General features: G+C 45.5%; 1 protein-coding gene and 1 pseudogene across 1 annotated transcript; one reads left to right on the top strand and one right to left on the bottom strand.

The window, feature by feature from the left end:
• Positions 1-86,300: 86,300 nt before the first annotated feature.
• NTSR1 (neurotensin receptor 1) lies at positions 86,301-244,609 on the bottom strand. Its single transcript, XM_084848414.1, has 4 exons — positions 243,914-244,609; positions 118,811-119,012; positions 91,813-91,903; positions 86,301-87,817 (listed from the first exon to the last, which is right to left on the bottom strand). Exons 1-4 carry the CDS (start codon positions 244,607-244,609, stop codon positions 87,568-87,570), a joined length of 1,239 nt encoding a protein of 412 aa, XP_084704540.1. The 3' UTR covers positions 86,301-87,567.
• Positions 123,053-186,178, top strand: LOC146348943 (uncharacterized; annotated as a pseudogene).
• Positions 244,610-288,358: the final 43,749 nt, after the last annotated feature.

Below are 288,358 nucleotides of genomic sequence, written 5' to 3'. Positions count from 1 at the left end.
AAACATTATGGAGGAGCTCAACAGCTACCCCTCTTTTCTCTTTGTGATATTTAGCTCCATCCTAAATCAATGTGTCAAGCAATGTGGTTTGCATTGTAACCAGGTCGTTATTTCTTTAAAAAAAAAAGTTTTCATTTTTTGGGTTTTTGGGTCATTTTATTATAACATAAGCAAATATAATAACACTACAAACAGTATAACTTTCATACAAAAAACAATCATCTACATTATCTTAACATTCCTGAAAAAATATCATTCTGAATGGGTAGCTTGTATGTAATTAAACATGTAAAAAAGCAAAACAATTAAACACCATTGTCAAAAATGGGTAAACTTCGCCTCTTGATTAGACTATGTCAGATAATTTATCTCTGTCAATATCCAAGTTGTATCTAGCCATCATGAGGACAATAAAAGCATGCCAGATATTGGAAAAACAGGCAGTCTTTTGTCTCCCATCTCTTAAATGAACATAGTTAGCTTAGTCATCTCTGCAGCCTTCCAAACTATACAGCCACTCTTCAACATGGGGATAACATTACTCCTCCAGTTTCTGGCAACCAAAATCCTAGCAGCAATCAATAGTTTCTGCACTATCTCTTTATGTGTGGGATCTATCTCTTCATCTACATAACTGAGCAGGACTGTTAGTGGGTCACAGGATATAGAAACATATGTAGGGAGCAATCCTATGTCCCCTAGATGAAGTCTGGGGGACATAGGATTTTTTGGTTTCCTGGCTTGATGCTTGAAGACAGGGCTCTGAGCTCAGAGCCAGGAAACGGTGCTCCCCATCCCGTCCCCCTTGTAGCTGGCATGGAGAGAACCGCACTGGCTGCCTCTCCACGTTTGGTAAATGGAGCATAGAGACGGGCAAAAGGAGGCATTCCTAGAGGCAGGGTGGCTGGCTTGAGCCTTTTCCTATCCCCGCCCCAGCCTCCTTCCCTCCCCCTCCCTGAAGCTTCTGCTAGGCAGGTGAAATCACTCATCTAGCTGAAGTGGTCTCTGCATAGGATACTTGTAAGCCTCCAAGTTCGGGGCCTTACAAGTACCAAGGGCACAACCCATAGATTGCACCCATAACTATTGATATTGCACATACAACCTTTTTCCAAAAATAATTAGGGGCGGGGGGAACGCTGGGAGCTGCAGGACTTATCTCTGTCTAAACATGCATATGATCGCGCCATAAATAGGTTTCAATTTTAGCTGGATTCAGATCAATTAATCGGCCTGTAAGAACATAAGAAGAACCATGCTGGATCAGACCATGGGTTCTGGACCAGGGGTTGGGCAAATTCTCCAGGAATTTGTCCAACCCCCTTTTAAAGCCATCCAAACTGGTGGCCATTACTACTTCTTGTGGTAGCGAGTTCCATAGTTTAACTCTGCGCTGTGTGAAGAAGACCTTCCTTTTATTTGTCCTGAATCTCCCACCAATCAGCTTCATAGGATGACTCTGGGTTCTAGTGTTTTGAGAGAGGGAGAAAAGTGTCTCCCTATCCACATTCTCCACACCATGCACAATTTTGTACACTTCTGTCGTATCTCCCCTTACCCTCCTTTTTTCCCAAGTTAAACAATCCCAGCTGTTGTAACCTTCTCTCATAGGGGGGATGTTCCAATCCCTTGATCATTTTAGTTGTCCTTTTCTGCACTTTTTCTAATATCTTTTTTTTAGGTGTCATGACCAGAACTGTACACAGTATTCCAAGTGTGGTCGCACCATAAATTTGTATAAGGGTAGTATGATAGTGGCAGTTTTATTCTGAATTCCTTTTCTAATTATGCCTAACATGGAGTTTGCCTTTTTTTACAGAGGCCTCACACTGGGCTGACATTTTCATTGATCTGTCCACCACAGCCCCAAGATCTCTTTCCTGGTTGGTCACTGTTAGCTCAGTTTCCATCAGGCTATACTTGAAGCTGGGATTTTTTTAGGGATGTCGGAGAATTTCTCCACGAATCTCTGGGAGGCCGAATGCCAATGCATCCGGCCCCCCGAAATTGGTGGGGAAATTCTCTGACACCCCCCCCCCGGGATGGGACTTACCTCGTGCAAATGTCCCTCTTGGCGGCGGGTCCCGGTGGCGTTTCGGCGGCATTTCAGCAGTGGCGGGGGCGGCGGCCGGTCTTCCAACCGGCTGCCACCGCCGCCATTTCCCAGTAGAGTAAAAAAAAAAAGTGATAGGCTACGTAATGATTTACGTAGCCTATCACGGCTAGATTTTCAAAGTCAGCCATGATAGGCTACGTAAATCTTTACATAGCCTTTCACGGCTGACTTGGGAAAAAAAAAAAGCGTGTACGCAAAAGCATTTGCGTTCCTTATTTGGGCACAGGTAGTCTACATAAAGATTTACGTAGACTACGGTGAAAATAAGGGCAACGCAAATAGCGTTGCCCTTATTTTTGCCGTAGTCTACACAAATCTTTACATAGTACCCATGCCCACATAAGGAACGCAAATGGCGGTGCCCATGGGCGCCGCCATTTGCATACGCGCTTTTTTTTTTTCAAAGTCAGCCGTGATAGGCTACGTAAAGATTTACGCTTTACAGGGATTGTAAAAGATTGTTTTACAATCTTTACGTAGCCTATCACGGCTGACTTTGAAAATCTAGCCATGATAGGCTACGTAAATCGTTACGTAGCCTATCACTTTTTTTTTTTTTTTACAATTTACTTTTTTATTTCATGGCCGGGGAGACGGGGCGCTCCCCCCCGGCTAGAATTTCAGCGGGGAGGGATGGGGCGCCTCCCCCCACCGCCAAGAATTTCGGGGGGAGAAATGGAGCGCTTCCCCCCCCCGAAAACAGCTGCAGGACGAGATAAGGGACTTTTGTCCATCCTTAGATTTTTTGCCCCAACGTGTATCACTTTACATTTGCTTACATTGAACTGCATTTGCCATTTAGATGCCCATTCTCCCAGTTTGGAGAGATCCTTTTGGAGCTCTTCACAATCCCTGTTTGGTTTAACCACCCTAAACAATTTGGTGTCATCCACAAAGTTGGCCACTTCACTGCTCACTCCTAATTCCAGATCTTTTATAAACAGGTTGAAAAGCACTGGTCCTAATACAGACCCCTGTGGGACCCTACTGTTCACATCCTTCCACTGGGAGAATTAACCATTTATTCCTACTCTCTGCTTTCTGTTCTTTAACCAGTTACTGATCCATAAGAGGACCTGTCCTCTTATTCCATGACTAAGTTTGCTCAGGAGTCTTTGGTGAGAGACTTTGTCAAAAGCCTTTTGGAAGTCCAGGTAAACAATGTCTACCATATCAGCCCTGTCTACATGTTTATTGACATTCTCAAAGAACTCTAAAAGGTTAGTGGGACAGGACTTACCTTTGTGGAAGCCATATTGATTCTGTTTCAGCAGGGCTTGTCTTTCTATATGCTTACTAATTTTATCTTCAATAATGCCTTCAGCCAATTTACCTGGAACAGATGTTAGCTAACTGGCCTGTAATTTCCCGGATGCCAACTGGATCCTTTTTTGAAAACTGGTGTTACATTGGCCATCTTCCAGTCCTCTGGTATAGAGGGTGATCTTAGGGACATGTTGCATATTTTGGTTAGAAGTTCAGCAATTTCATATTTGAGTTCTTTGAGAACTCCAGGATGGATATCATCTGGGCCCGGTGATGTATTTGCTTTCCATTTATTAGTAAGGTTGAGATCTTCATCTTTTGTCACCACTATTTGCCTCAGCTCCTCAGACTCTCTTCCTGAAAATATCAGTTCTAGGGGTGTGCAGAATACTCATCCCATTCCGTCTGGGACTCCGTGGTGGTGGGGGAGGCAATCCGTCCCTCCCCCCCCTGGAATGCTCCCTGGCCGGCTTCGCTCCACAGCAAGGCCACAGGGCCGCCGGCCAGGGCCAGCCGCAGCTGGACTTCCGGCTGCTGCCGGGCCGCGGCCGCAAATGGTGGCTGCTACACCGACCACCATTTGTGTCCCTGCTCTTTTTGTGATTGGCTACATAAGTATTTACGTAGCCTATCATGGCAAAAGGCAGGGACGCAAATGGCGGCCGCTACACCATTTGCGTCCCTGCTGTTTTCGTGATTGGCTACGTATGCACCAAAGAATGTTCAAACTATTGAACAGTGGCACTTATTTCACATGCCAGTAAGGTAATGCTCAAGATCTTGCAAGATAGACTCCAGCAATTCATGGAACGAGAATTGCCAGATGTACAAGCTGGGTTTAGAAAAGGCAGAGGAACTAGAGACCAAATTGCCAATATCCGCTGGATAATGGAGAAAGCCAGGGACTTTCAGAAAAACATCTATTTCTGTTTAATGGACTATTCTAAAGCCTTTGACTGTGTGGATCATAACAAATTGTGGCAAGTTCTTGGTGGTATGGGGATACCAAGTCATCTTGTCTGCCTCTTGGGAGGACAGCAATGACAAATCTTGATAAAATAGTGAAGAGCAGAGACATCACACTGACAACAAAGGTCCGCATAGTTAAAGCAATGGTATTCCCCGTAGTAACCTATGGCTGCGAGAGCTGGACCATACGGAAGACTGAGCGAAGGAAGATAGATGCTTTTGAACTGTGGTGCTGGAGGAAAATTCTGAGAGTGCCTTGGACTGCAAGAAGATCAAACCAGTCCATACTCCAGGAAATAAAGCCAGTCTGCTAACTTGAGGGAATGATCTTAAAGGCAAAACTGAAGTCCTTTGGCCACATAATGAGGATACCCTGGAGAAGACGCTGATGCTAGGGAAAGTGGAAGGCAAAAGGAAGAGGGGCTGACCAAGGGCAAGATGGATGGATGATATTCTGGAGGTGATGGACTCGACCTTGGGGGAGCTGGGGGTGGTGACGGCCGACAGGAAGCTCTGGCGTGGGCTGGTCCATGAAGTCATGAAGAGTCGGAAGCGACTGACTGAATAAACAACAAGCCTATCACAGCAATGGCAGTGGATGCAAGTGGCATCCCCTAAGCCAGACGCTATTTGCGTCCGAAGACGACAGCAGAAGGAAGACGACCCGGAGCTGCTGCCACCATCAGGTAGGTTCGTCCCGGGGGGAGGGGAATTTTGGGCGGTGGCGGAGGGTAGTCCATTCCGCCACGGACTCTGGGGGGCCGGATTCTTAAGAATCCGGCCTCACTGGAGTCTGTGGCGGATTTCTCCAACATCTCTAATCAGTTCAGGCACAGGTATCTGTCCTATATCTTCTGCAGTGACGATGGATGAAAAGAATTCATTCAGCTTCTCTGCAATCTCCTTGTCCTCCTTCAGTACTCCTTTAACTCCATTGTCATACAATGGTCCCACTGCCTCCCTTGTTGGTTTTCTGCTCCTGATATATTTAAAGAACTCTTTATTGTTGGCCTCGATGTTGTTAGTGATACGCTCTTCAAAATGCTTTTTTTTTTTTTTTGCATCTCATAACATCTGCTTGCATCACCTTTGTGCAAGCTTGTGATGCCTTTGTTTTCCTCACCTGGGCAAGGCTTCCATTTTCTGAAGGAAGCTCTCTTTTTTCTAATAGCTCCCTTAACACTGCTTGTTAACCATGCTGGCGACCTCTTGGACTTGGTGCTACCTTTCCTAACCTGTGGTATACATTTTAGCTGGGTTTCTATTATTATGGTTTTGAGTAATCTCCAAGCATTTTGAAGGAATTTAATCCTCTTGACTGCCCCTTTTAGCTTCCTTTTCACCAGTTCCCTCATTTTAGAGAAGTTTCTTCTTTTGAAGTCAAATGTGACTGTGTTGGACTTCCTGGGCTATTTTCCACTTAAATATATATTAAATCTGGTAGCTCTGTGATCACTGTTTCCAACTGGTTCGAAAACATTTACATCTTGTACTAGGTCCTGGGTGACACCACTTAGAATTACATCCAAGGTTACCTCCCCTCTGGTCAGTTCCATGACCAACTGTTCTAGGGCACAATCATTTAGGGCATCAAGAAATGTAACTTTTTTGTTATGACTGGAACATTCATTCATCCAGTCAATGTGGGGGTAATTGAAGTCACCCAGTATTACAACATTTCCTTGTTTGGAGGCCTCCCTGATTTCGTTTTCCATCTCAAGGTCACTCTGAGCATTCTGGTCTGGGGGACAATAGCACGTTCCTAGCACTAAATTAGTTCTGGAGCCTGGTATTTTCACCCACAGTGCTTCTGTGGAAGAGCCTACCCCTTTTAGGTGTCCTAGTCCACTCGACACTGTGCCCTCTTTGACGTACAGGGCAACACCTCCCCCAGTTCGCCCTTCCCTGGTCTTCCTATGGGGTTTATATCCAGAGATGACCATATTGCACTGGTTCTCTCCATTCCACCAGGTTTCTCTAATACCCACTATATCCAGGTTTTCCTTTAAAATCAAGCACTCCAACTCTCCCACTTTGGTTCGGAGGCTTCTAGCATTTGCATAAAAACACCTTTACATGGTGTCCCTCCCCAGATTCCTCTGGTATGTGCATCTTTTGCTTTGGGACATTGGCCCCTTTGATTGGGTATTATGTTCTATCATGTACTCCTGACCTATTTCCTCCCCTTCTACATTTGGGCAATCAAACACATTTTCATTTTCATCTTCATCCCTTTGGGATGATCTAGCCTGAATCGGATGCTTCCCAGATCCTGTCAGCTTTCCCCCATGGTTTAGTTTAAAAGCTGCTCTGCCACCTTTTTTTATGTTTAGCCCCAGCAGTCTGATTCCATTTCAGTCCAAGTGGAGCCCGTCCCTCTTGTACAGGACTGGCTTGCCCCAAAGCATTCCCCAGTGCCTAACAAATCTGAACCCCTCCTCCCCGCACCACCATCTCATTCATGCATTGAGACTCCTCAGCTTCGCCTATCTAGCTGGCACTGCACGTGGAACAGGTAGCATTTCAGAAAAAGCCACCTTGACGGCCCTGGATTTCAACCTCCTACCTAGTAACCTAGAATTGGCTTCCAGGACCTCATGATTACATCTCCCCACACTGTCAGTACCAACAGGGACCATGACCACTGACTCTACCCCAGCGCTGCCTACTGGGCTATCTAGATGGCGTATGATATCCGCAACCTTCACACCAGGCAGGCAATTCACCATGTGGCCTACACACCCATCACAAACCCAGCCGTCTATGTGTCTAATGATCGAATCTCCTACTACCACAAGCCCCCCTCCCCCCAGAGGCACATCCTCTGTGTGAGAGGATATTTGTTCGTCTTCCGAGGAATGGGTGCCTTCTAAGGGATCATTTTCCCTTTCCTTAGAATGATGCCCTCCTTCCCCGAGACCCACATTCCCTGTGACAGCAGAGAGCTGTCACCTGGGGGTGGAACACAATGAATAGGTCCCTGTAGGTCTCATCCACCAACCTCTCTGCCTCTCTTAGCTTCTCCAGGTAAGCAACCTTGGCCTCAAGGGAACGAACTTCTTCCCTGAGAGCCAGGAGCTCATTACACCAAGCACAAACCCATGACCTCTGTCCAGCAGGCAGATACATGTCTTACATGTGGCACTCAGTGCAATACACTGGATAGCCCCCACACCCTGCTGGCTTTCTTCCTTCATAACTGGTTTTTTATTTGGGTGTGTTGTCCCTGGAAAACTTAGTTGTTTTCTACAAGAAAGTGGGGAAATTATTTACAGTTATTTGTATACAGTTACTTACTATGAGTAGGAAGGGAAGTGTTCACTGCCCTGGCTTCCTTGCCCTGTGGCTAAACTTGCACAGTTGCTGAACTCGCTTGCTTGCTGACACTTCGTCCATGGGGCTCCTCACTCTCAGAGACTCCCTGGGACTCCACACCCTCCTCATGCTGGCTCTCTTGCAAGTGTGCCTCCCTGTTATCGATAGGCCCAACTGCTGCAGCAGTGAATCTGATCGGAGGGCCTCTTTTGAAAAGCAAGGGAGGCTGTTAGTGAACTCCTGATCAGCACCGGCTTTCAGTGGCTGGGAATGTAGGTCAGTTGGACCCTCCAGGGAATGGTGATTCCTATTTAGGAAGGAGGACTAGTAACAATAGTGAATGGGAGACCTATTGAGGGGAGGTTCTCTATTCAATGGGTTGTTGGAGGGGACAGCGGACAAAGGGCAGGTGATTTGGGAAGGCTGTGGCTTGCAAGGTCTGGATCCTCTATCTGTGTATTTTCCAAAACTTAATTGCTACGCTGAACTCTTAAACTTGCTTTATTTAATGAACTGCTTGTTAAGGCCTAAAGCCTGAGCCTAAACTGAGCCCCAACTGAAGCTAGCCTGCACTTTTTCCTGCTTTAAGCAGACTCTTATTCTCCCTTTCTAAGCTTGGGGTTAGTTTAAAATATGCAGCTGAGGTTCTTTTCAGCCACTCAGGGATCTTTGTTAATGCAAGGCCTGTAAGTTCTTGCTGGATCCCCCCTCCCCCTCTGATATTTAGCTCTCCCTTGTACATTTGTAAGGGGTTATCCCTCTGGGATTTAGTTGTGCCCTTGTTTTGGCTTCAGCTGCTATTTATCAACTTTAAATGATGACCTGAGGTACTTTAATAGATAATTAAGTGATTTCACTTACCTTTCCTTGCACAGTTGTTTAACTTGCTTGTTTGATGATGCTTTGTCCCTGGGGCTCCTCACGCTCGGAGTACAAAAGCCAGCAAACACAGAAGTCAGGAAACCAGCTCGGAATGGTAAGGTGTGGTTGTCATTTGTTTCTTCATTCTGCTGTTTTCAGTGTCAGAAGAGATGCGCCCATTATGCGTTTACCTCTTTGTTCCATTTTGTACCTGGGATCCAACTCATCTCTTGTGCTGTACAAAGAAGTTGGAATGCCCTGACTTAATTTATGAGATACAAAAGGAATCCTCTTAATCACATTTTGTTCGCGAGCTTAAAAACCATACTTGTTTAAAGACGTTAAATGAGCTTCTTGCCGCTGCAAGACATGAATGGCTCAGTGTTGTAAGTTTCGGGAAAAGAGAACATGCCACAGTAATACCGTCAAAAGCATTTTTGTGTGAAATGATTCATTGTGTATTAGTTGGAGGGGGTTATTTGTTTTGTGGCTGTGAAGGACATCACTGAGCTCCTCTGACAGAAGAAAAGACTTCCGCATTTGTCGAGAAGTGCTAATGGACACTTCTAGCATCTATAACTTTCCCTTTCAAAATTCATTACAAAAACACCCCAAACCACCCTGGACAATGGAACTAAGGTGCATGATGTGTCTGCAGATTATGAGCTCTGTTTTCATGAACGTGCCTGGAAAGGAAAGGACCGTAGTTTGGCTGAACTCAGTTCCTGTTCGCACTGTAGCAAAGGCTCGTTGAGCCTTTCAGCCGGGGGGTTGGATTCCATTTTGGAGAAGTTCTCGGGGCTGCATTCCAGCAGTGGGCGGGGCCGAAGGCAAAAAACGGGGAGGACCAAAGGTGAAAGGGTCAGGGGCAAAATTTTAAAAAACACCGGCGTATTTTAGCTTGAAGCTCTTAGTAAAAAAGGAGCGATGTTTCAGCCTTTTAGAATGGGGAAAAATACACAAAAGCCAGGAAACCACCAGTGACATGGGGCATGGCCCTCTGGGGAACCCCAGAAGACCAGATTTGGCCCTCAGGCAGGCCAGATTTGGCCCAAGGGCCTGAGGTTCAACAGTCCTGCTGCAGCACTATTTAGATGTTGGGAAGCTGTGTAAAGTAAACACGTGAGGAGGGGGAGCTCACAAGGCCTGCACCCTTTGTTTCCAGTTCCATCAAGCTCTATGCATGGAGGGCAGCTTTCTGAAACAGAAAGGCTCCATTTGTGGAGGCTCGCCATAGGATCTGGAACTCTGGAAATTCAGAATGGCTAGAATGGAGAGCCAATGTGGTGTGGTGGATAGAGTGTTGGACTTGGACTCGGGAGATCTGAGTTCTAGTCCCCACTCAGCCATGAAGCTCACTGGGTGACTTTGGGCTAGTCACTGACCCCCAGCCTAACCTACCTCGCAGGGCTGTTGTGAGGATAAAATGAAGGAGTAGGATCATGTAAGCCAACTTGGGATCCTTGGAAGAGGAAAAAAAAGTGGGATAGAAATGCTTTAAATTTTTTTATTATTATTATTATGAGTTTTAAGAAAGCAAACAATCAAAACACATAACAAAACCAAAAAAATTAAAAATATAACAACATATTCTAAAATCCAGTTTCAAATATTACAATATTCTAGGGAGAAAAAAAGAGAAAAAGAATAGATTACACATAAACTTCAGTAAAAGCAGACCAGATATCCAAATATAAGTCCATTTGCAAGTTACTCCTATATACCACTCTTTCAAATGTTGCTGTCGTTGTTACGTCTTCAGTCTTCGTTGTTACGTCTTCAGTCTTTATAGGTGACTTTATATATGCATTATAGGTGGCAAGCTTTTATCCTTCCAGTATTGTAGTATCAGTCTTTCAGCAACCAAAAGGGCATGAAAAAAGATCCATTTACGCTGACCATGTATTACATTCCAAAAAGCAGGTAAGTAATTTAAGAGAACATGTACATCAGTAAATATTAATGGTGGAATTGTAATGTAATGTAATAAATATTATTTATTTATTTATTTATTTCTATACCACCCAATAGCCGAAGCTCTCTGGGCGGTTCACAAAAACTAAAACCAAACAACACACAATAAAACAATTTAAAATATATAGAACATTAAAACCACAATATAACAATACAACCACAATAAAACCTAGCAGCCGTACAGGAGTTTAAAATACAGATTTAAAACAGCAAAGATAAAAATTTAGAAAGCTAAAATGCCTGGGAAAATAAAAAGGTCTTCACCTGGCGCCGAAAGGAGTACAATGTAGGCGCCAGGCAAACCTCACTAGGGTTTATGGTGATAATGGTGATCTTCAGACTGGCTTGTGTGTAGAGTGAACATAGCCTGCTTTCATCTTTGCACCACAAATTATGTGATGGACAGGGTGTTTTCTAAGGGAGGTTTCTCTGTGCTATGAAATGATATTATAGCTATACAAAGCTGTGCTAGGGATGTATGAACTCACCCCCATTCGGGTTCTCCATAAGCTCGCCCAGCCCCTGTCCCCACTCATCGGTCCCTGGACTGCGCTTGAGCCCCTCCCATGCTCGGCAAGCAGCCTACACTTATCCCACCAGCGTCGTCGAGCTCTGCAGTCACTGTTTAAAAATAAAATAAAATGATGACTGCAAAAATGCATATGTTTTTGTATGTGCGAAAATGTGCATTTTTGTGAATGTGCATATTCCCATTGATGAAATGCGCATTTTTGCAAAGACACACATTAGTCTGTGCACCAAAATGTGTGTTTTTTTTAAAGAAAATGCACATTTTTGCACATACACAAATATGTGCATTGACAAAAATGCACATTTTCATGTGTGCGCAAATATGTGCATTTTTGCGATCGCCATTTTATTTCTCAAAAAATAGCAACCGCAAAGCTTGACGAGGCCACTGGGGTGAGTGCGGGCCATTTGCCAAGTGCAGGCAGGAGGCAAGCAGGGGCAGGGGCAGGGGCTTGGCAAGTGGGGCTCGGGGGTGCGGGCAGAAGCGGGTCCACCGGATTCCCGGCCTGAATCGGGTGCCCGCACCATCCCTAAGCTATAGTGCCACCTAGAGAAAGTCTCTGAGCATGCCTGATATGCTATGCTGCCCTGATCTGGGAGGGAATTGTTAAGGCTGATGTCAAGAATCCCTGACCTGTTCACTGAGAACAGAACATTTTTTGTGGCCAGGGTGTATCACAGGGGATTCAGACTTCTTTCAGGTTGAGGACCAAATTAAGTTTTGGAGAAGCTGGGGGTGGGGAGGGGGGCAGCATTCTGGGCATGGCTGAAGGCAAAGGGGGTGAGGCCAAAACTTAAAAAAAACCCCAGTATATTTTAGCTTACAACTCTTACTGCCAGTACGTAAGCCTTAGGAGAGGCATTTCAAGTTTTTAGATGGGGGGGGGGAACTGTGCAAAAGCCAAGAAACCATAAAAAAAAGGTGGTTGGGGAACAGGGATGAGCTGGATTGGGACTCCAGGTGGGCCAGAGGTTCAACACCCCAGTCCATCAAGACACCAAGATGTTCACCAGTCAACGGTCAGCAGGAGGTGTGCAAAACATCCCAGGCTCAATTCTCGGCATCTCCAGGTAGGGCTGGGAAAAGCCTCTGTCTGAAATCCTGGAGAGCCATTGCTAGTCAGTGTAGACTAGACAAAATTGAGCATGATGGTCTATGTTTCTAGTCCACTGGGGAAGGGCAGATGTTCAGTCACAGAGTGCATACTTTGCATGTGGAAGGTCTCAGGTTAATTGCTGGTATCTCCAGGTAGGGTGGAGGACAACTCCTGTCTGAAATCCGGGAGAGCTGCTGTCAGTCAGTGAAGACAATTCTGAGCTACATCAACCAATGATCTGACTTGGTACATGTTCCTATATGATGGAGAGGAAGAACAGCATCTGGCATCTAAATTCTCAAAGAAAGAAAGGTGAGGTTTTGTTGTGGAAGACTTGAGGATTGTGTTTTTTAAGGCCAAATGAGATATTCATGTTTTTTTCCCCTAAACCCACGGAGCATTAATAGGCTATGAGTGTGAGCAGAGGGATGATGATGATGATGATGATTGTGTGTGTGTGTGTGTGCGTGTGTTCATTCCAGTTAGCATTAACCCTTTCTCCTCTGGCCATTTTTTGCTCAAAATTGTTCCCAATCCTGGTTGCTTTTCCACTCACCTGGGAATAGATACAGATAGTGGCATCTTTTCCCCTATAGACAGAAAAACAGTTGGAGATGGGGATTTTAAAAGGGGAATAAGGGCCAGAGGAGAAAGGATTAGGTTGCTTTCATGTTTTGTCTTTTTAAAGAAAAACATAGATGTATCATTGATTTGAACCTTCCCCAACCTGGTGCCCTCCAGATATTTTGGAGTACAACCCTTATCCATACCAACCAGCATGGCCACTGGACGGGGATGATGGGAGTTGAAGTCCCAAGCATCTGGAGGATGCCATGTTAGGGAAGGCTGATATATTTCTATCAGAATGCTGTTCTGCTCATGAACCTGCAGGTAATGGAAGATCATCAGCCTAACTAGTTACAGGTGGAATTAGCAGTGAATAGCTGAATAATTTCCCCCCTCTGGCTTATATTTTTTTGAAATTAACTTTGGAATCATTTGACGGAGAGTTTCTCTGAGAATTTGCATCTGTATGACCCTGTGAAGTAATGGATTAAAAGCTGTAGACTGAAGCCTCTTGTCTGTGTATGTTTGGGCATTGAAGTGAAGTGGGGGCTAAGGGAATCTGACAGGCTATATGGACTGTCCTACCTTTCCTTATTCACTAGTGCCTTCTGCAAGCCCACTGTTTCATTGATGGGGCCCCCTCACAGGCTTACCTGACATTGGCAGCAGGGCCACACCAGTGGCTGGGAACTGGCATTTTGATTTCCCACAATGCCATGGAGCACCCAATGTAGTGCCACTCTAGAGCGCTGGAGAAATTAAAATGCAGGCTTGCAGACCCAGCTGCCTGATGTGGGAAGCCAGGGGCATGTGTTGGTTCTGGTGAGCCCTGCTGGAGACCCGGCAACTGCCCTAGGATGCCAGGTGATGACTCTTGGCCTGCTGTCCACAATTCAACAGGAGCTGGGTCTGACAGGGTTAAAAAATGGTCAAGGGGTTCAGGCCATAAATCATAGAATAGTAGGGTTGGAAGGGGCCTACAAGTCCATCGAGTTCAGCCCCTTGCTTAATGCAGGAATCCAAGTCAGAGCATCCCTGGCAGACACATCTTGAACATGAGCCAAAATCCATCACCAGAGTAAGACAAAAGGAAATATTCTTGGGACACTGGTTGATTTCACCCAACCTCCTTTCTCTAGGGATGTCTTCCCCAGTTGAAATGCTATATGGATGAACAAATGTAATTCCCCTGAGTTCGCACTTATTATAATTATTTTTTTTAAAAAAATAAACCTTTGTCTGCAGCAGCCCATTATTGCATGATGCACGTACACAAAGTGGAAATAGCAAGTTAATACTGTCCCTGCAGTTTAGTTAATCTAATTCAAAGTGATGGAGCAGGCTCCATCACATGATGCAATATTTCAGGCAAGGCCGCACGAACCTTCATTGAAAGGACAAATATTTAGACTCCCATACAAATCCACCCAGTGCTTAAGGGTCACCTTAGGGTAGAAACAGAGGGAGGGAAGCATAGCTCTGTGTTCTTAATTGTACAGATTGGGTACTGCTTGGGGAGCCTTAGGAAAGGGACTGTAGTTCAGTGGTCTGCATGATGAGGGTAAGGATGTCAGAGAAATCCATTCTGGGGTTGGGTTCAATGGGTTTTCCTAGGTTTGCCCTCTTGGACTTTGTTCCAGTTCCTGCTATGGCTCCCAACTTGGTCTGCAGTGAGTTGGGCCAGTTTGCAGATTTTCTGGGCATTTTGCACATTTTTTCTTCAAGTTCTGCAATTTGTGCAAATTCAGCCAAATTTGTGCAAATTGCTCAGAAATTTGTGCAACTTATGGAACCTGTGAGAAAATGTGCAAAACAGGTTTCCAAAGTTCAGGGAAAAGCTGCAGCTCAGCTCGCAATGCAAATTGAGTTGTATATGCCACACAACTCCATCAAGTAAAAACAGACTGGATTCCCCAGTGATGGACATCCCTAGCAAAGGGTCACTGGTTCAGTCCCTAATCTCCAGTTAAAAGGACCAGGTAGCAGATGATAGAGAAGACCTTAGTGCCCTGGAGAGATTTGTGTTTCAGTTTGCTGTACAGCTGTGTGGCTATTACATCAAAGTTAACCTTCCTCAACCTGATGCCCTCTAGATGTATTAGACTACTACAACCTCCATGATCCTCAGCCAATATTCTAAAACCTCAGTAAATATGCCTTTTCGGGACCCTGAACAAAGGGGGCAGCGTTCTAACTCGCAGCTCAATACACAGAAGCTGTTACTCATGTGATTTTTAATAGGGACATCTGTGGAGCCAGCAAGAGTCCAGAATCACACAACAATGGTCAGCCCAGCTGATGAAACAGGGTGGTGGCAGAATTTGAATTGGTAACTAAACTTTGAAGACATGTTTCTTGCTCTCAGTGGCTGTAGCCCTTGAGAATCAAGCTTGCTTCTATTTGCATCTCTTAATTTGCATAGCTTAATCCTTGGTTCTGTTTCTTAGTCCTGTTACGATATGTCTGGAAGCTGGCTTTTATCATTCCCTCTATTTCCAGTGTTCAGGCTGTGAGTGCTGGTGCTTATGTAGCAAGACAGCAGTGTTCACACACAAGAGGGAGGTACCAGCAGGCTTTGGAGGAACCCCAAGAAAGGGGGGGGGAGTGGTCTGGCATAGCATGGCTGGAATCCTGAAGAGCAGCGCTCTACACTGCAACATGCAGAGTGCTCCACTGTACACTGCAGGACTCTACACTGCAACATTATGTTACCTGTATTCAAGGTAACAGGTCACATAATGGAGACGCAATTTTGCCAACTCAGTGTCCATTTTGTCCTCCTTTCCCCAGTTCATTTCCCTACTCTGGACAAAACCGCCTCCTACTTAACAATTGAGGGGGAGGAGGAGGAGGAGGAAGAGTCATCTTAACCTTCCAAAGAACCCAGCATAGGTTCAAAGCACAGGAACGCCCAGCTGACAATGGAACAGAAAAAGCAGAGCAGGAGTTCTGCTTAGGACAGATGGCCGAGAGAAAGCAGCTGTTAGCTCAGGCAGAGTCCAGAAATGAGAAGCACTTTTCCCATCCTGTGTCGTATGATGCATCCCCTCAGTCGTCTGCCTCCCCAAAATGACCTGATTGTGAATTCAGGTTATGGAACGGGAGAATGTCCCTGAAGGACACATATATCTGCTGTGCTAGTTGTTTGTTTGTTTGGTGTGTGTGTGTGTGTGTGTGTGAGAGAGAGAGAGGGGGGGGATTTCTGTGGCTTATTTGCGTGCATTAATTCAGTTCAGCACATGCAGCATTTGGCTTGCACATCTTCTAGTACAGGGTTGGGGAACATGTGGCCTAGATGTTGTTGGTCTGCAACTCCCATCACTCCTCAGCACTGGCTAGGACGATGGGAGATGCGGTCCAACAATACCTGGAAGGCTACACTGTCCCCCATCTAGCATAAAGTTAACATATACAAATGAAATATTTGTATATACTATTTCACTATACACTAATGTCCAGAGTATGGGAAACAGAATCAACTTGAACTCTTAATACAGGAGGGAAATAATGACTTGATAGGTGTAACTGAGACTTGGTGGGATGACTCCCATGACTGGAATACAGCAACTGAAGGATATGACTTGTTCAAAAAGAACAGGAGGAACAGAAAGGGAGGTGGGGTTGCACTATATGTGAAAAAGACATATCTCTGCACAGAAATGCAGGAAGATGAGCTTGGTAGCCCCATCCAGAGCATCTGGGTTAAAATGGAGCACAGAATAAAAGGAACATGGTGGTTAGAGTCTACTACCAGTCACCCAATCAAGGAGAAGAAGAGGATGAAACTTTTGAAAAGCAAATAGCCAAAGTTTCAAGGAAGCATGATGTAGTAGTAATGAGGGACTTCAATTTCCCTGATATTGGTTGGGAGACAAATTCTGCAAAACATGGCCCCTCCAGGAAATTCCTGACTTGTGTGGCAGATAACCTCCTCCTACAGAAAGTAGAGGAAGGAACTAGAGGATGGGCTATCCTTGACTTGATCCTAACCAACAGAGATGACTTAGTGGATCAAGTGGCAGTTATGGGAACTCTGGGGGAAAGTGACCATGTTATACTTGAGTTCTTGGTTCTAAAGGAAGCAAAAGCCGAGCGTAGCCAAACGCGTACCCCGGATTTTAGGAAAGCCAATTTTAATAAACTCAGAACAATGATTAGTAAGGTCGCATGGCAAGTGACTCTAATGAGAAAAGGAGTCCAAGAAGGGTGGGAGTTTTTTAAAAAGGAAATTCTGAAGGCACAATTACAAACCATTCCAACAAGAAGAAAAGGTGGAAGACAACAGAAGAAGCCAATGTGGCTTCACAAAAAGATTAGAGTGACCTGAAAACAAAAAAGGACACATATAGGAAGTGGAATGAAGGCCACATTATAAAGTAAGAGTACAGACAAGTAGCGCAGAATTACAGGGATGGCATCAGGAAGGCTAAAGCTGAGAACGAGCTGAGGTTAGCGAGGGATGCTAAAAACAACAAAAAGGCTTTCTTCAGCTACGTGCATAGTAAAAGACAGAGGAAAGAAACAGTGGTTCAGCTATTACATAAGGATGGCAAAATGATAACGGATGACAAGGAGAAGGCAGAAGTGCTCAATTCCTACTTTGGCTCTGTCTTCTCCCAAAAGAGGGTCTATGACCCCCCTGGCAAAGGCGAAGTACAGGCTGAAGGGGCAGGATTGCAGCTTGAGATTGATAGGCATATGGTCAAGGGACACCTAATTACTTTGAATGAGTTCAAATCTCCAGGGCCAGATGAACGGCATCCTAGAGTAATAAAAGAACTGGCAGAAGAACTCTCAGGACCACTGTCTATTCTCTTTGAGAAATCATGGAGGATGGGTGAAGTGCCAGATGATTGGAGGAGGGCTAATGTTGTCCCTATCTTCAAAAAGGGTAAAAAGGAGGAACCTGGGAACTACAGACCAGTCAGTCTGACATCAATCCCTGGGAAAATTCTGGAGCAGATGATGAAGCAATCAGTCTGTAAACACCTTGACAACAATGCTGTGATTACTCGAAGCCATCATTGATTTGTCAAGGACAAATCCTGCCAGATGAATCTGATCTCATTTTTTGATCAGGTAACCCCCATTGTGGACTGTGGGAATGCTGTGGACATAATATACCTCGACCTCAGCAAAGCTTTCGACAAAGTGCCTCCTGATATCCTGATGAGCAAACTAGCTCCAAGTGGGCTAGATGAAACAACGATCCGGTGGATCCACAGTTGGCTACAGAATCGGACTCAAAGAGTGCTTCTTAATGGGATCTTCTCAAACTGGGGAGAGGTAATGAGTGGGGTACCGCAGGGCTCAGTCCTGGGCCCAGTGCTCTTCAACATTTTTATTAATGACTTGGATGAGGAGGTGCAGGGAATGATCAAATTTGCAGATGACACAGAATTGGGCAGGGTAGCTAATACCCTGGAAGACAGAAACAGAATTCAAAGTGATCCTGATAGGCTGGTGTGCTGGGCAGAAAACAACAGAATGACATTTAATAGGGATAAATGCCAAGTTCTGCACCTAGGAAAAGGAAACTAAATGCACAGTTACAAGATGGGGAAGACTTGGCTCAACAATACTACAAGTGAGAAGGATCTTGGAATTGCAGTAGATCACAAGCTGAATATGAGCCAGCAGTGTGATGTGGCTGCAAAACAGGCAAATACTATTTTGGGCTGCATTAATAGAAGCATAGCTTCCAAATCCCGGGAAGTACGAGTTCTCCTCTACTCAGGGCTGGTTAGGCCTCATCTGGAGTACTGTGTCCAGTTCTGGGCACCACACTTAAAAAGGATGCAGACAAACCAGAGAGGGTTCAGAGGAGGGCAACAAAGATGATCAGGGGACTGGAAACAAAGCCCTATGAGGAGAGACTGAAAGAACTGGGCCTGTTTAGCCTTGAGAAGAGAAGACTTAGGGGAGAGATGATAGCACTCTTCAAGTACTTGAAAGGTTGTCACAGAGAGGAAGGCCAGGATCTCTTCTTGATCATCCCAGAGTGCAGGACATGGAATCATGGGCTCAAGTTACAGGAAGCCAGATTCTGGCTGAACATCAGGAAAAACATCTTGACTGTTGGAGCAATATGACAATGGAACCGATTACCTAGGGAGGTGGTGGGCTCTCCCACACTGGAGTCATGCAAGATGAAGCTGGACAACCACTTGTCAGGGAAGCTTTGACATGGATTCCTGCATTGAGCAGGGGGTTGGACTCAGTGTCTTGTAGGCCCCTTCCAACCCTACTATTCTATGATTCTATGACTCATGTACTCCCTGTAACCATGATGTCTGTATGGAAGTTTTAAGATCATGGGCTTTGAATACTAATTGCTTGGGAATAGCAGTGGGAGGGAGTGACTACCTTCATGTCCTGTTTATGGGCTTCCCAGAAGCACCTGTTAGGCCATTTTAGGAAGCAGAATGCTGGACAAGATGGCCAATTTTGCCCACTTTTCATTGAAAGGGGAGACCTCCTCTCTCAACAACCTCCCTGTCCACTGAGACCCTCAGAGAGAACTTGGTCCATGCTGTTTTTGCTCAAAGTTGGTTTGGTGGGACAAAGAGCAGGGTTTTCTCAGCAGTAGCACCTCCTCTTTGGAAGTCCCTCCCTGGGGCAGACCACCAGATGGTCTCCATTTTTAAAAAAAAAATTGTGAGGTGTGAAGAACAGGTACCTGCACTTCTAACCTTGCAAGGTAGGACAGGCTGCAAGAGACCCTTTGGTGTCTATGTTAGGGGTATTCGCTGCCACCCTGATAAAGTCTAAGCCTTACCTCATGAGAAATTCAAGCTTTTACACCAATGGAGAAGGATAAGGGCCCTTTTCCAGAGCTTCCTTTGATCTCCATGAAATCCAGGTTATCAAGAATGCCAAGATCCTGCAACAAGTGAGACCAACCTGAGGCTCAGCAAAACAACTAAATCGACTCCAGATTCCAACTGGGTATATTTATTCAAGAACCAAGCAGAGAGAGAAGTTCAGAAATGGCCAGTTGCTTTCAGAACAAAAATAAAATTTTGAATTAATTAGCTAAGTCTTTACTAACCAGAACCTAAATCCTAAGAATAACTCACCAAAACAGCTTGTAAGCAGGGGAGGGAAGAGACCTCCTGGAGCAACTCAGCATGGCTTAGTCTCGACTCTTTGCCAGCTGTTCAAATACAAAGGAAGATTCACAAGCAAAAATATTTATACAGTCAGGGCCAGAAATATTGGAACAAGGATAACTGTTTTGGCAGTTGGCCTCTGTACACCACCACATTGAAGTTGAAAGGAAACACACCCAGATGGGAGTGAAGTCAGGACTTTCAGCTGTAATTCAGGGGTTTGACAAAAGTGGGGCACCAGCCATTCAGGAAGGACAGCCAGTGGCATACCCCCCCCCCCAATCGTTGGTGGCTCATAAGTAATGGAACAAACCAACATCATTTCAAATTTAAGGATCAACTTTAATACCTGGATGAAAATCCTTTGCAGTCAATGACTGTCTGAAGTCTGGAACCCATGGACATGACCAAATGCGGAGTTTCCTCCCTCGAGATGCTTTGCCAGGCCTTTACTGCAGCTGCCTTCAGCTGCTGCTTGTTTGTGGGTCTTTCTGCCTTCAGTCTTGTCTTCAGTAAGTCAAAAGCATGCTCTATTGGGTTGAGATCAGGTGACTGACTTGGCCATTGAAGAACATCCCACTTCTTTGCCTTGACAAACTCTTGGGTAGCTTTTGCTGTATGTTTTGGGTCATTATCCATCTGCAATATGAAGCGGTGTCCTATCAGTTTGGCAGCATTCGGCTGAATCTGAGCAGAAAGTATAGCCGTCTACACTTCAGAATTCATCCTGCTGCTTTGATCAGCAGTCAGGTCATCAATACACACCAGTGACCCAGTTCCACTGGCAGCTATACATGCCCATGCCATAACACTGCCTCCACCATATTTGACAGATGATGTGGTATGCTTTGGATCATGAGCTGTTCCTTTCCTTCTCCATACTTTTCTCTTCCCATCATTCTGGTACAAGTTATTCTTGGTTTCATCAGTCCAAAGAATCTAATTCCAGAACTGGGCAGGCTTTTTTAGGTGTTTTCTGGCAAAGGCTAATCTGGCCTTTCGGTTCTTGAGCCTTACCAGTGGTTTGCACCTTGTTGTGAAGCCTCTGTATTTTCATTCATAAAGCCGTCTCTTGACTGTAGATGTTGAGAATGACATGCCTACCTCCTCAAGAGCATTCTTGACCTGGCTAGATGTTGTGAAAGGGTTCCTCTTCACCATGAGCAGAATTCTGTGGTCATCCACTTTAGTTGTCTTCCGTGGTCTGCCAGGCCTTTTGCTGTTGCTGAGCTTGCCAGTTAATTCCTTCTTTTTCAGGATGTTCCAAACTGTTGTACTGGCCTCTCCCACTGTTTTTGCTATCTCTCTGATGGGTTTATGTTGTTTCCTCAGCCTGATGATGGCCTCCTTCACTCGCATGGACACCTCTTTGAACCTCATGTTGGGGGTTCCAGTGAACAGCTACCAAATGCAAATGTAACACTCAGAGCCACCTCCTGGCCTTTTATCTGCTTGATTGGTCATGGGGTACCCAGCAAACAGGCCGCACCTGGCCATGCAACTGCTTGTCAGCCATTCGTTCCATTACTTATGAGCCACCAACAGTGTGTGTGTGTGTGCCACTGGCTGTCCTTTCTGAATGGTTAGTGCCTCACTTTTGTCCAACCCCTTGAATTACAGCTGAAAGTCCTGACTTCGCTCCCATCTGGGTGTGTTTCCTTTCAACTTCAATGTGGTGGTGTACAGAGGCCAACTGCCCAAACAGTTATCCTTGTTCCAATATTTCTGGCCCAGACTGTACATGGGGCAGGCATCTCTGTACCATTTCAGGCCATATTTATCAACAACCCAAAGTACGGCTTCAGTTTGGGTTGTTGTTGAATCATGGGCTGTTATGTGCAAATCCTGCACTATGGTTTAACTATGGGTTGTTAACCCCAAACAACCCAGAGTTCACAACCCAACAACAAACTATGGGTTCTCTTCCTCAGAACTTCATAGTTAACAACAACATAGTTAAACATAGTTCAGGGTTCACACATAATAACCCATGATTCAACAACAGTCGATACTCTGGGCTGCCATTATATGCAAATCAGGCCCATGAGTTCTGATGATGCTCTGAGATATAGCTTGGGTTGCAAAGTTCTTTCAGGGATCAGATCTTGAGCAGGGATCAGATTGGGTCAGGTTTCTCAGGAATCAAGACAGAAAGAAATCAGCACCATAGACCGCTCTAATTAGTTCTGAGGCTGACAGCCAGTCAGGATTGTCTGTATGTTGCTCCAAGGAAGATCAGAGCAAGACTGAGGCTTAAATAGGAAGTTACAAGCCTTTAGGCTGGTTAGCTCCACCTCTACATTGACAGAGGCTTTGATCCTTAAAGGAGCCCAGTCTATTTTAGCAGCCTCAGGCTGCAACCATGTAGGAGTGGCTGTGGCATGCTGGTGTTTTCATGGCCAGAGTCCTCAAAGTCTGAAGATGGTAACAGATCCACCGCTGTATGCAGGGAAGCTGCCCCCTGGGGTTCCTCTGGAGAATTGGGTCCTGGGGAGATAGAAGTCTCATGATGCCTTTTTGTGGCTGACTCTTCTCCTACTGATTCCGGAGCCTTTTCTGAGGATGAGGGGCTGGAATCCTCTGAGGATGATGGTTGGTCCATCACAACCTCCTAGAGAGGGACTGGAAATGCAAACTGACCAACCAGTGCCTGAGATTATCTGATTAGGTGTCTTCCAGGTGATTCCTGCATGGACCCATTTAACATAAGGTATGTGTGTGTCTGTGCACGTGTGTGTGTGCACGCAAGCGTGTCACAAGCCTTAGATGTGGATTAATGCAGTGTTTGTACCTACAGATGTCTGGGCATGCCCTTTGTTCAGAGGGAAAGGGGAAATTTTGGTTTGTCACAAGAGATGAGGTGAATACTGTTTTAATTGGCTGTGAGCAAAACCACAATCCTACAGGGCAGTGGGAAAGGTCCACGACAGAGGAACCAAGCCCTGATGGGTTTCCTTTTTCTGTCCTTTTTTTGCTGCTGCTTTAAAAAAATCCCTACTATTAGTTCCTTGGGCATGTCTGGGGAATGAAGTGGATCCAAAGTCTTCCCTGATATTTCCCTGGAACACTCCCATTTTGTCCTTTTTGCAATGACAGAGAACCCCAGAATGTCAGGGAGTGGGGACTTAACCTTTCCCCTGGCACCAGTTCCCATTCTCCAGCATGGAACCTGTGGAAACCAGTGTGCCTGCAGACATCTCACTTGGTGCCCACCAAGCTCCCAGCCCCTCCTGATTTCTATTTTATTTCTTAAGATTTATTGTTATTCATTAATTCATGAATTATTATTATTTTTAACTGGGAGGCTGGCATGCTGCAAGAGCCAATGTGGTGTAGTGGATAGAGGGTTGGACTGGGACTTGGGAGATATGGATTCTAGTCCCCGCTTGGCCATGAAGCTCACTGGGTGACTTTGGGCTAGTCACTGACTTTTGAGCTAACCTACCTCACAGGGTTGTTGTGAGAATAAATGGAGAGGAGGAGGAGATACATGTAAGCCACCTTGGGTTCCTTGAAAGAGGAAAAAAGGTGGGATATAAATGTAATAATAATAAATGAAGCAAAGGGGTACCCTTCAGCATCATTTTTATTTGGGTTCAAAAGAGAGGTTCAGGAGCTCAGGCCCTGCCTTTTACTTAGGTTCTTGGGCAGATTATTTCTCTTTTCATCTCATGAGTTTGCCTTCTGGGAAATGGGTGGATTGTGACCAGCCATATCCACCATGGTAGCCATTTTATGAATGGCCAAGCCTCTGCATGGCAGCCATTTTGTGAGAGTGCCTACAACACCTGCTCAAAATTCCAAATGTGCCCACTGAACCATTGGGGACCCCTGTACACTGACTCTTTGGCTGGTGGGCCTGGTAGGCTGAGGATATGGGGCAGGTTGGTGATGAGTAATCCTGATGCTGACTAGCTAACAAGCAAGGGGATTGGGGCATTGGTTTTGGCGATTATAACCTGGGGTGTGTGTGGCATTCTTGGCAGCAACATTTAGGCAGGGACAGCTGATATATAGGAACTGGGTGAAGATAATCAAGTGTTCAGTGCAGAATTGGACTTGTTATTGTTATTATTAAGATTTCCTATCTGCCTTTCTGGGGAGGAGCCTTCCCAAGGCAGGGTACAATAATAAATCACAAAATAAAAACTGATGCAATCTTAAAAAGCAATAAAAACAGCAACAAAAGCAGTAGCAACCACAGTGAACATATCAGAGGAAGGCCAAAGTAGAATGGCATGTTTTCAGGGCTGGTATTACAAGAACAGAACCTGAGGCAGCTGTAGGGCCCAATATGTATGCACCAGTCACACACCCTTAAGGCCTTTTTATTGGGTGTGCATGGACATGCTCTCTTCTCTCTTTTTGCTCTGCTGAGCACTTCCTTGATGAATGGCACCATGTATTAAATGAATTCTCACTCCCATCAACACAGTGTTAGTTCCGGCTACTTCTATTAAGATTGCAAGACGGGCTGTTCTTGGTGGGTTTTTTTTTCTCCCACCAAGACATTAACGCTTCCCAACCCTGCAGGGCTTGCTTAATGCTTCCAGTTTGTGTTGAACAAAGTAAAGTGGATGACAGAGAGCCCTAGGGTTCAATATATCTAGCTGAGTGTCACTGGAAATTGGTGCAAGGCAGGAACAGAGAATGACAGGCCCTGATAGACGACAAGAATTTTAAAGGGCACTGTTAACTTGCTAACACAATCCGGACATTTTGGACCAGCCCGGGTCATGGTAATCCGATGGTGAGACCTTTCATAGCAACAGCTGCATCCATTATGCGTAGAATATACATTCCATATGCTTAGATATACATATGTTGAGATATACATTCCATTCCCAGCCCAATTTTCTTTTCCAACTGACTCAGTGTTCCACGACTACTGAGCATGCACAATCCTCACTGGGCTGTTTTGGGTCCCTCCCCCCACCCCCAACTAAATTTGTTTTCCCTCTCTCATAAAGATTTCCAAAGTTTGGGAGTGAGTGCCAATCTTTATGTAGCCAAAACAGCACCATCCCCAGACAAGAAGGAGGTATCAGCAAGCTTAGTTTGCAGAAGTACCCCCCCAAAAAAATCTCTAGGAGAAACTCCCCCCCCCATGGAACGTTGAGTCAGTTGAAAAAGAAAATTGGGCTGGGAATGGAATGTATATCTATATGATCAGAAGAATCTCACAGCACAGCCTTTCTAGGGCTGTGCCCCTTCACCATGTAGATGGGGAAAATAGCATGACTGAATGCTCTTGCATCAGGAACCCTTGGCTTGCTGGGGAGAATGGTGCTAGCCTAGCCCCAGCTCTGATGCAGTGGAATCTGGTGTCTCCAATTTCGGTGGGGCGGTGAATCCATTCTGGGTGTCAGTCAGAACGAGCCAGAATTCTGAAGGAGCTATCCAAGGTGTTGCACCCTATATCCAAAATAGATCCAGCACCTTGGATATCTCCTTTAGAGTTGTGTTTGGTTCTGACTGAAACCCAGAACAACCCCACCGAAATCAGAGCCACCAGCTTCCACTGCTCTGATGTGACTGCTTTCTACGTGCAGGGAATTTAAGTAGGGGAGCAACTGATCCCCCACTCTGCATTCTGATGTGGTACAGTCTGAAGAGGACATTCTGCAGGTGTTAATTCAGGGTTGACTGAACTTGCGTGGGGGTGTGGGGACAGGAAGGCACCTCCAGGCAACCACCCCTTCTCTATGCACATTCAGGATAGCTTCTGAAAGAGCCTATGAGTCTGTACTGCAATCAGGGATTCTAAAAACATGGTGGTTCTTAATTGTGCATTCAGACATTATGCTGAACAAGTGTAGGGAGGGGATGATGCCAATGGGTTCAGCCCTGACCTCCCCGCCCCCATGCCCAGTCAACAGTTAACATTGTGTCTGAACAGTCTAACACTGGAAATGTAGCTGGTTAGAACCATAACACACAAGGTAAGTAGATAAGTTCCAAAATGGTTAGAGCAGCCAGCCCTTTTCAGAAGAGCCCTCCACATGTTCAGTGAAAGCATGCAGGGGAAAGTGGGGTGACGCCCCCCCCCCCAGTGTCAACCAAGGAGGTCTAGATTTTGTTAAATCCATTCCGTCTGTGTTTCTCAAATTGTCAGTCGTCTTTCATTCCGTCATCCGCTCATTGACGGAATCAGATTGTTTTCTAGGGATGTGCGAGAGTTTGTCCCTGTTTGCAAATGAGCACTTGTGCAGATGCTCATTAGCACCACTGTGCACTTGCACACGTGTGCATTTGTGCAAATCCCCCCCAAGGGGTGTGTGTGTGTGTGTGTGTGTGTGAAGCAGTCCTCAAGTTCCTGGAATCTGCCTGATTCAGAAAAAGCCGGATTAATAGAAGTCAACACTCATTTGAATCCACTGCAGATTTCTCCAACTACCCTAATGTCAACAGCCCCCCTCCCTGTTCCACCCCCGACCTTTGGTGGAAAGTCTGAATGGGAGCCTCTGAGCATACAGCTGTAAGCATGTAGACTCCACCATGTTATTGGGGGCCAAGCATGACGGGGGCTCTCGGTTGTACATACAGCTGTATTTGTAGCCTCGCTTCTTACATCTTCTGCCACATGCTGAAGATCAGGGAGCAGAGCTGAGATGCACAGAGATGTGGGGCCCATGACCAGCAGGGGCAGCCCCCTTCCCTGTGTGGAGTGGACACATGGAGGCCTCATCCAAAGAGGGCTGTAAGGCCACCCTTAAAATGCCAGAACTCGATATGCTTCATTTTACTCAATGTTTATGAGAGCTCTGCCAGTGTATTCAGCTCCGTTACATTTTCACCCAGAGGGCTTCATCTGAAAATGAAATTAAACAGGCCCAGGAAAGAAATGGTGATTAGGTTTCCAATAAGGATGAAAGTGGTTTCTTAAATGACAGCCCCAGTTTCCAACAGCTTGATAAAGCTAATCTGGAGTTCTTAACCATCATCACTTCAGCACAAGTTTAGGGATGGGCGGATCACTTACCCCATTCTGGCTGGGGGGTCCACAGGTGGGGGGATGCGATCTGTCCCTCCCCCTGGAATCTGTCCAAGCTGGCTCCGCTCTGCGTTGATCCTGCGGAGCTGGCTGCCAGCTCCGCATCGCTGGCGAATGGTGATACGGCCAGCAGCCATTGCTGTGCCGTATTGTCTCCAGGTGCAAATGGTGTATTGGGCACCATTTACGGCCGTAAAGCTGGTAGATTAACCTAAATGCAGCTGTAACTGGCTGCATTTAGGCTAATCTACCAGTTTTACAGCCGCAAATGGCGCCCACTATGCCGTTTGCATCTGGAGACTTAGCACAGCAATACGGCACGGCAATGGCTGCTGGCTGTATCGCCAGAGATGCGGAGCAGGTGGCCAGCTCCGCAGGATTGATGCAGAGTTGGATCCGACCTGGACCGATTCTGGGTGAAGGCAGAGGTGAGTGCTCCGTTCTGCCATGGGCCCCAGTGGGGCTGGATTCTTGGAATCTGGCCTCATTGGGGTCCGTGGTGGAATTCTCTCCCATCCCTACACAAGTTGCCCTGGAAAAATAATGAACGGAGAAGTTGCAAATGCCTAAAGGATAGCAGCAGAATATAAATTCATCAGAGAACACACCATGCTGTTGTCTTTATTGAAAGAAAAGCAAAAGGTTTGATAAATTCAATATATTTAGGTCTTTTCTCTGCTTTTACAACTTGCTTCCAGCTACTGCACAAGGACCAACTGCTTCTGCTCACCTAGGAAAAAGTAACTGGATTTCATATACAAACACAGACTGACATTTTTCAGCCAAATCCTTTGCAGAATTAGGTATTTCTGTGTTGCATCTCAGATAACTTTGCTGAGAAAATCCTCAAGAATGCTGTAATTTTCTCTTGAAAAGGAGCCTCTGAAATACGCAACAAGTTTTCTGAGTATTCTTGCATGTTTGTGTTATCTGAACATGTACATCGCTCCACTTCCAGCACTGCACAACCCTCCTCAAAAGCCATTTTCCCACAGGGTCTTTGGCATAACTTCTTTGTCCTCTTCTCCAGTTGTTAACTAAGATTAAGAATGTATTGTAACTGTATTTGCTCACATTCACTCCTAGGTCCCAGGACATAGTCTGAAGGCATATGAGGCAGCCACCTTGCTGAAGCTAAGCAGGTCTGGGTCTGGTCAGCGCTTGGAGGGTCGACCACCTGGGAATCACATGTAGCCACCTTGAGTTCCGTGATGGAAGAAAGGTGGGATATAAAGGTAATAAATAAATAAATAAATAAATAGCTTCCCTTGTATCTCTCTCACATCTCTGTCAATTTTTGACTGTAAGCTCCTTGGGAACAGGGGTCTGTCTTTTTTTGTTGGTTTGGTTAAACTCTGTAAATCATCATGTACATATACGATGCTGTACAAACACATAATAAAAACAAACATGGCAACAATCTGATTTCATAGAATCATAGGGTTGGAAGGGGCCTACAAGACCATCAAGTCCAACCCCCAGCTCAATGCAGGAAGCCTGATTCCCAGGTAGTCCCCCATCCAAGTACTAACCAGGGCTGACTGTGCTTAGCTTCCGAGATCAGACGAGATCAGGCACATTCAGCCCTTGTTTCCTTTCTCCATTTTTGTTTTGCTTAATGGACATTGACATTTCAATTCTATGTGATTAGAAAAATTTTAGTCCCCACCTCAACTTGCCCGCTTCATTGAGTTCAGTGGGGTTTACTCTCAGGTAGACAGATATAGGATTGCACCCTTAAAATGCAGTAACCACCATAGCTTCCTTTGGCATGTGGAATGGGTCCTACAGTTCTTTGGATTCTTGCCAGTCTTAAGGTATAACCTCCATATAGTAGCCGTTTAATTTCTTCATACTTACTGTGAAAAACTTAAGCTTCCATCTTCTAAATCAATTATCCAGATGAAAAAAAATCTGCCAATATGATCTTTCTTGGCATCAAATAGGTATTTTAGCCTTCTTCCCACCCCAAAACTTGCTGGATAATTACTTCGTCTCATTCACTAATCAGTTTAACAGTGACATCCCCTGGGGTTTTTCCAATGTAGCACAACTTTTGAATTGACTCAAAATGCTGTATCATTTCCCACCACACAGGGAATTAAGAGATTAATTCTTCACATAGTTCATCTATATTCCTTGTTTATGCTTTTCTTTCTAAATGATGTATGTACAAGTCATCACAGCATAGGCACAGGCCCTGCACATGGAAGGATTACCATAGGGTTAAATAGAGATGTGCCTCCCCTCCCTGAGCATGGGGCTTATGTATGCAGCACGCCAGGGTTGCTCCCTGTCATGCCACCTGTATGCACTGGAAACGTTGTTGTCTGAATAAAATACAATTTTTTCAAAGTTCCAGTTCTTTCTTTATGGCATTGCTATTCCTCTGCTTATCACTATTGAACTCTTCCAGCATGTTTGCATAGATCTTATGCACATGCAGCTGTACATGCGGTTGTAGGCTATGTGATCATGATCCATGTGATCAGTGGCATCTCTGCAAATGTTCGGCTGAATGGGTTGTGAGCACAAGGAGTGGAATTCAGCGGAATGTGTGAAAATGCTGTTGTATTGGACAGGTGGGTTGCACGGTTTTATATGCGTTGCTTTGGCTGATTCTAACAGAAAAGGGATTAATTTGTTGTTGTTCAGTAGTGTCCGACTCTTCGTGACCCCAGAGAGTTCTGACAAAATGTGGTCCACTGGAGAAGGAAATGGCAACCCACTCCAGTATTCTTGCCAAGAAAACCCCATGGAACGTATCACAAAGGGGTTAATAAGTTTTAATAATTAAGTGTGAAATCCTATGCATGTTTAGGCAGAAAAAGACCTTACAACTTCTTCTGCCTAAACATGCATACGATTGCATCCTAAATAAATGAATGCTGTTGCTTTTGTTGCAGAATTCATATTTTAACCCAGAGGTGGGCAAGTTGTAGCCCTCCAGTTGTTTTGGCCTACAACTCCCATCAGTCCTAGCCAGCATAGCCAATGGGGAAGAATGATGGGAGTTGTAGGCCAAAACATCTGAAGGGCCACAACTTACCATCCCCTGTTTTAATCTGTTGTGAGGTATGAAGAAAGAGGTGGAAGGCAGAATCCAAGCAAGCAAATCAGTGAATTGGTCTTATAGTTATTATTTACTACTATTGTTTTATTTATTTGTTGTTATGTTATTATTATTTAAATTTGCATACTGCTTACCATATTTAAAAAAATATCAGTGTGTGTGTGTTGCTTTACAAGGCTACAGGTCCCTGCCCAGAGGAGCCTACAAGGGGAAAAACAGAGGAAGGGGAGGGATAGGACAGTAGGGGGAAACAGGGAAGCAAGGTATGGTTGTTTCAGTTACAAGTGCTTAGGCTTAGTGCTTTTCTACATGAGTAGGCTGACCATATGTAGCATTTTAAATGGGACAGTACCGTTTTTTTCATATTTCCCGACCGTCCCGTTGTTTTAATATAATGTCAATTTTGTCCCATTTTTAATTTTGAGTAAAAAACTGAATGCATTTATCATAAGGCTCTATGCTAAAGAATGCGTGCAGTAAAACTACTTGTGTGACGAAAGAGGAAGTTCCATTTACATTATCCAGCCAGGGCCAGGCTTCTTGAGCTAGCGAGATCAGACGCTGCCCCCTTGCTTGTCTGCAGTGGCGGGGAATTCAAGAGGCGGTTGCTAAGCCCCATTTAGCATGTGGGAGCCAGGAGGGCGAGTCTTACTGTTATTTCTACCATCATTCTGCCCATAGAGATTCTTTCTGCCCTACATTCAGTTGGATTTGGACTTTTCAGACTCATATTTCAGTTCAACAGGCTGTTAGCTATTTTTTTATTACAGAGGAACTCTCCGGTGGGACATTAGCATATACCGGCTTGTGATAGCAGTCGGGGTGTTCATTCCTCTTTTTTTTTTCTTTTTGGTGTATGTTTCTGATTTTTTGCAATCTGGCCACTGCAGTCCTGCATTAGAGTGCTCAGTGTGGTATGCCATATGGATTTGCTTACTGCTCATGTGATATTTTATAAGTATTTTATATATGTATATTTATGAGTGTTTTTTGTGTGTATATGCAATAAATTACTGTTATTCATTTGCCCCCCCTTTCCATGTTCTTTTGCAGTGAATTTAGGTTGTTTTTTATAGCCTGAGAGACCACAAAAGGAGCTGCAGTTGTTTTCTTATATTGTGGTTTTTCATGAATATGGAATATTACATAACTCCGTCCCATTTTTGTCATTCCAATATCTCGTTTTTGTCTCAAGGATATATGGTCAGCCTATACATGAGGCATTTGTTGTGTGCTCATCGTTCCTTAATCATGGTTGTTTATGAGTTCTTTAGATGACTTCATGACCCTCCAGTGTCACTTCTGTTTTTTAAGAGCACTTTTTCGGGGTATTTTTTTGGGTGGGGAAAGTGGAGTATTATTTACGAAAGCAAAAGAAAACTAATTTTCTGACTTGTGTAATTGTGATATTCTGCTATAACAGAGTGCCACCTGGAGGTTATGTAGTGGAAAAGCAGAAAAGGAAAAGCTCTTTGTGTAGAGCTCATATCTCAATTCTGCGATGAGACTGAAAGTAGATGCAGCAGATGAACAACATAATTGTAGAAAAGCTCTTAGTTACAGGCTGACCTGCCTTCTTCATTCCTGCTCCTAATTATTCCTGCCTTGCTTCATTCCTGCTTGCTGATAAACCTGCAGTCCATCCTTTTCATATAATGCCTTGTGTATGCTAATAGGACAATTAACCACCAGTTTTATAAATGCATGACACAACATATGTTGTTCTGTTTCTCAACAAGGATTACATTAGTGATAATTAACCAGATGTGGAGAAAGAGAACCGATTATTAAGAGGTCATTATCTAAAGTAGTACTCAACATAATTAGGCTGGCTGGCTGTCATCTGTAAGAAGACTGGGGTGAGAGAAAAATTAATAAATTTGGAGTTGGACATTGGTGGATAAAATAGGGCAATCTTTGTGGCTTCCCTTGGTGGAGGTGGGCATGGGATAGATAAATGAAAGGTGTGCATGTTTGTAGAAGGGTTTATTTTTCTCCTCAGCTATCAACACAAACCATATAGACAATGGGGTGGGAGGGAGGAAGTGTACTGAAACCAGGGCATATGTCCATTTTAAAATTTCTAATAGCAACCTTGGGTGCTCAGTTCTGAGGGCTATGTAGCCAAAATGAGCTAATGAGAAATAACAGGAAGGTATCTGCATGCTTGGGGGAAGCCCAAGGTTTGAAGAAGTCCTTATTTATTTAACAATATTTATGAATCTCTTATATCAAAAGAAATGTCTAGGTGATATACAAAACAATACAGTATAAGATCATAATAAGACTATATATAATTACTGTACACTGAGACAGAATTATTTTTCCTGGAATGCTTGTTGGAACAAGTACATTTTCAGCAGATGCCAGAAACCCAGCAGGGTCAGGGCCTGTTGTAGAGAGTGGGCACTATGATGCTAAAGGCCCTATTCTGATGGACCAGAGCTCTGAAATCTTAGGCATCATCAGGAGAAACCCTCCTGTGCAGCAACCAAACAGGCAGGTAGGGGGTTAGGCAATCTCTTAAGAAGGAAGTAGAAAAATAAGGGGACTAATGGTGGAACGGAGTATACAGGTTGACTGACCAGAATCCTGAACTGGAGCACTTTACGTTGCAACATTTTGTTGCAGCAAGGTTGTGTGTGTGTGTGTGTGTGTGTGTGTGTGTGTGTGGTATTTTATTCCCATTACAGTAATATATCAGAAAATAGCCTCTCAAAATAAACAAGTTATTATGCTCCATCATGTATTCTGTCATTTGTTCTGGGCGATGGCTCAGGCAAAGAGGCAGAGGCAAAGGTGGGACAGGGAACAGGAAGAACAGTTTAGTTCAGGACCATGGAGAGCAATCCTGCAGCTCCTGTTCTTAAAAAAAAAAAGTTATTTGCCAGTATCATAAAACCAAAGGGGGGAAAAATGAAAAACAGTAACACCGATAGCAAGAGCATAAGAAAAAACGAGAATAAAACCATATCCAATCACAATAACTTTTTGCAACACCATTGATTTAAAAAACAAAACAAAAAACTAGCAAAAACATTTTGATGCTTCTGTTTCCAGTATATGCATTTGTATAAGCAGATCATATGTCTAGATTAGCATTCAGACTAAACTGACAAACCGCAAGATATGCATTCAAGTGGAACTAGAGTTCTGATGAGTTACTCCAGCAGTGGCGGAGAGCAAATGGCAGAGTTTTATAGCCAGGCCAGGAGAATCCTTCTGCGGGCTCCACCTCCTGAAGGGCTGCCTTGGCTTTTTTTTTTTTTTAAAGGGTCAGTGCCCTTTCTTGCAAGCAAGAGAATTCCAGAAAAAAACATCTATTTCTGCTTCATTGACTACGCTAAAGCCTTTGATTGTGTGGATCACAACAAACTGTGGCAAATTCTTAAAGTGATGGGAGTACCAGACCACCTTACCTGTCTCCTGAGAAACCTGTACGAGGGTCAAGAAGCAACAGTAAGAACCAGACATGGAACAACCAATTCAAAAAACAACAATGGTTCAAAATTGGGAAAGGAGTATGACAAGGCTGCATATTGTCACCCTGCTTATTTAACTTATATGCAGAGTACATCATGAGAAATGCCGGGTTGGATGAATCAGAGGTCGGAATTAAGATTGCTGGGAGAATTATCAATAACCTCCGATATGCAGATGATACCACCCTAATGGCAGAAAGCGAAGAGGATCTAAAGAGCCTCTTGTTGAGGGTGAAAGAGGAGAGTTTAAAAGCTGGTTTGAAACTCAACATTAAAAAAACTAAGATCATGGCATCTGGCCCCATCACTTCCTGGCATATAGAAGGGGAAGAAATGGAAGCAGTGACAGATTTTACTTTCTTGGGCTCCAAGATCACCGCAGACGGTGACTGTAGCCATGAAATTAAAAGACGCTTGCTCCTTGGGAGGAAAGCTATGGCCAACCTAGACAGCATAGTAAGAAGCAGAGACATCACCTTGCCGACAAAGGTCCGTCTAATCAAAGCTATGGTTTTCCCAGTAGTAATGTATGGCTGTGAGAGCTGGACTATAAGGAAGGCTGAGCGCCGAAGAATTGATGCTTTCGAACTGTGGTGCTGGAGAAGACTCTTACGAGTCCCCTGGACTGCAAGGAGGTCAAATCAGTCCATCCTAAAGGAAATCAACCCTGACTGCTCATTGGAAGGACAGATACTGAAGCTGAAGCTCCAATATTTTGGCCACCTAATGCGAAGAGAAAACTCCCTGGAAAAGACCCTGATGCTGGGAAAGACTGAAGGCAAAAGGAGAAGGGGACGGCAGAGGATGAGATGGCTAGATAGCATCACGGATGCAATGAATATGAACTTGAGCACACTCCGGGAGAGTGCGCAGGACAGGAAGGCCTGGCATGCTATGGTCCATGGGGTCACGAAGAGTCGGACACGACTGAACGACTGAACAACAACAACAAGCCCTTTCTTGCAGTTGCTGGCTTCTTCTAGGTGGTGAGGGTGTTTTGGGTGAGGAACAGGTTGGGGAATGTTCCCCTGTTCATTGGAGGAGTCCAGGATCCGCTCCTCAGAGTCAGAGGGCAACAGCGTCTCATGGGGATTGAGAGGGCAGGGAATGTGATCCAAGGTGGAGAGCCCCGCTTGTGAAGGTCCAGGAACATATTCTGATTCCTCTTCAGAGTCACTTCCATTAGAAGTGTTTCTATTTACCGTGGATGCTCACTTTCCTTCTCCATTCCCCTCCAGATCCACTTTTTATCTTGGTAAAGTGATGCACTAACAAAGAATATTTAGATCAGAATCCTATGACAGCAGGAATGGAGGAGGGTGTAATATCTTCCCTGTTTTCAGTTTCTTGGCATGTATTTTGCATCTGTTAGGGCCTTAATGAACCATTTTGTTCCCATGTTTTAAAAATATATTGAATTACCAAGAAGTAGCGTTCTCTCCTCTCCCACGATATGGTTACCATGGTATAGGATAATCTAACTTAGGCTTCCCCAACCTGGTACCCTCCAGATGTCATAGAGTCATAGAATCATAGGGTTGGAAAGGGTCTAAAAGACCATCAAGTCCAACTCCCTGCTCAGTGCAGGAAGCCTGATTCCCAGGCAGTCTCCCATCCAAAGACTAACCCTGCTTAGCTTCCGAGATCAGATGGGATCAGGCGCATGTGTTGAACTGCAACTCCCATCACTCCCAGCCAGCATGGTTAATGGCCATGCTGGCTGGGAATTATGGGAGTCGCAGTCCAACACATCTGGGAGGCACCAGGTTGGGGATGGCTGGTCTAACTTAACCGCTGCACATGTATCCCTAACCCTTATTACAGCACAAGACTACAATTACAGCATGACACTATTTATTTATTTATTTATTTATTTATTTGAAACGTTTGTATCCTACCCTATATCATTAGAGGCTCTCAGGGCAGCGTAAAGATAAAATTAATTTAAACAGTGTAAAACAATAAATAATTTAAATGGCTAAAACATATGCAATCATCAAGCTAGCTAATACCAATTTAAAATCTAAAACAATACTACAGTTTCCCCGACCTGAACATACCAGGACACTACGATCAACATCCGGGGCCTCCCTCCAAGTGGCACCTCCAAGGGAGGCTCAGAAGGTGGCAACAAGGGAGAGGGCCTTCTCAGTGGTGGACGCTCAACTTTGGAATGCGCTCCCCACTGCGGCCCTCCTGGCAGCGCCACAGTCATCTTTTTGGCACCTGGTAAATACCTCCTTCTACTCCATGTCATTTAATAGTATATGTATGCTAAGGCATCTATGTCTGCTGTTTTTGAACAGGCTTATTAGGGAATATATCGTTTACTTAAACTGCTTTTAGCTGTTTACATTGTTTTAATTTTTCTGTCTTAAAAATTTAGACTGCTTTTATTATGTTGTATTTTGTAATGCTGGTGTATTTTTATGCATTGTTGTAAACCACCCAGAGAGCTTTGACAATGGGGCAGTATAGAAATAAACAAACAAACAAACAAATAACTGTCTCCCTTGGAAACCCCACTACCAATCTTCTGGCAGCTTCACCAGCTCTCTGCCTTGCTCCATGCAATCAGGGGTGGGCAGGCAGTAACTTGTCATTTGTTTAAATGCCATGCATACCATTACTTACATTCATTGTTTTTCTTCTCCCTACCCCCGCCCCCCATTGAACATTTGCTTTGATGTTGTTGTTGCATGTGGCAGCAGAGCTGTTTTCAGCAGCCAGCTCCTGGCAGACACAGATTTCCCCCCTCCCCCAGATGCCTCGGATGAATGCAACATTCAGGGCATTCTGGGAAAATGAAATAGTTCCTCACTTTTAAAGAAGGCAGTCTGTACTCACTTTTCATACAAAATCATACAGAGTTTATTGAATAATGAGCGAACAGAGATGAATAGGAAAATGAAAGCTAAACTCCAGAACAGTATGAGGGTGGAGTCTTTGGTGCAACCCCAAACAGCAAAGACTTAACATTTAACCCTATAATTTTGAATTACTACAGTGACCACCAGGACCGTGTCAATGGAAGAAGGGAAGAGTGGCTTACCCGCATTATTCAAGGAGCCGGTTTCGGTCTGGGCAGGGCTCCACGAGTGAATGCATTGCTCCTTTCTAAGTTGCTTCACATAACATACATCTGGGTGGGGGGAGGGGTTGGAGTAAACATCATCTGACTGGCAGGGGCTGCTCAACCAATAAGAGAGGCTTCCCCCCATCCAGGCTCTCCCCCACCCTTTCTCCTTCAATAGAATCTTCCTCCTGTGTCAAAAATCACTCTCCTTCTCCCCCACCCCCGCAGCACTTACTTTCTTAAAACAACAATTGGTGCAGCAACTCAGTGTTCTCTCTGCTTTGAAGCTGCCAAAGCTGGGAACAATCTGTCTTTTCCTGCCCTGGCATTAGTTACTTTCTTAAAACAACAATCAGAAGGACACGGTGTGCTCCCTGCTCTGCTGTGATCAATTGAAGCTTCGTAGCTTCACAGCTTTGACATTAAGGCTTCTAAGGGAGCAATCCTATCAAGATTGACAGTCGCCTTCGACCCCAGGGGTGACCGTCTATCCAGTGCAGGGTGGGAGGAGTGGCGAGGAGTGGATCTTCTCCTTGCTCCCCCAGCCCTGCTTTCGCAGCTAGACAGCTGATTTCGGCTGTCTAGCCATGGGACCTCGGAGAGTGGGAAGCAGTGACTGGACAACACACAGGATGTGTCATACCGGATTTCCGACTTCCTCGCCCTGGCCCGCCCCCCGGGAATGCCCCGTTTTTGCTGCTCTGCACTACTCTTATGAGCGCGGAGCGCAGGGCTGATCCGCGCTGCCTATGAGGCGGCACGGGAGGGGGTGGGGGACGGTTCTCCGGGAACCAACCTATCCTATGGCTATCTAGCCGCTGACTGGCAGCCATAGGATTGTACCCTAAATGTGTTATTTCAATTCATGGGAATCTCAGTAACACTGGGAGTGCATTTTGGGAACAAGCCTCATTGAGCACAATGGGAGTTACTTCTGAGTAGACACTAATTGGTTTGTGCTGGGAAGGGAAAGGAAACACAGGGGGATGGGGAAACCTGCTCCTATTTGGTGTGTAGGATCGCTGTAATGAAGGTGTGAATTAGTTACTTCTGAAAGCAATAAACCAATCACCGGAGAATCGCAGCTTTGGTAACGCTCTTTACAGCCTTTAGGGAATTCGTGCTTTAAAATCTGCTATTTCCATTGAGGGGGATCTCTGTAAATTCTGATGTGTGCTTTCAGGGGACAAACCTCATTGAGCATGATGGGAGTTACTTCTGAGTAATCACTAATTGATTTGTGCTGGGAAACACAGGGAACAGAAAACACCCCTTGATTGGGGTCACAGCAAAAGGCACACCCCAGGGTAGGGCTAGCATACCCGAGGTAAATACAGGGGTTGAGGCACACAGCAACTATACCATGGAGAACCCGATTTAAGGAAAAGAACTGGACTTTAAGCAGTCTCAGGAAATCCAGTTTTTCCCTGTTAAGCTCCAGGGTGGCTGCTGGATGGCCACGACATCATGTATCCCTAATGACCTCAACACATAGCCAGGCTGGAGTAAATCACTGGTGGAGACACCCTCCAGGAGTGGCCACTGAAACTAGGCCCATCAACACTGGAGAAAGATAAGCTGTCCTTCCAAATGAGTGATGCATGGGATAGCACAAACAGTGGGTTGGATCCAGAGTTAGTCATACTTAGAGTAGAACCATTGAAATGAATGGGACTTAAGTTAGTCATGACTCATGTAAGTCCCACTGATGTTAATGGGTCTACTCTATGTATGACTAAATCTGGATCCAGCTCAGTATCCATTCCTTACTCAATGCATTCATCTCAGAACAAATGAAAATTGAACTCAATGGGCCCAGTTCAGCTCAATATTGTATTTGTTCTGAAATGAATGCACAGCCCTATTTCTCAACAGTGTGATAACTGGGGTGGAGGTGAGGGAATACTCTGCAATATTCATGAAGATCTGCCCCATCTGCTTTTCAGGACTGGGACCTCTGACTCTGTATGTGCTCTTTCAATATCTCATCGTTTAAACTTGGCCTATGAAATAAGTCTGATTTTGCTGACGGGCTTTGTGGTTTGCTACACAGCTCTGACTGAAGATGTTGCAGCACTCTGCTAATTAAAACATTACACATGGAAAAGGAGTCATGCTCCAAAGTGAAAAGGAGAGAAAGGTTTCAGCTTGGAAGAGGAAGTGGGTTAAATAACGATGAAGCCCTTCTGGTCTAGTTAAAAAGACATGATCACATGTCTAGATTTCACTGGAGAGTCCACGTCTCTTGAAAAATTGCCCAAATTAGCGAGAGACAGAATGTATCAGCCTTTCTTGGTGCCAATGAACAACAAAGATGACAATGTTAGTAGTGTTCTGAGGTCAGGGCTGTCAACTCCAATAAGCCGATCATAATGCAGAAGACGTCTCTGCCATCTGCAAATTAGAACTGAGATATCACCTTAGCCCTTAATTGCTTTGAACTAGCAAAAGGACCAAAGGAAGGACATGCATCTGTTTAATGATGTTGTTTTATATGGTAACTCAGTTGTGCACAGAAACTGAATTAGTTTTATGTTATCCATCACCACAGAGTTTACAAGCTTTGCCTCCTACAAATGAGAAAAGCCAGCTTGGTAAGAGGAATCGTGGCGTCCATGGGATGATGCACACATGCATTTGCCACACTTGATGATGCTGTGCTTCATGACTGGGTAGCAGGATGTGTGAACTGACTCAATTGAAAGCAGTTTTGTGTGCATATTTTCCAAATATATGCATTTTCTTTGCATGTTTTGCTAATGTACTCATTTTTGCAAGCGTTTCCCCCCCAAAATAATGTATTTCCGTGCATTGTTTTCACTATTGTGTGCCGTTTTGCACTCACTGTTCCATAGGGTATGGGGTTTTGTGCGCACTTTTCCTTGACGTGTGCATTTTTTATTTTTATTTTTTTTGCATGGGGAACCGTAGTGCTAAATTTGGGAAAGTGCAAATTTTGGTGTGCAACTTTTGTTCTGGTTCGTTCATTGTTTCTATGGTGTGAATTTGATAATTTTGCATAAAAATTAGGACAGAACAAATTTCTCACCTATCTCTACCTAGGACGTAGCTGCCAAAATCAGTTCTGCTGCCAGAGATAGGTAAGATCAATCTCTCCCACATGAGTCTGCATGGCCAGACTGCCCATTATATCTATGTTAAAAAGCAGCAATCCTACCTTAAAGTAAGTTTTCATAATTTGGTTTGTAGATGGTTTCTCAACCTGAGATTGAATAAAATCTGTACTGGAGCAAGCAACACACGTTGGAGTTGTGGGGTGGTGAAAGCTGACATCTACCATGGGCTGGATCCAGATTTAATCATGACTAACTTAAGTTCCAATGAGTTCAATGGGTCCACTCTAAGTATGACTAAATCTGGATGCAACCCAAAGTATTTTTGTCTTGCTCAACGATCAGAAGTGATTGGACTTTAATTCTAAATGCAATGAAATAATTACTAGGGTATGACATTCCTTTAGACCCTTTGATAGTTTTATTTTTGTTATACTAGTTCATAATGAAGATGTTGAAATGGTTATACCTTTGTTAACAGCAGCTTGTATAACTGTCTCTCGTAATTGGAAGAAAGATGAATCACCACTACTTAGGGAATGTCTAAATAGGTGATGGGATATGGCATATGAAGTTGACATGTTTGGTAAAAGTCAGAGAAGGGAGACAACAGGAAAATGATTTTATAGAAAAATGGTGTTTGTTTATATCTTATTGGAATAATAAGGTTCAACATAGATCCATACATACTGTTGGGGATGATTTAATGGAATATATATTGAGATGTTTTGCTTACTTAGAAGTATGTTTATAATTACGCAAATTAGTTATATTGTTAGAGAAATGTTTTATTTTGCTGATATTTGTAGTTATTAAATGCATATGATATCTATCTATCATCTGTCTATATTAAAAACAGCAATCCTATCCAGTCGCAATTCTGTTTTTTGAGAGAGATTTTAAATCTAAAAAACAAACAAATAGATCATCAAGTGCATAGAAACAACTCTTTCAACTTAGGCTGAATCTACACACAGTATTTATACTGTTATCATACCGTTATCATAACTATTGGGACACATGACACCAATGGGCACCAATAATTATGAAAACGGTATGATAACAGTATAACTGCTCTGTGTAGATTCAGCCTAATTCAGCTGAAATCTATTTCAGTGTAAGCAAAGTTTTGATTTGACAGGTTTTCTTGGCTGCGAAGAAATACATTTTCAGAGAATCAGTATTTTACACATTATCAGTTGGAAGAGGGGCAATGCTGTTGGGAATGAAAGAGTTGATTTTAATAACGTGGCAGCCCTCTGATTGATTCTGTTGTCTTGAGGTGCTTTGAGCGACTTTCCGTTTCTATGTGGATATAAAACTGAATAGTGAGTTTTCAGCAATTTGAAGCATGCTTTGAATATGCTCTGTCTTTTGATACAGCTACACTCAACAAGAGCAAGATTGCATTTTGGAGGACTGCCATGTTCCATTCCAGGAGGAAGTTGCCAAATTGGCAAAAAAGATCTATAAGGAACTATGATGATGTCACAAAGGTTTAGAAGACAAATGGATCATGATAAAAAGCTGAACAGAAAGTATGTTTAGCTAGGTAAAAAAAGAAAGAAATTAAGGCTCAAACATGTTGGAATGCCCCATGGGCCTTTCTGCTACTGGTGGTGATTGACCTCTGGCAGTGATTGACGGAGCTGATCCTGTTGTCACACAGGGTAGAAAAAGCAGAAAGACTTCTGACTGCCAGTAGATGGACTGCTGTGATCCTAGATTGGTGCAGGCTGGAGAGAAGGGCCTAGGATAACAGGGGAAGAAGTACTAGGTACTTGCAGCAACATAGGCATCTGGTCTTGAGCAGTTCATTGTGGAGTATGTGTAAGGTACCACAAGGGGTCTCAAACCAGGGCCTCTAGCAGACAGTTTAGGGGGTTCTAGTTCCCCAGGATTAGGGATGGCAGAGAATTTCTCCCCGAATCTTTGGGGGGCCGAGTGCCAATGCATTCAGCCCCCTGAAATCGGTGGTGAAATTCTCTGCCACCCCCCCCCCCGGGATGGGACTTACTGTAGCCGAATGTCCCTCCCGGCGGCGGGTCCCGGCGGTGGTTTGGCGGGCTTTCGGCGGGGGCAGGGGCGACAGCCGGTCTTTCGACTGGCTGCCACCGCTGCCATTACAGCTGAAGTAAAAAAAAAAACCCCCGCGATAGGCTACGTAACGATTAACGTAGCCTATCACGGCTAGATCTCCAAAGTCAGCCGTGATAGGCTACGTTAATCGTTACATAGCCTATCACGGGTGACTTTGAAAAAAAAAAAAAAGTGTGTACGGAAATGGCGGCCCCCATGGGGCGCCGCCATTTGAGTATGTGCTTTTTTTTTTTTTTTCAAAGTCACCCGTGATAGGCTACGTGACGATTTACATAGCCTATCACAGCTGACTTTGGAAATCTAGCCGTGATAGGCTACATAAATCGTCATGTAGCCTATCACGGGGTCTTTCTTTTTTTCGCGGCCAGGGAGACGGGGCGCTTCTCCCTGGCCTGAATTTCGGCCGGGCGAGGCGGGGCGCCTCCCCCCCCCGGCCTGAATTTCGGCCGGGCGAGGAGGGACGCCTCCCCCCCTCGCCTGAACTTCGGGGGGAGAAGCGAAGCGCCTCCCCCCCACCGTGAAGCCAAGCTGCGAAAAGGTAAGTGACTTTCGTACATCCCTAGGATGCCAGGCAGATGAGGCTTTAGGGTGCCCTCTAGGCTGCAGTTCCTGCCTGAAGAGAAAAAAGAAGTTCTATTTGTTCAAATAGTCCAACGCATTTCAGCCCTGTATGATATGTATGGGCCTTCTTCAGGGGCTAAACCAAAAGCATAAAGGGACAAAAACACTTAAGTATATGTTTCAAAAATATAATATTCAGATTAAAAGTGATTATATTAACTACACTGCAAAAATGTCTGTGTATACTCACTCAATATTTCTAAAAATGCCTGCAGAGATCGCTGGAAAAAGTATGTCTCCAAGATGAATCTTGTGACTGGTGACACTCTCGATATGCAGGACTTTACATAAATATATTCTGAAAAGTTTTAGCTGTATCCATGTTATCTCTGATTAGTCTCAAGGTCTCCCACTTTTGGACATGCACCATATTCTTAGGGAGTGTCTCAGAAGTCCTGAACCTTACAAAAGAAGGAGCAGCTCTAGTTCAAGTGTAGCCTTGTTATCCCGTTGCAGCAAAACTTTGTTGCACCCGTCTAGTTGCGCTTAAGGACTAACACGGGGCTGGGGAATGTGTGGCTCTCCAAATGTTGATGGACTGCAATTCCCATCAGTCTTAGCCAGCATAGCTAATGGTGAAGGATGATGGGAGTTGCAGTACAACGTCTGGAAAAGGGCTGTGCACTGCTTCGGCTCGAAGCCTGATTACCAAGGGTACTTCGCGCCACTTTGTGCCGCTTCTGAGTCATGGCAGAGGGGGAACAAAGCATCATGGAGTGGGTTGGGTCACTCTGGAGCGCTTTGGCATGCTTCAGAACAATCTGGAAGCCCAGCCGCACTGCCACCACTGCTCAGCCCCCAGCTCCTTACCTGGGCCCTCGGGATGTGCACCGGCAGCCGTCTTCTTCTTCCAGGGAGTCACCATTTTTAAAATGGCAACTTCCTGTATTTCCAGAAATAGATCCTGCGCAAATGGCGGCTGTCAAGTACACATTAATGTAGCATACCTGACGGCTTGATGGATGCCATTTGCGCAGGATCTATTTCTGGAAACAGGGAGTCGCCATGGCGATTCCCTAGAAGAACATGATGGCTGCTAGTGAGTGTCCCGAGGGCCCAAGTAAGGAGCTGGGGGCTTGCATGGTGCAATGGAGGCATCCTGGTGGGCGAAGTGGGTCTTGGACATCCAAGGCCCTCTTCGGCTCCAGAGGCCAATGAGGGTCGGTGGCCCCTCGAATTGGCCCAAAGTGGGTTGGGCCCACGTTGGAAGCCCTGAATCAGCCTCCAGTGTGGGTTGGGGGTCCACCTCTGGAAAGCCACACATTTCCCATCCCTGGACTAACACATTTATTATGGCATAGGCTTTCATGGGCCAGAGTCCATTTCACCGGATACATGAATTCTTATCCCTAGCACTTCTATGCTGTTAGCCACTTGGAGTCCCCTAGTGGGCAGCTTGTGGTCCTCCAGATGTTTTGGACTACAACTCCCATCATCCCTCACCATTGGCTGTGTTGGTTAGGATTGCTGGGTCCTAACATTTGGAGGGCCACAACATTTGGAGGGCCACAACATTTGGAGGGCCACAAGTTGCCCAGCCCTGCCCTAGTAGGAGAAAAATGGTTCAGAAACAGCTAAGAACAAATAAATCTAGCTCCAGTTATTTTATAGTTAATGTTCATTTTTTACAAGCTGGCATCAGAAGTGGACTATCCAAACAGACATGAACACATTTCTCAGTAGTTCTGAAACACTCTGTGAAACTTTTAGCAATAAATATGGATGTGCTAAGTTTACTTAGATCAGACAGCCTTTTTAGTTTGCTAACCATGTTCTGAACTGAGATAAGGGGAGAGAACGACAACGTGGAAAGCTTTCTCTTTCATGTCTGGTCTCAGAGGAGTGGATTTATGTGCAATCAAATATATATCAGATCTCATTATTTTTTTAAAAAGAAGGATGCTATTGAAGTAACTGTGTTATTAGAATCAACAACCTCAGGACAAATCAGTTTGGGGTGTTGAGAAGTCATATTGTTTCTGTAGACTGAGAATAAAATATTATTTTCCAGTCTGCTTTCATGAGAGATACCAGTTTGGGAGGTGAAGTACCAATATAATTAGAGTGCATTCCTGTGGGGATAGTTGGCCGCCTCCTCCCCTAGGAATGCCCCCCTTTTGCCTGCTCTGCACTTACGAGTGTGGAGACGGGGACAAACTGCACTGCCTACGAGGTGGTGGGGGAAGGGGTGGGGACCAAAAAATCCTATGGCAGTCTGGACACTGTTTAGTGGCCATAGGATTGCACCCTTAGAGAGGATCAATGGCAGCCACTGAAAATGCACAGACTCTGCTTAGTCAAGTTGAAATAACAAAGTTGTCCCCAGCAGTTTTTACCAAGAAGGATTCAATATTCCCTTGATAAAGGGCATCTCTACACCAGCCTAAAATCCCGCATTTAAAATGGGGCTTTCTGCTTCCGTTTTAAATGCAGGGTCACAATGACTCCCTTTTTCACGTGCTTCCTTCCCCCCCACCCCTTCCCCCCTCCTTCTCCCCCATAGCTGAATCTTCCATTATCTTTCATTGATCTCGCTCCTCTTCTTGCGGCTTTCCCTCTTTTTATGGAGGAAACTGAAGCGGAACACAACAGGGAAATGTGATAGCTCATGATCTGCGATCTGTTTAAAAATGGAACAAAGGGCATTTAGTGCAGGAGTCGCCTGGAACGATCACGGCGTCATGTAAAGAGCCCTCAAACTTCCATGAAGGAGCACTCTCAATCGCAGGATAAAAGCTCTGTGTGAAGGAGCCCAAAGAGTTTCTTTGACTACTGTGCAGCTCTCTTCTTGCCAGTTGTTTTTGGTTCTAGGTGAAATGGTGACTGCTTTGGATGGGAAAATCCAATATTCTGCTCTCAAAGTGGATAGAATACTATTAGTATGTTGAAGGGCCATGTTAAAACTTTGATGTCCTGTTGATTTCATCAGGAGAGATTTAAGAAGAGGCTTAACTTTACTACTGAAATCAATGGAAGTGAAGCCCACTCCATTTCTGCTTTTAAATTCTGATTTACTTGCTAAGTTAGATGATCCCTGATGTCTCCTGTAGTTCCGTTGTCGAATGTGGCCATACCAGAGCAACTATCCACTCAGCAAGTGGTCCTTGAACAGTACTGACTGAGGCGCCCCATTGCCTCCACTGACAACTCCTGTATAGGCAGCAATCCCCCATCCCTACGATTGCCCTGTGGGGTTGCCCAACAGTTCCAGCCAGCAAACTACCTCACTGGCAGTTTGGTAGAATTAGCACATCTCATCCCAGAAGAAACCTCCACCTTCTCAGACGTGCCTTCAACTAGCATCTTTTTTTGGCAGTTCGCTTCAGTACAGATTTTAGGTGCTTTCTTTTAGGGTCAAATGAGATGTGATGTAAAGCATGTCCTTGAGTCCCATGCTTAGGATTTTCCTCTTTTTCTGACTGAGAGAAGCTGCAGGGTAGAGCCCAGTTTGGATCGGAAGCAGGTAGGGTGGCCACGTACACATCGCCAAACAAGAGAAAATGCACCCCCCCCAAGAAGATGAAAGAGGGCAGAGATTTGCATAGCCATTGCATATGCTAATTTATACATCCCGTAGCCAGTTTAGAAGCAATTGTCATTATTTAAATATTTGTTTATTTATTTAAAGTATTTTTTATTCCATTCCTCAGCCCAAAAAGGCTCCACGAGTGGCTAACGATCAGCAAAAAAGACAGCCCCTGCCTGCAGGTTTACAATCTAAAAAGGTGCGACAAATGAGGAAAAAGGGATGGCGAGGGAAGAGGAAAAATGTGAGTAGACTTTCAGCAGTGCTGGTGGAATGGTGCTGCTTCCCCTCTTATTCTGGGTGGGGTGGGGGATGACAGTCTAACTGGAGCAGGCCCTGATGTTCCCTTTGTTCACTCCTGTTCCCCTCACTCCTTCTTTCCCACAGGGCAGTTCAGGGCAGTTTAGTCTGGGGCGGGAAGAGGGGGGCAGTCCAACTGAAGCAGGCCCTGAAGTTCCTTATGCCTGCCCACATACCATAGTCCTGATTCAGATTGGGTTTCCCACAGCTGTTGATTAAAAAAGAAAGGAGGAAGAGGAGAATCCCAAGCATGTTTAACATCTTGTCTGCTTTTACCTTTCCAGCTCCAGGCATCACTGAGTGTAACTTTCCTTCATCACGTTCCTTTGTGATCAGAACTGGGTATCCTCTCTCTTATCCATCAGCTCAGCTCTCGGTAACATGCTTCCGTAAAAGATTTGACTTCTCTGCTGTACAATGTAGTATGGCACTGACTATGATCTATGAAATAAACATAAGGAGATAAACAGTACTTAAGATAAGCAGGTGACCGATTTGGGCCCAGCAAAAAACATCCTTTCTTGTCCGCCCCATAATTGATCAAATTTCACGTCCACATCTCCCTGTTGGTTACTGTTCTAGAGCCCAGCAAGTGGATTGAAATCCAAACAAAGCTGTGGGGATTCACATGCCTCTGGCTTTCATAACATAAGGTGGCCACTTACACATTGCCAAATAAGAAAAGAAAGAAAGAAAATGCATCACCAAAAAAGAAGACAAAAGATGACACTGATCTGCATAACATTTGCATATGCTAATTTATCTGTATAGGTGACAATTAGAAAAACTAACTTATAATTTAAATTGAAATCATTTTCATCTGTTTTCACAGTATTGCTCTTGAATTAATATACTCTTGTATCTGTTTTTGTTTTTTGTTTTGGCTGTTGTTAGTACTAACAATAGGGGCCCCACTCTGGAGTAAGGGGACCAGCTGTGGGAGCCATGCCTGAAGTGGACTCCTAAACCCTGTGGAGAGAGTGACAAGAGGATGGCTTCACCTGTGTTTTATGACTTTGAATACCAGTCACTGGGGTACAACAGTGGGAGAGGGCTATTGCCGTCCTGTCTGACTTGTGGGTTTCCTGTCAGCATCTCATTGGCCACTGTGTGAAATATTGGGCCATGACTCAGTGGTAGAGCACCTGCTTTGCATGCGCAGGGTCCCAGGTTCAATCCCTGGTATCTCCAGGTAGGGCTGGAAACATTCCTGCCTGAAAACCTGGAGAGCTGCTGCCAGTCAGTGTTGACAATACTGGGCTAGATGGTCCAATGGTCTGTCTCAGTATAGACCAACTTCCTACGTTTCTATGCTGGAGGCTAAATAGGTTTTTGGTCTGACACAGAGGGGTCTTCTTATGTTCTTATGCTGCAAGGTTCCAGTGAAAATATATTTCTTTAGGTTGTGATTACATCCAGGCTATTTATGTATTTATCAACATTTTAAAAAGCCGAACTCGGACCTATGCTTAGTACATAAATGGGGGAAAATGCACACCTAAAGATCACCCAGAAGCTTTTACTTTAATAATCCAACCCAAGCCCCTGTAAAATATTGCTGCTTTTCACATAGCTTTGAATGTAATAATAGTCCTTGAGAAACAGCCTATACAAAGAAAAGAAGGTAACAGCTTAAAAGGATGCATAGCAATTTTGGGAAATATCAAATCCCTGTGCAAAAACAAAAATAAGTGTCATAGTTTGGACCCATCACACTCCAGGTCATGGATAGAAATGTTGCTGGCACTAGTGACTACCTTATTTTGCTGTGTTTAAACATTTTACTTTGTGCCATGGAGACCAAAGTTGTTGCACAGTAGTAGGTGGGTGGCAGAGGGAAGAGAATAAACACTCCAACCTGAACATCTGCATATTCCAGGAAGTGTTGCATTGTTAAGCAAGTGACACATATCTACTCTGATCCAGAATGAAATTCTTTGTGAGCCAGTGTTGAGTGTTCATCATTATTATGTGACAGGTTTTATTTGAATAGGTATCGGCACTGCTCCTGAAGGCTGAGAAAGTATCTAAATTATGAACGCAGGTTTTAACAGCTCCTGTCTGAATATAAGTCCTTGGTAGTTTTAGAGAATGGCAGCCTTTCATGGCTCAAAGGATTTTTGTTTCCATAGAATGTGGGAAAGGAAAGCCAGGCACCTCCATTTGCAAGGTGCATCCCCCTAAGTTCTGTTTGTGTTTTAGTGGCTTTTAACTAAGTTCTACAGGAGAAAAATGAGTTTGTGAGGAAATGCAGCCAGGACTGGGTAAGGAGACATAAGATTCTTAAAAGAAATAATCAGTTGCTTGGATCCCGAGTTCCCTTTCTGTCAATGGAATGGACACTGGTCCAGAGGATGGTTTGGAAGGCAGAAGGGGGAGGGGGAAGACAACTTTTATTGATTCTTCCTTCTCTCTGCATCCCAAGCTGTTATGGAGGGTCCCACAACCCTTTGGAACAGGTTTGAAGGAGCATAGGGGGCAAGGGAGAACTAATTTCCTTGTCCCCCATTCACCAGCAGGAGCATACTGTGAGCTGAGTTCTGCTTATGGGAACTTAGGATTGACGCTAATATTTCTTTGTTTATCGAGAGATATTTTTAACGTTCTCAAGACAACAAAAATATATACAGCCACAAGTCACAGCATATAAACTAAAGGGCATTTTATGGTTGTCACAACAAGTTAAAAACATAATCCAAATATATAGACAGATGCATCCTATTTTGCCAGCTAACAATAAAGATATTTCCAGTTTTGAATCCCCCCCCAAATTATCTCTCTTCTTTCACCCTACTAGAAGCTGTCAGTTTTAACAAGATGGCTTATTTTCCTAGTCCATAACAAGAGGGACAAATACTGCTCTCCAGCACTCCGTGCGGCTGTCTTTGAAGATCTTCAGCTGCTCAGATCATGTTACAGTGTTGTCTTCATTGGCTTCCAGTCTCTTTCCTAACCTAGTTCAAATTGCTGGTTATTATCTTTAAAGCCCTAAATGGTTTGGGGACAGGATATCTAAAGGAACATCTCCTCCTCTCTGATCCTATCAGATTGCTCAAGTCTCCAATGTTTTGTGCCTTCTACCAGCACAAGCACAGCTGTTGTGCAGTGGTGTAGTGGATCCAAGACTTCCAGGGACACAGCACTAGCACTTCTTATATTAGTGGGGATGCTGGCAAAATCTGCCCCCCTGAATTCCCTTTCCCAACCATTCCCTTAGCTGCATTCCACACAGTAGCTGGGCGGAAAATAATCCCCCCCCCCCGGTAACAATATATGGTTCTCTGTTGTGAATGAAATTATTTTGGGGTCACTTGCTCTTGAATGGGCAGTTAAGCTTTATAAAAGACCTGCTCCTGGTGGAGATGAGAACTGATAGAAATGGTTTGTTGATATGGATCAACTCAGCTGCCTCCATTTTTGGACTCTCCTTGGGGGTGTGGCTATGGGGACACTCATGATGGGCACCTGCACGTCAAAATGTACCACTATGCCACTGCTGGCGTGCAGACGGAACAAGGCTTTCTCAGCTGTGGCACCAAGACTGGGAGGTCCGACTTTGCTCCTGCTGACTGTTGGTGTTCAGATGCCAGCTGAAAACCGTGTTATTCTGGCATACCTTTGGTATGAGTATAACTGAGTCCTTGTTCACCTTCTTGCTATGTTTGAGGTTGGTTTCTACTATGCTATTTTATTGCAGTTTTTTTAATTGTTATTTTATTGTCCTTGCTTGGGAGTTAACTTTGTTTAACAAAGTTTAACTGTGGTATTTACTAGCTTTGGAGGCACCATTTGTACCTCCAAAGGGTAGAAATATTTTAATGCAATAATGTTTTTGCATCGCATATCCTGGCTGCCACTATCCAAAGTGGCAGTTCACAAATAAATGTGGAATGGGGATGGATGAATCTGTCAATTTTGCTTTCTTTTATATTCTCATATTTTCATCTCAAGTTCTTTCCATCCTGTTTATGAAGAAAGTTTGTGAATTTTGTTACGTTCTTTTCCAAAAAATGAACTGAACAAAATTATCATCCATGCACCAGGCAAATTCAATAGTACAGTTATTCACAGCATGGAGAAGATCCTGTTGTACTTGGCTGCCATCTAGGTCTTAAGGATGAGGAGCCTGTAAGAAAGAAGAGGTGGCAACCCTAATTCAGCACCACACACATGGCAGAATACCCAGGGACTCAAAGCCAGACTTTTAAGAGCTAAGCACTCCAAGTCCTCTGCCCAGATGGAGAAATCTGTCTATTTTGCTCTCTCCCACATTCAGATCTCAAGCTGTTTTTGTCCCACTTATGAAGAAATTTGCACATTTTGTTAAGTTCTTATAAAAAAAGTGATCAAAACAATTTTTCATCCATTCCTAGTTTGGAATAGTGCTTTGCTGAACATTTCTCCCACATCTTTTTAGACTATTCTCATTCAATTTGATAGAAAATAAATTGCTTTCGAAAAGAAATTCAAAGGAGAAGAAATTTGGGAGAAATTATCATGGGCTGGGTTTGGGGTTCTTGTCCTTACTTTACTTATGAGGTGGCTGAGGAGTGTGCATGATTGTCCTGTCTGACATTGTACAGTCATCTCTGGCAGCCTGTAGTCTCTCAGCTTCCCACACTTCAGTTAAAGCCATCATGAAGAAGTCATCATGAGGCAATTCCTCCTGTGAGGATTTTTCAGTTCAGAAAGTGCAAGTGGCCTGGGAGGCTGCAGAGCAATGGAAAGATGTGTAATAGAGAGAGAAAACACACACAGCACCCTTGGCCACCATGCAGTGATTAGGTAAGCTCAAAGATATCACCAAAAGAAAATCAAAATTCTGGCTCAGAAAAGTAGAAGCCTCAACATAGTTGCTGCTGTTGCTGCTTGCAGGAGCAGTTCAACAAACCAAAACCCCTTAGGAAAAAAGAAAGAAGCTGTGCTACAACCCCTGCCAATAGAGAGCCCTCTCTGTGAGAAACTGTTGGGAGTATTTCTCCTCCCCTAGGAGAAATTTGGTGAAATTGTTCCCCCAATTTCTCTGCCCACACACAGACTGGAGAATTTTGAGAGGCCATTTGTGCCCAGCTCTAGTTTGGAATGAGTTAACAAGTTTTATGAGAGTCAGGGCCGGCTCCATATTTGAAGAGGCCCTATGGTCCCCCCCCTCCAATGTCACATAATCTCTCCCCGTCTTTTCCATGCCAGTAGGCCTGGTTCCCCCCCCCCCATGGACCTACTCATCCAGGACGTTTAACCTTTGTCCTCAGAGGATTCTGACCCCTTGTCCTCAGAGAAAGAGGCTCCAGAGTTAATGGTTCAGGGAGGAGACTCAACTATGGAAAAGCATCACAAGGCTTCCAACTTCCCAGGATCCAGTTCTCCAGAAAGACCCAGGGGCCAGCTTCTTTGCATGGAGAGCAGGTTGTATTACAGACTCTGAGGATTTAGGCCATGAGGAAACTAGAAAGTTATAGCCACTACCACATTGCCACAGCCTGAGATTGCTAAAATAGGCCAGGCTCCTTTCAGCAACAAAGTCTCAGTCAGCAAGGAAGCAGGGCCAACCAGCCTAAATTCAGCAACACTCCCATTTAAATTTCAGTCTTGCTCTAATCCTTGTTGGAGCAATATACAACACAACCCTGTCTGGCTCCCAGCACAACTCAGAGCTTTCCATGATGCTGATCTCTTTTCCTCTTGCTTCCTGAGAACCTGACATAACCTGCTCCAGAACTGATCCATAGCAGAATCCTACAACCCAAGCCACATCACAGGGTGTGATCAGAACCCACAGCCTGAAACAGGACACCTACTTGAAGAGGAGGAGGAGGAGATGGAAAAGGAAAAGGCTGACAGCATAAATAATAGTGGCACTCTACTCAGGAGCACCAGGCAGCTGCCATTACAATTACCTGTCACCTTGGGGAATTGTCTCCCAATGCTCATTGAAATGTCACAGAAGCGGGCTGGGACAGTAGCCTGTACCAGCTGCAAAAGGATGGTGCATACTGACACTGGCCCTGATGCTAGTAACAATTTTGATAGCCATATTTATTCTTCTCACCTCTGAAAAGTCCACCACAATATGGAAAAACTGCTTTTCTCCTTTTGACATTCCCATCATCATCAACAAATCTATATATGCCTGTTATCCTATGGGTTTTCTGTATTTTTGCAGGGGAGGGAGGTATTTTCAAATATCATCCCATTCACCCAGCTGAATATCTCTACTACATGCTCAGTATATTTCTTCACCCATTTCAGTCTGGCTTTTGTGCTCTATTCAAGAAATATAGCCTTGCCATCAAAAGCAATCGTCTTCAGCCAGCTCTAGAAATGTCAAGCGACCATCATTGATCCTTAGCAAAGTATCAAATATACAAAAGGTGTTTCAGCTGATGGCACACAATAGCACTCCAGTTACAGAATTCTACATTTTAAATATTATTTCTTCTTGATGGTATTGAAATATCACCATCGCTGAGCCTTTCAGGACAGGATGAGTCAACAATTCTGAGTGGGATAAATAGACGGGCAGATTTTGCTATTGGAGGCTTTGTTTTGACAACATGGAGAAAGCTGATGTCTCATTAATTCCACAAACATTGGGAAGCTGGAATTGTGGAGGTGGAAATCAAGGTGTGTGTGTGTGTGTATGAGTGTGGAAAGCATGGAGTGTGGGATAGTGGCAAATTCTGAAGTGCAGATGTTCATCATGATGGTCACCATAGCCATGCCCCTAAGGATAATCCAGAAATGCAGGCAGCTGTATCTCTCTCTCTCTCTCCCTCCCCCCCTGTATAGGTCTATAATACCCCCCACCCTGAGTAGCAGTACATAGCACAAGGGTACAGAACCTCAGGGTCATGGGCCAAGTCTGGCCCTCCAGGATTCCCTAGAAGGCCACACCGCCTTCTCCTGGCCCCACCCCTTTCCCTAACCACTGATTAGCTGGTGGTTTCCTGGCTTTAGTGCAGCTTTTCCTGATTCCAAAAAGTCAAAATGCCTCTTGTAAGGATTAGTATTTAAGCTCAAATATGTTGGTCTTTTGGGGGGCTTTTTTGGCTCGCCCATTTGGCCTTTGACCTCACCCACCAATGGAATGTGGCCCCCAAAGCTTCTCCGAAATGGAAGCTGGCTGTCATGGGGAAAGAGGTTTTGCACCCCTGACACAGTCTAACACCTAATTTATTAGGACCAGCCGATGGCCATAGAATAGCAAACTGGCAAAGGACAGTGTACTGGTTAGCATGTTGGCTTTGGCTGGAGAGACCTAAGACTGCATAAGAAAGGGAAAGAGAAGGACACAACATGTCCTCAAAGAGCATAATGCTACCAGCTCAAGATTTTCCTGGAGTTTCTTTTCCCAGCACCAGGGAGAAACATTTTATCTCAATGTGAACAAAGCAGTTCTAGCAATTTTCATCTCCATCAGGAGCAGGTCTCAATTGCCCAGTAAGGATCAAGCCACCCAGTGGTACAGCTGAGTAATTATAGACTCTGGACGTAATGGTCTAATGCCCCCCCCCTTTGACAGCCATATGTATTACTTCAGTTGTGAAGCACGCATTTAACGCTCCTCTCCTCTCCTCTCCTCCCCACCACACCACCTCTCCATTCCCTGCTTTACAACTGCTTGCACATTCCTGTTATGTTAGAACAGTAGCAACGAGACTGTTTGCTAACCCTGACTGAAAAACAACAACAACTCTGAGCATGTGCATTTTGCTTTTTAAACTCACGTGAATTAGCACCATCATGACTACAGGAACACAATGGAGCTTTCTTCTGCTGCTCTAATCACCTGCTGCTCTCTGGGTGGTGATTGGGGGCGGGGTTGGGCTGGCCTGACCTGTGGAGCACTGGACTTCCGCCCCAAGGTAAAGTTGTAGCTGCATCACTGAAGCTGCCCTAAAATACTTTGCAAGACAACAGCCTTGCACCCTGGTGAGCTCCTTTAGAGTTCTGACTGGTTCTGACTGAAACCTGGAGCGGATTCACCACCTCACTGACATCGGAGCCACCAGCCTCAGCTGCAGCAATGCCTATGAGAAATCCACAATTGGCAGATTTAGACCTCCCTTGCTATTCCTCCCTAGCAAATGGTGTTGTGTTGCAATGGCCCTGTGCTTTATGCTCTAGACGGCTATTGAAAAGCACTGGAGCATGGTCTGATAAATGATCTCTCCCTCTCCCTCTCCCTCTCCCTCTCTCTCATGATAATGGGTGCAATAAACTAGAGATATCACCCTGCAGTCCATCAAGGCTGTGACTTGATTCTTCACTCCTTTGAGACATGGGCTCTGAAATGTGATTTCTTCTCCAATCTACTGATTGCCTCCAGCATCAAAGCTCAGGTAAACAGATGCTAACACATCTCTTTACCTGAGACTACAATGTTTTCTTTTGTTAATCCCGTTAAGAAAGGAAGAAGAAAACGAGGGAGAGAATCTCTGGTCCCGAAACACTCTGAACCATTTAGAACCACACAGCAGAAGAACCTGTGGCTCTTTCAAACTGGAGAACCTATTGAGATATGTGCTTTAAGTTACCTTTTCAAGATAAATTCACTAAAGCTGTAGGAGCGTACGAACCCCACTCACCCGTCTGGTTTGGGGCATCCATGGGGTGTGGGGAGGCAATCCCTCCCTCCCCCCGGAATCCTCCCCGGCCGGCTCCACTCCGCAGCAAATCTGTGGAGCTGCCGTCCGGGCCTGTCCGCAGCTGAACTTCTGTCCACTGCCAGTCTGCGGACGCAAATGGCATCCAGCGTAGTGGACGCCATTTGCATCCCTGCTTTAGCTGTGATATTTATGTAGCCTATCACTGCTAAAGCAGGGATGCAAATGGCAACCGCAGACCGGGGCAGTGGATGGCAGTGGACGGACCTGGACCGGCTGGTGGCAGGTAGGGTCTGTCAGGGGAGAATTTCGTAGGGTGGCGGGGGAGTAGTCTGTTCCACCATGGACTCCGGGGGGCTAGATTCTAAAGAATCCGGCCTCATTGGAGTCCGTGGCTGATTTCTCTGCCATCCCTATAAAGCTGTGCACAGATGGCCTCTCAAAATTCTCCAGCCTGTGTGCGGCAGAGAAACGGGAGGGGGGGATTTCACCAAATTTCTCCTAGTGGGGGAAAAATTCTCCAACATTTTCTCACAGAGAGGGCTCACTTGGCAGGGGTTGTAGCACAGCTTCTTTTTTTCCTAAGGGGTTTTGGTTTATTGCACTGTTTCTGTAGCTGGCAACAGCATCAACTGTTGAGGCTTCCACTTTTCTGAGGCAGAATGTTGAATTTCTTTTGGTGGTAACTTTGCACTTACCTAATCCCTGTGAGGTGGCCAAGGGTGCTGTGTGCGTTTTCTCTTTCTATTACACATCTTTCCATTGCTCTGCAGCCTCCCAGGCCAAAAAAGCCCCACAGGAGGAATTGCCTCATGATGTCTTCCTCATGATGGCTTTAACTGAAGTGCGGGAAGCCAAGGAGGCTACAGGCTGCCACAGAGATTATTGTACGATGACAGACAAGATGATCACGCACACTCCATGGCCACCTCATAAGTAAAGTAAAGACAAGAACCCCAAACCCAACCCATGAGAATATCCCCGAAATTTCTTCTCCTTTGAATTTCTTTTTGAAAGCAAGTTCTTTTCTATCAAATTGAATGAGAATGGCTTGAAAACATGGGGGAGAAATTTTTGGCACAGCACTAAAATTCACAGGAATGCTGAAAACCTAGAGATGAAATTATGGTTGTCTTTCCCCTCCCCCCAAATACATCTAACCAAACCATTGGGTGGGAAGAACTGAGTTTGTGTTTGAGCTCTTGGGAAAAGAGCTCTGTCTTTTCCCCTCCCCCACATCCTGCTGTGTTTATTTATGTATTTATTTATTACATTTATATCCCACTTTTTTTCCTCCTAAGGAACCCAAGGCGGCATACACAATCTTCCTCCTCTCCATGTTATTCTCACAACAGCAACCCTGTGAGGTAGGTTGGGTTGAGAGCCTGCAACTGGCCCAAAGTCACCCAGTGAGCTTCTATGGCTGAGTGGGGACTTGAACCCGGATCTCTCAACTCCTAGTCCAACACTCTCGCCACTACACTACACTGGCTCTCAATCTATATATCTATATCTATATCTATATCTATATCTATATCTATATCTTATAGATATAGAGCTTCGGCTATTGGGCGGTATAGAAATGAAATAAATAAATCTATATCCTACCTGCTTCTCCTTTTGAAAGCTCAGAGCTGCGGACATAGCACTCCCAATATCTCCATCTAAGCCAGGGGTGTTGAACATCTTTCGGCCCAAAGGCTGATTTCAAAGGCTGATTTCAAAGGCGGGGCCAAAAGTGAAAGGGGAGGGGCCAAAATGGCAAGAATACCAGCATTTCTTAGCTTAAAGCTCTTGCAGCCAGTAACTAAAAGCTTTCAGCCTGCACTTGAGGGAGTGCCTCCCTGTTTACCAGCTGACCGAGGTCTTCCAATTGGCAGGGGATGCCTTGCTTGTTGCTTCGCCAATAGTAGACATGAGGGAGATGGTAACGTGAGACAGGGCATTTCCTGTGGTGGCTCCATTTATGGAATTCCCTCCCAGGTGATCTCAGGTCTGCCCCCACAGTCCCATTGTTCAAACAAAGGGTGAAGACATTTCTATTTGTTCAGGCTTTTGGACTTTGTGTTTAGGGTGGTCCTAGAGAGTTTTATTACTGCTGTTTTACTGTATTTTCTGTATTGTTATTTTAAGGATGCTTATATTTCTATTTTATGGTTTATCTGGAATTTTGCATTGTTAGCTGTCCTGTATTCTAGAACTGGAAGGAGCGTGAAATACAAAAAAGAACACACCAAATCAATGAATGAATCATATTGGACTGCCTGGAATGTGGACTTGGAATTGGGGAAGGAAGCTGCCATCTTGTCTTTGCCTGAGGCAGCAAGATGTGTTGGGCCAAGCCTGGGCAGGGTTCACTTGGCATGGGGAGTCTGTTTTCAGCAGCATTCTGGTGGTGACTATAACATGCACCTTGTGAGAGACACTACTGGTGGAGGCTTGATATCTTCCAGATTGGTGGTTGGGGCAGGGACACCATTTGTCAGTGCAGGAATGGGAAACTTTGGTATTCTCAGGGCTACTCTGTTCTCCAGATGAGGATCCAGGCCTGCGAGTGGGACTGTTAGTCAGACCTTGTCCCATTCTGGGGGAAGCTATAGCCTGTGACACTGATTCTGAGACAGAGGGGGATGCTGTAGAGCCAGGCCAGATGTGGTGTATTGGATTTGGTTTCAGAAGAATGGCGAGGAGTCAGGTGTGAACTTGCACAGCCATATGCAGTGTCTAGTAGCATATGTACACTTATTTGGTAGAGCAGTTGGCAATTATTATGAGGCTAGAATTGTATTTTATTTTGAAATAAGGCTAACAAAATAAAGGCAGCAATAATAAGGAGGAGAACATACATAATAATACATCAAAATCATTACAGGAACAAAGGAATTCACTAATAGAAATCTTAGTCTATAACAGATATGCTTAAGGAACATCTACATTAAAATGTCCTAAGTAGGAGCTCAATATCTAATGAAAGTAAAAATATAAGTTCTACACATATAAAAGGAGTGTGCGTGATCGTCATTTTGTGTGTTTGTGCATACTGATCAGAAAAAATACAGGCAGCTGTACTTTGTTGTAACTTTATCAAAAGATTGAAGTGCCTCAACATAGGAAATGAATGGAAACCACGGTGCTATAATATCATCCTTCAAGTTAGGATTCCTTGCTTGCTGCACTTGCTGAGTAAGTTTATACCTAGGGCCAATCTACATGTACGTTTTTTTCCGCTTCTAATGAGGTTTCACCACGCGCCTTTCACACTACGCAGTACCTACCTCGAATTGGAACTGGAATTTCCTGCTTCCGTGCTACCACTTTCAATACTCTGATATCCTGTTATTTCCCCTTAATGTGCTCTGATTTTCTGCGTTCATTACCATATCTGGTTGTAGTCCCCTCCCATGCCTGTCCATATATGGCAGTGTTTGTATTTCCCTCTTGTCCAATCACAGCTCTCGATGGCCCCATGTCATCTTCTGGCTACTGTTTGCATAGGTTCCTCAGCACTCCCCATTTCCTCAGCAATAAGTAAAGGGCTGGATGTGCGCGTGCTTGTCTGTAGGGATGGCAGAGAATTCTGCCATGGATCTCGGCGAGGCCGAATGCCAGTGCATTCGGCCCCCTGAACTCTGTGGCGGAATGGCCTGCCACCCCCCCCCGCCCCCCCGCGGATCCCCCCCGGGACGAGACTTACCTGGGGTGGATCTTCCGGGCGGTGGTGGCTCCGGCAGTGGCTTTGGTGGCGGCAGCTGTGGCTGTGGCAGCTGGTCTTCCTACTGGCTGCCGCCGCTGCCATTTCCAGTCTTGTTAAAAAAAAAAAAAAAGACGTGATAGGCTATGTAAAGATTTACGTAGTCTATCATGGCTAGGTTAAAAAAACACACACGACATGATAGGCTATGTAAATCTTTACATAGCCTATCATGGCTGGGTGGGTTAAAAAAAAAAAACGCGTACGCAAATGGCGGCAGCTACGGCCGCCGCCATTTGCGTTCCTTATTTTTGGCCGTCTTAGTCTACATAAATATTTACATAGACTATGACGGCAAAAATAAAGGGGAATGCAAATAGCGTAGCGGGCGCTATTTGCATTCCCCTTTATTTTCGCCGTCGTAGTCTATGTAAATATTTATGTAGATTCAGATGGCCAAAAATAAGGAACGCAAATGGCGGTGGCCGTAGCTGCCGCCATTTGCGTATGCGTCCCCCCCCGAGCCCTCCGTGGCTGGAAATCTGTCTGTGGTCAGCTCTGGGCTGGGCCTGGCCGGCTGCTCCACAGAGCTGCCGTGGAGCACAGCCGGCCATCGAGGATTCTGGGGGGGAGGAATGGATCATCTCCCCCTCCCATCGAGGATTCTGGGGGGAGGGACAGAATGCCTCCCCCCCCACCATCAATATAATCCGCAAAAGGTAAGTCACTTTCGTACATCCCTACTTGTCTGATCTTAGAAGCTCAGCAGGGTCGGTCCGGTCAGTGCTTGGATGGGAGCCCACCTGGGATAAGGCTTCTTGCATTGAGCAGGGGGTTGTGCTATCCCTTCAAATGAGACTATGTTTTATTCCCCTCTATCCCTTGATTTGGCTTTTTTTTTTTAAAATTAAGGCATTATCTTCAAAGCTTCAGATCTTCAAATCTTCAAAGAAGTGAATCTTTGAAGAAGTGAATCTTCGAAGAATCATAGCTTCTCCAGCCTGATTGCTCCGCAAACTTGCCCGGGCAAGCCCAGGCAAGCGTAAATGATTTCACAGTCCCATCCATGCTCGCTGCATGGAAATATCCAGACAGACAGTCCTCAGTGTCCATGGACTAACATCGATAAAAATGTCAGTGGACAATTTTAACATCATCTCAGGAGCGGGGGACAAACACAGGAGCAGTCCTCGAAGATGTGAAGCTTTGAAGCTTTGAAGAAGCTAGCAGCCCGCCCCCCCCCCCAACATGAGTGCTGGGTGCCGTCGCTGCTGCCCCTCTTCCTTGCGCTGGCTGCAAAGGGCTGGTGCAGGGAAAAGAGTATCGGAAGACACCCCCAGCCTCTCGCCCTGGCCTCCAGCAGGTGGGGGGGGAGGAGAAGAGGATAGGTGCCTCCTTCTTCCCTCCACCCCCACCTGCTACAGTGGCAGTGGCAAGGGACAAGCTTTCACTGGGCTTCGAGCTCCAACAAGATGCTTGCACCATCCCTACACACACACACACACACACACACGCATGCACACACGGATAGAGGAAGAGCGGGACGGTGGGCAGGGAATCAGCAGAAACAGGAAGAGTTTCTGCTCCTCCAATGAGAGCCTCTGTCTTTAAGAGCAGGGAAACAGCACAGCTCTTGAGTGTGAACTGAGCTTGTGCATTCGATCAATAACCACAATGGGGAAAATGGGTGAGTATGGATAATCACATTTTAATGCGAGTGCATTTAACCCGACAGGACCCCAACTTCGGTGCAATGGCAGGTGCAATGTAGATTGGCCCCTACTCACAGTCTCCCAAATTTTATCAACCCACTGCTCTTTAGTTGGTTGCTTTGGGGACTTCCAGTTATATGCAATACATAACTTTGCAGCTGTATACAATTGCTTAAGAATGTCGTTATGGAGGAATCCAGGATCAATAGGTTCAAAAAGATGAAGCAGCATTGTTTTAGGAGTTACCAGTGCTCTAACATGAAGAAATTCCTGACAATCAGCAAGCATGTTCCAAAACTCCTGCACTGTAGAACATTCCCACCAAAGATGAAAGTATGAACCAATGTGACCACACCCCTTCCAACAATATTGGCTATAATTTTGATGTATTAGGTGAAGCCTTGCAAGAATAACGTACTCATAACTTTGTACTGTGCTTCCTTTATATTAGTATTGATTGACACAGATGCAAAAGAAGTCCAATGCAGAGTTGGTTTTTATTGCTGTTCAGTGAAGGTCAGTGCATTCCACTACTAACAAAGTCAGATAATGTACCATAGTTGATTTGCACGGTGTGTACTTTTCTCGTGGATAAGAATGTTCCTTTCTTTGCTGTGAGAAACTGTCTTTTCCGCCAAGGAAGAAAGTCCCGCCCTTTCCTCCTTTGGTGAGGGGAGAGGGGTGTGTGTGTGTGTGTGTGTTGTAACAGTCTTTCACTCAGTGAGACAAGACCTACAGAATCCTGGGCAGATTGATGTGCCACCTGTTCTCACTTTGGGAGGAGGAAGGATGCCTGCCTGCCCAGAGACCCAAGGCCCTTGGGACGGCACCCCATTGCATCCAGGGAACCAATGCAACACCAATTGAGGGGATTGTGATCTACCAGTTGAGGGGTGTGTGTAAGCTTTTCTTTGCTTTTGTTATCTGCATCCATTTTCTATAAATAAACTATATCATTCTTTCACACAAGTGGGCTTGAATCATATCGGTCCCTTCAAATATGTTTAGTGTGGGTCCTGTCTGGATCCGCTCCCAGTGTTTATGACACATGGGAAGCCAGACACCTGAGAATTCCGTTCTACCAGGTCTCCCACCAGCTTGTGAGCCTGGAAGGGGTGAGACTCAGGATGCTGACTCAGCCTCTCTTCCTCAGCTGGGAGATCTGACCTTGACGGAGGCCCCTGCATCTCAACCAGGGACATCTTCCATGGGAACAGGGCATCAGGGAGAGCAATCTGCAGGAGAGGGGACTTCTGGGATGTGTCCTAAGTTGTGTCATCAATTCAAGAGGGCGATGAGGCAGAGCACGCGTTTACAAGCTAGGTTTCCCTGCCAGGATTGAATGTCCAATAGTGATCTTTAGCGGCCACTCCCATATATTTAAATGAAAACATCAGTACGGTTTGCTGGAAGCAATGTCTTTCTAGTCTGGAAAGCTTCTTTGTCTTGCTTTTTGGATGGAACTATAAACTCACTTGGATTTGTTGTGTTTGCTGAACCCAAGGCTGTTTGGGTCTTTTGTTGAGATGCTCATAAACTGAATCTTTATTGGGACTGTAAAGACTTCTAGCTAATTACTAGGATTACTACAATAAAAGTTTTAGTGGGACTTAAGCCTCTGTATGAGGAAGTCAGGTACTGACACTAACCTCTAATGGCAGGCCTGCCACCTCTGAGGGTTATGGTCCTTTGCTGAATGATGAGCTGAGATGCCCTTTCTGTCCAACTTAGTCCCAGAAGAAATGGACCCATTAGTACAGGGGTGGGCAATTTTGGAGAGTCCTGGGGTCAATTTCTCATGCCCAGAATCCACCATGGGCTGCACCACTCCCAAAATCACTGCTGTCAAACTGCTGTTGGTAGCAATTCAGCAGCAGTAAAAAAGCTGCTTTCCCCCTTTAAAACAAGGTGTGTGAGGTGTGCAAGCCTCAGTTTAATGCTTCATTGTGCTTCTGCCAGGCCCAGGGAGTATGAATCTGTATTAAGACAAGGCGTGCATTCCTGTGCAGCTTATTTTAAAGTGAAAAGGTGGCAGCTGAAATTTGGCAGTAGTTCGGCAGTGGTGGTGAATTGCAAGGAGATGGGGGCCACAAAAAGGGCTGGGGGGCTGCAGAAAAGGTGGTGGGGGCACACGCATGTGGCCCACATGAATTGTTTGCCCATCCCTGCAATGATAGGATGGGTGTACCAGGACACAGTGAGAAGTGGAGCAGGTCCAGAGGAGGGCAACAAAGATGATCAGGGGACTGGAAACAAAGCCCTGTGACTGAAAGAACTGGGCATGTTTAGCCTTGAGAAGGGAAGACTGAGGGGAGATAGGATAGCACTCTTCAAGTACTTGAAAGGTTGTCACAGAGAGGAAGGCCAGGATCTCTTCTCGATCATCCCAGAGTGCAGGACACAGAATCATGGGCTCAAGTTACAGGAAGCCAGATTCTAGCTGAACATCAGGAGAAACTTCCTGACTGTTAGAGCAGTACTACAATGGAACCAATTCCCTATGGAGGTGGTGGGCTCTCCCACTGGAGGCATTCAAGTTGAGGCTGGACAGCCATCTGTCAGGGATGCTCTGACTCAGATTCCTGCATTGAGCAGGGGGTTAGACTCAATGGTCATGTAGGCCCCTTCCAACCCTACTCTTCTATGATTCTATGAACTGATGGATGTGATATTTCTCTTTCCAGTGTTGCTGAAATGACCTCCCAAGCTTTTAAACAGCTTGATGTTCTTCTCTTGCCTTCTCAACAAAGGCTTCACATTTTCCTGTGATCTATCATTACATGTGGGAAAATGTTTGCCACTGCCAAGAGCCTTGCTAGAGCAAGGATGTGAAGAGCTGCTGCATGTTCCTCCAGGATTATTTGTCCCATGCACACAACTGACAAGTGGTTTCCAAAATGGTTGTAACGGATATGCGTGAAGTGCCTTTTGCTGTCGGTGCTTGCCTGGGCCAAAACAGTCGGCCTGGAGCAGAACCTATTGTTAGTTATTGTAGGAAATGGTTCCAAAAGGAGACTTCAGGCTGGTTTACGCATGACGCCAGCCACAGGAGGAACCTGCCAGGAGCCACTTCGAAGTGGTGGTGGCTCCATGCGAGGGGGAATAGAGTTGCCACCCAGCCAGAATGTTACTGGCCTGAACTGAATTTTATTAGCATCCTCTGGTGGCCTGGCATTAAGGCACTAAGCATTAGCATTAGGCACTAAGTTGCCACTCCATAGGAAAGGAAGGCCTTTGTTAGCTGGAAGATGGTTGATTTTGTTTTTTTAAAAGGCTGTTGATGTTCCATAAATGACGGACACACCATTTTACTCCACCTCAAGGTATGTTTCTGTCTAAGAGAGCATCAGACTTCTTCCATGGAAACCTTCCTTGAATGAGTGTGGATTGCTGAAGCATGAAGTTTAAATGGCTATTAAACCTGATGGCTATATATTATCTCCAGTATCAGAAGCAGTATGCCTCTGAATGCCAGTTCCTGAGGAACATGAGTGGGGGGGGAGGGTGCTATTGCACTCATGTCCTGCTTGTAGGCTTCCCAAAGGCATCTGGTTGGCCACTGTGGGAGCAGAACACTGGACTAGGTAGTTCTTTGGTCTGATCCAGCAGGGTCATTCTTATGAATTGAAATAGCTTCCAACTAGGGGAGGGAACATATATCCTGCTCAAATCGGGATTGTTGTGGAAGATCTGGAAGGTAGATGAGACCAAATTAACATTAAGTTACCTTTTATGGACCAGGGATGGCATCGCAATTAGAATGGGTAGAAGGTACTTGATATTGGAGTCAATGTGTAGACAGACACTAGAGATCATCGCATGCAGCTCTGAACCAATGGATGGATGCACAGGGGACAGCTGTAGCACAATGTGCCTGGTTAGATCACTATAATGCACTCTACATGGGGCTGCCTTTGAAGACTATTTAGAAACTGGAGCTGGTTCAGAACTGGAACATCTAGAATGGATCATATTGAGGACTGGCCATCTTTGGTTTCATTTTGGGAGTTTGCCTGAACTTTGAGGGACATTTTGAGGCAAAGCCCTCAAGTGAGAGGAAAGGAGAAGGGGTAAAAAGATGGGGGGGGATGGTTCAGTTTTGTTCTTTTTTTACTTAGCTATATTGGGGGAAAGGCAACTTTGTAACCCCATGGTTTGGACAGTGACTGGTAGTACTTGCTTATCTTAGGAACATAAGAAGCTGCCTTCTACTGATTCAGACCCTTGGTACATTTAGCTCAGTATTGTCTACAGCAAGGGTGGGCAACATGAGATGCTGGGGTGCTATAGCTCATCTCCATCTCCATTGCTTGGTTATTTACTCCCTTTTGCAATGTGAGAAAACAAATGGAAAATAAAGAGTGGACTAAAGGGTGCTGGGTGCAGAAGTGGGATATCCTCCACCTCAATAGGTAAGTGTGGGACCCAAGCATTTGACCAATGCTTCCCACACCCACAACATGGCTTTGAAACTGGACTCAGTGTCTTTAAGTGATGTCCTTTTATTGCGCGCCAGTTCATGCTCATAATTTTGGCAAGCACACAGGGAACATTTGGTTTAATTGAATTTAATTCTGAGCAGCACATCCCTTGAGGAGCTTTGCTCACTTTCATGCTTTGTTTTGTGTTTTGCAACTCGACCAAAGCCTGCCATACTCATAATATCCCCAAGATGCATCACATACTGAATGATGGCCTTTACCACTGAAATCATCTCCATAAATCTATTGCAGCCTGAATTGCAATTCAAGCATAAACTGAACAGGAAAGGTGGGCTGGGGAGTTTTGTATGTGAACAGTGGGTATACTTTTTGTAGCTGAAATGAGAATGCTGGCATAGTTCGACTTGTTCCTTGCTGGTTAGCAGAATTGCTTGCTGCCTCTTGTTCATATGAAAAGACATGGCAAGCAGAGTTACTGGGGCTTCTCTTTCCTTTCCACGTTGATTGTTTAGCCCAGTTTTGATTGTCCCATTTTTGGTCAGGGAGGAGGGGGAGCATGGTCTTACCTAGGGATTGCTTGTAAAAGTTGTTAGTATTTGTCTGTGTATTGCATTTGTATCCCAGCCTTTTCCCATGGAAGAATGCGATGTATGTAAGACTTCTCATGCAGTCTCCTAGGCACTCACCAGACCAAAATGAACTTAGCTTCAGCAAGGCTGCTATATCACACACTTTCAAGCTGCAGCCAATGGCCTGAGGAAGAAGCAAGGGAGTGGGAATCCTCCAGAAGAATCTCTTAAGAGTTTTTCCCTTGATAAAGACCAGTGTCAAAACACTTTGGGAATTCAACAGGTGCAGCTGTTCTTTTTTTGATTATGATCAACACAGCATCTATCTTCTAATCTATCTATCTATCTATCTATCTATCTATCTATCTATCTATCTATCTCTATCATTTAGAAATGGAAGTGTTTGTCTGTACGTCCTCGATGGACTCATACATCCAATTGTTATGACATTATGATGACATCATAACATACATCCAATTGTTATGACATTTTCAGGATTTGTTGTACCTCTATCTGGGATGGTTTTAGGCATAGTGAAAATTTTGACCGCTATCAGATACTCAACTTATATTATCACATAGATACAGCAGGGGCTGGGGGAAGGGAGGAAGATGCCAAGGTAACAAAAGAAGAATGTTTGCAGTTGATGTGGTAGGAGGGGGAGAGAATGAAGAGCAGAGAAGAAGGGAGTCATGGCTGACAGAGAGGGAAGCTCAAAGTCTTCAGGAGACCAGGAACAAAGCAGACCCCTCCCTCAAAGGGCTTAGGGGGTCACCATGGCAGATGCTGTGCCTAGGGGCCAGGGGAGGCATCATTGTCCAGCTCTGACAGCTGCGTAACTTTGCTCAAAGGCTTCACTGTATCCAACTCGCAGGTGTGTAAGGCTTTGTTGTATCAAACTAAGGGCTCTTCCCAATCTGTGCAAAGCTGGGTCTGTTTGCTAGTTTTGCATAAACGAAAAACATGCCAAATGAAATTTCGTTGCACAGATCTTGTCAATACATTTTGACAGAAGGTTTGCAAAAGAATAAGAATAAGATTGAGGAGGAGGAAGAGGAAGAGGAAGAGGAGGAGAAAACATCTTTAAATCCAAAGGCAACATGTCCATAAGATTCCAGACAGATCTTGTTGGCATCTCAGCCAGCCTTAAAATTAAATTTGCAAGGAAGAACGGCACGTGTAAGCAGCCTTCTGCAACCCATCGGCTTTGCCATGCCCAACTGAGCTCCATTGGCCGTGCTGCTTGACATGAATGGGAATGTGTATTGCATTTGGCACCACCATGTGTTCTGTGTGGCCAGTTACCTCTGCTTACAACTGGATAGGGCAAGGACTGATTTGCAGATCGATTTTTGATCTGCTCTGTTGTGTTCTCCACTACACAAGCTTTCTCTGGAACCCACAAGAAACTGGAGATAAAAGAAGTGATGGGGTGGAGCACTCATCCACCCAGTGCCTTGGCCAGGGTGGCTTTACTTGCTTCTCTCCAAGTTAGGGTGGTGAGCAGTAGTCTAAAGAAATCCCCACTGTTATCTCCAATCAGAGCAGGGATCCCCCTGTACCCCAGTCTCCCTCCAAATTGGAAAGGGGAGCAGCATGCAGGGGCATCCCACTGTTCCTCTAGCCCTGAAGGAGTGGGGTTTGGGGGAGGTTTGGGGCTTGGAGGTGGTTGGGGCTTGGGGGAAGGGTCTCAGCCAAGGCCCCCAAGACTGGATGGGGCAGCATATTCTGAAGCTAAAAAAAGGGCAGGTGTTATTTGCAACAATTTATGCAGATCTTTTGTTTTGTTTTCATACTTACACTGAGAATGCAATGAAAATTCAGAGTCACAAACAGTTCCTTTTGTGTATTTCTGTACCTCAAGTTGCAGTCCTATGCAGGCTGACCAAGGTGTAAATACTATGAAAACTCAGGGAGGCATTCTTCAAACTAACCCTGCACAGAACTGGGCTGAACATATCATGTGCCTTCCTGCATCTAATCTCACATTCAGTTTCAGTCAGCCAGGATAAACCCAAGCTGGGACGATGATCCAGCACCTGGTATACAGTCTTCTACTTCCTCTGTTGTGGAGCATAAGAAGATAGCATTTTGCTATCACAAGAACTCAGCTTGGCTGGACCAAACATCCAACTAGTCCAGCATCCAGTTTCCAATGAAGTTTCTTCCAGAAAGCTCACAATCAAGGCAAGAAGCCAACAGCCCTCCCTGGCTCTTTGGTCCCTGCAACTGGAATACTTCCTCTAAACCTAGAGGCTTCATTTGGCTGCCATAGCTAGGGATGCTCAAAGATGTCATTTGGTCCACATATTTAAGCAAACTGAGATGATTTGGACTTTCTGAATGAATACACAGATTGGAACACAGTTATCCTTCAGTTCTCATACTTCTCTGAATTTTGTGATTGGGTTCTCAGATCAAAATATGTACCAAAATGCTTATTCTAGATTAAAATGCATACACAAATGCATATTTTAGGATGAAATGTGCACAATACTTATTTTAAGTTAAAATGCATACAAAAATGCATATCATGCAACCCCCCATTAAAATAATACACATTTTCATGCAGTTCTAAAAAATGTTCTCAAATGGATGCAGAAATGGGAAAGTATGGACTTATGAATGAACACACGTGAAACAGACACGGACTGAAAATAGACTGATCTCTCCTTCCCTGCTTCATAATTTTTAATTGCTATTGATAGTTATTGATGGACTATCTTCTATTTATTTATCTAATCCCCCTTAAAGTAATCTGATAGTTGTCACCATATCTTGTTTCAGCAAACTTCATAATTTGATGGCATGTTTCATGATGACAGAGCCTCATGCGGCGCAGAGTGGTAGGCGGCAGTATTGCAACCGGAACTCTCCCCACAACCTGAGTTTGATCCCAGCAGAAGCCGGGTCTTGAGTAGCCGGCTCAGGTTGACTCAGCCCTCCATCCTTCCGAGGTCGGTAAAATGAGAACCCAGCTTGCTGGGGGAAAAGTAGTCACGACTGGGGAAGGCAATGGCAAACCACCCCGCTATAGTCTGCCACGAAAACGCCAATGAAAGCAATGAAACGCCAATGAAAGCATGACCCCTTTAGGGGTCAGTAATGACCCGGTGCTTGCACAAGAGGAACCTTTCCTTTCCTTCATGATGATGGTCTTCCTTCTTTCTGTCTGTTTGAATCCATTGGCAATCAGTTTATTGTCTAACAACTAGTTTATGGCTAATAGCCATCGATAGATCCGTCTCCCTTCATAAATTTATCCAACTTTTTTTTTTTTAAGTCCTCTAAGCTAGTCACCACCACCACCCTTTGTGGCAGTGAACTCCTTACTTACCACAAAGAAGCTCAAAGACCGACTCAGAATGTGGAGTCTTTAAAGTGCCTGTTAGCATTTTGTGTGTGTGCTGTAACAGGCCAAGGAGTCTACTTGCCAGGATAAGATTTGTATAAGTTCAGTGCTTTACATTTGCTTTGACGGTGGATTACATCCAATTTCAATTTGCAATTTATTTACTGGTAATTTGGCTGTCTGACTTTTTGTGTACCAGATGGGGGAAATGTAAAATGGTTTATTAAAAACCATAGTAAGACCACTAGGAAACCAAAGAAACAAAGAAACAAAAACAGTTGCAGAATGTCTGTAGCTGGGATGATCCTCATTATATATAACCTGTTGCTAAGATACACGAGACAGAAAGAGATAATACACACTAAAACAGATAACATAACTGCAATTAGATTCCAAAATGATTGTAAAATCAAATTTCTGAATGTAAAATACTATACAGCCCAAGACATAAAGTGCTAGCAAATATTTAGGTGCACATATTTCACACGTCCTATGAGAACTAGATAAAATTCAAACATCTCATCTGCATTTACATTTATTTCAGGCAGATGCTTTTCTACTGGAAATTGGTGCCACGCTCAAGTTCCTCTCTGGAAGTGTGTGCCATCACTTGGATGTGTCATCAGTTGGGTCCAATTCATCCATTAATGATGTAGCCTGGTTGGCATTACATAGCCACTTTCTTCCCTCCCTGTGGCTTGAGGACCCATAGCTTAGTGGCAGAGCACATGCATGGTGTTCAGAAGGTGTCAGATTCAATCCTTGGCATCTCCAGAGAAAAGATGGTAGCAGGAGAGTTGCCAAGAAGGGTAGGTAATGTGGTGTCTGGGGGCACCAATGTAGCCCCAGACACCTTCCTTGGTTCTGCCAAGGTGCCCTACCCCTCCCATTTTTAAAAATTCGTATTAATGTTTCACTGTGAAATAGCTTTTTGTTCGTGTTGAAAACTGTGAATTCAAAGGAGTTTTTAGTGTGCTGAGGACCCCACCTCTGCCTCATACACAAACTTTGGGGCATGTTACTTGTCCTTTGCCACACCTCCCATGGCAACCATTTTGTGGTGGTGCCCAGGACGGTTTCTCAAACTGCCCTCAGCCCCCAAAGGTTGCTTAACCCTGATGCAGACAATACTGAGTTCAATGGAGCAATGGTGTGACTCAGTACAAGGCAGCATCATATGAGTCTTTAGACACTTCCAGTTGGAACCAATGTCACCCTCACAGCAGCCCACGGAGTCTCTGCGGGACGCTATCTCAGACAGCTTTTTAAAAGGTTGAAAAACCTTTTCATCTCCCCCCTGGGATTAAAGGGGGGGGGCAAGGCAGCATTCTGGATAACATCTTGGAGAAAAGTACTCCCCATGAGGCAGTAGGGGGGCTGGGTTCCAGGATTATCTTTCCAGAGCTTAACCACCTCAAAAAGCTGTGCTGAAACTCCTATTTAATAGGAGAAAACAGGGCTGACGTATTCCATTGTAATATATGGATCAGCAACACCTGAGGGATGGTTTAAGAATATCAACAATATTTAAGAATATATGAGGACCTGCGAGATTTGTTTGAAGAGAAACATGGCTACACCGAGGAGAAGAAAGGGGGTTGCATCACCGCCCACTCCTCCCATACCACCTTTGCCAAAAGCTCCAAGAACAGAAGATATAGGGGAATTATTTACTTTGATAAAAACTTTATCTTTGCAATTTGCGGAGCAAGCCAAGAGGTTGGATTTAATCCAAAATTCCATCACCACCCTGCAAGGAGCTGTGGATTTAATTAACACTTCCTGGCAAAAAATGGAGACAAAAGTTAATGAGCTACAAGACAGGCTCACAACGAATGAAATTACGACACAAACACTTTTCAAAAATATCTCTGCCAGAATTTCTCAACTGGAGGCCTTCACACGCAGATCCAATGTACGTATTATTGGATTGAAAATCTGCCTACTGGTGTAAATTTGCCTATGTTTGTGGACAAGCTTTTGCATGAGATACTCCCTGTGCCATCTGATTATTTACTTGATATTGAGCAGGCATTTCATGTGCCAAATGCTAAAGGGACTGACCATACAATTATAGTTCAATTTGCAAGAGTCTCCACAAAGAATTATATCCTGCATTTGGCAAGAGAGGGTGGAAGTCTTTTTTGGAAACAAGATAAAGTTATGTTGTTTCCAGATTACATCAAAGAGGTGGCGAATAAAAGAAAGCAATTCATCAAGGCAAAGAATATGGCAAAACAAATGAACATACAATATTATTTAAAATATCCTGCTACATTTTGCATTGTTTCTGAAGGTCAGATGAAGAAGTTCCTAAACCATGAAATGGCGGAGGCATGGCTGAACATAAAAATGCATGAGATTTCTGTTCCAGCCCCATTAACTGGAATTTTAAAATAAGCTTTGTTAACTGTTTATGTTTAGTCTACATGATTCAGGCTAGGCCAGAAGATATCTGATTATACATATATTCATTTACTTTCTTTCATTTTTCCCCTCTTTTTTATTTTTCTTTAAATTCTCTTTTTCCAAAATAGATATGATATGCTGTATTTAAATATATTGTTTGAGGGTGTATTGAACGCACTCATTTATATATCCAGTATAAAATATATAACTGGTTGTTGTAAGGTTGCTTTCAAACTTTATTATTATATAATATTATAATTTAATCTATTATTTTCTTTAAATCACTATTACTATTATTAGTAGTATCATTATCATCATCATCATCATCATTACTATAAGATTACTCAGTAAGATTTTTGGTTGGTTGAATTGTTAAACTTTATTATTACTATTATATTTTAACTTAAGGGCAATATATGGTTACTGGGAATGAATTGTAGGCCTGCTTTTTGATATAAGATTGATGATATGATATTGAAATGTAAGGTTGATTATTAAATTGTAATATTACTAGTGATATAGGTATAGTTTTTAAAATAGAATGGCATATGAAGCCCATGGGTATTGGAGTTTAAATTTAACCCTTGAAAGAGGAGAGGAAATTGGGGAGAGGAAAGAGGAAGATTACTTTTTTCTTTTCCTTCCCCCCCCTTTTCCCCCTTTCCTTTCCTTTCCTTTCCTTTCCTTTCCTTTCCTTTCCTTTCCTTTCCTTTTCCTTCCTTTTCCTTTTTGTTACTGTTGTGTCCTCATAAGAATATTGCATTGTTGGGAAACTGTAATTATTGATCAGGTTGTTGGTATTGTTTATTTCATTTATAAAGACAAAATAAATAAAAAGTATTTAAAAATAAAAAATAAAAATGAGCCTTTAGACCGTACAAGTAATCCAGACCACTGGAATCCTTCACACACCAGCATCCTTAATTCTATGATTCTATAACTGAAGTATGGAACGGTCCAGTGGTGGCTGGTGACTCCAGGTCCAAAGGGGCTGTGATTCCATTTGGGGTTTTAGCTGCCACCAGCCAAAACTCTAATGGTGGTATCCAATGTGCTGAAAGGTAAAATCCAAGGATCTGGGCCCTATCCCCAAAATGGGTTCAGCTCCTTGGATAGCACCTTTCAGCACCTTGGATAGCACAGTTAGAGTTGTGGCTGGTGGTGACTAAACTCCTGAATGCAATCATAGCCCCTCCAGAACTGGAGTCACCAACAGCCACTGCAAAGGTCCAAATGCCCAGGGTCCCTTCCTGTTTTCTCAACTCTTTTTCATGGTTTGTAGTGATTAATGAGATCAGAAGCCATCTGAACATCAGCAAAGGTCATACATAACGGGCTGCTTCAAAAACCTGAACACTGAACGGTCTCTGTTTGCTGGAAGTCCAGATGGTTTGTTGTCCTTAAAAAAACCCTGTTTATTGAATTCTGGCTCCACCCAGCTCTTTGTAACTGAACAGTTTTATTTGATAAGGTTCTCTGTAGAGCTCTCTGGCTAGGCCCCTAAATGCTGGTCTGAAGCACAGTTGTCCCTAGGCAGGGGGTGGGCAACTTACATCCCTAGGGCTGCATATGGCTCTCAGCCTAAGTTCATGTTACCCTTGGCTTGCAATGTGAAAAATGTTGCCTTGTGTTCTTTATTTGGCATTACAGCCACTCTATTCCATCTCATCACCCCGCCCCTCCGCCACCCCCTCCTCCATCAGCACACCAAGGTCTCAGGGCAAGCCAGAAGCTGGGAGTCAAGATCAAGCAAGATCAGAGGGCAAGTCACCAGTCACGGCCAAAGAACCAGATGCACTAGACCTTGTTTCTCAAGCAAAACCCTATCAAGACAGGAAGCTGTCTTATACTCCTTCCTGCCCAGAAGGAGCCAATGGCCAGCCTGGGCAGAGTCATTCTGGAAGCTTCTTAACTGAGAAGCTGTAGTGACATGGTTCACCACATGGGGCAGTAGCCAGCAATTTACAACGCTTCACTGAGAAGCTGTACCCATGTGCCACAATGGCCAGTGATCGCCAGTTCTTGACATGCGGCTGCGGAGCATGCTTGGTCTTCATTGGGCAGTTTTGGGGTCCCTCCCACCTATTAGGGGTTCCCCCACCCCTAGGTTCCTTTCTTTTTTTTTTTTTTTGTATCAGGTTCTGCAAATCTGATACCTCTCACATGTGCATGGGTGGAGTTTATTTTGGTTGTATTAGGATTGGCACTTCTGCTTGCACTTAGGGCAAATTCTTGCCATCAGCCTTTCAAATGAGAGTCTTTCTTATGTTTAATCAGCTTGGTATTTTTTTCCCAGGCTCCATCAGTTCAGGTATTACTTAGCAGAGTGAGCACCTATTATATTGCTTTATAATATACCTGGGATTGTCTATAATTGTGACACTGATGCACATTATAATGTAGGAGCAAGCCTTTTCTATGTATTATTCAGAGCCAAAAAGATATAATTAAATGTAGTATTGATTGTCAAGTGCTAGACATATTCAATTTCCCCTGAATTTTCATTTTCAAATAACCACAAAACAACCTTCTTTTCTCTGATCAGACAAGTTGCCAGTCTAGATAGCTAAGATACAGTATTTTTTTCTGATGGAGAAAAATAAATTGTGTCCTCAGTTTTCTATTTTAAAAAAAATTGCATAGTTCATTGTGCATTTCTTTTGCCCCATTCTGAACATTTACTGTATAATAGGTCTGATAGAATAATAGGAAAAATGGATTAACCTAATAAATTATTCGATTCTTTAAGAGCTTCATGCCATTACAGATACAATTCTACTTTTTTTTTTTTTTTGCAGGTTGTAAATCAGCTGCAACCATTTCCTCCCCCCCCTCTCCACTGTTCAGCAGCTGTAAATCTTTAACTGGGATTTTGAAAGTTAATTCATCCAGCACTGAAAGCTTCAGAAGGGCAAAGGATTTATTTTATCCAAGCTGCATGCATATATGTTGTTGTTGTTCAGTCATTAAGTCATGTCCAACTCTTTGTGACGCCATGGACCATAGCACGCCAGGCCTTCCTGTCCTCTGCTCTCTCCTGGAGGGTGCTCAAGTTCATATTCAGTGCATCGGTGATGCTATCTAGTCATCTCATCCTCTGCCGTCCCCTTCTCCCTTTTCCTTCAATCTTTCCCAGCATCAGGATCTTTTCCAGGGAGTTTTCTCTTCGCATTAGGTGGCCAAAATGCATGCATGTATGTATGTGCGTGTGTGTGTGTGTATGTGCATATGCATATATATATATATATATATATATGTATGTATGTATATCAGAAATCAAATCTTCCTGGCTTATTGGCTTAAAAACTAAAGCATTTATCTGTACATCTGACAAATAATTGAGGTTAAAAACACTTCAGCCTGAACCAGAGGTTATCCTCTGTACATGGTAGAGGCACGGCATACATGAAACAGCTGTTCCTTATGTACAGGGACATCCCATGGCAGCCCTCTTCAGGAGTTTGTTGCGAATGCACAAAGAAGGTGGCGGGCCTGTGCATGCGAGCCTTGCCCCAACATGCCTGCCCTGCCCCTGCCCCTCCATGCCTTTTCATGGATGGTTTGAAGGGTATTCTGAATGTGTTCGACTGAATGCACTTAGATCAGGGGTGTTGAATCTCTTTCAGCCCAAGGGCTGCATTCCCTCTTGGAGAAGCTCTTGGGGGCTGCATTCCAGTGGTGGGCAGGGCTGAAGGCAAAAAGGGGTGGGGCCAAAAATACCAGCATATTTAAGAGCTTCATGCTCTTACTGGGAGTATCTATTAGAGCTGTGCGCAGGGGGCCTCTCCAAATTCTCCGGCCTATTTGTGGGTAGAGAAATTGGGACAATTTCACCGAATTTCTCCTGGGGAGGAGAAATTCTCCAAAAGTTTCTCACAGGTAGGGCTCATTAATGGCAGGGGTTGTAGCACAGGTCCTGTATTTTTTCCTAAGGGTTTTTGGTTTACTGTACTGCTTCTGTAGGTGGCAACGTCATCAACTCTGGTGGGCCTTCCACTCTTCTGAGGCAGAATTTTGAATTTCTTTTGGTGGTATTTTTGCACTCACCGAATCCCTGTGAGGTGGCCGAGGGTGCTGTGTGTGTTTTCTTTCTCTATCACACATCTTTCCATTGCTCTGCAGCCTCCCAGGCCACCTGCACTTTCTGAATTGGGAAAGCCCCACGGGAGGAATTGCCTCATGACGTCTTCCTCATGACGTCTTTAACTGAAGTGCGGGAAGCCGAGAAGGCTACAGGCTGCCACAGAGATGACTGTGCAATGACAGACAGGACACTCACGCACACTTCTCAGCTACCTCATAGGCAAGGTAAGCACAAGAACCCCAAACCCAACCCATGAGAATTTCTCCGAAATTTTTCCTTCTTTGGATTTCTTTTCAAAAGCAATTTCTTTTCTATCAAATTGGATGAGAAGGGCCAAAAAAAATATGGGAAAAATTTTCAGCTCAGCACTAGTATCTGAGCCTTAGGAGAGACATTTCAAGCTTTTAGAATGGGCTGAAACCTCACAAAAGACGGGAAACTGTCGAACAATTAGTGATTGGGGGAAAGGGGTTGGGGCAGTCTAGGGAGGCCCGAGGGGCTGGGTTTGGCCCCTGGGCCTGCACCCCTGACCTAGACTGTCTATTCAGACATTTGTGGTCAGCGCGTGAAGGTTAGGAGAGGGGAGGGTGAGGATGGGATATCGGAGGTGATGCAGGTGCATGTGGCCTCCATGTGTTCTTTGAACATGAGTAGACCTAATGTCTAGGGAGGAAGGCCAGGATCTCTTCTTGATCATCCTAGAGTGCAGGGCAAGGAATAATGGGCTCACAGAATCATAGAGTCATGGAATAGTAGGGTTAGAAGGGGCCTACAGGTAGGGGTGTACAAACCACACTCACCCAAGTCCATTGAGGGGTCCATGGGGGGGAGGCGATCCGTTTCCCCCCCCTGGAATACTCCCTGGCTTGCTCTGCTCCACGGCGAGTCCACGGAGCTGCCGCACAGGTCTGTCTGCTGCCAGTCTGCAGACACAAATGGCATCCAGCGTAGCAGACACCATTTGCATCCCTTCTGTTTGCCATGATAGGCTATGTAAATCTTTACGTAGCCTATCACGCGAAGGGACAGGGACGCAAATGGGTGCGATGGGACAGGGACGCTTCCCCACAGACCGGAAGGTAGGGAATCCGCCCATCCCTGCTCCCCATCTCTTGTGCTGGGCCCCCTTCTACATGATACCAGCTGGTGTTGTGAGTACTTGGTGGTGACAGAGAGCAGCGCTCCAGTGAAGCCACCATTTAAATTTCCCACAATGCCTGATGTGATGATCCATCACAGATCCCCTAGACCTACCCATCCAGTACTCAGATTGGACAGGCATTGGAGTGGGCTTGCTAGGGTTCTGGTGCCCAGCTTAAAGGGTCCCCCTAGGGCAGGCATCAGAGGAGGGCCCTGCCAGGGTTGTGGTGCCCCAGCAGCTGCATGTTGATGCTTGGCTGGTTTGCTCATATGGTGATGGCCACAAGGGCACTGCGTTGCAGATAGCTCTATGATCAGGGCCCTGAATTTCTTTGGAAGCATCTCCTCCTATATTTCCCCATTCCCTCAGACAGGGGAATTGTTAAGAGGACCCCCACCTGGACACTGGCTCTGGATCTTTTTGAGCTGTGCTTCCGATCTTTTGAGCTGTCCTAATTGCCTTTTTTTTTTTTTTTTACATTTTCACATTGATTTGCATTGGAAAACAAAAATGGCCCTAACTTTTTTAGTTTGTATGATAAATACATGAAAGTTGGAGGCTTGGTAGCCTCCATGGAAGTAATTGAAAATGCCAAATTTCAGACAGTTATATTCAGTGGCTTTTGTACTAGTCACAGGTATAATTTGCTTTTTTCAAGAAAATCTGTCAAAGCAAAGAGCTATAATTTTTCGTGCTTCTACATAGTTGCATGAAATTTGGGGACCTGACAGCCTCCATACAGCTGACTGAGCCTGCCAAATTTCAGACAGTTAGACTTGGTGGTTTTTGTGCTAGCCACAGGTATAATTTGCTTCTTTCAAGAAAATCTGTCAAAGCAAAGAGCTATAATTTCTTTGTGCTTCCACATACATGCATGGAATTTGGGGACCTGGCAGCCCCTATAGAGATCACTGAACCTGCCAAAGTTCAGACAGTTGGTCTAGTGGCTTTTGTGCTAGCCACAGGTGAAATTTGCTTTTTCCAAGAAAATCTGTCAAAGTCCGACTACAAATTGGCCAGAGCAGAAGCAGGATGTTTTCCAAAATGCTGAATTGAGGTCTGAGTTGAAGTGGGGGTAGGGGGTCAGTGCACATTTCTTATGTATGTATGTAATCTATACACACACACAAGCACACTGCATGCTCACACCACACACACACATATATTAGATATGCACTTAGACTCGTGTGTGTGTGTGTGTGTATATATATACATATATATATATATATATATATATATATATGCAAATTTGTGTTAGGGGCCTGTGCCTCAGATCTTTTAAGAACCTAGCAACACCCCTGCCCTCAGAACAGTGGATGAGGGCCTGCTCTGTGTCTCCTCATTTACAAGGCAAGCACTGTGAGGGTGAGGAGTGGGGCTTTCTTGGTGGTGGCTCCTGGCTGAGATGGGAGGATGCACTGATGCCAACTCCTCCCCACCCCCAGTCTCCACCTTTCTCTCTGTGTGTGTTTCTGCTTGCTGCTGCCTCAGTGCAGGTGATCTTGCCCAGGACCACTCCCTCTCACAAGGAGTCGTGAATCACTTCCCTGTCCCAGCATGCGAGTTTTTATAAGCCAAGAGTGGTAAGGGTCCAATATGGAAGTGGTTGCACAAACCTGTCCAAGCACCTTGTCAACATTCTTGAGCTGTACCAACTGAAACTCACCCAAGAAACCAAGAAGAGGTAGAATCATAGAATAGCAGGGTTGGAAGGGGCCTACAAGGCCATCGAGTCCAACCCCCTGCTCAATGCAGGAATCCAAGTCAGAGCATCCCGTAGTGCTCCAGGTAGTGCTCTGGATGTCTCACCTGATTCACCTGCTGTAACACTGGAGTCTAAGTCCTGGTGGAGGCAAGAGATTTTATCCTGGAAGTGCCTAGCAAACGTATTACAACAGGCCTCAGATGGATCCACAGTGTTCATAGGGCCAGCATGAATAGGCCCTGGGTGACCCTGGAAAGCTTTGCTGGGTGGCACATAGAGGATTCAATAGAAGCAGTGAGATGTTGTTTCCTTGCTGCTCTTCCTGCCCCTAAATATATGTGATCATAGGCACACACCACTGTTCAACTACATCCACTAGGAGTTTTTCTCTACCTGCACTCAAGCCATCGCCTATTTTGCTTCATCGCTTTCAGCTCTGGAGTATATCATGGAGCAGTATGACCTCTACTCCAGAGAGAGCACTCAGGAGCAATCATATCAACCGCCTGGGTCATTTCTGCTTTCCTCAGGCCAGGGTTTCAACAGGACAGCCAGCCATATCAGCTGGAAACCTTACCAGAGCCCTCTGGAAACCATCCAGATCCATTAGCTTCTGGAGGTGAACCTTCTTAATAGGTCCCAACCCTTGAAGAGCGGAAAAGCTTCCATAAGTCTAAACCTCAGCAAGTGATGATCTGACCATGACAACGGGACTGATCCAAAGTCCCCCACCTTCAGATCCCCATCTCTATATCCAGTTGAGAAAACCAAGTCTAGAGTATGGCCTGCTACATATGCTGGGCCAATGACATGTTGGGACAGTCCCATGGGTGTCATGGAGACCAGGAAATCCTGAGCTACCCTGAAGAAGGTGCCCTCAGCATGAATGTTGACATCCACCAGAACCAACAGTCTGGGAGATATCAGTAGCACATTTGAGACCATCTCCATCAGCTCAGATAGGGGAATCACTCCATATTGCTCACTCTGAGTGGTCCTTCATCCGAGGGAGGCATTGGGCCCCCTGGCAGTGGTGTTCTCCGGTGGGCAGGCAGAAACAACCTGTGCCCATTGGCAATGGCAGTTAGTGGTGCTTCCAGTGGTGGATGGGGTGCACACTATCTGCTGCCTCTCCTGACCCATCTCCTGAGGGGAGGGTCTCACCCTTCCTGGTGGGAGGGCCAGCCCTGCACCTGCTCTGATGAGATTCAAGAGGGCAATTTGGTTTATTCAGTTCAATGCCATCAAGATCTTTTTATGAAGGATGGTTGTTAAAAATATGCTCCACATCTTTTAACGCAGTGGTTTCTGGAGTTGCCTCACCATGATGGAATGCAGTGTGGAGATGGGAGGTATCAAATTCCCAGCCCTAAATAGCAGGGTATCTTCAGGATTGTGTGTGCTCTCCCTGGACTTCTGACAAAGCCTTGCTCTCAGTTCTCCTACCACGTGACGTGAAGTGGTTGAATATGTGGAGCAGGGCCTTAGGATGGCCATGTGTCCCCTTTTACAGTTCTGTATTTCAATGGCTGCCAGAAAAGTGTCCTTTATTTGGAAGGCATCCTCTATTTGAAGGGTGGTCCAGCTGAAGTCTCCTATAAGAGAAAGAACCATTAGAAGGAAAAGCTGGGCCTTGAAGCTGCCCATCAACAGCTCCTGGACGGCAGACCGAGCAAGACACACAGGTCGCCTCATCTCAATTTTCTACACTATGCTGAGATATATTTTTATATTTATTTTATTTATTAAATTTCTTAATCGCCCATCTGGCCAGTCACCTGGCCACTTTGGGCAATGTAGAATAATACAAACAGTTTAAAAACAATAAAATTACACATTAAAACATCATTTCCTAAAATTTCCCTAACTCACCCAAATGCCTGCCTGAACAACCAAGTTTTCAATGCATGGTGGAAGCTTATTAAAGAGGGGGCTTGGTGGAGTTCCCTAGGGAGGCAGTACTTTGCTGAATTTACTGCCACATGGTGTAGTGATGGCCACTAGCTTTAAATACCTTAAAAGAGTATTAGACAATTTTTATGGAGGTGGAATATCTCTCCATAGCTATTGGCCATGATGCCTTATGGAATCTCCATGTTCAGTGGTTGTGGCCTTTATGTCCTACTTATGGGGTCCCAAGGAGTATGTAGTAGGCTACTCTGGGAAGCAGGTTGCTAGACTAGATGGAACTTTGGTCTGATCTGGCAGAACTCTAAGAACAAAAGAAGAGCCCTGCTGGATCAGACCAAAGGTCCATCTAGTCCAGCTGTTCACAGACAGTGGCCAATCTGGTGCCCACAGGAAACCCACAAGCAGGACATGAGTGCAACAGCACCTTTACGTTCTCAGTTAGAACTCAACAAGGGGATGTTTTCAAAGGAAGCTGCCTAATTATATCAGGTCAGACTATTTGTCCATCTAGTCTAATATGGTGTACTCAGAGTGGCAGTAGTTTCCCAGGGTTTCTGGCCAAAGTCTTTCTCATCATGTATCAGATCCTGCTGCATGAAGCTTTTAAGTGGAAATGCACGGAATTGAACCAGGGAGCTTCTTCACACAAAGCATGCAGCCTCCCACTGAGCTACGGTACCTCTCCTTTCACTGGCAGCCCTGAGTTTCCCATAAAGTGTAGCTCTGTCCTAAAATCTTTTCATTGAGACACTCTGGCCAGGAGTAAATAGAAGGTTCCAGTGGTTGACATTTTAAAACAGCCAATATTTTTACTACTTAAGTTTAATACTTTTCCTGATTCAGAGACTTCAGTGATAGCATGGGCTAAAAGTCCAGAAGATGAAGAAGAAGAGGAGGAGGTGGCCCATTATTTTTATATTTTATTTAGGCAACACTACCTTAAAATAGAATCCAGAAGTACTATGGTAGAAATTTTTTATATCTACCATAAAACAAGGTCAGAAGTATGGAAGATTCCTTAGCAATATCAACCCGCCCCCTTTTGAGTTTGTAAGAGTGTTACTGTATAACACACCATACTCAAGAAAATATTGGAGCATGGCTCAAAATTATTGTGCATGAAAAGCTTTTGGCATGTCATGCAGCTTGCATGAAGGTCTGCTTATGAAAAATCTGTTGCCTTAGATAAAGAGGAAATTTTGATGGAAGCCAGCAATGGCATTCAGTGCTAGCAGTGCATTTGACTTAGGTTCGGAAAAGCAATTTAACATAAGCAATGCAAGCATCTGTTTACATTCCTGTTTACACCATGCATCCCCATTAGGCCTCCCAGCTGCCCTTCTGTTGTGTTTGCTTCTTTAAGATTAGAGTCTGATGCACAGCCATGCTCTTTCCACAAAAGACAAGATCAGCAGAGCATTACATGCACTGATGGATGCCGGACGTTTGGAGAGAAAGCTTGTGCTTCTGATAAATTTCCTCCAGACCAAGACATGTTGGAGTCTGAATAGATAATGCTCTCCAAAGAAAGGGAAGCTTGAAAACGTCTTTTCAAGAAGTCACATGACGGACCCTTCAAATAGATGCAATTCATCTCTTCTTTCTTCACGTTCCTGAATTCTGATCCCTCCCCCTCCCCCCACTGAAGTGGAAAAGAATCTTAGAATTGTTTAACTAGAGAGTATCCCAAGGCTTAACTAGACCAGGGATGAAGAACCTCTTTTAGCCCATAGGTCAAATTCAGGTTTGGAGAAGATTTCAGTGCTGCATTTAGTGCTGTGCTGAAAATTCCTCCCACATTTTTTGTTGACCATTCTCATTCAATTCGAGAATTTGCTTCTGAAAATAAATTCAACAGTGAAGAAATTTCAGAGAAATTCTCAAGGGTTGGGTTTGGGTTTCTTGGGCTTACCTTACTTAGGAGGTGGCCAAGGGATGAGCACAAGTGCCCTGTTCCATTGTACAGTCTTCTCTCTGGTAGCCTGTAGCCTCCTCAGCTCCCTAGACTTCAGCTGAAGCCTAGTGGAAGGTATCATGATCTAATTCCTCCCATGGGGCTTTTTCAGATCAGGAAGTGCTGGCAGCCAGGCTGCGATTAGGTAAGCTCAAAAACATCACTAAAATAAATTCAAAGTAAATTATAGACTGTCCTGAGAATGAGGCAGAACAATGGAAGCCCCTTTCATGGGGGAAGAAAACTTGCTAGAAATTGGACAACAGATTTTGGCGAAGCACTAACTCCATCTCATCCCTGGAGCTGGACACAGCACTGTCCCCCCACTTCACACCTGCACTGTGGTGGAAGCAGACCTGGGGCAGCCTGCCAAGACAGTTGATGCTGTTGCAGCACAACCCCCCCAAAAAAACCTTTACCAAAAAAGAAAGAAGCTGTGCTACAAGCCCTGCCAGTGGGGAGACATACCTGGGAGAAACTGTTGAGAATTTCTCCTTCCCCTGGAGAAATTTGGTGAAATTAGGTCCCAAATTTCTCTGCCCACAAACAAGGTAGAGAATTTGGAGAGGCCATCTGTGCACAGCTCTAGCTGTATTTCTGTGGTGGGTGGGGCCAAAGGCAAAGGGGTGGGGTCAGAAATACAAAAAAATACCAGCATATTGTAGCTTAAAGCTCTTACTGCCAGAAATTAAACCTCAGGAGAAGCATGTCAACCTTTTAGAATGGGGACAAAAGACAGGAAAGCACCACATGATTGGTGGTTGGGGGGGGGAAGGGTGTGGCTGTCTGGGAAGATTTCTTAATATTAAACCACCTGACTGAAGCTCCTGCAGTCTTCCCATAAAACCTGAAGAAAATTTCGGGCTTCTTCATATCAGGTTTTTTATCCTGCAAGTTTACTGGGACTTCTGCTTCTGGATTCTTTGCAGGATTAAGTCTCCTTCACACTCACATGTGTCCCAACCCCCAGGGTTGGCTTTATCTGCATGTTCTATATGTTTCATTATACTCCCACTAGATGGTGCTGTTGTTATAGCGCCACTTCCTCTTTACATGGACAAATTCAAACAGCTTCAAGCTGCTTGTTTTTATTAGCTCCTTATTTCTGTTTCAAATAAAGCCACGGAAATGATCATAAAGCCTGGGAGAGGCGCTGGAGGTTGGCGACAACATGTAAAGGACCCACAAACTGCTGTGAGTAACTAATCTCAGTCATGGGATAAAAGCCCCATGTGGAGAAGCCCTTCATCATTCCCCTTCGGCTATTCATTTCACTGGGCTGCGTGCATTTGCTGATAAGCAACCCAAATCTGCTACCATACCCACCAGTAAACAACGTTCCTCTATACAAGTCAGTTTCAAATTTCCTCACTTCAGGGAAGTCTTTTGTCAGAACAGCCACAAACCTGGCATGGAACCCCAGTTTGTTGCTAAGGATTCTGGGACATGTTTTATCCAACACCGTTCATGCTAGAAAACTGCCAGGCCTGTTGGGCCACACTTTCACCATGGCTAAACTAGGAGTCCATCGTCATCCCTGCAGCTGTGCATTACAGAAGAAGATAGAAGTCCTTTCAGTGAGCTTGTCCTCTCTGAATGATATTAATGAGAAACCCTTGATAAGCTTTGGAGGAACCCTAGGATTACCTAGACCATTTTTTTGAAAGCCATTAGTGCAGGCTTCTCCAACCTGAAACCCTCCAGGTGTGTTAGACTACATCTCCTAGAATCCTCCAGCCAGCTAATCCTTCATTTACCCCCAGCCAGGTTGGGGAAGGTTGCCTAGCTAAGGATCCTCACTTCTCTCAGAACTATTGTCACATGTCACATGTTACCATCATTTGATAATTCCTGAAGACGTTATGCATATCAGATGAGACCTGTCCTGGTCCAAATCCAGTATGGCTGTAGTCCTATACCCACCTACCTGGACATAAACCTCATTGAAATCAGTGGGATTTACTTTTCTGAGTAGGTGTGTGTATAGGAGTGCACTAGGTATCCCTACTGTGTAAGGAAAATTAAATTCTGTACAACGTTGCTAACTCTTTTTGAGCTGTAGTATTCTACATTCACCTCAGGACCTTTCAAAGCAGATAATGCAGATTATTCAAGTTGCTTGAAAAAATGTTTGTTACATTTTAAAGACAAAAACCCATTCACCTTTTAAGTATTAGTAACAAGATTTCCCATTGATATTATTTCAGAATATCTGCAATGGAACATTAGACTGGCATACTGTCAGGATCATGATCAGACTGGGGTTTCTGGTCACAGCTTTTATTTATGTTTTAATTTGCTGGGGATGTGCTCTCTTTGCATTCTTAACTACAACAAACCAGATATTTCTCTATAAATGTATATGTTGCTTCTTGGCCCTAAAAAAGCAGCTTACATAAAAAAACACAGGGGGGAAAGAACAGGGTGACGGCTTTGGTTTCTTTCCTGAAGTACATTATTTTCCCCCCTCCTTGTTCATCATGCCTAGAGCTTTTGCACAGCACTTTATTGTTTATGCAACTTTAGAGAAACGGTTTACATCATGACAACATTGACGTATATTGCATCTGCTTTATATATTATCTTAAATTTTGCAATATGTTACAAAATCTTTTTGGTATACCTCTACAAGTTGTTTGGCAACAGGGTCACATTCCATACGACGTACCTTTAAAAGTGGTATCATCATACGGTCACTCACATATAGATCGAGATTCATTGTAACTTCCAGCTCTTTCCAAATGGTTCTAAAACTTATCTAGTTTGCTTCCATCTTTGAGTGTGTGTGTACATACATATACCCATCTGTGTAAATGTGTATGTGGATATAAGTGCAGTTCCTTCATTCTTCTGGCTTTATTTAATTGCGTTTTGTTTCATAAGTCCAGTATTCCAGTTTATCCAAAGCCCCAATTCTATCAGCAACTGTGTCACTGTTCTAGTGAATCTAAAAGCCCCAATTTATTACCCTTTATTAGGTATTTTGAGTTCTCCAGCTTACTCACAACTTTGTGACACGTTGCTTTTTTTCTAATGGACCAACATGGCTACCTATGTCCTTTGTTTGATGTGAACCAAAACTAAATAAGGGAGAAAACTGGGTTCAAATCCTTATGAAACATACAAGGCTACCTTATGCTATTTTGCACTTCAAAAAAACCTACACCAGAGATTAGGGATAGTGACTTCCTCCTAATCAACTCTTAAACACCCAACCTCTCTGATTACCCCTTTAGTTTATTACCTTTGGTTTGAGTTTCTGACAACAGCACATTTTACCTGTGCCTAGCACAAAAGCTACTGGGCCAAACTGGCTGACATTTTGTAAATAGAATCAGCTCCATGGGGGCTGCCTGGTCCCCTGATTTCATGTACTTATAATAAAAAATGAAAAAGTTATGTCCGTTTCTGTTTTCCAATGCAAGTCAATGGGAAAACGTAAAATGTGAATAATTCAGATATCAGAATCTCACTTTGGGTCCCAATCTGAAGTCAATTGGATTGGGGCCAAATTGGTCTGAAGTGAAGTGGGGCTGATTCAGAAGGTCCGAATTGGCATCCTAAGCAAATCGGCAATGGGTGGTGGTGGTCTGTGCACAACCCTAAGTTAGACCATGGATCCAGCTGGCTAGGTGCGATCTGCTTTGGCAGCAGCTTTCCAGAGTCTGAAGGTCCAAAAACACAATATATTAAATACATAGTGTGCCACTGACCCTCTGTTTCTTACTTACTCTAAAGTAAGTGCACAGGAGCTGATCTGGATCAGGACTGCAACATATAGGTAGGAGAGGTTTAAACCTCCCCGCATCCACTTGTTTTCTGAAATTTGCACCCTCACAAGGGCTAAAAAAAGAAAAGACTCAATTGATGTCAACAGAGGATTTCTCTAGGGATTTTCGAGCTTGCCTAAATTCTAAAAAAATCACTTCGAAGCTTGTTTAGGCTTGGTCCTATTTTCATTTACAACATGTGGTTTGCACAGTTTCCCCCCACTGAGTACATGTGAAAATCCTATTTTTTTTTAAAAATGTGCATTTTGAAGTGTGCATTTTTTGAAATGCACTTTTCAAATGCGATTTGGGAATTTGCCGACATTTCTCAGGAAAAATGCTCCTCACGTTCATGTTCGGGTTTATGAACAGGACATGTTTGCATGATTTGCAAACAGAGCAGAATTCTTGTACATCCCTACTTTTCTCCTCCTCCTTCTCCTCCTCCTCCTCCTCCTCCTCCTCTTCTCTGTCTTCTTTTTAGCGCTGGGGTGTGTGTGTAAATTTCAGAAAATTCCTGAGTAGGGAATAGGGAAAGTAGGTTCAATTTTCCACTCAGGTTCAAGTCTCTACTCAGCCATGAAGCTTCCTGGGAGACTTTAGGCCAATCTTGTCCAACCTGGTGCCCCCCAAACGTTTTGGACTTCAACTCCCATCAGCCCCAGCCACCACAGCAATGGTCAGGAATTCTGGGAGTTGTAGTCTGGAGGGCACCAGGCTGGTGAGGGGTGCCTTAGGCTAATCGCCATCTCTAATCCTAATTTACCTCATCGGCTTATTTGTCAGGATAAAAATGGGGAGTAGGTAAGAACTATGCGTATGTCCTTAGCTCCTTGGAGAAAGGGTGGAATTGAAATGTAATAAACAAAAAAGATTAGGCTCTTTAGGCCAGAAGATGCTACTGTCTCTTTATTCATCATTCTACCTTGATCTGTTACACACAGTTAGTTAAACAAGCCCTTCCCATTTCTCCACTGCCGACTACCACCCCCGGATTTACTGTTCACTTACAATTTCCTAAGCTCTTGTTCCACCACTTCTAGTTCTCCCCCTGTAGATTTGAAAGCTCTCTGAGCAGGGCCTTTATCATTCTTCTGCTCTGTACAGCACCCAGCATATTATTGGCACAAAATGAGGGTTACACAGTTGTAGATGTAGCAGAAGAACTTGATCACTAATCAAAATGGACTCCCTCTTCCTCTCCATCCCAAGCAAATTTCAATAGTAAACAGAAGTTACAAACTCCCTGCCTTTCTCTCTCTTTTTAAAGCAGGCATCTTGTTGCTTAGTAAACCCTTTGCTAACATCATAGCTACTCTGTGTAAATATGCTTATTTAGTGTAGCTGTGACTGGTGGCTTTGATCAAAGAAGTTGGCCCTGCCATGTCAGGCACATTCAAAATGGACAACAACAAAGAAAATGGTTCCCTGGGTGAAAAAGTCTGAAATATTGTTCTCTGAAACTAAACCCAATATGGCACCATGGAACCACGAAGGCATTCCCCCGTGTGAAACAAAAGGGGAGTTCTCCCAAATCTTGGGTACAGAACCTGAATTCAGAGCTAATTCCAAAAATACAATAATAACCTCATTCCCTGAGTATTGCATGCCCTTCTTTATTGAATAGTTTACATTCCTCATTCTGTAAAGTCCTGTTGAAGAAGTTTCCCTTCCCCCACCCTAAAAAACAACCCCCTTTCACTAAAAAACAACAACCCAGCCGCAATGCCTATCCAGCCTCCATATCATTTTATAATCTCAAGATCACCAGGAGTGGGGATCTCAATCTTGTTCAATGTTCCCATAGCACTTTTAAGCTGAGAAATGGGTGGACTGCAGTATAAGAGGCATTCAAGCTTAGCCAACATTGACTCCATAAATGCTACAGTTTCCTGGATGACATCACAGACAACTTCTATGCTGGATCAAAATGACAAAACATGGAGACATTACTCACAAGAGGCAGAGGCCAATGCATTAATATAACCCCAAAGTTAACCTGTAGAACAGACACCGACTCGTTCCAATGTATGACAACCAGCTAAACACATTCATGCTATGGTGAATTTGGAGGCCATGTATAAAAGCAGTACAGCCCTCTTCACAAGTTCCAATTCTGTCTTGAATTGAGACCCTTATTCTTCCCTTCATTGGCAATGCCCAATTCTCAGTAGGTGGTTTCTCTGGTGACTTGGCTGGAAAAAGTATGGTTGCTGGAGATGCTGTTGGACTTCCTGTTAAACTTGGTTCTCTTCTTCTTCTTCCTCCATGGCAGGCACATGAACATGAGCGTTGAGAGGAAGATTTGGCGGAAGTTAGCAGACACCAGGTTGTAGAGGACCGGGTTGATGGCTGAACTGACGTAGAAGAGGATGTTTGTCAGCATGTAGAAGTAGTGGTAGAAGTCATAAAGGAAGCTGATGGAAGAGAAGAAGAAGACGAGACACCCTAAACTAAGCAAGACAATATGAGGCAAGGAGAATGGCAGGAAACATCATCTAGGTGAGACAAATTCAGCAAGTGTACATCTTTTTCACCAGATTCTCAAGGATGGAACATCTGGTCATTAGGCAAGGATGTGATCCTAACAAAAAAAAAAAACACTGCATCAGAATGTTTGGGTGTTTTTCCTTCCCACTATCAGGGGCATTTTAATTCAGCATCAGCAGTAGGGTAAGAAGCCCAGCATAAGGCTCCCAGGAATGGGAGATTGTAAGGATATAGAGAAAAAAGAACCAGAGGCAAAGAAGTTCCTCTTTTTACCCTGGGAGCAACAAATTGAGGAGAGTATCTTTTACACTGGAAAGAGGCTATATTTCAAGTCACAGTACCAATAGGGATCAGAAAAAACAGCTGTAAGGCTGGAAACCAAAATAAAAAAAGGAACAGCTGCACCAGTTGAATTCCCAATACATTTTGACATGGGTCTTTATCAAAGGAATTACAAACGTTTAGATATTTTTCTGGAGGATTCCCTCTCCTTTACTTCCTTGAGTCATCTTTGGAAGAAGGGGAATCTTCCAAAAAAGTCTCTATGAGTTTTTCCCTTGATAAAGACCTGTGTTGAAATGCACTGGGAATTCAATTGGTGCAGCTGTTCCATTTTTGATTTTGCCATGTTTCAAATCCCAGTAAAAGTAAGAAGGAAGCCATCGGAATGTGGGTTTTGTGTTCCAATTGGTCATTTAGCACAGGGGTGGGTAACATGTAGCACTTGGGTGGGATGCCCCTCCCCTCCAGTGCAGTCCCTGCCACCCTTTGCTGCCCCCAAAATTATAAAACAATTTTAAACAAAAAAAATGGCATCCATAGCAGCTATAAAGCACCAAAGGGATTAAATTTAGCTTGGAAACAAGTTAAATTTAACCGGTTTTGCCCTCTACAGCACTATGGATTCATTTCCCCCTTTTTTCTTTTTTTTGGGGGCAACCCTGTGGACTGCATAGTGCCCTGTGGACTGCATGGCCCCCAGACCACTTTAAGTTGCCCACCCCTGATTTAGCAGCACCTCTTGTCCCAGCTTGGAGCTAAAGCTGAGACAATGTAGCACTGTAGCCTTGCAGTAGCCTGCACCTAAACAATAAAGGTGGGTCCACAGTTGGGGTGTCTGTATGAACATCAGAGGTCCCTAATTCAAGGACAGAACGTATTTGAGATTCACAAGACTTCTCCATGGAGATAGGATCGTATTGACTGGATTCCCAGTCAAAAAGTTTAACTCTACCCCTGTGAATCTTCAGTGGGATGGTTCCATTACTTTGATATTTGCAGTGTTATATTAATTGTGTTGGTTGCTAATTTATTGTCATTTAGGGTTTTGTTTTGTTTTAAAAACAATATTATTGTAACTACCGCAAGGGCATCTGGCATTTGGGTGGTATATAAATTTAACAAACAAACATAAATAACACTGAGCTGTGCATCAACCACAGCTTGATAACCATGGACAAAATCCTGAGCTACCAAGCTGTGCCTTGTAGCCAGTGGCTCACCTCATGGGGCAGCAGAACACCAATCCAAGGTTCTATTCCTAGTTCTAGCCCCCTGGGCTCCTGACATTGGGATCAGGGTCATTGCTCAGTGGTAGAAAGAACATACTTTGCATGCAGGTGGTTTGAGGTGCAATCTCTGATATCTCCAGGTAATGGATCTCTGGTAAGAGAGCTCAGGTAGGAGAGGGACAGCAACCTTGATATTCTGGGGAACAGCTGCCACTTAGAGGAGACAATACTGGGTAAAATGGCTCCAATTGTCTGAGTCCATATTAGGCAGCTTATTGTTCCTTTATTGGGTTCCTCCTGGAATCATTTTGTACAAGTGAACAAAAAAGATAGGCTTCTGCAGCCCTGGAATTTTGACGTCTCTTTTCCTGTTCTGGAAAAACTGGGAAATTTCAGGGAAAATTGGTGGGGGGGGGGAATGAGAAAACTTCTGAAGAAATATTGCCACTTTCAAAACCATCAGTGATGTTTTGTTAACTGCATGGTAGGGATTTAATTTGGATCTTCACCTCTGCCTGGTTTTGACAATGCACCTAGCTCTGGCCACTCTAGAACCTGATCCCCGCCTATTTTAGACCACATTTCTGCTTCTTGGACTGACCACCTTAGTCCTGGAATCCAATTACCTGGAGTGTGTCCACTGCTGAAACCTGACAAAAATACTCCAAAGCCAGTGGAGGCTGGTGGCTCTGATGTCAATGGGGCAGTGGTTCTGCTCTGGGTTTCAGTTAGAACCAGTCAGAACTCTAAATGAGTTATCGGCAGCACCTTGGATAGCTCCGTTAGAGTTCTGACTGGTTCTAACTGAAACCCGGAGCTGATTCACTACCCCGTGACATTGGAGCTACCAGTCTCCACTGTCCAAAGCATAGCTGAGCACTTATATCTCCAAGCAGAGACTAATGACAGAGTCAAGGGAAGTTGCAGAGAATTTAAAAGGAGAGAGATCTGGACTGAAGTCGTGCACTGTGGCCCTACTGAATGGCCTCCAAATGGGCCCTCTGCTTTCTCATGGGGACAGAACCCTAGGAGAACAAACAGCATGGGCGCATTCAGTTGCCTTGCCCAAGCCAAGCTTCAGGTTCAGGTTCGGGGCCTGGCACCTTGGTCTTACTTTTGGGACGTTCCAATTTGACCTGATGGATTCAGGGGCTATGATACCCCCTGGTCAAACTGCATAGTCAAACTATGGCATCCGCCAGAAGCGGGAGGGTGCAAATGCACTGATGTTTTGCTTGTGGGCTTCCCATTGGGGCATCTGGTTGGCCACTGTGAGAACAAAATGCTGGACTAGGTAGAACTTTGGTCTGTGTGGCTCTTCTTATGTTCTTGTGAACCTGGCTCAAGGCTCAACCAAATCTTCTACCCTTGAAGGAGGAAGGAAAGGGAGGGGTGCTGAGCCATTACCCAGCTAGAATATCCAGCCTTTTTCCTCATCCAATTGCTGTCATCTGCCAAGAGGTCAGGAGTTAGCTGCGGTTAGGAATGGGCAAATCTGTCAGTTTTGCTTTCTCCTGCCTTTGGTTTTATTTTTATTTTTTTAAATCTCAAGTTCTTTCTCTCCTGTACAATAACTTGGAGAGGACCATGACATACCTGATAGCCATATAGCTGTTAAAGATGAGGAGCTGGTCAGAAAAAAGAGATGGCAACCCTGATTCAGCACTAACATAGTTGAATGCACAGGGACTCAAATCCAGACTTTTAAGAGCAAAGCACTCAAAGCCCTGGGTCTGGGTGGATGAATCTGTCAGTTTTGATTTCTCCCACATCCAGTTTTTAAAAATCTTAAGTTCTTTTTATTCTGAATATGGAGAACCTTACAAAGTTTGGTAAATTCTTATTTTCTTTCTTTCTTTCGATACTGCACAATAGCCGAAGTTCTCTGGGCAGTTCACAAAAATTAAAACCACAAAGTACAGCATAAAAACAATATCAAATGTAAAAACTTAAAACTACAGTGTAGAAGTACAACCAGAATAAAATCTAGCCAGCAATGATTTATTGTATTATAATAAAGAGATTTAAAATACAGATTTAAAACAGCAGAGCTAAAAGACTAGAGTGCTAAAATGCAGAGAAAACAAAAAGGTCTTCACCTGGTGCCAAAAGGAGTACAACATAGGTGCCAGGCGAACCTCTCTAGGGAGCTCATTCCACAGCTGGGGTGCCACAGCAGAAAAGGTCCTCTTCCTAGTTGCCACCCACCTCACTTCCTTTGGTAGGGGCTCCCGGAGAAGGACTGCTGAAGATCCTTAATGAACTGAACTGCAATTCTAGCTGTGTGTGTGTGTGTGTGTGTGTGTGTATGTGACTGTGGCGATGGGGGCGGGCAGGGATAAGGCTGGGTGAGTGGCAATACAATTGGCTTAAAGCATTCAGCGATTAATGTTCAGAAATAAGTTACTCACTCTGACCACTGATTTTCTGGCACATAGCAATACATAAGTCGCCGTACATGATACGGAAGCCAGCAGACCACAAAGGCAATCACAACGGCTCCTGCAATGGACAAAATTACCAATTAGTCTCCGTACTCTTGTTGCATTGCAAGGCGAGTTGATGATTTGCATCCTGTGTTTTGTTAACCGGCATCACCATCGTACAACCAGTGTAAGAGCTAGTTCATTTTGCAGTCTGTTGTCATTGGTTGGATTCTTAGAAACGCAAGCTCATTTTAGTCTGTCTTGAATTTCTTCAGCATCCCTACTTGCTACTGTTTAACAATTCAGGCTTGGGAAAAGGGTGGGCGAAGCTGAATCCCTGTTTCCTAACTCTCAAGGGTGTCCTGTAAGGTCTGAAAGCCTCTGGCTCAGGCTGAGGTGGATGTAAATGGTGGCAGTAAACTACCTTGGCAATAGTTTGCCCCTGCCTACACTGCTGGGAATTAGAGTATGCCCTTCCACCCTTCACAGCCATGAATGATGGGCATTGTTGTCCAAAGCATCTGGAAGGCACTAGGTTGTGAAAGGCTAAGCTAAGTTCACCATTGGAAAGAGTGATGATAGGCAGCTGTTCATTTTGCATCCAGTTACTCTACCTACTGCATATATGTTGTTGTCATTCTGTGCATGTGTGTGTGTGTTTTAGCATCATTGGTTTTTCTGCCTCTGTTAGCACTTTATGCCTGAGGGTCATCTGTTCAACAGGAGTTCAGTCTATACCAGAAAAAAAACAACAACTCTCCTTGTCCAAACAGAAGATTGGACCATTCTTTTGGAAACCTATATTGTGTGACACAGGAGAAGACTTGGGTCTATTTCCAGTGAACAGACAAATCCATTTCAGAATCTGATCTTCTAATTTGTCAGTGCATTGGGAGCAAGGTTCTCATTTTGAGGCAGCAAGTTGTTTGAAATTCTGCAACACACTGAACAGGTTGGATGCATGAGAAGACACGGTCCTCAAATTTGAGTTAAGTCCTGGGTGCATTGATCAGAGACAGGCGATAAAGCAGTCTAGCCAAGCAATATTCCTTCATCATCACCATCAACAACAACAACAAACCCAGCTCCAAAAGTAAAACAGGAAAATCCGCAGTCCAAATTGAGTTGGCAACATGGAGAACTGGTTTCGTGTAGCGGCTAAGAGATTGTGCCATGAACTGTGAAATCTCCATTTCAAATAGTTGACAGCTGGCTGGACACTGTGTGAACAGAATGCTGGACTAGGTGGACCCTTGGTCTGATCCAGCAGGGCTCTTCTTATGCTCTTAAATCTCTCTTTTGCCTTGAGCACATGGTTTGGGACCAGGCTACCTAAAATCTCCCCTGTGAGCCTGCCTGGGTTTTATAATCTTTGGGTGACACCTTTCTTTCACTACCACTGCCTTCAGAACAGGGCTGGCCTTAGGGGTGGGTGAGCTGGGCGGTCACTTGCACTGAACTGAGGGGGGCGTCAAGCTGAGCTCAACAGCTGTGTTTTTTGAATGTACTGTCTGCAGTGAGCTACAGTGAGAAAAAGCGAGTGTATGTAACGTTTCTTTCAAGTTTCTACAGGTTCTTTGGGTTCTAACTACAAAAATATTAGCTTCAATTAGCTTTAGAGTATGTATCTTTTTCATTTTCCACTTTGATGCCATTTGTGCTAGGTAAAAATCAGTGGAACACAGCTTTACTTTCAGGCAATGTTACCGAGCGCGTAGCACTTCAAATACTGTAAACGTTACCAGCGCTATAGAAATAATAGTAAAACAAAGCCATAAGCTCTAGGAGGCCAGCTGGATCCTTTTTTTAAATTTATAACTTTTCTTTATTATGTGTAAAGATAAAAATAATGGATATTCTAAAATTAAGAATGCTTACCGAAAGATAGGACCTGCTACATGACGAAAAAGTATTGTAAGTAAAACCTGTGATAGTTCTGCTGTGTTGCATAGCGCACGGCCACTGCTCAGAATGTGGCTTTTTGAACTTGTGCAAACTGTAGCACAGTGGCTGAGAGATCAAGGCAACGAGAGCAATGTCATTCTTGATGGACATCACACGTGAACCAGGCCCCATAAATTGTCCGGATGGCCCTGCAAAACTGACTGGGGTGGGGTGGGGAAGGCACCGAAGGCACTATTTATCTTAGGGCCAGCCCTGCTTCAGAGGTGTATTTCATGGGGATATGAGAGACGGCCATTTCGCTGGCTGCTCCCAGATGGTGGAACTCCCTCCTGACAAAAGCTAGGTAGCCCCCACTCGGCTGTCCTTCCACCAGCAGGCAAAGACCTTTTTATTTAGCCTGGCCTTTGGCATCTAAGCAGGCGTTGCCTTTATTCTATTATTGCTGTGTTTTTCATTGTATTTTTAATGGATTTATTATTTCAATAAATAATGAAGTTTTTATTCATCTATGATTGTAAGCTGCCTTGAGTGCCATTTTCTTGGTAGAAAGGCGGGGTACAAATCAAATAAAAATAAATAAAGAAATAAATGGCTCTAGGCCCAGTCAAGGTTTCTCCAACCCAGTCCTCTCCAGATATTTTGGACTATAGCTTCCATTAGCCCCAGTCAGCATGGACAATGGGCAGGGATGATGGGAGTTGTAGTCTAAAACATCTGGAGGTTGCTGGTTTGGGGAAGGCTAGCTTAGGCCAGGGCCAGGGGTGGGCAGAAAGTAGATATCCAGACTTCAACACCAGAAGCCCCTGCTCACATGGCCAGTGTTCAGGGTTGTTGGGAACTGAAGTCCAAAATAAGTGAAGATCTACTTTCTGCCCATCCCTGGCTTAGACCAAATATGGATAACACTACTTACTCACCTACCTTACAGGCTTGGTGTGAGGACTATGACAAGATAATAGCTGTAAGTGCTTTGAATGAAGCATTAGGGATGTACATTTGTTTTTAAAATGAATGAAACATTATAACCATAGAATCATAGAATAGTAGGGTTGGAAGGGGCCTACAAGGCCATTGAGTCCAACCCCCTGCTCAATGCAGAAATCCAAGTCAGAGCATCCCTGACAGATGACTGTCCAGCCTCATCTTGAACGCCTCCAGTATGGGAGAGCCCACCACCTCCCTAGGTAATTGGTTCCATTGTCGTATCGCTCTAACAGTCAGGAAGTTTTTCCTGATGTTCAGCCAGGGTCTGGCTTCCTGTAACTTGAGCCCATGATTCCGTGTCCTGCACACTGGGATGATTGAGAAGAGATCCTGGCCTTCCTCTCTGTGACAACCTTTCAAGTACTTGAAGAGCGCTATCATATCTCCCCTCAGTCTTCTCTTCTCAAGGCTAAACCTGTCCAGTTCTTTCAGTCTCTCTTCATAGGGCTTTGTTTCCAGCCCCCTGATCATCTTTGTTGCCCTCCTCTGAACCCTCTCCAGTTTGTCTGCATCCTTCTTAAAGTGTGCTGGTGCACCTTCCACCGCCCCTGCTGCCGCCCCTTCCGCCGCGCCGCTGCTGCACTGCTGCCAAAGGTAAGCTTCGTCCCTGGGGGTTCCGCGGGGCAGGTGGGGGGGTAGGAGGCTATTCCGCCACAGATTCCGGGGGGCAGAATGCCAGTGCATTCGGCCTCACTGGAATCTGTGGTGGAATTCTCTGCCATCCCTAGTTCTGAGAGCTCTTCTGCCAGTTCCTTTATTCCTCTAGGATGCAGTTCATCTGGCCCTGGAGATCTGAACTTATTCAAAGTAATTAGGTGTTCCTTGACCATATGCCTATTGATCTCAAGCTGCAATCCTGCCCCTTCAGCCTGTACTTCGCCTTTGCCAGTGGGGTCATAGACCCTCTTTTGGGAGAAGACTAAGCCAAAGTAGGAATTCAACACCTCTGCCTTTTCTTTGTCATCTGTTATCGTTTTGCCATCCTTATTTAATAGCAGAACAACCATTTCTTTCCTCTGCCTTTTACTTAGGGATATCAGAAAATTCCACAACGGATCTCAGTGAGGCCGAATGCCAGTGCATTCGGCCCCCCGAAAACTGTCACAGAACGACGCCCCCGCCCCCCAACCCACGAAAGGCGCGCAGGACAAAGTGCCCGCTGCCCCTGCCTCATGAAAGGCGCGCAAAATGGAGCACTTACCTGCTCCTGTCCACGCTGCTGTGCGAATGGCGGCTGTCCTGTGGCCGCCATTCGCTTTCTCCTCCTTCAGCCGTGATAGGCTACGTAAATACTTACGTAGCGTATCACGGCTAACGTAGGGATGCCATTTGTGTCCCTGCGGAGGCCATGATAGGCTACATAAGTATTTAAGTAGCCTATCACGGTGGTGGGGGGGGAAACCCCAGCATATGCAAATGGCGGTAGCCGTTTTTTTCCTCCCTGCCATGATAGGCTACATAAATATTTACGTAGCCTATCACAGCAAGGGGAAAAAAAACCCAGCCTACACAAATGGCTGTGGCTACCGCCATTTGCGTATGCTGGGATTTCCCCCCTGCCGTGATAGGCTACGTAAATATTTATGTAGCCTATCACGGCTCACTACAGGGACGCAAATGATGGCGGCTACGACAGCTGCCATTTGCGTCCCTGCAGGGCTGCCCAGCGGCCGGATGTGTGGCTGCGGGTGGGCGGCCGGAGCTGGCCGGCGGCTCTGCGGCTTGGCTGCAGAGCGGAGCTGGCCAGCCAGGATTCCAGGGGGAGGCACAGAGTGCCTCCCCCCACCTGCGGAACCTGGCAGAGCCAGGTAAGCGGGGTTTCGTACACCCCTACTTTTACTATGCATGTAGCTGAAGAAAGCCTCTTTGTTGTTTTTAGCATCCCTCGCTAACCTTGGCTCGTTCTCAGCTTTAGCCTTCCTGACACCATCCCTGCAATTCTGTGCTACCTGTCTGTATTCTTCCTTTGTTACTTGGCCTTTGTTCCATTTCCTATATGTGTCCTTTTTTGTTTTCAGGTCATCCCTAAGCTTTTTGTGAAGCCACATTGGCTTCTTCTGTTGTCTTCCACCTTTTCTTCTTGTTGGAATTGTTTGTAATTCTGCCTTGAGAATTTCCTTTTTTAAAAGCTCCCACCCATCTTGGACTCCTTTTCTCGTTAGAGTCACTTGCCATGGGACCTTACTAATCATTGTTCTGAGTTTATTAGAAGCAGCTTTCCTAAAATCCAGGGAATGGGTTTGACTACACTCGGCTTTTGCTTCCTTTAGAACGAAGAACTCGAGTTGCTTTCCCCCAGAGTTCCTGTAACTGCTACTTTATCCACTAAGTCATCTCTGTTTGTTAGGATCACGTCAAGGATAGCCGATCCTCTAGTTCCTTCCTCTACTTTCTGTAGGAGGAAGTTATCTGCCACACAGGTCAGGAATTTTCTGGAGGGGCCATGTTTTGCAGAATTTGTCTCCCAACAAATATTGGGGAAATTGAAGTCCCCCATCACTACTACATCATGCTTCCTTGAAACATTGGCTATTCGCTTTTCAAAAGTTTCATCCTCATCTTCTCCTTGGTTGGGTGGCCGGTAGTAGACTCCGACCACCAGGTCCCTTTTATTCTTTGCTCCATTTATTTTGATCCAGATGCTCTCGATGGGGCTACCAAGCTCATCCTCCTGTATTTCTGTGCAGAGATACGTATTTTTCACATACAGTGCAACCCGTATGTGAAAAATATAAAAGCCGATTTTAGCTTTCTAAATTTTTAGCTTTGCTGTTTTAAATCTGTATTTTAAACTCCTGCACTGCTGCTAGGTTTTATTGTGGTTGCATTGTTATAGTGTGGTTTTAATGTTCTATATATTTTATATTGTTTTATTGTGTGCTGTTTGGTTTTAATTGTTGTGAACTGCCCAGAGAGCTTCGGCTATTGGGCGGTATAGAAATGAAATGAATGAATGAATGAATGAATGAATAAATAAATATTAGTTTCTCATTCATTTCAATCATCTGTCTTCAGATGAAAAAGTCTAAACAATCTGAAAGAGATTGTACAGGTCACCAAACTTCACCAAACTGCACAGTTCCATTTAGTTTAGGTAGCAGTTATTGGTATGTGCCTGTGTGCCTTATTAAATAGAAACAAGGACCCTTTCCCCCATCTGCCTGATATTTGGCAAATAAAATACATTGAAAGAGTACTAGAATATATGAAAAATGTTTGCCAGAGTTACAGGCAGGAGAAACAATAGAAGTCAAAAACCAATGAGAATAATGGAAATGAATTTATTTTATTTTAATTAATTAATCAATTAATTTCATTTCTATACCGCCCAATAGCTGAAGCTCTCTGGGTGGTTCACAAAAATTAAAACCAAACAGCACACAATAAAACAATTTAAAATATATAGAACATTAAAACCACAATATAACAATACAACCACAATAAAACCTAGCAGCAGTGCAGGAGTTTAAAATATAGATTTAAAACAGCAAAGCTAAAAATTTAGAAAGCTAAAATGCTAAAATGCCTGGGAAAATAAAAAGGTCTTCACCTGGCGCCGAAAGGAATACAATGTAGGCGCCAGGCGAACCTCACTAGGGAGCTCATTCCAGAGCCGGGGTGCCACAACAGAAAAAGCCCTCCTCCTAGTAGCCACCCACCTCACTTCCTTTGGCAGGGGCTCACGGAGAAGGGCCGCTGATGATGATCTTAAGGTCCGGGCAGGCACATATGGGAGGAGGCGATCCTTCAGGTAACCTGGCCCCAAGCCGTTAAGGGCTTTGAATGTTAACACCAGCACTTTGAATCGGGCCCGGAAATGGACTGGCAGCCAGTGCAGCTGGAAAAGTACTGGCGTAATATGAGCTCGCAGGCCAGTCCCTGTTAACAATCTTGCTGCCCTATTTTGGACCAGCTGAAGTTTCCGGACCATTTTCAAAGGCAGCCCCACGTATAACGCATTGCAGTAATCCAGACGAGAAGTTATCAGAGCATGGATAACTGTAGCAAGGCTATCTCTGTCCAGATAAGGGCGTAGTTGGTATACCAGCCTAAGCTGATAAAAAGTGCTCCATGCCACTGAGTTCACCTGTGCCTCAAGTGACAGTTCTGGATCCAAGAGCACCCCCAAACTATGAACCTGATCCTTTAGGGGGAGTGCAACCCCCTCCAGAACAGGTTGAATATCACCTAGCCGGGCAGACGAACCACCCACTAACAGTACCTCCATCTTGTCTGGATTGAGTTTCAGTTTATTGGCCCTCATTCAGTCCATTACCATGCCCAGGCACTGATTCAGAACAGCCACTGCCTCATCTGGTTTTGATGAGAAAGAAAGGTAGAGCTGGGTGTCATCCGCATATTGATGACACCTCAGCCCACACCTCCGGATAACCTCCCCTAGCAGTTTCATGTAGATGTTAAACAGCATGGGGGATAAAATAGAGCCCTGTGGAACCCCATGGCATAATTGCCATGGCACAGAGCAATAATCCCCCAGCACCACCTTCTGGAATTAGCCATCCAAGTAGGAGTGGAACCACTGTAGTGCAGTGCCTCCAACTCCCAACCTAGACAACCTATCCAGAAGGATACCATGGTCGATGGTATCGAAAGCCGCTGAGAGGTCCAGGAGAATCAACAGGGTCACACTCCCCCTGTCCCTCTCCCGGCAGAGGTCATCCCACAGGGTGACCAAGGCAGTTTCCATTCCAAAACCAGGCCTGAAGCCCGATTGAAATGGATCTAGATAATCCGTTTCATTCAACAGTGCCTGGAGCTGTCCTACAACCATCCGCTCAAGCACCTTGCCCAGGAAGGGGATGTTGGCCACTGGCCTATAATTGTTAACATCCTCTGGGTCCAGGTTAGGCTTTTTCAGGAGTAAATAATTTTTTATTTAAATTTATTAATTTATTTACCCTTTAGGGATCAGTTTACCCAAGATGATGAACAAAATGCAAGCATAAAAGTTTAAAAAATGCACTAGTATATTAAGCTTTCCAGTATAAAGCTGTGAAAATTTGAGGCCTACAGAGCCAAAGGGCAAAAAAGGGTCAGGTTTACAGGCCTAGGGTTTTTTGTTGGGAGGGGGTATCCCTCAGAGGAGTAGTTCATTTCCCCAGTTAAGTTAAAGTTTTATTTCCCCTGTTAAGTTTCATTTCTCCAGGTTCGAAACAGTACTTTTGGTTTTGAGGAAAGAGGGTATATAGACAGTGAGAGAGACAGTAAGAACAGAGTTAGGGAGACCAGAGCCTGAAGAGGGAGCAGGAAGAAGCAGCCCAGAGAAGTCCAAGTACAGCTAATAAAGGAACTTGCATTTTGCAACTTTTATTTTCTCTTAATGCCTTTTGTCTCACTCTGTTCTATTGTGTAAATACCTTTAGTGTGATTGCTTGCTTTAAATCTACTAGTAAACTGTTGTGGTTAAACCCTGTGTCTAGAGTGTCAATCACTCCACACCTACTGTCTAAACCCCAAGTTACTGGGAAGGGGAAGGTAAAAGAAGGAAGGTGGGACTCTTAAGGAGGCAAGAGGTCCTTAAGGAGTTGCTCAGGGGGTCCAAGTCAATGGCAGAGCCCTGACAAAAGCATATAAAAACCCAACACTACATCAAAATATAACTCAGGTGGTACAAAAACATCCCTAGAGCCACAGAAATAAAATACCAATAAAACAGCAGCATGATCAATAAAACCCCTTCATGGATCACTGCCTTGTTGTGGCAAAGGGGCTTGTGTAACTCAGTGAAGCCATAAGCTATATCATGCAGGGCCACCCAAGACGGACAGGTCATGGTGGAGAGTTCTGACAAAATGTGGTCTACTGGAGAAGGAAATGGCAACCCACTCCAGTATTCTTGCCAAGAAAACCCCATGGAACGTATCACAAGGCTAAAAGAGATGACGCCGGAAGATGAGCCCCTCAGGTCGGAAGGTGTCCAATATACTACTGGGGAAGAGCAGAGGGAATTCCCAAGTAGTGCCAGAAAGAGTGAAGCAGCTGGGCCAAAGCAGAAAGGACACTCAGCTGTGGATGTGTCTGGTGGTGAAAAGAAAGTCCGATGCTGTAAAGAACAATGTTGTTTAGGAACCTGGAATGTCAGATCAATGAATCAAGGTAAGCTGGAGGTGGTCAAACATGAGATGGCAAGATTGAACATCGACATCTTGGGAATCAGCGAACTAAAATGGACAGGCATGGGCGAACTTAATTCAGGTGACCATCATATCTACTACTGTGGGCAAGAATGCCTTAGAAGAAATGGAGTAGCACTCATAGTCAACAAAAGGGTGGGAAAAGCAGTAGTGGGGTACAATCTCAAAAAGGATAGAATGATCTCAGTAGAAATCCAAAGGCAAAACATTCAACATCACAGTAATTCAAGTCTATGCCCCAACCACTGAGGCCAAAGAAGCTGAGGTTGATAGGTTTTATGAAGACCTACAACACCTTCTAGAACTAACACCAAAAAAAGATGTCCTCTTCATCATAGGGGATTGGAATGCTAAAGTAGGAAGTCAAGAAATCACTGGGATAACAGGCAAGCATGGCCTTGGTGTACAAAATGAAGCAGGACAAAGGCTAATAGAGTTTTGCCAAGAGAACACGCTGATCATAGCAAACACTCTTTTCCAACAGCACAAGAGGCGACTCTACACATGGACATCACCAGATGGTCAATATCAAAATCAGATTGATTATGTCCTTTGCAGCTAAAGATGGAGAAGCTCTAGACAGTCAGTAAAAACAAGACCTGGAGCTGACTGTGGCTCAGATCACGAGCTTCTTATAGCAAAATTTTGGCTTAAATTGAAGGACGTAGGGAAAACAACTAAACCATTCAGGTATGACCTAAATCATATCCCTTATGAATATACAGTGGAGGTGAGGAATAGATTTCAGGGATTAGACCTGATAGACAGAGTGCCTGAGGAACTATGGACGGAGGTCCATAACATTGTTCAGGAGGCAGCAACTCAATCCATCCCAAAGAAAAAGGAATGCAAGAAAGCAAAGTGGCTGTCTGATGAGGCTTTACAAGTAGCTGAGGAAAGAAGGGAAGCGAAAAGCAAGGGAGAAAGGGGAAGATATATTCAACTGAATGCAGAGTTCCAGAGAATAGCAAGGAGAGACAAGAAGGCCTTCTTAAATGAACAATGCAAAGAAATCGAGGAAAACAATAGAATGGGAAAGACTAGAGATCTTTTCAAGCAAGAGAATTCCAGAAAAACGTCTATTTCTGCTTCATTGACTACGCTAAAGCCTTTGATTGTGTGGATCACAACAAACTGTGGCAAATTCTGAAAGAGATGGGAGTACCAGACCACCTTACCTGTCTCCTGAGAAACCTGTATGAGGGTCAAGAAGCAACAGTAAGAACCAGACATGGAACAACCGAGTGGTTCAAAATTGGGAAAGGAGTACGACAAGGCTGTATATTGTCGCCCTGCTAATTTAATTTATATGCAGAGTACATCATGAGAAATGCCGGGTTGGATGAATCACAGGTCGGAATTAAGATTGCCAGGAGAATTATCAACAACCTCAGATATGCAGACGATACCACCCTAATGGCAGAAAGCGAAGAGGATCTAAAGAGCCTCTTGTTGAGGGTGAAAGTAGAGAGTGCAAAAGCTGGTTTGAAACTCAACATTAAAAAAACTAAGATTATGGCATCTGGCCCCATCACTTCCTGGCATATAGAAGGGGAAGAAATGGAAGCAGTGACAGATTTTACTTTCTTGGGCTCCAAGATCACCGCAGACGGTGATTGTAGCCATGAAATTAAAAGACGCTTGCTCCTTGGGAGGAATGGCACACCTAGACAGCATAGTAAGAAGCAGAGACATCACCTTGCTGACAAAGGTCCGTCTAATCAAAGCTATGGTTTTCCCAGTAGTAATGTATGGCTGTGAGAGCTGGATTATAAGGAAGGCTGAGCGCCGAAGAATTGATGCTTTCGAACTGTGATGCTGGAGAAGACTTACGAGTGCCCTGGACTGCAAGGAGGTCAGATCAGTCAATCCTAAAGGAAATCAACCCTGAGTGCTCATTGGAAGGACAGATACTGAAACTGAAGCTCAAATATTTTGGCCACCTAATGTGAAGAGAAAACTCCCTGGAAAAGACCCTGATGCTGGGAAAGATTGAAGGCAAAAGGAGAAGGGGACAGCAGAGGATGAGATGGCTAGATAGCATCACCGATGCAATGAATATGAACTTGAGCACACTCCGGGAGAGAGCACAGGACAGGAAGGCCTGGCGTGCTATGGTCCATGGGGTCACGAAGAGTTGGACACAACTTAACGACTGAACAACAATGAGCAATAAAACACATCAGTTGAAAGCCATTTGAAACAGCTGGGTTTTTAAAGCCTTCTTAAATGCTGGAACTGAGGGGTCAACTACCCATCCCTCGGGGGGGGGGATTCCATAGAGTAGGGACCACTACTGAGCGGGCCCTGTCTCCAGAACACACCAATCTAACTGATCTTAAAGGCAGACCACCGAAGAGACCCTTTGACACTGATCTTAAAGCATGCTCAGGCTCATTAAAGGCCCAAACCAGCACTTCAGATAGTTCCAGAAACAAATTGGTAACCAGTGTAACTGGTACACACCCAGTATAATGTGTATAATCCAGTATAATCAGGAAGCCAGATTCTGGCTGAACATCAGGAAAAACTTCCTGACTGTTAGAGCAATACGACAATGGAACCAAGTACCTGGGGAGGTGGTGGGCTCTCCCACTGGAGGCATTCAAGACGAGGCTGGACAGCCATCTGTCAGGGATGCTCTGACTTAGATTCCTGCATTGAGCAGGGGGTCGGACTCGATGGCCTTGTAGGCCCCTTCCAACCCTACTATTCTATGATTCTATGATTCTGACCATTTAGCCCTAATAAGCACCCAACTGGCCACATTCTCCTTGTTAATTATTAATTATGCTTAATAATTTTGTCTTCAACTAGCAAATGGACCCCGCTTCACATGGGTTGGAACTGCCTTTCTTAGGCTGATACAGAGAAGCCTTCAAGCAAACCTACAGAGCTGTCACAGTTGGACACATGGTGTCCACCCTGCCTGAGTGAAGGCACGTAGGCTGGCACCTCTAGGCACAGACCCTGCCATGGTCTTCCCCTATAACCCCCTGAGGGAGGGCTCTGTCCACTCCATCCCCCTTACCTGGAGCTGCCCCACAGCAGATGGGAGGGGGCAGGCCTATTACTCGGCCTACTCATCTTCCCATGCTTCAAACTATGCTTGTTCTTACTGTGTCTTCTTTTCTCAATATTTGGGGCTTGGTTTCTTTTCAATGTCTAAAAAACATGAAAACCATGAATGTTGTATGGTTAAAATCTGCTCACTGCAGTGCTAAATTGTGATGGGAAGTTTGGGTGAAATGGAACAAATAGTATTAAACCAGTATATCTTAAAAAAAAAAATGATTTGCCACCTTTATGGTTCAAGATGTTGGTCAAAATTTTCACTATGCCTAAAACCATCCCCAATAGAAGTAGAACAAATCCAAAAAGTTGCATAACAATCAGATGTAATGTTTTGAGTCCACTGGGGACATACAAACAAATACTTCCATTTATGTATAAAGAAGAAGAAGAAGCAGCAGTAGCAGCAGCAGCAGCAGCAGCTTTATACTAATTTACCAGAACAGACGTTAAACTAACTGGCCTGTAATTTCCCAGATCCCTCCTGGATCACATTTTAAAAATTGGCATTACATCGGCCACACTCCATTCCTCTGGTTCAGAGGCTGATCTTAGGGACATGTTACAGATTTTTGTTAGAAGATCAGCAATTTCACATTTCAGTTCTTTAAGAACTCTTGGATGGATACCATCTGCTTTGGCCTAATCATTTGAACCTGTGGGGAGAGGGAGAGAGATGAAAAAGAATAGAATAGAAGAATGTACAGCCAGAAGAAGCTGACTGAGGAGAGGAAAGAGAAGAAATCAGAGGGAACAAAGCTATGTCTCCCTGCATTGGTACTCTTCTGCTGAGAGACCCACTGAATAGGTTCCCTGATTACCTGGCCCAGCTTGGGACTCCACCTTCATTTAATTCATGGCAAACATGACAGAAGGGGGAAGGGCAAACCCCACGATTGATAGCTGGTTGGGACGTACGAGATTTTTATTTCTGTTCACTAATCATCTGAACTTGCCCTGTTCACAACCCCAAATGTGAATGGGAGTGCATTTCTCAAAGAATGTTTGCACATTCCCGAATTTGCGATTGTGTTCAGAAAATGTGATGGTGTTTTGTTTTGTTTTAAAAGCACACTTTGAAATGTGCATTTTTTTTTTAAAAAATTCACATTCACATGCTCTAGTCAATGGGGGAGAAGTCCACAGTTTTGAAACATGTGCACAGAAATGTGTATGTGCACTTTTCCCATTTGAACAAATAGGAAAATATGCTGCAAACGAAAACAGGATAGAGCCAAAGCAAGCTTTGAAGTGAAATTCAAAGAATATCAGTGAGCTTGAACATCCCTGGTTCTCCCATCCCTAATAGCTGGTGACATAGCGTAATATTGCATTTGGTTATCTTTATCTGTTCATATCAAATATTATATATATAAGCCATACACAAAGAGATACACATTGTATATACGTGGGTTACTGAACTGTGTTTTTTTTCTGATTTAAGTTTTTAATAAATTACCTGCCCTGGTATTGGGGGTTTGGTTGTGTCCTCCATCGGTGAACCATGCCATTTTGTTTCCCTTCTCTTTTCTTTTGGAAGGGGGTATACTACATTTGCTGTTGAACTGAGGGGGGGGGAGTGACACACCTAATCCAGGTGCCAGAGAAGAAAGCGGTAACAAATGAATAAGCCATAACTCTGAATGCAATAAGTAAAAAGAGCTCAAACTTGAAGGGCCAAATACTCTGTGGTGTATCAATTAAGGGGTCCTTACTCATTTTCTGTTTTCTTTTCTTCATTCCCCAGGCTAATTAGGCAGATTGGATTCCAAAGAATGCACTGGCTTGTGCCAGTTTGTGAATTGAGCCCATCTGGCAATTCATTAAACATGTTAGCTTGTCTGTGATCAACATCCTTCAGCTCGGTTGCCAATACCAACTGAGTGGGGAAGTTGAAAGAGTGCTCCACAGGGTGGCATTGACTTTCTAAAAGCTTCTGAGCATGTCTAAGCCCTTTCTGCCTTGAAGGAGATGGCTGTTCCAATCTGTCTGAGCCCTGGAGAATAAGACTATTAACTATACCTTGACTAATTAGCCATCATGAACCTCCATGTTGACTAATCACTAATGAACAACAGAATTCTGCAAACTAAGGCCAGCAAGCCTATGCCCGCGAGGAGCTTACAATCTAGTTTCAGCAGGGAGAAGGACAATAGCTATGGGGGAGGAGGGGCAGGGGAGAGATAAAGGTAGTACAGGGAGCATGTGACTCACTTGCTACAACAATTCACTAGCTACAAGTTTGTTTCCAGGCACAATTGAATGTGCTGGTTATGTTCTATGAAGCCCTGAATGGCTGGGGACCAGGCTACCTGAAAAACTGTCTTAGAATCATAGAATCATGGAATAGTAGGGTCGGAAGGGGCCTATAAGACCATCGAGTCCAACCCCCTGCTCAATGCAGGAATCCAAGCCAAACCATCCCTGACAGGTGGCTGTCCAGCCTCATCTTGAACGCCTCCAGTGTGGGAGAGCCCACCATCTCCCTAGGTCATTGATTCCATTGTCATAATGCTCTAAGAGTCAGGAAGTGTTTCCTGATGTTCAGCTGGAATCTGGCTTCCTGTAGCTTGAGCCCATTATTCCGTGTCCTGCACACTGGGATGACTGAGAAGAGATCCTGGCCTTCCTCTCTGTGACAACCTTTCAAGTACCTGAAGACTAGAGCACGATCATATCTCAGTCTTCTCTTCTCGATGCTAAACATGCCCTGAGTCTTCTTCCTTATGAACCTGCCCAGGTTTTAAGATCTTTGGGGGAGGCCCTTTCCTTGGTGGTGCTGCCATCACAGGCACATCCAGTGGGTACGTGAGAGAGGGCTTTCTTGGTGGCCGTTCCCAGCCTTTAGAACATCCTGCCGAGGGAGGCTAGGTTGTCGCCTTCCCTGTTGTCCTTCCGCTGGCAGGAAAATATATTTTTATTCAGGCAGACCTTTGACATATAAACTGGACTGTTGCAGAAGGGGGGGGGGCTGTTGCAGCTCTCCAAGGTGCTCCTTTCTGAGACTGTTGCAGCTCTCCAAGGTGCTCCTTTCGAGTTCTAACTGGTACTGACTGAAACCTGGAGCAGATTCACCACTCCACTGGCATTGAAGCCACCAGCCTCCACTGAGTTCAAATATTCTAGATAAACAGCCCAGGGAGTCTGGTGGCAAAGAGTCGTTGATTTAGGACTCCCATGCAAGAGTTTGCTCAAGCTGTGGATCAAGATAAAGGTCCAGACTTCAAGGAACTAGTCATATAACTTGGATTATTATTTTTTTTAACCAGTAAACACCACTTGGCAGAGTTGTGTTCCACTTGCTTTTGCATTGTATTGCAAAGATGCTGAAACAGCAGGAGCTCCTGCAAAAAGTGTTAGCAGCTGTCCAATATGATAGAAAGCCATGTTTATTTTTTTTATTTTTTTTTAAATAACTCTATTTACAAGTACCAGAGCCATGGTGAGAACTCATTAGACAAGCAACTTTTCAAGTTGCTGTTGATAGATGCAAAAGGATAAAGTAGATTAAGATGACTACAACAGCAAGCCAGGGCACAAAAAAAAAAAAAAAAACAGAAACAAAAAATGGGGAAGAAATAGAGCAAGCAGGCATTTTAATATATATTCTGTATGCAAGAAAAAATAATTTAGGGCGCAGTCCTCTGCATGTTTAGACAGAGAAAAGGCCTACAATTCCCAGCATGCCCCAGCATTATAACCCTTAGTTATGCCATTCTATTTCATTATTAAAAGACTTGTTCAAGTCAGTGGTAACCCTGCTAACACTGCTGCCACACAAGGCTTGTGAGGAGAGTCATCCCCGTGCACCCCGTTTCCCAGTTGAACTGGGCACCTGTTTCACAAGCATCCTGCAGATCTTTCTGAGAATGTTTCTTGTGAAATGTTGCACATGAAAAATGTTTTCAAGTCTTCTTTTGGAAAGAATATGAGCTAACCCGCTCCCCCCCCCCCCCGTTTACCATCCTAAATGAGATTTGGGCATGGGGAGAACCCTGCAACTAATGTTCCGCGAACTGTGCATAACTGCATGGATTTTTTGCACAGTGCCGGTGACCGCAGCAGGAGTTCAAAGGCGTTCCAGAGAGCTTGCACTCATCCAACACTGCAGGCGTTCTGCTATGGGGCAAGAATGGTTAAGCCACCTAGCGATTGTGTCTAAGGAGTGTGAACTTGCCAGAGAAATTGAGCTTGGGAGATCATTCATGATTTTGCAATGAAAAGGGCCAGAACAATAGAGCATCACAGCGGTTGGTCTGTAGATAAAATTACTGCACCTGGACCAACGAAATAGGCAGCAAGCTCTGTAGACCTCAGGAGTGGGGCCATACCATGAAGCCCTGCCTCCTGACATCATCCACACCCCCATTTTGCCTTCATATTTATTGATTTATTACATTTTTATCCTACTTCTTTTATCTTGCAAAGAACCCAAAATGGCTTGCAAAGTCCTCCTCCTCCTCTCCATTTTTTCCTCACAACAACCCTGTGAGGTAGGTTATGCTGACAGTCAGTGACTGGCCCAAAGTCACCCAGTGAGCTTCATGGCCAACTGGGAACCAGAGCCAGTCCAGCACTGTAACCACTCTACCACACTTTCCTTCCTCCGTGCAGACTGGGTCATAGAGTCCTGTGCCTTTCTCTGCTTGGAGGAAGGGACTTGGCTCGTCCAGGTACCACCTGGGTCAGGCATCTCCTTTGTGCACTACACACTGTTCCTGTCAGGGTGGTGAATGGCACTGCAAACTCTTCGAGACTTTTCTAGAGGACTCCCTCTCCAGAGTCTCTTTTAGAGTCCTCTTTGGAAGAAGTAAGGGAGAGGGAATCTTACAGAAAAGTCTCAAAGAGATTGTAATTCCCTTGATAAAGACCCATGTCGAAACGCGTTGGGAATGCAACTGGTGTAGCTGTTCCTTTTTTAATTTTGATTTCCAGCCTTATAGCTGTTTTTTTCTGATCCCTGCTGCATTGGTGAATGGCATCCAAAGCCTTGGTTTGCTGATGCCTGGAGGAGGTCATTGCCCAGGTGCCAGCTGAGTAGGGCACCTCCTTCACTGGGCTTGTGCTGGACTTGGCTTGTAGGGATGGCGCCGGTGCCCGTTTCGGTCCCCTAAGCTGCTCTGCTGAGTCCTTATCCCTGCTCGAGTCCATCCCACTCTCAGCAAGCATCCCTGGGCTCGCCCACCTCTGCCACGACTGCCATAGACTTATACGCGAAAAGCACTGTGAATCTTGTGTATATGGGAGATTCACAGTGATTTTGCACATAAATCTATGGACACAGACTTCTGATCGCCATATTTTTTAAAAATATGGCAATCGCGGTGGAGGAAGATGGGCCCGAGTAAGTTGCAGGCTGCTCACCGAGCACAGGAGGGGCTTGAGCGTGGTCTGGGGACTGGCGAGTGTGGGCAGGGGCTGGGTGGGCACCCAAAGAACCCGGTTGGGGGAGCGCCTGTCCATCCCTATTGGCTTGTGATGGGAGGAGCAACTCCTCCAAGCTTCAGCTGTGTTGCTGGCTTCCTGTGCATAGCCAGATTCTGCTGTTATCTCTGACCTGTGACTAGTTGCGAGGGGGAGGGGCCACAGGGGAATTCCTGCCATCAGCTCCAATCCAAGGGGGCTCTCCGATCCAAGGAATGTTATTTCCAATCCAAGGAATCAAAGGGGGCTCTGTGAGCCAGATGGGAACCTCTGTGGGCCAGATTATGCCCAGGGACCAGAGGTTCCTCCATCCCTGTTCTACTGGCATGTTACAGTATAAATCAGTGGAGGCTGGTGGCTTTGATTTAGGTGGGGCTGTAAATCCATTCTGGGTTTCAGTCAGAACCAGCGAGAACTCTAAAGGAGCTACCCAACATACTGAACCTATTTTGGGGATAGGGCTCAGCACCTTTGATACCTCCTTTAGAGTTCTGGCTGGTTCTGACTGAAACCCGGAATGGATATAAAGCCCCACTGAAATTGGAGCCACCAGCCTCCACCAGTATAAATACAAACCAGGCATCCAGAAATGCAAGGAGCTGAAACAAGATTAAAAAAAATGCTAAAGGATATCAAATGATCTCCCACTTTTTCAAAATACACAATGTCTTTTGTAGTGGTGAGGGAGCGGGGGTGCTGTGTTTCAAGTTTGTACCTCTCAGATAAATAATTATTGGATGCTGAATAATTCCTAGAACCACTGCTTTTATTGAAATAGTCAGCAAGTTTCTAGCTCTCATTGTCATGCAGAGACAGATTTTAAAAAATGAAAGCCAAGGCAGAAGCTGATAAAATATTATACCCCTGTGATAATTTGTGTGTGCTGCAGCCAGTGACCTTTCTTCTACACACTTTAAAAATATTTCATTTGGAATTTGATTTCAGGGTATAACATTAACTTTGCTTGTTTTTTTTTTTTTTAGTTCAAGAATGGCTTGCTGATTTACTTAATTGCATACATGGTGCTAATCTTAGAAGATAAGAGGTGAATGCAAAGTAATTTGTATTCATCATCTAACCTGTAATTAACATTTTGGGTCACCTGAACCAGGCTTCCAAGGTAAGAAAAAATGGCTTGTATAAAATATTTTTGCTTAGCAGAAAAAGCCCCCCCCCCTTGCCCCCATGTTCCAAAATGTTCATTTCATGGATTATCCTTGTAGTTCCAGTATTGCTTTCAATGCATATGGGGCCAAGTCACATTTCTCAGTTTTGTGTGCTTGTAATAAACTATGCAGCAAAATCAGCAAAACCCATTTCAGGTATGTGGATGATGCTTGTGCATAGCAAACAGCTCAATGCGGGAGGCTCACAATCTCTCTGCTGGGGTCCAATCCATTTTGATCTCAAATTCAATTTGGACAGACAAAGCTGCTATTGTTGCAGGTGTGTGTGTGGCGGGGAAGGAGGGAAGAGGCTTTCTTTCCCTCAAAGGGAGCGTGGGCCAAGGTGTCTCTGAGTTGATAGCAAAATGAAGATTGCAGGTCAAGAGGGAGTCTGAGTTCAGATCCAGAATCCAATAAAGGCAAGCAAGCGGAGTGGGTGGGTATGAACAGAAAGAGGCAGCGGGGCTGGAAATACCAGGAAAGTTGAGGAAAAGGCTTTCTGGGTCAAGGGTGGCCAGATGTCCTACTTTATAGAGGATGGTCCTCTGTTTGAAGGCCTGTTCAGTCCAAATCTGGCTTAAAGATAAAGAATTGTGAGATGGGAGAGCCCAGGGGCCTTGAAATTGCCCAACAACATTTGTCAGCACCTCAACAGCAGAATGAGAAGGCACACAGGTCACCTGACCTCTCTCTTCCACATTGGTGAGATGTAATGTATTTCATTGACTACGCTAAAGCCTTTGATTGTGTGGATCACAACAAACTGTGGCAAATTCTTAAAGTGATGGGAGTACCAGACCACCTGACCTGTCTCCTGAGAAACCTGTACGAGGGTCAAGAAGCAACAGTAAGAACCAGACATGGAACAACCGAGTGGTTCAAAATTGGGAAAGGAGTACGACAAGGCTGCATATTGTCACCCTGCTTATTTAACTTATATGCAGAGTACATCATGAGAAATGCCGGGTTGGATGAATCAGAGGTCGGAATTAAGATTGCTGGGAGAATTATCAACAATCTCCGATATGCAGACGATACCACCCTAATGGCAGAAAGCGAAGAGGATCTCAAGAGCCTCTTGTTGAGGGTGAAAGAGGAGAGTGCAAAAGCTGGTTTGAAACTCAACATTAAAAAAACTAAGATCATGTCATCTGGCCCTATCACTTCCTGGCATATAGAAGGGGAAGAAATGGAAGCAGTGACAGATTTTCCTTTCTTGGGCTCCAAAATCACCGCAGACGGTGACTGTAGCCATGAAATTAAAAGACGCTTGCTCCTTGGGAGGAAAGCTATGGCAAACCTAGACAGCATAGTAAGAAGCAGAGACATCACCTTGCCGACAAAGGTCCGTCTAATCAAAGCTATGGTTTTCCCAGTAGTAATGTATGGCTGTGAGAGCTGGACTATAAGGAAGGCTGAGCGCCGAAGAATTGATGCTTTCGAACTGTGGTGCTGGAGAAGACTCTTACGAGTGCCCTGCACTGCAAGGAGGTCAAATCAGTCCATCCTAAAGGAAATCAACCCTGAGTGCTCATTGGAAGGACAGATAATGAAGCTGAAGCTCCAATATTTTGGCCACCTAATGCGAAGAGAAAACTCCCTGGAAAAGACCCTGATGCTGGGAAAGACTGAAGGCCAAAGGAGAAGGGGACGGCAGAGGATGAGATGGCTAGATAGCATCACCGATGCAATGAATATGAACTTGAGCACGCTCCGGGAGAGAGCGCAGGACAGGAAGGCCTGGCGTGCTATGGTCCATGGGGTCATGAAGAGTCGGACACGACTGAACGACTGAACAACAACAACAACAATGTATTTCTATTGAAATTACAGGGATTATTTCTCAGTTGACATCTATACATATATAACAGCATATGCAAATGTTATGCAAATCAATGTCCTCTTACGGCCTCTTTTTCGGTGATGCATTTCCTCTCTTTTTGGCAATGTGTAAGTGGCCTCCCTATCTGGGCCAAGAAGAGAAGCAGGAACAAGGGAGAGAGAAGGAAGAATGAGCGAGGCCTGCAAGTGGCTCTCCAGTGAGTAGATCATCACACAGACAAGCGATTCACAGAAAGGGGAAGTTGCTCGAGGGACAGGAAGTGGCAGGAACAGGGGCGACTGGTGGCTCCAGTTTCAGTGGTGTGGGGATTCCATTTTGGGTTTTAGTTACAACCAGCCAGAAACCTATAGGAGCTATCCAAGGTGCTTACCATATCCCCAAAATGGGCCCAGCAAAATGGGCCCATCCCCAAAATGGGCCCAGATAGGCCTTTTTTAGCCTATCACAGCTAAAAAAGGGAACGCAAATGGCGGCCACCATAGCCGCTGCCATTTGCATTCCCCCCCCTTTTTTTTTGCCATGATATGGTACATAAATATTTACATAGGCTATCACGGGTAAAGCGGGAACGCAAATGGCATAGGGGATGCCATTTGCATCCCTGCTTTAGCCGTGATCGGCTACATAAATATTTACATAGCCAATCACGGGCCGGCATAGGGATGCAAATGGCGTCCCCTACACAGGACGCCATTTGCGTCCGCACAAGCCCGGCAGCGGCTGGAGGCCCCACTGCGGGTTGGCCCAGCCGGCGGCTCTGTGGCCTGGCTGTGGAGCAGAGCCAGCCAGGCAGGATTCCGGGGGGGGAGGAACAGATTGCCTCCCCCCTCCGTCGAGGATTCTGGGAGGAGGAACGGATCACCTCCCTCACCTTCGGAACCTGGCGGAGCTGCTCTCTGCTCTCCCAAAGGGTTCTGTATAGCATTATGCGTGCACATTGATTTTGCGGGAGAAGGAATGTTGTAATTTGCTCCTGTAATAGCATGCCATACATAACAGAGCTTAGATTGATTGACCCTCTTTTGTGCATGACAGAAGAAAAAGAGAATTTTGTTATCCTCAAGACGTCAGTGTTCTGCTAAGGCTTTCACATTTGCAGTTACTTGAAAATATATAGGCAGCTATGGCAAAAAGAAAAGAGGAGGGAGGGAATAACCCCTAAGTCCTATGAGGTGATGGAAATAAGAGAATGAAATTTTAAAATTGCATTTGCTTCAGGGTGCTATAGCCATTGTAGGGCTCTGATCCAGCTAAAGTTAATTCTGCAGCTTGAGTCTATGCATGTTTACTTGGAAGTGAGTCCCATTATATTCACTTGGCCTTACTCACAGTAAGCAAAGGCCTGCAGCCTATGTTCCACTGAAAGCAGTGGAAGCAATGGAACAAGAAAGTAGCAATCTACGGTAGAGCACAATAGTCCCATGCACAATGGGACTTCTTTAAGCAGTGCAAACTATGGAATTCGCTTCCGCAAGAGGTAGTGATGGCCAGCACTTTGGATGGCTTTAAAAGGGGTTTGGAATTGGATGGATTCCTGGAGGAGAAGGCTATCAATGGCTACTAGTCCTGACTGCTATACCCTACCTCCAGTGTCAGAGGTAGTCTGCCTCTGTACACCAGTTGCTGGGGAACATGGGCGGGAGGGTGCTGTTGCACTCCTGCTTGTGGGTTTCCCATGGGCAACTGGGCGGCCACTGTGTGAACAGAATGCTGGACTAGATGGACCCTTAGTCTGATCCAGTATGGCTCTTATGTTCTTACAACAGGGCTTAGCCACAACTAAATTATCACCAGGACATTCCCCTCCCCATCATGTTCCACTTTTCTTTTCCAAATGTCATTCTCTGTTCCATGATTACTGAATATGCTCAGTCCTCATTAGGGGTGCGTGTGTGCGTGTGCGTGTGCGTGCGTGCACTTAAGTTAAAAAAAAAAGTATTTCTGCAAACTTCTGGGTTCTCCCAAGTATACAGATACCTCCCTCTTGTTCCTCAGTGGCCCAATTTTGTCACCAGTCCTGGTGGCACTCATCACCTGAGTTTGCTATTACAAGGCAAAATGGAGGAAATCCTACCCTTATTAAAGCTGACAAACCTTCTCAGTTTTAAGAATAGAAAAGTGAAGGTGGTGGTATCTGTGGTTTATGGGGGTGGGGAGACTCAGGGGAAAAATAGCTTTCACAGTTGTAATCACGCTGAAATATTAAATATAACATTAATAATATTGGCTGGTGAAACATGCTGGAATTCTATAAATTACAGCTTAAATGCAGCCTTATAAATAGAGGTGAACTGTATTTAAGTAGTGAATAGTGACCATGTTGAACAAGAGACCAACAGCTATATTATAATAATTTTGTAAAATGTAATAAAATATCAATTCAGTGTTTTACTTCAGAATACGTTTTGGACTGTTGCTCTGTTCAAACATTTGTTCCATTCATTTAGTGATCAACTATTTTAAAAGAAAGACCAGACGTGATAGTATTTCAATACTGGTAGGTCTGGAAGGATAATTAATGAATAATTCACATAATAGATTTGCAGGGTGCTTCCAGGTGAGACTCTTATGCTGCAGTTGCCCTGTCTCAAACAGGATTTTACAAGGGTGTGTGTGTCAAACATCTCCCACTTGTAAACCTTCTATACTTTCCTACCACTTCTTCCATTTTTCTGTCTTTTCCCCAAAAAGCTGTTAAGGAGAAAAGAAGGCCTTCACCAATGATGTAATGAACCCACTCTGGGTTCAGCACCTTGGATAGCTCAGCTCCTTTAGTGTTCTGACTGGTTCTGACTGAAATTGGGAGTGGATTCACTGCCACTAACATAGGAGGCACCAGCCTCCAATGGCCTTCACAAGGTCTCCCCCACCCCAATCTATATTTATTTTATTTTTTATAAGTGAAATAAACAATACCAACAACATAGTCAAAATCTTCAGTTTCCAGCATTACATTATTCTGGGGGCGGAGGGGGGGAGAAAAAAGGAGGAAAGCAAAAGAAGAAGAGAAAAAAAAGCAAGCAAGCAAGAAAGGGGGAAAAAAAAGATTATATCTAAGCTTCAATGAAAGCAAACAAATATCCAAATATAAGTCCAATTGCAAATAATACCTCTACAGCACTCTTCCAAACACTGCAGGTATTATTAAATCTTCACTCCGCTGCTCCATAAACTGCAAGCCTTGTCTTTCAATGTTATAACCTCAGTCTTATAGAAAATAAATGGGAGCAAACCATCCATTTCCATTAACCATATATTACTATTCCATTGACACATATTAGTAAACATTAAAAGTTTAACCAACAAGAAATAATAATAATACTAATCCCTTAATACTAATACTAATACTAATACTAATACTAATGATAATTAAGGGGGGAAGGAGAAAAAGAAGAAATTTAAGAAAAGGATAAAAAATAAAAACAAACCATTTATTTATTTTAAGTAATATATCTAAAAATGTATTTCTATGTGTACACCCACATACACACATACAATATAACATAGAAAGGAGAAAGAAAACAAAAATAGTAAACATTTACTCTGGCAAACTTCCCAGACATCCTATCAGCTAAACCCAAAACAAGACTTCAGAGGAACAGTAAAAATGGCTAAATTCCAACTCAGGAGGCTGAGAAAGTTGGCTCCCTTGTTTTAATGTTAACACCAATGAGAAGTGATTTGGCCATGTCAGGATTCAAAAACTTTTTCATCTGGCCTTCAAAAAGAATGCAAAATGTAGCAGGATATTTAATATGATATTGCAGATTATTTTGCTTTGCCACACTTCTCGCTTTGGTGAATTGCCTTCGTCTGTCAGCAATTTCTTTGGTATAATCAGGAAAGATCATAATCTTGTCATTTGCTGGTCCCCACTGCAGCTCACCTCTTTCTCTTGCCAGACGCAGAAGATAATTTTTTGTAGAAACTTGTGAAAACTGAACGACAGTCCCAGAAGTCCCTTTAGTGCCACGTATTGAGCCAGGTATGAGATATGCCTGCTCAATATCCAGTAGAAAATCAGATGGCAAAACCAATAACTCATGCAAAAATTTATTCATAAATTCAGCCAAACATACATCAGCAGCCAAGTCTTTAATACCAAGAATACGAAGGTTCGCTCTGCATGTGAAAGCCTCCAATTGAGAGATTCGAGCAGACAAAGTATTGTGAGAAGCTTGCATAGCAGTTTCCTGAGTAATAACTTGATCTTCGAGCATATTAACCTTCGTTTCAATCTTTTGAAGAGATATATTAATTAAATCTACAGCCCCTTGAAGGGCAGTGATTACATCCTGGATTGTTTCATGCTTCTTTGACTGCACTGATAGCTGAGAAGACATATTTTTTATCAAAGCAAGCAGCTACTCTTCACCTCCAGCATTTCCAGAAACCTTTGCCAGGGGAGCAGTTGGGAGGGTAGGTGGCATTCTCAGACCTTTTGTTTTTCCCTTTGACACTGCCATCCTCCACTTCCAGAAGCACAACAAGCAAGTATAATTGCAGAAACAGAAAAAAACAAACATTTAATTAGATTTAAGTACCAATCCCTAGATATTGCTGGTAGTCTAAGTTCACAAATATTTTTTGGAACTCGTCAGTCTTGTAGTCTCTAATTGCTAGGAGTTTCAAACAGTGTTCAGTAGATGATACTCTGGCCACCAACCTTAGATTGCAGCCCTTCTGCTGCACCGCAAAAGCAGCTGTTCTTCCAGGATTTCAACTGGATGGTACTGTAAGATTCCCCTTATAATTCCAGGTTTCTCAACCTTTTCATAGCTGTTTGAGGTAAGCAACCTGTGGTGTTCCGCAGGTTGCTGCCAAGATGACATGGCTCCAGCCGGAAGTCGCCTTCACAAGGCCTTTTGAGTGGTAGCACCAAGAACCTTGTTTTTGTTGCACGCTGACTGTTCATTTTAGAGACCTCAGCAGAAGCTCAAATAGTGACATGAGTTAGGATGGACATCCTGGGTCACAGAGGCTACAGGCATTTGGCCTTACCTAAAACCCAGTATAATGTGTTCTGGGAGAGTATAGGAGATTTCAGCCATCACTCCTCTTACCAGGCATGTATAGGGAATACCAATGGGAAGGAGATGTACTGTGGACAACACTAGCAGAAGATCAGTACTGCTGGCCGGTCTTTCCATGAGATGGGGTGAATCCTTACCTCAGGCAGGGGATAGGGAGGAGTGGTGAATCACACCACACAGTGCCAGGTGATCATGGAATAGTATCATAGAATAGGAGGGTTGGAAATGGCCCACAAGACCATCGAGTCCAACCCCCAGTGAGGTCCCTCCCTCACTGCCTTCTGTCATCTCTCTGGAACGAAGCACCATGGCGGATGCTAAGGAGAACCCCACCAGCCCCACTTTCCTGTGGCAGCAAATGCTCAAAATGCCTCACTCTGAGGAATGACCCCTCAGAGTGAGACATTTAGGCTTCGCCAGCTCTCCAGAGAGTCAGGCTGGCTGCTTTCTGCAGCTGTTGTGGCTCTCCAGAGAGCCTGTCTGATGTCTTGCTCTGACGAGTCCTCATCAGGTGGCCCATGCTGGCATCAATGGGGGGCAATGGTGCATTTCCTCTTCCCTCAGGTGGCAGGACATCCTGCGCCGCTGCTGCAGTAATGTTATAGCCACAAAGGAAAACTGGCATTATAAAACCTTTGCTAAGCTGCCTCACTTGGAAGTGTTCACGTGAACAAGAGTTCAAATCAGAGACGTCCCTTATAATGACAGGAGGCAGTTGAGAGGCATTATACATCCCTCTAATACTGAACTCAAGTGGTGAGTACTGAAAGGACTGGATCCAAAATGGAGCCACTGAGGAACAGAAAGGGAGGTATTGGCATGTTTGGGGGAACCCTGAGGTTTGCTGGAGCACAAAAATGTATTTAAAAAAACACATAAAGGAGCAAGTACAATGAGAACCAAGCATATTCAGTAGTCAGAGAATATTGAGTATCGGTTAGAGAAAAAAAAAGAGGAAAACCAGTGGTAGTGGGCCCACTTGTGAAAGTATATTAGTGGACTGAAATGAAAGGGAAAGGAATAATTTCCCCATATAATTGCTTCATTATTCTCCTTGTCTTGCTTGGTAAGGATGAAGCACCTACCTTAGCAGTGCCCAGAAGCTATGGATGATAAGGGAGGGGCTCGACCAAGAGTTCTGAACTACTAATATTTTGGACAAATATTGGTCCACAAACATATCCCTGCACACATATTGCCTGTTATGATGACAGGCATTTTGCTAGCATAATGTAAACAGGAGTTGACATGCATAGTCATTGAGACTTGGCTGTTCTAGAAGTTCTTTTTCAGAAAATAATAATAAGACACTTCCAAGTCTGAAGCATGAGACCTCAGCAGGAAAAGCTGAACAAGATACAGAACACACGAACGGTGCTTAAAAATCAGAGGGGTACATACGTAGGACTCGAACGCCATGCTTCAGGGCTTGCACACGACCCGGTTCCATGGACATGCTGAGCATGGTTTGCGGCCCTCCGATAGTGCACACCTGGTTGTCTTGTGCGGCTTGCTTGAACATGACGATGAGGTGGTTGGCAATGATGGTGTTGAGGACTGAGATGACAGCCATTGGGAAAACAAAGGAGATGAAGGCGTTGACCTGGACGAGAAAGTGAGAGAGGGGATAAAGCTATCTTGTGAGCAGCCACACAAGAGGTAGGCAGTGCAATTCTGCTTCCTTTTGAATGAGCTGTGAGCTTTGGCATGGGAGGGACATAACCTGCTATGCATCAGTGATGCTTAATGTGCATTGATTTCAACAGGCCATGCAACAGGGCATGGAAGAAAGATCCTGCTTTCTTTTCTTGATCGATCCATTACTCAGTTTCTGAAGATTTGTATGCGGAATCACAATCTACATCTTCACAGTTAATAAAACACAAAGTCAAAGCAATAAAAACACTCAAATAAGCACAAGAGGTAGCACAAAGTTGGATAAAACTCTGCGATGAAATGGCGAATTGAAAGTCTGGGAAAATAAGAAGGGCTTTGTCTGGTGCCCCATCAGGGTCAGGAACAAGGCATCATTGGGCAGCTGCTGGTGCCCCAGGACCCTGGCCATTCCCACCACCCCATAGGCCCCCCTGTCTGGGCTGCTTGAAGCTGCCATTCCAATGCTGCAGAATGATGCTACATCGGGGTTGTTGTGGGAAATTAAAATGGTGGCTCCAAGCTGCCTGCCCCTGATTGCAATGCTGCTGCCTGCCACTGGGGAGTGAACCCACCGGGGGGGGGGGAATCAGCATAGGAAGGGGGCCACCAGAGGGCATTTTGCTGATGGTCTCCTGAAACCTTGAACCACATCTGATCGCTGTAGTCACAAGGCAAGCCTCCTCGGGGAGAGCATCGCACAGGCAGTGCATTATCAGTGAAAAAGAGCTCTCCTCTGTTGCCATCTACCTCACCTGGAGGAGGCCAGTCATTTCACTGTACGAGCAGGTTCATGTTTTCCACATGAACAGCAGCACCCAAATACAAAAAGCTGACCCCCTCGGTGACATTTGGTGGGTGACTTGAGAAAAGCCGCCTTCAGTGGGCATCGTCAACAAGAGGTGGTCCATGCAACCTGATAGTTCTCTAGCTGCTTCTCTCTCTCCGTCCCCCCCTCTCTCCCTCCATTTCATTTCTATACCACAAAATAGCCAAAGCTCTCTGGGCGGTTCACAAAAATTAAAACCTCAGAGTGCAGCATAAAACTACATAAAATATGAAAGCTGAAAACCACACTATAACAGTACAACCAGAATAAAACCTAGCAGCAATGCAGAGATTTAAAATGCAGATGTAAAACACCAGAGCTAAAAGATTAGGAAGCTAACATGCTAAAATACTGGGAGAATTACTTCTACCAAGTAAGGGTAACCAATTTAGGGCACAATCCTATGCATGTTTAGATGGAGAAAAGGCCTAGAACTCCCAGCATTCCCCAGCCAGCAAAGCTCTGTCTAAACATGCATAGGATCGTGCCCTATTGTGCCAAAACATCCTTCCCCAAGTGGATGTCCTCCAGTTGTGTTGGTCTTTATCGCCCATCAACCCCAGGCAGCATGGACAATAGGGGATGTACTCCAACAGATCTGGAGGACACTAGCTTGGGGAAGGCAGCTCAAAATGCTTTCACAGGCAGGAGTTTTTCATGCAAGACCAATGAAGTACGCCCTTCCCTGATGAAAAAGATGCCTCTTCATCAAGACCAGCATGAATTACTCTCTGGAATTTCAGAGCAGTGGCAAGAACGTTGATTGCAGAAAAACATGGTGTGATCCTCCCTCTCTTTCTTTAAAGGAATGGCAGATCAAAGTATGGAAAACAGCAGAAATGTCAAACTTCACAGTATTTACTCATCTAAGAGATAGCAGACGGTGCTTTGAGATGTCTTGGATTAACGGCTTCAGTTTTATTGTCTTCATAAAGAGGAAATATCACTTGAAGTTTGACTTGTATAAGAGCTTTTCTGTATTGTAAATACTCTTTTATATGTTTCTGTATTTCTGTCTATTTTCCTTATATGAAAACAAAGAAAGGAAAAAGAAAAGAAAAAGTCACCTCTGCTGAAGTAGATTTGTGTCTATGAAAACACAAAACTGTGTAGTTTTTAATTTTCCACATTGGTTTTGCTGCAAAAGACAGAGGGAGCAATCCTATGTCCCCTAGACAGTGTCTGGGGGACTCGTTTCCTGGCTCCACACTCGAAGACAGGGAGCTCGCGTGGTGTAGTGGTGAAAGTGTTGGACTGGGAGCTGGGAGATCCGGGTTCTAGTCCCCATTCGGCCATGGAAGCTCACTGGGTGACTTTGGGCCGGTCACAGACTCTCAGCCCAACTCACCTCACAGGGTTGTTGTTGTGAGGATAAAATGGAGAGGAGGATGATAATGTAAGCTGCCTTGGGTTCCTTGCAAGAGGGAAAAAGGCAGGATATAAATGCAATAAATAAATACATAAATAAATAAGACAGGGCTCTGAGCTCGGAGCCAGGAAACTGCGCTCCCCTCCCCCTCCTCCTCATAGCCGGTGTGGAGAGGACCACGCTGGCTGCTTCTCCATGTGCTGGAGGTATTCCTGGGGTCAAGGAGGTGTTCCTGGGTTTGGGGAGGGGGCCAGGGTGGCTGGCTTACACCTTTTCCTATCACTGCCCCAGCCTCCTTCCCTCCCTCTCCTCAAAGCCTCCGCTAGAGAGGTGAAATCACCCATCGAAGCTAAAATGCAGCATGGGAGGCACAAGGTGCCTCCCTCTATGCCTCGGATCCTTGTAAGCCTCCGAGCTCAAGGGCGTACAAGTACCCAGGGTGCAACCCATAGGATTGCGCCCCAACAGCGTGCTTCTATATTTGTCTACTCAGAAGTAAGCCTCATTGAATGCACACACCTAGCTGGGATTAAGCCCCACAACTCAGTGGGACTCACTTCTGAGTAGACATAGGATTGCATTGTTAGAAAAACACTCAGTAAGGGTCCCTACACAAAAATAACGAGCACAAACACGAACACAAGACCCAACTGATAAGGCCATATTTCACTCACAACCACCTAAACTTTACACATGTGCAAGCATTTACAATGGAACAGCAGTAGAACTGTATTTCATCTCTAGGTCTTTTTTTTTTTTGGAGTTCATTTGAAAGTAGTTTCTACTTCCTTGGGCTTCTCCAATTAGAGCTTCTCCACGATGTTTTTTTTTTTTTTCTAATTCAGGCATGATCTTCAAAGATTCGAAGTCACAACTTAGAATCTTCGAAGATCCTGCCTGAATTAGAAAAAAAAAACATCGCGGAGAAGCTCCGATTCTGCGAGGATAATGCCTTAATTTAAAAAAAAAAAACATCCGGAGTGGGGGATAGGAGGGGGTAAAACTTAGTCTCATTTGAAGGGATAGAACAACCCCCTGCTCAGTGCAAGAACCCTGATTCCCAGGTGGTCGCCCATCCAACTACTGACCGGGGCCGACCCCGCTTAGCTTCTGAGATCAGGCAAGCGTGCGCATATCCAGCCATTTGCTTGTTGCTGAGGACACAGGGGCTGTGCGATCAGTAGCTGGAAGAAGACATGGGGCCGTCAAGAGCTGTGATTGGACAGGAGGGAAATACAAACACCACCGTATATGGACAGGCGGGGGAGGGGACTATGACCGGATATGGTAGCGAAGGCAGAAAATCAGAGCACATTAAAGGGAAATACTGGGATATTAGGGTATTGAAAGCAGGAGCACGGAAGTGGGACATTCTGGTTCCAATTCAAGGCGGGTACTGCGTATTGTGAAAGGCAGGCAGTGAAACCTCATTGGAAGTGAAAAAAGGTGGTAAGTGTAGATCCAGCCCTAGTCACTGACTAATTTTAACTGGATTTAGTGTTCAATTGGACTTAGTCATGGTTAATTTTAGCTGAGTTCAGATTGCAAGTTACCAGAAGAAATGGGACTTACTGTCCCCCCCGCCCCTGTGCTTTCTGACCAAGTGCATAAAAGGTAAAAGCAAACCCCATTCCCAGTCCCCGCTCCTCAGCTATTTTTGGCTCATGTACATACAGGAAGCTGCCTTCTCCCAGGTCAGGCTATGTGTCCCACCTACCCCCAGTATGTCAGGGGTGTTTCTGAGCACAGGGAGTGCGATAGCAGTTCAGATTCTGAAGGAGAACCGTCAGACATGGGGGAAGTGTTTTCTCAGGCTGTTGCAGATATGCGTAGGCCTGCTTCTCAGGTTACAAAGGTACAGATGGCTGAGCTTGAGGGTCCCTCCTCACCCCCCCCCCCAGAGGCAGCGAACAGGAGGTTGACCTAATAGATGCCAGGTGCAGATGCACAGCAAAGAGAGAGAAGGCAGGGGAGGAACTTAGATGGTCTACTTCATTGGCCTTGTGTGAGAAGCTGAGCTTAGAGGCCTCAGGAGAAGAGAGGGACCTCCCCCCTTAAATTAGGCTAGTGAGACTGCCTCCCTCTTCAAACTGCGGACAACTCTAATAAATTCCATTTGGATCCCCTGAAGGCATTCCTTGTAGACAAGAGTTTCTATGAGAATTTGCACCTGTGAAGTAATGGATTAAAAGCTGTAGACTGAAGCCTCTCGTCTGTGTATGTTTGGGCATTGAAGTGAAGTGGGGGCTAAAGGAATCGTGACACAGTATTTCCTACTCTGGTTGGCAGTTGCTCTCATGATCTCAGGTTGTTAAGAATCTTTCTTGGCACCTCCTCCCTGATCTTTTTACCTGGAGATGCTTGGTTTTGAACTTGGGACCATTGATATACCAAGCACATGCTCTACCACTGAGCTACAATCCCTCTCTTGGGTGAAGAACCATCTTTTGTGCAGAGCTTGCCAAAAACCACTGGGCTGTGCTCTAGCTGCACCCACAGACCCACTCCTTACTTTACCCCAGACCCTTCCTAGGCAGTAATACAGATCTGTGATACACATGTTGGCAATGAATTGGGTATTCATTTGGGTATTCTATAACTGGGTATTCTATATGGGTGTAGCTGAATTGCAGCTATAGAATACCCATAGTAGGCAGTGCTGCCCTTCTCTGCCAGGCAGCAAGGCCAGGTCCAGAGTGTAGTAAGCTGGGCATTTCCTGGGGCCCCAAGTCAGGCAAGGAGACCACTGCCTGAACAGCATCACTGTTCTCAGTACATCATCCCTTTCTTCTCCAACAAGAGATAAACCTATGATGAAAATGGCAGAGTAGCAGGGAAGATGATATCTCCACCCATTCAAGCGGCAAAAACATGGATGCAGGATGGGACTTGATTGATCTTTCTCAAAAGTTTATGATCCCCTTCCCCCATCTCATGTCACTGTGGTTCCCACGTTAACTGAAACAACCCATTGATCTTGTTATCTAAATAGCCAGCAGGATGCTTTTTGATTTCCGTGGTGTAAGGGAACACTTTCCAACATCAATAATTTCTGATTCACAGTTCATGGTTCAATTATTATCATTATCATTATTGCCTGGGCTCTCCTTGAGCTCAGTTTTATTCCACCTCCCCTGGAAAGCTGTCTCTTTTGTGAAGATTTTAATGATAGTTCTCTGTAGCCCATGACCCAATTAGCCAATAACCTCTGCCCCAGAGAATCAGAATTGATTGCACTAGTCAATTCAAGGAGCAGTTGTAAAATCCAATATATATGTTTTCGACAAACCAAAAGGGGATGAAATTAACCTGTGCTTGAATTTAATAGAAGGCACTACAAACATCAAATGCAATCAAGATGATCTGTTGCATTTTGGCTGGTGTTTATCTATATCTGTCTGCATCAGAACTTTCGACTGCTTTGAGATCAGTTTAAATATCATTAGCATCCATCCTGGAAAGGGTAGGTTTGAGGGGTTGCTGAGATCCTTGATCTCAACCCACCCACCACCCCTCCAGAGAATTACAGCTCCAAAGTTCCCTATGTTGGGTGCTGCGACAGGTAAAATGGTTTGAAGCTGATTTAGATTTGTGGGGTGGACATGCTCCTAATGAAAGAGGCAGAATATGAGCAACAAATTCACACAAAATCAAACAACAAATATAAAATCGATTGACTTCATCGAAATGTTCATACAAATTATATTGATGCCTCCTGGTGATCTTTGCTCTTCTTCTATCGCCCCATGGCACCCTATAGTGTCCTGCAACCTTAACCCCCCCCCCCACACGGATGGTTTGTATGATGGCCATTGAATAACACCACAAAAATATTATTCCAACTGTGGGTTGGTGATGCCTCCAAAATGTCAGTGAGAGCTGCTTGCTGGCCCTTGCCTTGTCTGCCAAGTCTCTACTGCTTTTTAATTGCTGGTGACAGGGATAACACAAGTCCACATTGTAGCATAGTTGCAGCACAATTTTTGGTCCCCGGTTCAGACAAGGTGTGTACAAAGCACCCAAACACAGGCTACCAGACATGTATGGTGGCTGTCAGGGTGGAAACTGAGCCCATAGAACCCCAGAGCAGTTCTGATTCTGAGGAGGAGCAGCAATCCGTGGGAGAGCAGCCTGCTCATCCCTCACAGGCACAGCAGCTGGCAGAGATTCCTCCTGCCAGCATTCCTGAGATAGATAGTGACCCTGGCAGTGAGAAAGTGCAGGATGGGGGCTTGCTAGATGCTCGACGCAGATGCAGGGAGCGACGAGCGATGGAGGGCGCGGAAAGGAGGCGTAGCGCCCGTTTGGCACGCAAGCAACGGACGCTTCCCGTGGACCCAAGGGAAAGAGGGAGGAACTCTCCCTAGCCCATAAGTTCAGGGTCTGCAAGTGATTCTCCTTTAAATGGGGACCAACTGCCTAACCCGGAGCATAGGCTACTCTGCTGTTCATTGCTTAGTCGCTGGTGATTAGCATCTGAAAGAGTCATTAAGTTGTAAAAGGATTAAAGCCTTGAAAAGAATCCTTTTGTCTGTGTCTTGAGTTGGCTATTGGAGTAGACTGAAAGAGGCCGCTAGGGCACTCCTGACAGTGGCTAGGGATGGGTGAGAATTTTGTTTCAGTTTGGTTTTGATAAGAATTTACCAAAATTCCCAAGTGTCTTCATATTCAGGATAGAAAGAGCTTCAGATGTTTTTTTTTTTTTTTTAAGGAATGTGGCAGAAATCCAAACTTACAAATACATCCATCTAGGCCTAGGCTTTGAATAGTTGTGTAATCAAACATGTTAACTGATGGATTAGGGTTGTTACATCTTTTTTTCTGACATGCTTCTCATCTAAGAGGTATCCTGCCATCCAGGACTTGATCGCGGATGAGCATGCCGACCTGGCATGTATTACAGAGACCTGGTTGGATGAAGCTGGGGGTGTTAGTCTATCTCAGCTTTGTCCCCCAGGGTTTTCTGTAGTACAGCAGGCTAGACCTGGGGGGCGGGGGGGGCAGAGTTGCAGTGGTCTATCGTGATACTATCCCCCTCACCAGATGCTCTGGTCCACAGTCTACTGGGTTTGAGTGTGTTTACTTAAAAGTGGGTGCTCAGGATAGAATAGGGATTCTGTTGGTGTATCACCCACCCCGCTGCCCAACAGTCTCCCTTCCTGAGCTGGGCAGGGTGATCTCGGTGGTGATGATGGAGTCCCCTCGGCTTGTTCTGCTGGAAGACTTCAACATCCATGCTGAGGCTGCCCTGTCAGGAGTGGCTCAGGACTTCATGTCCTCCACGAAGACCTTGGGTCTGTCCCAAGTGATTTCTGCCCCCGCTCATACAGTAGGTCACACTCTAGACCTAGTTTTCTATGCTGAACAGGATGACGGTGGTCTGGGTGTGGAGGAACTTTCTGTTGTTCCATTGTCAAGGACAGATCACTACCTGGTGGGGTTTAGACTCACTGGAACTCAGTGCCTCTGCAGGGGTGGGGGACTGATTAAGTTGGTCCGCCCCAGGAGGCTGATGGATTCGGATGGTTTCCTGACAGCTCTCCGGGATTTTCCTGCTGCCTCGGCAGGTGATTCTGTCGAAGCCCTGGCTGATCTCTGGAATAGGAAATGGCTAGGGCAGTGGACACAATCGCTCCTGAGCATCCCCTCTCACGGAGTGGAGCCAAAACCAGCACCCTGGTTCTCTAGGGAACTACCGGTGATGAAGCGAATGAGACGGAGACTAGAGCAACGTTGGCGGAAAACTCGGAATGAGTCCAATCGAACATGGGCTAGAGCTTATTTGAAAGCCTACTCCGTGGCAGTGAGGGCAGAAAATAAGTCTTTCTTTTTTGCCACCATTGCATCTGCAGGGAGCTGGCCAGAGGAGCTGTTTCGTGTGGCCAGGGGCCTTTTACATCCTGGCCCATGTAATAAAAATTCTAACCACTCGACAGCCCTCTGTGAACAATTTGCTCAGCACTTTGCTGTTAAAATCGCTCAGATCTGTTCTGACTTGGATGCTGTAGTTGATGCCGATCCTGTGGATGTCACTTTGGCTCCTGCTTGTTCAGTGTTGATGGATTCTTTCCAATTTGTGCAGCCCGAGGATGTGGACAGGATCCTTGGAGCGGTGAGAGCCACCACATGTATGCTGGATCCTTTCCCTTCCTGGCTTATTAAAGAGGCCAGAGGAGGACTGGCTGAGTGGATAATGGGAGTGGTTAATGCCTCTTTGGAAGAAGGTATTGTTCCATTATGCTTAAAAGAGGTGGTTCTGAGACCTCTGTTGAAGAAGCCTTCCCTGAATTCCACCATACTAGATAACCATCGTCCAGTCTCTAACATACCATTTTGGGGCAAGGTATTAGAGCATGTGGTGACTTCCCAGCTCCAGGGGTTCCTGGATGAAATGGATTATATTGATCCATTTCAATCTGATTTCAGGCCTGGGTATGGGACGGAGACAGCTTTGGTCGCCTTGGTGGATGATGACCTACACTGGGAACTGGACAGGGGGAGTGTGTCCCTGTTAGTTCTGCTGGACCGCTCAGCGGCATTCGAAACCATCAACCATGATATTCTTCTGGGATGCCTCGCTGGGATGGGACTTGGGGGTACTGTTTTACAGTGGCTCCATTCCTTCCTAGCGGGGTGAACTCAGAAGGTGGTGTTGGGGGATGCCTGCTCGATTCCGCGGTCGTTAGCTTGTGGAGTCCATCAGGGTTCTGTTCTGTCCCCCATGCTATTTATTATCTACATGAAACTGCTGGGAGAGGTTGTCTGGAGTTTTGGAGTTCGGAGCCACCAATATGCTGATGACACCCAGCTCTACTACTCCTTTCCACCAGATTCCAAGGAAGCTGTTTCTGTGTTTGGCATCAGTAATGGACTGGATGAGGGAGAACAAACTGAAACTTAATCCAGACAAGACAGAGGTGCTCCTGGTCAGTCAAAAGGCAGATCAGGGAATAGGGACTCAGCCTGTGTTGGATAGGGTTATACTCCCCCTGAAGACTCAGGTTCGCAGTTTGGGGGTGCTCCTGGATTCAGCCCTAAGCCTAGATGTTCAGGTTTCAGTGGTGGCCAGGAGTGCTTTGCACAGTTAAAACTAGTGCGCCAACTGCGCCCATTCCTGGAGATGTCTGATCTGGCCACGGTGACACATGCCTTAGTTACATCCCATTTGGATTACTGCAACACACTCTACGTGGGGCTGCCTATGAAGAATGTTCGGAAACTGCAGCTGGTTCAAAAAGCTGCTGCCAGACTGTTGACTGGGGTTGGTTATGGGGAGCATACAACTCCCTTGTTAAAACAGCTTCACTGGCTTCCAGTCTGTTTCCAGGCATAATTCAAAGTGCAGGCTGTGACCTATAAAACCGGTCCAGGTTATCTGAAAGACCGTATCCTCCCTCATGAACCTGCCCGTGTCCTGAGATCTTCTGGGGAGGCCCTTCTCTCAGTCCCACCACTGTCACTGGCACATTTGGTGGGAACCCGGGAGAAGGTCTTCTCGGTGGCTGCCCCACAGCTGTGGAACACCCTTCCCAGGGAGGTTAGGATGGCTCCCTCCTTGATGTGTTTCCGGAGGCAGACTAAAACAGTCTTGTTCCAGTAGGCCTTTGAGACATAGTTGGAACCTGGGGGTAAGCTGCTAAAATGCTGTTTTAAAATGCTGTTTTAATGTTTTAATATAATTTTAATTATATTGTTGTTTAATTTATATTTTAACCTTTGTATATTTTCATATGTTTTAATTGCATATGTTTTAATTTTTGTAAGCTGCCTTATGTCCCAGTACTGGGAAAAGGGCGGGGTATAAATATAATAATAATAATAACAACAACAACAACAATAGGTACATGACGGACAGATATAACATGGTCCTCTCCATGCTTCGGCTATTGGGCGGCACAGAAATGACATAAATAACGAAAGAAATAACGCTAGGAAGAATGTGGCTGGTGCAAGTGGGTGAGAATTTTGCTTCAGTTCGGTTTTGATCAGAATTTACCCCCCCCCCCATCACAGATTGCTTCATATCTGGTATGGAAAGAACCATGTGATTTTAAAAAGATCATATGTGGGAGAAAGTGAAACTGACAGACTCATCCGTCTCTAAATTGGTGCCCTACCACAGGCTCCCCCCCGCCCGCCGGTTTCAGTTGCCTCCTTGAGATTGCAAAAGCGGAGGGAAGGGCTTGGTAAACAACTGCCAGACCATACTACATGGCTTGGTGGGTCTTCACCCACTTCTCTCACTTTCTCTCACCAATCCAAACTGGGATTGGCTGCCACAGAGGGAGAGGTGAGGATGCAACCCCCCACTCCACTGTCTTAGCTTGGAACGTCTGCCAGTTGTCTCCTCCTCTCCCAGGCTGGCCATGTGTCCTCTTTTACAAAGGACAGTCCTCTGTTTGAAAGGCTGCCAGAAGAGACTCATCTATTTTGAAGGTGTCCTCTGTTTGTACTGCCCACCAGCGAAAGTCCTTGGTGAAGAGAAAGAACCAACAGAGCTGGTCCTTGAAGCTGGCCATCAACAGCACCTGGACAACAGACTGAGCAAGGTACACACAACACTTGGTCAGTGTCTTCCACACTATGGTGAGATGTATTTCTATTTTAATGATGATGATGATGATGTTTCAATTTGCATCTATATACATACATCACCATATGCAAATGTTACGCAAATCAGTGTCCTTTTTGTCCTCTTCTTCGGGAGATGCATTTCCTTTTTTATGGCCATTCAGCAGGGGATCCCCTACCTTCATTTCTGTCTCTATTAGCAGAAAGACGGGGTACAAAGGCAGCAAATAAATCAGTAAACAAGTGGGACCAGGTGGATTTAGATCTCAGCTTTCCACTGATCTCATCTTATCAACATGTTTTCCATTCCTTCGCCTTGCATGCCTGCTAGTTTGAGAAGAAAATAGTGTTGGTTCCTGCTTACAGAACATGGCAGTAGGTGAACCACATTCTCTCTCAATGGAAATCATTCAGTGAAGGGCATTGGAGTGGTCATAAACAACAAGTGTGGGCCTGGAATTGTTTAGGGTCACCACAGAAATATGAGATGAATCGAAGCTTCACGGGAGAGGCACCCCCAAAGATTCATGGCCTTCTGAAGCACAAGCCTACCTGACACTGACGTTCCATGGTCTAAAAACCTCCCTGCCTCCCAAACTTATCCCTTTTTCTCTGTGGTAAGGAAAAGGCATTCTATCTGTACCCAGAGGTGTCCTTGTTATTATTTGTTCCAGATGTCACATTCAAAACATGTTCCAAAATTCAGGCCTGGGAAATATTAAACTCTGGGCAAAGTAGAAGACTGGACTCCTAGGCTGCTTTTACACTAAAGAAAACCCCTGCAGTCCTCCTGTTCTGGAGCCTTTCCACATTTATTGCAGGCTCCCAGACAGTGACCGCATGATTGCTGAGAGGGGAAGCTTTACATTTTGAACGTTCCATAGACCTCAATGAAACAGCGCCATCTAGTGGCTGTTTTTATCGTGTTATAGTCCGAGTTTAAAAAGTAGTTCATTAGTTCCGGATCTATTTGAGAAGGAAAAACCAGGAGATACCTCTGGATGTGCCCTGGAGGTTAACGACATCATGAAAAGGACTCACAAACTTCCGTGACTGAGCAATCTCAGTAGCAGGATAAAGGCTCCATGTGAAAGAGCCCCTAGACAACTGCATACCAGGATGGGAGAAAGCTAGCTCAGTGTGGTAGAACTCTGACAGCATTTCCACACAGCACCATTTTCTTGGAGTGGTGGCAAGGTAGTTTGTGCCTGGTGCTGTCACAGGAGGGATTGCATGATGGAGCTGCCATTGGCATGGAGAAAATATTGGCACTGTTCAAAAAGATACACATGCAGCAGATAAACCTTCCCAAGTACAAGTTCCATCACTGCATTGCAAGGTGTGGCTTAAAGCACTGGATCAATAAGGGCTAGAAGCTTGTTGAGGACTGGTGCATGCCTTGCTCAGATGGAGCCAATCCTGTGGATATATGAAGCTGTCCCAATTACTACAATATGGAGAGAGACTCTTGTACACCTTTTATGCAAGATCCCATGCAGGAGCCTGGATCAGGGACACTTTTACGAGTGACACCCTTAATTCTCTGCCTGAGGTTGACCTCACAGCTTCATCCCTAAATTTGCCTGCTCCCCATGCAGAGACTAAAGAAAGAAATTGGCAATTGTGCCAATGGAGGTTTTATCTTTCTTTAGCCCCATACAGGGGGAGATTTAGGGCAGGGGGAATGGCTGGGTGGGAAAGTTTAACCCTCTGCCCATGTGCAATGGTCCTGATCCAAATTGGGGCCCTGCATGTTTACATTAAAACTAAACAAAATAATATTAGGAACGTAGCATTTAATATAGTGTCTTTAGCCCTGAGTCTCTAGGTCTTTGCTTCAGATGACCTGGCAACCTTGTTTGTTTGTTTGTTCATTTATTTATTTATTTATTGCATTTATATTCTGCCTTTTTTCCTCCAAGTAACCCAAAGCAGTGTACATAATCCTCCTCTCCATTTTAGCCTCACAACAGCAACCCTGTGAGGTAGGTTGGACTAAGAGTCTGTGACTGGCCCAAAGCCACCCAGTGAGCTTCCATGGCCGAGTGGGGACTAGAACCCGGATCTCCCGGCTTCCAGCCCAGCACTCCAACCACTATACGACAGTGGCTCTCCTGGTTACCTTGTGAAGGACTATAGAAAATAGCCTTCTGCTCTTTTGCCATTAAGGGGGTAGAGGAGGTATTGATGGGTTCCTGCTCATTCCTCCTAAACCTGGAGCCAGCACTGCCGAAGGGCGTACTGGGTCAGCTGAGAAGCAGCCCTAGATGAGCACAGCAGTGAATCTACACAGACTAATGGAGTAATTTCGGCATTGTGAGATTTCAATCAGTCTCGGGCCCCTCTGTGCTAGAGGAAAGATTATACCTTTGCAGCAACAGCACTGGCTGAAACGTTTAGCAGAAGTGCACAGCAATAGATGGGGCTAATCCCTGCTTGGCTACTCTCTGATGTCAGCAGTACAGAGTGCTAAATTCCCCACTGGAAACAAGCCAACAGTGCCTTCTATTTGCTGCCAGCAAGACACAGCAAGCAAGGCGCTCTCTCACTTGCACCCTCCTATCATGCTGGTGATCGCCGGAGCTAAAAAGCAATCTGGTTGCCTCACCGTGAACGATTGTGAGATGCAATTATTTCCTCAGCACCGAAGTAATTCTCAGCCCTTATGAAATAGCTAACCAGTGAAATTTCATTCTGCTCCCCATCTGAACAAAGTTACCCTCCAGCTCCCATGTAGGATAAGTGGTCAGCATTTAACTTTTGGGGTAGGAAAGCCGCTGCCACCTTTTCTTCCATCCTAAGATACACAGAGAACTGATTTCCTCCATCTAAGTGACAATTACATGGCATAATGTAGTGGATTCCCCACCCCCCTTTTAGTTAAAGTTATGCTCAGGATTGTTCTTTTCTTTTAATGTTCATTATTTGATTTTGTTTGATTTATTTCAATAAATGACCCACTTTACCTTTCAGGTTAAAGGTGAATTTTATATCTATGTCTATATGTATATCTCCTAATCCTATCAACTTTGGGTGGAATGTGGAAAAAATGGTTTACATGATGAAGGGTGCAATCCTATGGGGATATTCGGCCGCCTCTGAACTTGGAGGCGACAGACTATCCAATGCAGAGTGGGTGAAATGCAGAGGGGATCTTCTCCTCTGCGGTCTGGCCGCCCTAGATGGCCCACTTCAGCAGTCTTGCCAGGGCGCCTTGGAACAGGGGTGTGTGTGGCCGGATGGTAAATAGGAAGTGTTGGAATGGCACTTCTGCGGTCCCCCCCCTGTCCCCAGGAACTCCCCATTTCTCCCCGCTCCACGCTGCTCTTCCGAGTGAGGAGTCAGGGACAAACCGCGTTGCCTAAGAGGTGGCAGGGGAAGGGGGCGGGGAGGCGGTTTTCTGGGAACCAACCTTGGAACGCTGGCTCTGAGCTCGGTTCCCAGAAAATGAAAAATCCTATGGCTGTCTAGCTGCTGTCTAGCGGCCATAGGATTGCGCCCTAAATTCCACTGAGGTAGGGCCAAAACAGACATTTCTTTCCATCTGTATCTAGCAGCTATGTCTTTCTTTCTGTTTTTATTCTAGTGTTGGTGCGGAGGCCTGAGCCAGGTCTTAAAAGCCCCCTACATCCCATGCTAGGGTCCTGATCCAGATCATAGCTTCTGCACCTATTCTAGAGTAAAAGTATTCTAGAGTTAAAAGGACATAGCTTTTTAGATAGGAAGTTTTAGATAGCAATTTTATGTAATGTCTGTTTTGGCCCTTAAATACACAGCTGAGTACCTCAAACACTGTGATTTCAATTAGGGATGGGAGGATTCTGCTGCATCTGTTGAGAAAATAATCAAGAAAAACTGGATTAATTTCCTGGACGTCTGCTGGACACCCAGAAAATTAATCTGGGTTCTGGATTAGTTGTGGATTTGGCCTCCAGTCCTTGGTTCATGGCAGTGTGATGTCAGTGCTATGCACCAGGACTGAAGCACCATTCTGTTCTTCTAGATAGGACTGTAGAGGAAATGTTACATGCGAGTAGGACCTTTCTTCCAAGGAAGTCTGCTCAGGCTCACCATTTTCAAACTCCACATTTCAGGGAGCATGAACATGCCAGGACAATCCACTCATTGTATTTATTCATTTAGGCTGCTTCTATACCACTTGACATTCCGGGGTTTCTAAGCGCTTCTAAGCAGTTTGCATAAAAACACATACAATAAAATATAAAAACCAATACAAAAACAGTATATGACCTTAAAAACATTACGAGAACTTCAGTAAAACAGGGCAGTGTCAGGAGTGATTATAAGTCAGGGAAAGTCTGAGTGAACAAATGCATTTTCAAGAGGTATTTGAAACTCACCACAGTTTCCTCCTCTCTGACCACACGTGAGAAAGTGTTCCAGAGGCTTGGTGCCACTACCGAGAAGGCCTGACCCTGTTGGTCATGGAATGACCATTAAGCCCTCCTTGGAAGATTTCAGGGGTCAATTTGGTGTATATAGGGGAAGGCGGTCAGCTAAGTATCCTGGCTTGTGTTGCACAGGGCTTTGAATGTCAACAACAAAATGTGTACAGGTGTTTGTGAGCAATTTTTTTTAAATGTGGAAACAGGACAGATCAAACTTGTACTTGAAAATGCAGAAGTTATAGAAAGTGAAGTTCATCCCTACACACTAGGCCTTATACAGAGGGGAAAGGGAAGATAATGAGTAAAAACATGGAAATGCAACAATTTGGAAGGATGTTTTATGGATTCTCTGGAATAAACAAGTAAATGAATAGGACCAAGACCCTTTAAAAAGGCTAATGTGGAATTACCAAGAGACTAGGTATCCATATAGTATATTTCTGGACCCAAAGCGATAAGAACAATCAAAAGAGCAAAGCTAGTAGAGAATAAGAGAAACATCTATTATATATGGATATGCCTGGAAAAGTGGAAAAATCCACTAAGAAATCTGTGCATTTGAAAGAAAAGAATGGAGTGGGGACATTTTACTGCAAATTTGTGTCATTGTTTAAGGTAATTGTAGAACTGTGGAAGACAGGGGTTCAGAGTCAGGAAGTGGGTGGGATACCAAGCGGGTGGGAAGTATTAAAATACTAGAAGCTACCCTTTGGGAAGCTTATCTCTCTCTTCCTCCTTTCTTCCCCATACACATGATGGATGGGTCTACAACTAATGTCAGCTTGAGGCCTCAGTTTTAATGCTGCTTACATCTTATATAAATCCAGTCCTAGACTAGCTGAATTATTTGGCTGTGCATCCTGCATGAAGAATGGATTTAAGCTGAGGAGGTCTGTGCAGTGTTTTTCCCTTTCTGTCCTCCAAACAGCTACTGCTGTAGATGCCCCAAGCACGGCAGCTGGCCTGATCCGGCTGCAGCATTGGTGATCAGAGTTACCTTCTTCTAGATGAGTTGCCTAACAAAGCTGGAGAGCCTAGCTTTGGTAGCCCATCATGGCAGCTCTAGGAAAAGACTGGGAAGATTAGTCATACCTAACCAGCATGTGATCATGTGGAGATCATACCTGAGGCATGTGATCCTGAGACTTTACCCACACAGGTCTGTGTCTAGTTTACCCACTGTCCATAGTGGACTTAGAAGAATAGAATTGGAGGGGTCCTCATAGGTTATCTAGTCCAATCTCTTCCTCCATGCAGGGAACCCAGAGCTAGAACATCTCCAACAGGTAGCTGTCCAGCATCTCCTTGAAGACCTCTACAGAAAGAGAGTCCACCACCTCTCTAGGTGAATGGTTCCCTTGTCAAATGGCTTTTATCATCAATAATTTTCTCCTAATGTTCAAGCTAAACCCACCCTGTAATTTATGGTCATTAGATCTAGTTCTGCCCTCTGGGGCAGTAGATAACAAGTCTTCTCCCTCTTTTATGTTGCAGCCTTATAGGTATTTGAAGAGTGTTATCACATCCCTCCTCATTTTTCTCTTCTCCAGGCTAAACATACCCAGTTCCATCCACCTTTCCTCATAGGACTTGCTTTCCATACCACTGACCATCTTTGTTGATCGCCACGGAACCTGTTCTAATGTGTCTACATCACGGATGGGCAACATATGGCTCATGGGCCACATGTGGCCTGCCATTTCCATTTGTGTGGCCCCCTCCTAGTCCCTGCTGGTGCTGCCATTGCTACTGCCATCCCTGAGATTCCAGTCATTCTGCCGGGAAATGAGGCCCACAGAGAGTTCATACCTTCTGGATCAAATACAGAGTGGGACACAGTCTGTGGTTGAACTCTTTATATTTCTGAGCTTGCAATGTGATTCGTGGAACCCCTCCCCGCTCCGATGTGTTTGACAGGGTGCGTACCTTTGGGAAATGCACATGAAAAAATGCGAAAAATGCGCACAAATACATTTTAATCAACGAGGGAAGGATGTGTACATTTCAAAGATGCACACAATTGATGTGTACATTTGGAAAGACATGAAAATACGCAAGGGTTTTCATGTGCAAAGGAAAAACAAAGCTCGCAACCTGATATGGACTCGAGTTGGAATGAGCTTCGAGATGGAATTGGGAGAACATTGGTGAGCTCCAGTTTTGCTGATTCACACATCCCTATTTCCCAGCAGGATGGGGCTCCTGACAGCCTGCCAAACAGCTGTCTATATACAAAAATGCAACTTTCCCTAAACTTCACATTCTATATATGCAATTTTTGAGCCGAGACCTTATCACAAAAACTGTGCAATCCAAAGGATAATGGTGTTCTGCCTGTTAATCAAGAATGTGCAAGTTAGGTCAGTTCACATGGAAATTCAGGCCAAATGAAATTGCTCTTATCCCAATTGGAAGAAAGGTGAGGAGGGGTCCAGGATGTGCTTAATAATTTCCTTTTTTCTGGACAAAATCACTACCATGCTGCTTCCATCCCCTGGCATGGAGTTCAGTACAAATGTTTACATAGACATCTAGAGTCCCACTGAAGTGAGGAGGGGAATTATAGCCCCTTGGGGGTGATTTGGGGCCAAACCAAATGTTTGTCACATGGTTAGCCCTAGCACACCAGATTTTTTTTTTAAAGTCAGCAGATTAGGACTGTGGCATGGAGGAAAAGGGCTCCAACCCTTTCCATCTGCCATAGTTCTAATTGCCCCCCTGCCTGCTATTTTGCAATGTACACATATGTGTGTATGGAAGGTAGTTGGTATTGGGTGGAGTCCAATCAGGGCCAGTGCAGGGGAAAAGGTTTAGAACAGGGGCACTGACCCTCAGGACCACAGGCCAAATCCAGCCTGCCTGCTCTCCCAATCCAGCCCTCCAGGGTTCCTCAGATAACCATACCCCCTTTCCTCTGACCACCCATCATCTGGTGGTTTTCCATCTTTTGTGCAGTTGTTTCCCCCATGCTAAAATGCCTCTCCTAAGACTTCGTTGCTGGCAGGAAGATATTTAAGCTACCATGTGCTGGTATGTTTGGTATTTCTGGGAAGTTTGGTCCCACTTCCTTTTGACTTCCGCCCTCCCCACCACTGGAATGTGGCCCCCAAGGGATTCTCCAAAATTGAATTCAGCTCTTGGGCTGAAAAAGGTTCAACATTCTGGGATTACAACCTCTCCACCCACTTGCTGCAGTTTAGTTTGGCCCGTTGTTGTTGTTCAGTCATTAAGTCGTGTCTGACTCTTCGTGACCCCATGGACCATAGCGTGCCAGGCCTTCCTGTCCTCTGCTCTCTCCTGGAGTTTGGCCCATAGATTGGGAAAATTGCCAGTGGGGAAAGGATTAAACATCTGTCTCCCTCATGCCTGCAAAATCCATCTCCCAAGGCTGCTTTTTGTTAAAAACCAAACTAAACCTTTTGTTATTTGTTTATTCATATTTGGGCATAATGTGTAATTTGCTCCTAGTTTGACAACAGAAGTTCTGTGCTGTAACTTAACATCCATGTTGACCCTGTGGAGCTCTTTTCCACCTATTGCTTTTTTTTTTTTTTTTAACCATGAACTGAACTTCACAGCACTTCACAAGTTTGCTAAATTATTATTACACTTCTTCATAAGAGTGAGTTGTCTGGAAGAGAAAGATTAATATTTGACTTTGATGAAGGTCATTTGGAGTTGAACAACCAAGCAGCACTAAAATAAACTCCACCACCCCATTCCCAGTTTTTAAAAACTTACTGTCCTCAAATTTGCTTCCAACATATTTTTATTGATGTCATTTATTTAGAACATTTATATACCACTCCACATAGATCATAGAATCATAGGGTTGGAAGGGGCCTACAAGACCATCGAGTCCAACCCCTTGCTCAGTGCAGGAAGCCTGATTCCCAGGCGGTCTCCCATCCAAGTTCTAATCAGGGCTGACCCTGCTTAGCTTCCAAGATCAGTACCCCCACACTCCGAACCTGATCTTTCAATGGGAGTGCAGCCCCATCCAGAACAGGTGATAAGCCCATCTTCTGGACTTGGGAACCACTCACCTACAGGGCTTCTGTCTTGCCAGGATTCAGCTTCAGTTTATTGGCCCTCATGCAGCCCATCGCTGAGTCTAGGCACTGATCCAAGACTTGCAAAGCCTCACCTGATTCAAATGTCACAGGGAGATAGAGCTGTGTGTCATCAGCATGTAGATGGCACTTGGCTCCAAATCTCCTAATGACCACTCCCAGCAGTTTCATATAGATGTCGGACAACACTGGGGACAAGATGGTACCCTGCGGAAACCCAAAGCTCAATTGCCAAGTGGCTAAGGAAGTCACCCAACGTTATTCTCTGAAATCAACCCTGCAGGTAAGACTGGAATCATAAGCATAGCTTTAACGTGCTGTTCCAGACCATTTTGGCAGCTGCAGAGCATCCTGGACCAGATGTGTAAAATAGCTGAATACAGTACAACCTTGGCATTCCTTTTTGTTGCATGCGTTTGTGCTGCCCTGCATTCTGCTCCTCTTAAGTTTAAATAGGATAATTTCTAAAATTAACTCCAGATTTAGCATATGTGCAGTTTGGAATGGGAAAATCAGTGGGTCTTGCACTCACAGAGGTCCTCCGCATCCCACCTGGAACCTTGGTCTGCCTCCTCCCCATTCTCGATTGCAAGATGTTGTTTTTGTTGTTATTAAAATGGGGCAAGTATGAATTTAGGTGTGCATTTTTTAAGAAGCATGCATGCAAATATGTATGTTTACCCCATTAACTAAAGCATAAAAATGATCCCCCCCAATGCACATTTTCTAAAATACACATTTTTCAAATGTGATTGCAAGCTCCGGAATAGGCAAGCTTTGCCTGGAAAATGCACTGCCGTTCACATTCAGGGGTGTGAATGGGGCAAGTTCTGCTCTTAAACAAAACCCTTCTACATCTCTATGTGCAGGTTGCTGCAACCCTAAGTGCCATCAGTAGGGATGTGTGAACACACTCCAGCTCGGGTTCTCCAGGCGTCCACTGAAGTGCTGCTCCCCTGTAGACCCGCGCTTGAGCCCCCCCGAGCACGGCAAGTTGCCTGCACTCACCATGACCCTGTCTGGCGAGTGCCTGCCATTTTGCCACCTTTTTTCTGCATTAAAAAAGGGAGTTTAAAAATGTGCATATCTAAATATGCACAGTTTGGGGGCTGGGAAAGCTTAATATGCACAATATTAGAGGCATTACGCAGAAAAAGGCAGCAAAATGGCATGCACTCACTGGACGGGGTTGTGGTGAGTCCCAGAGGGTGTGAGCAGGCATGAGTGAGGACAGGGGCTTGGCGGGTGCGGTTTGGGGGTTGTGGGCAGGGTGGGGCCCCCGAGGGAATCCCAGACCCAGTCAGGTGCCTGTGACATCCCTAGCCATCAGTTCACTTGCCTCTCCCCCACCACTACATTACTGATGTTCATGAGAGCAAAACTGCAAAAATACAAAAACAAAAAAACAACCAACAATAGAATATAATCTTAATGTGGTCGTCAGTGTACTTGCCTCAAGCTTCTCTTGGTGCAGTGTTTTACTGAGATGTACACGTGCTCCTGCACATTAGTCCAACATTGATAAAAAAGAAGCTCGATACAACTGTTGATACAATCACTTAAAGACGTCTTCTTTCTGTGCATTATTAAATATCAATGCACACATGAACAATGTTGATGCAGAGGAAGCAAAAATTAAGAGATTAATGGAAGAATCTGAAAGCTGTGGCAAACTGTACACATATGGAGGGATTGAACTAATCCAGCTCAAGACAATTTTTTTCCATCCTATTGTGTCAGTTTTGGAAAGAAGACTAGACAATTCAGAACTCCAGAATCAAGGGAGCAATTTGGATAATTGCAACCTATTCTTAATTTAATGGCCATGTGTTTATTCAACACTCCAAATGAACCAGAGATTTGAACAAAACCTACAGAACTCATTGAGATGCAGACAAGGTATCACCATGTGAAATATGGATGACAGACAAAGACCAGTGGTCAGAGATGCAAGTTGACTTGGAGAGAAACATGGCTGAGAGATAACTGAAAGCAAACAACTGGGAGATGGATGAGTACCGTGGAAACATAGAGCTCAGTGTGAACTCTATATTGGCAACAAAAAGTGGGGGTGAAGCCACATGATAGCAGCAAAGATCAAGAGTGAACATCTTCTTGAAACAAGATGTTTCATTATACCAAGGGACACTAGAGAGCACCCAGCCATATTTCATTTCTTCCCCCAGAAATGTCAAGAATGGTCTTGCGAGACCGCTGTCATGGCCCACCAAGACTCATGACAGAACATCAGATCAGGGCCAGAAATATAAATGGATGGATCTTATTGGTCTTGTTAGCATATGAAGCTATGGGAAGCTATGGGAAGGGGCTCATGGGCAGACAAGATAACCACATCTATGTCTAAGTTGGGCTTTTCACAATCATATTTGCTTGCGAGGGGCTATGATAGAGCTAGGGATGAGATTTCAAAGAGGTTACAAGATGTTGATATTCAAACAACAATGGCTGTTGCTGCTGAAAGTTGCTCTAACAAGATCTATAAAAGCATCATGACCACTCCGGGGAAGGTTCCCCCGTATTTGATTTCTATCACCTCACATAAATTGAGATGGCTCATGACTAGGTGCAGACTGAACTCACTCCAACTGATGGAGGTGAAGGCATATTATAATAGGACCCATCATGGCATGAGTGCAGATTGCCCAGCTGGTTGCCCCAAGGTTGAGTACATGGTACACTTTCTAGCAGAATGCCCATTGTACATCGATTTGAGGAAGCAATACCTTGAGCCCCTATTAGCTGTGCTTGAGGATACTTCCGGTGCAAGCATAACTCGATTATTATTAGCTGGAACAGATCATTATACATCATATAGGACTGCTAAGTTTGTCAGTTGAGCCCTGGAGAGGTGAAAGTCATTGACTGTTATAAAAAAAAACTAAATCTGTAAACATGGTGATAACATTCTGGCAAATATTGTTTTAGGATTTTAAAATGTTTTTAACTTGTTCATTATTTTATTAATAATTCGTACTTCGGTTTCCCTTTTGGTTGATGTGAGAATTCTATTTGTTTTGTGTGCAGGTGGCCTGATTGGCTAAAAAGCGATAAACTGTATGTATGTAATGGATGAAAGGCATCATAATCATCACTATTTAGAAGCAGTGGCTTTTCTCTCTTCTCTCTCCAGATGTCCAGACAATGTTTGAAAAAAGAACTTCAGAGAGTTTCGCAGAAGAAAAACCCAAAATGAAACTTCTAAAGAACGTATTTTTGATTGAGCTTGGGTGCATTTTCACTAGCAACAGTAATTCTGAGTTATTGTGTGTGCCTCCCTGAGATACTTGTGGTGAAAGCAGAATACAAAGATGGTAAGTAAGAAAGTGAGTAAATGCACAGCAAGAATGCGGAAGCTCTTGTCATAATACTGATACAGTGTGGCCACCGCGTCTGTAACTGTGATCAGATTCGTGCATGCGAACTTATGGGATCAGTAGGGTGGCCACGTATGCCCATCACCAGAAAAGGGGAAAGGCATCATAAAAAAAGAGGACTGAGATTTGCGTAAAATCTGCATATGCTAATTGATATACATAAATGCACATTTAGAATTAATTGCTGCATTTTAAATAGAAGTATCACACATTTCGACACACTGGAGAAGGCTATGATCAGGTGACCTGTGTGCCTGCTGTTCAGTCTGCTGTCCAGGTGCTGCTAACTGTGGACGGGCAACTTCAAGGCCGCTGCTGCTCTCCCTTTCGTGGTTGCAAAGAGTACAAGTCATGAAATTGGCTAAATGAAGACTGGTCCAGCCACACAGGAGAGTGGAATGACCTGCTTCAGGAGGCACCATAGAGCTGGGGGTAAATGTGTGTGTGTGGGGAGACAGATGAAGGTAGGAACTGGTGCAGTGGAGGCTGGTGGCTCCTATGTCAGTGGGGCGGTGAATCTGCTCCAGGTTTCTGTCAGAGCCAGTCAGAACTCTAAAGGAGCTCTCCAAGGTGCTTCGATGTCAGTGGAGTGGTGAATCCGCTCTGGGTTTCAGTCAGAACCAGTCAGAACTCTAAAGGAGCTCTCCAAGGTGCTTCGATGTCAGTGGAGTGGTGAATCCGCTCTGGGTTTCAGTCAGAACCAGTCAGAACTCTAAAGGAGCTCTCCAAGGTGCTTTGATGTCAGTGGGGTGGTGAATCCGCTCTGGGTTTCAGTCAGAACCAGTCAGAACTCTAAAGGAGCTCTCCAAGGTGCTTCGATGTCAGTGGAGTGGTGAATCCGCTCTGGGTTTCAGTCAGAACCAGTCAGAACTCTAAAGGAGCTCTCCAAGGTGCTTCGATGTCAGTGGGGTGGTGAATCCGCTCTGGGTTTCAGTCAGAACCAGTCAGAACTCTAAAGGAGCTCTCCAAGGTGCTTCGATGTCAGTGGAGTGGTGAATCCGCTCTGGGTTTCAGTCAGAACCAGTCAGAACTCTAAAGGAGCTCTCCAAGGTGCTTCGATGTCAGTGGAGTGGTGAATCTGCTCTGGGTTTCAGTCAGAACCAGTCAGAACTCTAAAGGAGCTCTCCAAGGTGCTTCGATGTCAGTGGGGTGGTGAATCCGCTCCAGGTTTCTGTCAGAGCCAGTCAGAACTCTAAAGGAGCTCTCCAAGGTGCTTCGATGTCAGTGGGGCGGTGAATCCGCTCCAGGTTTCTGTCAGAGCCAGTCAGAACTCTGAAGGAGCTCTCCAAGGTGCTTCGATGTCAGTGGGGCGGTGAATCCGCTCCGGGTTTCTGTCAGAGCCAGTCAGAACTCTAAAGGAGCTCTCCAAGGTGCTTCGATGTCAGTGGGGCGGTGAATCCGCTCCGGGTTTCTGTCAGAGCCAGTCAGAACTCTAAAGGAGCTCTCCAAGGTGCTTCGATGTCAGTGGGGCGGTGAATCCGCTCTGGGTTTCAGTCAGAACCAGTCAGAACTCTAAAGGAGCTCTCCAAGGTGCTTCGATGTCAGTGGGGCGGTGAATCCACTCCAGGTTTCTGTCAGAACCAGTCAGAACTCTAAAGGAGCTCTCCAAGGTGCTTTGATGTCAGTGGGGCGGTGAATCCGCTCCAGGTTTCAGTCAGAACCAGTGTTTAAACCTGAACAAATGGAGTGGGTGCAGTGGCACCATTAGGACAGGAATTTTGGGCTGGCAGCTGGGGCCCACTCAGCAGCACGAGCAGGAGGTCTCCCAAACACAGCAGGGCTGGCTTACCACATTTTGAAGCATGTGAAGTAATGCACATTGCCATCCAAAGAAAGAGGCCCCCTTAAGATCATTAACTCCAGAGTCTAAAACAGTTCAGCTGCACTACTGGAGGGGGACACCAAAGATGCCCCCCCTCCAGTTGCTCTGAGCCTGGGGTCTCTTTTTGCTTTTGACCAGCCCTTCCTGGTCTGTGACCTGAGAGTGTTTGACTTGCTGAGGTCAGGGAATGGATCTGAGATTGTCTGAATGCAAAGTGTATACTGTTCTACCCCTGAGATCTCCTCTGCCTCTCATTTTTCAACCCTAGGTATGGCTTTAAGACAGCCTTCCCCAACAAGGTGCACTCCTAATGGGCTTGGACTAGAACTCCCAGCATCCCTAGCCAGCATGGCCAATGGAATGGTGGGAGTTATAATCCAAGCCCATCAGGTGGGCACCAGGTTGGGGAAAGCTGGTTTAAAGGATTCACCCACCTTCCTCTTCCATGTAGGCAAGCTATCAGCACTCTGGAAAATTACCTGTAATCTCTTTAATGAGGACAATCTTTTCAGAACAGCTGGGGATATAGGGTTCATAAGTGAAGGCCACCTGACACTGCCAAATATTTTATGCCAGGGCAATAGGTGAATGACAAATTTTAGAAACTCATTACATGGGGATGTCAGGAGAAGGGAGAAAATAACCTTGGGCAATATCAGTCAAGATATCTCAGTGTTCAACTAATGAAAGACCCACAAGAGTGGTTTCTGGCCATCTCCGTGTAGCCAATTAAATGGATATTTCTGAGACTCTTTCCAGGTACTCATCTGTTAGCATTTGCAATTGGTCACTGGGCATCATCTTTTTCTGAGAAACGGATTAGAAGTCTTCTACGGTAGCTGGACGGTTTTCTTTAGGGAGGTTGGGTTATGGTTAGAACCATCTCGATAGCTTGAATACAAAGGTCAGAGGCTCAGATTCAGACTGTGACACATTACGCAGAAGCACAGGATTCTTTGCTGTTCCTCCCTCCCTCCCTCTTTAAAACAGAATAGCCTGGGCAAGCTGCTAGTGCCAAGAGGAAGGGAACATGAAGAGAGGTTGCTTCGCCCCTCTGGTCTGTTTCTGGTACAAAATCATCCCCCTCCCCAGCTTTTTTTTCATCCGTGTGGGGAAAAGATACAAGGACCCCATATTGTTAATGTCACAGGAGTTGAGATGGGTCAATGAGCGATGTTCAAGATTGCTAGAATTCTCTGAACATCATCTCACTGCTCGTCTCATGCCTGATTTCTGTTCAGGTTTGTGATCGCTGCTTCCTCTCCATGAGCGGGGAAATCATGCAAATTGAGCAGTGATAGAACATGAACTTTGTGCAGATTTCCCCAAATTTGTGCAACTTTCCTCCATAGACTAAAGCAAGGCTTTCAGTCTGCAGGGGAAATTTGCGCAAATTAGGAAATTTGCACAAAATCAACTCGGGATAGTTGCACAAATCAAATGCAAACACACAATTTGTGAACATGTTTCACTGGACACATGCTCATGATTGTGATTGCATTTGGGGCTTCGAACAGCAAAAATGAAATCCTCATACATCCCTACGCAGGACTACGCAGGAGAAAAACCAGCAGAGGTTGATGGAGGCTCTCAAAAAGAACTGGAGGGGAACACACCTTTCCTCCATCACACACAGTTAACTCCAGGCTTGGGCCCTTCCTTCTTTTAACTTACGCAGCCTCATCCTTCTTTTCTCTTGGTCCTCCTCCTGAAATTGTGCAAAGCCCCTTCTTCTTATGTCTTGTTTCTAGGATCTCCACCCCTTTACCTGTCCTCTCCTTTCATGTCCACTAACCTCTCATCCTCTAATTTTGCTCCCTGAGGTCATGCTCACCAGGGGCCAAGGTCTCTCTTCCTCTTGACTAGCTCCTTTGCTCCCCCCTGCATGGGCCTGCCTGATGGTGGAGGTGCCACAATAAGCATGGGAGTGGAGGTGGTATTCCTACTTGAAACACAGCATGCATACTAGGGGGTGGGTGAGATTTTCATTTCCGTTCGGTTTCAGTAAGAATTTACCAAAATTTGCAACATTTCCCATATTAGAGAGAAAACAAACCTGAGATTTTAAAAAATGTGTATGTGAGAGAAACTTAAATTGACAGATTCAGCCATCCAAGCCCAGGGCTTTCAGCACTTTGTTCTTAAATGTCAGGGTTTGAATCCCCATGTATTCAACCATGTTCGTGTTTAATCAGGGTTGCCACATCTCTATACGGTAGGCAGGAACATCATGATCCTCTATGTGATGGCAATAGCTGTGCATATTTAATTTGACTGGTGCAGATGGGTGGGAACATAAGATGAGCCATGCTGCATCAGACCAAATGTCCATGTCCATCTAGTCCAGCATTCTGTTCACACAGTGGCAAACCAACTGCCCACGGGAAACCCATAAGCAGGACAGGAGTGCAACAGTGCCCTTCTGCCCATGTTCCCCAGCAATTGGTGTACATAGGTGTACTGCCTCTGATAATGGACATAGCATATAGCCATCAGGACCAGTAGCCATTGAAAGCCTTATCCTTATCTAACTCCCCTTTAAAGCCATCCAAATTGGTGGCCATCACTATATCTTGTGGTAGTGAATTCCATTGTTTAACTATGTGCTGTATGAAGAAGTACTTCTATCTTTTCTGAATCTCCCACCATTCATCTTCATGGGATGACCCCGGGTTCTAATATTATGGGAGAGGGAGAAAAATGTGTTCCTATCCACTTTCTCCACACCATGCATAATTTTGGATGCCTCTAAAGAATTTCATTTCATTTCATTTTTGATATGGCTTTACCAACATTCACAAAGTTCTCAATATTTGTGAGAGAAAGAGCTTGAGATTTTTTTTTAATGGATGTGGGAGAAAGGAGAAGGTGAAACATACAGATTTCCCCTTCCCTAATATACTCCAACATTCATTCCTAGATTTCAGTCATCAGGGAACATATCATATTGCATCATGTTGTACATCTTTCCTGCTCCCTGGAGCAGACGTTGAGCTGTTGGGTGCAGACGTTGAGCTGTTTTTCAAAACTGAAATGTAGAATTGGGCCCTGAAAGTGCCATGTTTCATTCTGATATCTCAACATTCATTGGAATTATCACAGTACAAAGAAACAGACATATACAAACAGAATGGCAAATGGCTGAATTAAACAAAGGCCTCATTCCGCTTGGCCGATATTCATGTCAAACAGTCTATTATAAATTATAGTTCTGACCTTTAAAATGGTACACAGCAGAATATTGATGGTTGGAAGGAGAACAGCAATATGATAAACCTGTGGGATCTGCAACAAAATGCTCTAGTGTGGAGTGTTCCTGTTCAGTGCTGCCTTCCCAGACACTTCATTCCATTCCCCATTCCTGCCAGGTTTTCCATCCCCCCTCCAACCATCAGTCAACATTCTATGGCTCTTGAGCACAGTTGGTTCACACCGATTTTATTTGCATAAAATTTGCATACGTTAATGTATATGTATTAATGGCAATTTAGAAATAACTATTATAATTTAAATAGAAATATAGTGCATTCACCATAGCATGAAAGACTGTGATTAGGTGACCTGTGTGCCTTGCTCAGTCTGCAGTCCAGGTGTCACTGATGGGCAACTTGAAGGCCCAGCTCTGATGGTTCTTTATCTTTAAACTGGACTTGGACTGGACAGCCCTTCAAATAGAGAATGCCTTCAAAATAGCAGGCAGTCCTCTGGCAGCCCTTGGACCAGAGGACTGTCCTCTATAAAAGATGACACATCACCACCTTACACCAGGTCTCACAAGACAAAGCTAAGTCATGCAATACTTGGCCACAGGCTTGGTGAGGTCTCATAAGACTTGGGGTGATTTCTCTGATGCAAGTATTGGTTGCCAGTGGCATGGGAGTTGTTGACCCCAGCCCTGGCTTTACGTAGTGGCATGGCTTGGGCAGGCCCTAGGCACAAATATCTGGAAGATCAATGGACAATGTTACTAGATTAAAGTGTTCATCATGCCATGCACACAAGTTGTGTCTTTTCACTGTGGTCCAGAGAGACACTTAAGCCTAATTGGTTTGTGTGCCTACACTGAAATGCAAAAAATGAATCCAGGGTTTCATTTTATGGCAAGTCAACCCCCCACCCCCAATCATTTTCTTAGTGTCACCGGCGGTACAAATCATTAAGGAAACAGATTTTGCAATTATGCAGCAAATATTCTCTTATTAAGGGAAGCTCTCTTTTGTTCTGTGCGACTGTGATTCAGAAGCAACTAATCTCATACTGAAATCCTTTGGGCTTTCATTGAAATGTTCATTTAATTAACTTCAAGCAGTTTGATTCTTTGAGCCACTAGTTGATTAAATTACTTTGATTCGTTTTAAACCAGAAGTATTCAGAGAAAAGAACACCATTCAGGAAGCAGGGTTTACATGATCACATACCATATGAAACAAATGGTATGTATGTTGTCAATCCATACAAACGTTGATCCATCTATGGTCAATAGCTTTCCATTGGAAAATCCTAAAATTGCTCAACAGAATTGCAGAAATGTGTCCCTTGAAAGTCCATTCTTTCTCAGCAATGCTGATCCAATTGACCTGATGCTCATTGTTACTCAAACTCAACTTCTAATGTTTCCTTAGAGAAAATGTGGTGCCCAGAACTCCTTAGTTCTGGGCACCACATTTTAAGAAGGATGTAGACAAACTGGAAAAGGTTCAGAGGAAGGCACCAAAGATGATCAGGGGACTGGAAACAAAGCCCTATGAAGAGAGACGGAAAGAACTGGGCCTGTTTAGCCTTGAGAAGAGAAGACTGAGGGGAGATAGGATAGCTCTCTTCAAGGACTTGAAAGGTTGCCACAGAGAGGAAGACCAGGATCTCTTCTCGATCATGCCAGAGTGCACAACACGGAATCATGGGCTCAAGTTACAGGAAGCCAGATTCTGGCTGAACATCAGGAAAAACTTCCTGACTGTTAGAGCAATACGACAATGGAAGCAATTCCCTAGGGAGGTAGTGGGCTCTCCCACACTGGAGGCGTTCAAGACGAGGCAGGACAGCCATCTGTCAGGGATGCTCTGACTTGGATTCCTGTATTGAGCAGGGGGTTGGACTCGATGGCCTTGTAGGCCCCTTCCAACCCTACTATTATATGTTTCTATGATCCTCCTTTCCTTTTAACACTCAGCTGACTAGTCCAATTTTGCCTATAGTGACTACGGAGCAGTTAAGCCAGTGGTACCCAGAAGACCTTTGCCTGTCCAACTCCATTGTGACATCACAGTAGGTCACAGTAGATCAGCCAAGGTGTATTTACAGGCTATGGGTTGTGAACATGCTAGTCTGTTAGTAAGCAGCTCTGTATAGCAGATACATGTGCTGAAGTCTCATAAAGGCACATTTGTCATTTTATTAACACATCCTTGGACCAGTCTTTTGAATGTTATTACTAACATTCTGGTTGCTACCCAACAGGTGCTAGATCCAACCTGAAACTTAGTGTCAAGGAGCCCGCTGTGTGCACTGATGCTGCGAAGTGGGTGTAGGGATGTGTGAAAATTTCCACACATCTTTCAAATCCTGGGAAGTACTAGTTCCCCTCTACTCAGCACTGGTTAGGCCTCATCTGGAGTACTGTGTCCAGTTCTGGGCACCACACTTTAAGAAGGATGCAGACAAACTGGAAAAGGTTCAGAGGAAGGCACCAAAGATGATCAGGGGACTGGAAACAAAGCCCTATGAGGAGAGACTGAAAGAACTGGGCATCTTTAGCCTTGAGAAGAGAAGACTGAGGGGATATATGATAGTGCTCTTCAAGTACTTGAAAGGTTGTCACAGAGAGGAAGGCCAGGATCTCTTCTTGATCATCCCAGAGTGCAGGAAACAGAATCATGGGCTCAAGTGACAGGAAGCCAGATTCCTGCTGAACATCAGGAAAACCATCCTGACAGAGCAATACGACAATGGAACCAATTACCTAGGGAGGTAGTGGGCTCTCCCACACTGGAGGCATTCAAGATGAAGCTGGATAGTCATCTGTTAGGGATGCAGAACAAGCAAAAAGTTCTAGATTTCCATGCTGGAATGGCATGGATCTTCTTGCTGGATCTGATGAAGAAGGCAAAATCTATTATGAATCTCCCTGTCTTTATCTCAGGAGATGGACATTTCTTTCTGCTTTTACCAAAATATTTTAAAGTCCATTTTATTACAGCACATTTGTTGAGAACACTCCGCATATCAGCAGTCACGGGTCTGTTCTTTACTAGGCTGTTTGTAGATATGTAGTATATCTACTCTAACTGATTGTTTAGACTGAGATATTTTAGTCTTGCTGAACTGGTTTTTAGTTTAGCTTGGTTTTTTTTTGTTAATTTAAAAATAAAAAGCTGTCCATTGCTGTTTAAACCATAATGCTATTGCAGGAAATAGCCATGATTCACAATATGATCAGAGCCCTTCAATAGCCACTCTGGGGAAGGGATGGGATGGCAAAGTTTGTACATGGAACTGGATGACAGCTTACACAAGGATGGCTAACCCCCCCCTCTAATGGCCAGTTGTGTGTGTGTGTGTGTGTGTGCGCACGCGTGCATGTACAGTTGTTGACTATCTGAATATTCCCTTTTAAAAACAAAACAGAACTGTACTTAGACTTAACTATGTTGTCAAGAACTCAACTACCCCCCCCCCCCATTTCCCCAGCACTGGGTATCTTCACAAAGAGCTTTTATGCTGCTATTGAGATTGCTCAGTCATGGAAGTTTGTGGGTCCTTTTCATGATGTCAACAACCTCCAGGGCACATCCAGCGGTATTTCCTGGTTATTTCATCTCAAAAAGATCTGTAAATAATGAACTATCTATTTAAGTCTGATTGTTACGCTATTAAGGCAGCCACTAGATGATGCTGTTTCATTGATCTCTATGGAACCTTGAAATTTAAGAACTTCCCCTCTCAGCAATCACATGGTCGCCATCTGGGAGCTTGCTGTAAACATGGAAAGGCTCCACAACGGGAGGACTGCAGGTTTTTTCTCTGGTGTAAAGGCAGCCACTGTGATCCTAATCCAAAATGGAGCCACTGCAGCTGCAAAAAAGTAGAGACATAGGAGATCCAAACATGGATTTGGGTTTTCTCATCTACTTTGGATCTAAGATATTACATCATTTACAGAGCAATCCTACAGGCGTCTAGTCCATAGGACAGAGTGCTCTGATATCAGAGCGCTCTGAGAATTTAATGTCATTTGGGCAAGGGCCAGGTAGGGCAGGAGGAACAACGGAGGTGTTTTTGCCTCCCCTTCCTCCTTAACAAGCACTGAGAACTAGATGGCCCTCTTAGACCATCTAGACTGCTTACCTGGCAGTGGGCAGGGATTAAAACTGAGAAGCTTGTGAATCCAATGGACCCACGGTCTCACCTCTTCCTTCCCCAGCCACTGTCATGCCCCCTTTCTACCCTTCCCATCCTTGATAAATGGGGGAAACCATTCCCACTAGGGTCCCCCCCCAGGTAATTTCCACCATATCTTATGGCCCCTGTGATGCCTGCCTGGGGTCCATAGGATCACTCTGTTGAGGTGATTAAACAATATCCTGGCTATTCTGTGGCAAGAAGCCATTGTTGTTAAGCCAGTACAAAAGGAATACAAGACAGCAGGGCCTTTCCAGTGGTGACACCCTATTTGTGGAATGCTCTCCCCAGAGAGGCTCCCCTGGTGCCTATGTTATGGTCCTTTTGGTGCCAGGTGAAAACATTTTTATTCTCTCAGGCATTTTAAGAACTGTGTGTTTTGAGTGTGTGTGTGTGTGCGTGCATGTTTTAGTACTTTATTTTGCTGCTGGTTTCATCTTGGTTTATTCTCTGCTGCTTTTCTGTTTTGTTTTAAATTTTGTATTTTATGTTTTTTAATGTTGTGAACCACCCAGGGAACTTAGGTTATTGGGAGTTTTAATAGTACAGCAAAGAAAGTAAGAAAGAAAATAATGCTGGTAGATCTATCTGCCATGAATTGGTCTAGTCCTCTTTTAAAGACACAACTTGTGGTTGAGAATCCCATAAGTTAATTATTCATTTTGTAAAGGAGTTTCTTTCTTTTGCCAGTCTGGAACCTACAGTTTCCTGAGTTTTATGAAAGAAATGCTCATTGTCTTTGCATTTACTTGCAATATTTGCATTAAACACACACATGCATGCACCCCGCCCCACTGTGCCAGTTTACCGCAAGGATGGAAAGTGATCAGTTGGTGTTTTGACATTTCTTATGGATTACCAGCATGTCTCATGGTAGATTTTTCTAGACCACAATTGTGATAAAGTACAATGAGAATTCAGACTGCAGCAAAGATCTTTTCTATGAATTACTTGATACGGCTAGTGAATCATTGAATTACCATGAGCTAATCATAGCTGTTGTGGGTAGAATTAAATTGAATACTGACTGGAAGGCCTACCATTTGTCACTGAGGAGGAATAGTTCTCTGCTTCCCAAGCCTGTATTTTGAATAACTGCTTGCTGGAGAGGAACAACAGGTGATCGTAGACATGGCGCTCCAACCAACCTCCTGCTGAGGATGAAATTTACAAACCCATCAAGCGCTAGGAAATCGGCTTGACAGAATGCTGGCTGAGCTCTATAAATATGTATGGCTGCATTGACAGACCATTTAACCTCATTTCCTTGTGTGAATCACAGCTCTCTGACTAAAGTGCTCTCAGACCATTCATAAATAATTCCACCAGGAGGTATAATGTGTAGTCCAAAGTGGGCTTTTTCAAAATGTGTCAAAGGGGGCCACATTTTAAAAATACATCAGAGGATGTTGTGGGCTCATCTGCTTTGTAGCCCTTGTGTGTGATGAGATCATATGCTAAGCAACTAAGGATAGACAGATCTGTCCATTTCAGTTTCTCACCATTTCTCACTTTCCCACATTAAGTTCAGTTCATCAGGAACGTTAAGGTTTTTTTTTTTAGAAATCTTTTCATGAAAATTTGTATGCATGTCTGTGCACATTTCTCCTAAACTTGCATTTTTGCATGCAATTCTGCCTAATATGCTCATTTTTGCTAGTATGCTGCATTTATGAACATTATTTTCACTAATATATCCATTTATATATGCCGTCTCTCCTAATATGCGAACTTTTGTGTGCGGTTTTTGATTGAAGAACTCCATTGCAAATTTCGGGGAAGTGCAAATTTCAAAGGATAGCTGAGTTTCGGTCCATGTATTGGCTCAGAAGTTAAAGGTAAAGGAAGTTTGCATCAGAATATGATCTCAACTATTTTATCTTGCATGCCCAGCTAATCTTGTGTACATTGGAGCTTGTACAGCAGGGATGGGCATCCTGTGGCTCTACTGCTCTACAGTTTTGTAGAGTATAGTAGGCCTACAACTAGTATGATCCCTCGCCATTTGGCAGCCTAGGATAAATTTTGAGTGATCCTGGATTGTCTTATAGTTACGGTTGCTTGCTCAAGATTGCTTGTTTGAAGATGTTTTAGATATATGTTCTCTTGTGTATATTGTCTGTTCATGTGATTCTTATGCAAATGGCTTTTAATCTCTGTATACTATATTTTTAATGTTTTTAATTTTGTAAACTGCCCAGAGAGGTTTGGCTATTGGGTGGTATAGAAATGTAATAAAATAAATAAATAAATGCCTATAACAACTGCAACATATGAACTCTTTCTTCTTTCTGCCCCATCAAAATGGTGAGGCCAGAAAGCCAGCAACAGTGGAAGAGAGCTTAGTTAGTAGAAGTGGGTCTCCTTTTCCCGAGCATGTTTGGACCCTGGTAACCCTGATGCTGGGAAAGACTGAAGGCAAAAGGAGAAGGGGACGGCAGAGGATGAGATGGCTAGATAGCATCACTGATGCAATAATATGGACTTGAGCACACTCCGGGAGAGAGCGCAGGACAGGAAGGCCTGGCGTGCTATGTCACGAAGAGTCAGACACGACTGAACAACTGAACAACAAAACCTTTGTTCTGGTGCAGAATGTCCTTAAAAGCAAGTTGAGAAATTCACCTGAGCCTTTTGTTCCTCACGCACAACAGTGGAGCAGGTGAGGTGAAGGTCCTGGGGATCAAACTACCTACGGAGACATTCACAATGGAGGGTTTTGTGTATTCCCAAATATAGTACAGTGCAAGAGCAGAATTTAATATTGGATGCAGAATTTAATATTGGATACAGAATACAGCAACCTAAGGACCCCAGTTGCTCTATTAAAAGGTAAGTTTCTAGCCCTCAAGACTGCAAAGATAGGTCTTGAAAGTGAGTGTGCAAAGGCAGGTGAAATCACAGGTGCTTGGGGATGTTTAGTAAGATTTTGAGAGGTGGGGTGGCCAAAAACCGTGTGCCCTGCTTGGCTCTTGGCCCTTCCCCATGACTAGCAGACGAGGTACCTATGAAAAATTGGGGTGGGAGTGGGATGGAAATTTGCTTAATTGACAGAATTCAGCTCTTTTTGGCTTGGAATCTGGCACCTTCTGTGAGCCACCACAGGTTCAAACCCTCCTCAGCCATTAAACCCATGGGGTGATGTTGGGCCAGTCACTACCTCTCAGCCTAACCTCCCTCGCAGGGTTGTTGCAACTATAAAATGAGGGCAGGGATTGAATGCTGCCTTGAGCTCTTTGGAGGAAAGGTGAGCTATTAATATACAAATGATGTTTTTCTTTAGTGTAGCATGTATCTGGCAGCCCTGGTCTTTTCAAACCATGATTCAAGGTCTCTCAAGCAAACTTACCTACTCATAAATAAATATGCATTTATTTCTCTTCCATTTACTTTTCAATACCTTACAAGCAAACATGGTAGCAATGTACTGGATACTTTTCTCAAGTTCCCCAAAGACTCAGCTGAAGGCTAAACTAGATGTTACACTAAACTGAGGGATAGGAGAACCAGAGATGTTCACATTTGCCAAAATTCTCCACACTTCATTTCACACATAAAGTTAGATGGATTTAAAAAGGGATTGGAGAAATTCATGGAGGTGTCACTTCAGCCCCACTGTGAGGTCAATATAAGCAGGGGTGGGGATTGGGATGCTGGAGAAAAAATCAAGATGGACTAAAATGAGCTCTAATTTGTAAGAATCCGACCTGTGAAATCCTCTGTGGAGTGACCCCCTCAGGCTGTGTGGATTCCGTGGACTTTCAGATGATTTTTTTACTTTCCCGAAATTTATGCATATAAATTTGTAGGAAAATCTGTAAGCTTCTGCTGAGCAAACTTTGAATGAAATGGGGGACAATACACTAAATGTTACATCCTGAGATAAATTATGTAAATACTTATGCAAATACTTATGTAATTATTTGCGTATTTTTCTGCATGACGAAAAAAACCCTATTAGTATCAGTCTGTGAGTGGATGACAGAACAAAAGGCACCTGACAATCTGCAAAACACAGACAGAGCGGATTTTACGTAGTCCATACATCCCTAGGAGGGGGAACATCTGTATCCTCTGAAGGTAACTTCTACTGCATGTCAAGGAGGGAGGAGCTAAAGGTGCAGTTGCCATTTTTGGTGGCAGCTACGCGTTCAACATAACATCTAGCTGTGAATCTCTGTTTCCTTTTCCTCACTTGAGAGAAATGCAGTCGTCACTCGCCTGTCGATTCCTTCAAACCAGACGACAATGATGGCTGAATTTGTCTTTAAATGATGCATGTGTCTATGGAGTTTCTTCTATTCAAAATCAGTTTGTATTCCAGTCCGGGCTCAGTTTTGCCACAGGGCCGCTGCCCATCACCAATCACAATTAATTTGATTTCCCCACCAAACTGTGCTCGTTATTCTCCCTCTAGGTGTCTTAATGAATGTTGATGCCATACCCAGTGCTTCTGACATTTGGAAACTCCACACCCAGCAATCTGGGGCCCCATTATCCATCTTTCTTTTCTTCTTTCCCCTTTAGAATATGTGTGTGTGTGTGTGTGTGTGTGTGGAGACGGGGGTGTGGGCGAAGAAGCAGGAGTTCAGCAGCTGGTGGTCCCTCTTGTCACAAACAGATCTTGCTTAGTGATGCTCTTGTCAAAACAAAGAAACATTTCTTCTGCTTGTCTGTTAGACATGACTGCTCAATTCAGGGCAATTTACACCCACTTCATATCTATCTAGAAGGGGAACCCCAAAGGAAGGCACAATTTCCTGCCTTAGGAAGGAGACTATATGGTGGCAGCAGGGGCAGAAGGTGGAAAAGTGCCATCTCTTCCATGGTCCATCTATGGGCCTCTTCTTGCATTATTTATTTATTTATTTATTTATTGCATTTATACCCCGCCTTTTTTCCTCTTGCAAGGAACCCAAGGCGGCTTACATAATCCTCCTCCTCTCCCTTTTATCCTCACAACAACAACCCTGTGAGGTAGGTTGGGCTGAGAGTCTGTGACTGGCCCAAAGTCACCCAGTGAGCTTCCATGGCCGAGTGGGGACTAGAACCCGGATCTCTGGGCTCCCAGTCCAACACTCTAGCCACTACGCCACACTGGCTTTCTTATGCTGTTGGCATTGGTAATGTCAGTAGGGTGGCTGCTTACACATCGCCAAAATAGAGGAAATGCATCATCAAAAGAAGAGGACACGATTTGAATGATACGTACATATTTGCACAGGATTTACATATGCTAATTTCTGGGTTGAATCGAGCACCTGCCTTCTGCAAGAGGGAGGGACCTTTTGTGAGAGGCCACTCCTATGTCCAGCAGGTAGGTAGTCATCACCAGTGGAGGCTGGTGGCTCTGTTTTCAGTGGGGCTGTGAATCCTTCCGGGGTTACAGTCAGAACCAGCCAGAACTCTAAAGGATCCATCCAAGGTCCTGAACCTATCCACCCCCAAGGCTCAGCACCTTGGATAGCTCCTTTAGAGTTCTGGCTGGTTCTGACTGAAATTCCAAGTGGATTCACTGAAATCGGAGCTACCAGCCTCCACCGCTCCCACTACCAGCAGGTGAGCAGCCCCTAACGCACTGCCCACTGCTGCAAAAAGTTTGCTTGTCCCTGATATATATGATAGTTTTGCCCATTTGATCTTGCCTCCATTTCCCTTCTTTTCCCCCTTTGTCTCCCTGTAGTGAACTTTAGGCTGCAAAGTCCTTTGGGAAGGGACTGGCTCTTTGTAACGTACTGCACACATTGATGAGTCTAAAGAAGCAATGCAAACAAGTAATCAATAAGAGGCTTCGGGAAGTGATTCAAACTAGAGTAGTTTCCCTGGCTTTCCCCATTTAGGACCGACTATAGCTATATTTCCCCTTCATGGATCACTGCCTTGTTATGGCGAAGGGGCTTGCGTAACTCAGTGAAGCCATAAGCTATGCTGTGCAGGGCCACCAAAGACAGATAGGTCATGGCGGAGAGTTCTGACAAAATGTGGTTCACTGGAGAAGGAAATGGCAACCCACTCCAGTATTCTTGCCAAGAAAACCCCATGGAAGGCTAAAAGCCTTTCACAAGGCTAAAAGAGATGATGCCGGAAGATGAGCCCCTCAGGTCGGAAGGTGTCCAATATACTACTGGGGAAGAGCAGAGGGAATTCCAAGTAGCGCCAGAAAGAGTGAAGCGGATGGGCCAAAGCCGAAAGGACACTCAGCTGTGGATGCGTCTGGTGGTGAAAAGAAAGTCCAATGCTGTAAATAACAATATTGTTTAGGAACCTGGAATGTCAGATCAATGAATCAAGGTAAGCTGGAGGTGGTCAAACATGAGATGGCAAGATTGAACATCAACGTCTTGGGAATCAGCGAACTAAAGTGGACAAGCATGGGCGAATTTAATTCAGGTGACCATCATATCTACTACTGTGGGCAAGAATCCCTTAGAAGAAATGGAGTAGCACTCATAGTCAACAAAAGGGTGGGAAAAGCAGTAGTGGGGTACAATCTCAGAAATGATAGAATGATCTCAGTACGAATCCAAGGCAAACCATTCAACATCACAGTAATTCAACTCTATGCCCCAACCACTGAGGCCGAAGAAGCTGAGGTTGATGGGTTCTATGAAGACCTACAACACCTTCTAGAATTAACAAAAAAAGATGTCCTTTTCATCACAGGGGAATGGAATGCTAAAGTAGGAAGTCAAGAAATCACTGGGATAACAGGCAGGCATGGCCTTGGTGTACAAAATGAAGTAGAAAAAAGGCTAATAGAGTTTGCCAAGAGAACACGCTGATCATAGCAAACACTCTTTTCCAACAGCACAAGAGGCGACTCTACACATGGACATCACCAGATGGTCAATATCAAAATCAGATTGATTATGTCCTTTGCAGCTAAAGATGGAGAAGCTCTATACAGGCAGTAAAAACAAGACCTGGAGCTGACTGTGGTTCAGATCATGAGCTTCTTGTTGCAAAATTTCAGCTGAAATTGAAGAACGTAGGGAAAACCACTAAACCATTCAGGTATGACCTAAATCATATCCCATATGAATATACAGTGGAGGTGACGAATAGATTTAATGGATTAGACCTGATAGACAGAGTGCCTGAGGAACTATGGATGGAGGTCTGTAACATTGTTCAGGAGGCAGCAACTCAATCCATCCCAAAGAAAAAGAAATGCAAGAAAGCCAAGTGGCTGTCTGATGAGGGTTTACAAGCAGCTGAGGAAAGAAGGGAAGCGAAAAGCAAGGGAGAAAGGGGAAGATATATCCAACTGAATGCAGAGTTCCAGAGAATAGCAAGGAGAGACAAGAAGGCCTTCTTAAATGAACAATGCAAAGAAATCGAGGAAAACAAGAGAATGGGAAAGCCTAGAGATCTCTTCAAGAAAATCGGAGATATCAAGGGAACGTTTTGTGCAAAGACGGGCATGATAAAGGACAAAAAAGGCAGGGACCTAACAGAAGCAGATGAGATTAAGAAGAGGTGGAAAGAATACACAGAAGAACTGTACAAGAAAGATCTTAATGTCCCTGATAGCCATGATAGTGCGGTCACTGAACTTGAGCCAGACATCCTAGAGAGTGAAGTCAAGTGTTCGAAAGAGTGTTCAAACTACCGTACAATTGCACTCATTTCATATGCCAGCAAGGTTATGCTCAAAATCCTACAAGCTAGGCTTCAGCAGTATGTGAACTGAAAACTACTGGAAGTACAAGCTGGGTTCCGAAGAGGCAGAGGAACTAGAGAGCAAATCGCCAACATTCACTGGATCATGGAGAAAGCAAGAGAATTCCAGAAAAATGTCTATTTCTGCTACATTGACTATGCTTAAGCCTTTGATTGTGTGGATCACAACAAACTGTGGCAAATTCTTAAAGAGATCGGAATACCAGACCACCTTACCTGTCTCCTGAGAAACCTGTACGAGGGTCAAGAAGCAACAGGAAGAACCGGACATGGAACAACCGATTGGTTCAAAATTGGGAAAGGAGTATGACAAGCCTGTATATTGTCGCCCTGCTTATTGAACGTATATGTAGAGTACATCATGAGAAACGCTGGGTTGGATGAATCTCAGGTCAGAATTAAGATTGCCAGGAGAATTATCAACAATTTCAGATACGCAGACGATACCACCCTAATGGCAGAAAGCAAAGAGGATCTAAAGAGCCTTTTGATGAGGGTGAAAGTGAACAACAAACCCTTAGGTGCAACATTTTGTGGAGGCCTTACAGGCTGAAGTTGGCTCAGGATGGTTGCTTGAGGCAGGCACTACATTCTTTATGACAAAAGGGTCGGTGTGTTGCATGTGTTAATGATGTATTTTTCTGTAAATAAATCAAAGCTGATGTTCTCTGGGGCCATAGAAGGCATTCTGGCTTCCTTAACATCTTTGTGTGATTTCCCAGCTTTCTAATTCCTGCTCATCACATTCACTCTAACAAAGAAGAGTCTGCTCTGAGCTATGTGCAGGGCTCAGCATAGTAGCTTGAATCAAGTTGGTTCTGCTTGACCCTAGTCCTCACCTAAATCCCTTCACTGTCTGCAATCACAATGCAGAACACAAACCAAGCAAATATCTGCATTATTGGTTTAACTGTGCAGAATTCATTCTTCTTTTGGGCAGGAACCTACCCATTTACTACAGCCAAGATCTCTGGCCCTCTTCCAAGTGCCTCTTCTGAGGGAAGCTCAGAGGGTGTCAGCAAGGGAGAGGTCCTTCTTGGTGGTAGCCCAGCAATTGTGAAATGATCTCCCCACTGATGTCCACCTGATGCTGACAATGGCATCTTTTCAGCGCCAGGTTAAGACTGTTCTCTACTACTAGACATTTGATGGATATGATGGGATTTTAATGTCAGTTATTTTATCAGGTCCTGGCATCTCATTGTACCTGTTTTTAGCCATTTAAGGGTGCAATCCTATGCATGTTTAGACAGAGAAAAGGCCTACAACTCCCAGCATGCCCCAGCCAGCCATGCAGGCCTTTTCTCTGTCTAAACATGCATAGGATTGTGCTCTAAATTCTTTAAATTTTTGTATGTTGAAGTTTTTATATTATGTTTTGTAAGTTTTGTGTACTACTCAGAGATAAAATCATCATCATCAATAATAATGCTAGCTTCTTAGTTTTTTATAAAGCGTGACTATAACACTGTTTTGCATTAGTGCTGTCAAATTCCCAGTTCTGAGGGTTTTCTGCCACTCTGTGTAGGCTTGCTAATGCCATGGAATGTGACTCTAAGCAACAAAGCACATGCGCGTGCGCGCACACACACACACACACAAACACAGGGAAAATGGACAGGTTTGTTGCACAAATAAACCTACCTGGGCAAGTGGCAATCACATACAACTGTGGAGTTCTACATTTTCGTTTTAGAAAGGCCTGCTTTCAAGGTTCAGGGTTTCAAAAGATCTGGGGTTCTTTGGCTAGGACTGGGGTGCATGCATGGGTGGAAAAGGATGGAGAGAAATGGCAAGGGAATTTCTGTGCTGTTGGGGGTAGGAAGCAGGGAACAAAAACTATGGCATATGTGTATATGAAGGAAGTATGTCCCTGCATGAAAAATGAGGACATCCTTGCTGAAAAATCATAGAGAAAATCACAGTGCCAGGCAGGCCTGGTGTCAACATCCAGCATCTTTGGGCAGCTGCCAGGGTCCCAGCACCCTGCCGGGGGTCACCCGTGAGGACACCAACTATGGAAGCCCTGCACTGGACAGCTGGGTCTAGAGGGCTGCCATTTTAAGTTTTCCGCAATGCCCCAGAGCAGGGGTGGGCAGAGGGTAGATCTCCAGGTGTTTGGGACTTTCACCCCTAGAAGCTTCTACCAGCATGGCCAATGGTCAGGAATGCTCGAAGCTGAAGTCCAAAATGTCCAGAGATCTACTTTCTGCCTACCTCTACTTCAGAGCATCTGATGCAGTGCTGCTCTGGGACACTGAAGGAAACTGGAATAGCAGTCCACAGTCAACACTGTGGGCAATTTAAAATGATAGCTTTCTTGCTGTCCACCACTGGTGATAAGTAAATCATGGCTGGGCAATGACATAGGAGGGGGGCCATCAGAAGGTAGTTCTTTGAGGGCCACTTCAATTCAAACCTGGAGCTGTCCATGTGGCTGCATATGCCCAGACAGTACACCCAAAGGGTAGTAAACACAGAGGACAGTATCCAACAGTCTCAGTCCGTTAGCCCAAATGACGTTCCACCAGTGGAAACTAGGTTCTGAACCATGTGCAAGAGAAGAATCTAACTAAAGTTACCTTTGCACAAGCGGTTTGCACAAGTCTTGTGCAACCCATTGTGCAATGTGTTATGCAACGGGTTGTGCAATGCATTGTGCAACTGCTTGCACAACTGCTTGCACAACCAGTTGCATGAGTGTAATGGGCAACCTCTTGCACAATGGAAAGATTCAGCAGAGCTCTGCTAGTGCTATTTGAGTTTGCAGAATGCCACCGTTGACAAGGTAGTTTTGCTGACAGGTAGATAGTGATTGTATATGACAAATAAATTGAATATTGCAAAGACGTCATATGCCTCTGGAGCTCTTCTTCACAGAAAACTACTACCCTGAATTTGCCAGTGCTGTCAGAAGAGGGAGAAGGAAATAATACTTTGAACACCATTCAGCATGTTTAAGTCCTGTGGATTCCGTGGAACAGAGGAGAGTTCCACTCATCATTAACTCAGACATCAGTGAAATGTACAAGTGCATTAAGCAGTTTATGCCTTTCATGTACAAGGACAATTCCTCCTCCCCTAGTCATTGGCAAATCTAGGCTCACTGGGATCAGCCAACTGTAACCTGTAAACACTGTCCAAAGAAACCAAAGAAAAAGCCCAGCGGTGTAGAAAAAGGTTGCATTCTTTATTCCAGGCATGTTTTGAGGTCTACTCTGAAATTAACAAACAAGATTGATTTATGACTGTACATTTTTTTAAAGGTCCACTGCTCAAGTGGGGAGGGGGACTTGGATGAAAGGAGCCACAGATGAGTTTGGTCCCCACTCGGCCATGGAAGCTCACTGGGTGACTTTGGGCCAGTCACAGACTCTCAGCCCACCCTACTTCACAGGGTTGTCGTTGTGAGGATAAAATGGAGAGGAGGCGGACTATGTATGCCGCCTTGGGTTCCTCAAGGAGGAAAAAAGGTGGGATAGAAATGTAATAAATAAATAAGTAAATAAATAAATAAGTAAATAAATAAATAAGGAGGAATCAATGGGTTTGTGGAATGAGGGGGGGGGAGTTGTTTTTGTCCTGTCTTTCCTCCCCTCCATAATTTTTCAGGGTTCCCAACCCCAGCTGGTCTCAATGACTGAACTGCGCTCCTATTGAAATAAATTATTCCTAATACTGAATTCATTAAAGCATTAGAGTAATTATTAATTGCAATTAATCATATGCTGCTCCTAGTATTGCTTTGTACTGTTATTGTAATTGTAATGGTTTTTAATAATGTGTTTTATATTATTTATTTCATTTATTTTATTTATTCCAAGTCTGTACTGCCCAACAGCTGAAGCTCTCTGGACAGGTAATATGTGATTTTTAATATGTATAAGTGAACCACTTCAGGATTTTATTATATTAAGCAGTTTATAAGTACCACAAATAGATAGACAAACAAACAAACAAACAAACAAACAAAATCAAACTGGGGCAGGGCTGAGAAAGCTTACAAACATCCAAATCTTAAAGAGGAACTCGGTGTCTTCTAAAATAACTGTGTGCATTTTTTACATCTCTCCTTCAAAACGTTCTGCCAAATTGCCAAAGGCAAACTCTAGTGTATGAATTGGGTGTGTGTGTGTGTGTGTGTGTGTAGGGGGAGAGTTAAGCTAGTGTCAAAGCTAATTTCTTGGACCTGGAAGATGTTTCCTAACTCCAGATTCAGAGGAAGCTGATCAATGTAATCAAGTAGAAAACACACTCTATAATATATAAGGCTTAGAGACACTTGTCATCCGTCTTTCACATTCTGGAGCTAAGCTCTGGCAAGCTCTGTCTCAGAGGGATAGAGGGCTGGATTGGGTCCAGGGAGACCTGGATTCAAATCTCATAAGAAGAGCCCTCCTGGATCAGGCCAAGGGTCCTTCTAGTCCAGCATTCTGCTCACACAGGGGCACTCAGCTGCCCACAGGAAACCCACAAACAGTACATGAGTGCAACAGCACCCTCCCACCCATGTTCCCCAGCAAATGGTGTACATGGGCATGCTCTCTCTGATACTGGAGGAAGTAGTAGCATACAGCCATTGGGACTAGTAACTACTGATAGCCTACTCCTCCAGGAATTTGTCTAACCCCCTTTTAAAGCCATCCAAATTGGTGGCCATCACTACGTCTTGTCTCCACTCATGAATGAATCTCACTGTACGATCTCGGTCTATTTGCTGTTTCACAACTTTGCCTACCTCACAGGGCTGTTATGAAGATAACATGTATTAGCTCCCATGTATACTACTCTGAGATCCTTTGACAAAATATGGGATACAAATGTGATCTTTTTAAAAACAACCACAAACCCTCACAATACAGACTAATCTCCGAAGGGTGTGCATTTGTGAGGATGTTGTTGCCTTTGGGCAGGTAACTGCAAATCATTGATAGCTGAAAATAGATATACTTGTTGAAAAATATTATAGTGTTAGGAAAGTCTAATCACTCTAATGAGAGAAGGGCTTTTCATTGAGTCTGAGGAGAATTTCTGAAAGCTAACTTCAAAAATGCACATTGTCCCACAACTCAGAAAATCAAGTCTTCAGATGTCATTTTGATGCACATCTCTTATTGCCACATCCCTCCCCAAATGCTCAGAATTCTTGAGTTTAAAATTCCGTACATGCCAGCAAAGCTGTCAGATAAATTTCCTAGCAAGATGGGGTGCATGGTGATTGCAAGCCAAATGGGATATAATTGGTAGGTAAGCTGCAGAATTCGGTACAGATTGTCAGAGCGCACCAGCAGTCTCTTTACACACATAGAGAAAATAGGCAATGCTCATTATACACTTGTTAAATTGGTGCAATTGGAGCTTCTGCCATTTGGTCCATTCATGAAGGGCTGGTAATGTACGTATACCTGGTGGCGGCACAGCTGGAGGGGTTTCTGCTGAGCTGGAAGCATGACTCCAGGCTTATATACATGGAGGAAGGAGAATGGGCTAAAAATGAATCCAGGCAGGCTAGAGGTGATGCTGGGAAAGAATAGCCCTGGTCTGAAGGTGTCAGAAACCTCTGGGACTGCACGTTTTATACACTCGTATGTGGTGGTCATGTCTTGTAATTTTTACAATAAGATAACTTTGGATATAGGGATGTACGGATCTTGTTAAATCCATTCCATCTGTGTTTTGTGGGTTGTCAGGTGTCTTTTGTTCCACTGTCTACTCATTGATGGAACTGGATTTTTAAAACCAGAGTTTAGTTCTACTTGCACTAATTCACATTAGTGCTAATGTACATTATTAGTGCAAGTGCACATTTGTGCAAATATGCCAATGTGTAAATTCCCCCTAAAAGTGAAAAAAAATGGTCTGCACCTCCATGGAATCTGTGTGACTCAGAAAAAGCCAGTCCACTGTGGAATCTGCAGGTTGGATTCATGAATCTGAACTCACTGAATCTTTTGCAGGTTCCTCCAACGTCCCTAGTGAGGCCTAACCCACAGATGACAACTGGTAGTTGAACCTGTGCAATGTGGGAGGAGCTGGTGCCCTGTGCCTCTGATGTACTTTATTGGTGCCAAACAGTTTTATGAAAGGGTTGAGGATGGAGATTATATATTTGTACTCCCTTTCCCCTTCTCCTGTAACTGTAATTGGATCTCTCCATGTGAGATATTACAACAATCAGTTTGTTGCTGTTGCTTTTATTATTGCATCTGAAACTTTGGTATCGGTACGATCATTCACTCTTGGTTGCATATGCTCAGTGTCTCCTTCATCTTTTTAAAGGCTGGTTTTAGTATCAAGCAATTATATCTATGTTTCGCTCCGTTGATCTGTGAAGAAAATTAAAATCATGGCAGAGTCGTTTTACTGGAGAAAAACATTTGCCACCTCTCCTATAAAACTGGTACACCTTTCCAGAAGCCAACCTCAAAGCAGCCTCTTTGATGTATATACATCTGAATGAAATTGATGTGTAAATGGGATCACTTGCCCTCATCTGCAAGCAATGTTTGCCACCTGAGAACAAGAACGGCAGGCACTAAAGCTTGGGGATTGGGATGGGAATAGATCTGCTTCAAAAGGAGAGAAAAAAAGAAGTCTTGACTGTCACTCTAATGTGCATTTCACATTCTTTCCCCCCTCATGTTCAGAATGTGAGAGGCAAAAACGCTCCAAAAAGACTTGGGAAGGAAAGAGCAAGGGCAGGGGTGGGGTGGGGTGGGGTGGGGGATAAAATTGCCTCTGACACTGATGGACATCTTTCCTATCTTTGGAAACTTCATGTGCACAGAGGGTGGGAAGTAGCACTTCCATTTGTTAATAGATGATTAAGAAGATTCCTTAATGAGAAGGCTGATGCATTGTTAAAGAGAAGGCTGATCCCAAGAAAGAAGTTTGGCAATCTCTGACTTAGTCATAAGGCAGGGGTGTGCAATGGGAGAGCAGCTGTCCCCTGCTGCACTCCCTGGAATTAAATGATCTTTGTAAAAAAAATCAATTTTGACCCTTTTTGACCCATTTAGTGCTCTGTAGCTACTACAGAGCACCAAAAAAGGTCAAAAGTTAGCTGCTCATTTTTTAAAAAAAATGTATTTGTGCCATGGTGGGGAGAGGTGCAGCCCATAGGGGTGAAGGTAGAGGGTGAAAATTGCCCCTGGGCATACTGAAGTTGTCCATCCCTGTCATAAAGGCCAGTTTTGGAAAGCACAAGTCTGGGACTGCAGGTGTAGAATACGTAGGGATGTTGGAGAAATCTACAATGGATTCAAATGAGTTTGGGTGTTTATGACTCTGACCTGCTAATTCTGCAGTGGACCAGCTTTTTCTGACTTGCATGGACTTGCGGACTGTTTTGTTACCTGGGGGGGGGGGATTTGCGCAAATCCACACTTGCACTAATGAGCACTTGCAGAAGTGGACTGAAATTCTTGTACATCCCTAAAAAAAATCTGATTCTGTCAATGAGTGGATAATGGAATGAAAGCTTTCTGACAATCCAAGAAACACAGACAGAACAGATTTAACAAAATCCTCATGTCCCTAAGAACAGGCAACAGATTCCATAATATATTTGCACAAAGATGGAATGTGCATGTGTTCTGTTCTCTACAAAACCTGAATTGTTACAGCATAATTCAGTGCAGTTAGGTAATTTTAGTGCTCCAGTTACTTAGCTTTAGAATCTGGACTTAATGGTCTTATGGAAGGGGGGGGGGGCCTTTAGATGGAAATGTGTATTGGTTCACTTACTTCAAAATGTGTAAGCCTACCCTGCTACTTGTTCTGCTGAGTGGAGCTCTGAATTCAAGTACTGCCCTGAACGGAACCCAATGGTCTAGACCAACTTTCCCCAACCTGGTACCCTCCATCTTGAAAAAGGCTGGTGTAGATGCAGCTCACCAGCCATATGTAGTGGTTCCATTAGGAACTCCATAAAACCTTCTAGTTTTGGTGTCTGCTGGGGCTGCTAAATAGGAAGATGGACGAAAGCTGGAAGGTCACAACATACAGCCACCCAGTGAGCTTCATTCAGCTTGGTAGCTTATGAATTGTGCAGGTCTGTGCTATAGGAATGTTCCACACTCAAGACATTTAACAGATACACAACCTGTTTTATTCCCCCCTCCCCCAGACTGCAATCCTAAAAAGCTAATGAGCTTGACTGTTCATTTAATTGCCCCACAGTCAAAACTGCTGTAAAGTCAGCTACACACACAAAAAGTCTGACGCCCCCCACCTTTCAAAAAGAAACTTGGTGGGATAACTCCCATGACTGGAATACAGCAACTGAAGGTTATGACTTGTTCAAAAAGAACAGGAGGAACAGAAAAGGAGGTGGGATTGCACTATATGTTGAAAATACATATCTCTGCACAGAAATACAGGAGGATGAGCATGGTAGTCCCATCGAGAGCATCTGGGATAAAATAAATGGAGTACAGAATAAAAGGAATATGGTGGTTGAAGAAGGAGAAGGAGAAGATGAGGATGAAATCTAGGAGAAGATGAGGATGAAACTTTTGAAAAGCAAATAGCCAATGTTTCAAGGAAGCATGATGTAGTAGTAATGGGGGACTTCAATTTCCCCGATATTTGTTGGGAGACAAATCCTGCAAAACATGGCCCCTCCAAGAAATTTCTGATTTGTGTTGCTGATAACTTCCTCCTACAGAAAGTGGAGGAAGGAACTAGAGGATCGGCTATCCTTGACTTGATCCTAACCAACAGAGATGACTTAGTGGATCAAGTAGTAGTTACGGGAACTCTGGGGGAAAGTGACCATGTTATACTTGAGTTCTTGGTTCTAAAGGAAGCAAAAGCTGAATGCAGCCAAACATGTACCCTGGATTTTAGGAAAGCTGATTTTAATAAACTCAGAACAATGATCAGTAAGGTCCCATGGCAAGCAACTCTAATGAGAAAAGGAGTCCAAGATGGGTGGGAGTTTTTAAAAAAAGAAATTCTAAAGGCACAATTACAAACAATTCCAAGAAAAATAAAGGCAAAAGAAGCCAATGTGGCTTCACAAAAAGCTTAGAGGTGACCTGAAAACAAAAAAAAGGACACATATAGGAAGTGGAAGGAAGGCCAAGTAACAAAGGAAGAGTACAGGCCGGTAGCACAGAATTGCAGGGATGGCATCAGGAAGGCTAAAGCTGAGAACGAGCTGAGATTAGCGAAGGATGCTAAAAGCAACAAAAAGGCTTTCTTCAGATACATGCATAGTAAAAGACAGAGGAAAGACATGGTGGTTCAACTATTATGTAAGGATGACAAAATGAAAACAGATGACAAAGAAAAGGCATAAATGCTCAATTCCTACTTCAGCTCAGTCTTTCCCCAAAAGAGGGTCTATGACCCCCCCTTGGAAAGGCAAAGTACTAACTGAAGGGGCAGGATTGCAACTTGAGATTGATAGGCATATGGTCAAGGAACACTTCATTACTTTGAATGAGTTCAAGTCTCCAGGGCCAGATGAACTACATCCTAGAGTAATAAAGGAACTGGCAGGAGAACTCCCAGAACCACTGTCTATTCTCTTTGAGAAATCATGGAGGATGGGTGAAGTGCCAGATGACTGGAGGAGGGCTAATGTTGTCCCTGTCTTCAAAAAGGGAAAAAAGAGGAACCTGGGAATTACAGACCAGTCAGTCTGACATCAATCCCTGGGAAAATTCTGGAGCAGATAATATAGCAATCCATCTGTAAGCACCTTGAAAACAATGCAATGATTACTCGAAGCCAATGTGGTTTTGTCAAGAACAAACCCTGACAGACGAATCTGATCTCATTTTTTGATCAGGTTACCTCTCTTGTGGACTGTGGGAATGCTGTGGACATAATATACCTCGACTTCAGCAACATTTTTGACAAAGTACCCGATGATATCCTGATGAGCAAACTAGCTCAAAGTGGGCTAGATGAAACAGCGATCAGGTGGATCCACAGTTGGCTACAGAATTGGACTCAAATAGTGCTTATTAATGGGATCTTCTCAAACTGGGGAGAGGCAACAAGTGGGGTACCACAGGGCTCAGTCCTGGGCCCAGTGCTCTTCAACATATGACTTGGATAAGGAGGTGCAGGGAATGCTGATCAAATTTGCAGATGATACAAGATTGGGTGGGATAGCTAATACTTTGGAAAACAGAAACAAAATTCAAAGTGATCTCGGTAGGTTGGAGTGCTAAGCTTAAAACAACAGAATGACATTTAATAGGGATAAATGCCAAGTTCTGCACCTAGGAAAAAGAAACCAAATGCACAGTTACATGATGGGCGATACTTGGCTCAACAATTCTACAAGCTAGAAGGATCTTGGAATTGTTGTCGATCACAAGCCCAATATGAGCCAACAATGTGATGTGGCTGCAAAAAAAGCCAATGCCATTTTGGGCTGCATTCATAGAAGCATAGCTTCCAAATCCCGGGAAGTACTAGTTCCCCTCTACTCAGGACTGCTTAGGCCTCATCTGGAGTACTGTGTCCAGTTCTGGGCACCACACTTTAAGAAGGGTGCAGACAAACTGGAGAGGGTTCAGAGGAGGGCAACAAAGATGATCAAGGGACTGGAAACAAAGCCCTAGGAAGAGAGACTGAAAGAACAGGACATGTTTAGCCTTGAGAAGAGAAGGCTGAGGGGAGATATGATAGTGCTCTTCAAGTACTTGAAAGGTTGTCACAGAGAAGAAGGCCAGGATCTTTTCTTGATCATCCCAGAGTGCAAGACACGGAATAATGGGCTCAAGCTACAGGAAGCCAGATTCCGGCTGAACATCAGGAAACACTTCCTGACTGCTAGAGCAATACGACAATGGAACTAATGACCTAGGGAGGTGGTGGGCTCTCCCACACTGGAGGCATTCAAGACGAGGCTGAACAGCCATCTGTCAGGGATGCTCTGACTTGGATTCCTGCATTGCACAGGGGGTTGGACTCGATGGTCTTATAGGCCCCTTCCAACCCTACTATTTTATGATTCTGTGATTTGTCTCCCAACTGGCTGTCCCTAGTTCCAGTTGGGGAACGCATTTGCAGAGAGAGGGGATAGGAGGTAGGGGCCTATAGCATAGCATACATCTGCATTGTCAGGACGGGTCAGAGCCTCAGCTTATATAGGGCAGCTCTTCTCAGGAAATGGCTCTCTTTTGTTCTGGCAGTAGCCACCCTCCTTTCCTCTATCCAGGGTAAAATTCGCTGGTAGTCTGTTTTAGGCAATGTGGGGGGGTGGGGTAGGAATTTGTTGTTCACCAGCAAATTGGCATCTTTGGAGAATCTTGTTGCCTGCATTGTAGTGACTATCTGGGTTTGAGGTTTGAGGTTTACAGTTGTTGTTAAGCAGGTTGATTGGCCTTAATTTGGCAAGTTAATTAGTCATATTTGGCAGGGGTGTGTGGAATCCAGCAGGTAGGCAGAGGCAGTGGAGGATGGTGGCTCCAATTTCGGTGGGGCTGTGAATCCATTCGGCTTTTCAGTCAGAAGCAACCAGAACTCTAAAGGAGCTATCCAAGGTGCTAACCCTATCCAAGTCAGAGCATCCCTGACAGATGGCTGTCCAGCCTCATCTTGAATGCCTCCAGTGTGGGAGAGCCCGCTACCTCCCTAGGGAATTGGTTCCATTGTAGTATTGCTCTAACAGTCAGGACGTTTTTCCTGATGTTCAGCCGGAATCTGGCTTCCTGTAACTTGAGCCCATGATTCCGTGTCCTGTACTCTGGGATGATCGAGAAGAGATCCTGGCCTTCCTCTCTGTGACAGCTTTTCAAGTATGTGAAGAGCGCTATCGTATCTCCCCTCAGTCTTCTCTTCTCAAGGCTAAACATGCCCAGTTCTTTCAGTCTCTCTTCATAGGGCTTTGTTTCCAGTCCCTTGATCATCTTTGTTGCCCTCCTCTGAACCCACTCCAGTTTGTCTGCATCCTTCTGAAAATGTGGTGCCCAGAACTGGACACAGTACTCCAGATGAGTCCCAACCAGTGCTGAGTAGAGGGAAACTAGTACTTCCCGGGATTTGGAAGTTATGCTTCTATTAATGCAGACCAAAAGAGCACTTGCCTTTTTTGCAGCCACATCACATTGTTGGCTCATATTCAGCTTGTGATCGACAACAATTCCAAGATCCTTATCACTTGTAGTGTTGTTGAGCCATGTATCCCCCAAATTATCCCCAAAACTCAGGGGACTTCAGAAGAAGCCTCTGATACAACAAAGGATATGAGGACTGGAACCGCCTTGGATTAAAAGTCACCAGTGGAGGAGGGCCAACATCCATTTTTTTTGCTCAGGATCTTTCAAGAGACTTCCATATTTAATTCCCTCATATTCTGTTGTTGTTCAGTCGTTAAGTTGTGTCCGACTCTTCGTGACCCTGTGGACCACAGCACGCCAGGCCCTCCTGTCCTCCGCTCTCTCCCGGAGTGTGCTCAAATTCAAATTCATTGCATCGGTGAGGCTATCTAGCCATCTCATCCTCGGCCGTCCCCTTCTCCTTTTGCCTTCAATCTTTCCCAGCATCAGGGTCTTTTCCAGGGAGTTTTCTCTTCGCATTAGGTGGCCAAAATAGTTGAGCTTCAATTTCAGTATCTGTCCTTCCAATGAGCAGTCAGGGTTGATTTCCTTTAGGATTGACTGATTTGACCTCCTTGCAGGTAATCAAAATTAATATTTTCAGACTTATACTCCATAGGGAGGGCTTTATTCTGACTTTACCATTTTAATTATCTGAGATTTGCAAATCTATTCCTGTCATAAATATTCAGTCAAGAATTAGCTGGTGAGATTTTCTATTGTTCCAAATTGATTTTCTCCAACTAAAGACGGGCTTTGGGATATATGCACATGATGAATTTTTATTTATTGTGTATATTAGGCCTCTATCTCTCCTTTGACATCTATCCAATAAATTGGTTTTGTTTTCACAGCGCTGAAGATCATCTCTTAAAGCCAAATTAAGGGTGGTAAATATTCCATTAAAGTTATTTGTAAATGAAAAAACCCTCTCCACTATTGTTTGTATGACTATATTGTGTTATGTTGGCTGAATGATATTAGGGAGTGAATAGCTGAAAGCTTTACTTACACTTAGTGCTGTGCCCAAAATTTCTCCCACATTTTTCCAGGCATTCTCATTCAATTTGATAGAGACTGCTTCCGAAAACAAATTCAATGGTGAAGAACATTCCACAGAAATTCTTGAAGGGTGGGTTTTGGGTTTTGCCTTACTTAGGAGATGGCCGAGGAAAGTGCACAAATGTCCTGTCTTTCATCGTACAATCACTTCTCCAGCGGCCTGTAGCCTCCTTAGCTTCCCACACCTCAGCTGAAGTCCAGGAGAAGATATCATGAGGTGATTCCTCCCATGGGGCTTTTTCAGATCAGGAAGTGCAGGCAGCCTGGGAGGCTGCAGAGCAATGGAGAGATATGCAATAGAAAACACACACACACAGAGCACCCTTGGCTGCCTTGCAGTGATTCGGTAAGCTCCAAAACCCCACAACAATAAATGATTGGATTTGTCAAGAGCAAATCCTGCCAGATGAATCTGATCTCATTTTTTGATCAAGTAACCTCCTTGTGGACCGCGGGAATGCTGTAGACATCATATACCTCGACTTCAGCAAAGCTTTCGACAAAGTGCCCCATGATATCCTGGTGAGCAAACTAGCTCAAAGTGGGCTAGATGAAACAACGATCCGGTGGATCCACAGTTGACTACAGAATTGGACTCAAAGAGTGCTTATCAATGGGATCTTCTCAAACTGGGGAGAGGTAACAAGTGGGATACCGCAGGGCTCAGTCCTGGGCCCAGCACTCTTCAATATTTTTATTAATGACGTTGATGAGGAGGTACAGGGAATGCTGACCAAATTTGCAGATGACACAAAATTGGGCGGGATAGCTAATACTTTGGAAGACAGAAACAAAATTCAAAGTGATCTGGATAGACTGGAGCGCTGGGCAGAAAACAACAGAATGACATTTAATAGGGATAAATGCCAAGTTCTGCACCTAGGAAAAAGAAACCAAATGCACAGTTGCAAGATGGGGGATACGTGGCTCAACCACACTACAAGCGAGAAGGATCTTGGAATTGTTGTCGATCACAAGCTGAATATGAGCCAACAATGTGATGTGGCTGCAAAAAAGGCAAATGCTATTTTGGGCTACATTAATAGAAGCATAGCTTCCAAATCCTGGGAAGTACTAGTTCCCCTCTACTCAGCACTGAGGAGTACTGTGTCCAGTTCTGGGCACCACATTTTAAGAAGGATGCAGACAAACTGGAGAGGGTTCAGAGGAGGGCAACAAAGATGATCAGGGGACTGGAAACAAAGCCCTATGAGGAGAGACTGAAAGAACTGGGCATGTTTAGCCTTGAGGGGAGATAGGATAGTGCTCTTCAAGTACCTGAAAGGTTGTCACAGAGAGGAAGGCCAGGATCACTTCTCGATCATCCCAGAGTGCAGGACACAAAATCATGGGCTCAGGTGACAGGAAGCCAGATTCCGGCTGAACGTCAGGAAAAACTTCCTGACTGTGAGAGCAATATGACAATGGAACCAATGACCCAGGGAGGTGGTGGGCTCTCCCACACTGGAGGCGTTCCAGATGAGACTGGAGCATCTGTCAGGGATGCTCTGACCTGGATTCCTGCATTGAGCAGGGGGTTAGACTCGATGGCCTTGTAAGCTCCTTCCAACCCTACTATTCTATGATTCTATGATAAAACACCCTGAGAGTGAGGCAGAACAATGGAAGCCTCTTTCATGGGGGAAGAAAACTTTCAGGAAATTGGAAGGCAGATTTTGGCACAGTGTTAACTCCACCTCTTCCTTGGAGCTAGACAGAATATGGCTCCCCACACACCTGCGTTGTCGTGGATGCCAAATAGGGACCAGTCTGCCAACACAGTTGGTGCTGTTCCCACTTGCAGTGGCAGCCCCCCGCCCCCCAAAAAACCATACAAGAAAAGGAACAAAGTCGTGCTACAGCTTCTGCCAATGGTGAGCCCTCTCTGTGAGGAACTGTTGAGAATTTCTACCACCACTGGAGAAATTCAGTGAAATTGTCTCCCCAATTTCTCTCTGCCCACAAACAGTTTGGAGAAGTTCAAGAGGCCATTTTTACACAGATATAGTACTACACTGGGTGGTTGTTAGTGTTATTCATAGCAATGAACAAACCTTTCCATTTCAGTTTCTCATTTTTTCCAATCTTATGTTCATTTCATCTCAAACGTTAAGAATTTCTCTAGTCTTAAATTGGATTCATCCTGAACTTTAAGATTTTTAAAAGTTTGCATGAAAATCATGAGCATTTCTGTGCACATTTCTCCTAAAACATGCATCTTTGTATGAATTTTAATACAAATATTTTGCAAGCAATTTTCCTAATACAATGCATTTTTTTTTTTAAAAAACAACCACTGCCTTGTTGTGGCGAAGGGGCTTGCGTAACTCAGTGAAGCCATAAGCTATGCCGTGCAGGGCCACCCAAGATGGACAGGTCATGGCGGAGAGTTCTGACAAAATGTGGTCCACTGCAGAAGGAAATGGCAACCCACTCCAGTATTCTTGCCAAGAAAACCCCATGGAACGTATCACAAGGCTAAAAGATATGATGCTGGAAGATGAGCCCCTCAGGTCGGAAGGTGTCCAATATACTACTGGGGAAGAGCAGAGGGTATTTCCAAGTAGCGCCAGAAAGAGTGAAGCGGCTGGGCCAAAGCCGAAAGGACACTCAGCTGTGGATGTGTCTGGTGGTGAAAAGAAAGTCCGATGCAGTAAAGAACATTGTTTAGGAACTTGGAATGTCAGATCAATGAATCAAGGTAAGCTGGAGGTGGTCAAACATGAGATGGCAAGACTGAACATCGACATCTTGGGAATCAGCGAACTAAAATGGACAAGCATGGGCGAATTTAATTCAGGTGACCATCATATCTACTACTGTGGGCAAGAATCCCTTAGAAGGAATGGAGTAGCACTCATAGTCAATAAAAGGGTGGGAAAAGCAGTAGTGGGGTACAATCTCAGAAATGATAGAATGATCTCAGTACGAATCCAAAGCAAACCATTCAACATCACAGTAATTCAAGTCTATGCCCCAACCACTGAGGCCGAAGAAGCTGAGGTTGATCGGTTCTATGAAGACCTACAGCACCTTCTAGAACTAACACCAAAAAAAGATGTCCTCTTCATCATAGGGGATTGGAATGCTAAAGTAGGAAGTCAAGAAATCATTGAGATAACAGGCAAGCATGGCCTTGGTGTACAAAATGAAGCAGAACAAAGGCTAATGGAGTTTTGCCAAGAGAACACGCTGATCATAGCAAACACTCTTTTCCAACAGCACAAGAGGTGACTCTACACATGGACATCACCAGATGGTCAGTATCGAAACCAGATTGATTATGTACTTTGCAGCTAAAGATGGAGAAGCTCTATACAGGCAGTAAAAACAAGACCTGGAGCTGACTGTGGCTCAGATCATGAGCTTCTTGTTGTAAAATTTCGGCTGAAATTGAAGAATGTAGGGAAAACCACTAAACCATTCAGGTATGACCTAAATCATATCCCTTATGAATATACAGTGGAGGTGAGGAATAGATTTAAGAGATTAGACCTGATAGACAGAGTGCCTGAGGAACTATGGACAGAGGTCCGTAACATTGTTCAGGAGGCAGCAACTCAATCCATCCCAAAGAAAAAGAAATGCAAGAAAGCCAAGTGGCTGTCTGATGAGGCTTTACAAGTAGCTGAGGAAGGAAGGGAAGCCAAAAGCAAGGGAGAAAGGGGAAGATATACCCAACTGAATGCAGAGTTCCAGAGAATAGCAAGGAGAGACAAGAAGGCCTTCTTAAATGAACAATGCAAAGAAATCGAGGAAAACAAGAGAATGGGAAAGCCTAGAGATCTCTTCAAGAAAATCGGAGATATCAAGGGAACGTTTTGTGCAAAGACGGGCATGATAAAGGACAAAGAAGGCAGGGACCTAACAGAAGCAGATGAGATGAAGAAGAGGTGGCAAGAATACACAGAAGAACTATACAGGAAAGATCTTAACATCCCCGATAGCCATGATAGTGTGGTCACTGAACTTGAGCCGGACATCCTCGAGAATGAAGTCAAGTGGGCCTTAGGAAGCATGACTAACAACAAAGCTAGCGGAGATGACAGTATTCCAGCTGAGCTATTTAAAATCCTAAAAGATGATGCTGTTAAAGTGCTGCACTCAATATGCCAACAAATTTGGGACACTCAACAGTGGCCACAAGACTGGAAAAGGTCAGTTTACATTCCAATTCCAAAGAAGGGCAACACCAAAGAGTGTTCAAACTACCGTACAATTGCGCTCATTTCACATGCCAGCAAGGTGATGCTCAAAATCCTACAAGCTAGGCTTCAGTAGTATGTGAACCGAGAACTACCGGAAGTACAAGCTGGGTTTCGAAGAGGCAGAGGAACTAGAGATCAAATCGCCAACATTCGCTGGATCATGGAGAAAGCAAGAGAATTCAAAAAACCGTCTATTTCTGCTTCATTGACTATGCTAAAGCCTTTGATTGTGTGGATCACAACAAACTGTGGCAAATTCTGAAAGAGATGGGGGTTCCAGACCACCTTACCTGTCTCCTGAGAAACCTGTACGATAGTCAAGAAGCAACAGTAAGAACCAGACATGGAACAACCAATTGGTTCAACATTGGGAAAGGAGTATGACAAGGCTGCACATTGTTGCCCTGCTTATTGTACTTATATGCAGAGTACATCATGAGAAACGCCAGGTTGGATGAATCACAGGTCGGAATTAAGATTGCAGGGAGAATTATCAACGACCTCAGATACACAGATGATACCACCCTAATGGCAGAAAGCGAAGAGGATCTAAAGAGCCTCTTGTTGAAGGTGAAAGTGGAGAGTGCAAAAGCTGGTTTGAAACTCAACATGAAAAAAACGAAGATCATGGCATCTGGCCCTATCACTTCCTGGCATATAGAAGGGGAAGAAATGGAAACAGTGACAGATTTTATTTTCTTGGGCTCGAAGATCACTGCAGACGCAGATGTAGCCATGAAATTAAAAGACGCTTGCTCCTTGGGAGGAAAGCTATGGCAAACCTAGACAGCATAGTAAGAAGCAGAGACATCACCTTGCCAACAAAGGTCCGTCTAATCAAAGCTATGGTTTTCCCAGTAGTAATGTATGGCTGTGAGAGCTGGACTATAAGGAAGGCTGAGTGCCGAAGAATTGATTCTTTCGAACTGTGGTGCTGGAGAAGAATCTTACGAGTCCCCTGGACTGCAAGGAGGTCAAATCAGTCCATCCTAAAGGAAATCAACCCTGAGTGCTCATTGGAAGGACAGATCCTGAAGCTGAAGCTCAACTATTTTGGCCACCTAATGCGAAGAGAGAACTCCCTGGAAAAGACCCTGATGCTGGGAAAGATTGAAGGCAAAAGGAGAAGGGGACAGCAGAGGATGAGATGGCTTGATAGCATCACCGATGCACTGAATATGAACTTGAGCACACTCTGGGAGAGAGCGGAGGACAGGAGGGCCTGGTGTGCTGTGGTCCGTGGGGTCACGAAGAGTCAGACACGACTTAACGACTGAACAACAACAACACATTTTTTTTTGTTTTCAAGACTCCACTGCAAAATTCAGAGAAGAAGCATGAATTTTGAAGAATAAAATTCTTCTTATAGTGTCTTGATAGTGCAAAATTCCCCCATCCCTAGTTATACAAGGGCGAACAATGATGTAAAGCATTCCTGATCCTATGAATTCCTAGAAGCAATATAGACAGCAATACAATAGCTACAGGAACAAATGCTAATGCAACAACATCAATAATAATCACACCCAGAGCATCCTTGCAAATCACTGCTGCATATTCATTGCAATGTTGCTCACTGACAGTTTCCCAGTATCAGCAATGCATGCAAGGCACCAACCAACATGTGGTTACAGCAGGAACACTCTGTTGACGTCACCATACCCAGCTGAAAACTACCCATCCAACACAGAAGGCATGGTCATGCTCTCTGGAATAGATGACAGGGCCTCTGACCTCATAGTCTAGCAGTGAGGAGGCAGGAGTATAAAAGCCAGAGCCTTCCCATGGGAAGGCTTTGAGATCCGCAAGGGTGCCAAAGGGTTGTGTTGGTGGGGTATCTGGAAAAGATGGATGGAGGCAAGAGTCAGTTATTTTAGGATGTCTAACTGGATGCACATTGTACTTATGCTATGCATAGCACTTGAATAATTAAGGGCACAATCCTATGGGGAAAGGCGGCAGCCTCCGAACTTGGAGGCGACCACCTCTCCAATGCAGGGCAGGAGACGCACGAAGGGGATCATTCCCTCCATGCTCCTCCCGCCCTGATTTTTCAGCTAGACAGCTGATTGTGGCTGTCCAGCCACGGGAGGATGGAGCGGGGGAGGAGGCTGCTGTATGACATGTTGGATGTGTTGTACAGGCATTTCCGCCCTCCCCGCCCCCAGACACGCCCCTTTTTGGCCACTCCACGCTCCTCTTGCGAAAACAGAGGATGGGGCTGTCCTGGCTGCCTCCGAGGCAACGAGGAAGTTGGGGGAGGTTGGTTCTCCAGGAACTGACCTTGGAGCACAGGCTCTGAGATCGGTCCCAGAAAACCACATATCCTATGGCCATCTAGCTGCTGACTAGCGGCCATGAGATTGCTCCCTCCGTATACTTTCCCATTATACTAGATCTTTCTCTGCTTGCGAGCTTGGTCATCCTGCAGTACTCTGGCCCATATATGCCTAGAGTTTCAAGGCTAAAGGAGTTCTCCGTTCTCATGATCCAACACTTCATTAGCATTCAAGATGGCTTTTGAAAGCTGCTGAAGTTCCAGAGATACTTTCTGATGTGCTGAGGAAGGGAGCTGCTTAAAAAAATACAAAGGGCCAGTAGCAGCATGCAGCATCCTTGGGCAAATGCAGGCATGCCACAGTGTGCCACACTGACACCTGAGGAGTGTTGTGATCCATCAGACACAAGCTGAGGCACTGCAAGACCACAACAGCAAAATGACACTGTCTCAGCACCTGTTTGGGCATAGGGGCACAATAGGGAGCTGCTAACTTAGCAAGGGCTTAGAGGAGATGGACTGTCTTATACCCTCACTGCCAGCTTCTCGCCTTCCTGTCATCTGCTGAGATTGATTGAAGCTGGAACTCCTCTGACTTCTCCCTCCCTCCCAAGTAGACTCTTCCATCTGAGAAGATCCTGGTGGTGACAGAGCCCCTGGAAGCCAAATGTGTACTCCTAGACCAGCCTTCTCCAACCACCGGGGGTGAGGAGCAAAGGGCAAGAATTGAGGATTGAGGCAGGGCTTGGGATATGGTTGGAGGGAGTATTGGGGGTCCCTGGCAAGACATCCATGAGATAAGGCACTTGTCATGTTCCCTTGGCCCATCCTTCCTCATGCGCGTGCACACACACACACACACAGAAGAAGAGAGGCTTCAGTCTCACACCTTTAATTCTTTACCAATCAAGTTAATTACAGATGCAAATCCTCAAAGACTCTCAGGCTACAAAGGAATACATCTGCTTCATACATTTATGAATGGCTACAGGGAATCCAAATGAGAGCTACGACATTGCCAGCAGTTTGAAACAAGAACTTGCTGGCTAGAATAACTTAGGGAGGAATGCTCCTCCCTTCCAGCGATGCTCCCCTACGTCAAACCTCACACATAGCCAACCGGGTCGAACGTCTGAGCTCTGCTTCTCATTTTTCCCTCTTCGCTCTGTGCCACACTCTAGCATCCCTCAGGTCACACCCCGCACTCTCCTCCTCCTCCTCCTCCTGGGTCCTCATGGAGGAGGGTAAGGGGGGGGGGCTTCAGGCCCAGCCATCTGGGTGTTAGCATCCTGAAAAGCACACCTATCCATATCTGAACTTGCTCGGGAAGATGCCTCCCCGAGTTCTGGCTGTTCACATTCTGAGTCTGAACTGCTAACTATCTCCACACACTCAGAATCAATCCTGACAGCACTTCAGGCTGTGTTGGGACTATAGCAGGTTTTTCAAGGTCCCCAGCTGTGTACTGGGATTCTCCATGGGCCCCACCCCTCCTTCTCAGAGGAGGGCTCCCTGAGGTCCAGGTCTGATGGGATCCTGACTGGTGACCATTCATGTTTGTGTTGTGGCTGCTATTCCCCCACCAAACACACAAAATGCCCACAAGCAAAATGGTGTTTCCAGGAGGCTGCTACCAAAGGAGCTCTTCGTCACTACTTTGAGAATACTTCAGCAGCCCACTCAGGTAGGAGGGGGGCATCAAGTGGCTTTTTTTTTTTTTTTTTGCAGAGGGTTTCCTGAGACATGGAGCCTGCCTAGCTATAGGTAGGCCAGGTACTGGACAAGCTTCCTGTTTTTTTGCCATCCCAGGAATGTGGCAAAACCAGGAAAGTAATTGGCTACCATACATGGCCGGTGAGCTGCTTGGTGGATCCCAAGCTGGGATGGGATCCTAAACTATTTCCACAAATCTCTCCTTATGCTTCTCTGGCTTGGGGCCTTGCTTTTATTGCCACTGTAGATTTCCATGCCAAAGTCTGCCATTTTTTCTTATGTGCATTATCATCAACTATGCAAATGGGTGCATGTGTAAAGGGAACATTGCCAACTATTTCTGGCAACACCCTTAGCAATACAATGCCACCAAAATGCAACCATATGCGTGTCTAATTTCAGGCAACTGCATTTAAATTTGAAACCGCAAGGGCCTCAGCAAAAATGGAAGAGAAATAAGCTCAAGCTTCAGTGAGGAATTTGTTAAAATGCCATCAAGCATTCGAAATGATCCTGTGACATACATACCTCTGTAACATCTGTCTCAATAAAACACAAATTGACTTTCTAATGAAACACTCTCTACCTCATTTCCCTGACTGATGATTTTCTGAAATTTCACATTATTGGATAATTTCCCAATCTAATTAGTTTTACTGCTGGTGCTGGGGCTTCTTTCCTTCCTACACTGAGGCACTTTGCAAGACTCCAACTGTATTCAATTTTATGGATCTACAATTGATCTCATTTCATTAAACAGATTAGTCAGTTGCAAAAGCAAATATGAACTTCGTTGACTGCTTTGCACCCTTAAGAATGTAAATCAGATTGGATGAAATGAAAGCTCTCCAGTGGCCCATCAATGGTCCAACTAGGCACAAATAGCCATTTTTTGCCCATCTAATGCATGATTATATGTCCAGCCTACAGCATTCTCCAGTGCCAACATGGTATGGGATTTTGAGTCATGATTAACTGGCAAACTCAATGTCCCAGCATCTGTGACAGCCAATGCTGTCAGGCAGGAAAATGCATCACAATGAAGTGATAGGACACAAGTCAGTTGCCTGAGATATTATGCAGGAGGAGGAGAGAATTAAATATCCAGCTTTCATTTTAATATAGTTCTGGCCTGAATGTAATTAGATTTATTTGTGACTTTTTTTTCTGAATTGTTTGCTTCTTTCTTTCATTTTCTCTGCTGGGTGGTTAATTCAGTTCCTTTAATTGAGGGGTGCACAATCTTTTTGGCCCCAAGAGCCACTTGGGATACTGGCTTGGGTGTGTGCACGTGTGTCAAGGGATGCACACATGTGTACGCACACACTGATAAACACTCACACCAGCAGTCCAGATACATACAGATTGCTCTTCCCTCACTGCTAGGAGCAGCGGGGAAAGAGAAATATGTATATGGCTCACTGGAGGAGGGAGTGGAGACTACAGGTTCTGGGGAATTGGGAAGGATTTGGTGGGGGAATCAGGGCACCCATGGGGAGGACAGTAAAGGCCTTGGAGGGCCACAGGTTGTGCATTGTGCATATCATAATACTAGAACCTGGGGTCATCCTATGAAGCTGATTAATAGGAAATTCAGGATAAAAGGAAGGAGTTCTTCACACAGCGCATGGTTAAACTATGGAATTTGCTTCCACATGACGTAGTGATGGCCACCAGTTTGGATAGCTTTAAAAGGGGATTGGACAAATTCATGGAGGATGAGGCTATCAAAGGATGCTCATCCTGCTGACTAAATTATATATATGCTAACTCCAGTGCCAGAGGCAGTTTGCCTATGTACTGGGGAACACGGGTAGGAGGGTGCTGTTGCACTCATGTCCTGCTTGTGGGTTTCCCGTGGGCAACTGGTCAGCCACTGTGTGAACAGAATGCTGGACTACATGGACCCTTGGTCAGATCCAGCAGGGCTCTTATGTTCTTAAGAATGTAGGAAGAACCTTGCTGGATCAAACCTATCTAGTCTAGCATTCTGTCCCCCACAGTGGCCAACCAGATGCCTTGAGGAAGCCTACAAGCTGGCCATTAGGACAATGCAATAGTCCTTTTCTGTTGTTGCTTCCCAGCAACTGGTAATTCAGAGGTAGCATGCTTCTGGAGGTAGCATATAGCCATCATGACTTATAGCCATTGAGTGTAAAATGCATCCACATATCAGCCATATCTGAGATTTTGTTTGGGGTATTGGATAGGCGGTTGGTTTGGGACCAGGGTATCCTGGATTCGAATCCATTCTTACTTAGGAACTATCTTGGGTGAGCTTCAGCCTCTTTATCTGATCTGTAAAATGCAAATAAGCTTGCAGAGTCATTGTAAAGATGAATAAGTTCAGCTTCAGATATGCAATTGTTATGATTAAGTCCATCTATTTCTTTCTTTTTAATGTAATGCTTCCTCATTTGTTACATGTGTCCGAAGATGATTTCAGGCAACACACCACCCATGGTAGAATCTCAATTTGAATGTTGAAGAATAATTTTGATTTTGGAGAATTGGTTTAAGAAAGAACCCCCCTCCCCGCATACAAGTAATGTGTGAAATTCTCGATGCAATTAAGGGTGCAATCCTATGAGGATAGGAGGCCACCTCTGAACTCGAAGGCGACCGCCTATCCAATGCAGGGCAGGAGAAGCATGGAGGGGATCATTCCCCCCATGCTTCTTCTGCCTTGCATTGGCAGCTAGACAGCCAATTTCGGCTGTCTAGCCACAGGAAGGTGGAGCTGGGGAGGAGGCTGCTGGATGACACATAGGTTGTGTCATACCAGCATTTCCGCCTTCCCTGCCCTGGAACACCCTGTTTTGGCTGCTCTGTGCTCTTCTTCTGAGCTTGGAGTGCAGGGCCATTCCGTGCTGCCTGTGAGGCAGCGCAGAAGCAGAGGGGAGGTCGGTTCTCTGGGAACGAACCTTGGAGCGTGGGCTCCGAGGTCAGTTCCCAGAAACCCACATATCCTATGGCCATCTAGCTGCTGACTAGCAACAATAGGATTGGTCCCTAAATCAGCAATCCAATAACCCCCTTGAGCTTTATCCCCCTCTCCCACCTGAGGTTTTAGTAGCCTTCAGATATGGGCTATGACAGCAGAAGCTAATACCAAATAAAACACTATTTATTTATGGGCCCCTTCAATTTTCAACTCTCTAATTCTAAAAAAAAAAAAGAGTCCCATTCAAATGGCATATTGTTATATTACAATAATAAGTCCAATTAATAGCAGACATTTTAGTTAATTTCAGTTCTAAAGGAAAGGAAAGTTCTCATTAGTGCTTGTGCTGAGATATAATAATGCATTTCAAGGCAAAGGAGGAGGGAATACCAGAATAAGCAATGCTGGACTGAAGCCAGCAGTCTTTTCTACCTTCCAGGCACAAGCTACTGAGTGTTTTGCGAACATTTGGGAACTCCATCAATTAATATAAAATACCTCTACCCTACATATGGACAGAAATTAAAAATGAACTTTCCCTGAGTAGCTGGAATGTTTATGAATAACATTTCCACGCCATTATGCCAGCTCAACCAATCAGGGTCAGAGGCTTCACCATCACAAGTGCAATACAATCACTCCCTCTAATACTGAACTCAGGTGATGAGTGCCAACAGGACTGGAGCCAAATTGGGGCCACTGAGAAACAAGAGGGAGTTGTCAGCATGCTTTGTGAATTCCAAGGTTTGTAGAAGTACAAGAAATCTTTTTCTTAAAAAAAAGAGAGAAAAGCTAAAGAGGCAACCCTCCCTCAAACCAGTGCAAGGAAGACTGAGCATGCTCACTAGCCACAGAATGTTGAGTGTTGATTGGAAAAGAAAAACGGAAAACTGGAGAGTGGAGGAGAGCATGAAATGGCGTATCCTGGAGGAGGGCATAGGTGGCTGGCTGGAACATTGAGCAGGTGTGCTCCACAATGCAACATTTTGTTGCAGGTCCTATTTGTAAGTATATAACAAGAGCTTTGCTTTGCTCAGATCAAAGGCCCATCCAGTCCAGCAGACCTGTTTTGCATAGTGGCCAGCTCAGTGCTTCTGGGATGCCCACAAGCTTCCTATCACCTCCTATCTGATCCCTTGAGTTGGAGATGCCAGGGATTGAATCTGGGACCTTCCGCATGCAAAGCATGTGCTCTGCTACTGAGCTACATTCTCCTCTCTGATCACTGTGAAACATGTGGGCTACAAAGCCAGGACCTCTGTAGGCAAATGTGTAACAATTATTTCAAGTTAAGAGCTTACTCTTGATGAAAGTCTTGTTGATCACTGAACTCTCTACCAAGACCTCCTGACCAAGCAGACTTTCATAAGGTATCTTCTCTGTTAGGGTCAATTGGTTCTCTTGATAGGTTCTTCAAACATTCCCATGATGGTTGCTAAGTTCACTTAAAATTAGGGGTGTACGAAACCTACTTACCTGTCCGCTGAAGGGGTCTGTGGGGGGGGGGAGGCAATTCGTCCCTCCCCCCAGAATCCTCCCCTTTGCGTCCCTGCCCTTGGCCATGATAGGTTACGTAAATATTTACATAGTCTATCACGGCGAGGAGCAGGGACGCAAATGGTGTAGCGGACGCCATTTGCATCTGCAGCCCAGCAGTGGATGGCTGCGGAACGAAGATGACAGACCCGGACTGGCTGCTGCCAGGTAGGGTCTGTCCCGACCAGCCTTCGTGGGGTGGCGGGGGGGGAGCATTCCGTTCTGCTGCGGACTCCGTGGGGCCAGATCCTCATTGGAGTCTGTGGCGGATTTCTCCGCCATCCCCAGTTAACATACTGAGACAGTTCCAAACTCCACTGAGCAGAGTTTTCCCATTCCTGCAATGCAACCTTCTCTTTGGCATTGTAGCATTTTTGTTCACTCGCTTTTTCTTTGGATGGCTTTGCTGGACCCAGTCCCCTCCACTGCATGAGAGAGACAGCTGAATGAGCAAGATGAGGTAGCAGCTGCTGTCCATTTCTGGCCCACCTGCAATCCTTCCTGGGGTATTAACAAGCAATCTTAACAAGGAATGAGCTGAAAATAAATTCACAGCAGACTAGCTGAACAGAATGCTGAAGCAGAAAAATCTCTAAACCAGTTGAGAAAGAGAATGAGTGAGTCCTGTTCATCCCCAAACCAGTTGCTGATCATGAGTTTCAGCTCTCAGCCTGGGCAAGGATTGGGATTAGAGATGTCAGAGAAACCTGCAACGGAATCAAATCAGTTTGGATTTCCATCAATCCAAGCTGCAGATGCCGCTTTCCCCAAGTCACGTGGGTTCTGTGGGCTTGCGGACCAGTTTTTTTTTTTTATTTTCCAGAATTACCCAAATTTAGTTGTAGAAAAATACATTTAAAAAAACCACTGGCTGAACATTTGCTGAACATTTGCTGAACATTTGCTGAATAGGCTAAAGCATGAAATTCATGTAGGGAATTTCCATATTTTCACAAGTGTGAATTCATGCAAATGTGAACTTGCAGGGAATTGGAAAAAATGCGATTCCACCAATGAACAGACGATGGAATGAAAGGCACCTAACAATCTGCAAAATGCTAACAGAACAGATTTTACAAAATCGATACATCCCTAGTTGGGATGGCCATTTATATGACATCCCCTCATTGCCTGTGGCTTCCAAAGACTGAGTACCTACCCACGTTTCCATACCCCCAGTAGGTCCTGCTCTCAGGTTAGCACTCGGCAGAGGCAGATTGGATGATAAACAGCCCCTTTAAATTTTTTATTAGGAACAACGCATGGAGACATAATTATCTTGCAGCAAGGCAGAGCAGTACATGCAATCTTTTACCCACTCCATTACACGCAACGAGAACATCTTGTATACAGTTACTTCATCGATGGAAAAAGAAGATATGGACTATTGTGCTATTGAATAAAATTATCAGTTACACATTGCTGTGGATGGGAATATGAATGCAGTACAGACTGATCCCCCCCCCCAGACTCTTACTGATTATTGGAATAGGTACAGACCAGGTAAATTAGGGCACAATCCTATGGCCACTAGTCAGCAGCTAGATGGCAATAGGATTGGTCAGTTCCTGGGAACCGACCTCGAAGCCCATGCTCTGAGGTTGGTTCCCTGAGAACTGACCTCCACCCCCTCCCATGCCACCTCGTAGGCAGCACGGATTGGCCCTGCGCTTCGCACTCGTAAGAGCGGCGCGGAGTGAGGAAAACGGCATTCCTGGGGGTGGGGTGGAGTGGGGAGTCCGGAAGTGCAGGTACAACAGCTGAAATTGGCTGTCTAGCTATGAAAGCAGGGCAGCGGGAATACGGAAGAGACCCGCTCCTCACCACTCCTCCTACCCTGCAGTGATAGGCAGTCACCCTGGGGGTGAGGTGACCATCAATCCACATAGGGTTGCTCTCTCCGCTACTCTGGCTATACTTAACGTACAGTATGTGCAAGTTTATGTAGTGAAATCTTCATAAGGCCAACTGTATATGGATTAGAGTTTATGGAAATTAATACCATTAAAAAAAAAAAGATTCAGAGATCGCTACCACATCATTATTAGCCTGAGATAACAAAGAATCACAAATATTTAGGAAGTCCTTTGCCAACTAGCTTGGTTCATTTACAGGACACTGTGGGTTTTTTTAGGGCTGTGCAGGGACCCCCCGATCCGACTCGGAAGCTGCTTCATGTCTTCAGAGATGGGCCCAATTCAGCTTGGGCAGATTCAGGGGGGCTCCGACCCAACTCGGCCCCAAACCCGAAGTGGGATTCTGATGTCGAACCCCGCTTCGGGTCCCCTCAACACCCCCGTGCAAGCCCTTACCTTGCTGCTTCCTCCACCTTCTCCGCCACCACCGCCCTCGCCGCTGCCTCTGCTATCTCCTCCGCTGCCATCACCTTCCTTGCCATTGCTGCTGCCGATGCCCCCACCGCCACCGATGCCCTCGCCGCCGCATTCTCTGCCGCCACCCTTGCCTCCACCCACTCCTGAGGCCTAGACATGCGCGTGGCGACTCTTACTGCAGAGAGTTGCCATTTTTAAAACGGCAGCCTCCTGGAACTTCCTGGAAGTCGCCATCTTAAAAATGGTGACTCCCTGCAGTAAGAGTCGCCGCATGCATCCAGGCCTCAGAAGTTGGTGGTGGCGAGGACGGCATCGAGGACGGTGGCAGGGGCGAGGATGGCGGTGGCAGCAATGGTGATGGTGACGGCAGTGATGGCGATGGTGGTGGCAGCGGCTAGGACAGCGAGGATGGCGGTGGCAGAGGTGGCGGTAAGGATGATGGCGGCAGCAGCAGCGATGGAGGCGGCAACAGCAGCGGCGGTGAGGACGGTGATGCTAGCGGAGAAGGTGGCAGAAGAGGTGGTGGAGGCTCAGGTAAGGACCTGTCATGGCTGGGCTGGGGGTGCCGAGCCTCCAAAGCACTCCGAGTGCTTCGGAGAGCCCCCGACCCACTCCAGGTCACTTTGTGCCCCTCCGCTTCACCTTGCAAGGGGCATAAAGTGACCTGAAGCAGCTCGCTTTGACTCGGGGTTTGGGCCTCAGGCCGAAGTGGTGCACAGCCCCATTATTTTTATGGAATTGTAAAATAATCCGCTTACTTCTAATGACAAGAAGCCCAGATCTTGCCTGTAATTATTTACCATCTTTCAACTTAAACTCTGATTTACCACTTAAACACATAAAACAACCCTGAGGTTACGGAGTGGAAGGGAGACAGGAAGGCTGGTATTTTTTTTCCTTTTTAAAAAAAGAATTATATTGCTTTAACTCAGTTTTATTTTGCTAGCTTTGGAAGTACATCTGGTGCCTATTTTCAGCATAATTGGTGCATTTTTGATAAAAATAGATCACTGAAAATAAAAGAAACGGAGTCTTCATTTCATCCTGAAATTCCTGATGGGAATGAGACATGGTTTTCTCTACTGAGGAATGTGAAATACACGTTGTGCATCTTTAAATGCCCAGTCAGCTCACACAGAAAACCTAAGAGCAGAAACCTGCAACTAGAGCAGCAATAAACAGAGTTGCCAGCTGTCCAGAAAAAAAGTGGTATGTCCTGCTTCTCTCCCTTTAATAGAAGTCAGAGACGCCGACATCAACAGAGGAAGCTTTTTTTTTTTTTTTTAGGGCTGTGCATGCCCCCGCAATCTGAGATGGAGGCCACTCTGGGGCTTCCGAGGCAGGCCTGATTTGTTTTGGGCTGATTCAAGGGCCCTGGCTCACCTTGGCCCCCACACTGAAGTGGGATTCAGATGGCTGAATCCCACTTTGCCCCCCCCCCCGACACCCCTGCCATGCTGCACAAGCCCCTAGCTCCTTACTTGGGTCCTCAGGACTCATGCCAGCAGCCATCACATTCTGGGGAGGGGGAGTCACCATCGTCATTGTCACTGCCACCACTGCTGCTGCCACCATCATAGCCATTGTCACCCCTGCCACTGCTATCGCCATTGTTGCTGCCGCTGCCACCGCCATCTTTGCTGCCATCATCGCCACCATCCATCGCCAGCTCCTGAGCCCACAGGACACACGCCGCCTCTGGCTGCAGGGAGTTGCCATTTTAAAAATGGCAACTCCCTGCAGCAAGATGGGTTTTAGATGGGCAGTAAAACAAAAAAAACCCTTAGGCCAAATGTACAAGGTTAGCTTTTTCCAGTGTTCGTTCGTTCTTTCTTTCTTTCTTTCTTTCTTTCTTTCTTTCAAGCACATTTGTGCAACATTAATGTGTGTTAGTGTCATGACCGCCAGCCCTTGGGCCTTCCAGCCTGCATCCTGGTGAGGATGAACCACAGGCTACTTCCTGAGGGTTAGGTCAGCCAGTGAGGTCAGCCAGTGCCTTATTCAGGGCGTTCCTGATGAGAGGACTCAGCCCTGCCATTATCCTCTGGCTGAAGTCTCACTGAAGTCCCAGGCCACACAATCAGGAAAGGACTCTTTAACAATTCAGTCAGCTCCTCCAAGAGGTGTGGAACTGGCTTGACAGCCTACATGAGGCTTTAGTTAGCTTTAGCTCCCTGCTGAGGGAACATCTTCCTAATGTCCTAGTAGGGGACAGTTCCAGCCTGCAGGACCCACTTGGAGCTACCCAAAGTCCTGCTTTCTTCTTGCTTTGATCTGCTTTCCTGCCTTGATCTTGCCACCAGCTTCCCTGTGAATCTCAAGGGGCCACAGAATGGGACAGTTAAGGGAGATTCAAATGAATGGAAGTGATTGTTGCAAACTTCGCATACTCCATTTCCATAATTCATGTTAGTAATTTTTTTGTCAGTGCACAGGACCATATTTATGCATTAGTAAAACAATGCACAGGAAGAACCTTGATGTGATGATATGTGTTCCATCACATGAAGATGGTTTTCTGCAGTGTTTTGTCAATGCACACATGGAGGAGAAAAATTGTAGATGAGCCAAAGAAGCTAAAGCTGCAGAAAATAATGGTGGCTACAATTCCAGAATTAATTTTAGAAATTCTCTTAGGGAGTCAGGAGGAGTGGAATCTATGGCAGGGCAAACCAGAAGAACAATAAAAGAGTGGAATGGGGGGCATCCTCTCATCCATTTCCCCCTTTTGATTCTGCCTGATGCATTCACTGGTCCTGACTTGCTCCCTTTTGCCCAAATGTTGAGACTTCCATTACCCGTTCTTTGATATGCGATAAGGAAAATCGAAACAAGCACATAATTTCACTGGTACAGGAAGGCACTAAGAAATAGCTGGATAATATATTTCCAATGGGCACTTCACACAGTTGTGAACCAAGTGGACAGGTGCCTGCCACTTGGAATACAGTGGTCTGGATGTTTCTTCAGATGACTCTTGATGGGCTTGACATTGTCTAAAACTGATTCACAGTGGTGGAAAGAGTGGTAACAGATTGCCTTCCAGTTTGTGCTCAGAGAGGAACAGTTGCCACTTGTGATGTATATTCTCCACAGGGCTCAGGAAAGATCTTCATCTTCTAGGTATCGCCCTTGTCAGGGTGATTAGTCATCCCTGAGACCAGCCGCTTTCAAGTGAATGGATTAACTTTCCCTTGCTGGGCACAAAATGTTTGGATGATGTTGCCTAGCAAGACTGATGGAACAGGCCTGGTGTTTGCTGTGCATCTCCCCTCTCCAGCACCTTGGAGTGGCATCTCCTTGGATAGCTTAGATTATGTTGAAAAGATGTGAACTGTGAAGTGTTTCTTCCTATGCACCACAGAGATTTTATGAGCCTTAACTCTGTGAGAGTTAGAAGGTGTATATTTGCATCCTCTTAACTCCTAGATCAGAGGGGAACACTGAACTTTACAGACATTTGAAATCTATGTCTAAAGAGCTCACGTCTGAGAGACTGAAAGATTAGATCCATTCCCAAATCCCTTCTCCATTTCATCACTCATTTAAATGTATACCTGCTCCCATCTCAAAAGTTGGCTGGTACCTTTGGGTGACATGACAGCTAGGGATGTTGGAGAAATCCACAATGGATTCAAATGAGTACAATTTTCTATGAATCTGACCTGTGGATTCCACAGTGGACCAGCATTTTCTGAGTCACACGGATGTTGTAGAAATCTGCCACGGACTCCAGTGAGGCTGGATTCTTTGGAATCCAACCCCCTGGAGTCTGTGGTGGAACAGCCTCTCCCCCCACCGCCACCCCCCAAAATCCACCCAGGATGGACCTACCTGGTGGCGGATGCAGCGGTGGCAGAGGATGCAGTGGTGGCGAATGTGGCGGCGGTGGCGGCAGCTCCGTCTCGTCTTCCAGCCACTGCTGGGCTGCTTCAGCCAGAAATGGGGGCCGTCCTGGTGGCCACCATTTGCGTGGCTGCATTAGGCCGTGATAGGCTACGTAAATACTTACATAGCCTATCATGGCAAAGAGCAGGGGCGCAAATGGTGGCTGCTACACCATTTGCGCCCCTGCTCTTTGCTGTGATAGGCTACGTAAGTATTTATGTAGCCTATCACGGCAAAAGGCAGGGACGCAAATGGCGTTGCAGCCGCCATTTGCGTCCCTGCCTTTTGCCGTGATAGGCTACGTAAATACTTACATAGCCTATCACTGCCTAATGCAAGGCCATTTGCAGCCGCAGCAGCCCGGCAATGTCCGGTTGGGAAGGATTCCAGGGGGAGGGACGGATCGCCTCCCCCCCCATGAATCCCCGGAATGGAACAAGGTAAGGGATTCGTACATCCCTAAGGGATACTGTGGACTTGCGGACCAGTTTTTCACTGAGGGGGGGGGATTATCACTAATTTGCATTAACTAATGTGCATTGGTGCATTTGTGCATGAATTAGCACAATTGGAACAAAAATTCTGGTTTGTCTTCCTACTCCATACCAGAGCATGAGGAAGGCAAGCATCCACTGGAATGTAGTGGTGATGCTGTCAACAGCTTGGACACCCACCCACAAATTAAGGATAAACAAAAATTGGAACAGGAAGAGAACATTGGCTTTGCTGGATCAGACCAAAGGTCTGTCTAGTACTATGTATCCAGCACTGGCCAGCCAGACAACCCCGGGCGCTCACAAGCAGGACATGGCGGTGACAGCTGTCCTTGATAATGCTAAGTGGCCCAATTTAAGTAGGGACTTTCCTTCTGCCCTTTAATTGCTGCTGTTGATTGTTTTCCTTTTTTCATTGCATTGGTTTCAGTCTTTCCCAGAGTAACCCTCATTACACACACACACACACACACACACACACGCAGCAGCAGCAGCACATTTTTGCAACTGCGAAGAACTGTGAAACGGCATTCTTCGCAATGGAGGATTTTGCAAAGGATCAGCAAACACAACACAAAAAGCTGGCTTCTCTCATAAATAAGTCAGTGTGTTACTCCAGCTAGACTGGCAGTGGGATGACAGCTGTTCCAGATGCTGAGGCTCGACTTGTCTTTGACCTCAGGTAAGCCTCGGCTTGCTAAAAATAAACACTATGAAAGCACATTTGCTTCGGGGCTACAGGAACACCAGGAAGGCCAATGGGAAGACTGAGGAAGGGCTTGTGCTTAACCGCCCAACCACCCTCAAGCGGATGTACGTTGCTACCCAGCCACACTTGGGTTTTTGCCACGGATGATGGGGAGCTCGTCCCACACTCAGATACTGTGTGCTGATGTTTGTAATCTCTTGCCACCTCAGGCCAATGTGAGCAAATGGTTCAGGGAACTGGAGCCACAGAGCCTCAGAGATGCAAATGTCTCCTTTCATGGCTTTTTCAAGGCTGGTCAATTTTAAACCGTAGACCAAGTCAGACCATCACTGGATCATCTGACTGAGTTTTGTTCATGGCGACTGGCAGTGGCTTTCCAGGGTTTCAGATAGGAGCCTTTTCCAGCCCTACTAGGAGATGCCGAGGACTGAACCTCAGGGCTTCTGTATGCAAAGAACGTGCTCTACCAGTGGGCCATCCACTGCTTCACTTGGCCTAATGCCTCCAGGCCTGATTTCTGAGGGCCCTTCCTTTTCTTCCCCATCCTTTCCTAGGCCCTTCTGCATGTAATGGAGCAGATCAGTTCAACCAACGAGAGAGGATGTTTTCCCCTGCCCCATTGTTCTGTAACCTTGAGGCAGCTTAGCCAATCACTGCAAAAGGTGTCATCACCACTACCAAATCTGTTAGCACATTACCATACAACATAGGTAGGCAACCTGGTGCCCTCAACATGTTTTGAACTACAACTCCCATAACCATTGAGCATCATGTCACCTACCCCGCCATACACCCATCAGCTACCCAGGGCATAGGCTGTGATCCAGAAGTAGTCAAACATGCTGCACATCACAATTGTTTTACAGACATTCCTTATCACTAGGTCTTCCTGGGTGTTTTAGATTTGTCCCATTTTTTTGCACAGTTTTGATCAACCGATTGCTGTGTTGTTGTTGCCTTAGTAATTTAAGAAAACAGAAGGACGTGAGCATCCAAAGTAAATCACAGAGAAGAGAAACAGGTTCTCAGGATGCAAAAAAATAAAATAAAATCCTGAGAACCTGTTATATACACGCATAAGCCCTTGCGGAAATTTGTATTTTGGTAATGTTTTAATTATGTGTGTTGTCCTATTTGTAATTTTTATTACCATTAATGTTACAGCCCCCTGAAGAAGGCCGAAAAATAAGAAAAAGGCCAAAATGCTTGGGGCTTCTTACAATTTTTTTTTTGGCATCCTGAGAACCTGTTTCCCTTCTTTGTGTTTTACTTTGTATGCTCACCTCTTTCTGCTTTAGTAATTTAGGCCGCAATCCTATTCAGATAGGCAGCTGCCTCTTATCCAAAGCAGGACAGGAGAAGCACAGAGGGGATCGTTCCCTCTGTGCTCCTCCTGCCCTGCATTTTCGGCTAGACAGCTGCTTTCAGCTGTCTAGCTGCGGGAGAGCTGAGCGGGGGAGGAGGCTGCTGTACGACTCACTGGATGTGTCATACAGGCATTTCCGCCCTCCCCGCCCTGGAATGCCCCAGACACGCCCCTTTCTGGCCGCTCCTCTTGTGAGCAGAGAGCATGGGGCTGTTCCGCGCTGCCTCCAAGGCTGTGCAGAAAGTGGGGGGAGGTCGCTTCTCCGGGAACTGACCTTGCAGCACAGTCAAGGTCAGTTCCTGGAAAACCAGATATCCTATGGTCATCTAGCCACTGTCTAGCCACCATAGGATTGCTCCCTTAATCACCAATCTTTTTTTAAAAAAAACATTCTTATGCAATAAACTAACAACATTCTGTTAATGTTTAATGGAAAGCCGTTTGCCACCTTCATTTATTGTATGAAAAGGGCAGATACATTTAAAAATAAAGAAAAAAATAATGAGGGAGAAACTTTCCCCTATCCCCAGTGAAATACTGACGGAGCGTTTTGAAGTGTTTTATATTTTAATGTTAGCTGGTGGTTTTTTTGTTTTTTTTTAAGTTAGTTGTTTTATTGGGTTTGGATTAATTATTTTTAGCTGTTTCTAACTGTCCCACATTTTAGTATGTTAAAGTATGTATAGTGGCCAGTATCCAACAGCGTCATTCCAGAAACTCAGATAGCGTGAGCGGAATTCTGCCAAATCTTTCCATTGTGCAAGCCCTTTCACATTACACCCGCACAACCATAATTTTGGTTGGACTCTTCTCTTGCGCATAGTTCAGAACCTAGTTTCCACTAGCATGACATTTGTACCAGCACAATGATGCAGTTGGATGATGTTTCATCATATTGTATTTTAGGGATTTAATTCTTGTGAACCACTCAGAGAGCTTTGGCTATAGGGCAATATAGAAAGCGAATGAATGAGTCAATGAATGAATGAGTCACATACAAAGACAAACAGTTGCTCCCCACCCCCTTCAGAGGTTTTTGTTCAAGTTCAGAGGCTACATTCTAGAATAAAGGATGAACATGTCTGAGAAAATAAAATAGAGAACCTATATTATTACATTTGAATTGTGACCAGGCCTGCCACTATGTCTGAGGGTGCTGTGGGCAAAATGCCCTGTGATGGCATCCCTGATTCCCCCCTCTCCTGTGTGTACCACACTGTTTGGTCTCCAGCAAGAGGTTATGACCCCTCATCACTGTACAAACATATTGTGCAGTGGAGACGAGCAAAGTCGAGCAAAGGGATGGATGCACCCGATCTCGTCTGACCTTGGAAGCTAAGCAGGGTCAGCACTTGTTAGTACTTGGATGGGAGACCGCCTGGGAATCAGGCTTCCTGCATTAAGCAGGGGGTTGGACTCGATGGTCTTGTAGGCCCCTTCCAACCCTATGATTCTAAGGTGGTCATGGAGACTGGTGTCAGTACTTAAAAGAGAGACATCTCTTGCCACTCACTTTGTGCTCCCTTCTGCACTGCTGGTTGCCCAGCACTGAGAAAAAGAGCATTGGGTGGGACAGCTGAAGCTGCCATCTTAATTCACCCACAATTCCCTGGGCCTGATCCTCCATTAGGGGTGGGACCAGTGCTGGTTCCAGGATTTGAGGAGCCCTTGGGCAAGATGTTCTCTCTGTCCCATCAGCCAGGACAGCTAGGCTGGTGAGGACGAGGGAGAGGGCCTTCTCTTTGGTGGCCCCCACTCTGTGGAACTCCCTCCCTAGGGAACTCTGCCATGCCCCCTCTTCAATGAGCTTCTGCCATGCATTAAAAATGTGGTTGTTCAGGCAGGCATTTGGGGTGGGTTAGGGTATTTTTAGAAATATGATATTTTAATGTAAAATTTTATTGTTTTAAAACTGTTTGTATTGATGTACATTGCCCAGAGTGGCTGGGTGACCAGCCAGATGGGCGATTAAGAAAATAAATAAATAAATAAATAAATAAATAAATAAATAAGATGTTATCAGTAGTCCCTTGCCTTTTGCATGCTATCCAGTTATGCACAGACATACAAAACATCAACAATCAAGTAACGTCAATATTATGCTATGAAAACTCAGATCTAGCCCCTGAACTTCAAATTGTGGCTTGCTTGCTTGCTTTCTTTTATTAATAAATTGAACTAATTCTCACTCTTGTTGGCACAAAATGTTTCTCCATCTATTGCAGTTTGATATATAGACAGCTGCTGCTGCTATTTTAGGTTTGCCAGTGCACCATCTTAATTTATAGCGCTTGCTCTTTGGGGGGAAGGTTGCAATCAGATTGCTCATATTTCCTGCAAACGAACAACTGGCAACCTCTGTGCAAATGCAAGAAAAATGATGAATGATAAAAAAGGGAAAAGAAGGATGACTTGTACACCTGAAAACCAAGTGCCTGTAATGTATTTCATTTGTTTTTAACCCTTCCTTGCACAGGTGAGGAATTTCTGGGGGAAATGGGGGAAGGTTTAATCCACCCCTCCCAATTGTGCAGTGGATCCAATCTGAAGCAGGATCATGCACGCTTACACTAAATAAAATCTAAACCTTAGCTATGCGCTATGCAATGAAATTGAAGGGCATTCCCTGGGTGTGCCATTCCCTCCCATGCTCCTGAGATGTCCCCAGAATCATGGTGCCGGTGGTGAGAGAACTGCACCAGCTCTGCTCTGTAAGAATTTGTAATGCAGTGCTTAATTCCCACTTAGCCATGAAGCTCTCTGGGTGACTTTGGGCCAGCCTCCCCCTCTCCCTCTCTCCCCCTACCTTGCAAGGTTATTATGAGGATAAAAAAACAGTGGCAGGCAAGCATGAGCTTCTTTGACAGAGGGTGAGAACTGCTTAAGCACTTGCAAACTTTGCGATCTTATCTTTCGAGGTGTGTCTCTCTGTGTGTATGCTTTAAAATGCCCCCCAGCTTTACCCTTCCATAGACATCTGTGAGTGGATGAAAAAGGAACTTTCATGCATACGAAGGGCATGCCAACACTCCCCCCCCAAAAAAAACCCTGTGAAGAGGGAGTAGAACTCAATGTATCCACTTAACGTGTTACCAAAAAGGGGGATCGGATCACCGAAAAAGAGGACAAAAGAGGACACCAATTTGCATAACATTTGCATACATTAATTTATACGTATGTACATAAAAAACAACAACAACAACAACTGTAATTTAAATAGAAATACAATACCAAACTGGGAAAGACTGACTGGGTGACCTGTGGCACTGCTCAGTCTGCTGTCCAGGTGCTGTTGATGGGCAACTTCAGGGCCGCTGATGATGATTTGTTGGACTGGACAGCCCTTCAAACAGAGGACGCCTTCAAAACAGTGGACTGTCCTCTCTCTGACACCTCTTCAAATGGAGGGCTGTCCTCTGTAAAGCAGGACACCTGCCACCCTATTAGGACCACATCTGCTAGCTATGCACACTAATGTTGACATGTGTGCTGGTCTCCTCCTTGCTGCCCCCCCGCACTGCTGCATGTTCTCCTGCATGTAAAATGGAGCCTAGCTATGTGCACCTGTCTGCTTGGGCCAAATGTGATGTGACATTCAATGCATCTTTGTATTTTTGCTTTTTTTTAATGCAAATAAAATCAGCCAAGGCAGGGTGGTCATATCAGGCCCTCAGTAAACTTGGGTGTATATGTGTGAGAGAGCATATAATTGTTTCCTCCCCTGCCAAGTTCTGCACCTAGGAAAAAGAAACCAAAGGCACAGTTACAAGATGGGGGATACGTGGCTCAACAACACTACAAGTGAGAAGGATCTTGGAATTGTTGTACATCACAAGTTGAATATGAGCCAACAATGTGATGTGGCTGCAAAAAAGGCAAATGCTATTTTGGGCTGCATTAATAGAAGCATAGCTTCCAAATCCTGAGAAGTACTAGTTCCCATCTACTCAGCACTAGTTAGGCCTCCTCTGGACTACTGTGTCCAGTTCTGGGCACCACACTTTAAGAAGGATGCAGACAAACTGGAAAGCATCCTGGAAAGCAAACTGGAAAGCAAACTGGAGGGCAACAAAGATGATCAGGGGACTGGAAACAAAGCCCTGTGAAGAGAGACTGAAAGAACTGGGCATGTTTAGCCTTGAGAAGAGAACTGAGGGGAGATATGTTAGAGCTCTTCAAGGACTTGAAAAGTTGTCACAGAGAGGAAGGCCAGGATCTCTTCTCCATCATCCCAGAGTGCAGGACACGGAATAATGGGCTCAAGCTACAGGAAGCCAGATTCTGGCTGAACATCAGGAAAATTTTCCTGACTGTGACAGCAATACGACAATGGAACCAATGATGTAGGGAGGTGGTGGGCTCTCCCACACTGGAGGCATTCAAGGTGAGGCTGGACAGCAATCTGTCAGGAGAAGCATCTGACTTGGATTCCTGTATTGAGCAGGGGGTTGGACTTGATGGCCTTGTAGGCCCCTTCCAACCCTACTATTCTACTATTCTATGATTCTATGCTGCAATCTTAAGGGAAATCCATCCTCTGAACCTAGTATTTGCCAATAATGTTCTTCCATGCAAGCTGGACCATCTGTAGGCCTATGCATCTGCATAGACATGGGGATCTGCCACACAAGTAGGAAGATCTGAATTCCTTTCAATTCATATGCCTGTAGCCCCCCCCCTTCACATTAACATCTAACACAAGATGGTCTGTGGTGAGGCTGGTGGGTTCTGATCTCCTCCATGCTGTCTCTGCATATGCATGTGTGTGGAGGGATGTGTGTGTGTCTGTGGGGTAATCTGTATAAGGCTATGGAGTTTGCGACTGAGGCTCAAATAAAGATTCTTTGTCCCAGAGAAGTAAACTTCTTGAAAGTATTAAATGCCATCAGGGACAGTCTTTTCTTTTGGGGCGGCAGTGTGGGCAGTGTGTGTGTGCTATCAAACATGCAAGATTCACACAAACACAGTGGAGCAAAAAGGCAGCTTGATTAATGTTTTACACCTCCTGTGCCACTATTCCAAATTACTCATCCATTACTGTTTCTGCTTCTCCTCAAATAAGCTCCTTCTCTCTTCCTTTTTCTCCACTTCTGATTCAGATGGATTAAATGATAACATTTTAATTAAATGAAAATTAAAGGGGCTACAGGAGGTGAGACTGAGTTCCACCGTAGTCTGTTTCAAATTCCCCATGTAATTACTTTCAAAGGCAGTGTGCGAAGGGAATGCTCAGCCCAATTGCTAAGTTGGTGGTGGTGGGGGAGGTGGGCAGCATCCACAGCAAGAGCACACGACTGAAATAACTACCCATTCTGATAGCGAGCAGGTTGGGTTAGTGACAGACAGGGCAAGAGCAGGGATGGCCCAAGGCATTTTGCCACCTGAGGCCAAGGACAATATGGTACTCACCAATTCCACACACAAAATCCAACCAAACTGACAGCTGAATCTTACTTCAACGTTGGTGACAGGACAGTGTCCTCCACCACACCTGAGGGCAACAAAGTAGCTTAGGGGATGCAGGGAAAAGGGGGGGAGCATCTACCATCTCACCCCCAGCATCTCTGCCCAAGGTGGCTGCCTTTTCTGCCCAGTGATAGGGCCGGCACTGGGCAGAAGCCAACTCTCAACTTCTGAATCTGTTTGGGGAGCAGATTTTTTTTGGGGGGAGAGTACAGATGAGAGACCTAAAGTGGTTCAGTATGGCCAGCCTTGTGTGGCCATTTGTGAATTGCCAAAAAAGAGGATAGAAGAGGGCTCGGATTTCCATAAAAATCCCATCTGCTAATGTTTATGTATAGATGCACCCTTAGAAATAATTATTATCACTTAAATAGAAATACAGTCCATCTCATGATAGTGTGGACAACTGTGACCATGTGACCTGTGTGCCTTGCTCAGCCTGCTGTCCACGTGCTGTTCATGGACAACGTCAAGGCCTCTGAGCCCTTCCTTCTGGTGATTTTTAAAATCTTTATACCAGACTTGGACTGGAAGCCCTTCAAACCAGAGGACAGTCCTCTGGGAAACTTTCACATATGGGACTGTCCTCTATAAAAGACCCAGAGAGCTGTGGCCATGTTTTTTTACTGGTTTTTCAGTGGCCAGTTATAACATGGCTCTTGAGGGAGGCATTTTGCCTAAGGAGATTGATCTTTTCTCCCCGATCCCCCGTTTTGTGGGCTGTTGGCTTCAAATCCTTTTTATTTCTATGATTTATCCTGCTTTTTTATTATGCTCACACTACTTTGGTGACAGTGACTGTGGCACATATGTTTTTGTAATAAATAAATATATAAATAGCAGCTCCACCACCCTTCTACTTTGCCTCTCCACAATAAATGTCCATCTTGTATTTGTTCGGTCTAAACCTGAACCAAACGTCTCTCTCTCCCTCACCCCACCCCCCAGTACTGGTCCATGAATTCTTATTTTGTATTATTTACAACATGGGAAGTTCAGGTAATAGTTTTCTCTGACATTCTGACAAATCCCTGCTTTAAACAATGTGAAAGCATTTGACCAAACAGTTTTTGAATGTGTGTGCATTCAATTCATTGAAATCCAGTTCACGGAAAGGAAAAAAGAAACACTTCACAAAATCATGCCAAAATAAAAATATAAAACTACTCATCATTAATTCTTCCTCACCGCCAGGCATTTCGAGTATGTCCAAACACATCCAAATAATAGGCAACAGGAGTTGTGATCTTTGCTTATTTTAGCTGCAGGTTTTCAGTGTTGGATGGATAATGTGATTCCAGATAGATCTTGTTCTGTTCACCTTAACAGTATGTCCAAGAAGGAGTTTTAAATAGCTGGTTGATGGGGGGAAGAACAAAACAAAAAGAAAAAGTTGTCTCTGCTTGTTGGCGCTCTCTCTCTCTCTCTCTCGCTCTTTGCTAGAGGCCATTAGGAAAGGATCAGTTCTGTACTATGCAAGATAAGGGGTCTGCCTTTCTCCTTTTAAAAGTGCACGTAAACCTGCTCACAGTCAGTTGGATTTAAGCAGCCAAAGGGAAGCCCAGCATCAAGGGCAGGCATGGTTGGGCACCGGCTCTGTGCCCCCTGCCAGCAGGGGCCCACTGACCGGAGCCCCCTGAAGTTGCTCCTTCTCATCACCACTGCAAACTGCCTGTTCACCTTCCTCTTGCTCTGGCTCAAACAACTGTGGTTTTCTTCTACTCCATGGGTAGAGAGGGAACGGGGAAGAACCTACATCAAAGGTAGGCATGGTTGGGCACCTGCCAAGGCAGGGGCCCTCTGACAATAGCAGTAGCATCGGCCTGTCGGGCAAGCAAGTAGCAATGATGAGAGAGAGGAGGAGGGGGAAGAGCAGCTGGGGACAATGGTGGTGAGAAGATGGACTCACCAAGGGAAGAGGTCCCATTGAGGGCGCCTTTCCCAAGGGCCCTCCAAAACCTGGATCTGACAATGGCTTTAATCCTACACTCACTTACCTGGGAGTAAGTCTCACTGAACTCACTGGGGCCTACTTTTGAGTAAACAGGTATATGATTGCAGTGTAACTTGACTAAGGATTGGAGCCAGTGGCCCCAATCCCATTCTAGTTGTGAGCAACTAGTGGTTCTGGGTTGGGATCCACACAATCTCAAGTTCTTTTTGTCCCATTTGTAGGGAGAAAAATGGGGTGAGGACTACTGATGCTGCCTTGAGCTCTGAAGAGGAAAGGCAGGGATGTAAATACATAAACACCATCAAAGACCTCACCTCCATCCCAAACCCTGCAAGTGCTCTATGCCAGTGGTCTCATAGAATCATAGAATAGAATCATAGAATAGTAGGGTTGGAAGGGGCCTACAAGGCCATCGAGTCCAACCCCCTGCTCAATGCAGGAATCCAAGTCAGAGCATCCCTGACAGGTGGCTGTCCAGCCTCGTCTTGAAGGCCTCCAGTGTGGGAGAGCCCACCACCTCCCCAGGTAATTGGTTCCATTGTCGTATTGCTCTTACAATCAGGAAGATTTTCCAGATGTTCAGCCGGAATCTGGCTTCCTGTAACTTGAGCCCATTATTCCGTGTCCTGCACTCTGGGATGATGGAGAAGAGATCCTGGCCTTCCTCTCTGTGACAACTTTTCAAGTCCTTGAAGAGCACTATCATATCTCCCCTCAGTTCTCTTCTCAAGGCTAAACATGCCCAGTTCTTTCAGTCTCTCTTCACAGGGCTTTGTTTCCAGTCCCCTGATCATCTTTGTTGCCCTCCTCTGAATGCTTTCCAGTTTGTCTGCATCCTTCTTAAAGTGTGGTGCCCAGAACTGGACACAGTACTCCAGATGAGGCCTAACCAGTGCTGAGTAGAGGGGAACTAGTACTTCCCGGGATTTGGAAGCTATGCTTCTATTACTGCAGCCCAAAATAGCATTGGCCTTGTTTGCAGCCAAATCACATTGTTGGCTCATATTCAGCTTGTGATCGACAACAATTCCAAGATCCTTCTCGCTTGTAGTGTGGTTGAGCCATGTATCCCCCATCTTGCAACTGTGCCTTTGGTTTCTTTTTCCTAGGTGCAGAACTTGGCATTTATCCCTATTAAATGTCATTCTGTTGTTTTCTGCCCAGTGCTCCAGTCTATCCAGATCACTTTGAATTTTGTTTCTGTCTTCCAAAGTATTAGCTATCCCGCCCAATTTGGTGTCATCTGCAAATCTGATCAGCATTCCCTGCACCTCCATCTCCAAGTCATTAATAAAAATGTTGAAGAGTCCAAGGGCCCTGGACTGAGCTCTGCGGTACCCCACTCATTACGTCTCCCCAGTTTGAGCAGATCCCATTCATAAGCACTCTTTGAGTCCGATTCTGTAGCCAACTGTGGATCCACCGGATCGTTGTTTCATCTAGCCCACTTTGAGCTAGTTTGCTCATCAGGATATCATGCGGCACTTTGTCGAAAGCTTTGCTGAAGTCGAGTGGGGTGCGCGAGACGATCCACTGGGGTGCGTGAGCTGCCTCCCGCTGCTCCTGCGAGCTGCCCTTGTGTGCAAGGAGGGTGGCAGCAGGGATGGCAGGAAGCTGAAGGAAAGCGGGAAGGAGATTAGCCCTTTCCTCTCAGCTTCCATCCTGCCAAAGGAAAGTGGGAAGGGTTAACTGCCCAGGAGGAGGTTAACCCTTTCCGGTCTCCTTTGGTAGATTGAAACCGAGAAGAAAGCCCAAGAAGAAAGTGAAGAAAGTGTGTGCTTTAGGAGAGCGGGAAGGAGATTAACCCTTCCCACTCTCCTTTTGAAGCCGAGAAGCGGACACTGTCCTCTCAGCTTCCATCCTGCCAAAGGAGAGCGGGACGGGTTAACAGCCCAGGCCAAGCCACCAGTTGGCCAAGGAGTGGGGACTCTATGCAGGGTGCGGGGCTGGCAACCAGGACTCCTGGCTCTGGCACAGGCAGGAACCCACCCAAGCATGCCTTTCCCCTCCTTGCAAGGAGACAGTGGCGCCCTCGCTCGATCATCAGCGTACAGCAACGACCTGTGCACAGTTAAGTGCATTTACATATTATATTAATAACAATTCTTTTAAGTGAGAGCAAAAAGGTTTTTTTGTACCGATAATAGAGTAAAAAATATTTTAAAGTGTTGTTTATTTCATCTTCATCTCATCCTGTTTAATTTTAAGTTTTTGTGTATGTTTTATAATGTACATAATATATTAGTACAGCAGTACATGTATATAATTTATAAATAAATATACATATATTGGGTGGGTGTGCTCAAAAATTTGACCACTGCGCTATGCTACTGAAACGTGATGGTAGAAGTGGGATCAACAAATTGGCTATCAAAAAAGAGATTCATATCTAAGGAGTTGTTTCACCATGCTGAGCAACTGGATATTAGTGTTTTAGCATTAAAACAAAAACTCGCACAGAAGCAGAGGTTTTCTTAGGAGGTGGACATAGAGTGGGGTGGACAACACAGAGCCGAGGGCTGCATGTGCCCCCTAACTTATTTTCCACCCCCACCCCTGAATTTGCTGCAGAAATTTGCGTCAAAATTTGACCAGTGGTGGTCAGTGAGGACAAATACCCTCCTCTTAAAAACCCCAAAAGGTGGTTTGCTGCCAAGATTTGGTGGCATGCCAGTAGCGAAAGGGGAGGGGTATTTTAAAGCCAAATAGCCCCTTTTTGCCACCTCCACACTGACGAATTTTGGTGGCAAACTGCTGTGTTTGGCTTTTAAAAGGAGGCTATTTTTCCTTGCTACCACCACCATACTGCCAAATGTTGGAGGTGCAGTGGCAGTGGGTGCAGTCCTGGGGAGGTGTTGGCCCCCAGACCCCTGGGAGTTGTCTACTTTAGAGTGACCAGAAGCAAAGGAAAGCAATACTTCTGTAGAAAACAGAATTTGGGACAGGTACACCTTTTCTTACCTCTGCATGATGAATACAACCTGTCTCTCTCCCCCTGCCCCGCCGCCTTTGTTATACAACTATTAGAAGTACAGGAGCCCTGCTTTTCTTTTCAAAATGTCATCCTGCTTAGAAAACAATTTGCAGAGGGGGTGAGGCATTGTATGGAGCTCTGTTTTGGTCCAGTGGCTTTGGCATTGCAGGTTTGTTTTCATCCTTTTGCAGTGGAACTCTTTTGCAAAGTGTTTTGGCTTTCATCTAAAAAGCTCAGTTTTTGGAAAGCCTGCCTTTATCATTTAGGAAGCTTGCACAAAACTGTTCATTGAGGAAAAGTTTTCAGATCAGATTTCCAAACACAAAGGAGGAAGGGCTAGAAGGACCTGACATTTCCCACTCAGATTTAAAAGAGCTTCCTGAGCCACACTATAACTAACTCAGCTTCCAACAGTGGGGGAAAGGGCTGGGATGGTGGGCGTGGGGGGGGGGTATTGTATCACAGGCCTCAAATGTTACCTTTTATGAATACTAGTCATTGTGGAAAACATTGAAAGAACAAGCAATCTTCAAGTCTCAAATTTTCAAGCAAAAAACAATTGGTTAAATAAACCCCACAACATCCCTCCCCGAACCCCATTCTGGAACGACATATTGTGTATTGTTGCAGTGGAACACCAAAGCTGCAGCAAATCTCAAAATGTGAGGAGTGATGCTGGGAATGTAAACAGGTTTCCTGCTGTTACTCAGCCTAGCCAAGAGCAGGCTCCGTGTTGAGCGCCACAGACCAAAAATAATTAGGAATGGAGGTGGCCGCAATGACAGAAGGACCCCCCGATACCACCATTGTCTTGAACAGGGATAGACTTGACCTTGCTCCCCTCGCCCCATGCATGGCCTTGTGCTACTAGCCTGATGGACGCGGGCAACATCATCATCATTGCCCATTTGGCACGGAGAAATAATTTTTTAAAAAATGGGTCGAGTGCTCCACAGGAAAAGGCCTGCATTGTTTGCAGTGTAATAAAGCTTCCCCTTTCCTGGCTGACTGTATAAAATTCATTTCAAACTGTGTCAGAAAGCTAGCTCTCAGCAAGGAAGATTAAAAACAACAACCCTGAAGTGGTAAAAGAAGCAAGTACCCAACGGCCAAACAAGCAGTTCCAATAAACTGCCCCAAGCCTCCTCTTCGTCTTAGGGTGACCATGTTTCCAATTGACCAAGGACAGTCCTCCATTTGAAAAGCTGACAGAGGACATCCCTCAGTTTGAAGGCATCCTCTGTTTGATGGCCAGTCCAAGTCCATTTTATAGGTAAAGTCCCCTAAGAAGGGAGAGCAGCAGGAGCCATCACCTGGATAGCAGCCTGAACAGTCACACAGGTCACCTGCCTTCCTCATAGCCTTCCTCACTGTGTAAATTACAGTAACTCCTTCTAAATGTGTACCTATGCACATAAATTAGCATATGTCGGAAGTTGCAGCTGGTGCAGAATGCAGCGGCCCGCCTGATTAAAGGCAGCCATCGGCAAGACCACATCACTCTAATGCTGGAGGGGTTGCACTGGTTGCCAGTTGTTTTTCAGGCCCAATTCAATGTGTTGGCATTGACCTTTAAAACCCTATATGGTTCCGGCCCAGTCTATCTTCAGGAGCACCTCCAACAACACCAGGGACGCCGCTCAACGAGATCAGCCTCAGTAGGCCATCGGCCAGGGCAGCTAGGCTGGTGCGGACTAGGGAGAGGGCCTTTTCTGTGGTGGCCCCCACTCTGTGGAATTCCCTCCCTAGTGACCTCTGCCATGCCCCCTCTTTGAGGATCTTCCGCTGGGCTTTAAAAACCTGGCTGTTCAGGCAGGCATTTGGGGTGGGTTAGGGTTTTTTAGAGCAGTGTTAGTTTTGGGGTGGTTTTTTTTTGTTCAGTTGATTATGTAAATTTGTTATTAGTATTGTACGCCGCCTAGAGGGCTGGGTAGCTGGCCAGATGGGCGGCTAATAAATCAAATAAATAAAAATAAATTAGCATATGCAAATTATATATCCCCTTTTGTCTTCTTTTTGTAACTGGACATTTTTTGTTACCATAATAATACAATATGGTAACATCACAATACGCTCTCTGCAGATTATCTCTGTGTGTAACTCTCCATTGTTCATCCATCCATGGGAAGATGGATTGGACCCACTGATCCCACCTCTTCACAGTGAGTCTGAGGAAGCCACGTCTGCACAGGGGCTTACTTGTCTACACACTCCAATGTGCAGAGACTCTGGATCCATAACCCGTAAACAGGGAGAGTAAAAATCACACTTGCAGGGCTTGCAAGTGCTGGGGTGTTTAAGCATCCCTATTTTAATTCTCAATATTTCTTGTTGATTTTATTTTGCAGGTGCCTTCCCAGGACATAAGGCTAAAGAAATCAGGTTAAATTAATCCAGGGCTGACTCCTGGCTTGAGCAGGCTCTGGGGAAAGTAGGGATGTATGAGAAATTAGTTTCGGGTCGTTTTTGATCAGGATTTTACCCTGTTTGCATCTTCCGGATTGAACACTGACTCAATCTGTGGTAAAAGTCTGTATGTACCTTTTAAAGCTCGCAATGAGATTCATGGACACCCTCCCACCCCCCACCCCCAAAATGTGTTCGACAGCATGCATACATTCTCAAGTGCATACATTTCAAAATGAGTACATTTCAAAAAACATGTATATTTAAAAAACACTGCACAATTGATGCAGGCATTTGGAAAAATTTGGAAATATGCATGGATGTTCATGTGAAAAGAAACAAAAACAAAGCTCACAAACTGATACAGACTTGAGTTGGAATTAACTTCAAGAGGGAATTCAGAGAACTTTGGTGAGCTGAACTTTTGCTGATTCACACATCCCTGGGGCAAACTGCCCTGTGATGGGGCCCCTCCTTTATCAGGGGGTTCTGGTGAGGCTAGCCAGTGGTGGAAGGATCAGCTCCAGGTGTTGGGTCTAGCCATCACTGCAATTCCCTCAACATTGAGAAATTTATGTGGCGGCTGTTACTAGGGATGGCGCAGACGCCCGATTCGGTCTGCGAGTCCAGTGGACTTCCCCCTGCCCGCATTGCTGAGTCATTCCCACCAAGCCCCTGCTCACCCCCCCCCACACACACACTCACTGAGCCACCTGCACTTACCTGGGGCCTGTCCTCCGGTGTTGCGATCGCCATTTTGTGAAAAACATGGCAATCGCAAATATGCCCACTTGGAGTTATTTGCAAAATGGTGCCATGGATCGCCCACATATGCAAGATTACAGGTGTAAATAGGGACAGATTACAGGTATAAATAGGGACAGGGGGAGTGCGACCCTGTTGATTCTCCTGGACCTCTCAGCGGCTTTCGATAGCATTGACCATGGTATCCTTCTGGATAGGTTGTCTGGGTTAGGAGTTGGAGGCACTGCACTACAGTGGTTCCGCTCCTACTTGGATGGCCGATTCCAGAAGGTGGTGCTGGGGGATTATTGCTCTGTGCCATGGCAATTATGCCATGGGGTTCCACAGGGCTCTATTTTATCCCCCATGCTATTTAACATCTACATGAAACCGCTGGGGGAGGTTATCCGGAGGTGTGGGCTGAGGTGCCATCAATATGCAGATGACACCCAGCTCTACCTCTCTTTCTCATCAAAACCAGGTGAGGCAGTGGCTGTGCTGAATCAGTGCCTGGGCAAGGTAATGGACTGGATGAGGGCTAATAAACTGAAACTCAATCCAGACAAGACGGAGGTACTGTTAGTGGGTGGTTCGTCTGCCCGGCTAGGTGATATTCAACCTGTTCTGGAGGGGGTTGCACTCCCCCAAAAGGATCAGGTTCGTAGTTTGGGGGTGCTCTTGGATCCAGAACTGTCACTTGAGGCACAGGTGAACTCAGTGGCACGGAGCACTTTTTATCAGCTTAGGCTGGTATACCAACTACGCCCTTATCTGGACAGAGATAGCCTAGCTACAGTTATCCATGCTCTGATAACTTCTCGTCTGGATTACTGCAATGCGTTATACGTGGGGCTGCCTTTGAAAATGGTCCGGAAACTTCAGCTGGTCCAAAATAGGGCAGCAAGATTGTTAACAGGGACTGGCCTGCAAGCTCATATTACGCCAGTACTTTTCCAGCTGCACTGGCTGCCAGTCCATTTCCGGGCCCGATTCAAAGTGCTAGTGTTAACATTCAAAGCCCTTAACGGCTTGGGGTCAGGTTACCTGAAGGATCGCCTCCTCCCATATGTGCCTGCCCGGACCTTAAGATCATCATCGGCGGCCCTTCTCTGTGAGCCCCTGCCAAAGGAAATGAGGCGGGTGGCTACTAGGAGGAGGGCTTTTTCTGCTGTGGCACCCCGGCTCTGGAATGAGCTCCCTAGTGAGGTTCGCCTGGCGCCTACATTGTATTCCTTTCGGTGCCAGGTGAAGACCTTTTTATTTTCCCAGGCATTTTAGCATTTTAGCTTTCTAAATTTTTATTTTTGCTGTTTTAAATCTGTATTTTAAACTCTTGCACTGCTGCTAGGTTTTATTCTGTTTGTATTGTTATACTGTGGTTTTAATGTTCTATATATTTTAAATTGTTTTATTGTGTGTTGTTTGGTTTTAATTTTTGTGAACCGCCCAGAGAGCTTCGGCTATTGGGCGGTATAGAAATGAAATAAATAAATAAATAGCCCATTTATGCCTCTAATCTTGTGTATATGGGCGCTTCACAGCGCCATTTTGTGTATAGCTCTGTGTCTGCATATTCGCAATCACTTTGTTTTTTCACAAAATGGTGATCGCGACACTGGAGGACGGGGCCTGGGTGAGTGCGGGTGGTTTGGCGAGCATGGGGGGATGCATATGGGTCTGGGGGTTCTTGAGTGGGGGCAAGGGCAGGTGTTGTGCGGGCACCTGGAGATCCCGGAAGGGGAGGTGCCCATCCATCCTTACCTGTTACCCAACTGCTAGGCACTGCTCAGAGTGCCAGACCAGAAAAAAAATGAAAAGGGACCACAAGGGAGGTATCAGCAGTGGGCTGATGTTGGATCCCCAGGAATTGCTTGAGGATGCCAAGTGCTGATGCCATTTCAGAATAAATTGATAAATAACGTTCAAGAATGGTTGTGGTCGGCTCACCAACTGGCTGAAAACAGGGATTGACAAATCTGTCAGTTTCTCTTTCTCCCACCTTTGAATTTTTTAAATCACAAGTTCTTTCCATTCTGTTTATGAAGTGAATTTTGATAAGTTCTTTTCAAATAATGAACTGAACTGAAATGTTCATCCACCTGCACCAGCCAAATTCAATATGTACAGCTGTTGGTTGCATGGAGAAGAACATATTGTATCTGCCTGCCATGTAATTGTTGAAGATATGGAGCCTGTCAGAAAAAGAGGTGATAACCCTAATACAGCACCACCAACATGGCTGTATGCACAAGAATTTAAAATTAGACTCAAAGTCCTTTGTCTGGATGGATGATTCTGTTTGTTTCATTCTCTCCCAGATTCTCCTTCTCCTTCTCCTTCTCCTCCTCCTCCTCCTCCTCTTTTTTAAAAAATCTCAAATTCTTGCCTTCCCATTTATGGAGAAATTTGTGCATTTTGGTAAGTGCTTACCAAACAGAGAGCCAAACAAAATTCTCGCCGAGCTGTAGCTGAAAAAAATTAATATGCGAGGCAAGATTTTGGTGAGCACTCTGAAGAGTATCTGGAAATAGTTAAGAGAGAGTCTGGTTGAAAAATCAATGTTTGTCTCTAGTAATCTTGTACTGAAGTAAATATTATGTTGCTCAGTGCTCAGAGTGCCAAATTAACTATGGGATGCTGGGGGTTCAGAGGGGAGTTCAGCTGCAAAACTGTTAATGGATTCCAATAAATGTTCCAAGAATTCACAGTGCTTCACCTGAGAGAGTCACCACATGCCCATAACAAGGAATAAAGTAGCTTTGGATTCATTGTAGGGCAACAAAATAGACACTATGTCACCTTGAACTTGGTGAGATTAATTTTCCTGACAGCTTGTTTAAAACACAAATGAGCTCTTTGTTTATTATTGAGAAATGGGAATGCAGAATGGGAGGCCCACGTGTTTTCTCCTCAAGTTAATGGGTGACTGAGGACAAGAGGACCAATCCATCTCCATCCTTGAGCTCACTGGCCACCATTCTACATGTGAAAAGTTAAGTAGGAACCTGCACTGTTCCCATGCTGCTGAAAGAGGTGTGTTAAAAATAACAAACAGCACATCAACAAGGCTTGTCAACTGATATCCAAAGTTGAAGGGTGCTGGTCTCATGAACAATTCCCATTTGCAGTGGTTTGGGGCCACTGGGGGGCCATTTGCCCTTCTTTTTGTTTGTCTTCCCAGTCCTTGGCACTATTAGCACACCATGCCATTTCTTTCTATTGGCTCTTTAGGGCTGGACACATTAGCCAGTTCCCGTACAGCTGAGGTATGTGGGTTTATTCCACAAGCACATGGACGGGACTGGACACAGTGTTCTTTCTCATCCTATCATCACCCTCTCTTTTAGCTGGGGCATGTTTGGGAATGGACAGATCTGTCAATTTTGGTTTCTCTCAGCTTCTCCTTTTTCCAACCTTCAGTTCATCTCAAACTTTGAGAATTTCTCCAGTCTTATGTTTGGTCCATCCCAAACGTTTAGGTTGTTCTTAAATGTTTTGTGCACATTTTTCTAATAGATGCATTTTTGTGTGCACTTTCACCTAGTATACATACACATTGCTAGTGAATCTCCTTTTTTTGGCAGGGGAGTCCATCTGATTGAGTTGAACCGTGCCTGTTTTTTGTTTATTTGTTACTTACATCAGTAGCTGGCAGGTTGGGTTAAAAAAAGCCTTCCCCAACCTGGTGCCCTCTAAACATGGACGGTTATGTGTCCCACCTCCTAATGAGATGAGGTTGATGGGTGGGTACTTAAGACAGGGCCTTTTTGGTAGAAGCACCACAGTTGTGGAACTCTCTTTCCTCCTCCCTATTATTCTTTAGAGGGCTGGTGAAGATGACACTATCTGCTGAGTTTTTAATAGTTAACACCACTCTGATTTTGCTATTAATCCCTGGTTTTATTGTACAAAAGGTTGTTCAGCTTCTGGTGGTCTGTGTATTTTATCCTTTCAAGAGTTATGTGCAGCACAAATATAGACTAACTGTTTTAGTTGTTCAGATAGTTTAAACAATTAGCATGAGCTTTCATGGGTTACAACTGGAACTGGAGGCTTTGAGTCTGAAAAGACAGTTAAACAGTATATTGATGTTCTTATGCTTGATGTGTCTCACACCACTTTTGGTGGGAGACAAGAGGAGGTTGGGGGATGTTGACCTGGTGTTGAATGGGGTACGGTTACCCTTGAAAGACCAGGTCTGCAGCTTGGGGGTCATCTTAGACTCCCAGCTGTCCATGGAGGCTCAGGTGTCAGCTGTGAGCCGGACAGCGCTGTACCAACTCCATCTGATACAGCGGCTGCGCCCCTTCCTTCCCGACCATCTGCTCCCATCAGTAGTACATGCCCTGGTCTCCTCTCATTTAGACTAATGTAATGCGCTTTAAGTGGGGTTACCCTTGAAGATGGTTCGGAAGCTGCAGCTGGTACAGAATGCGGCGGCTTGCCTGATTAAAGGCAGCCGCCAGCGAGATCACATCACTCCAGTGCTGAAGGAGCTGCACTGGCTACCAGTTGTTTTCCGGGCCAAATTCAAGGTGTTGGTTTTGACCTTTAAAACCCTATATGGTTCCGGCCCAGCCTATCTCAAGGAGCGCCTCCAGCAACACCAGATAGGCCGCTCAACAATATCAGCCTCAGATGGCCTTCTCTCTGTCCCATCAGCCAGGACAGCTAGGCTGGTGAGGACAAGGGAGAGGGCCTTCTCTGTGGTGGCCCCCACTCTGTGGAACTCCCTCCCTAGGGAACTCCACCATGCCCCCTCTTTAATGAACTTCTGCCATGCCTTAAAAACATGGTTGTTCAGGCAGGCATTTGGGGTGGGCTAGGGTAATTTTAGAAATGTGATGTTTTTAATGTTGAATTTTATTGTGTAAACTCTTTTTATTGTTGTACATCGCCCAGAGTGGCTGGGTGACCAGCCAGATGGGCGATTAATAAATTTAATAAATAAATAAAGTGTGCCAATTTAATCTTTGTCTTAAAAATAGCCCTGTCTGGCTGATGCAAGTGGCTTTTGATGCAGGAGATCAAATACACAACACTCTATGATATGCAGGTGTATTTTCCCTGGATGCAGTGGATAGCCCCATTGGGTCCACTTACGTTATCATTGGTGTTTTTGTAATGAGCACAGCTGGCATTCAGGTTTATTGCAAGGTCTAGTACCTTATGCTGAGTCCAGTGATGAGGTTTTGTGTTTTATTCTTGTTATTGTTCCATGTATACATCAACTTGAGTGTTCATTAAGAGGACAGGTGATCTAAAAACATTCACTCACTCACTCACTCACGCTCGCTCGCTCGCTCAGTATATGCATAGGCCTCCCAATCTGCGTAATGGCTTGGCACCACTATGATAGGAAGGAAAGGGGTCATAGCTCAAGCTAGAGCATGAGTTCTGCTCTTCTGCATGAAGATGGTCCCAGAGAGGGATGGGTGAACAAGTGATTTTTGCAATTGCTGAGATTCTCCAAATACAGCCTTGAAACTTGGCTCGGCTCATTTCCTGCATGCAATTGCACCCTGATTTCATTTTGTTCCAATGAGAAAAGTGCACTCCCGAATGTAAATCCTGCCCCTCCCATCGAGTGTAGCATGAAAATGTTATTTTTGGGGAAAATGTGCATTTTAAAAAGTGCACAATTTTTTAAAAGAATGTGCATGTTTCGAACATGAATGCAATTTTGGGAAAACAGGAGCTTTCCTCCCAAAAAGGACAAAAGCTCATGTTTGCATTTGGGATTTCAACTGGTATATGTCCGCATGATTTGTGAGCATAAGTGAAGCTGAATAGTGGCAGATTGAGGACAGACAAAAGGGAAGTATTCAGGGAAAGGGGTTACTTTGCACTTCAAAAGCAACAGCAACCCTACACCAGAGATTAGGGACCCTGACCTCCTGTCACCTTAAACACCTTCTGATTAAGATCTCTGATCCCCTGTATGGCTTGACAGGTTTTTTTTTTTTTAACCTTTTTAGTTTTTGAGAAAAGGAAACTTTATGCATGGCTAGCACAAAAGCTACTTGACCTAACTGTCTGAAATTTGGCAGGTTCAGTCACCTCCATAGGGGCTGCCAGGTCCCCAAATTCCATGCACTTATGTGGAAGCACAACAAAATGATAGCTCTTTGCTTTGACAGATTTTCTTGAAAAAAGCAATTTTACCTGTGGCTACCACAAAAACTACAGAACCTATCTGTCTGAAACTTGTCAGGTTCCATCATCTCCACAGGGGCTGCCAGACCCCATATTTCATGTATTTATCATAAAAGCTAACAATGTTATTGTTGTTTCTGTTTTCCAATGCAAGTCAATGGGAAAAAGTAAAATCCAAATCATTTGGATTTCTGAATCTTTATTTGGATCCAAGGCCTGAAATGGGTTGAATCGGGTTCAACTTGGTCCAAGGCAGATTAGGGTCCAATATGAAGCCCCAAATTAGCGTCCAAATTAGGTTGGGGGGGTGTTCGTGCACAGCCCTAATTTTCATCCTCACAACAACCCTGTGAAGTAGATTAGGCAGAGAGTCAGTGACTGGCCTAAAGTCACCCAGTGATCTTCATGTCTGAGAGGGGGGGCTTGAACCCAGGTCTCCTGACTCCCAGTCCAATACTCTAACCACTATGCCACACCATCTCTTTAAATAAATAAATAAATAAATAAATAAAGGCTTTTAAAGAGTGGTCTTTAGCCTTTAGGACTGGGCTCCCTGATTTTCTTTCCTTCCACTGTTACTCATAGCAGATGTATTAAGAGTATGGGGTGTTTAGTCTGAGCTGCATGACAATCCCCTCCCCCCAACAAACACACACACATATATACGTACCAAGTTTCACATGTGAATAAAAGCACAACCTAGACAAATTGATTGTTCTAATTGTAACCTAGCTTCTTGGTGGTGATGGAGGTGGAGCGGGGGTGGGGAAGAGTAGAAGTAAGAGTAGAGGGAGGGAACATTTTCTAAATGAAGATTCTGCCAGGTGTGATAGGACCCCATGTTGGTTTTAACAGCTGCAGCCTCACTGAAATGTGTAATTTTCAGAAGGGGAGTGAGGCTATAACAGCAGGCTACTGGTGTGATTGTGAGAGATGGTGAAAGAGAATGAGCTAACGTGTTGCAGATTTCCTGTTTTCTCCTATTAGTGCCCAGAAAAGCCTGTATCTTTATTAAACACCCATCGTTATGATGGGTTGGTCAGCAAGAGGGCCCATATGTTGCAAAGGCTCATGTTTGTGTGTGTGTTTGTGTATGTGTGTGTGTGTGTGAGTTAGGGTTGGATGAAACATTCCTTTTAGTTGGGCTTTGACATGAATTTAGCAAAATTTGCAATGTTCTGAGTATGGACAAAAAGAAGTTGGGGGTAGGGATGTACGAAAGTCACTTACCTTTCGCAGATTATGTTTATGGTGGTGGGGGGAGGCGTTCCGTTCCTCCCCCCCGGAATCCTCCGTGGCCAGCTGTGCTCCGCGGCAGCTCCACAGAGCAGCCTGCCAGGCCCAGCCAGGCCAGAGTCATCCGCAGCCGGATTTCTAGCTGCAGAGGGCTCTGGGAAAAAAACAAAACAAAACCGCTTACGCAAATGGCGGCAGCTACGGCTGCCGCCATTTGCGTTCCTTAGTTTGGGCCATCTTAGTCTATGTAAATATTTACGTAACTAAGACGGCGAAAATAAGGGTAACGCAAATAGCGTAGCTGATCCTATTTGTGTTCCCCTTATTTTCGCTGTCTTAGTCTACGTAAATATTTACGTAGACTAAGACGGCCCAAACTAAGGAACGCAAATGGCGGCGGCCGTAGCCGCTGCCATTTGCGTACGCCTTTTTTTTTTACCCAGATGTTTTAGGCTACGTAAAACTTACGTAGCCTATCACGTCTCTGTAAAAAAACAAAAACAAAAACAAACTGCAAATGGCGGCGGCAGCAGCCGATTGGAAGACCAGCCGCTGCCACCAAAGCCGCCGCCGGAGCCGCCGCCGCCCGGAAGATCTGCCCCAGGTAAGTCTTGTCCCGGGGGGGATCCATGGGGGGGCAGGGGGGCAGGTCGTTCTGCCACAGATTTCAGGGGGCCGAATGCACTGGCATTCGGCCTCACTGTGATCCGTGGCGGAATTCTCTGCCATCCCTAGTTGGGGGAAAAAAATCAATGTGGGAGAAAACAAAACTGGCAAATTTGTCCATCTGGGCCCATCGCTTTGAGTGCTTAGCTTGGCTGTGAGTCCCTGTGTATTAATCTGTGTTATTGCTGAATTACAGTTGCCACCTCTTTTTTTCTGACATGCTCCTCATCTTTAAGAGCTATATGGTTGGCAGTACATGATGGTCCCCTCCGTGCTTTGAATAGCTCCACCGATGGAATTTTACTGGCGAGGACAGGTGAGCATTTCATTTCAGTTGGTTTTTGATAAGAAGTGACCAAAATTTGCAAAGCCCTTCATGTTCAAGAGACAAAGAACTTGATATTTCAAAAATCTGAATTTGGGAAAAAGCAAAAGAGATGGATTCACCCATCCCTTGTCTGTGTGCACCCAATGCATTTCTGAGTGCTCTGTATACCAAGAAACATTGCATTCCACAGAGAGTTCCTCTCAATGGACTTCCTCATGCAGGGTAGGTGCTGGGTTGAATAGCAAACACACACACTTCTATGCAGCTCAGGATACTTAATGGTGCCACTGAGATAAAGCTGGCGCAGTGCTTCCTGTCTTTTCTATAATGTCTATAGAGGGGCGGGGGGTGGGGGGGGTGGCAGCTACCTTTAGATGGAGACTTAGGAGAACCAGCTCTTACCTTAGGAGCAGCAGCTCCTCGGAGGAGGAACAGAAATGATTCCCCAAGTTTTCATCCTCCAGATGGGGTGGCAACAATAGCGGCCCATCTTGGCCATGCACTACCAGCCCATGCTCCTGCACATTAGTAAAGTACCACAGAAAAAGAATCTGGATACAACCATATCAAGCCTGATTTCCTGTATTCCTGATTTTCTAAAGGCATCTGCCAGTTGGGTGGCATATACATTTAATTAATTAACACATTAAGGAATTGATAATCCTGGTCACGCTCCTCCGTGGTAATGAAAGCTCTGCTAGGAAGGTGGAGTGCCATCTCTCCTATCCCAGGTAAGTTTTGTGGGCCTTTGGTGGGAGTGGGGGCAGCCGGGTAGGAGAAAGTGGAGGCAGCAGGGTGCTCTGGAATCTCTAAGACTTTTTTCTCCCTTCTCATAATACTAGAACCTGGGGTCATCCCATGAAGCTGATTGGTGGGAGATTCCAAAAGGAAGGACTTCTTTGCACCGTGCAGAATTAAATGATGGGATTTGCTACCACCAGATGTACTGATGGCCAACACTTTGGATGGGTTTAAAAGGGGATTCGACAAATTCATGGAAGAGAAGGCTATCAATGGCTTCCTGTCCTGAAAGCTCTATGGTGCCTCCAGTCTCAGAGGCAGTATGCCTATGTACATCGGTTGGTGGGGAACTTGGGCAGGAGGGTGTTATTGAACTCACATCCTATTTGTGGGTTTCCCACAGGCAGCTGGTTGGCTACTGTGTGAATAGAATGCTGGATTAGATGGACGCTTGGTCTGGTCCAGTGTGGCCCTTCTCATCTCCTTATGTTCTTGAGACGTGCTCTCTGCAGGAAGAGAGCAAGTCTTCCTGCAGAGGGCAACTATGAGAGAGTGGAGATAAGAGTGACTGCACTGGGTGCGCTGGGGTGGGGAGGAGGGTGCAGCCTTTCCCAGTGACCCCAAAGCAGGTGTGTGTCTCTCCACCCCAGTATGTGTGTTTGTGTGTGAGTGTCCAGTATGTCTGGGGGTGACTCCCCACCCCCACTGCAGTGTGAGTGTCTGTGTTTGCATGTGTGACCGTGTCTCTGTGTGTGCGTGCACACCTCCCCACACCCCACTTCCCCACACCACAGTGTATGTGAGCATGCATGTGAGCATACATGCGCACATGTGGCCTCAGGTCTCCCTAGGAAAACTAAATTGGACCCTCGGGGCCAAAAAGTCTGTGCACCCCTGAAGTCATTTCAAGATTCCTGCATTGAGCAGGGGGTTGGACCAGTGGAGGCAGAACCAGTGGGAACTCTAAAGGCGATATCCAAGGAGCTTAACACCTTGGTTCTGACTGAAACCTGGAGAGGATTCATTGCCCCGCTGACATCAGGGCCACCAGCCTCCATTGGGTTGGACTAGATGACCTCCAAGCACCCTTCCAACTCAAACATCCTGTGATTCTATAACTCCCTGGTCCATGCTGCTTGTCTCTGGCTTGATTGCTCATTAGCCATCACCTCTGGAAGCTAACCATCTGTGTGCCTTGGACTATGCTGCTCTCCTCCAGGACAAGGGCTCATTATTTCATGCCTCTGAAACCTGATCTTTTGGCCTGCTTTAGTCTACATTTCCCACCTATCTAACTAATCTTCAGAGCCTGTTTTCTCTTGGGGTGCTGATGGTCAGTTAACCCTGACTGTAAGAAGCACTGAGCCTCATCACTCAAAGAGCAGCGAAGTCTGAGGCAAATTTGGGGAGGTTTGCTCAAATGTCTCTAGGAATTTGGGGTGCGTGAAAATAATGTTGATGTGATTTTTGAAAAGGGTGGATGGCTCTGCTGTCTAATAAGTGAAATGTGAAGGGATGAGGAAACGCCATTGCATCACAATATTAAATTTAATCTGCATAATTTTAGACACCTGTTTCAAATACCATTCGGAAGGATTATACCATATAGTGCCCTATGTATTGTCAATTGCAATTGTTCTACCGTTAGACAAGAGTGTGACCTCAGGTACCAGCATAATTTAAGGCTATAATAATTAGGGATGGCCGTCACAGGGAAATCCAGCCCTTTGGGGGCTCGCTGGATTTCCCTGGAGCCCCTGGTTTGGCTTGCATTGGAGAGCCAATCTGGGGGCTTTTTCCTGAAATCCGGGAAATTTTGCGGGTTTTTCCCCTCCTAAAATCAGCATTTACACAAGGTGTGGCCATCATTGGTGTAATTTATGCAAATTTTGACTGTAATTTGTGCAAATTGCAGCTGTAAACATGCTTAACCTCTGCAAATTGCAGCCACAGCTTGCACAAATGCTGATTTTGAGGGCGGAAAGCCACCCGAAAATCAGTCAGCTAGCTCAACTCGACACAGGTTGAGTCAGGCCAGCTCATGGGTAGGCAATCTGGAATCCAGGGGCCTGAGCTGCTGAAAGCCCGGTTGGATTCCTCCAACATCCCTAATAATATAGCTTTAGATTAGATTTAGATTTAGCTTTTAGCTAAATAACATTTTCTTTAAATGGGAAAAGGGGAAGTCATGTATACAGGCCAGTCTTTTAGGTCAGGGCTGTCGAACCTCTTTCAGCTCAAGGGGTGAATTCAATTTTGGAGAGACTGCAGTGTCAGGGGGGCGCATTCCAGTGGTGGATGGGGCCAAAGACAAAGGGAATGGAACCCGAAATACCAAAATAGCAGGATATTTTAGCTTAAAACTTTTACTTTTAAGTAAGTAAGCCTTAGGAGAGGCATGCCAACCTTTTAGGAGGGAAAAACTATGCAAAAGCTGGAAAACCACCAAAAGATCAGCAATTGGGGGAGGTGTGTAGCCAAGACAATGGTGTGTGACCATCCAGGGAACCCCAGAGGACTGGATTTGGCCTCCAGTTGGGCCGCATTTGGCCTACAGGCCTGAGGTTTGATCACCCTGTGCTAGGGGCTGCCTGCAATAGGTATAGCTCATTAGAGTCCCCTATCCTGAAAAGGCCTCAAAACAAGAGCCATAGGGTTGAACATAGGGGTGTTCAACCTCAGGCCCGTAGGATAAATCTGGCCCTCCAAGATTGCCAGATGGCCATGCCCCTTTCCTTTGGTCCTGCCCCCTTCCCTCTGACTGCCGATACTTTGGAGGTTTCCTGGCATTTGCACGTTTTTTCCCCTATTCTAAAAGGTTGAAATGCCCCTCCAAGGCTTATTGGCTGGCAGCAAAGAGGTTTGAGCTAAAATATGCTGCTACATTTGGCATATCTTGTTAGTTTTGACTCTGCTCCTTTTGCCTTCAGCACTGCCCACCACTGGAATGTGGCCCATAAGAGCTTCTCCTGGGCCCCAGGTGACAGATGTTCAACACACCTGCCTTAGATACTATGCACCTTGTCTTGGGGTAGGAATGTATGGATTTTGTAAAATGTGTTCTGTCTCCGTTTCACAGATTGCCAGGTGCCTTTCATTCCATCGTCTGCTCATTGACAGAATTAGATTTTTTCCAGTTTCCCAAATTTATGCAGATTCGCATTTGTACAAATTTGCACTTGCAAAAATTCACAAATCCCCCCAATGCTTATTTCATGCTTGAGCCTATGTGTGAAATGCATGTTTAGTGCAAGTAAATTTGCATAAAATTACAGAGAGTAAAAACAAACAAACAAACAACAACAACAGTCTGCAAGTCCATGGAATCCATGCAACTTAGGAAAAGCTGGTTTGCTGTGGAGTCTGTGGGTCGGATCCATAGAAATCTGAACTCATTTGATTCTGTTGTGGATTTCTCTGACATCTCTATCTTGGGTGGGTGGGGGGCATAATTTTCAGCTCTGCCTAAGGCGGCAAAATGTCATGGGCTGGCCCTGAGCATGGCTTGATAGGAATTATGGCCGAGTTGATTTTTTCTTTGATGATTTTTGGTTGACTTGTTTGTGTTGAAATTTGCATTTTCATTAGGGGATAATTGTTTAATAGAACAGTTATGCGAACATCCACACTATTCCACAGAACCCCCATGCACACATTCCATGTAATTTATGCATGGTTTCAGGCTGAAGCAGGACTGCCCTTCTCGCCCCTCCATATCGCCACACAAGCCCCACCTTTAAGAACATAAGAAGAGCCCTGCTGGATCAGACCAAGGGTCCATCTAGTCCAGCATTCTGTTCACACAGTGGCCACCCAGCTGTCAACCAGGAACCCACAAGCAGGGCATGAAGGCAACAGCACCCTCCTACCCATGTTCCCCAGCAACTGATGTACATAGGCTCACTGCCTATGGTACTGGAGGTAGCACATAGCCATCAAGACTAGTAGCCGTTGATAACCTTCTCCTCCAGGAATCTGTCCAACCCCCTTTTAAAGCCAACCAAATTGGTAGCCATCACTACATCCTGTGGTAGCGAGTTCCATAATTTAAATATGCACTGTGTGAAGCAGTACTTCCTTTTATCTGTCCTGAATCTCCCACCAATCAGCTTCATAGGATGACCCCGGGTTCTAGCATTTTCAGAGAGGGAGAAAATGTCTCCCTATCCACATTCTCCACACAATGCATCATTTTGTAGACTTCTGTCATGTCTCCCCTTACCCTCCCTTTTTCCAAGCTAAACAATCCCAGCTGTTGTAACCGTCTCTCATAGGGGTGATGCTCCAGCCCCTTGATCATTTTAGTTGCCCTTTTCTGACTTTTTCTAGCTCTACGATTTTTTTTTTTTTAGGTGTGGTGACCAGAACTGTACACAGTATTCCAAGTATGGCACCATACATTTGTATAGGGGCAGTATGATATTGGCAGTTTTATTATCCTTTCCTTTTCTAATTATGCCTAACATGGTGTTCACCTTTTTTACAGCAGCCGCACACTGCGCTGACATCTTCATTGAGCTGTCCACCACAACCCCAAAATCTCTTTCCTGGTCACCACTGCTAGCTCAGATCCCATCAGGCTATACTTGAAGCAGGGATTTTTTGTCCAAACGTGCATCACTTTATACTTGCTGACATTGAACCGCATTTGCCATTTAGATGCATATTCTCCAAGTTTGGAGAGATCCTTTTGGAGCTCTTCACAATCCCTGTTTGTTTTAACCACCCTAAATCATTTGGTGTCATCCGCAAACTTGGCCACTTCACTGCTCACCCCTAATTCCAGCTCATTTATGAACAGGTTGAAAAGCATTGGTCCTAATACAGATCCCTGTGGGACCCCACTATTTACTTCCCTCCACTGAGAGAATTTACCATTTATTAGGGATGCTGGAGAATTCTGCCATGGACTCCAGTGAGGCTGGATTCTTTAGAATCCGCCCCCCATGGAGTCCGTGGCGGAACGGACTACCCCCCTGAAATCCCCGGAACGGACCTACCTGGTGGCAGCTCCGGCGGCGGCTCCGGGTTGTCTTCTGGGCTGCTGCGGCCGCAAATGGCGGCCGTCGTAGCGGCTGCCATTTGCGTCCCCGCTTTAGCCATGATAGGCTACGTAAATATTTATGTAGCCTCTCACGGCTGAAGCAGGGATGCAAATGGCATAGGGGATGCCATTTGTGTCCCTGCTTTAGCCGTGATAGGCTACGTAAATATATACATAGCCTATCACGGCCTAGCATAGGGACACAAATGGTGTCCCCTATGCAGGATGCCATTTGCATCCGCAGCAGCCCGGCAGTGGATGAAGGCCTCGCTGCGGAATGGCCCAGCCTGCGGTTCCATGGCTTTGCTGCAGAGCGGAGCTGGCCAGGTAGGAGTCCGGGGGCAGGGGAGGACCAGATTGCCTCCTCCCCCCGTGGAACCCAGTGGAGCCAGGTAAGTGGGGTTTCGTACACCCCCACCATTTATACCTGATCTCTGCTTTCTGTTCTTTAACCAGTTACTGATCCATAAGAGGACCTCTTACTCCATGACTGCTAAGTTAGCTCAGTCTTTGGTGAGGGCCTTTGTCAAAAGCCTTTTGGAAGTCCAAGTAAACAATGTCTACCGGATCACCCGTCTACATGGTTATTGACACTCTCAAAGCACTCTACAAGGTTAGTGACACAGGACTTACCTTTATGGAAGCTGTGTTGATCCTGAACACCTGCGCTTTTTCTGCAAGGAATCCTTTAGGTGCCAGCAACTGCTCATGCACATGGGCTCCATGCAATGGGGACCACCATGCAACTAGGGATCCTAACTAGGGATGGATGGATTCCCTACCTTTTGTTCTGGCCGGGAATCCACCCTTGGGAGGAGGCGATCCATTCCTCCCCCCGGAATCCTGGCCAGCTGGCTCTGTGGCAATTCTGCGAACCTGCCGGCCGGCTCTGGAGCCCCAGCGATACGGCTGCATTTACCTTAATCTAAGGCCTTTACGGCCGCAAATGGTGTACAGGATGCCATTTGCGTCTGGAGATAGTCGCCCTCAGCCAGTGATAAGGCAATGGCGGCCGTATCGCTGGCGCTCTGGAGCTGGCGGGCGGCTCTGCAGGATCGCTGCAAGCAGGATCTAGCTGAAGAGGATTCCAGAGGGAGGCAGAGGTAAGTGCTCCATTTTGCGACGGACTCTGGGGCCCCCATTCTTTAGAATCTGGCCTCATTGGGGTCCATGGCGGAATTCCCCACCATCCCTAGTCCTAACCATGCGAAGACCCTATATGTAAGCAGCTGCTCACATGTAGAGGTTTCTTTGCAGACAACAGGGCTCAAGAGTGGGGCTTGATGGTACCAGGCATGGTGGGAAGGAAGGGCAAGGCGAGAAGCATGGCATGTTCCAGCTTCAGAGCATAAGTGCCCTACATGTGAGTAACACATGAATACGTTTTTTGTTTCTGGCACCCAAACTGAACCTGCATACTTAGGTTTTGCTCAGCCCTAGTACTGAACAATTATGGCTCTTGTTTTGAGGCCTTTTCAGGATAGGGGACTCTAATGAGCTATACCTATTGCAGGCAGCCCCTAGCACAGGGTGGTCAAACCTCAGGCCTGTAGGCCAAATGCGGCCCAACTGGAGGCCAAATCCAGTCCTCTGGGGTTCCCTGGATGGTCACACACCATTGTCTTGGCTACACACCTCCCCCGATTGCTGATCTTTTGGTGGTTTTCCAGCTTGTGCATAGTTTTTCCCTCCTAAAAGGAGTAAGCCTCTCCTAAGGCTTACTTACTTAAAAGTAAAAGTTTTAAGCTAAAATATCCTGCTATTTTGGTATTTCGGGTTCCATTCCCTTTGTCTTTGGCCCCATCCACCACTGGAATGCGCCCCCCTGACACTGCAGTCTCTCCAAAATTGAATTCACCCCTTGAGCTGAAAGAGGTTTGACAGCCCTGACCTAAAAGACTGGCCTGTATACATGACTTCCCCTTTTCCCATTTAAAGAAAATGTTATTTAGCTAAAAGCTATTCAAGCTGACATATGGGTAAAACCTTTCCCCCTTCCAGCAGCTTTTATGCAGCACCCCAAAGCAGCAAGGAATTTAAGAAATGTTCTGTAAGTTGGACTTCCAGTAAATTCAGCTTTAATGTTTCAGCCTCTCTCCAGCAGGGTTTTACTTTTGATGGACTCTCTCACCTTTTTCCTCTAATTGTGCATTATGGAATTATAATGTGCGAAAAGTTCAAGTGATATCACTAATTCACTACTGTCTAGTGACTATACATTCTTGATAGCCATGTCAATAGATAGATAATAGATAGATAGATGATAGATAGATAGATAGATGATAGATAGATAGATAGATGATAGATAGATAGATAGATAGATAGATAGACAGACAGACAGACAGACAGATGATTCCCACCTTATTCTTTTTAAGGGGATTTTTCATGAGTGCATGTGGAGGAGTTTTTTGTTCTGTTCTTTCCTGCCATGATTCAGGGGTTGGAGTGTCAAGTGATTATTATGCAAGATTCCAACTGGAGTACACCCCAAACTGGAAGAGAAAAAAAGCATATGAGACTCTCAGACCCACTGCACAAGAACCATCATGGTTCTTCGTAGCCATTGAAGTCTCCAAACATCCCCAGCAAAGATAAAAATGGAACCCTAAAGATACTTGCACAACATGGCACTGAATAGGAGAATTATGCCCCAGCCATCTTCAAAAATATCACAGAGGATGTGTTGCACATTAAAGGGACCCCACTCCTCCCTGCAGACTCATGGCTACTGGTGGTCAAGTGACAGAACAAATGATATGGACTGGTGGGGATCTCGGAGGAATCTGGTTGTGGGGTAGAGTTCAATGAGTTTTCACCAGCTCGGTCCCCGGGACTCCGGCTCACAGATTCCTGAGTTGGCCCAACTCAGTGCTGCTTTTTTATTTGCGCAAATTGCAATTTGCGCAAAATCGTGCATGTGAATATTTACAGAGATTGTGATTTGCGCAAAACCATGGCCGTAAATCACGACTCACCGATAAAAAAAAGAAAAGGAGAGAAAGTTCCTGAGTTTTGGGAACTGAGCTGCTGCTTGGCTCACAAATGCTGGCCGAGTCAGAGGCACCACGGGGATCTGTTGAGCCAAAAGCAAACAGGATTTCCCCATGACGGCCATCCCTACAGACTGGTTAGTCTTCTGAAGTTGGGGAGACAGGATGCATAATCTAATTAAGGGATGAGATGGATGCATAAACAGGAGAAAGCCAACTAATAACAGTGTACCTGGGGCCAAGGAACAGGGAGTAGTCTAGCAAGGATAAAGAATGAAGTAGGAACTCCCATGGCATCTAGGATGTGTTTTGCTGGAGAGAGAAGCTCAGCTGGCTTGTGGGAAGAGGAATATCCAATCATGTAGGCCAATGGTGAGCAACACATGTACCATGGGCCTTACGCACCCTGCGGGCCTTAACTGTAGGCCCCACTACCCCCCGCTGCCCCTGCCACTAATGAATTTCTTACTGTGGCAACGGTAGCAGCAGCAAAACACTTGATGGATGGCTGCCACATTTTGGTGGCAAACTGCAATGGTGGCTTAACAAGGTCCAATTTACCTTTAAATTCTTGGTTGGCCACTGAATATTTTGATGTTGCCATTGCCAAAATCTGGCAGTGTGTGGCAGTGGCAGGGGTGCAGCCCCAAAAGTCTTCCAGGGGGTTGAAATTGGTCCCTGGAGCCACTGAATCTGCCCACCCCTGATGTCGGGCCTACCTACAAGGTGCCATTGACACCAGTGAAAGCTTTATTTACAGGCTAATTGTGAGGTGAGAATGGGGCCAAGGATGGGAGGCAGCTGAGGAACGACAAAAAGAAAGAAAGACAGAAAGGAAAAAGAGAAGAGGGAGGGAGGAAGGGAGAGAAGGAGAGAATGTGTGTGTGGGAGAGAGACGTGGCTCTGTTCCTTCCACTTTGGCTCTGGCCCAGCCCACTGCTGGCATGTGGGTGCAACAGATATTCCCAGAGGGAATGCAGCCCTTAGGTGCAAAGAGGTTCCCTGCACCTGATGTAGGTAAGGTATTGGGTGAAGCAAAGTGAGGATTGGTGAAGGTGTTTGGGGTACAATTGCTGCTTTCCAAGGGAGAGGTGGTGGCTCAAGGAGCAGGACTATAGCTCAGCTCCTGGAAGGCTCCTTGTTCAAGGCCCAGGGAGAGAACCATGGCCGGCCTTCTCATGAGGCAGAGCGACTCCCCTGCCTCAGGCAGCAGAGTGGGGGGGGTCTCCTGTCCTCCTGCTCCTTGGTCTCAGGGCAACTAAGAGGGCTGTCCTGGTGCCACCTACTTCCGTCCCATCAGCCCTGCCCACTCTTGAACCCCCAAAGCCTTTGCCAAGGGCAACTCAAAAATATTGCCCATCTCTGGCCTATACCCCCCATACAAGCCTGCCTGGCCATTAAGATTAGCTGCCAGGGACCCTGCTCTCTGAGATCCATCAGGCTGGTGGGCACAAGAGGGAGGGCCTTTTCAGTTGTGGCCCCATCACTGTCGAACTTCCTACCACTGGAAATTTGCTTGACTCTGCCTCCTTGTGAGTTTTCAAACCAGTTTGATCCAGCTGTTTACATCCAGTTTTATTGATTCATTTGAAACTAACAGAGGCGTTCAAAATAATGGTTACCTTGCTTCTGCTCATTTTCCTGTTCATTTTACAGTATGTGTTTGTATCTTAGAGTATGTTTATAATATTATTTTATTTTAATTATGTTGCTTGAACCATGGCCCTTAAAGGCAGCATATAATATTTAAAATAAAATAAACGTTGAAGAGACCCCTGAACCTGGCTCTGCATGGAGAGAGGCCCCGGGGCATTCTGGTCTATGGTGATGCCAGTAGCGTGTTGCTTTTTCAGAGGAAGTCCTCAAGCTGCCTCAGCCTCCTTTTAATGCAGCCTTTTTAAAAAGCCAGTGTTTTAAGTAAGTGGGATAGAGTAAATACATCTACTGGGGAGGTGGGGGAGGAGGAGAAGCTGCATGGAATCACAGAGGAGACTGTTGGGAGCAAAACATGCTAAAAGCTAGAAAATTCTCTTGGAAGCTGTGTGCCCTCCGTCCCCCGCCCACCGCCCCAAAGGAAAAGCTCTTCAAACCCAGGCTGCCCTGGACCTCAGCAGCCAGCAAAAATGAACTTGCTTTGGTCCTTTTCTTATTTATTTGGTTTAAATAGCTGATTTTTAAGACAAAAGCCAAGAAAAAAATTTGCTTTTTGCTGCAATGAAGAACCATCTTCTGCCCTTTCTTTCCAATTCTTTCCCCCCTTCTGCTTTTGTGCAAACCTGCATGGAAATCGGGAAAAAGAGAGCATGGGGAAGGAAGTTCTCCCCCCACCCCTAAATCCTTGCTCCTTTGATTTCCGGCCACTGATACCTCTCAAGCAAAAGCACAATAACTGATGGACACATACACAAAATTATGTAAGAACCAGCAAAGCTCAGTAAGTCAAGTGATTATATAAAGCAGAGAAAGCCAAGACTTATTACATTTCGATCCAGCCACAAGACTGGCTTCGATGCAAAGAGGCTAGGATTAGGTATTCTTGGGTAATGCCACACACGTTTGCAAAGATAAGCTGCCTTTCTTTTCTGGTGTGACATCATATGGCCATCCCTTTAGTGAAAGGAGTAGGAAGGATAGAATTCAGAACCACATGTCAGGTTCCTTCTTTTCCCTCTGCCTCTCATGCTGTTCTCCGACATTTTGATCAAATGTAAAATGCAGAGCTGAATGGAATTCTGAGCACATATAAAACCCAGTTCCCATGGCTCTGTCACATACTACTGTGACCCAGAGACAGGCTCCGACCTAGGCAGATAACATACATGAGTTATGTCAACAAAGGTTTGCCTGATTCTCAGTGGCTCCCTTGAATTCTTTGGCTTTCAAACTGAGGCAGTTGAGTATTGCCAGGCCAAAACACTCTTTGACAAGTTTTTGACAATTCTCATTTGATTTGATGGAAATGAAATGGCTTCTGATTTTTTTTCCAAAAGGAAAGAAAATTTCAGTGAAATTCTTGTGGGTGGGGTGCAGCTTTCTTGTGCTTACCTTAGTTACAACATGGCTGTGTGTGTGTGTGTGTGTGTGTGTGTGTGAATTTTTCCATCAGGCTGCAGCCTCCTTGGCTTTCCACATTTCAATTAAAGCCCAGAGGAAGTCATCATGAGGTAACTCCTTCCCCATGGAATTTTTTTTTAGATCAGGAAGATTTGGGAGTGATGGAGAAACAAACACACAGCACTTTCACCCATCTTGAAATAATAAAGTAAGCTCAAAAACATCGCAAAAAGAAATTCTAAAGCACCCTGAGGATGACACAGGAAAAAAAAAGAAGCCCCTTTCATGGGGGGAGGAAAACGTTTGAGAAAATGGAGGACAGATTTGGGTATAGCACTGGTTTAGAAGGGGCAAAATTAGCCTCTCATCTCAGATACTGGGATCTTCCTAAGCAGGTAATGCCCTCCACTCACACACACTCAACACTGTCCCAGATTGCATTCCTTTCTAACATTTAAGCAAATGTTGTCCTTCATTCTCAGATGCTGGGGAGTGGTATAAGGCACTGGATGTGGAGTAGGGCTGTCTCAAAGTAACAATGGTCATTTCAAAGCCATTTCACTCACATCAGCATATTGCACAAAAATGCTTTGCTATTAGGGTGCAACAGCAAAATATATAAGAAAGTTTTGCAAAAATCCCAAAGATGCATGATGTGAAAGCAGACCTCCAAATTTAGAAGGCATCCCTTGCTTGTTTTTGCAGGGGGATGGGGTGGTGGTGGTCAGAGATTAACACTGCAATCCTATGCATGTCTAATCAGAAGTAAGCCCCGCTGAGTTTGATGGGACTTACTCCCAAGAACATACGCTAACGAATCAGTGAAATAAATCAGTGAAACAAAGTTGGAGGGGAGCCATTTTGTGAGACTGTTCTGCCTCGAATTTTTGGATCACTTTTACATTAAAAAAATAAATAAATAGAATCACTGTTCAAAATCTGGGCAGGGGGATGAACCTTATCTTGCCCTCATGCTGCCCCCTGGAGCTCACAGATACAATTTTCCCATGAACCCCCCACAAGGCAAAGTCTTAACCAAAGGGATGCCTTTGCAGTCATTATAAGATCCTTGATTCTCCTTGTCCAACATTTGAGGAATCCGAAAGTGAGATTCACTTGGAATTCCTAACAGGAATGCTGAAAGATAGCCAAACTCTTTAAAGAAACCAGAGAAATCTTGCAGAATGCCTCATCCAACCCTGGATGCAAAGACTGCAGAGATTTGGAAAGGTTGCAATGAACAGCGAAATGAATCTGATCCATTGCTGTCTCTTTCCCTCTCCACCAATGATGGAAAAGCAAACAAATAAAAGGATGGAACCAGTGTATAGTACACATGGCTGGGGCAGATGATGTCTGCTGCAGTTTGATGGGAAACATGAATTAAAGAAGACTTAAAACAAAAACTTAGTAAATTGCATTGCTGTGGATTCATACAATTTAGGGATGTTGGAGAATTCCACCACGGACTCCAATGAGGCCGGATTCTTTAGAATCCGGACCCCCAGAATCAGTGGCGGAATGGCCTCCCCCCAGCCTCCCCCCTGCCACCCTCTGGAATGGACCTACCTGGTGGCGGATGCGGCGGATGCAGCCGCCATGGATGCAGCGGCGGCTCCAGCTCATCTTCTGGCTGCTGCGGCCGCAAATGGCGGCCGTTGTAGTGGCCGCCGTTTGCGTGCCTGCATTAGGCCGTGATAGGCTACGTAAATACTTACATAGCCTATCACGGCTTAAAGCAAGGATGCAAATGATGGCTGCTACGATGGCTGCCATTTGCGGCCGCAGCAGCCTGGCAGCGGCCAGAAGTCTGGCTGCGGCCGGCCCTTGCTGGCGGCACCACGGCCTTGCCGTGGGGTGGAACTGGCTGGGGAGGATTCTGGGGGGAGGGACGGATCGCCTCCCCCCCACCGCGGATGCCCCAGACTGGAATAAGGTAAGGGATTTGTACATCACTAATACAATTAGGACTGAAGGAAGGATTTTGGAATCATGAAAGAAATTCAATTTCCATTAAGAGGGCATGAAATTAGATCATTAGTAACACATTATTCTACCAGAGCTGGATTTCATTGCTTCTCATGAGTTCATATCCTAATGAAGTCCAAATTCATGCTTGATTGGCTTAATTCTTGACTGTTACTTCAGTGTTTGCATATCGATCAACATGACAGCGGAATTGTTGACATTCGTTCAAATAATGCCAAATAATTGGAAATTGCTCTATCACAGACTCAGATAATACAGCATTTTTGGAAAGAAACCCCTGGCTCTAGGCTCTTTGTGCTCCAATTACTGGGTGCTGTAGAACAAAGACCCTTCTGTGGATGGATTGTTACTTTCTAAAGCAGGGGCCGTCCACTTCTCAGGACCTGGGGGCGCATCCTGCTGGAGCCCACTGGGGGCCACACCCCTGCCACTGCGGTACTGCTGAATTTGCCTCTGAAATGTAGTGGTGTGTCAGCAAAAAGGGGCTGCTATCCTCCTTATATGCCAAAGGCCCTGCCTGAATAAAAAATGCTTTTGCCTACCTGTAGAAGGACAACAAAGGGTTAGCCAAGTCTGAGATTTGGGAGTGCACCCATTTGTGGTGCTGTATTCCTCACCCCACCCCCTCACCCCACCTCTCTAGTTGCTTTCCCGCCAGTGTTACTCCATCTGGGGTGGGTGGGATGAGTTGCAAAAAAGGGAAGTTTAAAATTTGTAATCTGATACTTGTTGCCATTTGTGCTTTTTATTTTATTTATTTATTTATTTCTATACCGCCCAATAGCCGAAGCTCTCTGGGCGGTTCACAAAAATTAAAACCAAACAACACACAATAAAACAATTTAAAATATATAGAACATTAAAACCACAATATAACAATATAACCACAATAAAACCTAGCAGCAGTGCAGGAGTTTAAAATACAGATTTAAAACAGCAAAGCAAATTTCCTGGGGCTCGTGCCATTCATATTAGAGTTGGCTAATACACGACTGTTAAAAGCATGTGCTTTAGATCTGGGCTAGCCCAGATTTGATCCTTGATATGTCTAATAAAAAGATCTCAAAGTAGAAACTGCGGGGAGAGGGCACTCTGCCTGAGGCCCCAGAAAGCCGTTGCCAGTCAAAGCAAACCATACAATGCTGGGAGAGACGATTCCTGGTGTGATTTTGTGTAAAGCAATGTCCTATGTTCAAATCCCCTGTTTAGCCGTAGAATAGTTGTCTGGCCCACTACAATTTCACTCGCACCCCCAAAAAGGGTTGTTCCGAGTGCTAAAGAGTAAGAATTACCTATCACCATAGGAGTCTACCCACTAGATTTTTCTCCCCAAGTCACAATCAGATTCTCTCCCCGCCACATGCACACAAATCATTTGGTTCGGGAAGGACCTCAGCTCAGGAGTAGAGCACATGCAGATGGCCCCAGGTCTGAGCAATTCTGCTGAGTCTCAGCATTTGGAATGATTAAGCAATCCAGTCACACCAGATGCAGAGCAGATATGTGGCAGAAGTAGAACAGTAATTCATAAAGAGACACAGCGAGCAACCTCTGTTGGACGGGTGCTTTGGGCTCACAGCAGCCTTGCACTACTTAATTCAAATGGGGACACGTGTGTGCCCCGGCACAAAGACTGGCCATTTTTGGCACACAGAGGTTGTAAATATAATCTGTTTCATTCCTGCATTTCCATGCCTTTATGGCTCCTGAAAATAAAGCTGCCTAGACACTACCGAGATGCTGAGTTCTCTTTTGAAAATGGCACAGAAATGCTTGGGAGACCAATAAACCTTTGTGCCCTTAGTGCAATTCTTTTGCCTTGCAAAATTCAAGATCATTTTAAAGTTTTTAATTTAAAAAAATGGCTCCGCTTTCTACAACCAATAATTTTGTGTGTGCATGACATGACAGTCTGTTGCCATAGAGAGGGAATCTGACAATGTAAACAGAGAAATGGAATTTCGAGATGGGGGGGAAGGAAGGAAGTAGGATGCTTGTTTAACCTGACATCTCTTGACATTTTCCAAAGGAGAGAAAGAAAGGATAACTTAAAGAAATGCCAAGGAGTGGGGTGGAGAAGCAGGTGGGTTTCTTCTAGCAGTTGCTAATTGCTATTTGAAGGAAAAAGCAATATTCCACCAGATGCATAACAGCAGGTAACAGAGTAGCACCAAACAGCTGTTTCTGACACTCTCACTTAAGACCACTTGTTAATGTTAACTCAGTTCAGATGACCAAAGCAAGGGGTAGTCTCGGCATGGAAACAGAGTTGGGATTGGGCTCACTTGCCCTCTCTGGTCCTCCACATGTCAGTCTGGCCCTTCAGTACAGAAGTGCGTCTGGCTCTGGCCCTTCAGTACAGAAGCGAGATTCAGTACAGATGTACTGCATTTAGGCTCTGAACGCTTGGCCTGTTACCCTACCTTCCCCCAGAGAACCTTCCCAGATGCTGTGCTCATCATCCCCGTCCCATGTGTCCTGCTTTACAGAGGGCACTCCTGTATTTGAAGGACTGTCAGAGAGCAGTCCTCTACTGAAGGTGTCCTCTGTTTTACAGGCTGTCCATTGCATGTCCAGTTTCAAAGATAAAGAAGAGGAAAGCAGGAGGCCTTGAAGCTGCCCATCAACAGTTAACACCTGGACAGCTGACTGAGCAGACACGCCGGTCACCTGGTCACATTCTTCCTCACCATGGAGAGATGCATTGTATTTCTCTATATAGTCATGCCTTCTAAATGTACGCCTATACATACACGTTATGCAAATCTGTGTCCTCTGCTGTCCTCATTTTTTGGTGATGCATTTCCTCTCTTGTTTTGGTGATGTGTCAGTGGTTACCTTAGTAGCATCGTTAGACATGATCCCACATTCTCTCATTTTTATCAGTTCAATAGGGCCTACATACAGTAAAAAAACAGAGGTTTGCCTCTAAACATGTGCTCAACAGGGAGCTAAAGCCAACCTTGGTCCTTTGAAGACTATACCTGCATGATGCATGCATTTCCAAACGCCTGTTTGTCATATTCCCCTGTTAAGATTTTTACTTGTACACCAAAATGCAGAGGACATGATTTTCATGGAGAGGACAGCATATGGTGACACATCCCTCTCCACGCCCTAGCCTCTCCATCACAATCATGCTCCCCCAGTCCACCAAACAGTGCAATTTACATGGGGAAGATGGTGCATAGGAAGAGTCATTCCTGCACATCAACCTCCCCAAGAAAAACACCTCCAGCCCATCCATCAGCTAACTGGTGGGAATGTGGTTTGCTTGGTTAAGATGGCATGAGGGAAAGGAGGAGGGGATAACATTTAGCGGTGGCTTGGACATCTACAAGGGCAGCACTGAAGATCTCCCAGGGCTGCATGCTGGTTGCCCTCATTGGAGTGCATTCAATTCTGACATGGAATTGTTCCAAGTGAAACAGGGCCCCGGAAGGAAGGGGAGAGCCCTATCTAAGGAAGGTCCACCCAACAAGGACACGTACCCTGACCAGCTCCAGTGTGTGTGTGTGTGTGTGTGTGTGTGTTTAAAAAGACAACAAACTTTTAAAAATCAATCCTTCACTCCTTCATTTTACCCCTAGAACGGATCCAGCCCAATGCCCACCACGCCCATCACACAATGCTGTTGTGACAGTAACAAAATTAGTAGTGTATCATTTCATGCAACCATATTGTTGTGAGGAGGGCGAAACCCCTGTGAGTGAATAGCCAAGCAAGACCCCGCCCCCAGTTAAATTCCTTCCCGGCCCCATCAGTTGGTGACCAAACAAAATCCACAGCAATAATATCGAGTAGGGAGCATGGGTAGGGAAAGTCCACACCGGCACCGAGTGAGGTCACATGGGCGGCTCGCTTATATGCCCTGGAAGGGGGCCAGAGGGAAGACTTCTCTTCCCAGATCTGCTCCCGGGGTCCTGCCCCCAAGACCCATCCAGCATTGCTGATTGGCTCTCAGGGAGCCTCCCCATCTGCCAGTGGAGGCTGGTGGCTCCAATATCGGTGGGGTAGTGAATCCACTCTGAGTTTCAGTCAGAACTGGTCAGAACTCTAAAGGAGCTATCCCAGATGCAAAGTATCTTGGATAGCTCCTTTAGTGTTCTGGTGGGTTTCTGGCTGAAACCGGGAGCGGATTCACCTCCCCGCTGACATCGGAGCCACCAGCCTCCACTGTGTTCTCCTGCAGAGTCAGAGAGCTGCATGGCAAAGAATCATCCACCAGGACTACTCCCTCCCTCTCCTGGTCCAGCACCTGCATTGCAGTGCAAATGGGGGAAGGGAAGTGGTCAGCAGGGACCTGGATTTCCACAGCCTCCCTATCATATATATTACATATCCATTTGGTATTTCAAGCTTCTAGTTCTTATGTCTAGAGCTCTCCACATCTCTGCCTTTTATACATGTTTTAAATGGACCAACAGAAAAATGCACACACAGTCATTCATTGTAGCACCAGTTTGCAGCTACATTTTTTTTCAGTGAACCCACTTGTCTTTCATCAAAGCGATCTCATTTTCTTAGTGCTTGGCAATATAGTGATGCCGGGAGATACTTTAGCTCCCAAGCTACAGAATCTGTTGTGATAGTGAGTCCCGTCTGTGTGAAATGTAGTTGCACAAGTGTCGCAGGTACCTACTGGATAGTGTCTGTGTCATCACAAATATCTCCCACCCACCTCATTGTGGGCATGTTCCTTGTTTGCTTCCTTTATCATCCTTGTTGTTCCCCCTACTCTGCACAAGCTAAGCCATAACTGACCCTTCTTGGCAATATCCCCACTCCTATCATCATGCTATCTCCCATGGTGCACCTTATGCCTGCAATAGCATAATGCTCTCTGTTCTTCAACTACTGCCCTTGACTCCTGTTACCCAATGGGCATGCTCACAAGTCTCACCTGGTCTATTTCTTGCTAGGCTGTCCCGTTTCAGAACACAGTTGGAAGCCTAAGTAGTCCCCCATGTCCAAGAGGAAAAACGAAAGCAAAATACTTGCCTGCACATACAAAGTTAGGATGTCAGGGATAAGACTTTAGCGTAACTTTCTCCTCCATGAGCTAATTCTTTAATGTGCTGGGTGCAGGGATGGGTGAGAAATTTGCTTTGCCAAGGTTTTAATACAAAGTTAACAAATTTGCCAGTGCATGAGCAGGTAGATGGAGTTGTATCCTGAAATACAAACTTTTCTGAGCATGGCAATGCATCCCTTTGGGGGAAAAAAATGTGTGCAACAAAAATGTGCATGTTAGTGAAAAGTGCACACAAAATGCATATATTTGAGAAAAATGCACACAAAACTGCAGTGCATCAATGAAAAGTAATTGGGGGAAAAGGTGCACATTTGGAAAAATGTGCACAAAATGTGTACATTTGGAAAAATATACACAAAAATATGAATTTCTGCCCGGACCTTTAAAAATAACTCACAAACTTATGCAAAACCAGGATGGAATGAGCTTAATTCTGACCATCTGACCATTTCTGCAAGACCAAGTTTGTCAGATCCATCTATCCTTCGTTGGGAGTTTTTTTAAAAAAAAGAAAAGAAAGAGTTTTCAGACACTTGACTCCCCTGCTTACAGGCTGAAATGGCACAGTCCAGCAGTGCCTAAACTACATAACCACTTCGATTGTGTGCTTTGCTTCTAAGCCCCCTTCTTATAACACCACTTCTGAACCACTCTTCCCTCCCAGTACTGATTCAGCCATTTCCTCCTATTCTTCCTTCTACATCCCTACCTTGTCTGTCTCATTTATGTCTTAGCTTTTATCTTGCAATTATCTTGGCTTCTCTGTAGTTCTTAGTTGCTTTATGATGACCGTATCTTTAATTTGCTGCAGTAGCTACCCTGGGGGGGTGATTCTGTTTTGAATCAGAAGGGTGGTATTTCAATGCTCTTAAGAAGTGGGTAGATAACTAATTTGAAGTGCATTTGCTGTGCCATTTGCCGTAGAATTTACTTGCACAAGAGCCCTTGGTCATACATTTGTTCACAAGACACATCCGGCAGTAAAGAACTCTCTGGAGCACTGAAAGACCATTGCATAGACTTCCTGCTCCACTACTTTAATATGCTTCCAGTGACATTTTACTGCAGGAAACCAGTGAGTGCAGTTCCTGGAATCAATCTGCCACTACTGCTTGCCTTGCTCATGAGGAAATGATATCCTTTGTATTCTTTTTGAGGCTAGGACAGGTGGAGGCTGGTCATTCCTTACAATCATTCCTCTAACCCAAATCCACTTTCTGTATTCCCCTAGATCAGGAATAGGGAACCTTTTTCTGAGGGTCACATTCTGTTTTGGGTAATCTGGCAGGGGCTGAGTGCAAGTGGTGGGCAGGAGCAAAGTCAGTGGTGGTGGTGAGGGGTAAGCCCTTCTTTCTCTGTCTCTCTCTCTCTCTTTCTGCTACCCCCTCTCTTTCTTTCACTCTTTTTTTTTCTCACTCTTTTTCAGCCACTCTCTCCCTTCCCACCCACTGGGCAGCCAGGGGAGGCCCAATTGCTTTTGCCAGAAGCCTGAACTGGTCACCTGCAGAGGGCTTTTGAAATTTGGCTGAGGACCATGTGTGGTCCTAGCCCTGCAAGATGCCCATCCCTTCTCTAGATCCGCCAGTGCCTGCCTAAGCTTCAGAAAACTGCCATGGATTACTTCCAGTAGAAACTTTCCTTGCAAGGGGTGGCTGGCTGCTAGACTTAATCCCCACCTTCTGAAAAAAAAAAAAGAGAGATGTACCACTCTTAGGGAGGGGCTGTAGCTCAGTGGCAGAGAGCACATGTTTTGCATAGAGAATGCCTCAGCATCTCCAGGGAAAAACCTGTGTCTGCAACCCTGCTGGTCACTGTAGACAATACTGAGCTCTTTAGACCAATGATTAGGCCTGGTATAAGTAGCGCTGTGCTGAATTCCCCCCCCCTATTTATTTCCAACCATTCATCAGGTGGAGGGAGCACAAAAAGAAACTGCACTGAAAAATTGTGGGAACTGGTGAGAATTTCGGAGAAATTTCTCTGGGTGCAGGGCTTCAGTGGTTACCTTGCTGGAAGGAGGTGGCGGAGGGGAGGGCATGTGGTCTTTCTTTTATCATTTCCCCCCCTTGTGTCCTCTCATCCTCTCCAGCTGCTTGAGCATCTTGGAAAGCCCCCTGGAGGACTTAGCCAAGACTCCCTCCCTTGGGATTTTCCAGTGCAGCTGCCCGCTGAATGTCTGAAAGGTGAGAGAGGCATTTTGGTTTTGCTTTGTTGTTATTAAAACTCCTTTTAGTAACAATAGCAGCAGCAGCAGCAAGAATAACAACTCCTTTCTCAGCTTTCAGGCACTGAGCAGGCAGCAGCATAGGGAAGCCCTAAGGGAGGGAGTCTTGGCTAAGTCCTCCAGGGGGCTTTCCAAGATGCTCAAGCAGCTGTGGAGGCCATGAGGACAGAATGGGTGGTGGTGGTAAAAGAAAGAGCACATGTGAACCCCTCAGCCATCTCCTTACAGTAAGGTAAGCACTGAAGCACTGTACCCAGAGAAAATTCTCTGAAATTCTCAACACTCAACAAAAGAGGCAGAAAAGCAACCACCAGCTTACAAGGCGGCTTACAACAATAAAATACATAAAAACAGTTAAAATATTAAAAGTGATAAAAACATAAAACCAATAAAACAACAATAAAAGCCAACAATTAAAACCACAATTAAAACCAACAGAAAAACCAACAATGATGTGAAGAGCAGCACCAGTAGCAGTCATATCAATAGAAGGCCAAGGTAAAATAATATGTTTTTAAGGCCTCCTTAAAAGTCTGTAATGACGGAGCATAGCAGACCTCTGTTGGCAGTTTGTTCCAAAGATGTGGGGCCACTGCAGAGAAGGCCCTCCCATGTGTTTTCACTCACCTGACTGCTCTCATGGGTAGGCAAATGAGAAGGGCCTCTCTTTCTGATCTTAAAGTGCGGGCAGGCTGATATGGGTGTAGGCGGTCCTTCAAGTAACTTGGTCCCAAACCATTTAAGGCTTTAAAGGTCAAAACCAGCACTTTGAATTGAGCTTGGAAACGCACCAGTAACCAATGCAGCTGGCGCAGTATAGGCATTATATGATTGAATTGAATTGCCCCCATCAATACTCGGGCAGCTGCATTTTGCAGAAGCTGGAGTTTCTGAACTGTCTTCAAAGGCAGCCCCATGTATAGTGCATTACAGTAGTCCAGCCTGCAGGTGACTAGTGTGTGGATAACTGAGGCAAGGTCTGTCCTCTCCAGATAGGGCCACAGTTGGCCCCTGGAATTCAAAGCCATCACACTGCTTCTACTGCAAGGGTGGCAGATTTATCTTGTGGCAATGGCAGGTGCCTTCGCCCAGCATTACCTCTCTCCCCAGCTTCCACAGGAGAAGGAAGCACTATGAGGTTGATCTCCAGCAAGCTGTCTGACCCTAGCTAGGGATGTGCAAATCAGCAAAACACAAACTCGCGGAGATTCTCCAATTTGCACCTCGAAGCTCGTCGCGTATCAGACTGCAAGCTTTGTGGGTTTTTTCTTTTTGCATGAAGATCCATGCATATTTTTGTGCACATTTTTCCAAACATACAGATCAATTGTGTGCATTTTTGTCTGCATTTTCCACGCACGCTTTCCCCGCATTTTTTGGAATGCATTTTTGGGTGGTGTGACTCGCATTGCAAGTTCAGAAAGGTGTGGTCTTTGCCCACAGACTGCAGTCGGGTCTGCCTTGGGGTCTAGGAAGTGCAAATTGGGTAAATTCTGAACTGGGACAAATTTCTTGTTCATGCCTAATCCGAGCAACAAACAGCAAAATAGGCTTATCCCACTCTTCGGCTAAGAGGTGGATACAGGGAGCATTTGCCACTTCTAGCTGGCAGCTCTGTGTTTGCTCTTTTCTCCATGAGGGCTGGCGCCTTCCTGCCATGAAAGGGTTCAGGCAGCAGAAATGGGATAGGGCGTGTTCCCACAAACTCTCTACCAATGCCATCCCCATCCTTTCAGGGCTGAATGGCTAAGCTCGGCTCCACCAGCACAATACACAGCACCACACTTTTTGCATTCTGCGCCAGTTCCATCAGGATAGTATTCCTGGGCCTCTTTCCATACTAAGAGTCAATCTATATGTTCAGAAACAAACATACGAGGCATACTTTTGCTCGTGTTATAGTATTTCTGCATGCAAGTGAAGGTATTGCATCTGTGAATGCCCTCCCCCTGTCTCATATAATAAAGCAAAGAAACGACCCTGTCTGCTGATGGAAAAGTGAACACATATCAGGAAAAAGAAGCAAGACACTGACATGTTCCTTTTCTCAAGGGAGCATACAAACATTTGCTCTCCATGTGCCTCCTGAAATGAATGCACATGGAGAGTCTCAGATAGGAGGGCTGTACCACATGATATCCCCCCCCCCCAATGTGTAGTTGCTAGACCCAATCGCAGCTGTTTTGGGGAGGCTAGTACAGGCAGTCGTGGATATGACATGGCATCAATTTAGAACCCCTATGGAAGGGATTGGACTGAGTTATCACTAATCTCTCACTGGATAGACAATCTGCGGTCCTTCCTACGGACTGTACCACGTGCTTTTTTTCCTGAAGATGTAGATCAGTCTTCAGAGTTTCACTAACAGAAATTTGAATCCCCACCTTGGCTGTATGCATGCTTTTAAAAGGTGGCAAAATGTTACCATTTTCACACTCTCTAACTGCCCTGATAGTGATTATGTGAAACTGTTAAGTGTGATCGCAAGCATTTGGCTCCAATAGCTGTGCAAAGCAGAGTTCACTCTGCCTTGACTTTGGAGGGGGATATTGCTTGCAAGTTTCTCTGGCATCCTCAACCCACCGCAGTCCCTGAGTATATAGCTGGCATGGGAATGTGTCTTTGTTCTCCCACAGATCTGCAGGTATTTACTACATAGTGGGGTTGTGCTTCAGATCTGGCTGAAACCCAAACCGAATCGGGCTGATTAGGACTGATTCAGGAGATGTCCGAATTGAAGTGCGGATCCTCCAAAATGGACTGAATTAGAATCTGAATGCTCCTGAAGAACAGAATCAAACAGACGGCACATCTCCCCAAATTGATACATTTCTCCCTGTGCTCTCCATGTATGGAAAACCCCATGGTGGGGAGAAGGGGAGGGAAAGGAGGGGGTGTAGTTTTGTGTCTGGCAGCTGTAGCTTTTAGTCAAAGTAAATGGCTTTACATGGGCTCTCCAATCCCACTCCCAGTGCTTTGGGGAAGGGATGGTGAAGTAATATATCACAGGACTGATACAACGCTCAGTTTATTGTTCTAGTACTGCCTCCCAGGAGCAGGAACATTAAAGAGGTTTGGTGGAGGCTGTGCAACCTGGGACTGTGTAGCACTGGGTGCTTGTTTGGAAAATGCTGGATGTTCAAGTCCTTCTTCCTCTGCCACTGCATGCTCCACACCCATCACCCACACCTCTCCTGTAACACTTTCTGTGACTTTGGGGCCAATTGAGCAGAAAACAAACAAACAAAAGTTTTAAACTGCTTTTCATTCATCATAACTGCCCCTGCACCTATCCTTCTGAAATCTGCACGTTTCTTAACTAGGGCCACCTCTATGATGTATGTCATTTTCATAAAAATTGATCACAACAAACATTAGGGGATAATCACATCCTTGGGTGGGGGGCACCCCTGAACTATAAAGGCTGCTGTTGCATAAAGTTCCCCAGACCTATTTATCTGAAACTTGGGAAGCTTGATCCTCTCAGAAGGGACAACTGCCCCTGTACATTTCATCCAATTCTGCTAAGAAATAAAAAGTTACCTGCAGTTCCCTTAAAAATATATATCAAACTATAAAGGCATGTAGCTCTACCCCCCCCCCCCCCCCGCGGCACATATTTGTCTGAGGTTTGGGAAGTATGGTTTGAAATGCTTGAAAATATCCTCCAATTCTGACAAAGAAATAAAATGTTATAGCCATTTGTTGATTTCCAGTGGCAGAAGATTGGGATTTCTAAACTGAGATTCAGATTTGGATCCAAGTCAAAGCAGCAGCTTCCAAATTGGTCTGAGCTGAAGCACGCTGTTTTCCAAATCAAGGTCCATACTGAATCTTGTGGCTGGTGCACACTCTTATGAAATACTATTTAGTTATGCAGTGCTTACTTTTAGAAACAGCAGCTGCTGTTACTGTTTTTTTGTTTTGTTTTGAGGGTTTTTTTTTTTTTTTTTTTTTGCAGTTGGCTAAAAGCTATGCTACCTACCTGACACTGATATTGATTCAAACTTTACTTGCACTTAAATTCATGCCTCGGTAAACCGTAATGACACAAGCAAGCTTCCTCTGGATTCTTCCTCCCATCCAGTGTGACATCCAAATATTTTCCTCCATCTGTAAGCTCCATCCATGAACCCATTCATTTTTGGGGGTGCTCTTGGATCCAGAACTGTCACTTGAGGCACAGGTGAACTCAGTGGCACGGAGCACTTTTTATCAGCTTAGGCTGGTATACCAACTACCCCCTTATCTGGACAGAGATAGCCTAGCTACAGTTATCCATGCTCTGATAACTTCTCGTCTGGATTACTGCAATGCGTTATACGTGGGGCTGCCTTTGAAAACGGTCCGGAAACTTCAGCTGGTCCAAAATAGGGTAGCAAGATTGTTAACAGGGACTGGCCTGCGAGCTCATATTACGCCAGTACTTTTCCAGCTGCACTGGCTGCCAGTCCATTTCCGGGCCCGATTCAAAGTGCTGGTGTTAACATTCAAAGCCCTTAACGGCTTGGGGCCAGGTTACCTGAAGGATCGCCTCCTCCCATATGTGCCTGCCCGGACCTTAAGATCATCATCAGCGGCCCTTCTCCGTGAGCCCCTGCCAAAGGAAGTGAGGCGGGTGGCTACTAGGAGGAGGGCTTTTTCTGTTGTGGCACCCCGACTCTGGAATGAGCTCCCTAGTGAGGTTCGCCTGGCGCCTACATTGTACTCCTTTCGGCGCCAGGTGAAGACCTTTTTATTTTCCCAGGCATTTTAGCTTTCTAAATTTTTATCTTTGCTGTTTTAAATCTATATTTTAAACTCCTGTACTGCTGCTAGGTTTTATTGTGGTTGTATTGTTATATTGTGGTTTTAATGTTCTGTATATTTTAAATTGTTTTATTGTGTGTTGTTTGGTTTTAGTTTTTGTGAACCGCCCAGAGAGCTTCGGCTATTGGGCGGTATAGAAATGAAATAAATAAATAAATAAATAAATAAATTCATCCACAGTTTTTCAGTGGGACTCTATTCTCTTAGATCCAAAAACTCAAGCTCAACTGCTTTGTGAATAGCACTGCATGCTTTCTACCAATCTGCTCCTCTCAGTGCTGCTGAACATTGCATAGACCTGTAGGTGGGGATGTACGAAAATCACTTACCTTTCGGGGATTATGCTGATGGTGTGGGGGGAGGCGTTCCGTCCCTCCCCCCAGAATCCTTGCCGGGGGGGAGGCGCTCTGTTCCTTCCCCCCCGGAATCCTGACCGGCCGGCTGTGCTCTGCAGCGATTCTGCGGAGCCGCTGGCTGGCTCTGCCAGCAGCCGGACATCCGGCCGCTGGCTAGCAGGGACGCAAATGGCGGCGGCCGTAGCTGCCGCCATTTGCGTCCCTGCAGTCAGCCGTGAGAGGCTACATAAATGTTTACGTAGCCTATCACGGCTGATTAAAAAACAAAAACAAAAAACGCGCATACGCAAATTTGCATTCCTTATTTTGGCACGTCTTAGGCTATGTAAACATTTACGTAGACTAAGACGTGCCAAAATAAGGAACGCAAATGGCAGCGCTCATGGGCGCCGCCATTTGCATACGCGCTTTTTTTGTTTTTTGTTTTAATCAGCTGTGATAGGCTACGTAAACATTTACGTAGCCTATCACGGTGTTTTTTTAAAATTTAGCCGTGATAGGCTATGTAAATCTTTATGTAGCCTATCAGGGTTTTTTTCCCCCCTTTTTTTTTAAACCTGGAAATGGCGGCGGTGGCAGCCGCTGCCGCCGAACCGCCGCCAGAGCTGCCGCCGGAGCCGCCGCCGGAGCTGCCGCTGGAGCCGCCGCCGGAGCCGCCGCCGCCACCAGGAAGATCTGCCCCAGGTAAGTCCCGTCCTGGGGGGGGGGTGGCGGGGGGGGTGGGCCATTCTGCCACCGATTTTGGGGGGCCGAATGTGCTGGCATTCGGCCTCCCCGAGATCCGTGGTGGAACTTTCATACATCCCTACCTGTAGGGTGTGTTTGCTGTGAAAACCAGTTGTGCTTCAGAGTATATGCACACCTTTGTATAGACTGATTCACAAACCACAGACCTTCTCGAAGTGAGACTGCATGTCCCAATCAATTGCTAACAGTGCAATCCAAGACACGTTTACTCAAAAGTAAGTCCCATTGTGTTCGAGGCTTACTCCTAGGTAAGAAGGTTTAGGACTGAAGCTGAAGTCATTGATGTTAAGGCACTGACATCCATGAAGCTGAGATGGTATTCTGTGCCTAGTATTCACTTCCAAGTAAGCATGTCTACAATTGGGCTGTAAGACTGTGACCGTATGCACAGTTACCTAGGAATAAATGTTACTGAGCTCACTGGAACTTCTGAGTAAACACACGTAGCATTTGGGGTGAATATTGCAATCCTATGCACAAGTTCAGTGGGGCTTATTCTGAAGTAAAGGTGCTGAAGAATCAGCAAAATGAATAAGTGAAACGGAGGTCGGGGGGGGGGGCATTTCATGAAACCATTTCTCCTCATATTACTGGTCAGTTTCATGATTGTTTGATTGAATCACTGTTTTTTGCCAGCTCTGGCCAAAGAGATAACATGCCAGGGAAAAGAATAGCAAAAGGCTTAGGCTTTGTGCCACAAGCAAGTGTAAATCTCCCCTCTTTTCCCCCTTTCTCAAAGGAACTCAATTTATATGTATATATGCCACGTCAAAAGGTTTGGCATTTTTTGCATAGCTGGACTGGTCAGCATGAACTGGACCGTATAAGCAGGACAATTCTGTATAAGACTGTTCTGCCCAACCTCATAAAAACTGCACAATGTGGAACTGGGTGCAGCATTCAGTTTCATTTTTGTTTTAAAGCAAGTTTCTAGCCCCTATTGCTAGGAAGGAATTCTTTCAATGCATGGTGAAAAATCCAAGAATCCTGTTGAGCTCCTGAATAAGATTTCCAGTTATCAAAGGAGAGGATGTCAAAGCCCTGCATAGTTCCTCGCCTCTTTAGGAGTAGGGATAAATTATACCATGTAGTACAAATTGACAGATTAAATTATGTAAAATAAGATAACTAATGTAAATTGGTCTGATTTGTGTAATTTATACAGTTTGCTGAGTTCAGGTTTGCATGGTGCAGGACTTTGCAGAAAACACTCAGCCCTGCCTATGATCTGACCCTTAGGACCATTTCACAGATTACATAGCAATGAATCTAGGTTTGCAACCGAGTATGCACTGAACAGGGGCTAAAGCCAAATTCGGTACTCTCCCGCAGTTGTTCCTGTATGACCCACATGCCTGCAAACATGTCTTTGTTTCATGTACATGTCACATTTCTTAAGTGTATACTTAATACAAAATATCTTCGATGTTCCCCTAAAGTAGGATATCATGTGTGAAACAGCCTTTATACAAATGCAAGCTGTTCTTTTTGCAAAGTTCAGCATGCTTGCTTTGGTCTTCTGGGAGCAGCGGCACGCAACGGCTCCAAACTGTAGAGCAACACGAGGAACTGAGCGTGCTCTAGAGAGCTGCTGTCATCTTCTGTGTGACAGAGGAAAGCGTATGGCTTTATAGGAAAATGAGCGTCTGCTTGCTATTTTTTCTCTTCTCTCTTTTTTTTTAAGTCACTAACTAATCTCTGATCTCTAAGTATTAAACATAGCTAGAGCTTGGTGCAGTTTAGATAAGCTGCCAGCAGCAGCAACACAAAACAAAACAGGCACAGAGACTGACCTGGATGACAATCTTAAGCGTGGAAGCTGCCACTATCTGGGTACAGATCAGTGTGTTCGGGTCTTCCGGGGACTTGTATACCTCTCCCATCGTCATGATCATCGGAATGGCCAGCAGGAAGGAAGCAACCCAGATGCAGCTGATGAATTTTTTGGTCCTGCTTCTGGACATGATGCTCTTGGCTTTGAAAGGGTGGCAGATGGCCATGTACCTCTCGACGCTGAGGCTGGCAATGTTGAGGGCTGTGGCATAGGTGCAGGCGTCCCTCAGGAAGTAGTAGCCCTTGCAGATGTCATTCCCGAAAGCCCAGGGGTGATGCACCCAGATGAAGTTGTACAGTTCAATGGGCATGCAGAGGAGGAAAATGAGCAGGTCAGAGAACGCCAAGCTGGCCAGGTGATAATGCACGGTGCTTTGCAGGTTCTGCAGGGACTTCTTCTGCACCAGGGTATAGGCAGTGATGGAGTTGCCAATGGTTCCCACCAAGAAGAGCACCAAGTAGATGACAGTGACCATGACTTTGGAGTAGATGTCCGTATTGACATCAAGATCCTCCTCGTTGGGCACCTTGGACCCCGATTCGGAACTGTTGGAGATGTTCCCAACGGTAGGAAGCGCATCGTTGGTGGGCTGCAAGTGAAACGGACCCAAGAGGAATCCCAGCTGGTGCAGCGAAGAAGTTGTGTTCAGGTGCATCGTTTCCCTCGCAGGAAAGAAGGCTCCCTCGAGGGCTGCTGAGGATGGTTGCGTCAGGATGCTCCAGCCCCGAGTGGTACCCGGCTTTGAGGAAGGCTGCCTGGTGGAAGCAGCAGAGGCTGTGATGCGCACGTTGCTGCCACTAAAAAGCCAAAGTGGAAACTTGTCTTGTTTTAATGTGAATGTGATGGAGAGGAGGAGCTTGAGGACAAGCCTCGCTCTGTGTGTGTAAGTGAGGGGAAGGGAAGAGCAGTTTTAAGCAGGCTGGCACGGAGACAGCTCCAGAAAAAGCGGGCAGCAGTTTTCAGTTGTGAGTGCAGCTTGAGGCAGCAAGCCCCTCACCCCTGTGCCTTTCCCTGTGACACTCCCCCCTCCATCCCTTGCTCTTTGTGTGTGCCTCATTCTTTAGGCTCCTGCATTCTCCAGATGTGAATAGCACTAATGTGGTTTAGCAGGACAATAATCTCTCTCTCTCTCTCTCTCTCTCTCTCTCTCTCTTATTCCCCAGGATGAGCCAGAGAGAATCAGCTGTTCTCCCTATCATCTTTACCCCTCCCTCTATCCATCTTCAAGTTCCAAATATCTGGATTTTTATATAAGACAAATTCTACTTTAAATCCCCCCCACACACACACATATACACACATGCCGGTGTTTGCACAGTGTTTAGATAAATGGATGCAGTGAAGAGCTGAATATATTTATGCAGGTTATCTTGAGATCTGGGTGTCTCTGGGGCTCGGAAGGATCACCTGAGGAACTGAGGAGTGGAAACAGGGCAAGGTGAGATTGTACCCCAATACACGTTCTGTATATTTTTTCCCACACTCACTGATGGATCACTGTGTTGGGGGCATGAAAGAAATCTCCCCAGGAGCTAATGGAGTTTAGTGACAAAGAGACTGACTTCTGAACCAATGGGCCCTGAGTTCAAATCTTGCACTTGCCATGAAGTCACTAGCTAGCCTTAAGCAAGTCTCTATTCTCTCATCCTTGCACACACACACACACGCACGCGCACACACACTCCTCTTTTACATCGTTGTTGTCAGGGCCACTGTGATAAGACCTGGGAAGTGCTCTGAGCACTTAAAGTCCCAGATGAACACCACGCATTGCTGTTCTTGGGGTGAATCAACTTAGTGGCTGCAGAAGCTCCCTGGTTTTTGTGCACCTTGGCTCACTTTCTTGAGACTAATGATGGCTTAGGCCTCCTTCCCCTCCCCCCCCCCCGCCCCTTGCCTCAGTGGTTTGACTTCTATTCGGGCTCTGTAGAGTGAGTGACTTTTACACAGGCCTGGAAAATAGCCCAGTGTATTCTGAGCCCATGCACAAACCCCAATCCAAGCTCCTGGTCACTTTGCTGGGAGTGCAACGGGGGCTGAGCTGCCTTCTGCGATCTGCTGTGGGCCGCCAAACGCTGCCCCACAACCACAGATGGCAGTGGGGGAAGCAGCGTTGTGAGGAGGGGGCCGCTTTCTTAGCTTCCCCCTCCCTTCTCCTTTCCCTCTCTGTCTTGTGCCAAGGTGTTTCCTGCACCAGGAAGGGGAGAAGAAAGGAGGAAAGAGAGAGACGCTGCCCTCCTCTCCACTGCTGCCAGAGCAGCAACAGAAGCCGCCAGAGCAGGGCAGCCATGTGTCCCAAGCCACAGAAGGCAGTCCTCTCTTTGAAGATGTTCTCTGTCTGAAGGGCTGTTCAGTCCAAGTCTGGTTTAATGATGAAGAACCCTAAGGAAAGAGAGCAGGGGCCTGGATGGTCCCCATCAACCGGCGGAGGCTGGCGGCTCCGATTTCGGTGGGGCTGTGAATCCATCCTGGGTTTCAGCCAGAACCAGCCAGAACTCTAAAGGAGCTACCCAAGGTGCTGAACCTATGTTGGGGCTAGGGTTCAGCACATTGCATAGCTTTTTTCGAGTTCTGGCTGGCTCTGGCTGAAACCCAGAATGGATTCACAGCCCCACCGAAATGGCAGCCGCTGAGAGCAAAGGGCTGGATGCCCAATCTTGTCTGATCTTGTAAGCTAAGCAGGTCAGCCCTGTTTAGCACTTGGATGGGAGACCACCTGGGAAACAGGCTTCCTGCACTGAGCAGGGGGCTGGACTCGATGGTCTTGTGGGCCCCTTCCAACCCTATGATCCTATGATCCTCCACTGCCCTCAACCATTAGCACCTGGACAACAAGCCAGCCTGCTGAAAGCTCAGCTCCATCAGGCTCCCCCCTTAACCGTTACCACCAGCAGCCATTTCAGCAGGCTGCAGCCAAAGGAGAACAGTTGGGAAGGAAGGCCAGTCCATCAGCCCTCCTGAAAGACCAGCTCCATCAACCTCCTCCTCTGCCAGAATTGTTTCCAGCTGGTCATTACAGGAACTGCTATTTAACTTTACAAATTTGCTTTTCCTTCCTCCTCTTCCCTCCCCATCTCTTTTTCCTTTTGTATTGTGTCTTTTCAATTGTAAGCTTGCAGACAGAGTTGTTGTTGTTGTTTATTCGGTTAGTCGCTTCCGACTCTTCGTGACTTCATGGACCAGGCCACGCCAGAGCTTCCTGTCAGCTGTCACCACCCCCAGCTCCCTCAAGGTCAAGTCCGTCACCTCCAGAATATCATCCATCCATCTTGCCCTTGGTTGGCCCCTCTTCCTTTTGCCTTCCACTTTCCCTAGCATCAGCATCTTCTCCAGGGTATCCTGTCTTCTCATTATGTGGCCAAAGGACTTCAGTTTTGCCTTTAATGTCATTCCCTCAAGTGAGCAGTCTGGCTTTATTTCCTGAAGTATGGACTGGTTTGATATTGATTGGATGTAAGCCGTGCCGGGAGCCTTTTTGGCAGAGGAGTAGGGTAAAAATGCTATGGACAAACAAATAAATGACAGGCCAAGCAGGCACACAGGTCTCTTGGTCACAGGCTTCCCTACTGTGGCAAATGTATTGTATTTCCATGTAATTAGCATATGCAAATGTTATGCAAAATAGTACCATCTTTTGTTCTATTTCTCGATGATGCATAAGTGCCTACCCTACAACAGAACAGCATCCAGGTAAGTGGGCAGGAGGAATTCTTCTGAGTTCGAGAAGTAGTCACCAGGGCTTATTATGCCCCTTATATTTTAAGTAAAGCATGCTGGGGTTCATATTCCAAACCAAGGAATGACCTAGTCCAGCCATTTCACTACTTGGATCACCTAAAGCTATTGTTCGTCAAAGACTTCAAAGCACAGGAAACCTGAACTGAACCCTGTGGTCCCTGTGGCCATCCCATGAAGCTGATTGGTGGGAGATTCAGGACAGATCAAAGGAAGGGCTTCTTCACACAGTGCAGAGTCAAACTATGGAATTTGCTACCACAGGACGTAGTGATGGCCACCAATTTGGATGGCTTTAAAATGTAGTTAGACAAATTCCCGGAGGAGAAGGCTATCAGTGGTTACTAGTCCTGATGGCTCTATGCTGCTTCCAATATCAGAGGCAGTATATCAGAGGCAGTATGTACATAAGTTTCTGGGGAACTTGGACAGGAGGGTGTTGTTGCACTCATGTCCTGCTTGTGAATTATGAGCAGTTGGTTGGCCACTGTATGAACAGAATGCTGGACAGATGGACCCTTGGTCTGATCCATCATGGCTTTTCTTAGTGTTCTAATGTTCATATGCCCTCATTCTGTGGAAGGTCCCAAGATGTGGCTTCAGGAGACCTCAGAGGCTCACAACCAAATATGTTTAGATGTTTCCTAATGAGGCAGAGAATGAGACCATATGTCATTGCACTAACAGGATCACAGAGTGGCCATGTGTCCTACTTTGCAGAGGACAGTCATCTATTTGAAGGCATCCTTTATTTGAAGGGCTAACCGGTCCCAGTCTGATGTAAAGATAAAAAGCCCTAACAAGGGAGAGCAGGGAGGGACCTCGAAGTTGCCTGTCCAAAATTGCACCTGACCCTGGACAACAGTCTGAACAGGTGCACAGGTCACCTGGTCACAGTCTTTGCCACTAGGCTGCAGTGTATTGCATTTCTATTTAAGTTATAGTAATTGCTTCTCATTTTTCATCTACTGTAACACAGTGCCTCTGATACCCATCCCATGGAGTCAATCCAGGAGGGTACCATGGTCAATGGTATCAAAAGCCAATGAGAGATAGAGCAGAATTAATAGAGTTGCACTCCCCCTGTCCCTCTCTCAATAAAGGTCATCCATCAGGGCAACCAAGGCTCTTTCAGCCACGTTACCAGGACAAATCCCAGATTGGAATGGGTCCAGGTAATCAGTATCATCCAGGACTGCCTGCAGTTGTTCCACCACTACTCTCTCTAGAATCTTCCCTAAGAAAGGGATATTTGCAACTGGGCAGTAGTTGCCTAATACCATTGGGTCCAGGTTGGGCTTCTTCAGGAGTGGTTGCACTACTGCCTCCTTAAGGATGGCAGCAAAGGGCTGGATGTGCCTGATCTCATCTGATCTTGGAAGCTAGGCAGGGTCAGCCCTGGTTAGTACTTGGATGGGAGACCGCCTGGGAATCAGGCTGCCTGCACTGAGCAGGGGGTTGGACCTGATAGTCTTGTAGGCCCTTCCAACCCTATGATTCTATGATCTATGATCTAAGGGACCACGCCTTCCCGAAGAGAAGCATTCACCACACCCTGGACCCACCCAGTCATACCCCTCAGCTAGCTTCTATTAGCCAGGAGGGGCAAGGATCAAGAGGGCAAGCAGCTTGAACACATCATCAGGCTGCAGAAACTGAAACTGATCCCACAAAATCAGGCAGATGGTGGCATCAGACACCTCAAATGGAACTACTTGTGACTGTGAGATGGCAGCATAGAACGGGCAGGGGCATAGATCTGAAGGAATAAAGGCCTGCAGGAACATTCTAACAGTGGAGCTTAGGTTAGCATAATGTGCAAAGGGGACTGCCCAAGAAAGGGGGTCACCTTAGTTTTGAACCAGCCAGGCTGTCTGTGCTGAGTAGACCTCCTGCTGCATGCAGGAGTTGGCTGAGAAATTGACAAGGGCAGAAGAGAAGCAGTCAAGGAAAAGAAATTAGAGTGCTCCGTGTGTATGGTTTGTGTTTTACGTGCGTGCTTGCTATGGAAGGAAGCTGGAAAGTGCAAAGGTTGCTGCTTTAGGAATATAAACATAATAGTATTACAAACTTGTATGGGTTGTTACTAAAAGAAGTTAAGGTGTAAAAGAGGAAGTAAAGATTTACAGCACTGCAGCTCAAATAGGGAAGTTGGTACGTTCAGCGTGCATAAATTTGCCAATAATGTTATATTAAAAGCACACATGCACAAAACAAACAAAACCCCTAGATGAACAGTTGTATTCTGTGCCAAAACCGACCCTTTTGTGGGGAGCTATTTTGGGATTCACATGAAATCTTTTATTTACTGGCTAAGAACTCAGTTTTCTTTACTGAACCACCTTATTTACACATTTCCTCGGAGTGAACTCTTTGCCAGCCCTGGCAAGGTGCTTGGTAAGTCCCAGAGCTGGGTTTTGTAGTGGTGAAAGCAGTGGGGGCTGGGGGCTTTGATGTCAGGGGATAGCTCCTTCAGGGTTCTGACTGGTTCTGGCTAAAACCTGGAACGAATTCCCCACTCCACTGACAATGGAACCGCCAGCCTTCGGTGGGTAAAGCACAACTTGGTTTTACTCATGACTCTGGTGTCTGTCTGATTTTAAAAACTGAACAAAATATGAACATATGTGCTATCGAGAGCCCATTTTTCAGAAATCCAGGCATGACACCAAACTGCATGTTACGTGAATCATTTAGAGCGTAGCTGAGGTTTGTTGTCCTCTTTTGTAATAGTGCAGTGGAGGCTGGTGGCATGTCAGCAGAGTGTGAATCCTCTCTGGGTTTCAGTCAGACCCACTCTGAACGCTAAAGCAGCTATCCAAGGCACCGAACCCATCTTGTGGATAGGTTTCAGCACTTTGGATAGCTCCTTTAGAGTTCTGGCTGAAACCCAGAGTGGATTCACAGCCCTGCTGACATTGGAGCCACCATCCTCCACTGCTCTAGCATAAGTGCGCACAACCCCAGTTCAGATTGGGACCACCATGCTCCAAAAGGGGAGAGTTAAACCTTCCCTCCATTCCTGCTCCAAATCCCAGGGGTGGGGAAAGAAAGAAGGTCTCCATTGGAGTCCTCTTTTTTGGGTGGTGTATTTCCTCTTTTTTGATTATGTGTATGTGGCCACCTTAACAGGGGGGTGGGCAAGTTACAGCCCTAGGGCTATGCTACCTGGCTCCCTTGGCTTAATTTCAAGAGCCCTCTGCAAGGGATCAATTCAGGTCTCTCCCAGAATGAACTGGCCCATTTCCTCGCAGACTGCTGGGCAGGGAGAAGAAAGAGAGTGAGAGAGGGAAGGAGATTGAGAGAGAAAGAGAGGGTGGAAGGGGATGGCCAAAAGAGAGAGAAAGAGGATGGAAGGGGTGGCCGAAAGAGAAAGAGAGGGGAGAAGGGGTGGACAAAAGAGAGAGAAAGAGAGGGGGGAAGGAGTGGCCAAAAGAGAGAGAAAGAGAGGGGAGAAAGGGGTGGCTGAAAGAGAGAGAGAGAGGTTGCCCTGTCCACTACTGGCTTCAGTCCTGCTCAGCACCAGCATGTGGCCCCCAACAGGGAATGTGGCCCTCAGCAGAAAAAGGATTCCCCACCCCCATTTTAGGATGTGTTTTCTTCATCTCTCCTTGTGTGGCTGCTTGCCATCCTCACCCGTAGAAGTGTCTATTCCCATATTTTTTTCTATTGTCTTTTCTGCAACAGTCCTGAAAGTGGTTAAAACACAATTAAAGCCTCCTCCTCCCCCTCCTCCCCATCATCATCATCTTACACAGTGCCTAAAATTTGCTAGGCACTGTAAGAGATGAAAAAGAAGGCTGTTCCTGCCTGCAGCTGAATCGAAATAGCACAAAAGGAGAACGGGGGCAAGGAGGAGGAGGAGGAGGAGGAAAGGAAGCAGACATCAGGACAGTCAAGAAAGCCCCAGTTGCTTTCCTCCCGCGATCTCTCATGAAAGTGTTAGCGCGAAGAAGCAAGCAAGCAAGCAAGCAAGGATGGTGGCAGGCAGGAGTTTTTCAGCCTTGACAGTGTTGGAAGAAATAAACCTCGGGTCACATCTGTTTAAGCTGTGCGAGTCCAAACACTTTGGCAGAAGGTGTGTAAATAGCCAACATGGCTGACCGGGCCCATCATGGAGCACTTGGCAGAACACTGTCTGCGCTGAGACTGAGCCAGAAGATGAAGGCACTTCTGATTTTGACCGCTTCTTTTGGGGAAAGGATGCCTTTGGTTTGTATTGCCATGTGGTGTTTGCCTATGTATCTCAGCACTGCAAACCATCCGGCTAATTTCTCACTTGGCTTCCCCTCTGCCGCTCTCCAGCAAGGACCTTTGACTTCCTCCCTAGGCTGTCCCTGGCATCCTTGATTCATTCAGCACCAGACTTGTAGGGAAGGTGAAAGGAAGAAGGTATCAGAAGCAGCAGTTCTTTACCCAGTCTAATTTCATGCAGGAGACATAGCTACCATGGAGAGTATGGTTGGTTTCGCTTGTGCCTCTATTCCCAGTGACAGGAGAGAAAGCCTGGCTGAATAGCTGAGTCACAGATTATTTCCTTGATAGGCAAAAGAGTGAGGGGAAAAAAGAGTGGGGAAGAGACTCTTCAGTTCACTTTTATGGGGGATAACCAGTGCATGATGCAAACTGGTAGTAACACAGAAAGGAGCCCCTGGATAATTGAAGGGCCCTTGACTCATCTTTATGTAAGCAATGTTGAAGCATTTATCATGGTAATATAGAGGTGGCCGGAGTTCACAGTTCACTGTAGACACACAGTATCTTGAGAGCATTCCAGCCAGTGCTCAAATTATGGAAGGAAATATAGGGAAGCTTAATGAAATCTCCTGACTCCATTTTAAACAAGTCATGTGATCCCCGATAGCCTTCTAAAAGCAGCAAAGGGCCAGACTACATCATCTTTCCCCAACCTGGTGGCCTCCAGAAATTTTGGACTACAACTCCCAGACTTCCTGACCATTAGGCATACTGCATGTTGTTGATCAGAGATGTAGTCCAAAACATCTGGAGGGCTCCAGGTGGGGGAAGTTTGAAGTACATGTTACTTTAGCATGCAGCTCCATAGAGGGGTTTCCTTTACTTAAAAGCATGAGTGTGGGTGTGATCCTGATCAGGACTGCAGCATGTGGGGAGAGTTAATGCTTCTCTCTCCAGCTGCATCCCATCCCCCTCTGTGTGCTCTTTGGGGAGAGTAAAACAAAAAAAGCCTGATTGGCATCAAAGATAATCTTTTTTAACTCTTGCTATCTGCTGTGTGTGTCTCTGTCTCTGTGTGTGTGTACATGTGCGTGTGGGTGCGTGGTGGGGATCATGGCTGGGGGAGAAAGGTTAAACCTCCCCTCCCCAAGCACTGCACTCCTGATTAACATCACCCCCTTATTTATTTGTTACATTTTAATCCCCCTTTTCCTCCAAAGACTTGAAGATAACACATAAAAGAATGAAAGGCTCCAAGCATACAAACTATTTACAAACATTCACATATCAGGAAGACAAACTGACTCACTTGTTAGAATGCAACGGGTATCATTTACTCCAAATTCCCAGTCTCCTATGCTAAGTTCCCTCCAAGAGAAAATGCTGGGTATTGAAATACACAGAAAGTAATGAGAAACAGCTATTTTTCAAAGGAGCACTGCAAGGTTGAGAGACTTGTTAAGATCAAAAGGAGTGATTGTATTCCGCCTCAAAATCCACCTGGCTTCCCTTTCTAGAAGATTCTGGTTTGTCCTTTTCTCAATCATTTCTACACCCCAGAATGAGAGTTTTCATTTTCTATGGGAATTATCTTTCCCATGGTGGACTAACGGTGCTCCCACAATTTTCACAATCATGAAATGGCCCGATCTACATGGGAAATTTACTGTGGTGCAACTGTGTCTTACACAGAGATGTGACACATGATATTACCCCCAACCTGTGTCAGTCCCAGATTTTATTGCCATATAAACCACATTTTCGCAAAGCCGTTTTGTGATGGGTTTTCCCTTTACTGCAACTTCCCTGCATCTTGGGACTCATTGCATCCTAAACTTGTGGTACTATTCCTGGGGCGTGGGGGGAAGAGTAGTTTCAGCACTGGCTGTGGGGAGTGGTGCTGCTAAGAGGAACAGAAACTTGCATCAGCAAAGGTTGGATCTGACAGGAATGGGTTAACTCCTCTCATGGGAGAAAGGAGTTAACAACACATTCCTATCAGCTTCACCCTCTGCTGGCCAAGACTTGTCTGTTTGTTTTAAAAGAGTTTGCTAATGCATACCTGTGGAGGTGTGAATCTGTGAATAACTGGCATACATTTCTGCTGGCTTCTCTCCAGTTCCCTCTCTCTCTCTCTGCCCGGCCCATTGAACTGAAGAGAGATTGCTATGCTGCTTCCCCTCCCCTCTCTCCCTGACTCTGAAAAAAATAAAGTTTGGAATGTCTTTTCAAGCCTTCCCAATTCTCTCCTTAGTCCTTATTTCTTTGCCTCATGGAACAGCTAGCTGAAAACGCACCGATATACATGTCTGCTCAGAAGTAAATCACATTCTCTTCAATGAGGCTTACTCCTGAGAAAGTCAGCATGTTGCTTTTGGGATGACTTTTTTTTTTTAAAACTCTACTCCTTTGCACCATCGTACCTGTGCATAAGCTAAATGAACCTAAACACAAAAAGGAAGGAAACTTGTTGAAGTCCCGACTCCGGAGACTCTGCCTATGTAGCCAAATTAATGTGGTTTAAGATTACATTTGCCTCACAAAAGAGAGATTTATATCAAGTCCACACTGTGTTAATTGGCTACCTGTGCCAAGGGAGGATTAGACTCGAATTCAAGAAAATGTGTTTTTAAATTGCATGGGCTTGGAAGATGCCTCTGGGTAGATTGGGTCTGGGAAATACCTCCCTCTGAGGCCTTGGCAGAGTAGACGATGCAAGGTAAGATGGACCAATAGTCTCATTCAGTAGAGGGCAATTTCATACATTTGTAAGAAGAGTTTTTTTAAACCATTCAACACAGATCTTTCCCAGTCATGTAGAAAGATGGGGTGGGTTCAATTTTAACTGCAAAAAGAGCACATGAGTGTTGAGAACTTTCTCCCTGTCCCTGCAGTGTCCTACCCTAAGCTCGTTCAGCAGAGGTCACTTTCAGTATTAGAATAAAGTAAAAGAGAAGAGCATACAGGGAAGAAAGCTATGGGGAGGTGAGCCACAGGTGTGGAGGGCATTCAGTAACCCCTCTTCTTCTGTGACTGGGGTGGTTCCATATGTATTTATTACATTTTTTTATCCCACCCTTTCCCCAAGGATATGAGAGTGGCATACATGGGCCGCTACCATCTTATCCACAGAACAACCCTGTGAGGTAGTGACTGGCCCAAAGTCAGCAAGAGGCTGCATGGCTTAATGAGGGCTTGAACCTAAGACTCCAAAGTCATAATCCAATACTCTAACCACTACACCACATTGGCATGCATTTTAAGCTCATGGAACTGCCATTATAGTTTGGCCCTGTGAATCTGGGTAGTCCTAAAGAGGTGAAACAGAATAGGGCCAATTGTTCTCTCAAATCTGAACCAGGGATCGTGTGTGTGTGTGTGTGTGTTTTAAAAGCATGTACAATGGTTCCATCTTCTTTAGCGGGGATCAGATGTGACAGAAGGCAGGGCTCCTGCATCTTTAACTTCTATGTTGCATTTTATCATGTTGTATTTTATGGTTTTAATTGTGAACCACCCAGAGAGCTTCAGCTATTGAGTGGTATAGAAATGTAACAAATAAGATAAATAAATACACCACTATTTATTTAAGACATTTTTGTCCCACTTCTCACTTAAACATTTCCAGAGCACATGGTTCAAAAATACAAGATAATAACAATAGCATGGAACATTTTAAACAGGAAAATAGATACAGCAGAGCAAAAGAACCACCAACAATTAAAAGCAGCTTAGCACAGGACTGAGTTGAAAGGAGTTTTCCAAGCACTGAAAAGCTAATTATTTCATTATTATTATATGCTCTGGGGAGAACATTCCATAAATGAGGGGAGGGGGGACACAACTCACTTACCTATGATGGCAGAGGCACTGACAGGAGGGCATCAGATAAGGATGTCAGAGAAATCTGCAATAGATTCAAATGAGTTTGGATTTCTATGAATCCGACCTGAAGATCCTGCTGTGGGTTGGCTTTTCTTGAGTCACACAGATTCCACAGACTTGGGTGGGATTTATGCTAATTCACACTAGTACTAATGCACATCAGCACTAATTCGCACTGTGCAAGTGCACAGGTACTCATTAGTGCTAAGGCACACTTGCGCTAATGTGCTGATGAAAATTTTCATGAATGCAAATTGGTGCAACTAGAATGAAATTCTTGTAAAAAGGAATCTGATTCTATCAATGAGCAGGTGACAGAATGAAAGATGCCTGATGATCTGCAAAACACAGACAGAACAGATTTAATGAAATCTGTACATCACTTGCCTCAGATGAAGAACTTAATAATGAGGCAGGTACATGTGGGAGAACGTAGTCCTTTATATACTTGGGTTTCAAACTATATAGGAGGTCAAAGGTTAAAGGAGGCACTTTGAACTGTGCTCAGAAATGGCCCAGGAGGCAGTGCAGCTTCAGTTTCAAGTCTGGTGATTGATATATATATAACCATCCTCAGTCAGTAATCTAGCTGCTCTATATTGAACCAACTGAAGTTCCTGAATAATCTTCAAAGGCAGCTCCATATATGACGCACTGCAGTAGCTTAATCTGGAGCTTGTCAGAGCATGGATAACTGTGGCCAGGCTATCTCTGTCCAGGAGATACTCTTAGGGCACAATCCTATGCATGGATAGACAGAAAAAATGTCCTACAACTCCCAGCATTCCCTAGCCAACTGTGGCTGGGAAATTCCCTAGCTGGCTGGAGAATGGTGGGAGCTGTAGGACTTTTTTTCTGTCCAAACATGCATAGGATTGCATCTTAAGGCTCATCCTAAAAAGTAGACCTCCCAGAATCTGAATTCATCCCATTCTTTATTCAGAACCCTAGCCTCGAACATGTTCCCCTGTAAAGGTGACTAACATCAACAGCTTTTGCATGTTAAAATGGGAGGGCTTCTGCCCTAGAAGTTTGCCAAGAAATATAAATAAATAAATAAATAAATAAATAAATAAATACTAAAACGATTGGCATATTTTTCTCCCCACAGGAAGAAAATGTAATAGGAAAAGGCAAAACTTTGATTCAAAAATATCAAGGGTCTTTGAACCACACAGTTGTATCACAACCAAGCCTGTCAACACAAATTTTAAAAATTCTTACCTTCTTTACCTTTTCCTCTATCCTTAATCCATGCAATTTGTTTCTAATCTCAGTGGCCTTTGCGTTCAGCTTGACTTTTTAGGTGTTTGTGTATGTGGAGTTTTTTCAAAAAAAATCTCTATGAGGTAGAGAAAGCCAACCTCAAATGTTACACTGACTTCAAATCTTTTAGGAAAATGCCACTGGAAAGGCCTCACCTATTAATACTTGCAGGGCTTTAAATGAAGATTCACTGGAAACCTAAGAGGAAAGCTTATAGAATGTCAGTAAAAAGTATTTTCATAATGCCCTAATGCAGTACAGTCTGGAACATTTTATTCCAGTAAATGCAACAGTACTTTAATTTCCCTTGGCAGGGTAACTTCAAGGAACTCTGAAACCTTCAGTTGTAATGTAACTCCTGAGAGACACTTCTTTTTCCATGGAAGCAACTGCCTGAAAGCCAAAAATGTACTCTTGACACATTTCTCAAACACATGAGGCCTGCAATGGATTTATAGTTGGTCAAATAAATTGTCAGTAGATTCCCCTTTTTTTTCCTACTTCAAAGTACTGGCCTTGTGTTTTAAATTAACTTGGGAAGCTGCGTTGCTTTCCTGAGAGCAATAGGGTGCCTGTACAAATCGCCACTGCAATAATTGCATTCTTGGCTATGTTTTTCTCTTGCTTACAAATCACTGCTGTGTTAAGGCAGAAGTGTGAAAAATTAAAGAACTGGTTCCCGTGTGCTGTATTCCATTATTTACTACTACGACTCAAGTGGGATGTTTGAAGAGTGCACATATGTACGCATGCACACCAGCACGCACGCACACTGCGTGTGGCTAGTGCAATATTAATGGAACCTGAGGCTTGTGAATTCAGAACTTCTCTAAATAAATAGGATCACGTGGATGAAATTAGACTTGTGACTGAATTTCAACTAATGCGAAATTTTGCAGTGAATCTAAACACTGAGACATTCCGGACAGAGAAAAGGAAGTATTTCTTCACATGATGCGTAGTTAAACTGAGGGATTTGCTAACACAAGGTGGAGTGATCGCTGCCAACTTGGACAGCTTTAGAAGAGAATTAGATAAATTCATGGAGGGTCATGCCACCAATGCCTGCTAGTTAGGATGGCTATCTATTACCTCCAGTATCAGAGGTAGTATGCCTCTATATACCAGTTGCTGGGGAACATGAGTGGGAGGGTGTACAGTACTTATGCTCTGTTATGGGCTTCCCATAGGCATCTGGTTGGCTGTTGTGGGACCAGAATGCTGGACTAGATAGGCTTTTAGTCTGATCCAGCACAGCTCTTATTATGTTCTGTTTTTCTTGTGTTATGAGATTCTTGCTTGGCTGAAACATCCAAGGAATTTTGAGGAAGGGGAAAAAATAAAGAAGTAAAATTTCTCAGGTAGGTGGGTGGGTTTGCCATCCTAACCTATGAAAACATTAATGGAGGTTGTTAGATTGTGTGGTGCATGTCTTCTGCCTCTCAACAGCACTAGCTGTCCTGTTGACAATCAAAGGCTTGTGAAGGAGCTCTCCATGCAGTGGTCAATGCTAATAAGACTTGGGGCTACTGAACTTCACCTAATCTGAAAATTGAGACAAATCTGGGGGTTCCTGCATAAGAGCCTGGAAATCTTGAAAAGCCTTGAGTGCTTGGAGGGCAAGCAACAAGGTTGATCAACTCTTTCTATTTAAATTACAGTTGTTGTTGTTCAGTCGTTCAGTCATGTCTGACTCTTCGTGACCCCATGGACCATAGCACGCCAGGCCTTCCTGTCCTGCACTTTCTCCTGGAGCGTGTTCAAGTCCATATTCATTGCATCCGTGATGCTATCTAGCCATCTCATCCTCTGTCGTCCCCTTCTCCTTTTGCCTTCAGTCTTTCCCAGCATCAGGGTCTTTTCCAGGGAGTTTTCTCTTCGCATTAGGTGGCCAAAATATTTGAGCTTCAGCTTCAGTATCTGTCCTTCGAATGAGCACTCAGGGTTGATTTCCTTTAGGATGGACTGATTTGACCTCCTTGCAGTCCAGGGGACTCGTAAGAGTCTTCTCCAGCACCACAGTTCGAAAGCATCAATTCTTCGGCGCTCAGCCTTCCTTATAGTCCAGCTCTCACAGCCATACATTACTACTGGGAAAACCATAGCTTTGATTATACGGACCTTTGTCGACAAGGTGATGTCTCTGCTTCTTACTATGCTGTCTCGGTTTGCCATAGCTTTCCTCCCAAGGAGCTCGGGATGTCAGAGAATTCCACCATGGATCTCGGTGACGCCGAATGCCAGTGCATTCGGCCCCCAGAACTCCGTGGCAGAACGGCCTGCCCCCCCTGCCCCCCCGCGGATCCCCCCCGGGATGAGACTTACCTGGGGCGGATGTTCCGGACAGCAGTGGCTCCAGCGGTGGCAGCGGCAGCGGCAGCGACTGGTCTTCCGACCAGCTGCCACCGCCACCGCCATTTGCAGTCTGTTCCCCCCCCCCCATTCGTGATAGGCTATGTAAAGACTTATGTAGCCTATCATGTCTGGGTTAAAAAAAAAAGCGTACGCAAATGGCGGCGGCTACGGCTGCCGCCATTTGCGTTCCTGATTTTTGGCCGTCTTAGTCTACGTAAATATTTATGTAGACTAAGACGGCGAAAATAAGGGGGAACACAAATAGCGTAGCGGACGCTATTTGCGTTCCCCCTTATTTTCGCCGTCTTAGTCTACGTAAATATTTACGTAGACTAAGACGGTGAAAATAAAGGGGAACGCAAATAGCATCCACTACGCTATTTGTGTTCCCCTTTCTTATCTTCGTCTTAGTTTAGGTAAATATTTACGTAGACTAAGATGGCCAAAAATAAGGAACACAAATGGCAGTGGCCGTAGCCGCCGGCACTTGCATACGCGTTTTTTTTTAAAACCCAGACGTGATAGGCTATGTAAGTCTTTACGTAGCCTATCATGGCTGAATTCAGGGACACAAACGGCGGTGGCTATGGCCACCGTCATTTGCGTCCCTGCTAGCCAGTGGCCGGATGTACCGCTGCTGGCGGAGCCGGCTGGCGGCTCTGCGGAATCCCCACGGAGCGGAGCCGGCCGGCCAGGATACCGGGGGGAGGCGCAGAGTGCCTCCCCTCCTGGCGAGGATTCCAGGGGGAGGGACGGAGCGCCTCCCCCCCCAGTGGAACCTGGCGGAGCCAGGTAAGCGTGGTTTCGTACACCCCTACAAGGAGCAAGCGTCTTTTAATTTCATGGCTACAGTCACCGACCGTCTGCGGTGATCTTGGAGCCCAAGAAAATAAAATCTGTCACTGCTTCCATTTCTTCCCCTTCTATATGCCAGGAAGTGATGGGGCCAGATGCCATGCTCTTAGTTTTTTTTATGTTGTGTTTCAAACCAGCTTTTGCACTCTCCACTTTCACCCTCAACAAGAGGCTCTTTAGATCCTCTTCACTTTCTGCCATTAGGATGGTATCATCTGCGTATCTGACGTTGTTGATAATTCTCCCGGCAATCTTAATTCCGACCTGTGATTCATCCAGCCCGGCGTTTCTCATGATGCACTCTGCATATAAGTTAAATAAGCAGGGTGACAATATGCAGCCTTGTCATACTCCTTTCCCAATTTTGAACCAATTGGTTGTTCCATGTCTGGTTCTTACTGTTGCTTCTTGACCCTCATACAGGTTTCTCAGGAGACAGGTAAGGTGGTCTGGTACTCCCATCTCTTTAAGAATTTGCCACAGTTCGTTGTGATCCACACAATCAAAAGCTTTAGTGTAGTCAATGAAGTAGAAATAGACATTTTTCTGGAATTCTCTTGCTTTCTCCATGATCCAGCGAATGTTGGCGATTTGATCTCTAGTTCCTCTGCCTCTTCGAAACCCAGCTTGTACTTCTGGTAGTTCTCGGTTCGCATACTGCTGAAGCCTAGCTTGTAGGATTTTGAGCATCACCTTGCTGGCATGTGAAATGAGTGCAATTGTTCGGTAGTTTGAACACTCTTTGGCATTGCCCTTCTTTGGAATTGGAATGTAAACTGACCTTTTCCAGTCTTGTGGACACTGTTGAGTGTTCCAAATTTGTAAGCATATTGAGTGCAGCACTTTAACAGCATCATCTTTTAGGATTTTAAATAGCTCAGCTGGAATACTGTCATCTCCGCTAGCTTTGTTGTTAGTCATGCTTCCTAAGGCCCACTTGACTTCACTCTCGAGGATGTCCGGCTCAAGTTCAGTGACCGCACTATCATGGCTATTGGGGACATTAAGATCTTTCCTGTATAGTTCTTCTGTGTATTCTTTCCACCTCTTCTTAATCTCATCTGCTTCTGTTAGGTCCCTGCCTTCTTTGTCCTTTATCATGCCCGTCTTTCCACAAAACGTTCCCTTGAGATCTCCGATTTTCTTGAAGAGATCTCTAGGCTTTCCCATTCTGTTGTTTTCCTCGATTTCTTTGCATTGTTCATTTAAGAAGGCCTTCTTGTCTCTCCTTGCTATTCTCTGGAACTCTGCATTCGGTTGAATATATCTTCCCCTTTCTCCCTTGCTTTTGGCTTCCCTTCTTTCCTCAGCTACTTGTAAAGCCTCATCAGACAGCCACTTTGCTTTCTTGCATTTCTTTTTCTTTGGGATGGATTTCGTTGCTGCCTCATGAACAATGTTACAGACCTCAGTCCATAGTTCCTCAGGCACTTTGTCTATCAGGTCTAATCCCTGAAATCTATTCCTCACCTCCACTGTATATTCATAAGGGATATTATTTAGGTCATACCTGAATGGTTTAGTGGTTTTCCCTACGTTCTTCAATTTAAGCTGAAATTTTGCAACAAGAAGCTCATGATCTGAGCCACAGTCAGCTCCAGGTCTTGTTTTGACTGACTGTATAGAGCTTCTCCATCTTTGGCTGCAAAGGATATAATCAATCTGATTTTGATATTGACCATCTGGTGATGTCCATGTGTAGAGTTGCCTCTTGTGCTGTTGGAAAGAGTGTTTGCTATGATCAGCGTGTTTTCTTGGCAAAACTCTATTAGCCTTTGTCCTGCTTCATTTTGTACACCAAGGCCATGCTTGCCTGTTATCCCAGTTATTTCTTGACTTCCTACTTTAGCATTCCAATCCCCTGTGATGAAGAGGACATCTTTTTTTGGTGTTAGTTCTAGAAGGTGTTGTAGGTCTTCATAGAACCGATCAACCTCAGCTTTTTCGGCCTCAGTGGTTGGGGCATAGACTTGAATTACTGTGATGTTGAATGGTTTGCCTTGGATTCGTACCGAGATCATTCTATCGTTTTTGAGATTGTACCCCAGTGCTGCTTTTAATTTTTGAGATTGTACCCCAGTACTGCTTTTTTTGACTGTGAGTGCTACTCCATTTCTTCTAAGGCATTCTTGCCCACAGTAGTAGATATGATGGTCACCTGAATTAAATTCGCCCATGCTTGTCCATTTTAGTTCGCTGATTCCCAAGATGTCGATGTTCAATCTTGCCATCTCATGTCTGACCACCTCCAGCTTACCTTGATTAATTGATCTTACATTCCAGGTTCTGAAACAATATTGTCCTTTACAGCATCCGATTTTCTTTTCACCACCAGACACATCCACAGCTGAGTGTCCTTTCAGCTTTGGCCTAGCCACTTTACTCTTTCTGGCGCTAGTTGGAAATTCCCTCTGCTCTTCCCCAGTAGTATATTGGACACCTTCCGACCTGAGGGGCTCATCTTCTGGCATCATATCTTTTAGCCTTGTGATACGTTCCATGGGGTTTTCTTGGCAAGAATACTGGAGTGGGTTGCCATTTCCTTCTGCAGTGGACCACATTTTGTCAGAACTCTCTGCCATGACCTGTCCGTCTTGGGTGGCCCTGCACGGCATAGCTTATGGCTTCACTGAGTTACGCAAGCCCCTTCGCCACAACAAGGCAGTGATCCATGAAGGGGTAAATTATAGTAATTATTATACCCATTTTGCTGGAGGGAGTGGCGGGACATACAGTAATGTTCAACAAGTCTGCAGATAATTATGTTTTCCCGAAGAAATGTGTGTTTAGCGATGGGTGATCTCACCCCATCGCGTGCTGCTTGCCAGACCCCCGCCGGCCACCTGACCCTGTTTGGCTCATGCAGCCAGCCACCGGGCAGTCCACTGGCACCCAGCCACCTGCTCCCTTGCCAAGCTGCCATTTTGCATAACACAGTGTGTTCTTCTGTTGCTCTTGCAATGCATGGCATATGGAAGTCAGTGCAGAAAGATGAACAACCCCCCCCCCCAAATACAGTTTATTTTTATTTGCAAGCCAATTTTCAGGTATCTAACCATCACACTGAATGTCCCAAATGTGGTATATCTTGACATTCACACGCAGATGTTGTCAACCTCAGAGAAACGTGAATATGTGAAAACAGCAAAATAGCCTGGTGATGTTTTACACCAGTGGTGGATTCAGTGTCCCTGCCTTCCTGGCTGTGCTGATACCATAGATCATTCAGTGGTAGCCGACATATTTCCTATCATGTTATTCCATGTCCTCCTCCTGAAATGGCATGCTTTATTTCCCTTTGCTTGTACTTGTGAGATCACTTACTTGCTTGAAGATTGCCAATAGCACCACTTAGTGGCCAGATCCTTGTGGCTCACTGGCTAAAAATCATTCACATTTCAATGGCATGCTTGTTGTAGTTTAGTGGGGGCAATCCCCGGAAGGTTAGCCATAACTGAGTCCTAGGGTGAGTCCATTTGGGGAGGGCAGGGGAGGAGACCATGTCTCACTTCCCCACTCACCGTGTTTCAGATCATATCCAGTTTTGTCTTGGGAACACCTGTATTTCTGAGATAACCTCAACCCCAAATTACCCCAACAAATGCTCATGAAATGCATTGTTTTCAGAGTTTAAATACATCCAAGGCATAAAGGGGGGAGATTTCAAACAACCCCCCTATGGTGAAAGGTATGAAGAGGGTTGCAGTGCAGCATGTGCTGACTCTGACCCCTGCTGTCCATGTGTTCAGCTGGTGTGTGATGGGATTTAGGGATGTACGAAAGTCACTTACCGTTTCGTGGATCTGCTTCGCGGTGGGTGGGGAGGCGCTCCGTCCCTCCCACTGGAGTCCTGCCCGGCTTGCTCCCCTCCGCGGGGATTCTGCGGAGCTGCCGGCTGGCTCTGCCCGCAGCCAGACATCCGGCCGCTGGGCAGCAGGGACGCAAATGGTGACGGCTGCAGCCACCGCCATTTGCGTCCGTCTACTTAACCATGATAGGCTACATAAATATTTACGTAGCCTATCATGGCAAAGTAAAAAAAACCGCGTACGCAAATGGCAGCGCGTTCGCTATTTTTAGCCGTTCTAGCCTAGGTAAATATTTACATAGGCTATAACGGCGAAAAGTAGTGAACGCAAATGGCGGCCGCTGTATCCGCCGCCATTTGCGTACACTGCGCTCGGCCGCGGCCGGCCAGGGACCAGCTGCAGCCGCCACACTTGCTGCCACCCCCCCACGCCCACGCCGCCACCGCACCTGCCACTCCGCCGCCGCCCCCATCCCCACCGCCGCTGCCACCCCCACTGCCCCCTCCACTGCTGCCGCACCCACCGCCGCCGCCCCACCGCTGTCGCCCCTGCCGCCACTGCCCCCACCGCACCCACCGCACCCACTGCCGCTACACCCACCGCCACCACTGCACTCCGAATCCGCTGCCGCACGGCTACGGCGGCCGCCATTTGCATTCCTTATTTTTTGCTGTTTTAGTCTATGTAAATATTTATGTAGGCTAAAACGGTGAATAAAAAAGGAACGCAAATAGCGCCCACTACGCTATTTGCATTCCCCTTTTTTTTGCCTTAATAGTCTACATAAATATTTACGTAGACTAAAACGGTGAAAAATAAGGAATGCAAATGGCGGCCGCCGTAGCCACCGCCATTTGCATATGCCTTTTTTTTTTTTTACCCAGATGTGATAGGCTACGTAAAGACTTACGTAGCCTATCACAGCAAAGACCAGACTGCAAATGGCAGCTGCAGGAGCCGGTTGAAAGACCAGCCGCCGCCACCGCCGCAGCCGCTGCTGGAGCTGCCGCTGTCTGGAACATCCGCCCCAGGTAAGTCTCATCCCGGGGGGGATCCGTGGGGGGGTGGGGGGGTGGCAGGCCGTTCCACCACGGATTTCAGGGGGCCGAATGCCAGTGCATTTGGCCTCACTGAAATCCATGGCGGAATTCTCCACCATCCCTAGATGGGAGATCCTGGCCCAGTCAGGTTCCCTCCTTGCATGAGGAAGTCCTACATGTATGCATCTCTATGTGCCTAGAACCCCTTCACACACTGGCTGATTGTGCAGACAGCGGGGGGCACAGCTGCTTGGTTTGTAGTGGCAGGCTAGCCCCTATGGCCCTTGTGCATTCTTTCAAGATCTGTGCACATGTTGGGATGTGTCTGTCCCCTGTAAAGTAGGACACATGGCCACTCTGTTTGGGCAGGGGCACAGGATCACACCTATGATCCATATCCCCTCATATATCAATATGCCTACTGGCCACATTACCCAGAAACCATGTGTTTGGTTTTACTTTGAAAGGGGTCTACAGATGTAGCACCTGAAGATTCTCCATGACAGCAGGAGCTCTGTCAAATCAGGTTTATAGACTACAATTTCTGTGATCTCCCAGTGGAAAATCATGCTCTTCATGATACTTCCAACCAGACAGGCATCCCCCTTGGATCCTCCAGTCTTCACTGGAACCTTCCACTAGCTGCTATTCCATCCTACCTCCTTCCACTAGCTATTCCTTCCACTAGCTATTCCTTTCACCAGCAGCTATTCCTTCCCACCCTCTTCCACCAGCTGCTGTTGCTGTTGTTATTATTATTTATTATTATGGAATGGAGGATGGGGAAGCAGCCCGAGGAAGTTGGTATTTGTGCTTTTGAACACGAAGCTAAATGTTCAAAGAGCTCCTGAGACTTTTGGAGCATTTGGCTTTAATGCCTGAGGGTCACAAATACTACTGGAGAGAGCACATGGTTGCTCAGCCCCCTCTCTTGTTGGAGCATATAAGGTTTGGATCTGGCACCCCCACTGTCTTCTCAAAATGCATAGCCCATTATGCTCAATATACACAGGTGATTTTCTGCAGCTTTTCTTCTCAGGCTAAAGGCACCATAGAGGAACATCAGGAGCTGCCTTATACTGTGCCTTGACCATTGAGCCCTCCAGCTCAGTGTTGTCTACACTGGGGTGGGCAACTTCTGGGACTCCAGATGTTTTGGCCAACAACTCCCATCAGCCCTAGCCAGCGTAGCCAGTGGTGAGTCATGATAGCCACTGCAGGTCAAAACATCTGGAGGGCCACATGTTGCCCAGTCATGGTCTACACTGACTGGCAGTGGCTCCTCACTGGTATCAGACAGGAGTCTTTCCCAGCCCAGCTTGAAGATGCCAGGGATTGAACCAGAGACCTTCTGCATGCAAAGCAGGCACACCCTCCCACTGAGCTACAGCCCCTCCCAGTCATTCCCCAGGTTACTTCACCTATTCTCAAATTACCACCCAGTTTCCATCATAGCTCCCACCCTTATCTTTTTCCATTTATTTTCACTGCTTCTTTGGAGCTACTAGCCGCTATGGAAGTGCCTGACCCCTTCTAGGCCACGCTTCTAACTGCACGATAGGTAAGTGGAGTAGGGCTGTTTGTTGAGCCCTGGGAGAGCAGACGGTGCCCCCGACTGGTCTCGAAGCCAGGGGCAGGCAATATTTGGGGTTCGTGTGCACATTTGCCAATTGGAGAAACTGCCCTGGGCACCACCACAAAACAGACACACTGCAGATTAAAGCATCAGCCTGCAGTCACCTGCCATCTGCATTTCCAAAGAATGTCTGTGAGCCCCACGTGTGGCCCAGAGGCATCCATGGGAAAAGAAGATGGGAGAAGATAGGGGCTCGCAATTGGCTGTGAGGTGATCCCAGCTGCCCATAAGAAATTTTTGATTGAAAATAATAATAATAATAATAATAATAATAATAATAATAATAATGTAGGAGGGGTAGGACACCTCAGCAGGCACCACGGAAGTTGTTCTTCCCATGGTGGGATACCCATGGGTGCCATGTTCCCTATCCTTGCTCTAAGCAACCTATGCATCGGCTTGTCCTGGTCATGGTTAAATTCTTCTCAAAAGCTGCTAAAGCTCTCTGACAAAAAGGCTACACAAATGCAAAATGTCCTTCCCACTCATTGATCTTCAGGACTCTTACATCAGGGGGCAAGTCACAAAATCCCCGAGTACAAATCTTTTATTTGCATGTAAATGGCCAATAATGTCACTGTGACTGCACCGCCTTTTTATTTACTAAGAAGAATTTAATAAGATTTTATTAAACCACTCTGCATTCCAATAAAGTCACCTCTGTTTTCTCAGCCCAGCTTCTGGACTAAATGCAGCTGAATATATTGGCATCTGCACAAAGAAAGGGGAGTTTTAATAGACTGTGGCTGCCTCCAGACTGAACTGTTATAGGTAGGAGCTACTGTATTAGAGCGAACAAAAAGTTTGACTTGGAGGAAATGTTGTCACTTAAAAATCTTTTCTGAACCAATAAAACAAGCTCTGCCAATGTCAGTTTGGAAAGAGCATCTTGATGTTTCTGGAGAATGCTAGCTTTCATCCTTTTATGAAGAGTTTTTCTTACACAGCCCTCTTCAAGCATGCGCTAGAGAGAGATAAAATAGAATGGGAAGAAATGGTCTCAATTAAAGAAATTGGAATGGAGAGCTGAACTGCAATTTGCTGGGGTTCAATGGGGAAACCCTCCATTATTACACACACACACACACACACACACTGCCCCTGCAAAGGCTCAGTCACTTGCCTGATTGCATGCTGGTTTTGTAAAACAAAAAGTGACAAAACTCAGTTTTGCCAGAGAGACAAAACTAGTGGAGGAACAGAGGAGGAATGCAGGGGAGTGAAGCTCCAAGAACACTTTGGGTAGTATCCACTGTTAGTCCTATGTAGAGTAGATCCACTGAAATGAATGAGATTTAAGTTAGTCACAACTAAATTAAGTCCCATTCATTTCAGTGGGTCTACTCTACAAAGGATTAGCATTGGATTTTGTTCAGTTGTTAAGTCGTGTCTGACTCTTCGTGACCCCATGGACCATAGTACACCAGGCCTTCCTGTCCTCTGCTCTCTCCCGGAGTGTGCTCAAGTTCATGCATCGGCGATGCTTTCTAGCCATCTCATCCTCTGCTGTCCCCTTCTCCTTTTGCCTTCGATCTTTCCCAGCACCAGGGTCTTTTCCAGTGAGTTTTCTCTTCGCATTGGCCAAAATATTTGAGCTTCAGCTTCAGTATCTGTCCTTCCAATGAGCACTCAGGGTTGATTTGACCTCCTTGCAGTCCAGGGGATGCGTAAGAGTCTTCTCCAGCACCACAGTTCGAAAGCATCAATTCTTCGGTGCTCAGCCTTCCTTATAGTCCAGCTCTCACAGCCATACGTTACTACTGGGAAAACCGTAGCTTAGATTAGACGGACCTTTGTCGGCAAGGTGATGTCTCTGCTTCTTACTATGCTGTCTAGGTTGGCCATAGCTTTCCTCCCAAGGAGCAAGCATCTTTGAATTCCATGGCTGCAGTCACCATCTGTGGTGATCTTGGAGCCCAAGATTTTTCCAGAGCAGGTGCATGGACAAACAGAAGATGAGCTCAGCAGTGTCCTCCCGCTGGTGTTCCCCAGAAACTAGGCATCATAACTAGCAGCCACTGACCGTCTTCAGTTCCCCCTCATGAATTTGTCTAATCCCCTTTTAAGGCCATCGCTGCATCTTCTGGGAGCAAATTCCATAGTTCAACTGTACTCTGTGTGAAAAAGTACTTCCTCTTATCTGTCCTGAATCTGCCACTATTCCGCTTAATGGGAAGATGGCCAGGTTCTGGTATTATGAGAGAGGAAGAAAAAACATCTCTTTTCCCCACTTTCTCCACATCATGGATATCATTTTATACACCTCTGTCAATGTATACACCTTTTTTTAAAGCTAAACAGCCCCAAATATTGTAACCTTTCCTTGTAGGGGAGTTGCTCCAGCCCCTTGATCATTTTACGGTGCAATCCCATGCATGCTTCGACAGAAAAAAAGTCCTACAACTCCCAGCATGCCCCCATAGTTATCCTTTTCTGAACCTTCTCCAGCTCTACAATATCCTGTTTGAGGTGCAGTGACCAGAATTGTACATAGTGTTCCACGTGTGGTCACACCATAGAATTGGTGGTCACACTAAGTTGTGATCCTGATCTCACCCTTCCATGCATTCAATGAATATCTGCATAGGGCTTTTTCCATTCAAGAAAGAAAGAAACACCTGGTATTAGATTATTCACATGCCAGCTTTACAAATGGCAAATTGAGAACCATTCTGTTATCCAACAATGTTGGCGATGAATGATGAGCTCCAAAAAAGAGAGTTTGTAGTAGAGCTGAGTGGAAATTTCAGAGAAGACATTTTTCTGAGAATGTTTCTGAGGAGTTTCTTTGCTCATCCTCCAGGAAAAAGAAGGCCACTTTGCAGAATTTTCTACAAGTATTTTTCACCATGGCAGTTGCCATTCCCCCCCTGCCCCCACAATTACCCAGAATGATAATGCCCGGTCTGGAGCATTGTAGAGGATACAAAATGGTGGCCTGACTTCCAGCTAGAGTTGTATGGTATTTTGCAAAGTATGTTCCCTGTGTGTTTCATGGATTGTTGGGTGCCTTTCGTTCCGTCATCTGCTCATTGGCAGAAACAGATTTTTTTTCTAATTTTCTGAATTAGTGCAAATTCACATTTACACAAATTTATGTTTGCAAAATATAAACTTGTATAAACATAAATTTATGTTTGCAAAATATTCCCCCCCCAAATACACAACTCCCTCCACAATGTTCATTTTCATGCTTTAGCCTATGAGAAAAATGCATATTTCTGGCTGAAGGTTTTTATTTTACTTATTTGTCTATTACCAAACTTGCATAAAATTCTGGAAAGTTTAAAAAAATGGCCCACAAGTCCATGGAATCCATGTGGCTTGGGAAAAGCTGGTCTGCTGTGGAATGTACAGGTCGGATTCATAGAAATCCAAATGCATTTGATTCTGTTGTGTTGTGATGTTCTCCAACATCACTACTTCCAACACAGGAAAACCAACAACAACAACAAACCCTTAGGGGTGCACCTGCCACTGCAAATTGTAAACCCTACACCAAGAAACTGTTGGAGAATTTCAACTCCCCGGGAGAAATTCCATGACATCCCCCCCACCCACCCACATGCAGAGAGAGAGAGAGAGAGAGAGAAATTTCAGAGATCATTTCTGCACAGATCTAGTTTCTAGCAGCTATGTTCTCTAAGACAGCTCTCTAGCATATTTATATACGGCGTAAGATGGAGGAAAGGATTTGTGTGTGGTGTGTGTATGCGTGTGCGTGTGTGAACAATTGCTTCAGTAAGAATGTACTCCAAGGGAAAATATTACTTTCAGCTGCACAGTAACAGGTGCTAATGGGACAAATGGAGTTGTTTGTCCTTGAAATTCCAAATAGTAGCTTGTTTGTGCTGCAGGGAAACTTGAAGAAGACACTCCACTGGCTTGAGTAAACCAATTAACTATCTGTCTTTAGGGCCTAAACAAGCATGAGATTGGGAGATTTGTGATTAAATCTCACGGTGTGTTTGAAAAGTTTGAAAACAGCCACAGGAGGTGCAGAATCTGATCTGGACCATGATGTGTGTGTGTGTTTGTGTGTGCTTGTGTTGGGGGGGGGGCAGCAGGGGTGTGTGTGTGCTGTGGGGGCAGGTTAATGCTTTCCCATGTCATTTTCCCAATGAAAATTGCTTGTCCTGAAATTATCAGACTCATATTCAGAGGTGTAGGTTTTTGGGGGTGGGGTGGTGCTGGTGATGGAAATGCTACCTTACTGTTGCTGAGCGGTTCTTAGTATATTCTACAAGCCATTTGAATTGTCCTCAGGAGAAGGAGTGGGGTCTGTCTGCCACAGGTTGTGCACTCCTGCTGTATACTGATAGCAATCTGATCCTCTGAGTGAGGATCCATATGTAGTCAAAGTAGCACCATCCACACACGAATCAGCCCTTCAGGGCCCCTTCAGGGTTTGCAGAACAAATCTTGCCCAAAGAAAATTCTAAGGGAAGAAGGTACCCCCAAATAATCCATTTAACTCTGAACATTCTCCATGGCCATGGAATGCTGGTTGATTGATGGGGTGGTGGTAGAAAACTGATGGCAGGAATTAAATGGAGTACTCTAGGAAGAGACATGACTGGCTGGCTGGCTGGCTGGCTCCAACACTGAAAAGGGAGGAGGAAGTATTTTATGAAGGACAAGAAAGGGGATTGCAAGCTACCCCCCAGGTTTATCTTATGCTTCCCCCACCCACCACACACAGACACACAGACACTGCAGTAGCAGCCAGTATAGCTCTCACCCACAATCCACAAGCATTACTATCTCGGAAAGAAGGAAAAATTACAGAAAAGAAAGGAAAAATGACAGTAAAGAGAAAAGAAAGGAAAGAAAGGGGAAATGAGAGAAAAAGGAAGAGAGAGAACGGTATCTTGGAAAGGATGGGGGAGCAAGGGGAGGCATTTTCTTCTCCCCAAAGTTATGGGGATAGTCAGCTGCCTCCCAACTCAGGGGTGACCACCTATCCAATGCATGGCAGGAGGAGCGTGGAGGGGATCCCCTCCTCCACGCACCAGCCACCCCGTATTTGCGGCTAGACGGACAATTTTGGCTGTCTAGCCGCAGGACATCGGATCGCGGGGTGGAGAGGTCAGATGACACATAGGAAGCGTCATGCTGGCACTTACAAACTCCCCACCCTGCCTCACCCATGGGACCACCCCCTTTCCCCATGCCCCGCACTTCTCTTACGAGTGTGGAGCGTGGGGATGATCTGTCCTGCCTATGAGGCGACAGGGGAGAGGGTGGGGAGGCTGTTCTCCGGGAACTGACCAATCCTATGGCTGTCTAGCCGCTGTCTAGCAGCCAAAGGATTGCGCCCCAAGTATATTATTAGTATATTATATAAAGACTGAAAGGAAACAGCATTCTGACTTTTCTGTGTCGCCCCCATGTTTAAAGGAACAATTTAGCTTCTTATTAAAGCTCAACTGCACAAAGTGTGTCCAGCTGCATATTCGAATAAACTCTGCCTCTCCCTTTTCACATGCTGACCCACTGCTGTGGGAGTTGCTTCTCTGAGATGCCATCTCACACAGCTGAGGGGGCAGGGGTGTATTCCACAAGCACATGGACAAACCTGGCCACAGCACTCTTTCTCATCCTATCACCACTCAGTCTCTTGGTCGGGGTGTGATTACGAACGGTCAGATCTGTTATTTTTGGCTTCTCTCAGTTTCTCATTTTTCCAGTCCTCAGTTTGGTTCATCCCAAATGCTTCTTCTTCTTCTTCTTCTTCTTCTTCTTCTTCTTCTTCTTCTTCTTATTCTTATTCTTATTCTTATTCTTATTCTTATTATTTTAAAGTTTGCATGGAAATTCATATGCATTTTTGTATGTATTTCTCCAAACGCATGCATTTCTGTATGCAAGTTGGTATACTGTGCATGTTTTTTGCAAGCAGCTTTCCTAATATAATGCATTTTTGAATGTTAATGTCACTAATATCCACACTTATCTATGCATTTTTTTTTAAAAAAAAATGGAGAAGTCCATTACAAAATTTGGAGACGGGCAATTTTCAAAGGATAACTAGGTTTCAGTTTGCATTTTTGGTTCAAATGTACAAAATTAAGTAAATTCGCATTAAGAGGTGAACTCAACAAATGTCTCCCCCATCCCTAATGGTGATCAAGTGGGGAGGAGGAGGGGAAATAATCCAATTGGCCCTGCCCATGCCACCAATGAGGTGGTACAAAGAGATGGTATGAAGGAGTCCAGAGCATTCACCACCAGACTGTTTGCCCCACATTTAGGATGCAGTCCTATGGCTGGCTGGAGCATGCTGGGAGCTATAGGACTTTTTCTGTCTAAACATGCATAGGATTGCACCCGAAGTAAATCATTAAAGGCTCCTGTGAGCCCAAAGCATCCACCCCCAGGGGAGTGTGCCTGGCTGCATCTAGGCATGAGTCCCTGCTAGTGATGTACAAAAGTCACTTACCTTTTCGACGGGGTGATTCGCAGTGGGGGGGAGGCGCTCCTCACGTCCCCCCAAAATCCTGATCTGTCCGGCTCCGCTCCACAGGGATTCCACAGAGCCGCCGGCCAGGGCCGTCTGCAGCTGGACATCTGGCCGCTGGGCAGCCTTCTGAAAAAAAAACCACGTACGCAAATGGTGGCGGCTACAGTGGCCACCATTTGCATTCCCTTTTTTTCGCAGTTTTAGCCTACGTAAATATTTACGTAAGCTATTATGGAGAAAAAAAGGGGAACGCAAATAGCGTAGTGGGCACCATTTGCGTTCCTTTCCCCCCAGCCATTTTAGCCTATGTAAATATTTACAGTAAATATCTGCAGAGCTGCCGCGGAGCAGAGCTGGCCCAGGGAGGATTCCAGGGGGAGGGATGGAGTGCCTCCCCCCCACTGCGAATCCAAGCTGCGAAAAGGTAAGTGACTTTCGTACATCCCGATCAGCAGCCAGCCAAGAGACCAGCTGCCACTGCCGCTGGAGCTGCCACCGCCGTAACATCCACCCCAGGTAAGCTTAGTCCCCGGGGGGATTCCGCAGGGTGGGGGTGGGGGTGGGAGGCCGTTCCGCCATGGGTTTCGGGGGGGCCAAATGCCAGTGCATTCGGCCTCACTGAAATCTGTGGCGGAATTCTCTGCCATCCCTAGTCCCTGCTCCGCCTCATCTCTCCTCCCATCAGCCACGGTGTCCAAGGGGGTATGTTCTGCCACTTCTCTCTAATGGGTCTGTTTGGATCATTCAATCACTCCTGACAACAGATCTTCCTGCCCTCTGAAGAGTCTGTCCATTGCATCCCAGCACAAGTCACTGTACTGCCTCCTTTCACTCAAGGGAGACACTCAAAATACTGACATGCAGAGAATCAGAGAATGGGCTCCACAAAGGTTGGTTAATCCTTAGTCTTTTGCAATCTAAAATTAAACCTTTTCCTTGACTGTAAGAGTGAAGTGTGCTTTTAATTTTAATTCGGGGTGGGGCAGTGGTGGAATTGTCTTACGTTGGGGGAAATTCTGGGCTAGAGAAACGAGCAACACATTTGTCTTTTCTTCCACCAAACACATTAAGGGGCATTATTTCACGGCTGAGCCAACTTCAAAGCAGCTGGCGGGACAAATGGCAGCATGAAATGATGAGAAATGGAAGAGAAATAAGGTGTACATTTCCACTAGAGCTAAAGAAAAATGAATCAAGAGTTCAGTGGCAGGGAAGAAAGCTTTCTTGGAAATGCAGCTGGTGTGAATAATTTGCTCCGCTAATTGAGGCATCTGCTATACTTTCTCAAGCCTTCCTCAAGGGTGTTCCAAGAGTGGTACATTTAGGGCGCAATCTTAAGAAGATAGGCGGCTGCCTCCAACCTTGGAGGTGACTGCCTATCCAAAGCAAGGCAAGAGAGGCACAGGGGGATTGTTCCCTCTGTGCCTCTCCTGCCTTGCTCGTTTTTGCTGGACAGCCATTTTCGGCTATCTAGCCGCAGGAAGCGGGGGGAGGTGGATGGGAGAGAAAGCTGCCGTATGACACATAAGATGTGTCGGATGTGCAGCTCCACTCTCCCTGCTCCAGAATGCTTTCAATCGCTCTGTGCTCATCTTCCGAGCATGGAGGATGGGGCTTCTCCATGCTGCCTCCGAGGAAGCATGGATGAGGGGGGAGGTCGGATTTCTGGGAACCGACCTCTGAGCGCCGAGGTTGTTTCTAGGAATAGAGCATATCCTATGGCCCGCTAGACACTGTCAAGCAGGTCATAGGGTTTGCTTTCTTAGGTAATGTTAGACTGTGGACTGAATGGTCTTAAGGGGGTGGGGCAGCAGGATTGTTAGATGGTAATACGTATTACTTCACTTATTTCACATGGTATTAAGGCGAGCCCTTCTTTGGTTGATAATGCATATCAGTGGCTCCTCTTTTTAGTTGAAAATTTCTTTATTTCATTTATTTAATGTATTTTCAAATTGCCCCTCCACTCAATGAGGGCTCAAGGCAATTTACAATAAAACGGTAGAAGAATAAATCACAAGACTCATGGTTAAATTAGGGCACATAAATACAGACATTGCAATGAAACAGGAGAAAGGGTCTCAAATCAAAGAATGGCATTCATGACTGAAAGCTCAGTAAAATAATATTTTTACCAGCTGTCTAAAGGCTTATAGAGAGAGAGGCAACCATACCTCTCTGGGTAAGGAGGCCTCAGAAGATTAACAAATTGCAGGGGTTGGACTCAATGATCTTATAGGCCCCTTCCAACCCTCCTATCCTATGACTGTTCTATGAAATGCACCTCGTATGGGAGAAGCAGGTGTGTGGATTACTTCACTTACTTCAAAATGTGCTGTCTGTGTTTGCGGCAGTAGAAGCTGGTGACTCAGTTGTCAGTGGGGCTGTGAATCCGCTCAGGGTTTCAGTCAGAACCAGCCAGAACTCTAAAGGAGCTATCCAAGGTGCTGAATCCATTTTGAGGTTAGGGTTCAACACCATGGATAGTCCCTTTAGAGTTCTGGCTCATTCTGACGGAAACCCGGAGCAGATCCACAGCCCCACTGACATCGGAGCCACCAGCGACCACTGGTTTGCAGGCCCACCCTCCTGAGCGGGACCTGGGCGTCTGCTCCAAAGGACCACTTTGGATGGAGGTCGGATCCAGATCGAGTCATACTTAAAGCAGAACCCTTGAAATCAATGGGGGTTAGTTTGGTCATGACGAAGTTAAGCCCTATTGATTTCAATGGGTCTACTCTAAGTATGATTAACTCGGGATCAAAACCCTCGGGTTTCCAAAAAAAATGTATAATTCAGTCTTCCCCAACCTGATGTCCTCCACATATGTTAGACTACAACTCCCAGCATCCCCCAGCAAGCATGACTGGGTAGGGAATGCTGGGAGTTGTAGTGCAGCACTTCTGGAGGGCACCAGGCTGGGAGTGGCTGATATATAGAGTCTGATTAAATAAATGTGGCTAAAAGTCCACGGAGGCAACACTGCATGTGGATCAAAAAGATGTGGCACTCCGTGATACAATGAGTCAACACAGATTCTTTATGAGCGCTATTTTAGTTCTTGTCTTCCAGTATTAACATACAGATGTTTATATAAAGTTTTATTAAGGTTTCAACTTGTCTAACAGCTGTTTATTAGACAGTGTCTCCTTCACTTCCTGGAATGTCCTGCACTGTGATAAGCAGCTGGCAGGAAAGATGTCTTGATAGCGTGTGACACGGTTGGTATCGATGAAGCTCTTTGATCTAACTGCGAACACCAGCCAGGTTACCTTTGCCTTATCTTGGATGGTGTACGTTGGCCGGCAACCTCATTATTTCAGCTGCTTTTCTCCTTTGCATCCCAATGAGGCAGGGACAATGTAAGGCCCAGTGACATCAACTGTAGTTGCCATGGGGATTGCTCATAATGTCACCAATGGGCTTCTGAACACCAAAGGCAGATGCTTTTAATCTGAAGTGCTGGGGAAGGTTGGTAGCGAGAGGTGTATTTGCATTGCCCTGAGAAGAGACTGTGAAATCTCAAGGCACGGGTGGTGAACCTTTTTTGCCCCACAGGCTGAATCCCAGTTTGGGAAGGGTCTCAGGGGCTGCATTCCAGCAGCAGGCGGGGCTTAGGCCACAGGGCAGGGCCAAGGACAGATGTGATCCTTACCAATTTGGACATTTTCCCAGCAAGCATATGAAACACAGCTCAGTTCTCAGGAAGTCTACTCAGGAGCAAGCCCCAGCTCAATAGCTCCCAGTAGGGGTGTACGGATTGTACTCACCGTTGTCCACCCATGAGTCTGTGTGGGGGGGAAGCGATCCGGTCCTCCCCCCGGAATCCTCCCTGGCTGGTTCCTCTTCGCGGCGAGTCTGCAGAGCTGCCATCCAGCTCCGGACGCTGCCAGACTTCCAGCTGCAGCTGGTCTGCGGACGCAAATGGCATCTGGTGTAGCGGATGCCATTTGCATCCCTGCCTTTTGCCGTGATAGGCTACATAAATCTTTATGTAACCTATCACAGCAAAGAGGAGGGATGCAAGTGGTGTAGCGGATACTATTTGCGTCCCTGCTCTCTGCCGTGATAGGCTAAGTAACGATTTATGCAGCCTATCATGGCAAAAGGCAGGGGCGCAAATGGGGTCCGCTATGCCAGATGCCATTTGTGTCCGAAGACAGGCAGCAGTGGCCGGCAGCAGACGGCAGCGGACGGACGGCGGCAGGTAGGATCCAGCCAGCCAGATTCCCCCGGGTGGCGGAGGTGAGTCTTTCAATCCGCCGCAGACTCCAGGGGGCTGGATTCTTAGAATCTGGCCTCATTGGAGTCCGTGGCAGAATTCTCCGCCATCCCTAGCTCCCAGGCCTGCAAAAGCACAGCTATGCAACAGCTCTCAGGCCTGCAAAAGCCCTGTTTGATTCCATGTAGGATATTTAAAGTTTAATTGTCTTTAAATACCCTCTTACCTCTGTTCACTTGTGGGCTGGCTGGATGGGGAACCCCTTGGGGACCACATCTGACCCACAGGCCAGAGGTTCCCTGTCCCTGTCTTAAGGGAACCCTGTCATGATGATCAGGTCTAGAGTGAGGATGACTGAACAAGTAGTCCTTGCTATATAAGGAAGGAGCCTGGGGAAGAAGGACCAGCCAGCAGCTGCACCGGGTGATCCTGAGCCTGAGCCTGCTTCTGCCCCCGCCCACAGGTTCTTAAGGCGGGGCTGCCAGGGAAAGTGCCTTGGCGTCGCACCAAGTGCGACGCTAAGTGTGCACTTAGTGTCGCACTTGGAGTCGCGTAGGACCTGAAGACCTACCCACCTGCTTCTCCAGAGACACCAGCAGTAGGGGTTTCAGAGAATTTCTCGCCGAAACTTCGGGGGGCCGAGTGCTGCTGCCGCCGCCATTCCAAGAAAAGTAAAAAAAAACACACGCCCCCGTGATAGGCTACGTGACGATTAACGTAGCCTATCATGTCTAGATTTGCAAAGTCAGCCGTGATAGGCTACGTGATAGGCTACGCTATTTGCGTTGCCCTTATTTTCGCCGTAGTCTACGTAAATCTTTACGTAGACTACAGTGACCAAATAAGGAACGCGAATGGCGGCTCCCTATGGGGGCCGCCATTTGCGTACGCACTTTTTTTTTTTTTTTTAAGTCACCCGTGATAGGCTACGTGACGATTAACTTAGCCTATCACAGCTGACTTTGCAGATCTAGCCGTAGGCTACGTAAATCGTTACGTAGCCTATCACGGGGCGTTTTTTTTTTTTTTTACTTTTCTGTTGAAGTTCGCGGCCGGGGAGATGGGGCGCTCGCATGAACTTCGGGGGAGAAGCGAAGCGCCTCCCCCCCACCGCGAAAAAAGCTGCAGGACAAGGTAAGTCCCTTTCGTACATCCCTAACCAGCAGCCACAATACCAGCAGCAAATAGCGGCAGCAGAGGGCAGCAGCTTTAAAGACAAGGGGAAAGGGGCAAACGTGGACTTTATCTGCTCCTTCTTAGCTGCTGTTCTCTTTTATCTCTTTTATCTTTTATATTCTTTTAAACTGTTGTGCTATTTATATCTTAACATTTTAATATGTGCCTGGGCGGACTATTGGGCAACTCAGGGAGTCAGAGAGGTGCCACCATAACTGTGGTCACGGGCAGGGGGAGGTATGGCGTTGGGGGATTAACAGGCCAGATGAGGAGAAGGGGGGCTAGACACCTTACAGCTGTCCCCTCTTCTGGTTCTTCCCCCAACCTGATGGTTCCTGGCAGCCTTACCAGTCTGCCCTCGGGTCTGGTGGTGCTGCTGCTGAATGCCAGGTCGGCCCAAAATAAAATCTCCCTCATCCATGATTTGATTGTGGATGAGGGGGCTGACCTGGCATGTATTACTGAGACCTGGGTGGGGGAACTGGGAGGGGTCACTCTCTCCCAGCTGGGCCCTCCTGGGTACTCGGTGCACCACCAACACCGACTTGAGGGTCAGGGAGGGGGGGTTGCCGTGGTCTATAGGAATTCAATCTCCCTCTCCAGACTTCCTGCTCATTCGAGTGCAGATCTTGAGTGTTTGTACCTTGTGTTGGGTACCCGGGACAGATTGGGGATTCTGTTGGTGTACCGCCCACCCCGCTGCCCATCAGACTCCCTGCCTGAGCTGACGGAGGTGGTCTCGGACTTGGTGTTGAGGACCCCTAGGATGATGGTCCTGGGGGATCTCAACTTCCATGCCGAGGCCACTGTATCCGGGCCGGCTCAGGACTTCATGGCCGCCATGACAACCATGGGGCTGTCCCAACATGTCATCGGCCCAACACATACAGAAGGACACATGCTTGATCTGGTTTTCCCAACTGGGCAGGAGGATGGTGATCTGAAAGTGGAGGAATTAACATCTGTCCCTTTGTCACGGTGAGATCACTTCCTGCTGAGGTTTAGACTCCTGGCAGCCTTTCCCCTCTGCAAGGGTGGGGGACCTATTAAAATGGTCTGTTCCCGGAGATTAATGGATTCCGATGGATTCCAGAGGGCTCTGGGGGATTTTCCTGCTGGTATGGCTGGTGCTCCTGTGGAAGCCCAGGTCGCTGTGTGGAATGCAGAGATGACTCGGGCGGTTGACACGATCGCGCCCAAGCGCCCTCTCCCTCTGAGCAGAGCCCGGCCACCTCCTTGGTATACACCTGAGCTGAGGGCAATGAAGCAAGAGGGGAGATGGCTAGAACGCAGGTGGAGGAAAACTCGTGCTGAGTCTGACCGAACACAGGTAAGAGCCCACTATCGAGCCTACTCTGTGGTGGTGAGGGTGGCAAAGAGACAGTTATTTTCCACCAGCATTGCATCTTCTCAGTGTCATCCAGCGGAGCTTTTCCGAGTGGTTCGCGGCCTGTTACATTCTGGGCCAGGGAGAGAGACGGTGGAACCCTCGGTAGCACGCTGTGACAAGTTTGCACGGCACTTTGAGGATAAAGTCGCTCAGATTCGTCATGAATTGGACACCACCATTAATGCAGTTCCATTGGTAGAGGCGTTCAGAGCACCGTCTGGTCCAGTTTTATTGGATGAGTTTCAGTTACTGAGGCCTGAGGATGCGGACAAGGTGCTTGGCCAAGTCCGATCGACCACTTGTGTGCTTGACCCTTGCCCTTCATGGCTTCTTAAATCAAACAAGGAAGGGATGTCCAGCTGGGTCCAGGAGGCTGTAAATTCCTCCTTGAGAGAGGGAGTGGTGCCTGCTGCTTTAAAAGAGGCAGTAACTAGACCACTCCTGAAAAAGCCTAACCTGGACCCAGAGGATGTTAACAATTATAGGCCAGTGGCCAACATCCCCTTCCTGGGCAAGGTGCTTGAGCGGGTGGTTGTAGGACAGCTCCAGGCACTCTTGAATGAAACGGATTATCTAGATCCATTTCAATCGGGCTTCAGGCCTGGTTTTGGAATGAAAACTGTCTTGGTCGCCCTGTGGGATGACCTCTGCCAGGAGAGGGACAGGGGGAGTGCGACCCTGTTGATTCTCCTGGACCTCTCAGCGGCTTTCGATACCATCGACCATGGTATCCTTCTGGATAGGTTGTCTGGGTTGGGAGTAGGAGGCACTGCACTACAGTGGTTCTGCTCCTACTTGGGTGGCTGATTCCAGAAGGTGGTGCTGGGGGATTACTGCTCTGTGCCATGGCAATTGTGCCATGGGGTTCCACAGGGCTCTATTTTATCCCCCATGCTGTTTAACATCTACATGAAACCGCTGGGGGAGGTTATCCGGAGGTGTGAGCTGAGGTGCCATCAATATGTGGATGACACCCAGCTCTACCTCTCTTTTACATCAAAACCAGGTGAGGCAGTGACTGTTCTGAATCAGTGCCTGGGCATGGTAATGGACTGGATGAGGGCTAATAAACTGAAACTCAATCCAGACAAGACGGAGGTACTGTTAGTGGGTGGTTCGTCTGCCCGGCTAGGTGGTATTCAACCTGTTCTGGAGGGGGTTGCACTCCCCCTAAAGGATCAGGTTCGTAGTTTGGGGGTGCTCTTGGATCCAGAACTGTCACTTGAGGCACAGGTGAACTCAGTGGCACGGAGCACTTTTTATCAGCTTAGGCTGGTATACCAACTACACCCTTATCTGGACAGAAATGGCCTTGCTACAGTTATTCATGCTCTGATAACTTCTCGTCTGGATTACTGCAATGCGTTATACGTGGGGCTGCCTTTGAAAACAGTCCGGAAACTTCAGCTGGTCCAAAATAGGGCAGCAAGATTGTTAACAGGGACTGGCCTGTGAGCTCATATTACTCCAGTACTTTTCCAGCTGCACTGGCTGCCAGTCCTTTTCCGGGCCCGATTCAAAGTGCTGGTGTTAACATTCAAAGCCCTTAACGGCTTGGGGCCAGGTTACCTGAAGGATCGCCTCCTCCCATATGTGCCTGCCCGGACCTTAAGATCATCATCAGCGGCCCTTCTCCGTGAGCCCCTGCCAAAGGAAGTGAGGCGGGTGGCTACTAGGAGGAGGGCTTTTTCTGCTGTGGCACCCCGGCTCTGGAATGAGCTCCCTAGTGAGGTTCGCCTGGCGCCTACATTGTATTCCTTTCGGTGCCAGGTGAAGACCTTTTTATTTTCCCAGGCATTTTAGCATTTTAGCTTTCTAAATTTTTAGCTTTGCTGTTTTAAATCTGTATTTTAAACTCCTGCACTGCTGCTAGGTTTTATTGTGGTTGTATTGTTTTATTGTGGTTTTAATGTTCTATATATTTTAAATTGTTTTATTGTGTGTTGCTTGGATTTAATTTTTGTGAACCGCCCAGAGAGCTTCGGCTATTGGGCGGTATAGAAATGAAATAAATAAATAAATAAAATAATATAAGAACAGCAGGTCACATGACCTGGGCTCAAGGGAGTGGGGCACAGGATGGTCCCCCAGGGGCATCAGAATATTGGGAGAGTGATGTCTTTTGCTGGTAGAGCACATGTTTTGCTAGCAGAAACTTCTAGGGTCAGTCCACAGCAACATCACTTGAAATATATCCGGAGCAGCACAGGACGGATCTTGAAGAGCCACTAGGAATTAGGGATGGCACAGGCGCCTGGTTCAGTCCAAGAGTCTGGGCAGAACTGGCCCTGCCCGCAACCCGAAGCCCCGCTTGCCAAGCCCCTGCCCCCTCTCAGCCCTGCCTGTGCTCAGCGAATGGCCTGCGGGAGGCCTCACCGAGCTTCACGGTCACTGGTTTTTGAGAAATAAAATGGCAATTGCAAAAATATTTGCAGATGTGTGAAAATGCGCATTTTGTAAATGTGCATATTTGCGTATGTGAAAATGCATATTTTGCAAAAAAGCACATTTCACACACACAAATATGCACTTTCACAAAATGTGCATTTTCGCGCATGTGACAACATGTGCATTTTTGCAATCACCGTGTTTTGTTTTGTTTTAAATCGCAACCATGGAGCTCGACGAGGCCACTGGTGTGAGTGTGGGCTGCTTGCTGAGCATGGGAGGGGCTCGAGCATGGTCTGGGGAGTGGCGAGTGGGGGCAGGGGCTGGGCAGGCATCCGGAGAACTGGACGGGGGTGAGTTCGCACATCCCTACTAGGACTAAGCCAGGCAACCTGGTGCCCTCTAGATATTCTGAACTACAACTCCCAACCGCTGCAGCCAGAATGCCCAATGGTCAGGGATGATGGGAGTTGTTGTCCTAAACATCCAATGGGCACCATGTTGGTGAAGGCTGAAACAAATGGTCCTGTGCTCCTAATCTCCAGAGGGGTAGGCTGCGTTAGTGGTTTGTAGCAAATGTAACCAAAAATATTCTGATGTAGCAGGCTGTAGTCCACAAGAATGTCTGGATCATGTTAAACCTGTTAGTGTTTGTGGTGCTGCAAGACTCTGCTCTTCATTGTGGGCTAGACAGGTGAATAGTCTGGCAGTAGGAGGTAGATTCATTAAGGGTGCAATTTGGGGTGGTGCAGGCGCCCAGCTCAGTCCAGGAGTTTGACAGACTCCCCACCCCTGCTCTTGCCTCCATGCTGTGCCCACCAAGCCTCTGCCCCCACTCGTGCCCCCCTGTGCTCACCAAACCACCCTCACCTACCCTGAGCTGTTCGCAACCACCCATTTCCATGGTTGCCATTTTGCAAAAAAAAAAAAAGTGACTTGGGAACTCCTATACATTGAATATTGTGCACATAGCAGCCATAAAGGCCCCGTCTATGCAATATTATAGGCGTAAATGGGCAGGTCTGGGGGCGCACAAGCAGGGTCAGTGGCTCAGTGGCACCCAGAGAAGCCAGATGGGGGGGTGTCCATTAATCCCTAGGGACAATGCTATGCATGATTAGACAGAAAAAGTTCCTACAACTCCCAGCATTCCCCAGCCAGCCATGCTGGGAGCTGTAGGACCTTTTTTCTGTCTAAACATAGCATTGCGCCCTAAGTTCCTATTTAAAGGCTGTTAGGCTGTGCATGTCCCAGGCACCTCTAAATGCCCACAAGAGAGCAGTTGATTGCAGAGGCGTGTGGTACTACTATGCAGGGGCTGTCACTCCACTAAGCTTTAGTTTATTTAAACAGAAGGGGCACTGAGCTAGTTTCAATGCCAGTTCAGGGAAGACAAGACGTGGGCTGTGTTACAGGGCTGGATCTGAACGATAAACAAATCTGGGGCTGGTTAACCTCACCTGGCCTGCCTTCCTGTAATTGTCCCCCCTTTTATACTGCAGTATATTCACCAGAGGGCAGTTGGCTGGGGCAGCAGCTTTGGAAGTGGAGGTTGGCAGACCGGGAGGAAGGAGGTGGCGTTCTTGTCACCTCTGTCACATGGGTTCCCTGGTTCCATCAGACTTTGCTCCCACAGCCCATGCCTGATCACTGGGCTCCCCCACCTGGATCTGTGGGGGCTTTATGCCAGATGGACCGGAAGTGCCTGTAATCAGCCCAGCCTCCTTGGCCCGTCCCCCTTTGAGCCTTTCCTGCACTGTATGAGCTTGACTTTGGGGGGCTATGGGGAGGATCGGGGCCTCATCAGGAAAGCGGATGTTTCCCTCTCTGGTTAAGGCAAGCACATGGCCTCCGGTCTTGTTGCCAGGGTGGCCTGACAACAAAGCCACTGACAGCAGGGATCCCCAACATTTTGGGACCCGTGGACACATTTGGGGATTTGAGAAAATGCTGTAGGCATCATCACAAAATGGCTCCCATGGAGGTTGTGGCTAGTCACATAATGGCTGTTGTAGGGGCCTGGATGGAGAGCTAAAGAGGGATGGGGGAGAGAAATCATGAGGCTAGAGTCCGGGGGGGGGGGGACAGCAAGGCAAAAGGGTGGAGGGAGAGAAAGAGTGAAGCCAGAGGCTAGAAAGGGAGAGCAAGAAGGCTGCCCTAACATTTTCTCAGGTTCTTCTTCAAACATTTTCTTTTTAAGGTGGTAGGTAGGTAGGGAAGAGCTTTGTGGGTGCCACTGGAGGCCTCTGTAGGTGCCACAGCACCCGTGAGTGCTGTATTGGGGGGCCCTGCCTTAGAGTTCAGTCCCATGGGATCGATGTTCATAGGATGGACATAGCCCTCCACGCATCCTAGCCCCTGACAGCGACAGCCCAGGAGGGCAAGAGGCTGTTTCACCTCCTGTTTCTCCTGAAATACACTGTTAATGTTAGACAGGCCTCTGAGCGCCTCTGACTCATTTACATCACTGGAAGTGGGGACGGGACCTGAGAGGACTGTGGATCCAGGAGATCCATGGTTTCTGCCTGCCCCACCCACTGGCCTGCCCCCAACCCACCCATTTCCTCCCCTCCCGACCTCAGAAGAAGGAATCACTGCAGAGCTTTCTGTGGCAACTGGGAGCGGGGAGGGGTGGGAAATCACTTGGATTTTCCCTTCCAAGGTCATAGCCGGGTCTACAACCCCAGAGGGGGGAACCCTCTCCATCCTATTGCCCATCAGACATTAGCTAAGGGCCATAGGGCTGCTCTCTTGATTTTCTAACCAACCAACCAACCAACCAACCAACCTATCTTTAGCTTGTGGAATTCAGTACCACAAGATCTGATGACAGCTGCTATTGGAAATGAATTAATGGAGGATCAGCCTGTCACAGCCCAACCCAACCTAATGCCTGCTTTCCAGGGTTGATGGAGGTAGTTGTACAACACATCTAGAGGGCATGAGGTTGGACAAGGCTGGTCTGTGGTTATTACCCAGGCAAGCCGAATGGGCCATCCATGTAAAAAAAGCAGTAGGATCTTCAGTACCGGTTGAAGATGAGGGAAAGCAACCGAGAAAAGATGGCTACCTCTGTCTGTCCTGCTTGTGATCTCCTCAAAGAGATCTGGCTGGCTGCTGGTAGAAATAAAACACTGGAATGGACGAGCCTTGGTCAGATCCAACAGGGCTCTCCTTATGTTCTCATTGTGTACAGGGAGTGTACAATCAGTGGAGGCTGGTGACTCAAATGCCAGTGGGGCAGTGAATCTGCTCCAGGTTTCAGTCAGAACCAATCAGAACTCTAAAGGAGCTATCCAAGGTGTGGAAGCACCTTGGATAGCTTCCCTAGAATTCTAACTGGTTCTGACTGAAACCTGGAGTGGATTCACAACCCCACTGACATGTGAGTCACCAGCCTCCACTGCCTGCAATAAACACATGAAGAAGAAATTCAGCTGAGAGTAGATTTTAAGAGACCTGCCTAGGGGTAGAGGAGAAATCCATTCACTTGGTATTTCAGTGCCAGCTTCCCTAATTTCACATTTCTGAACCAATTCATGAACCTGGAGCACTGGGCAGAAAATAACAGAATGACATTTAATAGGGATAAATGCCAAGTTCTGCACCTAGGAAAAAGAAACCAAAGGCACAGTTACAAGATGGGGGATACGTGGCTCAACAACATGACAAGCAAGAAGGATTTTGGAATTGTTGTCCATCACAAGCTGAATATGAGCCACCAACGTGATGTGGCTGCAAAAAAGGCAAATGCTCTTTTGGGCTGCATTAATAGAAGCATAGCTTCCAAATCCTGGGAAGTACTTGTTCCCCTCTACTCAGCACTGGTTAGGCCTCATCTGGAGTCCTGTGTGCAGTTCTGGGCACCACACTTTAAGAAGGATGCAGACAAACTGGAGAGGGTTCAGAGGAGGGCAACAAAGATGATCAGGGGACTGCAGACAAAGCCCTATGAGGAGAGACTGAAAGAACTCGGCATGTTTAGCCTTGAGAAGAGAAGACTGAGGGGATATAGGATAGCACTCTTCAATTACTTGAAAGATTGTCACAGAGAGGAAGGCCAGGATCTCTTCTCGATCATCCCAGAGTGCAAGACACGGAATAATAGGCTCAAGTTGCAGGAAGCCAGATTCTGGCTGAACATCAGGAAGAACGTCCTGACTGTTAGAGCAATATGACAATGGAACCAATTCCCCAGGGAGGTGGGGGGCTCTCCCACACTGGAGGCATTCAAGACGAGGCTGGACAGCCATCTGTCAGGGATGCTCTGACTTGGATTCCTGCATTGAGCAGGGGGTTGGACTCGATGGCCTTGTAGGCCCCTTACAACCCTACTATTCTATGATTCTATGAACTGCAACTCAGTTGTCCTTCAAAATTCGCACATCCCCAAATTTTGCAATGGAGTTCACCATTTAAAAAAAAAAATGTGTAGAAAAATGTGCACACAAAAATGTGTCTATTAGGGGAAATAACAAAAATGCATTGTATTAAGAAAATTGGTTGCAAACGTGTATATTAGGCAAACTTGCATAAAAGGGCATGTATTCAGAGAAATGTGCTAAAAGATGAGTTCAAATTTTCAAACTTAAAAAAAGAAAAATCTCAAGATTTAGGATTAACTGAACTTCGGATTGAAAAAATGAGAAATGCTTTAACCTGTGCCTGGATTGCCTAGGCGCCAGGAAGACATCGTGGGAAGCGGGGGGAGGAGAGGCAAGACCGTCTGAGGCTGCGTGCAAAAATGTTGCCAGAGAGGCAGATCTTATGGGGCAATATTAGTCTCTTTGGTTTTCAGCTACTGAATGAAGAGGACATTTGAGCGACCACATTTTTCAGCCTAAAGCCAATGGTTTGGGTCAGTGCGGCTTGTTTTTCGCTGCACATCATCACAGCCTTTTCTCTCTCACACGCTGCAACCGACGGCAGTCAGCACAGTCTGAGCCTTCATCCCATCTGTCTGGCCATTTGGGGGCATTCCTGCTACCACGATTTAGCACCCAGGAGTGGAGGCTGTCCGACGCCTGCATTTTGGGAGCTTGGAGAGCCAATCTCAGTGGTGGCATACCTCATGGCTTCCAGACAGACACCAAGGGTTTCCTCACTGGATTGGGCATGGGGTGGGGGGTGGGGGGGAACCACACAGTGAGGGCCGCCTTAGGCAACAGGCTGCGCGGACTTGATAATATAGATGGATCCATCTGTCCCTGCCTGAATCTAATCTCATAATGGATCTAATTGCAGAAATAGCTACAATTTTCAAACATATTGAATACCATTTACTATCTGGATAGGCCGCTATGGAGAATGGAAGGAAAGGTACTGCACATTTTTTTCTTTTTCTTTTCAAATTGATATCTCATCTTTCATTCCATTCTTTCCCAGACTCCCCCATTATCCTCACAATACCTCTGTAAAGCAGGCTGAGGAAATATGACTTCGCTCAAGCTCACCTAGTCATCTTCACGGTTGAGCCAGGATTTGAACCTGGGTCTCCCCAATCCTAGTCTCAGTCTAACCACTACACCACACTGCCACCACATGTGCAGTGTACACAGCAGTGGAATTATTGGTTTGTTTTTTTAAAGAGGTATCCCTTAATCTGCTTGCCCTGGTGGAAAGTGGCTGTGGAATATAATGAGAGACTGCTTTACTGGGGCAAATACAAGAAAACATGGACAGCTGGAGGATATGCCGACATCCCAACCTGCAATCCAGCAATGCAAACTAAGGGTGACATCCCAGCCTGTACCCACTTCCTTGGGGGTAAGCGCTTACATCTGAGTAGATATAAATAGGTTTGCACTGTAAGGCTATAATCGTGTACTCATATACCTGGGCCTATGCCCCATTGAACTCAGTGAGACTTACTTCTGAGTAGACACATACAGGGATTGCACTGAAATTAATAGGGCTATGCAGGGACCCACCGGTCAGACTCAGAATCCACTTTGTGGCTTCGGAGGTGGGCCCGATTCGGCTTGGGC

This window comes from Heloderma suspectum, chromosome 4 (genome assembly GCF_057233095.1).
Source record: "Heloderma suspectum isolate Gila_16-S chromosome 4, 16-S_ref, whole genome shotgun sequence".
Classification (NCBI taxonomy): Eukaryota; Metazoa; Chordata; class Lepidosauria; order Squamata; family Helodermatidae; genus Heloderma; species Heloderma suspectum.
The sequence above is the reverse complement of the archived record's forward strand: the minus strand, read 5'-3'. Positions and strand labels throughout refer to the sequence as shown.

Coding starts and splice junctions, on each gene's coding strand:
- NTSR1 (XM_084848414.1), bottom strand. CDS start 244,609: ATGCACCTGAACACAACTTCTTCGCTGCACCAGCTGGGATTCCTCTTG. Junction 91,904..118,810: donor GCATGGCGTTCGAGTCCTAC/GTATGTACCCCT, acceptor TGTCCATTGCAG/GAGCCGTTGTGATTGCCTTT. Junction 87,818..91,812: donor CCAGAAAATCAGTGGTCAGA/GTGAGTAACTTA, acceptor CTCTTCCATCAG/CTTCCTTTATGACTTCTACC.